We start from the raw sequence: 288,358 nt of genomic DNA, 5'->3' as shown, positions 1-288,358 counted from the left end.
ACATACAACCTTGAATAAATTGATCGGTCACCCTTCGCCGCCACCCTCTCCCGCCCCCGACCCACCCCCAACTGTCACACTCCAACCTAGTCCGTCTCTCTCTAGCCCAGAAAGAATGGAACAAAACACAAACATTCGATCGAAAGCTACGTAGCTAGTAGCTACGGGTTCTATAGAAAAAGACTTGAAATTATTACAAGTAGTACATATTTGTACGCTTTTTGAGGGTAGGTTGAATTTGTTTCAAAAAGGTGTTTGTTATATTATTAAATGTATTATTACTGTTTTGAGGAAACGAAAGAGTAAGACTGAATCTGCGAGACGAGTCTGTGACACGAATCTGTGAGTGTACAGTGAACTGGGTCGGGAAACACATGTTATGGGAGGGATGAAACACAAAAATCCTACCAATCGAGTTTTAGAACTCAAAAACGATTCAAGAAAATCAAATAATTGAGGAGGACTACAAAACAACTTTAACATTTCAGATTTTCTTTATAATTTTGGTTGGTGTTTTAAGTGCGAAAACGTGTGTATATATTTTTTTAATTTTCAACTTTTATATTGTGAGGCTTAAGAGAGTGGGGAAGGGAAAGGATAAGAAGTACAAGGCTATTCGGATTTGGTCACCAAACACAGCTAGAGCAGTTTTAAGCAAACCTTAGATTTTAAATGTTTATCTTTCACCGGGCGATAATACGAGAATCCACCCCTCTGGGCTCTGGCCGTTTTACCGCATCAACCTTCACATCTGCCAATCTTCCAGTACATTGTTTAAAGTGAAAGTCAATTTAAATTTTTTAAAAACATTAAATAGAAATTATGGGGCTCATTTCTGACCCATTTGGTACTTGGCGGCTACACCAAAACTAAACACCGAAAATCACATTTATTTAACTAATTATTATACTTAGATTAGACGGTTGTCTAAGAGGATTAATGCTTTCAACACTGTATCGCTTCTACCTGCTTAAATACACACTTCACCACAAACTACACATCTGCTCTGATGATGGACACCCTAATGCTGTCCAAAATGTTGGCTAAAGAAGAAGGAAGCGTAACACGGCATAGAAACCCAAAAATTAATCACGATAGTTTATTGTCGCAAGTGTTTTCGGGCAATAGATTTCATTTATTTTTATTTTTATTTTGGTTATTTAATGTTTTTATTTAATTTTTTATTTTATTTTATTTTGCTTTCCTTTTGTCGAACGTAACGGATTCCCCTTATAGAATTCATCATTATAGCTGTAAGTCTGCGAGCAGATGTGCTGGATTGTTACCATCTGCGGTATAAAGAAGTTCATTTCCCGAGCATTTGGAAACATCGCGTCAGCATATTTTTATACCGCCATTTCAATTTTGTGCACCGTCGCTTCAAGAGGATTAAATTTAGAGTTTTATTATTAGGTTTATTATATATTTTACGGTCTTTTCTCGCAGTTTTATAAGTAGAAAATTCTTTTAGTAAGACCAAAGCAGGCATTATGTCCTCGGTACAAAAAGGTGTAAATAAATGCAAAAAGATTATATTGTTCATGCTCATAAAGGGAGTGATAGATTACGCTATAAGTTGAAATCGTTTTATATAACTCCATATTTCTCACCATACGATCCCATACAGACCTATAACACCTAAGATGATGTTATAAGTGTGAGCGTGGCGACGATATGCGCTGTGATCTGCTAGCCAGGCTATATTTGAAAATTATGCGACTCCCTATTCTACCTACGGCAGGAAGGGTTTAGAACAATTTAAGCGGCTGTCATCTGTCAAAGTGACAGATCCCTTACAAACAAATGATATTCCGCGGCAGTCCCCCAATTGATTTGAACCCTTGAATAAGGAAGATTACAGTAATACATTACTATTTTATGCGCGCATAATCTGTCAAAAGCATGAAAGTACATAATTGTTAGTTGTAGATTTTATTTTTCATTTTATTGTTTCATACTAACCCAACAAGATTATTTAAAACATCCTTAAGGGGGAACGGCTGCGAGGCCCTTTTCCTACAAAACTTAAATTTCGATTTAGACCAAAAAATTTTTTGTTGTTATCTAATATGTATCCAATATCTAGTACGGATGTGTTGTTCTTTATTTATTTGTGTTTAAAATTATAAAATATTTACCATTAAAGAATTAAATTTTTGTTGATTTGAGAGACAACTTTGGAAAATTGTTGCTCTATTTACTACATGAATATGATGAATTATAAAACAAAAAATAACGATGATTAAAAAATAATTTCTGAAAAATGCGACCGATTTAAGTTGAAACACAAATTGGATGTATAGGTATAAATTAAAAAATTTAACCAAATACACGTCCTTATTACAATGCATTTTTTTCATTTAATTCAAACAGTAGGTTAAATAAAAATATTTTATTAACAATTACAATTAATTCACAAAAAATGCAAAATTTGCAACTAAAATCATGCTAAATTGAATTTTTAATAACGTTCAAATTATAATTTAAAACACACACAAATAAAATAGCACACATCCATGATACATATTCGTTATATACATATTTTTAATAAAAGAAATATTATTCAGCTTGGTTGCATGGGATTTTTTGTATGGGATCTGTCACTTTGACAGATGACAGCTGAGTAATTACGCGGGTATTAAGTAATAATAATTCCAAAATTTATTTTTTTTAGGAAAAAGGCCGCAAGTGTTTTTAGTTTAAAAATTTGATCGCATAGAAATATTTTCGATGCTTTAATTAAATATTGCTAATATAACATATCTTGGGCTTTGAAATAATCAAGAAGACTTTTTTTATCTCGGAATAAAACTGTAGATTTGTTTTAAAAAAATAAACACAAACCGATACACTCTTATTTATAAAAAAAACTGTAAAATTATTAAAAAAACTTATTTGGCAGCAAATGTGGAGAAGTGGTTTAAAATGCAATTGCAAAAAGAATAATTAATTGGTAAAGAGAATATAACATGAAGTTAAATGTTAAACGTTTGGTGATTATTCCCTTCTACCTTTTCAATGTCGATAAACTCTCAACGTTATTAGGTACATATGTGCGTGAATTCCATTACCTTTCGGCTCAGCACAATATAACCAAACCCAAACAAAAATTATTTTTAAATCCCACATTTGATGTTTGTATTACTTTGTCCCACAGCAGCAAAATGGCGGTCTGGGGACCCGCGGTGTGTGGCTGTATGTGGTTTCATGTGTCTGTATGTGGTTATATGTGGCTGCGTGTGGGCGGGGAGCATTGTGGCCGGTTCGTTATTTCGCGGTCAGAAATCCCAAAATCCTTTCGGGGGTAAGGATTCCATTCCGCTCCGTTCCGATATTCCACAGGAGAGGATATGAGAGTAGGACTATAATGGAGTATTGCGTATTGTGCTGTTCCATGTCCAATGTCCACTGCCCAGTGACCGGTGCCCACTACCCTGGGATTACACGTAACGCAGCGTTAGCGTAATTTAGTGGTACACGACCAAATCTCTGAAGGTACTTGGATTTGGGCGCAAAATAATATAATACCATATTTTCATCATAATTTAATATCATGTTACCTATCTTTTTGCTGGGTGTTTATACAAATCTATCCAGACTTAAGATAAGTCATTGAAACTGAACAAAAAAAATAGTAGGTAATAAATAATGAAAACTAACAATACATTTTTTAAATAAATTATTTGAACCTAGCGAAATTTATTGTAAGATTTGTGAAGCTATTTATTTTGCAAAATATTTTTTAAATACGTATTGCCAATTTTCTTTATTATAATATAATTATATTTTTGTTGACAAATTGGAGAAATGATCAGAAACTTGTACCTTTCGAATGAACACCGTTATTATACTTAATCATTTATTATAATTACGAAATCTGTCAAAAATTTTAACAAAATAAATGCATTTCGATTATAGAATTATTAATAAATTTATTAAAATAATATAATTTTCTGATTATAGTTAGGTACTTGCTTTAACACTGATTTCTGATTTCTTCAAACAATCTGCTCCAATTTTGATTTTACTAAACTATATTTCACAAATAAATAGACCACAAAACGATATTTAGATTGTCATAATATGACCCATATTACGGGTTATTTTTTGCCCGTTTCAATAGATCGCTTTTCCAAGTTTCTGAGAAAACTTCCAATGTCGTGATTTAGGTAAGTACTTAGTACCTACCTACATTCCCTCAACTGACTTCTTACCTCAGTTAGCCGGGTACCACGGCAGCTACTTGATCGTTTTAACCCCAAATTTTAATATTTAATACACTTACTATACCCGTAGTTTCAATAGGAACAAATGGGGCAATACTCGCAATGGGGGTTAGCCAATATACGGAGCAACATTAGATTATAGAATAGTTTGGATGCAGTATTATTAACTAACGTAGTTAGGCTCGGTAAATTGGTTGATTTTACTCGACTTAATGGTTTTGTTTAATAGATGCTTACATGAAATAATAGAGTAAGGATATTTTACTGAGAAAACCTAGGTTCATTTAACATACTTTAGCGGGGGTCTTTCGTACAGCTATTTCATTCGAACACACATTTTCTTTGAATGGCTATCCATTTCATAAGCGGAACTACATATTTTATTCGATTTGTATGAATATAATATTTGGCAGAACAATTTACGGAGCGTCATAATTACACGGCTGTCATCCGTCAAAGTGACAGATCCCATACAAATAAATGATATTCCGCGGCAGTCCCCAATCGATCTGACCCCTTCTCCTGAGGAATATTATAGCGTAGTGTATCACTCCAACATATAATACGTATGCAAATGTATACAAATGCGCGCATAATATAACGTAATGTGTCTAAGGATTAATGGTTCAATCTATAAGCTTAACATATCTTCCAAAGTTTTATAAAGATTTGGTGTTCGCGTTCTGAGGCAATAGAGAATACTTGGTAAGTGGCCAACACGTGAACGGAAGGTCAGGTAAATGAATTATTGAGAAAGAGACGTTTAGATTGTTTGAACACGTGAAAACAAGCGATTAACTGTTTCTGAATTACACTTTACGGGAACGGCAATTCATGGATAGTGTTAAATTACATGTTACATGTTATTATAAAAGGGTTAGCGCAGACCCGTGAAAAATATTTGGATTAAAAATAATTATTGAAAAAACAAAATCATAAAAAAAAGGAAAAAAAATATTATATTTAAAATTTTCAAAATAGCCACAATTTCAGCGTAGACCAATGACAAATCGCAGGATAGTATAATTCCAATTTAAAGACAGTTAAAATAATTTTCTGTAGAAAAGTACTTTACCTCTTTTCTGAATTTATTCAAACAAACAGTTCCAAATTTTGAAATTGAAACTTAAGACGGCCATACACACTACGGTCCACCGGAGAGGTCTACCTGTGCAGGTATGCCTGTGTAGGCAGACCGGAGCGTGTGTGGAAATAGACCTGTGCAGTTTTTTTAACCTGCGCAGGCGACCGGAGCAAAATCGAAAATCAATTCTTTCGGGCAACACCGTACGGTGTACCTGCGTGTGTGTGCATGTACTCCGGTCGCTTGCGCAGGTCGCGTCAAATCTTAAAGTAACTGATAATATATTATTTCTCATAACTGTATCTTTTTTTATCATTGGTGTAACCATTGCAAGTAAATTTAGGTATGTGTTCTCGTGCATTCTGAGATAGTTTTTAAAATCTTCAGGTTCAAATTTTAATTCATTCAATACGTTTTCCTTTTCAATAACCAATGCTTACACCACTTTGTTCGCTTCTTTCTCACTGTTTTATCTTTTTTCATCAAAATTAAAGCAAGGCCTATCAACGTCAACCCGTCATCGTCTGCAATCGATGCCATCGCAAAGAGAATGAACTGAAGACCGCTCCGTACACCGGAACGTCCCCATACACGCTACCGACGTACGGTTGACCTGCGCAGGCAGACCTTCAAAGGCGACCTCTCCGGTAGACTGTAGCGTGTATGGCTTGCTTTAAATTTAAATCAAATCCGAGTTCTAGAGTTCATTGAACGGGAGTTACAGACACAAAACAAAAAATTTTGTTTTTAATTAATAATAATAATTGAATGTAATTATTTACAATTTTCAACACATATACCAAATAGTTTATACTGCGTTTATATCGAAACTGGCATTAATACCCGGCTGCGCCCAAGATTTAAATATGCCACTTACCATTTTGAGATTTGTCTTATTTATACCAATGTTCCACAGCTCCATAGCAATGTCGCATCTTCACTCTTTTTAATAGGGGTTTAATTGTACCTACACTGAGTATTGCTGATTTATTAAAATCCAGTTAAAAACGGGATTGTAATCCGTAATCTGATAATTTATAACGACTTAATGCGAAAACATAATGATTTTTGTGAACACGTGTTCTCACATCGCAATAATAAATTAAAAATAAATTTTTACTAAAACTTTAACAGGAAACCTATCAATTCATTCGTTAAGGGACTACGGCCCCCTTTTTAACGGGATTACGAATAAATTAAGATTACAAAATAAAAATAAAATTTATTATCAAATCGAACGAAGAGATCAGCATGCTATATTTCGCAAAAGCTCTTCAATTAGGATGAAACGTGTTCAAAACGTCAGGGACCGAATTTAAAATTGGGATTACTATGCCCATCTGACTCTATTTGGCACAATTGCTGTCAACGGTTTTTAGCACTAAGCTTTGCGCTGAATTGTGACGTTTAATTACTAATAAACGGTTTTTCAGTAATCCCTTCAGAAATATTTAAGCTTTGTACAAAAATTTCAACTGCCATCTTTTATTAACTCATTGATTAGGATTCAAAGGAAAGGTTAGAAAGGCGATTTGAAGAAGAGTGAACGTAGGAAACTACATTAATGGAGAACTGAAGGCGGTCCACTATATAGTGCTGATGCCAACCCTGATATATGGCAGTAAATTAAATTCCCGAAATGCTCTAATAAAAGTCGCAATCGGTTGGTTAACCCGTTCAGACCGTCTGTATGTTTGAATATATATGGATTTCTGAAATTACTGACTATCTAGAGCGAATAAAACTCGTTTTCCAATTGCTGTAAAACTGGTAAAATGTTATTATTTTGGGTAAAAACGCCCTCTGGGAGCTAATCAAAATTTACAAAATGGATTAAAGAACAAAGAAGACAATATTACCAAAATTTCATAGCATAAAATAAAAATAAAACCACACAAGATTATATTTTAAATGTATTATTTTCTCTTTAAATGTATTATGTGGATTATATTTTCGTTTTATAAAATGAAGGCCTCAGCACGGGCAAGCCACCCAGTGAGGCCAACATTACTGGAAAACTTTGAAATATAAAAAATATTGTACCAAATAAAAAAAATTAAAAAATATTCTTTCAAATTAACCTAGGAAAAACTTTGTTTTACATTAGCTCCACACAGAAGACTCTGAGGAAAAAAATCCCTCAGGGCCTATTTCATCTTTGGGGATGCTGTGTGAAGGGTCATTTTAGGTTAACGAAGGAGAGGAAATTTTGGGAAGGAAAAAGGTCTGAGGGATAAGGTAGGAATCTGGGATTCAATAGAGAGACAGCCCGGGAGTCAAAAGGTCTCCCTCAACCAGTCTCTCCCGATCCGACCCGCCAAGCAGTAGGTGGATAAACGTATCCGCCGCCAAAACCTAGACAAACCTCAGCCTACGAATCCGGGCACCTCTGCTAAGCCACTAAGCGTGGCGAACCACTTCTAAACTATTAGAAATAGAAATGGATCCGTCAAAAACATAGTATGAAACATAATATGATGTCATTATTATCTTTTTTGATATTCCTACTGTAATTTTTGAACAAATAATACTGTGGATCCCTACATCTGCAATATATTTCAATCACAATACCTATACATTCTACACTCTTACCACTTAACTCATTACCTTCATACATGTCTCTCATTCCCTGTATAATTTACTTCCCATATAAAATATTTATAAATCACACTGGATGGTATAATTTAATATTATTATTAATATATAATTATATAATATATAATTATTAATATCAAGCATAATATTGTGAATAAGTCCAATCTGTAAACTTCACCCGCCATAATACAGGGACTTCTCTAGCATGGCTGGGGAAATAAGTTCAATCTGTAAACATAACCCGCAATAACACGGGGACTTTCCTAACATAGCGGGGGAAATAAGTTCAATCTGTAAGCTTTACCCGCCATAATACAGGGACTTCCCTAGCATGGCTAAGTTCAATCTGTAAACATAACCCGCAATAACACAGGGACTTCTCTAGCATGGCGGGTTAAATAAGTTCAATTTGTAAACTTCACCCGCCATAACACAGGGACTTCTCTAGCATGGCGGCGGAAATAATAATTCACCCGCCATAACACACGGACTTCTTTAGCATGGCGGGGGAAATATTAATATACTAAAAAAAGATTTGCTGTACAATTTTTTTTGCACGATTACAGAAAAAGATTATAAAAAATTTCGTTCATTCAAAATAAAAAATACGTATTTTTATTTTTGGAATTACCTAACGATTAAAACCTCAAATTGTAATATTTATTTATTGAAGACAATATTAGCGATTCTCAAGCAAAAATTGAAACAGAAAAATCAGAAAAAAATACGGTCACATATACATCGGACTAGGACCAAGTCGTAGATGTGACCGTAGATTTTCTGTTTCCAATTTTCGTTTAAGATTCGCTAATATTGTCTCCAATAATTAAACAATAAATACATTACAGTTAATACAAAACAAAAAGTACCTCACATGAAAAAACGCACCTATCTGAATTTCTGTTATAACAGCTGTACTTAAATTTCAAAATGTAAATGATACCCTCAAATTATAAACAAAAATGGTCGCTTGATTCATTGTGTGAATTGTGACGTGGGTGGGAAGGAGGTCGGGAACAATCACAATTCGGTGGAGTGTTATTAATTGCTTCTCCCTCAATGTCCCCCTCCCCTCTCTCCTCGCATGCCCCGACAACAGCCTCTTCAGCCGTTCAAAGCCTTTAATGGTACTTCAAATATTTGAACGCATCGAGCACACATTGATTTATTCAGGAAAAATAATTATTAATAATTATTGACAGCTGTTTCGTCCTCTGAAGGCATTATCAAACTGTGGGTAGCCCACTTACAGACGATACATTTATATTATTTGTAGATAGGTATTTTAATTTCAATTACTGATTTCTTAATTGAATTCTGAGTAAAATGTGAGAAATTATTAATGGTTATTACCCCAGTAAAGTTTCCCCAATTAGTGTAATGTTTAAATTTGACTGAATGTCTTTATGTTAGTTATTCCCAAACGATGACTCATAGGGTTATTTTAATAGCATAATTAAGTAGGTACTTCATAGTGCACTCATATTTGCACTAGGTTTGAAGATATCTAGTAGGGATGAACGAATTATATTTGTTTGTTCATTAATTAGAATAGCTTTCGGATTTTTAGAGTTTTTGTTAATTTCTTACTGCTCTAATTCAGTTTACGGCCTTTATTTTGTACGTGTAACGGAGTTGGTTTATTATTATCACTAAGTGAGTGATTTTCATCTATGAGATGTTTGGTAAATTGTGATTGTATTTTATTATTATTTTTTAAAAGATCTTATATGTTCTTTGAACCTAGTGTTAAAGGACCGGCCAGTTTGCCCAACATAAACAGCGTTGCATTCGTCACACTGGAGGTTTATAAATGCCGCTATTTTGTAATTTGAGTACTTTACTTTTTGAGTTTTTAAGAGATGATCCTAAATTGTTATTTGTGCGGCAGGCAATATCTAAGCCACACTTTTTGAGGACTTTGGCAATTTTATAAGATGTCGGTCCAATGAATTCTAAACATCCGAATTTATTATTCGTCTTATTATTAGTCGCTAGGTAAATTAATTTAAGGTTATTTTTGTGTTTGTTATTATTAATTATTTTTTCAATGTCTCTACCCTTGAAGCCATTATTTTTAGCAATAGTTAGGATTGTATTTTTTTCCTTCTCGTATGCTTTCTTGTCGAGTGGGATGTTAAAAATAATTGGAAAAATATTTAAAAAAAATATAATATTTACTAACTCTTTTACGCAATTTCATTTATTAATATAAAGGTAAGCTTTTTGCCTAGTGACAATTCCATCCAATCAACCCGCATATACTATATTTATTATACATTAAGGCATTTTTTATTAGGCATTTTATAATTAAACTTTTATTGAGGATGGGTTGTTTCACAGAATTTGAACAATTCATCAAATATCAAAGTTAATTTTCAATTTTTGGGAACCCTCAATTCAAGTTCTGTTTTTATTATTTAAGTTCTGTGAAACAACTGGCCCATAAAGACAAAATAACAGAACTTGAATAGGACTTTCACGGAACTTTAAAGTTAACATTGAAATTCGATGAATTGTTCAAATTCTGTGAAACAATCCATCCTAATAGTCGATTACAATTCGTGAGCTTCGTGCACTTATTGATTTTAAAAAGTATTTTCATCTCTCCACATACTTTTCTGCTATTTAGTATTTTTTTATTATTATTACTCATACCTACATCATGAGGATTAAGAACAATTATTTTTAATTATTTGACGTACGTAATAGGTACATTAAATACGTATAATTTAATATTTAGTACCTTGTAAAATGTACTGTAAATTTTTAAATAAAAAAAATATGTATTATAGTTCCCGGAAATTTTTTTTTTATGTGAATTAATTAGACTTAACCAATTAGACTATGGTATCCCCAATTAGGGTAAATTGTTAGGTAAGGTAGTGGAGAGGGGAAAGATATGAGAAAGAGGAAGGTGGAGAAGTACTTGGCTATTCAGAGCTAGTCACAAAACACGGAAAAAAAGCAATTTCAAACATGGATTCAATTCTGAACGGTGGTCTTTCACCAGGGCGATACTGAGTAAGTATTTAAAATTTAGAACGTGCCGCAAATATATTATATATTATTTTTTAATTAATAAATTGCGAAATATATACATCACAAATTAATCAGATTAAATTTACTTGCGCACGCCAGGATTTAAACCCGCGGATTTTTAGTCAAGGATGCCGTCAAATATTTCTGTGTAATAGTTGGATTGCTCCGTAAACATATAAAAGCTTATTTTATCATAATATTATAGTTGTGAGAATAGAGTCCGCAACCTCCCAAACCAACATCAAACATGTTTACCGTCATGCTACGGTGGCCGTAGCGTAATAGCATAATTTCTAAATATTCACGACATAAATAAATTAATATTACCTAGCAAGCAAATCGTGACTAATATCTAGGCCAAATAAGGGTCACAAATTATACACGATAATCAGAATTGAACCGTGCGCGTGTACCCAAGAGCCAATAGGCCACTTGGAAATTGGTAAAGTGGACAAATATCCAAAATTATATTATAAATTATATATAAAATTATATTAATTAAATAATTTTTGTTATAGGCCTCCTATTAGGCCTCCAAAAAGTTGGGCGTCTTGTACAGAGCTAGTAGATTCTTCAACAGTGACCAGCTGCTGACCCTGTACAAGTCTCAAGTCCGCCCAACTATTGAATTTGGGAGCCACCTTTGGGCTGGTGCCCCAAAATACTTGATAAACCTGCTTGAATCTGTGCAAAGGAGAGCGATCCGTCTGATTGACAATCCGTTGTTAAAAGACCGATTGCCTTCTCTAATGCATAGACGCAATGTAGGCATGCTGTGTCTGTTCTACAGGTATTTCAATGGAGCCTGCTCCAAGGAGCTAGCAGCATTGATTCCTGATGCACCGGTGCACGTGCGCGAAACTCGACGGACACGAACTGAACACCCGTTCACGGTTGACGTTGGCTTCATGAGAACGGGCCGTTTTTACGACTCGTTTTTGTGTAAGTCGGCTCGTATGTGGAACGAGCTACCGGCATCTGTTTTTCCTCCCTCCTATAATCCGAGCCTCTTCAAGGCCCGCATTAACAAATCCCTTCCTACAGCCCCTACCTTATTCCGCCTCACAACGCCGCCCAACCGGGTGGTGACATAGTTCCCCTGTCTGTACACTGCACAGGCAGGGACACTCTTGTGAGGTGTCACATAAAAAATAAAAAAAAAAATAAAATTTAATACGTACACTAAGGATTTTAACAAGCAAATCCGCGAGTCATTTTGCTCTCGGATGATGTTTTTTTTCCAATTAAAAACAAAATAATATTTTTTCATCACACGTCGCCACTGGATAGTTGCATACAACCTAAGAGGTCACGTGACGCATTCCACAAGCACCGTAAAAAACTATACATAGCGCGTATCACGTGATCCGTCACAACATGTAGCAGTGTAATCAGTGGTGACGTGTGATGAAAAAAAAAATTAATTGAATAAATATATTTCGAATAATTTTTGAATAAGACTTGGAACCACAAAACATTGTTGTCTTTAAATCAAACATTTTTAACCATCATTTTACATTATGATTTGAGATATTCACGGCCAAAAGCATTATTGTTTGATGCTCGAGTGGCATTTAAAATGGATTGTATAAATTAAATGAAAAGAAGAGATCAATCACAAAGAATACGAGGAGAAATTTACCTTATGATGATATTGGTTTCTTTTATTGTTAGTATCTTCAAAATTCCTTACAACTACAGTTTTCGGATTTCGGTTCTTTCACAGAACATGAAAATTAACTTTCAAATTTGAATAATTGTTTAAATTCTCTGAAACAACACGTCCCAATTGAAGAATATCATTATAAATATTTTTGATGTTTCACAATATTTGAATTAATAAAAATATTGTTATCTCACACCATAGAATAAAGGAGTGTTTATCTGTTCAGGCTTGCGCCTTGTCCCAAATTGTTAGTAGCTTCAAAATCGATTATTTAAAGAATTTTCTTTTTTTTTGCTGTACGTTGGTTTGGGAGCTTAATTGCATGTTATAATTTACAGCCAATGTAAAATACCCTGTTTAGAAATTTCAGCATTGGGAAAATAAGCTATCGTAATAATTTTATTTAATGTTTGCAATTTCTGATAATAATTTAAGGCTTATAAAGACCAAAGACCTTAATGCATAAAATAAAATAAGGATTTAATATATTACAATAGTTATTCGATTGTTTAAAACCACGAGCCATTGTAGATTGTGTTAATCAAAATTTAGTGTGGTTTAAATTATAACGAACAACATGGATTATTTTGTTTTTGGTTTTCAGCATGCAATGTAAAATACTAAGGATGGGTTGTTTCAGACAATTTGAACAATAATCAAATTTCAAAGTTACTTTTTGTGTTCTGTGATAGATTTGTTCGAGTTATTTTATTGTTTTAGTTATGACAAGTAGCTGGCTTATAATGATATAAGAACAGAACTTGAATAGGACTTTCACAGAACCCGAAAAAGAAAGTAGAAATTTGAAGAATTGTTAAAAAATTTTGAAACAACCCATCCTTAGCGTTCAATATTAAAATAATTATATATTTGTATTGCATTGAAAGATTGATGCTCCAAATAGCTTTGCATAAAAATTCATTAAGCTCGGAACAATAGGGTTCTATCTAACTTTATGAAAATAAAATACTTTGTTTACACCACTATTAATTCAAGAAGGACGTTTCGAAACCAATAGTTTCTTGGTCAGGATAAAAATAATATAATGAAATTAACAATTTTAAAATAGATAAATAAATACCTGTCGACAAAAAAATATAATGAGGGATAATTGATGAGTTATTATTATTAAAAAAATATACATGAAATAAATTAAATTAGCATAAAATAATTACCTTTTACATTTAAGTACACGAATAAAAATGAGTATCGCTATTTATTAAAAAGCGCGTATTTATTAAAAATCTCTTCAAATTTTGGTAAACTTTTGGTAGATTCCTAATATATCGGGACACGTGTTCCTGCAAGCGTCTTAATAGTATATAAAATCGAAAATATTACGATTTTCATGAACACGTGTTCCGACATCATGATAACATATTCGTAATGGAAAGCTGTTAATTTATTCATTAAGGCCCGTAATCCCGATTTTTAATCGGATTACCAATAATTTGAGAGATTCTTCATAAATTAACAATACCTACCCTTTTTTCGGATGAACTAACACTATTAGGTATACATCAATTAAATAATTCTATCTTTCTTCAATTGTTTTCGTTTCAATTGAACTCGAATTTGCTGTCATTTTTTAAATTGGAACTGATTGTGTGAAGGATTCAGACAAGCGATCACATTTTTTGAAATGTGTATTTCTTAAAGTCAGTTCAAGGGTCTGCGCTTTTTTACATTTCAAGAATGCGTCACTTACTAGTAACTAGATTCATTCGAAATGTTACTTTCTTATCGTTTCTCTAATCTGTCAACAAACAATTACAATTAAGTTTTAAAGAAAATTTATAATATTCGTTTTCATGCCAGAAGGCGTTGAACATAAAGCAAATTTTTTTTTTAAATCCTACTGTGAGCTTCACAAATCCTACAATCCAGTGATTTTTCGTGTTAAAACCTTTTGAACGCGTTAATTTGCTCCGTTTTATCTATACCCGTACGCGGTACATATTTTCAAATACCTATGCACGCAATCAAATGTCAAATTATAGCATTCTGGTATGATTTATTTGACTATATAGACAGAACAGATTATTCTCCACAATATGTAAACAAATCCTCGTGTGTCAACACTCTTAAAGCCCAGATACACTACTCGCGAAGTTGATCGAAGTTGACCGAATACGATAGTGTGGGCACGAACTTCACTTCGCTTCGGGCAACTTCGCTTCGCTTCGCCCGACTTCCGATTGTTGTCGGTAAATGCGCCCGAGTCAAAGGACTGGACTGAGTTACTCGCGAAGTTGCACGAGTGTGGGCACGCACTTCGAACTTCGGCTAACTTCGTCGAGGACTTCGTCGAAGCGTCGAAGCGAGTAGTGTAGCGGCCGCTTTAGATGTTTATAAAAAAGACGTACCGTATCTTTTGAATGTGGTCCCGCCATTCACTCGGCGTGTGTGTACTTAGGCCACTGCGTTGATAGACACAAGTGGGAAACCATGATCACTTATCATTTTTAGTTATGAATAGTTGTGAATGATATACTAGTACTAACGCCATCCGTTGACAAAAATATAAACTAAAGGACTAAAAGGCGCGAACAGGCGCACTTGATTATCGATCTTTTTTTATGAAATACAATTTTATTTTTGAGAAATTCTTGTAGATGTCAGCATCGTGATAGTTCTACGAATGTCCAAGTGAGCAAGAAATACATTTATGACGAAAGAGCGCTGGAATATCGGCCGTCAAAGTCTCCGTATCAACTGTTGATACAGCCGCATGTGAGTATGGGCTTTTTGCCGTAACAACAGTTGATACGGCCGCGTGCAAAGACGTTGTCAAAATACAATATTAGATGGAATCACCGATCAATATTGTATTTGTATGCCTTTCTTGAAAGAATCGAGTTTTTATACGGACAAAACCATTTATTCATTTTCACATTGCACATGTACGTGCGCAAACAAATAATTCTTCCTAATATTTTAAAGAATAACTGTCAAAAGGTGTTTTTTTGTAAAATATTTTAATTAGTGCCGTATATGATAGAGCAGATTATGAAATCTATTATAAAGTGTTCCAGAAAATTGTCACAAGTAGGTATTATCATCAATTAGTTTAAATGTGTTGTAAAACACGTTTTTTACATTCTTTACCTTTCTTGTATCAATCTGGCAACTATCCAGGTCCATTAGTACGAATTTCATTAGTAAGTTTTCACTCATTAAAAGTTTGGCACAGTCACGGGACTAACATAAAAACTTACACAATACAGCTTAACTCCCTCCCTATCTCTTAGTACGCATATTCACGTATCTTTTTCTATTCACTGAATAAATAAACCGATCGAAATGTATTGTGCGTGTGTGCGTGTACCCGAAATAGCTCTATACTCGTAAATCTATTTTCTTGTGAAATTGATCAAAAAAAATTTTGATCTTTCTTGAAGAAATAATAAATTTCGCTGTACTGTCTGGGGCCTAGGACTAGAAATTTCTCATTTAAACTGGCGTTATCAATATTCTTTCAAATCAGAGAATATACACAGTGGTAGATACTCTCAGTATAGCCCTGGTTAAAGACTACCATTCATTGAAACGACATTAATTCCCTTAATTTTCCCATATCCTTTCCCTCTCCACTAGCTCAGGGCAATTGAGACTTTTGTGAGGTATTTAAATAAAAAAAATATATAGGTACATGATGTCCGGGGGCTAGTAGTAAAAAAGAATCTATATCACATTTAGAACTTCGATTTTGTGGAACAACTCTTTTGAATTGAGCTTTCATTTTTCGAGAAAATTTCGAGTCAAAGCTGGAATTATAAAACCAAATTTGAAAAAAATCATTAGTTACGCGGTAACTATCAGCCATTTTAAGTATTTTAAATTGCTTTGACTACGTCTAGGCAGACCCGATTGCAAAAGGTTTTTAACCATTTAGTTAGTGAAAGAAAAGAAAAATAAAATTAAAATTTTAAAATAAGTTTTTTTGCTTTCTCTACGTTATATTGATTCATTACTGTATCATTACTTTCCAGACACCGTGTGTATCGAGGTACCACAATATCGAAATTCTTTCATGAGGAAATAATCAATTTTCTGGTCTGTCTAAGGACTAGCAGTGGGAAGATCTCTTTTAAATTGGCCATATCAGTTATCTTTCGAATCGGTGAAGATCACAGTTCTAGGGAGATTATTTCGGTGTTTCTACGGAATAGGCCATGAATACATGAATAGGTTTTTCAGTCATTGGAATCGAGGATTCTATGATGAATGATATTTTTCAGCGGTTCGGTTCAGGGCGTATATTGAATCGGAGTCAAATTGTATGCAAACGAATCATGAAAGGATATTGAATACATTGAAAATGCAGTAGGGCAAGGGCCAGATGTTTTATATCTAGGTACCAATATCCATTGGCGGCTAGCCTCCAAGGTCATCTGGACACTCTGACTCTCCAAAAACGGAAGACGACCCTATTTTATTACAAAACAAATGGTGACAGTAAATTTTTAAAGCCCACAACACAACACACCACAACACACCACAACACACCACAACACACCACAACACACCACAACACAACACACCACAACACAACACAACACACCACAACACACCACAATACACCACAACACAACACACCACAACACACCACAACACACCACAACACACCACAAAACACCACAACACAACACACCACAACACACCACAACACACCACAACACAACACACCACAACACACCACAACACACCACAACACAACACACCACAACACACCACAACACAACACACCACAAAACACCACAACACACCACAACACAACACACCACAACACACCACAACACACCACAACACACCACAACACACCACAACACAACACACCACAACACACCACAACACACCACAACACACCACAACACAACACGATATCAATCTAATAAAAGGCAATGTCCCTAGGTGTGTGCCCTATAGACTACAGTACCAATTTCGCTGAAAATTTCAATGTTTGTTCTTATCAGGAGTTCTGAATACTTAAAGCATTATATTTGCACTGGGATGAGATACGTAGTCGAATTAATGTAGTTTTTTAACGGTAACAATGTGTTTTTAGTAACAGTTTTCGGATACACTGTATTTCACAAGCCTCTAAACTCTACTACAAACCATACATAGCTCCGAGAAACGCCGGTACACGTAAATAAATAAATTTTAAGGCGCAGTTATATGATAGTATGCATTGAACATTTACTTATGGACCCCTAGAGTTGCGTCTGCTACCTAGTATTTACGATATTGCCCGGCTTTGACATTAAATATTGTCGAACGGGAACAAAGAATATGGCGTCTTGTCTTTTTTATAACAGAGCCCCGTAGTTTATTATAAAAATGGCATAGTTAGTTTACTGAACAATAAACTTACTATCGAAGCCTTGCTAATATTCATAGATAAGTCGCAATTCGCAATTAATGTGGCTTCAGCGCGTATTAAAAATGCCAGAAGACTATGTAAATCAACTAAAAGTACTTGTCGTCCAGTGGGCCGCACGAGGTGAAGTTAAATGAAACAACTCCAGACCTTAGGCCTACTAAGTGAAGTGTCACGTGATCAAGTCAGTGCCATCGAGCAACGACAGTTTGCAAATGGCTGCGATTGTTGTTGATACACATTAGGCTACCGCTGGTTTGTATTTTGTTTTACCGAAAAGCATATTACATTGTTTTAAAAAGTAAACTTCGTAATTTGATGGTCACGCTTCGGTCTAGTCAGTTCAGATCGCTGAAGTAACGTAGGTCATGTTTTGTAGTCCGACAAGAAGATGAAATGAGATGCAAAATTGCGCGTTGAAAATGGTTGTGCTGGCTGGAAAACTAATTTTCCGTTTCAGAGTTTACACAACTATTAACGATATGGCGTCATGCCTTATTTTTTTAAAAGTCTGATTGATATTTCAAATCACCATAGCGTGGCGATATGATGAATAGTTTCCGCTATCTAAAAAAAATCTGACAGAAAAGCAAAAAAAAAAGGGTTTTTCTTTCAGGATCTTTTAGTGGGACATTTTAACGGGTGTTTTATAGCTAAGATTATGATACCTTTCTTATTATCTGCCCAGTAATAAATTATACTCATTTGATGGAACATTCGAAGCTAATATACAGGTAAAGAGACTCTAGCTTTCGTGGTGTTGTACTGGATGGATCAAAAAATATTTTAATTAATTTAAGAAATATATAAAACAAAGAATATGACAAAAAATACTTGAATTCCGGGGTAAAGCGGGACTGAGGGAGGGTGTTCCAAACTAATCAAAAAAATGAAACTTTCGATCCTATCGTGGTGCACAAATAAATTCAAACATGTCATCTTTAAATGAGTTGACTTTGCCTACCAACTTTATAATTCCTTATTTGATTTTTTTTAAGTGTCGTGTGTAATGTTGTTATTTGGTTAAGGTATTATTATCCAGCTAAGGTAGTTTTAAAGAGTTTTTCATGGATGGCGGAAAGTGCCGCATCTGGCAGAGATAGCATGTCGGTTGTACCTTAATAGTTCCGTATGCAGCCGAAGCCAGCCGATTCCTAAGTAGTGTATTTCATACCAAGGCAATACTTACACAGTACAAAAGTACATTACATAATTTAAATATATTGTGTTTATAATTAAGTGGGTTAGTTATTTCAGTATTTGAAGATTTTGAAATTTTATTTTTATTTATTAAATAAGAGAATATTAGAAGCATACTTTTCTGGACGCGAAGTCTATTGTTCACAGAACTACTATTTAAAAAATATATAAACTCTGACATGAATAGTGAATAGGTCCCACCACGAAATGTAAAATTACAACCCATCTGAATATAATTAAACTGGAGGAGCGGAAAAGCGAATATGGCGGAATAAATAAGATGAAATTAGTGTTCAAGAGATTAATGGCCTTTATACGAACCATCCATCATCCTTCCTTGCAGATAATCTTCCATTTTTCTTCTTTAATATCACTAAAAGAATTTCGAAAAAGTTTTATTCACTTGAGATTTCTTTTACGATGTTTTTTCAAGCCCCCAATAATAATTAATTAGCACCATGAAAACGAAATTGCTAACATTAATTAATTAAGGTTTTTTTACAATTTTCGTCGTGCCCATAAAGCAGATTTTTTTTGTTTGTAAACCAGCTAAAACTCTTGAACCGTGAGCTCTGCCATCGTGAAAATTGTACAGCATTCTTTCTGTGTAATCTAAAGTGCACAAACTTAGGGAGGTGATTCCACACGATGGCAGAAGTAAAAAATTAAATAAATTTTTTCGAAATACATTTTTTCCACTTAAAAATATTTTTCCATAGAAGACAAACATTTTTAAAAAAATTAAAAAGTGCCTGAAAACTTCCTTAATACGTTAAAATTTCGAATAAATGTTATTTTTTTTATTTGTATTATCATGCAGAATAAACTACCAAAGTTGGAACACTTACCCCCGGATTGCTTTTTCTAACTAACCATCTCGCCGTTTCCCCGAAGGGGTAATCAGAGAGAATGGACCGCCACATAACCGTCACACACCTTCTATGATTCATTCACATACATATCATATCATCTCATACGTACTGTTCTGCACAGAGAAAAATGATTACGCATTTTTTAATCAAAATACTGTTATAAATATAACTGGATGATTAATCCCTAATAAAATATTAGTCATTCAGAATATATCTATAATAATATATAATATATCTTTATTAAATAGCCAAAATAAAATTTTACGTACCGACTAGAAATACGAGGCAAAGTGCTACATTTTTCTGTGACAATTTTAAAACCAACTATGAAGCTCATACACCTATAAATAGACTACATCATTTTGGCAATAAATTTGGGAATATTGTAGACATGCTTAAAGATTCCGTATTAGTTATAAAACGAAATCTTTTTAATCATTTTACTGAGATGTATGAATTCACAACTTCGTAGTGAATACACTTTTGTTTTTATATGTATATGTTCCTTAATACATATTTAGCTTTCCGTAATCCACACTATTAATTTGAATTTACCTTAATTTAATCAAAAATCATAATTTATTGTAAACTATGTAACACAACTGTATAAGGTACTTGTTAACTACTTTTTTAAAAGCCCATTAGGGCGTAAATAAATAAATAAATATCTGAACACGTGTAACCTTGTCAAGAATAAATATAATGGACGAAAATATTATTGTTTTTAAGAACACGTGTTCCGACTTCATCATAACATATTCGTGCTATACTGATAGTTTGTTATTAAATTTGTCATTTTATTCGTTATAGGCCTGTTTTAACAAGAAAACGAATAATTTGAACAGTTTTTTTAATAAATTAACAATATTTTATATCATACATCTTCTTCGAGCGTCTTACTGGCTCCGGTTAGCAGGGAGCATTTGGGACTCTTGTGCGGTATTCACATTTTAAAAAAAGATTTCGATAACGAACTTGTACACTTTTTGATTTAATGGTTAATAACGCAATTTAAAAAATATATATAAAGGCAAAAATTCCCAGATACAAATGAGATTACAATATATTAATTATTCATGCTATCATAATGAGAACTTAAATTAAATTTTCCACATGGCAATCCCGATGAGATATAAAACTAATTTTGGGACAGAAGTGTTCCAATAATGGTGGACTTAGCTAGGAGAACTTAGCTTGAACCCGTGACGCTGCAACGCAACCTACTAACAATTTTAACGAAGTTAAAGCTTTTGTTTAACGAAATAAAAATTGTCAAAGCGTGGCAAACTGTTTAATATATCTTTTTATTAATGATTTATTTTTGGTGTATTGTGCCGTGTTGGGCTACCTCCTTCTTTAGCCAACGTTTCACATAGTATTACAGTGTCCATCATCAGGGCATTTTAATTGATTCTGGAAGTATCTTTCACTCTGGAACGCGCTGCAAATATACTGTATATTATTTTAAATTAAAACTTTTGTCAAATAACACAAATTAATCAAATAAAATGTACTTGTGCTCGCCGGGATTTGAAGCTACCTTCATTACCTTTTGAAAGCCTAGAGTCGCAAGGTGGAATGAAGAGCGCTGAAGAAGTCTGGCCATTTCAAGGGAGTGTCTCTCCCCTTTCCCAGCCTCTCCCACATCCCCCCTTCCACGCCACCCCCTCACCACCCCCCAGAGAAGCACGTGACTGGTCCGGGTCGATATCCGCTTGAATGAAATGCCTGTGTGAGAGAACCTATACATACACATAACCTCGCAAATACATCTACGTGGCACGTGTATATTATACTGAGTTCTCGGTACAATATGTGTGACAATTATGCTCACATACTAAAATCGTATTATTATGTATGTGTGGGTGAGTGTAATGCGTACAAGGTTAAAGAAAACTACCGGCGTGTAATGTCATGCCAAAGAATACAACGTAATTCTACGTCAAACCTAAACCCTACCTAACCTAACCTAACCTAACCTATGGCGATTACGATATCATTTAATACAAAATAAAATATCGTATGCAACGCCTAAACCTAAAGTTAACCTAAACAAATCATTATAGGTTTACGTAACAACTTACATCAAATTTTTACTACTGTTACAAGTTGAAGAAAATAATTTTGTTGTCATTTTTTACTTATTTTCCTTTGGCTTTATAACCAAAATTTATTCGGTTGAAGAATAAATTTTCCACAACTATTAAAAATTTTCCTTTTTGATTATCCACAAAAAATTTTACGTTTTTTCGGGGGACGTTTCTGACCAGTGGCGGATATACTATAGTGCTAATAAAAATGGCATTATTGATGTTGTTGCTGCCCAAAAGGTTTTTCGGTGCAAAGCACTGCCAAACTGAAATTTCCTGAATATCTTCATACAAAAAACCAAATTTATGAAAACAAATAAAAAATCTTTTTGGACTAAACAGTATCGATAATGTCGAATTTTTCAAACTCAGCACTCTATCACATTCAAAAGTGACGAGCCACCACTGTTTGTGATACTGGCACTAAAAGTTCTAGGGTTACCTAAGTCATAGTCAATTTCGAACCGTTTCGAATTTTAGATCATTTTTAATGAAAATGGTTTTATTAAATCAATTTTTGGTTCGACACCGATGGTTGGAACAGGAAAAGTCAACTTTAAACATTCCGCACATGTTAACAGTATCCGTCATTATTTTGTGAAAATAGCCCATTCTATCGCAACGATAACTGCTGACGGAAACCTTTAAGGAAGACGAATGTACAGTCCAAATGGAGGTAACATGTGGCGGTCTCAATAAATAATATTGTCCGGCTTTTATGGGTCCGTCTCTTTCAGGGGTGGAGAACCTCTTTCTTCCAGGGTAGTATCATTATTTTTTTAACTGAAAAGCTCAAATTCAAATTCCAACCATCTTAAAAAATTGCCAAAGATATCTAAAGTACGTACAACGCAATCAAAGCATTAAATTATCTTTTATATTAAAAATTCAAAATTCATAAAAAATATTTATTGCACAAAAAAAGTAGAAAGGGTATAGCTTATAGGTTACATCCTATTTATCATTTAAACGATAAAATAAAATAAAAAATCACTACACGAATGAAATTAACAGTTGGATAAAATACAGAAAAAATTATAATCTGGCAGAATAAAAATGTTTAATTGAAAATCAAAATACTTCGGTTTTACATCACGTAATCAATCTACATAACTCACACGACCTAATCTAAGTTAGCCTAAAAACATAACTTTATACAACTATTAAACATGGACATCAGCACGGTTTAGTTATTGTTAGGGCCAGTTGTTTGGCACAGAATTTGAACAATTCGTCGAATTTCAAAGTTATTTTTTAAGTTCTATTTCATTTCGTTTCGTAATGTATCCGGTATTTCATTTGCTTTTAAAGCTAGACTTGAGGGTTATTTACGTCCGTTGGGTAGTTCTCTGTAAGGAACCCCGACAGGATAAGCCGACTAATAACATTCCTGGTTGAATACTGAAATACTGGTCCTAAGCCAACAATGCAATTCAAAACAAGATAACCCCTCTAACACACGTCTGCAAACCCACAAGTGCGTAGGTTCTACGAAGAAAAAATCACCGCATGCAATCGCGGATGACTAAAGAAATGACTAAACGAGCAGAACGATGAAAACCAAGATATTATGCGTATATTATTAAAAATTCGAGTTTTACAATGTAATAGATTACCCACCCCTGATCTATTTTATTGGTTCTAGGGATGCCATAAAGCAGTCGGTGAGCGACCCTTGTGTACGGCGCGGAACTTAATTCTCTTTATTACTTTTGGATTTGTGAAATTGATATAATCCTTTGATTGATAGGAAGACCGAAAGGTCCACCGAAAACTCAAAAATTCAGATTTCACAGATTATTGATTATTTTTGTTGTTGGTTAATTCTGACTATATACCTAGGTAATAGAAACAATGGAGGTGGGTGATGAACCATTATCAATTAGTACGAAACGTTCACCCATCCTATTGCAAATTGTTCTACTCACAGCTGCGCCCCGCCTTTCTTTCTACTTCTGAAATGCCTTCCATGTAGATTTGAATGGGAACAAATGTCGACACTGAAAATAAATTGTTCTAACCCATCGCACTATCCCTTCTATTTATACACTTGTCTGACAACGTATATCGCCATTAGAGGAGACATGCAAGGTCGGACACTACCGAATCCGGTCCCCGCGTACTGGTTCTTGCGTGCTAATAGTGGAACACATCAATACGTCTCAATTAGCGTCTCTAATTGTATAATATTTGCTCTTTGTATGAATGTTTTTCTTTATAATATGCTTTCTACCTGTAAACCAAACTTTCGTTGGTTCTGCGCGCCGCTTTAATAATCCGTGAAGTTTGGTCGTAGATCGATCCCATTTCATATCTTTCTTTTATCAAATTCAAATTCAAAAAAATATTTATTGCACAAAAAGAGTACAAAGGGTATAACTTATAGGTTACATTCTATTTCTTCCAGCTAACCCAACAAATACACATTATATCACATAACCCAACAATTACATGTTAACAAATAAATAAAAATAAATAACAGTAAATAAAAAATAAATAAAAAAACAGAGGTATTTAATTCATGTAAGGTATTCATTCAAGGTGTAGTGACATTTGTTTAAAAGAAATGTTTTTAGTGTTGATTTTAATTTAAGTGTGTCGGTTATTTGTTTGATGCTACGTGGAAGGTTGTTATATATTTTAATGGCCATGTAGTGTGGTCCTTTTTGAAAAAGTTTTGGTTGCTTTTGGGATTTCTAATTATTTTCTGTGAACCTTGTAGCGTGTTTATGTGTTGAGTTTTTTTGTGGGAACTTTTCTGGAGATGATCGTACTAACAGGCATAATTCCATTATATATATGTCCGTCACTGTCAGAAGTATAAGATTTTTAAAAATTGGTCTACATGAATCCCGGTGATCAGAGTTTGTAATTTTTCGTAGGCACCTCTTTTGGATGATAAAAACATCTTTGGCGTTTACTGAGTTTCCCCAAAAAACTATTCCGTATTTTATCATTGAGTATACGTATCCATAGTATGCGGTGATTACTGACTCGATGTTTAAGATATTTTTAAGGGTGCCTAGAACAAAAGAAAAGCTATTGATATCTGTGGTGGATGCTGTAGGCTACAAAATACCTTCTGTGTACTCTAGTAATCACTCGAAGGAATGTAAGGCATATATAATTAGATTAGTTTTTAATCTCGAGATACACTTATGAAGTTCCAGTAGTAGTGTAGTACCTACGTCTAGTGCCCATAATTAGTTACTATGCATACCTACCGTATTTAGAATCTGTAGACCCCGAGGTAAACCTGTGAGTTAGATCTGAGAGTGTCGGTTAGATCGTCAAATTACATTTTTAATTTTGTCGTAATGGGGAACTCCAGCCCCATATTATTTTTTTAACAATAATGCTACCTTATAACTCACATAGCGTTTTTTTTATTGCTATAGTTACTTTTAATAGTTTAAATAATTTTCAAAGTTTTAATTTTTCGGGGCTCCCAAAATCGCACCAAATCTATGGACGTGATGTGAGACGTCACCACTCACCAGTCTCAAAAAGCCCACTTTTTTCCAACCGGCGCTTTATTTTGTATGAGAGTCTCTAGACGTTATTACCCGCTTTTAACATTGAAGAACACTACGAAAAATCGTTACTTATGTTATTGTATGGAACCAAAGTGCAAAAATACATCGATGACCGTACCCGAAAAATAATTTACCGGTGTTTAAGAACCTGTGTGGGGTACTACGAAAAAAATGACGTGACTGTGGACCTTGTAGACTATTGATATATTACTCACTTAGACTGGTTATAATATCAGAATCTGCAGATTTAGTGGTATCAACCAAACGGTATGTTTTAATGTGAAGAGGTTCTTTTCGTATTTAATCTACGTATAATAATACTATATACTATATATATATATTCAGAATCAGCGTTTATTAGTCTTTACGAATATTTAAGGATCAATATTTTTCACAGCAGTTCCTTAATGTTAGCATAAAAAATATCTGCTATAAATTAAAATATATACATAATCAAGATACAATCTTGACTTCCGGACCGAACAGACACGCGAAAGCGTTCAGTTTGAGACGAAATTCAGGACATAAGGCCTCTGAAGATGGACAGTGAGATCTGTCCGAAACGTCAGAAATTAAAAAGTCCTTTTAAGGACTACTTTACGCGGGTAAACCGAGAACATTAATCTACATCTTACACTCGTGAAAACCTTAACCATAACATATATATATACATTTGTATTGTAAAATTGAGCTTCTAGAAATACTTCTTTATTCAGTTAATAAGGTCGTTTACCACGAGAAACTACCAATTTTAGTGAAAAAATGCATAAGATGCACTAATCATGTAAAAAATGCATATTTCACGAAAAATGCACATTGCATTTTTTCCGGTCTCTATATATAATTTAACTAGGGAATAGCTTAGTGGCTAATTGGTTTCCGCTTATACGTCGTACTTACAATATCTTAACAACTTAACTTTAAACAATTTGTGCTGCGGGCCCCTTTGTGTTGCGGGTCCACAGGCTGCAGCCTCAGTAGGCTGCGCATAAATACGGCCCCCGTACTACCACCTACCCCACAAAACTGTTAAATCAATACCAGGGGCTGAATTACCACCCACAATTATAGGTATTGACACTGCCAATCGGTATGGGAGTAACAAAGGCGTCAATTGCAGCAGATGACAATCAGAGATAGTCACCCGATCCCTTCTCTCTCCCGCTGGCCCAGCCTCTCTCCAGAGACAGGATGCATCTACAGACAATAAATTGCATTTCAGATGCAGCAAAGAGATTGCAGTCGCCAGCCTCCGATAAATAGCCTATTAAAATGGCAGTCCATATTCAATTAAAGATAAATTGAATTCGACGGAATTGAATGTCTCTGGTTCTACTGGAATTGATAAATTATATAAGTAAAAACAACGAGTACGATAAAATACTGTATATAAACTAAAATTTGTTATGTTTACGGTTTACTTTAAAGGAAGAAGCAAAGTTGATTGCATTTGTTTTTAAGGCCCCTAAGAGTTCAAAGATGTTTTGAAAGGGAGATATGTAAATACGAATGTTAGAGGGAGCGCGCTAATATTTAAAAAACGATAATAATTAAGCGAAAATGTGAAAATATTTAATAAAACACGACTCGTTACAAATAGAGCTAAAATCTCTCGACAAAAGCTTTAGTTGCATTTAAAGATACACTGTGAATTTGTTCATGCCCATTCAATTAATAGACGAGAAGATAATGGCGAGGGGTAAAATCAACTGTTGAAGAACGAAGGGGGTAAGGCTGACTGTGATTCGTCAATAAATCAATCTGACAGTAAATAGGCATCTCGCATTATAATATCACCATTTAGTTCTTAAAAGTAAAATCTGCTTTTGAATGAATAGACATTTTTACATGGGAGCGCAAATTACTCGCCACGTTATGAACTAATTTGCGAAGTCAAAATTCGGCAAAGTAAGGCAGCTTCTATTTTCAGAGTCGTAGTTAGTTTCAGAGTATTTAGTTAAGACACTTTTACAAATGTTTCATAATTTACTTACCCCAGTAAACAACGATGAGCACACTTGAGAATCGCTACATTGTGATGTGATAGTATATGTTTCTAAAACTGATCCATATAATACGGTGTGAATAAGCTTAAAATAAAGTAAAATAATGCTTACTTATGGAATGTAATACGACAATTGGGTTTATTCTCTTTTTCACATCTATTTTTACAAGTTTTCATATCACAAGTCAACATTTTGCAGTGTTATTTCGTAAAATGAACCGATGATGCCTCGACCATAGTTCGCACAAGAATGATGACGTCACGTTTTCAAATTTCACTTGAGGCCATACGCGAGCACAGCCGGCTCCAATGGAACCGGTATGGGGAGTGGGGATAATACGCTTTTAATCACTTAGGGCAGGTCTACTAATATTCATATGTCTATGGGTAAAACGTGTTTTTAATAATTTTCGAAGCTTACTTTGCGATTTTTTTTATCGAGAGAATTTCATTTGTGTAGATATTATTTTCAAAAATAACCATTTTTGGCACTTAAAAATTTAAAGAGTTAACCAGAAACTTTTTATAAATCGTTAAAAATTGGGTATGCGAGGCCTTAATACTAGTGCAGACCCACGAAAAATCACGGGATTTGTGACGCTGAAAGTATTTATAAAAAAATGCCTCAGGATCATTGAGTTTCAAAAGAAGAAATTTATCTCTGTGAATGTTAAGGCGATGCACTACGTCGTGTAATATTTTAAATTGAGCCGCTATCAATAACAACCCTTACGTAGATGGCGATAAGGTTTAAATTCCCGCTTAACACCATCCGCCTGTTTTGATTTATGCAAGAAAAAAACATGGCCAAAAAGTGCCTTTTATTTTATTTTGTGGATGTTCAGGCATAAATATTTAATTTTTTTTGATCATTTTATAAATAACTTAATTTTCCACATTATACAATAAAATCATAACGGAAATGGGTTCGTAAGTAGGAGACTTTGAACTTTAAAGCAGTTTTCATAGGCATTATACATTATTTTTTTCTGGGCTTATAAAAAGACTCTATTATATAAAAAGTACTCGATTATTTCAAAGGCCAAGATGTATTCTACTCGCAGTATTTAATTAAAGCATCTGAAACATTTCTAGGCGACCAAATTTTCAGACCAAAAACACATGATTCTACGTATGGCATCGCCTTAATAAACTTGAAAAATTACTACGTCTATGCATTGACATTATAAAAATACAGAAAACGTTATGTTTATACTAATCCAACAACAAAATATAGTTATTTTACAAGCAATAATTATTAGCCTGAAACACTCATCCACATTGAAAAATCTCCTGATAAAAGATACATGACGCCAACGGGACTTGAACCCGTGTCCTTTCGATTTCCGGTCGACAGCTCTGACCACTGAGCTATGGCGGCTTATCTCTTATCCGCGAAATAATTCAATATATACTAGTGTTTCATTCAACAATTACTGATTGTTACATTTTTCACACGGTTTCAAGTCCCGTTGGCGTCATGTATCTTTTATCAGGAGATTTTTCAATGTGGATGAGTGTTTGCTAATAATTATTGCTTGTAAAATAATTGTTACCCTTTGTGCTATGCATAAAAAATCTTGTCTTAAACATTAGTTTACCAAAAAAATAATAATTAACAAAATATAGCACCACTTAAAAAATAAAATGTATATATTTATGAATGTGCCGCTAAAGTATTTCCACTGGACCTAGTTCAGTGAAGCCACATGCGTTGTCTCGGTAACGTAAAAATCCTCACTCCGTAAATATAGGCTTATGTCAATCATGCAAAAAAGAAATACTAATTTCGAATAAAGAATTATTTATTACTAAAATTATTTCGTTAAATGCCTAGTTTATCGCTAGTTTGATATAAGAATAGTTCAAATAAGTAGTCCCAATTTTGAATTACAAGTTCATTGAATTTGAATAATGTTACGTTTACGTATTTATACATTACGCAGGAATATTTCACATTACTAACCAACTCACCGACAGCTGAAATTAGTATGTTTAATTAGGTCACATATTCATTATTCACTTAGGTACTCTTAACCCTTAAATGCATGATTTATTAAATTTTCTGGAAAAAAATATATTTTGTAGATATTTACATGCATATGCAAGGAAATATAAAGAATTTATTTTATTTGTAATTTTTTAATGATATTTGATTAAAAAAAAATGTTGCAAATTTACAACACCATGTATTTAATAAAAAATAATATGAACAATTTACGTATGAAAAAAAAAATAAAAAACCTAAAAAAAAATTCAAAACTAATAAGTGTACCGGAAAAATACGAGTTATTACATATAAGTATTGTAATATTGTATCTACTTACCTAAGAAAATCAAAATAATAACAGCAAAACAAAACTGTAATTCTAACCTCCAACCAATTTTCGAGAATCTTCACTTTGTTGAAGAAAAAGTGACATTTGACATTCGCGAAAGAAAAAAAAGGTGATGCCACTCGATAAAATATATTACCGTGAACTTGATAATTCTAAAACGGCATGCATTAAGTATACACCAAAGAGTTAAAGGTGGTTTGAACGGTATGTTGCAGTTTTACAACAGTATGCATGGGTTAACAATAATCTGTTTTCTAATAAATTTTACATAAAATGTCTTCCCGCTTTTAAAAATACTTTTCTCCTTATTATTAGCTCAACTCCATAAACGTTGTTGGCATAATCAACAAAATAAACAATTGACGAATATTTATAGTATAACTTCGCCAATTTTAATTAATGGCCAAGAGTAAAGCTAAGTGACCAAGATTAAGAAAGGGACGCTTAGATGGTTTGGAAATGTTTAACGGATGAGTCGTAAGTTTTAATAGTTTTATAGCTAAATTGAATGATTTAATAAGTCGGGAACATGCGAGAAACAAAGTGAAACAAATGCTCGAGTCGGGTCATATCAAAAGTCTGAACAACAGAAGAGTTAGAAGAGGTTAACAGAGAGACGATGCATGAATGTGAATGAAGCAAAGAGTGTAAGCCAAGACAGAGTTGTGTGGTGGTCCATCCACACTACCTACCTACTAAGGGCATGTTGGTCAATATATAAAAAATAAAATTTTCTGAGTTGTCCAGCCCATGTCAAAAAAAACGCCTAGGAAGTTTAAAAATCAAATTTTGAAGCGGTATTTTGAATTTTTTAATAATATTTGAAGCTTTTTAATGATCATATATATATATTTATCTAAATCACTATTAGGTGGCATAGCACTATCTTACACCAACCCCATCAAAAAAGCTATAGAAAAATAGTGGTTTGTTATTTTCCTGTGGGTTTATGACTTTCAGAAGGGGCCTCCAAAACTCCCAAAGTATGCCCATGGGCCCCTTCAAGGCTTAAGACGGCGCTTTTCATCACCCCTTGCAAAGCCGGGTACACGACAGCTTGTACATACATATTTCTAGTTTATTCTGACTGCTTCCTTGTTCTTTCCCTGTAAGCTCTATAAAAATAGTATGAAATTCGGCGCCCGGAGTGGACCGCTCCAATTGCGCCCGCATAGGGCCGGCAATTTAAACAGCATAAATAATAATTTTTTTAAATAATAATTCGGTTGTGACTGTCTGTAACTCCGGTTCGATGAACTCTAGAACTTCAGCTTTGAAATTGAATAAAAAAATTGCCATTTTTAAAATTGGAACTGATCTGCCGAAAATTCATAAAATCCATGATTTTTCACGGGCTACACTAGAAACAACTATTTCCGTAATAAAATACCCCCGTTTTAGTCATATCAAAATCGCAAACCTGTGACAAATCACGGGATATAATTATTTTAAATAAATTAAAAAATATATATATAAAAGTTAAAAATTAAAAATAATTGTAACGGCTGAGAATCGCATCCCGAACAACTCCTCGGAAGGCAACTATGCTAACGATTACACAACCAACAATAAATTGTAAGAATGGCATCATTATATGTACTGAAAATATAAGATTTATGTATTTTTGAATTTCGAATGTACACAAAACCGAAATTATATTATTTAATGATTTGATGCGATAATGACATGAACTACAGCCGTAATGAGCAGATTAACAGATTAATGCATGAATTAACCTGAATTAGTTTCACAATAATTGTAATCCCAATGGTAGCTATTAACTACTCCTATAACCTGATATCATACATAATATTATTTATTTATAGCACGGTGAACAGAACCGCATGCAATCAACATAATATTAGTCCTGTCACTTCAGTTTATTGATATACTGTGTTTTTCATATCATTGAAAGTGTAATATGTGTTTTATTTTTCCCAATAATTTTACAACATAAGAACACAAATTTATAAAGGAAATTACATACTTAAATACTGAAGACAATATTAGTGATTTTTTCAAAGGAAAATCTGAAACAGAAAAATCAGAAAAGGAAACGGTCACATCTGGGACTCGAACCCAGGACCCTTGTCTTTCCGGGACAATGCTCTACCAACTGCGCTAATGGGACCCTATCCTATTCGGTCACTTTTAACTGTATCATACTTCGAATAAGAACTACCAACGTTGTCTTCATTTTTTTTCTTCACCGCACATTTTTATTGGCAACTATCTTTAAAATCACTAATATTGTCTTCAGTATTTAAATATTATAATTTGAGGTTTTACTCAATAAGTTATTCCGAAAAATAATAATTCATTTTCTAGACTTGCAGAAAAAGTCAATAGATGTCGCACATTAAAAATAAAAACAATAAGATAGGTTTATCTATAAGACGCTGTCTAGGATTGCATTTAGTTCGGGTTGAATCTTGCGATCATACATAAAGATAGTTGCCAATAAAAATGTGCGGTGAAAAATGAAGACAACGTTGGTAGTTCTTATTCGAAGTATGATACAGTTAAAAGTGACCGAATAGGATAGGGTCCCATTAGCGCAGTTGGTAGAGCATTGTCCCGGAAAGACAAGGGTCCTGGGTTCGAGTCCCAGATGTGACCGTTTCCTTTTCTGATTTTTCTGTTCCAGATTTTCGTTTGAAAAAATCACTAATATTGTCTTCAGTATTTAAATATTATAATTTGAGGTTTTACTCAATAAGTTATTCCGAAAAATAATAATTGAAATTACATACGTTTAAAATATAAAACAAGTGTCAGTAAAGGGAGCCCACTATGGCACTGCCTTTGTATGTGTAATAAAAAGAAAATACTAATAAAATAAAAATAGAAAAAAAACTTTTTAAATAAAATAAAACACGAAATCAAGCATAATAATAATGTAAATTTTGAAGTTACGATATAGTAATGTAATATTGTTGTGAAGAGTGAAAAATAAAGGTTCTCGATTTGTTATTTTTTTAAATACAACAAAGTACGTAATATAAATTTTGAAGTTATGCACTTGCTGATATGAAATACTTTTAATTTATTAAGAATCTGGTTAAATTATTCGTTTGCCTGTTAAAAATGGGACTGCAGGCCTTTAACGTATGAATTTAAAGAGGTCCTAACAAAGTATAAGTCAAGAGCAAGTGTTTTATGAGGACGGCGGAACACGTGTTCATACAAATACTGATATTGATATTAACATACTGATATTGTCGCATTCCGTCATGATATGTATTAGAAAAATAACACGTAATCCCGATATATTCTGAATTACTAAAATTTTATCAGGAAATTGGCGTGCTGTCGCGTTTTTTTATCAAGATTATTTTTATCCGTGTGGTAATACTTTAATAAAAAGGAAACTCCAAAGTTTGCAAAGAATTTATTTGAATAAGTGCTTCAAAATCTAAATCATTCGCCATAATTTTATTTATTTTACATAGTGTGATGTATGGTAATAAGGTTGAGTATTTAAGCAATGAATGGCGCTAGTCATAAAGCTTACTCCAGAGTCCGTCGGATGTCGCTAGAGTGTAACAAGTACTTGTGAGATGATATTGACAGGGAACAAGCTTCTCGAACGAGAGAATTACCAACCCTCGGGTAATGAACAGTATAGCTAAATGCAGACCTATTAATTGTCACGTAAATAAACACAATTATAATAAAGAACCTTTTACTTTTTACAAAGAGTTCCCAACACCGAAATCTACATAGTAACGTAGATATAACAACAGTGTGAAAATTCATTAGTCATTTTTTTATTTTTTATTAGTGTCTATTCAATTACAGGTTTGATGAGAGTTACAATATATGATAATCTATAATAGTTCGTCTGTTTGTTCTTAGTCCTCCTCACTAGGTAGTCCTGTGCTGAGGCGGACTGGTAGATTACTTTGATTTTCTGTTATTTAGTTTCTATGATGTTTTTAATACATTTTCTAGTATGTCTGCATTAATTTCTTTCACCCATGTTTTGATTTTTTCCTTAAGCTTATTTATCTTTTCCAAACTTGGAGGAAGGATGTTGTAAAGTTTGGTTGCCAGATATATGTGATTTCTTTGGCCAAAACTTGTCTTGAATTTTGGAACATCTCTTATATCCCTTTTTGAGGCTCTTGTATCATGTATCTGAGTTTCATTAGATTTTCTGTTTTTAAAATGATGTATTCAAATATTCTTGGCATATATTTGTTTTAAATTTAGAATGTCAAAACATTTAAAAATATCTTTTGAGGGGGTTCTGATGGGTAATTTTAGTATGGTTTTTATAATGCTCTTCTGAACAATATCTAAGTGGTTAATATTATTTGCTGTAGCAGATCCCCATACTAGAACTCCGTACAAGACGGGAATGACATAAAGCATAAAATACTTTTTTGATGTCTTTCCTAGGTAGTATGTTTCTTAGGTTTTTGAAGAAATATACAAGTCTCGTAAGCTTTTTAGTGATTCCATTTATGTGTATGTCCCATCTAAGGTTTTCGTCTATTTCCACTCCTAGATACTTAATACTTTTTGCCTTTGTTATAATAGGGCAAAAGCAATGTGACTTATTGTTTTGACACTCGTGCAATTTTAGAGTGTATTCTTTACCCAGTTGACCTCTTGAGTTTATTGAAAAAGCTATTATAATTGTATTTGCTATTGCAATTGTTGTACGAGGACCAATAAAACTGCTATATATTTGCTTTAATTTGGTATTGATTTGGCCGGTGTAAATTACATTATTAGACCTTGGCTTATTCTATTTTAATTTTTAAACACATCCATTGTAATTTTACTTTTGTTTTCGGTAATGAACGAATGCAAATCTTGGATAGCAGAAATCCACTTCCCGACATCTAATCGATCTGAAACTCAGCAGATAGACTCATTATCCACTACAATGCACTCTATCAAATTTTAGGGGCAGTCACGTACACGTAAGCGGACATGTCATATGCTTTTCTCTGAAATCTGATGACATTATAGCAGTTAATATACGAAATAAAAGTCAGCATTTGGTGACGTTGGTTGAGTTGACGGCTCCGGTTCCTGGGTAGGAAGGTTCAATCATCAGTCAAATCAAAAAAATGTTCTAGTTTTCAAAGACATTTTAAAATACATAGATGTATTACAGTAAAAAACTGTTTTTTAAGGGATGGTTATTTTTCGAAATTTAATTTAAAAAAATATCTTATGGTTTGCAGTATGAATAATTTACGAATATTAAATATTTTAGTTTCTTTGTATATTTACAAAGTATGCCATAAAATTCTCCTGATCAAACTACGTAAGCTCGGTATTGACGGAAAACTTTTAGAATGGTTTGCTAGCTATCTAACTGATAGAGTTTTACTTGTAAAAATCAATTTGTTCATTTCCAATCAATTTATAGCTACCAGTGGTGTACCACAGGGGTCTCATTTAGGCCCAATATTATTTTTACTGTTTATAAATGATATTGTAAATATATTTGATGAAGATATTAATGCGTTACTTTTCGCAGATGATTTAAAAATATTTAAAATAATCAAAAGCGCTGAAGATTGTATCTGTCTACAAAATAATTTGAACAGGTTAATTAATTGGTGTTCTCTTAACAATCTTCATCTGAACATAAATAAGTGTTATTCAATAATATTTTACAGAATAAATCAACCAATTATTCATTCATATAAACTCAATAACTCAATCCTTACCTCTGTCGAAGAAATTAATGACCTGGGGATAACTTTCGACTCTAAATTAAACTTTATATCGCATATAAATAATATTAATAATAAAGGAATGAAAATGCTAGGCTTCATTCTTCGAAATTCCAGAGGATTCAAGAATATTTCAACATTAAAAATTTTGTATACATCCCTAGTTCGTAGTCAAGTCGAATATAACTCCTCGATCTGGTCCCCCCACTACAAATTACATTCAGATTCAATCGAAAAAATTCAACATAAATTCCTAAGACACATTAATTTTAAACTCGGTATTCCCATTGAAAATATAAACTATAATTACTTGATGAAAAATCTAAATTTATTAAAACTCTCAGATCGAAGAATTATATCCGACTAAATATTTATGTTCACAATTGTAAATGGTAGTATAGACAGTCCTAATTTAATTAACCTCATTGAATTTCATATACCCACGAGAGCTACTCGTTCTAAAATTTTGTTTAAATGCAACAATATCAGGACTGAGTATTCCAAACACTCGCTTGTACCTAGGTTGCATGAAGTTAGTAATAGATACGCAGATGTGGCAGATCTATTTAACTGCACGCAAGGTAGGTACAAGAGGGCTATGCTATCAAATCTTTTCAATCAATATTAATTTAATCTAATTCTACCTTATTTGCACTATAGAAACTTATGTACTTGTATCTCTTGTTTACTTTCTTACTTACTCTCTAATGTCATTTCACAATCAAATGCCACATATATTTGTAATTCTTTTTTTTTAATATTTCTACGATTTTAACTGTGACATGTTATCATTGTTTATGGTTATAATTTATACCGTTGATATTAAATAAATAAATATTAGGTCAGTCGAGAATGTTATATATACGAGATATATATCTTTAATAATTTGCTTTAAGGCTTTAAATGCATCAAGCGCACCACCCCATCCAGCAATGCCCTAAATGATTGACTATGCTGGACGACGGCACAACACCCAGTTGGGTGTTGTGCCGTCTAATCTTTAACACAAGGAATATCAAACAATTCTCCAATCTCCATTCTCCCGATTTAAGTTTACAGCAAAATAATAGTTAGTTTAACCTAGATTCCTAACTTCTTCAAATATACATTAAGATAACGTATCTCCGTAGACTTCCAAGATATGAATATTGTTTCTCTCCGGTGCTCTATTGACTTGTCGAATATCACGAAAGTTCCTCAGATTTCTGCCTCTGGGAAATTCCCAAAATTTTCCATGGTGGTGTATTTTTACTTTCATCTTTCATCGTTGCCCAAGCATCATAATCTGCTTATAATTTTGGTATTAATGACAGATTGTGTTGGAACACACGTTTTTCAATTGAAGATGCTCCGAGGAACCGACGTTTCGTGTAGCAACAGTTTTGTGAATTTTGGGGTGACCGCTTAAAGTTTCTACCCACCCGCAATAGTCTGACCGTTAACCGATACAAAGAAACGCTTGTTTAAAAATAAATTATATTTCAGTGGAATCTTTCGTTTACATAAATTATATTTCAGTAGAATGGTTCCCAACTTTTTGAGTTTGGGAGATACAATTTGACTTAATTTTTGCGGGGTCGAGTTAAAAGAAACTCGCAGGTTGCGGACAAGGCAGATTGCGGACAGGGCCGGTTGCGGACAGGGCAGGTTGCGGACAGGGCAGGTTGCGGACAGGGCAGGTTTCGGACAGGGCAGGTTGCGGACAGGGCAGGTTGCGGACAAGGCAGGTTGCGGACAAGGCAGGTTGCGGACAAGGCAGGTAGCGGACAAGGCAGGTTGCGGACAAGGCAGTTTGCGGACAAGGCAGGTTGCGGACAAGGCAGGTTGGGGACAGTGAAGGGATAAGGGGTTAGGGACAAGGGGGCAAGGGGTTGACTAGGAGGGGGACAAGGAGGGGGACAAGGAGGGGGACAGGGAGGGGGACAAGGAGGGGACAAGGTGCAATGGGGGGGTGCAATGGGGGGGGTTGCAATGGGGGGGGTGCAATGGGGGGTTGCAATAGGGGGTGCAATGTTAGGGTGCAATGGGGGGGTGCAATGTTAGGGTGCAATGGGGTGGTTCAATGGGGGGGGTGAATTGGGGGGGTGCAATGGGGGGGGGGTGCAATGGGGGATGAAATGGGGTGGTGCAAGAGGGTGCAAGGTGTGGTGCGAAAGGGGGTGCAAGGGGAGGGGTGCAAGGGGGGGGTTTCAAGGGAGGGGAGCAAGAGAGGGGGTGCAAGGGAGGGGGTGCAAAGGAGGGGGTGCAAGGGAGGGGGTGCAAGGGAGGTGGCGCAAGGGAGGGGGCGTAAGGGAGGGGGGTGCATGGGAGGGGAGACAATGGAGGGGGGGGGACAAAAGAGGGGAGGACAATACAAGGAGACAAGAGAGGGGAGACAAGAGAGAGGAGACAAGGGTAAGGGGCACGTGCGGTGGGAACATGGGCGGGGGGGAGAAATAAGCGGGGGTACATGAACGGGGACACAAATGGGAGGGAGAGCAGACGTGGGCGGGGGGGGAGAAATAAGCGGGGGGTACATGGACGGGGACACAGGTGGGAAGGAGAGCAGACGTGGGCGGGGGGAGAAATAAGCGGGGGGTACATGGACGGGGACACAGGTGGGAGGGAGAGCAGACGTGGGCGGGGGGAGAAATAAGCGGGGGGTACATGGACGGGGACACAGGTGGGAGGGAGAGCAGACGTGGGCGGGGGGAGAAATAAGCGGGGGGTACATGGATGGGGACACAGGTGGGAGGGAGAGCAGACGTGGGCGGGGGGAGAAATAAGCGGGGGGTACATGGACGGGGACACAGGTGGGAGGGAGAGCAGACGTGGGCGGGGGGGAGAAATAAGCGGGGGGTACATGGACGGGGACACAGGTGGGAGGGAGAGCAGACGTGGGCGGGGGGAGAAATAAGCGGGGGGTACATGGACGGGGACACAGATGGGAGGGAGAGCAGACGTGGGCGGGGGGAGAAATAAGCGGGGGGGTACATGGACGGGGACACAGATGGGAGGGAAAGCAGACGTGTGGGGACAATAGAGGGGAGGACAATACAGGGAGACAAGAGAGGGGAGACAAGAGAGGGGAGACAAGGGTAAGGGGCACGTGCGGTGGGGACATGGGCGGGGGGGAGAAATAAGCGGGGGTACATGGACGGGGACACAGATGGGAGGGAAAGCAGACGTGGGCGGGGGGAGAAATAAGCGGGGGGTACATGGACGGGGACACAGGTGGGAGGGAGAGCAGACGTGGGCGGGGGGAGAAATAAGCGGGGGGTACATGGACGGGGACACAGATGGGAGGGAAAGCAGACGTGGGCGGGGGGAGAAATAAGCGGGGGGTACATGGACGGGGACACAGGTGGGAGGGAGAGCAGACGTGGGCGGGGGGAGAAATAAGCGGGGGGTACATGGACGGGGACACAGGTGGGAGGGAGAGCAGACGTGGGCGGGGGGAGAAATAAGCGGGGGGGTACATGGACGGGGACACAGGTGGGAGGGAGAGCAGACGTGGGCGGGGGGGAGAAATAAGCGGGGGGTACATGGACGGGGACACAGGTGGGAGGGAGAGCAGACGTGGGCGGGGGGAGAAATAAGCGGGGGGTACATGGACGGGGACACAGGTGGGAGGGAGAGCAGACGTGGGCGGGGGGAGAAATAAGCGGGGGTTATGGACGGGGACACAAATGGGAGGGAGAGCAGACGTGGGCGGGGGGGAGAAATAAGCGGGGGGTACATGGACGGGGACACAGGTGGGAGGGAGAGCAGACGTGGGCGGGGGGAGAAATAAGCGGGGAGTACATGGACGGGGACACAGATGGGAGGGAGAGCAGACGTGGGCGGGGGTGAAATAAGCGGGGGGGGTACATGGACGGGGATACAGATGGGAGGGAAAGCAGACGTGGGGGGACAATAGAGGGGAGGACAATACAGGGAGACAAGAGAGGGGAGACAAGGGTAAGGGGCACGTGCGGTGGGGACATGGGCGGGGGGAGAAATAAGCGGGGGTACATGGACGGGGACACAGATGGGAGGGAAAGCAGACGTGGGCGGGGGGAGAAATAAGCGGGGGGGTACATGGACGGGGACACAGATGGGAGGGAGAGCAGACGTGGGCGGGGGGAGAAATAAGCGGGGGGTACATGGACGGGGACACAGATGGGAGGGAGAGCAGACGTGGGCGGGGGGAGAAATAAGCGGGGGGTACATGGACGGGGACACAAATGGGAGGGAGAGCAGACGTGGGCGGGGGGGAGAAATAAGCGGGGGGTACATGGACGGGGACACAAATGGGAGGGAGAGCAGACGTGGGCGGGGGGGAGAAATAAGCGGGGGGTACATGGACGGGGACACAGATGGGAGGGAGAGCAGACGTGGGCGGGGGGAGAAATAAGCAGGGGGTACATGGGCGGGGACACAAATGGGAGGGAGAGCAGACGTGGGCGGGGGGGAGAAATAAGCGGGGGGTACATGGACGGGGACACAGATGGGAGGGAGAGCAGACGTGGGCGGGGGGAGAAATAAGCAGGGGGTACATGGACGGGGACACAGATGGGAGGGAGAGCAGGCGTTGGCGGGAGGAGACACATGGGCTGGGAGGACATGATCAGGGACGCGGATTTGACGGCCGGCATAGTCCAGTGGTAACACATTGGACTGCCATTCCGAAGGTCGCGGGTTCGAACCCGGCGTGCGCAAATAAATTTTATTTGATTAATTTGTGTTATTTCACAATTAATTAATTAAAATAATATATAGTATATTTGCGGCACGTTCCAGAGTGGAAGATACTACCAGAATCGCCCTGGTGTAAGACCACCATTCAGAATTGAAACGTTGCTCCAAATGGCTTTAGCCGTGTTGAGTGACTAGATCTGAATAGCCAGGTACTTCCCCACCTTCCTCTTTCCCTTCCTCACTTACCTTCAGCCTCACAACATCCCCCAATTGGGAATGCCATAGTCTCACTGGCTCCAGACGGGAGCAGTTGGGACTCTTGCGAGGTATTCACTATATAAAATAAAAAATAAAAAAAATAAAAAAATAAATAAAAAAAGGGGCAAGGGCGATCGAGGGTGGCGGGTAGGGGAAGTAGTTGGGTTTTAGACACATGGGGCAAGGGCGGCCGCTGACAAGGTGTGAGCGAAGGGGCCTAATTAAAAACACCACAATCACAAAGCTTTATTGAAGACAACGATAAATTAACAGAACGATAAATTAATATAACGATAAATTAATATAACGATAAATTAATATAACGATAAATTAAAACGATAAATGTACAGTAATCAAAAGGTTAGTCAAAAATTGAACCATCTTCTCCCAGGCCAGGAATACTCGCAGTCGTCTGTATTTAAGCAGCGACTGCTCAGTTCTCATGAAAACAAGACGAGAAGAGGTGCGGTGCGGTGCGGTGCGGTGCGGTGCGGCCCTGTCAGGTGGGCGGAGGTCAGCTGAGTAATTTTTTTTAAAATTTTATTTGGAAAACCAACACTTATAATTATTACAAGGTATGGTGTAGTAAGTGTTAATTATTTAACCAATGATAGGTTTTCACTTAGGTATTTTAATTATTTAGTGAATGTAAATGTATCAAAAAGTAAAATGAAGATAAAATTATTTGCCGATATATATATTTATATATATTTTTAAATAAATTTATATTATAAATTTGTAGCCGACAAAATTAAGAAGCTCAGTTTAAGAGAAAATTAATAAAAATTATATTAGAGATAGTAAAAATGTTAGATTCGATGGAATTTTAATTGGTTAAGATGGTTTGCAATATTAGACGGAAATCCCGAAATCTCAATTGGTTGCCAATGACATTTCAAATCAGATAAGTTTATTGCACAACATTTTTAAATAAGGTACTTGATATCACAACAAATTATTGCACAACAAAATAATTCCATAAAATCTAAATAACTCATTAGGTATTATTATAAAAATAAAACAATCATTAAACCAATTAGCATAATTTTGAGAGGTTCATTTAAAACCTAATATGTGTTTAAAATAGCAAAGCTTTTGCATTGCAATGAAATAATTATCCAACTGATTACATTTAAAACGCAGATTATTATGTTTAATTGTGAAAGTTTGTGTTACTATACAGACTAGGGTTTTCGAAACAAGTCCAAAGGACGATTTGATTCGTTAACACACGAATATAAAACTCTGGGGGAAAAAACAACGAAAACCCGAAGAGAAATTAAAATAATCACCATTTTCCAGTCACTGAAATCGTTAACGTATTTATATTACAACAATTATATCACGATTCCAAATCGCGAACCTAACCCGAAAAAATTTAAAATAAGAATGAAAAATTTGGTGGAAGATTCACTGACCCCTTCCACCAATTTTGAACATCGAATTTCACAACACTTTATTATTATGATGCATTAATTTATTTGGGAATTGGGCTGGTCGTTACTTCTCCCTCTTTTTTTAGAAACAACACATGTAAAAGAAAGAGATGCTAAATACGAGCTCTCAGTGGTCAGACCAAATATGGAAAATGCACTATAAATCTAAAAGCCCAGCTACACTACTCGCGAAGTTGATCGAAGTTGACCGAATACGATAGTGTGGGCACGAACTTCACTTCGCTTCGGGCAACTTCGCTTCGCTTCGCCCGACTTCCGATTGTTGTCGGTAAATGCGCCCGAGTCAAAGGACTCGAAGCGTTACTCGCGAAGTTGCACGAGTGTGTGGGCACGCACTTCGAACTTCGGCTAACTTCGTCGAGGACTTCGTCGAAGCGTCGAAGCGAGTAGTGTAGCTGACACTTGTCAGTCGCACTAAAATCCAATACAAATAATAAAAACCCCTTTAAAATAAATCGGTACGCCTTTAAAGGCCTTTTTAGAGATATTAATTAGGTAATCCACAAATATTTACGAATAAGTCAATTATTAAATAATAACAGTTCTTTAAATAATCTTCTAATGTCTTATTAAAAAATCTATTAATGAAAAAATAAGAAAATACACAGATCTAGGAAATGAGATAAAAAGAATTTGGCATTCTCAAACTATAAAAATATTACCATTTGTTATTTCGGCTACTGGCATTATACCTAGCTCTCTCATTAAAAATTTAGGCGTATTAGATCTATCCAAAAATTTATATATAAAGATGCAAAAGTCGGTAATTTTGAATACATGTAGGATAACGAAAGATTTTTTTAATATATATGTTGAGGGATCAGTAGGATTTATAGGCCCTGTTAGGAGTTCTACCGAGCCGAACCCTCTGATATGAAAATATCTGGAGTCGGTGAATTATTTTCCCATTTGATCTTTGGTGAGTTGACGTGTTGTTCTTGTATTGTTTTGTATTTATTTTGCTTATATAATGCACTTGCATAATGTTGATTGACTAGATGATCATTTGTGGAAAAGTGTGTGGAAGGGTTTAGTTTTTCCTATGGGGATGATTTAACCCGGACATAAAATCGGAAGTTAAAAAAAATCGATTAATAAAATAAAGGTGTTCTGTGGCGGCGCGCCATTGTCCGGGATTGATGAGATTTTGCATACTTGACCTTCAAAACAGGAGGAAAATTAATGTCTACATCTGATTTTGAAAAATTCTGTGTCAAGCCCTGGCTATGCCGGGCTCTTGTTGCAATACAAATATAAAATTACAATCAAATCAAAAACGGCCGGGACCATTGATGTATTTAGAAGAAAGAATAGGTTCAGCTTTTGTATGTCCAATTAGTCCGATTTGGCCTCCAACATCTGACCGACGGCCTCAGTGATTGTGGAGTAAGCAGTATAAGCGGTAGACTAGCAATCCGAAGGTCGCAGGTTCAAATCCCGGCGTGGGCAAGTAAATTTTATTCCATTAATTTGTGTTGTTTCACAATTCATTCAATTAAAATAATATGTAGTGTACTTGCAGCACGTCCCAGAGTGGAAGATACTCTCAGTATCGCCCTGGTGTAAGACCAGCATTCAGAATAGAAATATTGCTTGAAATGGTTTAGCCGTGTTTGATGACCAGATCTGGATAGCCAGTTACTCCCCCACATCTCCTCCCATTCCCCACTACCTTTAGCCTCACAACATACCTCGACTAGGAATGCCATAGTCTCACTGGTCCAGATGGTTGGGATCAGTTGAGACTCTTGTGCAGTATTCGTCGAGAAATAAGTACGCAATAGCGCCTCAGCTTTGATCACCGCACAAGATTTCCAACTGTCAATCAGAGTATGTTGTGAGGCTGAAAAGGTGGGGAAAGGCAGGAGATGAGGGAAGGGAGGTGCATGGCTCTTCAGATTGATCACCAAATACGATAAAGCCAATTAGAGTCAATTGAAGACACTTAACGGACTGTGATCACCGCACACAAGATTCCAATCTGCCAATCGGAGTACGTTGTGGGGTTGAAGGGGTGGAGAAAGGCAGGAGATGAGGGAAGGGACGTGCCTGACTTTTCAGATCTGGACCTTTCTGGCAACATGTCTATTTTTATTTTTTTTTTTTTATTTTTTTTTTTTGTATTAGGCAATTCACCCTAAAGAGAGTGCTATTGTTGTTGTGTTTCATAGATTTGCATTTGACAGAAAAAAAATAATAAACAAAAGTTTATTGAAAAATAATTTTATTACATCATTTCTTGATAACCATTTTATACTTTCACATTTTGTATTTATTACACATAATATTATCAGTATATTGTTAAAGACATGAAAAACAGATGTCGATTTATTTAATGATAGGTACATAGGATTTCTAATTGCATTTCTCACAAAATTACATAGGTTTAGGATGGTGATACATTAATTTCTGAAAGCATTATTAATAAGTATAGGTACTTGTAAATAAGTATTTTTAACAAAATATCACCCTCTAGACATTTTATCTATTGGATTCAACGCAGAATGGGTGATCACAATATGCAATATGAATCACATTCTCTCTATCTTCTCTTTATATAAACTAACTATGAAATAGCACTGAACAAGATTATATTTTTGGCAATTAGAGCAATACCGGAAGAAAACAACAAAGACAATAAAAAAGTTTAAACAAGTCCTAGAGTAGGCACTAAACACATTGTTATTTAATAATAACAGTAACAAATTTCTCTTCTTTTTGCGGTAACTGGTTTGAATCATAATGAAAAACAGATAAATATCATTCTGATCCAAAGGTATTGTCATAGCGAATCTATTGATAAAATGGGACATTCCAAAAAACAGAAGCACAATTGTTTGAAACAAATAATTGAGATAACCACATGAATAATGTCAGCATGTATCTGAAAATTTTGGATAGTGCACTTTGATAGAGGTATGTGGTATTCTATAACTTTTGTCTTTTCTTGTAGACACAAGGAGCTTTACGATAATTAAGTTCTCTATCTTGACGATCCGATTTCAATTTCAAACTTATATTTATAGTGACTCCATGTAAATATATTGTTTTAACGTCAAAAGTTTTATGGTATAGGCATCTGACTTCTGAGTTGAAAGGTAGCGAGTTTGACTCCTGTATCAGGCGTATAATATGTGTAACCTGCAATGCCATGCGATGACAACTAAGTCCAGCAACGGTACATCTATCGCCGCAAGTCTCCCAACACACATCAAATCACATGAAGTCGTCACTGCACATTACTTGCAGAGATAAATTTGTATCAAAATCTACAACTCGTTATCATTTTAATCAGGTGAAATACAAATCTAAGTGCTACCTTTAATATCTTCTATGGGATATTTGTTTCTTCAAAGGCCAACCACGGTCAGTGAAAGATCTATCTTAATTATCATGATTGCTTCAATCCATACTTTGTACAAAATCTCTTCAAAAATACAAATCCAGTCTTTCTTTCATAGCACCAACCGTTAGCCAAACAACATACAATTCCCAAAGCTTGATACAAATATTGTACATAATTATATTTAAGATATCCACTTTCACAACCACTTTCCACTTGACATTCCATCAAAAGATACATATATACATACCGCAAGTTGCAGTCTAATAATAATATTTTATGCAATATTTCTATCAAATACATTCAACGTTTTTATAAATGTTGTTCTTTGAGTAATGTTACTCAAAGTTCAATTTAAAGAACATAACTATAAAAACTCCGGCTGTCTAAAATTAAAACACTGTACAAATACAATTATTTTTGGAAATGTTTTTTTTTTCACATTTTATAATTATTATTCTACGACCGCTGAAAAAATATTTGGTTCTTATGTTGGATACAGATTTAAATATCGTATCTTTTCCTGCACTGCTATAATTATGTTTTACTATTTTCCCAATGTTAAATGTGCACCACATAACGTCAATTAGATATTATCAAAAACAAAAATCAAAATATGTCGGAAAATGTTGTACAGTTTAATCTTTCTGGGATAATAAAGAACTTCAGAAATCAGAAAACTTATCTCTGCTGAAATTTGCAGATAGAGAAATAATAGTGCATTTTGCTTTTAAGTCCAATAGATGGCGCTGATTTAAAAAAAAAGCATGTACTATTTACCTGTCACAGGTGATATCTATATAATATGGGCAATTGGTGAAGAACTATCAGATTAGATTTTGAACAAACGAACAGTTACATGTTCTGCCAATTTATGTAAGAGCTTTTATCTACTAATATCATTAAATCATTGCTATTATTTTAAATCTAAGGACAAAGATGATGATCAATGCTGATTTCAATAATATATCATCATTAACAACATTTTAAACATTAAGTTTTCCTTCTAATATTGCCACAAATAAAAATTCTGTAGTCTTTTTTTTCTTACTTTACTTTTCTTTTCTTTTACAAAAAAATATTCGACCGATTTAGTCAATAATTTCGTTAGATAATTTCACTAAAAAAACACTAAGTTAAAAATAAAATATTTCACAAAATTGATTCATCTAAAAACATGATTAATCATAAAATTAATTCACAACAAATAAGTGTTACAATTAAAAACTTAATAAAGAAAACTAATAAATATCCATTGGATGGAATTGTGTAAGCCAATATAATACATAATCATATTATAATCGTAAGAAATAGGAAAATGAAAGAAAAAAAAAGATTTTAGAGGAATGGTTAAATGTTATTATGTAGTTTGCATAGACGTTCAAATTGATAGACTTGCCCCAACATTAAATCCGGGAATCATTCGACAAGCTGGAGGCAAACCATGTGACCATATTTTTGGCACCAGAAGGGTTCAGAATCAGAATGTTTGTGAAAATTGTTAAATAACAGAACCGCCTAAAAATGAGTGAGGTGGGTAAATTATAACACATTTGTAAATTATAACACATTTGTAAAAGTGCCTAACTTTTGTCAATGATTTGGGATTTGCAGTTTTTTACGCAGGCCAGCAATTTGCCTGCCATTGTAAAAAGCATTAGTAATCAGTAATCATTTTTTATTTTCGCAAACTAAATGGCAATATTACATACAATGGGAGTTGCCTGTTTACTGTCAGATTCATTTATTGACAAATTACAGAAAGGGAGATGGTTACGCATACTCCACGCAACATGGTTTGTTCCCCTTTCCCTGACGGGCTAGTCTATGAATTTGGATGTATATGGTAGTTTGTAAGAACACAAAACACTTTTATAACACAAAATATTCAATTTAACTAAGAATTATAAACAATAATAATATGTATTAAAAGTTACAGAAACTTAACTAGTCACAGCAGTTAACTTGTGGTTACAATATTACATATAAGCGTATGAATGATAATGGTTTTAATTTACAACCCGTATCAACAACTTCTCATCACAACAGGATTTGCATTGTATAATATCTAAAGGAAAGAACAATCCACAAGTAACATTACTATCAATAAAAAAAGACTAGTAAAACCTTGCTAATTATGACTAAGAAATTAATTTTATTCGATTTTTCCATATTGCAAATGACAAATCACCTGACTTTTTATTAGCTAATAAGGGTTGGTTTCCAAAATTACTGCAAATATGGAAATAATGCCTCCTGAAGTTGAAAATTATTAACTTTTCTGGCCTTTTAAATGTGATCTATCTCATCAAACGGCATGTGTTTTTAGTATCACATATCATAAAACATCTGCCCACGGGGACAGCTGCCGATGGATTACATGAATGACAGATTATTAATCTCCCAGAATCTTAGATCTATTTGCAGAATGGAAAATGAATTATTTTATGTAATATTCTTCAGGCTGAACATACAACCCATTAAACAGGATGTCCGGGCGTAAAGTGCGCTAACTTCGGGGGGGATGATTCTACATGATAGTGCAAGTAAAAAAGGTCGAAAGGTTGATAATGTGCAAAATGTGATAATACAGTAATGTACAAAGATTGAAATAATTACGTATATTATATTAGCAACAATCACACATTTCAGATGTGTCATATTTTGTCTTGTACAGGGTTTTCCATAAAGAGGTGTTATTTTGATATTCAATCGTAAAAGATCAATGGTTTCTTTGCTTGTGTGGCACGTAGCGCCGACTTGTTGAAAGTAAACGCTGTCCAGATCAATACCATCCAATTCCGGCCATAAAAAATCATTAATCATCTCTCGATAGCGCAATCCATTCACCGTAACTGTTGCTCCAGCCTCATTTTCGAAAAAGTAAGGTCCAATGACTCCGCCGGACCGGAGGATAGAGAGGCTTTTAAACAATAGCTCTTGGGTTTTCCGAGCGCCAGATGCGACAATTTTGCTTGTCGACGAAGCCACCGAGGTGGAAATGGGCCTTATCACTCAAGATGATTTGCATTTGATTCACTCAAGTGAATTTTAATAATTTCAATGCGTTGTTGAAGCGTGTATCGTTCCATTTTTATTAATGGCGTAGTTTCTACTTGTCAAATTTCAAAAAATGACAGCTTTAAAAGTAATATCTACCGAAATAGCGGGCTATTCAAAATAACACCTCTTATTGGAAAACTCTGTATTATCACACACATACTATGAACTTGTGTTTTGACATATTAAGCCTCAATTTTCAGATGTCAGAGAGACAAAATTAAATATTTAAAAATAATTCAAATCCAACAATATACAAAAGTTTGTCAGAAAAATACTTGTGGTATGACCATGATTCATAATGCAATGTATTTCTCTATTCAATGGGTTCTGAAAAAACTGATTAACAGATGTAAAAAGCCGTTTAAAAATAAAGCAGTGTTCCATTTTTGTGTCAGGGGATTATGGTCAGCCTAATGTTAATAATTAAAACCAAAAGCATGTTTAAAGAACAATAAAATTCTTTATATATGAAAATAATTTTTTTAAATTATGTAATACGCTTCAAAGGATTTTATGGGCTATTTATTGTCACTAAAGATATACATCGATAGAAGTGTGTTAGAGACATTTAGGTGTCAAAAGTAAGGTCAATTTTTCCTTACAACTGGTGAAATTAATTTTTAAATACTGAAATTTTTTTCTTTAATCAATTTTAATGTAGCCTGTTGAGGGCCTAAGAGTTGAAAGGACTTATGTAAATCGGTGACATCAGTTTTCCTTCTAATTGGTATAGATCACACTTCTCGCGATTACATATAGTTAATAGCACAGATCCTTGAAAAATCACTGGATGTTATAATTTCAATTTTGAAAAAGACAATTAAAATAATTTTCAGTTAAAATATTATATTGTAGGTAGGTATTTTATCGCTTGTCTGAATTCTTCACACAATCAATTCCAATTTTTTTTTAAATCAAAGCAAATAGCAGACAACAGAAATTAGAATGTTTGATTATTACGAAGTCCAAAGATGTTTGTGGTTTTAGAAAATTATCTATTTAAATTGAGCAGAGATAACTTTTTAGGTAGCAAATAAATTTTGAACATAATTGTTGTAGTTAAACGAAACTTAATATATCTTAAATAATTAACTCATAATACAGCTAAATATTATATTCATATTTACAGAGATCACAATCAACATTGTTCTGTTCAGACAACTTAATAAATAAATTAACTAAGCGAGTTTCCAACGAATTAAATGAAAATGTGATTCATTACGTTTAAATGTACGAGTGAACTAATTTATTTATACATACGTAAGTGCTACTTTAAGGTATAAATTGGCTTGAGCAAAACAATCTACACTTTGTTAGAATAAAATCTAGATATTAACACATCCAGACGCACGTGTTTAACAAGTGTATTAACTAACGGAGCGCAAACAGGGACTCTAATCAAAAACTTTTTGAAGAATATTGCCAGCACACAAAAAGCCATCCTAGGTATCAGATAAAAAGACAGCCGAGAGTATAAGGAGCAGGTCCTTCATCCACAAAGACACGCAAGTATCCGATACTCGACAATTCAAGTATCTTGGTGACTACCGCCATACATCTGCGTAGAGGTTCGTACGCAAGCACATTTGACCACATTTTGTAAACTGAGTCGGCGACGCCAGTTTGCGACCAGCTGGGCGAAGTTATCTCCGCTCGTATTCAAGACTTTAAACATAGCGTCGAGAATTTAGATCAATGTTAGGAACAAAACAGTCAACAAAGAATGACATCTACAGCAACCGTTTGGTAAAGATTATAAAAGCATTCTGTTTTTGACATTTCGAGAATTCAACAGTGCTTGGTTGCTTGATTTCAGTAGCGACATGTACCGATTGTGCGCGACAGGTTGTTTCGATTAAGTACACAACATAAGTATCGGATACATGCGTCCTTGTGGACAAAGGGCCTAACAGATGGCATCCTAGGTTGGGTAAGAGGATCAGAAGTTGCCCACATGTGAGATGGGCAGAACCTGAATATAACCTGTCTACCACACATGAATGTCACGGACAACTGTTGCTAGCCTTCTTACACTGTTAGTCGATCATAATTATGGTTTTAAATTGTAACTGTAAATATAATATCCAGGCTTGGCGCACATCCAAAATATTCAATTCAATCAATTTTTCATAGAAAATAAAAAATAATACAGAATAATTGAGATGGCATCATTAAAAAAAAATAATGATGATACATACATATTGTGGCAAATAGGTTAATTAGAGTTAATACCAAATTATATTATCGAGCAATTTGCTCATATATGCTTGGGGTCCTTATTTAAACACCAGCCAACATCATAAAATGTTATCAACGGCAAAAGGGTTTATTAGCTTGAAAAATTAATAATTTACACCAAATTATTCTTGCGAGCAATTACCTCGTAGTTGCTCAATGATGAAAACAACATTAAATACCAACTAACACCATACGATGCAGTTAGCGCAATAAGGGGTGATTATATTAGATAGTTGATTGAATATGTATATTTACACCATATTTATGAGCATATTGCTCATAGATGCTCGGTGACAATATTTACCATTAAATAGCAGGTAATTAATTTAAACGTAATAAATAATACATTGTGTATAATAGATAAACTATGCTTAGACAAACTATCATGATAAGCGTAAGAATTATGCAATTCAATTGATGTTAAATGCATTAAAAAAAAATTATAACATGCTGCATGCTTATTGCATTTTTTTTATCACACAATATAAGGAAGGCGTTTTTGGTTAGCATCTAATATTTTAGAGAAATTTAATACCCACATATTATAATCACAAATATTCTATGCTCTTATTTTATTCTTGAAACAACATTGATCATGTTACAACGATAGATTGGGAGTAACTCCATTGAACTTTTTTTATGCCATGACAAGCCAATTTTTGATAAGAGAGAGTCACCAGAAGCTGAAAATTTCACCGTGTGAATGCAATTGCCAATCAAAATATGCAGTTTTGATACTTCATTATCATATTTAATCCGTCAGTTTAATTTGTTTCTTTTCGGGAACAGCTTATGAGCTGGTCTCATAGAAATCGTTGTCTCCCTTACTATCATGGTTAGAAATATGATAGAAAGAGAAAACACCACCCTTCATATTCAAATCTAAAAGTTAACTACAGAAGAATTGTTCACCTTTATGAAACCGAAGGTGTAGACCGTAATTTGAGAAAAATTTATGAAACTTTGTGAATTTTTTGTAATTTATTTTTAAATGAAACACATTATGACAATAATTTTTATAATGCATTTGTCTAATAAAATGTGAGTTTTCGTTATCTGTAATTTTATGTAAGGTGAGCCATTTTCAATTTTATGTTTGCATTGAAAATTTTAATATTTCAAAAACCATGTTTATTTCTAATAATAAAACTTGATAGCATATTTCATCACTTTTCTAAAACAGTTTTTAGTTTTCGGATACTTTCAGACTTATTCCATTTATTTGTTTTGTATTGTAAAGCGGAAATATTCAAACCTTCGAACAGAATATGCCAATGGCCAGAGGGGTTAAGATATTTAAGGAATATTAAAAATATCGCTAACAATTAAACATTTAAATTTTTTTTTTTGTCAACAATTGCAAATTTTATAATGTTTAAAAAAAATATGCAAACATAATAATTTATGTTTTGAAAATAAAAAAATTGTGTTGGTATTGTAATAACATGTGGTTATAAGTAATATATAAGTAATATATATGTGTATATATGTATGTATTTAATCTTAAAATATATGATCAATTGACATGAGCATGACAGGTAAATCTGACAACTTCAATAATTAACTCATCAAACTCTCTTTGGTAATAACATTCACAAAGTTATTAGACCAAAGATATAATATGTGGGTATTAATTTCTCTGCGAGCCATTTAATATGAGACGCTAAATAAATGCTAGCTTCCATAGTAAATATTGAATAGGACATTAGTAATATAGCATACGTCACTATATTGCAAATTATTATTATTATTATTATCACATTTACTAGGGAAGGGAGACCGTGGCAACTAGCTTTCAGAGCCCGTGCATGGCCTCTTGCTTTCTGGAGAACTCTTGGCAGTGCAGTATCCCTGGTCATCCTCGCTGGTTGAGTATCTACGTTTTCTGCCGCTGTTAATTCTATTATTGTTCACCATCATCATCCTGGAAAAGAGATAATAAATTCATTAATTATTTTAACACTTAATACATGAGTCAAAATAGACCCCGACATACCTTTTATCGACTAATTAAACAGCTGTTCGATATTCACACATCACGTGCCCAGTATTCTTATTAAGTGGCACAGAATGACACAGAACAGTGCAATATAGGCGTACACACGTCCAGTGTGAAGTGTTTTTTGGGAGATATGTCCTCTCTCGGCTCATATTGGACGGATGACCTAAATTGATTTTTTTTCTCAAAAATAGTCAATAAAACTAACATTATCTACACAAAATGTGAAATATTATGTAATGGCAAAAATTGTTTGTAATTTCATTTTTTTTTTTTTGAGTTTGGGCTCATATTCAAAGAACGTTTTCTTACATCGATAATGAAAAAAAAACACTAAATAGTATGTTTTTATTTTTTCTCAACTTTTACGTAAGAAAAATTAAGTGATATTATGTATTGAGATGTCTTTATTTTAGTTTAGAGAAGAAGTTATTTTGAGTTCCATATCATTAAATGTGTTTTCTGCAACATCTGTGTTTCATGGTGAAAATAGAAAAATTTTATCACTTGGTGTAAAATATAAAAATACAATAAATTTAAATACGTAAAATTACCCAATACAATGTTTACACCACAAAAGTATGTTAGTATAAGTTAAATTAAGGTCCAATTGAAATCATGTATACTGTTTACGTAGTTGAAAATATGTATATCAGTTAAAAATGTCAAATGCTATTTAAAAAAAATAAGCAAGGTTAGCAGTCAACAATGGAGAGAGTTTGATGCCAAATCTGATGGTGACAGATGGGGGGTGGAATTGACGGAGAAAGGATAACAGTAAAATTAAAGCAGTAAAACTCTAAAATGAATGCTGAAAACAGGCGTGATTCAGTTAACAATGGGGGGGAGTTCTGATGCCAAATCTTTAACAGTGATGAGTGGAATTGGGAGAGGAAGAATGAAATTAAACTGAATGCATTAAATCCCTGATGTATGAGTTTGTCAATTAATAATTAAGGTCAAAGTAAATTTAGTTAACAAAATTGAGGCTAGTTTCACATTGGCAGCGGATTAGTAGCGCAATTCAGCCAAATACATCATTATGTATATCGAAAATGATTGAGTGGCTCAGTTGATAATGTGTATAGCCCTGCCATTTACACATAAAATGATGTAATTGGCTGAACGGCGCTGCTAAATCACGCTGCTAAGTCGCCAATGTAAAACTAGCCTAATAAAGACGTTTTGATGGTTTAGATATGTAGAAAGAAAGAATAGACAGTGTTACAATACCCCAGAAATACATGACACAAACAAGTGATACTGATCAAATACTAAATAGTAAGTAATGTATAGACAATAATAATAACAGAAGAGCATTGAATGAAGGAAAGAGGAGTTGGGCCAGAAGGCGTGTATTTATGGCCATTGTGTTCCCACCCTATCTGCCTAACCTATTGAGACAAACAGTGTGATGGTTATTTAGAGAGTTACATTAGTTTTAAAGCGGAATACTACAAAACCTACACTTGTGTAAAGAAAGACACAATAAGTAGTATATTTTTGCATACACATTGTGGTCATGATTGAAACACATTTATCTACATATTTCTACACAACATTCACAAAAAAACATATTTCGAAATCAGGGCACACATGGCTTTTCATTGTAAGACGAAGCTTCCAATAGTTAAATTGTTTAAAAAAAACGAATGTAGATTACTATGCAAGAGCACACAAATTGACTGATAATATCATTTCATAATATCAAAATATATTTATTTCAAGTATTTACAATCTCAGAAATTAATAATCTGATTGAGTTACTGCAGTTTGTGTATTTTTACTCCGATTTTTAAATCATATTTAGTTTTTTATGTACATTAATCTGAATGTTCTATTCTACCATATCCTTTCAACATACATTCACACATATTAATTCTACTAACCATTTTACTGCTTCTGTGTAACTAACTGTTTTTGTAGAACGTGTTATGTAAATGGGGGGTTATTATTTTTAGTGTTGATAAATAATACATTTACAGATGTATACATAAATAATACAATTTGCATAACCCTTTAAGGACGCTCCAACACGAGCGTGCACATTCAATGAAAAAATTCCCGCGCTTCTCCTAATCAACTTTTCGGAACGAAGACGGCGGCAAACGATAGTGCACAAAATTAGCTACCCACTAATTTAGATTGTTCCCGTCATCGGCCGGCCAGTTGATATTGGTGAGGCGACCAGGATGGCAGTCTTTTTCTCCGATGAGAGCGGTAGACGTAAGTGATGTTATTTTGTACATTTTTTAATTGATACATCATGCAATTGTTATTAGTTTGTTGTTTTAATGCCGGTGGTTGTAGTTTACAAGTATTTACATTGAAAACTTGAGATTTGTAAATAGAATCACACTTTTTGGATCAGGAGTCACGATCGTGACGGTTAGGCCTAACGTGACTTTAGGCAGTTTTTGTTTTTGACTAATACTTCGTTGATTTGATCACTATTATTCACATTTATTGCAGAGATGGAGCTGAATAGTGATTTAGTACTGCAACTGATAGGAGATGGCAACAATTCAGAAGTGGATGGCATGGATGACGATGAAGAATTGCATCCCCAAATGCCATATGACCATGTTGATGAAAAAGCTCCACCAATACCGACCCCGTCTCAACTCCCACGCAGGATTGTAGGCCAAAGAAGCGCCGGCCCGGTTAGAAGGAGACTTTGGAGACAGGTGCCATTTAACCAAAAAGGACACAGCTACACGCAGCGTGACGACCCAGGAGAAATTCGAGAACCAAATAAATATTTCGAAGACTACTTCGACGACGAGTTTTTCGAACACTCTGCAATGTGTACCAATAACTATTACATAGGCATTCATTTTATCATGGGATACTTCCCATATCCGCGGATGTACATGTACTGGCGAAAAGGAATGCGATTGGGCTTAGTTGCGGACGTAATGGCCAGAGACCGATTCAAGACTCTGCGTACAGCGTTACACGTTGTGGACAGTGATACACCTCCACCAGGGAATAACAACACACTTTGGAAGGTACAGCCTGTGCTAAACCAGGTTAAAAAAGCATGTGATAGACTGGAAAGGCAGCCGGGATTTTATTCTATAGATGAGCAAATGATCCCTTTTAGTGGTGTATGCCCGCGTGGGCTGCGACAGGTCATCAAAACTAAGCTACGACCCCAAGGTCTAAAAGCTTTCGTGGCTACAACTCACGATGGGCTCATGATTGATTTTGAAATCTATCGAGGTGCTAGCACTCCGATTGGGGACAGATCGTTAGGAGTCGGTGCGTCGATAATATTGCATCTTTCGAAAAGCATTCCAAGAGGAAGTTGCATTTATTTTGACCGCTACTTCTCGTCCATACCATTACTTGAAAAATTGAACGCTATGGAACTGCACGGCACAGGTACGCTAATGATGAATCGAATACCTGAGCGGACGAGCATACATTTTAAACAAGATCGTCATATGCAGCGCGGTGAATCTCAGCAGTTAGTGAGCGATGATGTGGTAGTTGTCAAATGGATGGGCAACAAATCTGTACTAGTTTCCTCAAATTGCACATCTGCAGACGAAACAGTAACTGTGAAACGCTGGAATAAAAATTGTTCAGCTTTCATTGATGTCATCGCTCCTAAAGTAATCGCTAATTACAATCAACACATAGGCGGCGTTGACATTCTCGATCAGTCTATTGAATACTACCGCACATTTATGAAGACAAGGAAATGGACCCTAAAAGTCATACTCCATTTCTTTGATTTGGCCATTTCCAACGCATAGCGCTTGTATAAATTAGATTATGCGGCAGCTGCGGTTCCAGGCAACAAAGTTATGGACTTGTTGGAGTTTCGCATGCAAGTTGCAGATGGACTTACTAACGCACCTATTCGCCAAAGGAGGATTAGCGAGAGTGATGGTAAGGCTGTTGAAAATTTAGAGCCAAATGTGAAGTATAGGCAATCGAACCAACCCTCTCAATCTAAAAGGTATGACGGCTATGACCATCTTCCATGTTTTGACGAGATTGAAAATCCTCGTGCCTGCAGAATGGAAAATTGTAAAAGCAGGTCAAAGATTAGGTGTGAAAATTGCGATGCGTATCTCTGCCTTTCAAGGAAACAAAATTGCTTTGCAGTTTATCACAAAAAATAAGATTGAATATCGCTATTTTCAAGTCTGATTGAAAAATTAGCAGTATTTTTATTATTAACTAAGCGTGGAGAATATTTTTTTGTCTGATCTCAATTCTAGCTACACAAACACATTGAAGACTTATTCTTACATCTTCATCATCTTGTTACTATGATTATAAAATGTATGATGTGATTGCTTAAATAATAAATTTATTTTTGATAAACCGAATTTTATTTCTATTAAACAAGTACAAAAAAGCCGAAAGTCTAACAGCGTCACGACCGTGCATTAGTAGAGTTCTAGCCCAAACGTCACGATCGTGCAGGGGTAGTATATGACCTTGGGGATAGCTAGGATTTTTTAAATTATTTTTTGCACGTGCCTTATAAGGCCTTTTTCTAAGATCACTGCAAAAAAAATGTGATTTTAGAAAAAAAAAATTCAGGCCTGAAAGGGATAATATGTACATCCTATCTTTGGAATATGTTATATATTCACTGTCACTTTTTACTGAATTTGTAACGCATAATAACTGCAGAAGGAACCCAAATCAGTGTTTTTACTGCACAATGTATGGAAGTGAGGCATGGAACTGGCAAAGAAAGGATGAAAGTAAATTGAATGCTGTTAAAATGAGATCCCTGAGGCATGAGAAAGGATGAAAGTAGATTGAATGCTGTTGAAATGAGATCCCTGAGGCGTATGTGTGGTAAAACCATGTATGATCGTGTGAGGAATGTGGAGATCTGCAAAGAGTGCAAGGCTGATGTAAGCGTAATTAGGATAGTACAATGGGCCTATGGCCTAAGTGCTCGCGGGGAACGTAAGTAAACCGCCTCCGACTTTAAAAAAGCGTAATTAGTAAGATCAAGAAAGGGACGCTTAGATGGTTTGGGCATATAGAGCGAATGAGCGAAGAAAGGAGTGCAAGGAGAGTATACGATGCAAATGTGAATGGTAGCAGAAGTCGGGGACGTCCGAGGAAGACATGGCACGACCAAGTGAATCAGATACTTGAGTCGGGCCATGTCAAGAGTCAGAACAATAAAAGAGTATGTATGAGACGATGTATGAATGTGAAAGAGGCAAGGAGTGTGTACCAAGACAGAGTTGTTTGGCAGTCCGTCCTCTCTACCTACCCCTGCGGAGAAACGGCGTGATGGTTAGTTAGTTAGTTTAGTCCAAATTACCCAGACTCGGTTAGTCTGCGGCATCCCCAGTGTGAGGTTATAATAATTATTTTTTAAAAAATAAAATAATTTTGTTTGAATACCACTCTATTATTTATACTTTAACCCGAACCTTCGCCAGGGTTTATAAAAACATACAATTTTATAAACCCTGATGAAGGTTCGGGTTGAACTGAAACCGGTTGGTTAGAAATACATATATATAAAAAAGTGGGGGAATATTAGTGCAATCCCACACATCCCAAAGAAATATGTTCTGAAGCTGAAATGAGTGGGGAAGGAAGGAGATGGGGAAGAGGGAGGTTGAGATGTACCAGGCCACTCAGGTCTGATAATTTAACCAAACATGGATAATGTAATTTCAATCAATGTTTTAATTCTGAATATTTATCTTTCTGAGGGCATCTACCTAGGAGGTTTTGATCTCCCACACTGTAGATTCTCGGAATTAAAAGAATGATGAAAAATTGATGACGAAACATTATATAAGAAATTTTTACTCCTAGGCCCGAGACATGCCAGTGAAATTAATCATCTGTTCCAGAAAGATTTTAAAAAGATTAAAATTTTTTTGTTAAATATATATTTTTAAATAAGACTTACTTGTATAGTAAAACGGCTTTAGGGTTAACAGACTCTAGCGGGTGGGAGGTGATCTTGTACAGCAGGGGCGGCCAAGGGATTAGCCCGAAGTGGATCCTCATTGCCTGCACACACGCTGCCGCCACAAGCGAAGGAGGGTACCGAGTGAACCTCATATCTGAACAATAAATAAACAATTAAAAAATTTATTGGATGTTATATTAGCAGGTACAGCGAAACTCTCTTAAGAGATTTTCCAAGGGATGGGAAAGAAACACTTCTTGCATGGAAAACCTTATAAATTTGAAACATGCCAAGCCATGATGCGTTAAGCGTAATATGTCAGCCCCATTATTGTCATGCTGAAAAGAAGATGTTAACGGTATTAGAAAGAGAAAACACCATGCTTTATATCCAAATCTCAAAGTTAACCACAGAAGAATTAAAATGTACACCTCTGTTAAACCAATGATTCCAACAATGATTTGAAAAAAAATTTATAAAACTTGGTGAATTTTTTACTAATTATTTTTACATGAAATAAGTGATGTGACAATAACGTTTAGAAAAATGTAATCCATATTTAAAACTTTTTTTTATGTTTGGCACTCAAAATTTTTTTATTTCAAAAATTACATGTTTTTTCTAATAATAAAACTTGAAAGCATATTTCATCACCTTTCAAAAACAGTTTTTAGTTTTTGGATACGTTCAGGAGAAATATCCCATTTATGTGGATTTTATTGCAAAGCGGAAATATTCCGACCTTATACCAAAATACGCCAGAGGCCTGAGGAGTTAAGAAGGTTCTTTGTTTGCTTCAGACCTTTTTTTTAAATAATCATTATCGCTATGGATGAAGTAACAGAAAATTATTAGAAATGGGTAAATGTTTAAAAAATATAATACTATCTCATTAATCAACCAATTAGAGAAAGCGTACATTCATAAAAAAAAATTGTTAAAAATGAAAACAGGTAACAACATAGATCTTTCGTAAATTTTCCATTTTTAGTTGTAAGTGTCATGTTTACGCTTGCCAAAAGACTTTTTTTAACAAAAAACGTAGCGAAACAAACAGATGCAGAGGCTGGTAGAATATGTAGGGGACTAATTGAAATGTCCTAAAGCATCAATAATGAACGCAGATGAGTGAAAAATGGTCAGCTCTAGCGAGCTAGACGGCAGTAGAGTAAAATAACCCAACCCGTCGGTATACAAGGCTTGGCGGTCGAGTCTAGACATGCAGCAGACTACTGAATTTGACTTACTAATGCCGGCGAATTATAGAGCTTGATATTGTGCTTTCAACTTGTTAAAATAATGGTGTATTATAGTAGTTGTCGGATAATTGAGCGATAGATTACTGAGAGAGTGTTGGTGAAGGTGTTGACACAAGACGATGAAGAAAGGTAAACAGGAATATTTAAAATCATGTCATTAAAAGTTTCAGAAGTCAAAATCAATACCTGATAAGGTAAGGTTCAAAAAGTCTTTTATGGAGGTGTTGACATTCTTCTTGAACCTGTCATAAGTGATCACCCCCTGTTTGATCTTGAGCTTCCAATCCTCGTAGTCCTGTCGGCAGACTGCCACAGGGCGGTAGAACTCCACGAAGGTGGCCGCGGTGGGGGTGCACAGGTCCCAGCGCATGTGCTGCAGAATGTTCCACTCCAGCGACCATAGCTCCGAGTGTGACAGCTCCTTGGTGTCCGCCTCCTCGCAAAACTCCGAGAAGCGTGGCACCTTCATGCCCTTCACCTCGAACTTGGCTAAAAAAAGTTATTTATTTGATCACAATCTGTTCAATATATAGAGAAAATAAATCAAAATTCAGCAATCAGGCAGAAAGACTAGACTAAAACTATAGGTTTAACCGTTTCAATTCTGGCCTTTTCAATGTGATCTATCCCACTAAGTGGCACATTTTGACACAATGTTTGTGTTTCAGTGATACTTCATGGATCGTATATGATACATCCATGTAAGGGGGGTTAGACTCTGATGGATCATACATGCGACAGCCACGTAGTTAAGATTATAAATACCCCCACAACACAGGCAAACAATTACGTTAAAATAAATAATAGTTCTATTCACATGCTGGCATAAATATTTTTTAACGTTATTTACGTAGCACCACTCTGTAGGTAATATCTAAGATTGTTTTCTTTGGCTATTCATAATTAATAGATAACTTTAGGTAAGCCTTTTCACTCCACGAGAGGCTGTGTGGGGTGCGAAAAAAAAAAGATAAAAACAGATAAGATAGAAAATGTAAATGATAAAATGGAAATTAAAAAATATTGTTAGTGAAATTGAAAAAAGAAAATAATAAAATAAATGATCTACATATTCATCTATTTTTTGGCGGCATTTCGTTCCTTTCGCATAATTCACGGCTTGACTCACGTTACGTGCTTTTGACGTGTTTATATGTGGCATTAGAAACATAAAATAAAATAAATTTAAAATATAGACAAAATGAAATGTGTATTAAAATAGTAGATCATGAAATAAGAAAAGAAAGTTTAAATAAATATAAATAAAAAAAAAGAAAGAAAAACAACATAATGAGAATGAAAACGAGACTAATAAATAAATAAAAAGATTTATCACACACTACAGGAGTGGAAGTAATTAATGATTGTAGCAGTCATTTCCTGCCCGCTACAGAGCATTAGCATTATTCACTGCCCATCTCTATTTACAACTTGGCATCTATGGCAACTCTGGACAACGGGAGACGGGGCTCGCAAGCTAGACGCGCACCTCGACAATTCAGTATTCAACTGGCTGGCCTTCCGGAACATCGCTTAGCAGAGAGGACACGAACCGCACCATGAGCTGACAAAACTTACGAACGGTGACGATGCCGCAGTTTAATAATTTGCCTTTGGTCATCCATCGTTCAGCTTATAAATATTAGTTTTGCTACCGCATCACTTGGCGCCCATTATTACATTCATCAGGTTAGTTTATAATAAATGTCACCACCCAATTGTCGCTTTCAATGCAATATTTAAAATTAGCAATCGTGCGTTCATCCTTCGGATGTAGCACACGCCTGAGATAAATGTCACTAAATATAGAGTTCTCATGTTATTTAAAGGTTGATGAAGTGTTGTAGAAATAAATGTTGTGTCATGGAATTCATTTCCCTTATCTTTTATTTAATACACTGTTGTTACATACATTCCTGAGGCACTCATGCCCTTCACCTTTTATAATATTGTTTCAACACCGCCCAATGTGGCAATAACCCCTCTTACAATGGCGCACCACGTGGTTTAACCCGATTGGCATTTATTTAATTTAATTATTTCGTTCTTGTTGGCATTGAGAGTTGGCTTTAATTATTTTTTTTTGGTGGGTGACATTTTTAACTAACTTGATAAAGGTTTTTATTTTATGTCGGCTCATGGTGGTCTTCCTCTGTTTTGCGGCGTTCTCGTCCGTATTTAATTTAAGATAATTACTATAATTATTTTAAGTTATTTTTGGCCGTGAATACTCTGCGAGATGTGGTGGGTATCTCGTATATTTTTAATTTTGTGGTAATCTTGATCCAGATTCCCACATCCGTTTCATAGTATCGGTATATGTGATGATTCACCTGGCTGTGTTTCTTTTAAAAATTGTATTCAATTTTTAAAAAAATTTTTATTATTGCTTTATACCTTTTAAATTTATTTTTTTAAATTTTTCGTACATATTTAATTTTATATATTAAATGCTATGCCAGTTGATACTCCGGGATTCGATTAGCGGATTTCGTTATTTGTTTAATTGTATTATTTGTTCTGTTATAATGTTTCACCTTGATATAATTTTATTTAGAATGGTACTCCGTCCACGGACGTGACTAAGCGCTGCTCTATGCTTACTTTTGTGTTTCTAGCTATTCAGGTACACCTATTGACTATGCGTTTAGACGAGACGAAAATTTCATAGCGAGGGCCGCTCTAGTTTCTTGCTGCCGCACAAAACACGGCTTACAATAACATTTTTTTGCTTTCATAGCGAGGTAAGTGAAATATTATATTCACCGCTATTATAATTGCATTCGTGTCTAATCATTTTGCGCGCGAAATGCGTCGTAATTTTATTCAGTTTTATTACTTTCATGCAAGGTTTTGATCGCGTATATTTTTTTAAAAATTTTGTTAAATTCAAAGTAATTTAATCATAACTGCCATGTGGAATTTTTTTTTGATTTGGGAGATTTTTCCTTTTTGTTGTAATAATATTATTTGACGGAAGGTTAGTTGTAATTCCGTTTTGTTCACTCTGACCGACGGGTTATGGTGACCACAATGGAATTGCTGACGTGTTTCGACACAATTAATAAATTATTTTTTGTAATATTCATTTTGGGAAGGGAACTTTCCTATCTTTTATTAAATTTTGATTATTTATGTTGTGCTTTAATTACCATCTCTTCAAGAGGATATATTGGAATTAATCACACGTAATTAATTATTTGCTATAATCTTTAATAATTATTTTTTGAAAATCTCTCCAAATTAAATTCTTCCATTTTCAAGTTAATCAAATGTTACAAACATAGTCTCGTAATAATTTCATATAAATTCATATGTTACATTTTTCGCCTTTTGTGTCCAACTCCTTTTGGAGGATTTATTTGGTACATTTGATCGAAATTCTGTACGTTAATTTTGTTACATAATATAACTTCCTAATAATTTTACATAAAATTTAATTGTTACATTTCGTCGTTTGTGTCCAACTCTTTTTGGAGGATTTATTTGGTACATTTGATCGAAATTCTGTACGTTAATTTTGTTACATAATATAACTTCCTAATAATTTTACATAAAATTTAATTGTTACATTTCGTCGTTTGTTGTCCAACTCTGCGGAGGATTTATTTGGCACATTTGCACGAAATTTACATATTGATTTTTGTTGCAAAATACTTAACTTCTTAACAATTTATTTAAAATTTTAATGTTACATTTTACAATCCCGATAATAATAATTCATAAGTTATTATTTTTAATTTCACGATGTTTGCTGTTATTTAAATAATAATTATCCGCGGTAGAAATTTTTTTTTTTTCTCTCATCAAAATTTAGTGTTGAGAATTTTAGTGTTGAACATTAATATTGTTGACTCCAATGTTGAACTGCATTGTATTGTCACGGGTTTTGGTAATCCAGCTTGTAATGAGGGATCATTGCATTCCGATCGCAACTGAACGGCGAGTCTATAATAATGATCTATTTTAACTACGCAGTAGTAAATATTTTCAATAAATTTCCGATTTTATTTTGTAGTGAATATTAATAAATTATACACTTACATTTATTTTGAGTTCCTTCTTGGAAATTGTCTTCGTAATTTATATTATAATAATTTATAATGAAATAATTAATTTATAATTATCTTTCATAAAATATTTTTGAAATTTAAATTTTTTTTACATTTAATTTTTTTTTTTAAATTCTCGATTTTAAATTTTAAATTTCTCAATTTTCTGTACCGTTTAATTGGTGAGTTTTGTTATCTATCTCACATTGAGGATATATTAGATCTCAATTCACGCTTTTTGAATGTTATCGGATTTTGGAATTTTAATTTTTAAATTTAATTTTTTTTCGTAAATTCTTGATTTTTAAATTTTTCATTTTGCGTTACTGTTTAATTGGTGAGTTTTGGCATCTATCTCACATTGAGGATTTATTAGATCTCAATTCACGCTTTTTGAATGTTTTCGGACTTTGGAATTTTTATTAATTAATAAATCTTAATTCTTTTCACGTCATTATCTACAACTTCGTTTAAGAAGATCTCATGGTTATATTTTAGGTCTCTTTAGTGGTTTTATACCGCGCTTTTGTTTAAATTCTTCGTTTTGGCAATAATTTTGCGAAATTATTTTTTGGCGTTTATATTAATTTTAATATTGCTACCGCCATCTTTGGTATTTCTGCGCTAACTTTTAACTTCGTGATATTTTCAACTTCTTGGGTTTGTGTTTTTGATGGTTTTTTTTTCTTCAACTTTTCTTTATTTGTTCTTATGAACATTTAAAAAAATTCTATTTATTGAATTTTTTTTTTTTTTTGTAACATTACAATCAACTGGTAGTCAGAGTTTCTATTACATTTCCGAAACGGATTAGTGGGCTCGCGTTACAAGAATTCATCTTTTAACAATATTTTTTTATTCTGAATTCTTTTAAATTTTTTTTTAAGGTGAACATTATGACGTCCTGTCTTGTATTGTCGGTGTATGTACTTGTGATTGTTTATTTCGTTTATTGAGGATTTGGTTCTATGGTTGAGTCTGCAAATAATGCGCTCTAATACACCATAACTGGGTTTCGTTTTGCGATAACACCCATGTTACAAGCTTTTAGCTTTAACATTTACCATGATAGCTTATTCAGCTTACAATAGATACAATACCATGATAGCTTATTCAGCTCATAATAGATACAATACCATGATAGCTGATCGGCTGATAACAGATTTATTTTATGTGTTTATTTATTATGTCATGTATATGTCTACGTATTTCATGTTTTGTGTTTTGTTTCGTCTATTTCAACGGTATTCCTCAGTCTCTGACTGGTTCGCTCCGTGACGGAGGAATATGGGCATGAAAATGAAATTAATTAATAGATTAATTTCTAAATTATTTCTATTTGCTTTTGGCATACTCCTCAATATTTCTTGCAAGAAGATTTATTGATATTTATTTTCAATTTAATATTCATTTCTACTCTACTGCCATCTATTGTCAAGTAGTGCAAAACTTTTTAATTACCATTGCTTTGGTTTGAACTGCCATCTGTCGACAAGATGAGCCGAATTTTAAAAACAAATTCTGATTTCAGTTTAAACAATCATCTTCTACTTGCTGCCATCTATTGACAAGATGTGCGTAACCTTTTTAAATACAAAGGCGTATTTTGATTTGTTTGTTAACTTTTATTATCTACGGGTACACGGTACATATATTTGCATAATTAATTTTAAATTTTTCGTTTATGAAAATTCTTTTACTTATTTATTATCATATTATCAGTCATCATGACATTTAACTATTATAGGTTTTTTGACCTTTTATTTATTTTTATATGATCATTGTCAAAGTACAATTCTGTGATAGCTTTCGTGTTTTTACAACAAAGTTTGTTAAAATCCTTTTTTAAAAAATTTTAACAACATATAATATCATTGTCAAAGTACAATTCTGTGATAACTTTTGTGTTTTTACAACATAGTTTGTTAAAATCCTTTTTTTTTTAATTTTTTTTACAACATAAAATATCATTGTCAAAGTACAATTCTGTGTTAACTTTCGTGTTTTACAACAAAGTTTGTTAAAATCTTTTTACTCTGTTGCAAGTTTTGCTCAACTTTTTTAAGATTGTTTTAAGCTATTACTATTTAATCTTTGTGTTTAGAACAATGATTCTTTTATATACACTATTTCTTCGATAAGGGCCTGCCATTTTACTCAATATTTCTTTTTATTTATTTCAACGGTGACCAAGGGTTGAGTAGGTGTAGACTTCTTCAATCTTCAAGGAACTTCGCTATACTACGTCAACTGAAGACATCTGGACTACACTCTTCTCTCGTCATCGCCAGAATACGTCAACCAAAGACATCCGGACCGCTCTCTTCTCTCGTCATCTCCATGCGGGGTTTCAACCGCTCCAGACCTTACCGAACCTCAGGGAATATTTGGATTCGGAACTCTGCAATGCCGAAGCCGCTACTACCCGCCTAATCCGCACCATACATTTCTGCTGCTGGAGGGTGCATCAAACTTGTCAGGAGGTGTCAGGCGAACCTCAGACTTATAGCCATAAGTCCTTTGGCTGAGGGGGCATTGTAGCAGTCATTTCCTGCCCGCTACAGAGCATTAGCATTATTCACTGCCCATCTCTATTTACAACTTGGCATCTATGGCAACTCTGGACAACGGGAGACGGGGCTCGCAAGCTAGACGCGCACCTCGACAATTCAGTATTCAACTGGCTGGCCTTCCGGAACATCGCTTAGCAGAGAGGACACGAACCGCACCATGAGCTGACAAAACTTACGAACGGTGACGATGCCGCAGTTTAATAATTTGCCTTTGGTCATCCATCGTTCAGCTTATAAATATTAGTTTTGCTACCGCATCACTTGGCGCCCATTATTACATTCATCAGGTTAGTTTATAATAAATGTCACCACCCAATTGTCGCTTTCAATGCAATATTTAAAATTAGCAATCGTGCGTTCATCCTTCGGATGTAGCACACGCCTGAGATAAATGTCACTAAATATAGAGTTCTCATGTTATTTAAAGGTTGATGAAGTGTTGTAGAAATAAATGTTGTGTCATGGAATTCATTTCCCTTATCTTTTATTTAATACACTGTTGTTACATACATTCCTGAGGCACTCATGCCCTTCACCTTTTATAATATTGTTTCAACACCGCCCAATGTGGCAATAACCCCTCTTACATGATAAACTTGGGATGATTAAGAGGAACGGCTGCGCGGCCTTTTTCATGCAAAACATAAATTTGAATTTTAGGCCAAAATACTTGACCAAATTAAATAAAAAAAAATTTTAATTAAAAGGTAAAGCAAATGTCTAGTACGGATATGTGCTGCTTTATTTATTTGTGTTTTAAATTATAAAATAAAGACTATTATTAAGAATTGAATTTTCAGGATTTTGGAAGCAATTTTTTGTGAATTAATGATAATTATAAAAAATTATCTTTCCAAAACTACTATGTAAATACTTGGTTATAACGAGCACGAAGGGACCGACTAAATTTGCTACCTATAGCCATTACTCGTTATATTTATATATTTTTTAAAAGTCATATGTACCTATCTACCTGCCTCTACTAATAATATATTCGCAAATGTACAGTATATTTTCAAAATACGAGTAAGTATTAGATTTTTTTTTTTAAATTGAAAAAAACAAATTTATAAACAACGATTGATATAAAGATTTCGCTTTCATGCTTCTCAGTTTTCTTCTCAAAACATTCACGCATTATAACATTATAACTATCATCACCTGGGATAATAAATTATTAACAAGTCAAAATATTTCACCAACAAATGTAGATATAATATATCTCAACGCCATCTAGTGGGAAATTTAGCACTAACAAAGCCCTTCCTACAAAAATAAAGTTGGTTGTTTACAGGTGAAAAAAATATAATAAGCCGTACATAATTGTTGATTGAAGTACTAGTACATATTGAATTATTTGGCATGTTGGAAATAAGCCGACGTGGCTCAGTGGTCCAGAGCATCTGACCGGACATCAGAAGGCGCGGGTTCAATTCCCGTCGGTGGCATTTATTTTTACTCGAGAGATATTTTCACTTTGTATTGATATTACAGGCGACTAATTATTGCTTATAATAATTTATTATCCTTTGTGCTATGCATAAAAACCTTGTCTTATAAACATTAGTTTATCATTAAAACAATAATAATATCATCACCTGGTTCAAGGCTTCCATGAAAATTATCACATAATTCTCTTAATTTCTTTTATAATTCTCTTATTTTCGCTTGCATCGAGTATTGTACCGTCTGTAATATCTCTCTTGTACTACCGCAATAATACACTGAACAGATAATCCGAAAATACCAAAGGCAATATTGAGCTTACTTTGGGCGCACACCCACAAATCACTTCTACCAGGATATCTCTTCAGTGGTAACACAAGATAGTAAACAAAAACGGCTCTATGTAATTATACTATTATTATTATTATTAAAGGGTATAGAGTATACTAGATTAATGAATACTTACTGGCAATTAGAAGGCAAATGAGAGCCACATGAAGCAGTCTATCCTCGGACACTACAAAGCCATCCATAAAGATGTCCAGAAGGCGAACACCGGCGTGCAAAACGCGTCCTCCCAAAGCCAGACGGGATGTCACACGACGCATGTTTAGTATCAGGAAGCCACGGTATTTCACCTGAAAACAAGGCACATTTTTACTATTAATTTAGGTAAATATTTACCTACGACTACCGTTTAAGAAAATATTCCGTACGAGACACTATTTTGACATTCCTAGTTCTCGCATACTTCGCGTTTGTTATACGTAGTGTAGGGCACTGCCAACATAACAATTAAAAAACACAATCGGATAGTTTTTAAAATTTATATGGCAAAACGGTTTTTTATATCATAGACAATGAAAAACATTTTTTTTAAATGATGTGTTAATTTATTTATACAAAAAAATATTGTAAATAAAAAATTATTTATTAAAATTAACGTATTAAGGAAAGGTTTTTTGGTAAAGGTTACGAATTCCGCTTCACGGTAAATATGGAATGATTACTTTGAATTAATACTTGAATTTAGTTATATTATTAAATTATTACTAAAAGTTACTATAAATGTTAGGGAACCTTTAATAACGCCTGCTCGCGTCCCCTTTAGAGTTATATCCCAGTTTTCAAGTAGTTTGTGGGCTACGCTAGGTTTGTATAGACTGGTTTGTGATTTAATTCTACCTAATCCAACCTAACCTAACCTAACCTATCCTATAATAATCCAACCTAAACTATCCTATAATAACCCAACCTAACCTATCCTAATCTAACATATCGCACCTCCGGTGCTAAACTGTCACTTATGCAAGTTTTGTCAAAATTGATCTGAGTATGAGAAAAAATAACTAATGTACCTCTTTACTTGGTGTGTCATCGTCGCTTGTATAGTGCGTATAATTTCCGCGTGAGGGCAGTTATGTCGTTATGGTTTTGGTGCAAATCTAACCTCCACTGGGAGAAACAACGTTTGATTGGTTAGTTGCGCGCGGCACCCCGCACGAGTAGCAGTCTCCTGGAGCTACAACATCACAAAGGTAATTGTGACAATTCATTTTTATGATTTTGGAGCAATAATAACACTAAAGTTTGTTGTGACATTTTTTTCTTGAAATAATAAAGATACTTGTGTACGTAGTGACATTGTTTACCCAATCCTTATGTTTTATGGTATAAAGTTTTCGTTCGATTAACAATTGTGACAATGTTACATGACAGGTTCAAGTTACATCAGGAAGAAAAAAATTTAAGTAGACTTGAAAAAGACAGGGATATGAAAAAGTGTCATGAACCTGACACCAACACAATTGTTTTCATCTATGACTTACAAGCAGTGTTACCCTGTCCTGTTGGCAAATCAAGCTCTTTTTACTACAAATCGAGACTAAATTGTTATATTTAACAATGTCTAATGCAAAAAAGAAAGAAACAACCTGTTATTTTTGGCACGAAGGCTTGGGCAATAGAGGAGCCATAGAAATAGGATCGTGTGTGTATACCCGGAGCAGATTGCACTTGAAAGTCATGGCTGCGATATAATTATTTACTCGGACAATTGCTGTGGCCAACAAAAGAACAGGGTTGTGTTTGCGATGTACTATTATGCAGTCAGTAAGTTTGACATTAATTCCATTCAACATAACTTTTTGATTCGAGGTCATACGCAAAACGAAGGCGACGTAGCGCATTCGGTTATTGAAAAAGCTGTAACAAGAGCAAAAAATGCTGGATCTATTAATGTACCCGACCAATACATGTCACTGATTCGTGGGGCAAAGAAGACTGGTAAACCATTTGTGGTAAAATAAATGAATTACGATGATTTCTTTGATTTGAAGTCACTTGAGGAAAACATGAAGTTCAATATAGCAAAAAATTTAAACGGAGATGTAATCAAAACTGGTGATATTAAATGCATTAAATGCACAAAGAATTGTGAAAATTACCAATATCGAACAACTTACAAAACTGAAAATTGGGAGGAAGCAAAAGCTATAATTCAACCAAGAGGAAAAAATTTACGCGGAAGTAGAGGCAACGCCCAAAGAATAGATGAAATTCCCTTCAAGCAAGCATATACTTCAAAAATACCAATTAGAGAACGCAAAAAGCGTGATTTATTGCAATTAGTGGAGGCAAATATCATACCAAGATACTATGAAAGTTTCTACAGTGATCTCATTTCATTTTTTGTACTTCTAACATTCTATAAAGTCACATTTCCACTTGCAAGGAAAACAAGTTTATTGAAACCGCAGTGTTAAAGACTCCCTGATTTTCTTGGGAATGTAACAATAAATTAAAGGTTTTTGATTTTTTAAGAGTACCCAATTAGAACAAAATTAGTGCTAATTAAAATAATAATAATAAGTAAAAGAAATTATTCCATAATTATAGTATTTAAATAGGTACAATACGTGACCAATGACTGATTTAATATGAAACGTCGCTGAAAACCGTTCGTAAAATGGTAAGAAGACTGAGATTAAAAAGTCTGATTAATAGTAAAGTTCTATATGTAGAATTAAGAAAGTTTGTTAAACTGCTTTGATTTTTTAATTAATAAAACTTATAAAAGTATGATATCGTGTTTTGATTGTTATGACACAATTGCCTGATAAATTGTTTTCTAGTGCCATAACGTCACTTCTGGGAGGGTTGTAAATTTAAAATGTTTATATTTTTTTATTACAAAGTTGTGAGACGTTTGCTTTTACTTTGATATGAAGTTTAAAGTTGTAGTTTAAATAATTACCAGTTCATTTTTTAGACAAGAAGAACTATACATCATAATAGGATGTCGAATTTTCAAATGCTTCTCCTGAAAAATTACATTATTTGCATAAGTGACAGTTTAGCACCGGAGGTGCGATATATATTAATCCAACCTAACCTAACCTAACCTATCCTAATCTAACATATAATAATCCAACCTAACCTAACCTATCCTAATCTAACATATAATAATCCAACCTAACCTAACCTAACCTAACCTAACCTAACCTAACCTAACCTAACCTAACCTAACCTAACCTAACCTAACCTAACCTAACCTAACCTAACCTAACCTAACCTAACCTAACCTATTCTAACCTATAATAATCCAACCTAACCTAACCTAATCTAACATATAATAATCCAACCTAACCTATCCTAATCTAACATATAATAATCCAACATAACCTAATCTAACCTGTAATAACCTATAATAACCCAACCTTACCTAAAATGAAAACGTTTCATTTAAAAAAAATCGTAGTAAACCTTTAAATATTAAGAAACTAAATTCATCTGATGTTTGGTATCAAAGTTGATCGCCTAACAATTAACGGGTGCGTGTCTAGCGATCTCGAAAAATTGTCTATTATGCCGATTATGCCTTTCGTGTTTCCTACACTGCCACTACACAAACAAACGCGAAGTATGCGAGAAATCGGTGTGTCAAAATAGTGACTCGTACGGAATATTTTCTCAAACGGTAGTCGTAGGTAAATAATTACCTTAATTTATAAGCAAGAAGGTACATAAATAGTCAGCCCCGGTTGTGAGATAAAGAATGTTTATCACAATTGTTTATCAATTCTTCCATAAATAGGCTCCTTCTCACCACACCCTTGAAAGAAAACGAAAAAGACAGAGATATCAAAATTTCAAATGTTTCCAATCACATACCAATAGAAATTGAAGAACATAGGTTCTCTATGAATCGTATCCTTTTATTGGCAGTTAATAATTAGATTTTTTATGAGTAGGCAGGTTTGAATTCCATTCATTCCGCGTTCAATATATTTTTTAAAAAAAGCATGTTTTTCCCTGTCACAGGTGACATCTATATGATATACATATATAAAAACACACCTGTATTCTAATGTAACGTTGTGTCAATATTTCAAAGCAATCGATGAAGAACTTTCAAAGATTTAAGATTTTGAACAAATGAACATTTACATTTTTATTTGTATAGATTTGAACAGTCATCGCTTTTCAGCAATGCCATCTAATGGAAGAAAGTAAACAATAGAACAAAACAAAACATTAAAAGGTCTTTCTCAACTAGATTCAAAGAACATATACAATGTTTTAATAATAAAAGCAATTCGCTGAACATCTCTTAGTGAATAATCATGTTCCGCTTGACAACGAACCTAAACCCTTACATATAGAAAGAAATGGTCTTAGATTAAATTTTCTTGAACAATTATAAATCAATAAATGAACTAATGATTCTAATATAACATTAATTAATAAAGTAAGGAAAATTATTTATTCCCCACTTCTCAGTATGTTCACAAGGCCTAAACAATAGATCAGGGCTTCCCTAACTGTGAGTCGCGACGCCCCGGGGCGCCGCGGGATCATCCCAGGGGCGTTGTGAGGCAATCTTTATAGCGTCTTCCACACGCACACTTCGGAGCGACTGAGTCCCGCGCCATTTCAGGCCGCCGCGCAGAAAAGTCTCATAGTGAACTGCGCTGTAAACCTATCGGTCTTTACTTTTCTGCGCCTGAAGTGGCGCGGGACTCGGTCACTCTGAAGTGTGCATGTGGGAGACGCTAATAGGTTGGCTGTCTGTGTTGACGCGACCGAACAGTTAATAGAATTGTCCTGTGACTTCAGCCTTAAGCTGCAATATAATAAGGATAAGCTACTTGAATTTTGGAGCTCAGTTTATCAAGAATATCGTTCCATCAGCACTGCAGCGTTAAAAATGAATGCATACAAAAATGCAATATAAGAATACATAGAAAACATTACCTGCGCCAAAAATCGAATAGTCACCATTAATTTTTCTAACTAACTTACTAACAATCACCATACCATAACACCGTTTCCCCGCAGGGGTAGGCTGAGAGAACGGACCGTCAAACAACTCGGTCTTGGCACACACTTCTTGCCTCATTCACATTCATACATCGTCTAATACATACTCTTCTATTATTCTGACTCTTGACATGGCCTGACTCATGTATCTGATTCACTTGGTCGTGCCATGTCTTCCTCGGGCGTCCCCGACTTCTGCTACCATTCACTTTTGCATTGTATATTCTTCTTAAACTCCTTTCTTCGTTCATTCGCTCTACATGCCCAAACCATTTAAGCGTCCCTTTCTTGATCTTACTCATTACGCTTACATCAGCCTTGTACTCTTTGCTGATCTCCGCATTTCTCACACGATCGTACATGGTGTTACACACATATGCCTCAGGAATCTCATTAATTTTTCAGCTGGTGTAATAGCATTCCGAAAACGAATATCATTCTTTTTTAATTAGCGGTCCAATCATTTCCACTATGTATTAGAAGTCAGTTGCTATAATTTGGATAAAATTAAAGAATTTTCCTTGATCCTCAATTCTTAATTCTGCCGTTAAACGAACGATAGCCCCATCAGTACTTCTTCTTTGAAGCCAATTCCTAATCCAACACACTCTGCGGGCCCTTACGTTTTTGTTTGACAAAATTGTACATATTACCGCAGCGGCAATCCGTTGTGTGCGGAAATGGGTATTATATGGGAATCGATGATCTAACACAGGGCTGTCCAAACCACGGCCCGCGGGCCGCATGCGGCCCGCGGTTTAGATTATTGCGGCCCATTGAACCTTTTTTTAACCGACTTCAAAAAAAAGTCCGATTCGGTTACACCGACTACAAAGAGGTCTGTAGGTGTACCCACTGCATATAATAATACTTTATTAACACGCTTTTATATTAACTTCACTTGTATGTTTGTTTGCTTGCTTGCTTGCTTGCTTGTTTGCTTGCTTGTATGTAACTCTCCTGCTGCCTTCCTCGGCCCTAGTGGTAGCCGTTTCTCAGGCTCCCTCTCCGGAATAAAAGTTACCTGTTAGAACCATAGTCGGTAATAAAGAAACTACCATTAAATAAATATAGTTTGAAGAAACTAAAAAAACACGCTTTTGTAGCATACGAAACTAAAAAGTGAAAAATAAATATAGTTTAAAAAAACTAAAAAACACGCTTTTAAATAATATCGAACTAAAAACTTCAAAATAATTTTTAAAATAAGCTTAAAGCAATAATGAATGAAAAATGATAGTATTATTGTGAAAAAGCGTCGGGCGCACGATATACGAAAAATATGGCACAAAGCGCCCACGCTTTTTAACAATAATACTATCATTTTTCATTCATTATTGCTTTAAGCTTATTTTAAAAATTATTTTGAAGTTTTTAGTTCGATATTATTTAAAAGCGTGTTTTTTAGTTTTTTTAAACTATATTTATTTTAATTAATAATTGCTTTAACTTAGTTACTTTATTTATTTCTTGTCACATTTTGTATGAAAGCAATTATTATTCAGATTTTAGTTCATTATCTTCTTTGTTCGAAGTTTTAAATACATTAATGAGCAAACTATTTTTCTCGCGACGAAATTCAAACGTTTTGGGTATGTTCGATCACGTCGCTCACATCACTATTGACTCGAGAATTCGGGGAATTCCCCGAACTCAAAATAGGTACCTACCGCGCATCGTTCATTGGGCATTTGTTTGTCACTTGTCATTCAACGCAATGAAAGTTTTGATTGCGCAAGGTTACTCTCAGGTTATTAAAGACTTTTACATTATTTTAAAGTTTGGTATTACGTTGTTCGCTTTGTGTTTGAGTATATTGAACTTTTCATCATGTCTACAAAGAAGAGGAAGTTAAGTGAAGAAAATCGTACATTCAATGCGAAATGGGAGTTAGACTACTTTATCTCCAACAATAACAATAAAATTCAGTGTTTGATTTGTATGCAAGTTTTATCTGTAAGTAAAGAATATAATGTTAAGCGACACTATACTTCTTTACATGAAGAAAAGTATAAAAAACATGTTGGTGAAGCAAGAAAAGTTATGGTGGCTGAGTACAAAAAAAAACTAATACAGCAAACAAGTATGTTTTCAAAAGTAAGTACTGAGAATGAACAAAGCTTGGCTGCCTCATATGAAGTTTCATTACAATTAGCCAGAGCAAAAAAACCATTTAGTGATGGAGTTTTAATAAAAAAATGCGCAGTTGAAATGGCTAAACGCTTTATGCAGCTGAAATTAGCGGAAAAGTTTGAATCTGTTGCATTATCTCATCAAACGGTGGCGCGACGAATAGAGGACATGGGTAATTATATTACAAAAAAAATATGTGATTACTTTGTAGATTGCGAATACTATTCAATATGTTTGGATGAAAGTACCGACCAGACCGATGTCAGTCAATTAATAATCTTTATACGTTGCATTTCCAAAGATTTTACAATCACGGAAGAAATGCTGGATTTAATACCATTTCATGGAACAACTAAAGGCAGTGATATATTTGAAGCGGTTAACAAAACTATAGTAGAATATGGAGGATTTCGTAAGTGTTCTTGTATTGTGACCGATGGGGCAAAAGCTATGACCGGGACAGTGACAGGATTCGCGGGACTTCTAACATCAAATGGCATTGATTACCCGTTGTTGCATTGTATTATACATCAGGAAGCCTTGTGTGGAAAATCTTTGCGTCAAATGAATGCTATGAAAGTTGTTATAAGGATAACCAATTTGATTAGAGGTGGAAACAGGGCATTGACACATAGAAAATTTAGAGACTTTTTAAGTGAAATCGATGCAAACTATGGAGATTTACTATTGCATTCGGAAATCAGATGGCTAAGTGCTGGCCAGTGCTTGCAACGCTTTTTCGCCTTAAGAAAAGAAATACCTTTATTTCTAAAAAATGAGATATCATCTGACACTTCTGAACTACAAGATAAAATGCGAGATCCTCAGTTTCTGGCTGATCTTGCGTTTTTAACTGATATGACGCAACACTTGAATGAATTAAATTTAAAATTGCAAGGTAAAAACCTCAATATAGCCAACATGTACGGAAATGTGAATGGATTCAGAAGTAAACTGAAATTGTTCAAAACGTCTCTACAACAAAATGATTTTTCTTTTTTTTCAAGTTGTAAAGAACATTATTTAGAGATGAAAAATTTTGAAGAATGTAATTTTTTGGACCACCTCAAATACATGGACGAAATAATCGTCGAATTTGAGCGGCGTTTTGCAGATTTTAAAAAAATTGAGAGTGATATAGCTCTCTTTACTCATCCATTAACGATCGCAGTTGCGAGTGTGAAGATTGATTATCAATTGGAACTGTGTGATCTGCAATCAGACCCCTTTTACAAGGGCAGAACAGAAACAGGAATTGATTTTTTTAAGCTCCTCGCTGAACGTTTCCCGAAACTGACGAATTTCGGGCAAAAAAATGGGCTCGATGATGGGCAGTACCTACCTTTGTGAAAGTGCATATTCAACAATGAAGTTTATTAAATCGAAATACAGGTCTTCATTGACAGATACTTCACTTAAACATGCACTGCGCCTAGCTACCACTAGTATTGAGGATGATGTTGACAGAATTGTAAAAGACAAATTAATGAAAAAGTAGATAATAAAATAACGATATTACGTATTATTACCAGTATTTTATTTTTATAAATATTTTGCGGCCCACCAATGTATTTAGTCTTTTTTATTGGCCCTGGGTCCCATCTAGTTTGGACACCCCTGATCTAACAGTAAATAAACAATCCCTGTTATCAAATATTACTAAATGGCAGCTGTCAAAGTCGGCGGCAACGAGTTGTTGTCAGGAAGCCATCTTACCAAAAATAGAATTTCTGGTGTAGCGGTCTCTGTGAGAAGTTCGTAAATTAAACTTCCAAACAACTTCCGTGAGCATTATTTACGATAAGTTGGATGCATATGTAAGCGCTCCTGTGAGTAACTTTTCAAAAATTTACTAAAGTCGTAAATTTTACTTACAAGTGTAAACCCAGCCTATCAAGATGGTAGCCGTGTTTGATAGTACCTTTTTATTACACCAGAGCACATGAGCGTTGTGAGATGTGAAGTCGGAGTAATCAACATTATGCGAATTTATTTTCACAGAATAACTAGTTTATTACAGTAAAAATATATAAATTTGTTTTAGACCACTTTAATTTTAATTACACTCCACCGGTTTCGAAAGCACCCATCCTCCGTCAGGAGTGTTTTGAAACCGGTAGAGTGTAATTAAAATTAAAGTGGTCTAAAACAAATTTATATATTTTTATTGTAAATTATGGCGAGCCACAAAGTTAATGCTTATTACAAATGACTAGTTTATTATTGAAATATTTTAATACTGAATGTTTAAAGCTACAAATTCATTAAAAGGATATAATTTGATTGTATGAGATTTTCTTATTACAAAAACATGCAAGTAATTCAATTAGCTTTAAAATTATTTTAACCCATTGTTTCTGAGTGCTTCGAGAAATTAATAACTCGACTGACGGATAAAGTTAATGAAGAGCTACCAAGCATTAATATGCACAAGACGTAAATCAGACTTGACAATGGAGTTGACGAGAGATGGAGGAAGTGAAGAATTACCACCATCGTACCCCTGACAGGCAGACGATGTTATGCTGGGATGAAAAAATACTTTACGATGCTGGTATTTAATAGATCCACTGAGAAGACAACAGTCAAGATCCAACAATAGTATAACGTTATGCAGACATAATGGCTGTCAGGAGTATTTTATTATATTTGATATTTATTATAAAAATATTTTGTCATTACCCACCATTTACTATTTTTATTTAAATTTATTAGATTTTCAAAAGTAAAATTTAAGTAATTTGTGATCGAAATACAACATTCTCAGATCTGTAAAGATTGCCACACCTGTCGTTGCTAATTATTATATGAATACCTTATGTAAATTATGAATCCTGAAACAACTTCACGTTTTGAAAAATGTGCAATGGCCTCGAAATGAATTATTACTTTTTCATTATATTAGATGACATTAAATATTATTTAATTTCATAACTGTTTAAATTTATTACTCACAATCAAAGTTTTTACAAAATTTTAACTTTTGCAAAGTTAGTGAGTCACATTTTTTGGCAAAAAAACGTGCTTTGTGTTTTGTTATTTTTTTTTTCATGTTCTCCGTAAAACGGTTGTGAACCAATATATCATATTTTTAAAAATACGCAGTAAATTTTTTCGATATCTTTTTCACAACATTTTTCTAGAATTACATCACATGGTGTCATATTCCTTGCTGCGACATTTTAAACGCAAATAAAGTTTAAATAAATATGCAAGATAAATGTGCTCACCTGAGGAGATGACAAAGTGGAGACGGGTCGTTTGGCTTCCTTTTCCCTTAAAGTTTGCAGAAAGTGCTCCGCGTATTCATTTTGCCAGCACTCCAAAAGAAAAGACTGTCAAAAAAAAAGTTTTATTTTGAATTAAAAACAATCGGATTAATCAAATTTCAAGAAGGGAAATAAACAAATAATGATAGGCTACTTTCACCTGATCTTGAAAAACGTAACATTGTTTGATAATTACATGAATAAAAACAAAAAAAAGGATACACGTGGTTGTCAAAACTTTTCATATGCTCACCTTACGAAACTTGCCGATGTTTTCCATATTTGGTGGTTGTGTGACAGTTTTTGCCATTTCCGAAAATACACAATGATATTCAAATGTTCACGTGTGATTAATAAAAAGAAACGAGAGTCCCATGTTGGATGGAGATATTTAAAAAAGTTGTATTGTCACGAAGATGAACAGCACATTCCGAACATTCAGTTTCGCACTACACTAGTACTTGCACTTGGTAGTACTCGTATCAAAACACGTGGGCACTACACCTCACACACTAGCAGGCGGTGACGGTGACGGGGGAATCGGATTACAAGGCGAGTCGAGCGAATGTGACCTTTATCATAACTAAAACATTTTCATTTGAACACGTTTTCAGTTTTCATCAGAATGCTTTTTTTTATCACATGTCTGTCTTTAGGAGCAATATTATAGACCTTTTTTGTTTACACGTATCATGCACGCGCTTGCACGTGATGCGTAATGAATTAAGTTTGAGTTAAACACATAAATAAACCACTCAGTTATACACTATTGAACAGTGAACATAAAACATCAAAGACCACCTGCCTCATATCACTCACACCTGCCTATTACTATTGTATTTCGCGGCAAAATCGGCAGTCGGTATCTAGTTTTATTTCTGCAAATTTAGTCAAAACATGTCGATCGTGAATTTTTCAAAATAGTTTTATTTTTTTCCAGCAGCACGTTCAAATCATAAAATTAGTTTGCCTGAAACGAAACTACCTACCTATCTTGCTCTTGGATTATGATAGTTTTCATTACATAAGAACTGTAATCATTCTGTAAATGTATATAGGTACTCAGGAATGCTTTCTTATCATTATTCCTACCAGAGAGCGTCTTGACGAACGAAAAACATATCTCTCATAGCTAGATTAAAAAGTAACTGAAATATCGGCCCTTGGTGCAGGTATATTTTTTATCTTTACAATTTTTTCATAGGGCATTTTCGTAAGTACATTTTTCAAAAAATTGGTTTTGTTTCACTCATATTTTCTGTTATAAATGCTTGTAATATGATAAAGAAAATATTGGGTTAACTAGTCCAACCTTTCGTTTGAAAAACCTTTAGTTAGGCAAACTCGCCCCTTCTTTTACTAATTTGTTCTAGCCATTTTCCCAGTAAAGCAAAATAATAATATTTGTTATATTAATTCTTGGCACTACTTTATAACAAGTGCAAGAGCCGGCGTGCATGTAGCCGCCCGTTTAGTCACGTCTCGCGGTTGGTAACTCCTGGAGAACTGTCAGTGGCAGGAAAAAGGCGCCATGACCTCGGAGTTCTGACAGATTATTGGTTCAAATATTCACAATTCGCAGTATGTTCAGCGGGCTCTTCGTGTCGTGTTTCGTGCTGCCAGTTGTTGGCGGGGAAGTGAGATCTGCTGTCTGTATATTAATTTGACCGCCACCGAGGCAAAGTTAGGATATTATTTAAAAATGGCAGCCATATACAGAGCCACGATTAAAGTTGCCGATAAATTTGTTCCCCAAAAATTGAGGCCTCTATGGGAACACCCTGCAGGTAAATAGATGAATGGAATATTACATAATTTTACCTCAACAGCGCGAATATTCTATTTACATACTTGTTGTGTTGTTTTCCAGGTCCGAAAACAATATTCTTCTGGGCGCCAGCTTTCAAATGGGTACGTGTTTATAAACGCTTTATTATATTATGTCCTGTCCAACAATTCAATACATTATATTTGTATTAATCATTAATTTACTGTGAACATTCCTTCGTAAGTCACTAACCAAATGAGTAGCTACCTAGTTGTTTTTGCATGACACCGTTTTATTTTCGCAAATTCCAACAGTTAAAAGAGAAAGTTTGAAATTATTTACATGTGAGTCAACGCTTCCAGGTCAAAATCATAATTTAATGTGAAAACTCTAATGTTGTAAAATTAAACCTTTATTTTATCTGTGATTATTAAATTCAACCATAAACATAATTTTCCAAACACTTTAACAACCCATTATCAACATTTGATTTGGTGAAAATTTCAATTTACCAGTACCTATTTTATTTTGATTATTTCCTAATTTTATCGGAAAAATGGTCATGAGGGTTTGTTCTGAAAAGCGTGTAGAATATTTTTTGTCATCTACTTAACAAGAAAAATGTATTGTTTATTCACAGTCTAATGCTATTCAAGAAATTAACATTCTGAGTCAATAAATTTCTAATTTAAATACAAACACACCTTAAAAAGTTTAAGTCACGTGACTTTTAACCTGGCTGAAATTCATAATAGGGCATTTCACTTTTTTTTATTCTCAAAAAATTTACCATTTATTTTTATGTTGAGGAATAAATTTTCAATAACGATTTAAAATGTACCATTTTCGATTTGCCGCCAAAATGACGTGTACATTATTATTTGTGAATATGACGGCATTGATGTCACGCATCCAGTTCGGGCATTGTCAGTGCTAGCCGTCTTACCAGCCAATGGCATTTTCTATTTCACAATGACGTTGTAGCCAGTTGGAACCGTTTCGAAAAGTGCAGTTTTAGAATGTTTTTAAAATCTGTAATTGTGGAAATCAATAATATTAAAATTACACATATTTAGTACAATGATCAGGATTAGAAAAATCAACTTTAAGTTTTCCACACATTTTTAACCAGGGCTGACCCTGAGCCAGATGGCGCCAGTAAAAACATCAAGATTGCGACATTAGGTGTTGTGTATAATCAGCATCTTACTTCCTCGACTCCTTGGTGTCGTGGCAAGTCAGTACCCGGAGTGATCTCCTCCAATCGCACCTGCTTAGGGCCGGCCCTGTTTTTAACGGTATTCATAGTTTGCATAATTAAAACATAATTTTAAATTAATAGAGAATAAAATTAACTGCGCTTTTGATAACTTATCAAAAGCGCTGTTAATTTTAATCTCTATTAATTTACGAAATTGTATTGCTATCAATATCAACTGCGCTTTTGATAAGTTATCATTTTCTGATTAAGATCTAAAAAATCCTGCACGATATTCTTTAAATAGGTAGGCATTTGCATCATTTGTAAAATGTACGAATTTGCAGACTTTATTTTGCTGTAGTCCAGCCTGTTTTATAATTTAAAGTAAACACTCAATAGTCGGTTATAATAATATATTGTTTTCTTTAATTTTATTTTGGTATTGTAACTGAGTGGATTGTGTTCTGTGCCAAAGTATTTTCATTTGAATAAGTCTAATCTAGAAACAGATTATTTTGGTGTGGAACTTTATTCGTCTTGCAGAGTTATTTGTTTTTCTCTTGGCCATTCTATTATAAGTTAAATTACCTTTTGCCTTTTGTTATGCCTTGTTAAACTTTCCACAATAATACATTGATACGGCATTTTAATTATATTATTTCATTGTTTGTTATGTTATTATTTTATTCGCAGCAGTAGTGATAAAATAAACTTAATAATATGATGGTTTACGATTTGAGATTTTCACGCCCAATATATTCTCAGAATTGATTTTTGGGGTATTATGCCATGTTGCGCATCCTCTTTCTTTATAGCGGTACAGTGTCTTTCATGTCCATTTGCCCTGATGATGGACACTGTAATATTGTCCGTAATGTTGGCTAAAGAAGGAGGAAGGAAACACTGAACACCAAATATAAATGCTGATAGTTAAGACAACGATATCAAACACATTTAATTAATTTTTATTGTGCTACTTCATTTTACTTAAAAAATTGATGAATTAAGTATGTGCTAATATTTTTTGGTTAAATTAATTGGTACAATAGCGGGCATTACATGTACTCTTCGAAATGAGCATTCCGCGCTTCACTTCTGACCGCCTGGCAGAAAACTCCCACAATGCGGCAGTCTGAAGCGGCACGCAGATCGGTCGTTCTGAAGCACACTCATCTCGTTCATTGAATGGAATGTTTTAAACAGAGTTCATTCTTTAACCTTCAACATGCCAAGATGCAAAACAAAGCTTGTGGAAGTTACCACGAGGGGTCACTGAGATATCCAATGCATGTTATCATTATAATGCTATCCAATGACAGCCCTGGTGAACTTCATTAAAGGGACCGGGTTACTGGCAAGGGAATGAGGTAAAATGGGAGATAGTACAATGGGCCTATGGCCTAAGTGCTCGCAGGGAACTTAAGTAAACCGCCTCCGACTTAAAAAAAAAAAAAAAAAAAAAAAAATTATAATGCTATGTTTACAGGATTTGTAGAAATTTACCAAATAATACCAGTACAAGAAATTCACTATTAAAGCTGATACAATGATGATAGTAATATCTGAAATGTTGGTTACCCTATTTGCAACGAGTAGGTAAAAATGTCTGTTATTTTTATAAAAATTACAGTATTGCCATGATCAACAAATAGATTGCAATCTTATTAGAGCACAGGGAATGCTGTCCTTGTTCTAACGGTATTTCAATGGAAGATGCTCCGAGGAACTAGCGTCATTGAACCATTCGGCACCGGTGCATAGTCTGGAAACACGCCAAATACACACTCGAAATTTGGATTCTGTTGATATTTTTTTGTCTCATGATAACAGGTCATTTCAACAACTCGTTCTTGAGATCAACAGCTCGTCTGTGGAACTATTTTACGGTCTCTGTGTTTCATCTCTCCTAGAAAATGGATCTCTTCAAGACAATATTTTCTTCAGGGCCTCCTGTGTAGAGATAATGAAAAAAAAAATTATGACAGAACCTAATTGTATACGTGAAATCAGGAAGCTGTGCCTTCTTCAGTTCCCCTACCCGTTATCTAGTAGTGGTCTACCATATGCAAACTAACTCACCGCAATGTATTATAATTACTTTCGTAGAACATAATCATAATATTAGCTGGGAAAGAGTACAAGGGAATAAATAACACAAATTTGTTTTACAAACTTTTACAGTAAATGATAAAATACAGCACACTGCAATGCTGACCTTTTCAATGCCATCTATCCCATCACACGGCATGTTTTCGAGATTAACCGTAGGTAGATCACATACGCTACAGGCACGTATGGTAATAGCCGCAGATGGATCACACATATGCAACAGCTGCGTAGATAAGGTTAATGGGACAAGTTTCAAAAGAAACTGTTAATATTCTGGAATATTTCCTTTCAAATCTATAAAAAATTGAGGTTCATGTCCCTAGCTGGTTGCTAGAAGGCACACAAAGAAGATGATACCCTTTCTCCCTTTAGAGAACGTCAAAACTACTCTTAAAAAGATAGCTTGCTCTCTTTATCCCTTATAGTCCGACTGGCTACATTTGCAGTCCTGTGAAATTATGACTATCTTGAGGTGCACTGCAGTGTCCAGTGTGGAAAGCTTAAAAAGTTAAAAAAAAATTGAATGTATTTTGGTACTGTCAATGAAAATTCTGAACTAAAAACATTGACACTGTAGAAGTGTGTCAATTAGTTCTATTCAAATTTTCAATATTATATTTGGATTTCAGAAATTTACTAAATTTCATCCGTCTCGTAAGGGGTTAGCAGTAAAAGCCGTACATTTTTAATGGATTTTAATAATCTGGTTCAGATCCTTTTACTTTACCTTAAAATGCATCTTGGAAATGACCTTGAATTGCTGAACTAATGGATTGAATTAAAAGCATTAAAACATCATACTTTGAGGTTCATGCCCTTTTACCAGGATGTATATTTTACTAAAAGAATGTAATAAAACAAAAAAAATGTGGGTTATTCCCTTTTGCCTCATTACAGTCGCTTTTATCTATACTTAGTTACCAAACATGTTTTTAATCTGGATTCTGAACTGAACTATAGGTTTGTTATACTAACTAGCCTTCCTGTCGTATTATATTAATACTAATAATCATTTTTGCACAAATTGCTTATCTAGTACCTACTCCTATATAATTTTATGCGGTTATTGTAAATAATATTATCTTTCATGTAGCGGGTTTGTGTATCATATATTGGAATGCTGGAGCATGGTCCTGCTGCTGAGAGCTCAGTTGTAACCTCTATCTGTTACGTGCGTCGTTTATGAGAAAGTTATAACAGAGCTATCGGTCGTTTGCCTTTAAGTAGTGCTTTTTGTATTGCATGTGCAAATTTTGTAACGCTGGACTTAATGTTTTATGCATATTTTATGTATTATTTTTTTTTATTTTGGTTCCTGAAGGTAAGCATACATTTTATTTATATTTAATATTCATTTTTACAGCTTTTATAGCATGTTATTTATTCTGTTATGTTAAACGGTTTTTATTCATGTATTTTATATAAATTATTGCAGTCTGATTTTATCTCATCCATTTTCCTCGTGTCCTCTCACAGGTGACCAGATAACTCAGCAAAATGACAATTCAACATACCTCTAAAAAGTGATGTAAAGTAGTTGTTTTTCATCACTTTTTAGGTGTGTTGATTTGTCACTGTGTTGAGTTATCATGGAGCCCATCTCACAAGAGCTCACCTTTCTGTATTGTGTTTTAATATTGCAGTGTATACTTTGTATTTACATGCAACCAAGTGTACCATGTCGCCACCTTTGGACGACCTTGTGAGAAGGGGTTAACTCATTTGCTGCCAGGAGCTTTTGTTACCATTAAAATTGCTTATGATTGGTCCGCCCATGAAAGTGATTGGCACTGAACCGGTTAAGGAATGTACTGTAGGAAGGGATTTGTAAATGCTGTTCTTGAAAAGACCCGGATAAAAAATCAGTCAACCGATTTGTTCTCACTAATTCGATAGAATGTTCCATTCCTGCCCATTAGGTTTTTAATGTGATACTAAATAAAAAAAACTCTAACAAACCATTCATTCACATAGTTTGCTTGCATGCCAAGTTTTTCATTGATATTAATAGAGTTGTTTATGTTATGATAATTTGATCACGGCACACCATTGCATGACAAATTTTAGAATTTAATTGTATACTCATTCTGCATGATGAAGCCATCCATCACAAAACTGAAACTTTGTAATTATGAGCACTTTTGTCAATCTTCTGAATTGTCATTTGATTTTAAATGATCGATAAAGTATCTAAAGAATTGTTTGTTTGTATGTTTTTTATTTAGTTATAAAATTACATTTTATATCTAGTATAAACCTTTTTTACTTATTTCTATTACATTGAGGACACTTTACAATACATCTAAAACTTATTTTTTATCGTATTTAGGCATAACCAACGAAAAGCAGCAAGGCTTTTAGCTTCTTTAACATCTGTCGGTAATTCATTAAATCGGTAAGTCGGTAATCCTTTAAAATAGTGATTATTTTGGGTTCCTGACAAATTTGTTTTTGGATGTCTAAAATCTCCACAGTTTCTCGTGGGGTAGCCATGTATTCCGAAATTAAAATTAACATTCTTAAACACGTATTTTGGGAGCATCTTATTTTTTATCTTAAAAATAAATATTAGGGTATTGTAAATTATTCACTGTCTCACACTTAACATTTCTAGTTTTTTCTGCATAATAATTAAGAATTGAAATAATTAAGATAAAATCAGAGATTTAAGATAACGTTTAAAAGTGGTTTGGGCTAGTTATTTTTTGCAGAATATACGTTAATAGTAACTGTTGTGCGACCTTTTGCATACAAAACTTAAAATTGGATAGCAAATATCTAGTACGGACATGTACATACTATTTTATTTATGTTTGTTTTAAATTATGAAATATGGACCATTAAATAATTCAATTTTGCATTATTTTATAGGCAACTTTGGAAATTTTTTGTGAGTTAAATGTAATTATTAAAATAATCTTGCCTTACCTACTGTGTAATGGAATATAAAATATATAATAAAAAAAAAAAATTATTGGGTAGAAATTTTAAAATATGTATGGCTTATTTGTGTTTTGCAGTTTAAATTTACACCCATCAAAATGTTTTTTTTTTCAAAACATTTTATCTTTTTATTTTTTCATTTTATATCTCGCCATATTTACACAGTAAATAGAGCAAAAATTTTTTTTGGGTAATTTACATTAACTCGCACATAATTGCCAAAGTAACCTCTAAAATCGTGAAAATTTTAAGTCTTCAGTGGCTAATATTTTACAATTTAAAACAAAAAATAAATAAAGTAGCACATATCCGTACTTGCTGTATACACCTTTTGATTTTAAAAAAAAAATTCTGTTTGGTTATGTTCAGGTACACTAGAATTCACCACCTGAAAATTTTACTCCAATCCATTCATAACCTCGAGAAACACCGGGCGCACGTCAGCTAGTGTTATTATAAAACAAACTTATGATAAGACTACTGCTTCGTTTAAAGCCTACTAACGAAACATGATATTGTTTTCTCCAGGGTCTGGTAGCGGCAGGAATCGGTGACTTGCAGCGGCCCGTGGAGAAGCTGTCTGTTCCTCAGGCGGCCTCCCTGGCAGCCACAGGTCTCATCTGGTCCCGCTATTCCCTGGTCATCATCCCCAAGAACTACAGCCTGTTCGCCGTCAACGTCTTTGTGGCCGCCACTCAGTGCTACCAACTCTACCGGGCCGTTATGTACGCTCAAGCACAGAAGAAGTTGGAAAAGGAAGCACAAGCTTAAACGTTCAATAGCGGTGATATAGAGTTCGTAGGTGTGTCATCTTTTATATTAAATCGTTGGAAAGAACTCTCGCTATGAAATAGCATTGTTTTTATGCAAACTGTGTTTGTGTTTTTGGGCATAGTTTTTCTACGAGCTATGCTAGTGATTACTTACTTTTTATTGTAATTTTGTACAAGCTATGTTAATAACAAATTAATATCCGTAATAGTTTTGTATAAGCTATCCCAGTGTCTTCTGGCTAGTGACAATTTTCTCTCTGGAATTGTTTGTACAAGCTATACCAGTGACACTTTTTGGCATATTTTTTGTCTATGCCAATAACAAGTAGCTTTTTGTCATAGCTTTGTACGAACTGTGCCATTGACAGATATTCGGTGGCATGGCTCTTATACAAGCTATGCAAATGACTCCAGACTCGGTGACATAGTTTTGATAGAATTATAGTTATGTCAATCTACGAATTCTGTATAATATTATGTTTAACGAATAACTATTGTATATCACGTAAACCTCAACTCAGCTCAGCTGTCTTCCATTGTGATATTATTATATTCCGTTGAAAGAAACTATTTATTTACGTAACATTCTTGTTCACATAATATTAATTACGTAATACTTATAGTTAATATATGTCGGTCAGAGTTGAATTATATTTTTTGTAACCAACACAAAGTGTTAAGTGTGGGAAACCATTAAATGGTAGTGATAAACGATCTATATTTATGTTAAATATTATTTTTGTAAATGTTATTTATTATTTTAACATCCTCGCTGTAAATAAACATGAACATAAAGACTTGTTGTATTTATTTATTATAAATTCCAATTTATACATTTATTAACCCTTTTGTCTAATTTGTTCGCTTTTAGGAACAACTCACATGGTCTCACAGAAATCGTTGTATCTCCCTTACTGTGATGGTGAGAAATATGACCTAAACGGTGTTAGAAAGAGAAAACACCATGCTTTATATTAAAATCTAGAAATTAACTACAGAAGAATTTAAATGTGCATTTCTGTAATACATTTGTCTAATAAAGTGCGTATTTTTTGCTGTCAGTAATTTTAATTACAAAAAATGTAAGATGAACATGTAAATGTAAGATAAGTCTCACTGACTCCAGATGGTTGGGAGCAGTTGGCACTCTGGTGCTGTATTCACATTAAAAAAACCATAGAAGAAAATTCTTACATCCACGCAAGGCGCAGTCCATTTCCGAAATGTTCTCCACCGGTAGTTGCAGTCCAATGACTGGTGATATGCTAAGATCGCAAAATGGTATAAATGTGGCCTGCACAAACGTTAATTCGTGCACACTAAATTTTCTCTAATTTACACTAGTAAGCAAATGCGTTAAGATGGCAAAGCTATGTAATGCGCAAATGGCTTGCATACACTTTAATTGCACATGCAAGTTGCTGTCATGTGAACACCCGTACAGCGTACTGTAATTTTTGTGCAAAATTTTTAGTGTGCATGTAGACGGACCTTTACATGGCAGTCTGAGAAACTTGTCCTCGTGTAAAAACAGAATTAAGTGTAGGTATAGTGTATATATTAATAAAAATTAGGTGAATACCTACCTCACAAGCGTCTGGAGCCATTGAGGTTATAGCTTGGGCTGAAGGTAATAGGGAGGAGAAGAGGTAGGTGGGAAAGTACTTACCTATTCAGATCTGGTCACCAAACACGACTAAAGCCATTTTTCAAGTATATTTGGTAGAATTGCCCATCTCCTACCAACGGAGGTAAAGAGGGGCTTATACTTCAGTTTAATCCAGTCCCATCTAAATTATTTAATAGAAATATGGGGAAACACATACATTACACACCTAAATGATTTACAAACAATACAGTACAAAGTTATTAAAAAACTCTTCAATTATATCCCAGACACTCCCACAAAAAAACTGTATCAGGAAATGAAACTTGAAAATAAGAAAATTGTACGAATACAACATATGCCTCCTAATCTACAAAATCCAAAATGGACTTATACACACAAACACAACATTTAAACAAACGTCACAAGTACACGAACATTATACTAGGCAACATAACAAATTGTACACACATGCCGTAAGGACTGAAAGTGGCAAAAGAGGCATTGGCCACGAGGGTGTACAAATATACAATCTCCTTCCAGATAAACTTAAAACGGAGAGTATAAATGTGTTTAAAAAAAAACTTTTTAATCTTAAGTTATTAGAACAATATTAGAAAACTATTTATTTAATGTTATATATTTAAGTTAAGAAAGTGAAATGTAAATTTCTTTTAACTAAACTTAATAAATAAAAAATAAAAAAGCCATTTCAAGCAACATTTCGATTCTGAATGGTAGTGGTCTTTTTCTAGGGCGATACTGAAGTATCTAACACTGTAAAAATACTAAAGACGTTGGAATCATGCAATATTTTGCAGGGACTAAATAATCCAATCTTACTGCCCTACTTATTAGAATTTTTCACGCCGGTTGAGCGTTGGTATAGTTAAGCCGTCCTCACGCCCAATCTATACCTCCATACACCGTGATAATAAGGAAAGTTTTTTTACTATTCCGCGTCATAAGTAAGAAGTATAACTAATATGATATTTCACCGGTCTCTGCCAAATAAACCAAAAATAGTTAAATAATGAGGAAGAAAAACCAAATACATCTACGTTTAATACACAGCAGAGCTATAAAAAGGTTCAGTAAATGAATTCGAAACACATCTTATTTAAATTTTAAACAAACGGAAACGGGCTTTACACGCGTTGAATAATTAATAAATTGCTTCTGCGCGAGAGTAATAACAATTTGTAATGTAATACTAATAAATATGGCTCAGAAAGTGTGGCAAGTCAGGAAAAGGGCATTTTAATAAAAACGCGCGAAACATACATGCATGACAATATAGCTATAAATCTCACAATGGATTCGGCATCGAAGTCGGTACCTATCATGGTAAAATTCTTTTGCTGTATTGCTAATTCACGGGAGTAATGTTCAAAGCGTATAAATAAGTAATTTGGTTTTAGGCACAAAATACCTCTTAGGTAAAAGTTAGCTAATAACATACAGGGTTTTCCAATAAGAGGTGTTATTTTGAATAGCCCGCTATTTCGGTAGATGTTACTTTTGAAGCTGTCATTTTTTGACATTTGACAAGTAGAAACTACGCCATTAATAAAAATTGAACGATACACGCTTCAACAACGCATTGAAATTCACTTGAGTGAATCAAATGCAAATCATCTTGAGTGATGAGGCCCATTTCCACCTCGGTGGCTTCGTCAACAAGCAAAATTGTCGCATCTGGGGCTCGGAAAACCCAAGAGTTATTGTTGAAAAGCCTCTCTATCCTCAAAGTGTGACTGTTTGGTGCGGTTTATGGTCCGGCGGAGTCATTGGACCTTACTTTTTTGAAAATGAGGCTGTCGCAACAGTTACGGTGAATGGATTGCGCTATCGAGAGATGATTAATGATTTTTTATGGCCGGAATTGGATGGTATTGATCTGGACAACGTTTACTTTCAACAAGACGGCGCTACGTGCCACACAAGCAACGAAACCATTGATCTTTTACGATCGAATATCAAAATAACACCTCTTATTGGAAAACCCTGTAGTTTCAAATTCAAATTTTAATACATTAAAAACCGCAACGTATGAACGTATCTATGGACGGACAGTCCTAGCAGGGTAGACGCAGCATTTTTTATGAATCGATTTAGGATGCACAAAGAACAACAATGGGTTATTGTTATTATTTAAATTTAAGAGAATGCTTCCAGAACTATTGATTCTTATATAGAAGCGGTGGCTATTGTGACTTCGACCTTCAAAAATAGAAATGTTTAGATTAGCTTATCGAGATTTTATGAATCGAAATGTTCAAGTTCAAATGAATCAGCCATCGAAACATTTCAATATTTTGGTACAAAAATTAAACTTTACTTCGATCGTTTAAAAATAGATGTCTCTATATACCAACATATTAATATTATGTATACAATCTTCCCAGTTTTCACCTACGCTTTATTTAATAGTTCCCGATGTTACGAAAAAGATACCCATTTGAAATAATAATATTATTTTTTAACTTCCGTTCCCAAGATGACCTGCTCCACATTCAATCACTATTATGCAAATCGGAACAAGGCAGCTGACATTGTCAATGAAAGTGGTTGGCTGTGCGCCACAATTATTCAAAGGTCTAATTATTTAAAGTTATTGACATTGAAAATAACACGCATTTTGCAATGCATTACATTCAACACAAGGCGATGTACATACATAAACATTTATATCCATCAACCCGAAGCCAATTATATCTCAATGACATTCTTGCAATATCATAGACATATGACTATGTCTGTGTGCAATATTGATTTTGCGTCGTAATTTATATTGACAACTAAATGCTCTCGAATAGTAATATATTCTGACAAGATTTTAGGTAGGTACATTATAATTTAGTGTGTCGATATAGTGATGGGCACACCCGTCATATCCGTTTTTAATTGTTACGCCAAATAATTAGCAATTTTTTCTAGTAAATACCTAGAAATATTTTATTGTTAAATTAAATAAAATTAAAAACGCAATCTTTCGCTTTTGAAAGTCACAAAACTTATTCTCAATAAAACCTAGTATAGGTAGGTACTTATACAATATTTTATAGAATCTAAATGTGTTTATTTATTTAGGAAAACCAACAGAAAGTTTTCAGAATGACAGATTTTCACATAAACATCTAATTATGTGGTATTTTGTTATTCGCACTGCACACTCTGTCGGAGACACGGTATTATTGTTTCTAAAAATATTTGTATAGTGGATTTCCACTCAAGACGTCTGCAAATATAAGTAGGTATATCGATTTTTGTTATACGGCCGTATTTCCTCTCTGCATACTTACTTATCGATGAGGACGTACCTACAGAAGAAATAATCCCTTAGGAGATCAACTGTCGTAGGGATCAAATGTCCGGGGATCAACTGTCGCCGGGCTAACCGTCAGGGGGCCAATTATGGGGGATCAATTGTCTCACCGGTAAAAACACAATATCTTTTGATCTAAACAGAGAATAAAAAATATATACGGGTTCGAAAGTTGTATGTAGCTGACTAAATAAAGTAAATTAATAAATTTGCAATTTAAAAATATATAATTTTCCGTTATTTGGGAATACATAACTATGAAAAGGCCAATGAAACTTGTGGGACATTACAAAAATGCAACGCACAAACTTTGGCAAAAATGTCCAGATTCATTCTGATTAATTTCTTCATTTACAGTTCTAATAATCCAATTTTTTATAATCTTTTTTATTTTTATCTTTTTATATGGTTGTTCTTCCGATTGTTTTTTAGTGAACGTAATTCAGTGACGCTTTTGATAAAATAGTTTACTCATAGTACGCGCACAACAGATATCTATGTATGTTGATAAAGGTCACTTATTTTATTTCATGCAATCAAATAATAACATTCCATGGCAACTCAGGAGAATAGCAATTCAACACACTTTTGAAAAGTGATATAAAGTCATTAAAAGTGATTGAAAAACACTGTCCTATAAACTTGATATAACCGCATTCCCAATTTCTACCGATTTATAACATACTAGCTAACGTGCGTTACTCGACTTATATCTACTTTCAATACACATAATATATAAAAATTTCCCGAAGAAATTCTCTAAATGGTAGGGAAAACCCTATCAAAATCCGTTGCGTAGTTTGGAAGAACTAAGCGCACAAACAGACAGACGCGGATTGCGACTTTGTTTTATAGGTACTATAGAGATTTTTCTTTAAAACTTAAAGTTTTTAAGTTCCTATATCTGCACATTTTTACAGCCGAAACGGTAATTATATGAAATTTCCTCGATAGAAAAAATAGCAAAGTAATCAGGTATTCAATATGTTATAGGTACGAAAAAAATCACAGTTTATCTTTAAATGCAACTTAAGCATTTTTCGAGAGATTTTTGCTCTATTTTCGTTTTTTATTATTTGAGTCGTGTTTTATTAAATATTTTCACCATTTCCGCTTAATTATTATCGTTTTTTTAATATTAGCGCACATCTCCTTTTCAAACCATCTTTGAACGCTTACTACAGAGCCTTAACGTAATCTATTACCTAGTTTTTTCATCACCTTATACGACTTTTTATCACTTTTCAAAGGTGTTTTGCATTGCCACTGTCCTGAGTTGCCCGGTTACCGGTGTGGCACCATCCCAGAATGTGAGACTCCGGTATAAAGAGGTTGATTTATGACAGAATCATATACTTGGTAATAACAAAAATTGCTCTACACAAAATAAACCTTTTTTGTACATCCACAGAATGCGTGTAGCATGTATTATTAGCTATATGATTTACCTATATGAAAATTTAATATAACTAATAGGGTAATAGGTGTGCGAACAGTAGACCTCACATTATTTAAATAAATCAAAACCAAAATTTCCTCTGAAATGTGTAAGTGGATAGGTACTACCAACTTAATTATAAACCATATTTTTTCTTTTTAAGTATTTATAATAAGAGTAATAAGCAATTGTACCTACAATTTATCCAAAGACATGTAAATATGTCGTTAACAATTTTTTTTCAAACTGTCTTCAAACAGACCATAATATTGAAAAGGGTGACCGGGTATGTCATCAAAATGACAATTTGACACACCTCCAAAAAGTGATGAAACTAAAACTAGGTTATATAGGAAACTATTAAACCTAGTTTTTTTCCATCACTTTTAATGACTATATCACTTGTGGTATCAAGGTGTGTTGAATTTTCATTTTAATGAAATATCATGGAACCGTTTTGTTGGAAATCCGTTGTTCCGGTAATTTGTTCCATTTTCCAAACCACTTTCTGCTTACAACAGAAGTCACTGTGGTTTGTACACCACAAATAATGTTATCAGCCATACCCAATGCTGTATTGAAAGTAGGTACCTATTACATACTCGTATTATGCTGAACTTGGACGTTGATCGAGACAACAGAAAAGTATAAATTGAATTGCACATGAAAATTTATTAGAAAATATTTTGGTACCTCTATTTACGATACTAATTAATTACAACACATTTTATTTTAATTTATTGATACATGATTTAGAGAGTACGTGTGGTTTTTGTGATATTTCACCCTCCATGCTAGGGATGACCTTTACAGTTGAATTTTACAGTTTGCGGGCATAAAATCTATACTTTACTATAATATAAAAAAGAAAAATGATGTATAGCTAGTTTGGCTTGCAAGAAGAGGATGGAGAAGTTAGAGAATTATAAGAAGTTTAAAAATTTGAGAAATTATTAGTAAATAGATCACACTAATTAATTATGTACGGAATAAGGATATATTATGTTATGTCTGAAAGGTGATTAAATTGATAGAGTGTAGAATGAATGTGTATTGTAATTGTAATGTATTCCGGTGTAAGGATCCATTTCGTAATTTGTTTTTTAAAGGAATGGGGGTGACTCACGGTTTTTAGGTTTTCAGGGATATAGTTAAAGATTTTAGGAGCTAGGAAGAAAAATTGTCTTTGAGCTGACGTGACATTAAATAGATGTTGCAAATAATATTGTTGTATTTTCCAGGAAGGTAATCTATGATTAGGTATTATTATCTTTTTTCCTACGCAATACTGAGGCAGATGGGGTGGGTTGAACCATGTGAAACCGCACAAGAGTCCTAACTGCTCCCGACCGTCTGGAGCCAGTGAGATTATAGCATCCCGAATTGGGATATGTTGTGAGGCTAGATAGTGGGTAGGGGAAGGAGACGGGGAAGAAAAAGGTTGGGAAGTACCTGGCTATTCAGATCTGGTCACCAAATACGCCAAAGCCATTTGAAGCAACGTTTTAATTCTGAATGCTGCCCTTACACCAGGGCGATGCTGAGAGTTTCTTCCACTCTGGAACGTGCCGCAAATTTACCATACATTATTTTAGATGAATAATTTGTGAAATAACACAAATTAATCAAATAAAATTTACTTGCGCACGCCGGCATTTGAACCCGCGACCTCCAGCTTTCTAGTCGAGAGCCTTGCCCTTCGAACACGGAGGCCGTCAAACGATACGATATATTATATGGAATATCTAATTAGAAGTGCCTACGCAAATCTAATGGCAAGGTAGTCCTTTTAGTTTAGTAGAGTACTGAATATCGTTTTTGAAAAGTTATAAAAAAATTAACAAATCTTTTCGAGTGTGAAAAAATTTAACATGTTCATAATATTTTATTTATTAATTTTCGGGAAATCGACAGTTTACATTTAATCAGTTTGTACATAAGTATTATATAGTAAAATAAAACCAATGGATTTCCTCCTTGTGACTTTAACTGAGACAGCATAATATGTAATAAGAAATAAATTATACAAAACAAAGATTATATAAAACGAAAAATTTATAAAACAATACATTTATAGCCATGGAGAGAGGTTGTAGGTATAAATCAAATCATAATAGAGATAATAAACAATAGAGACATAAACATTATTCACAAACCATCAGAGAAATATTCTTTTATGGACCTCTTATATTTGGTAAGTTCGCAACTGAAAATATCAACCTTGGATAATACGCTATTGTAATTTAGTGGTTTTAAGATTTTAATTGACTGAGCTAAGCAAAGTCCTGTTTTTACTCGACCGTTTTGCATGTTGTCTGTACGTTCCATTTCCGTTTCAAGATGGTGGCCTTTGATTAAGTAAAGATTCATTTTTTTCTTTATTTTGGTACCTGACTGAAGAAAGTTCGAATAAAAGAAATATCAAGAGATAATGACATTTCTTTGGACAAATTGTATAATTCCTTAATTATTTATTTTTAAATGTATCGATTAATTTGAACATGTGGCTTATAATTAAGTAGGTAGGTAGTTAAATACTGAACTTTTGGTTTTAATTTATTAAATACTAGCTGGCGTATACCCGGCGTTGATCGGGGTTATGAATGGTTTGGAGTAGAGAGTTGTGAATTCTAGTGCACCTGAAAACTAGGTCTATTTTTAAAGTGGCAATAATATTATTCTAAAGATATGAAAAGTTTACTTTTTATACGTTTTTGTTAAATCGATAGCAGAACGAAGGTATTTGCGATTTAAATCTTATCTTGGATTGAAATATAGATTTCTCAATAATTTTATAAGGATTTGGTATCTAATTTGGACGGCCGTTAAGGCGATGCACTACGTAGTAATGCAAAATCATGTGTTTTTGGTTTGAAAATTAGGTTGCCTATAAAAGTTTCAGATGCTTTAATTAAATACTGCGAGTAGAATACATCTTGGCCTTTGAAATAATCGATTATTTTTTAGATAAATCTTTTTATAAGCCCAGAAAAAAATAATGTATGAGGCCTATGAAAACTGCTTTAAAGTTCAAAATCTCCTACTTACGAACCCATTTTCGGTTATGATTTTATTGCATTATGTGGAAAATTAGGTTATTTATAAAATGATCGGAAAAAAATTAAATATTTATGCCTGAACATCAACAAAATAAAATAAAAGGCACTTTTTGACCATGTTTTTTTCTTGCATAAATCAAAACAAGCGGATTGTGTTAAGCGGGAATTTAAACCTTATCGCCATCTACGTAGGGGGTGTTATTGATAGCTGCGTGATTTAAAATATTACATGACGTAGTGCATCGCCTTAAAACCCATACCATACCGCGCTAAAAATAGCCTCGTTATACCGTCTTGTAACGCAGCGTTACTCTTTGATTTTTTTATAAATTATTTCGCTTTTTTGTAAAAATATTGTTGTGTATATTTTTATGGGCTTATATTAATTTATTGTGAGAAAAAAGATTTATTTTGTGCAATAAACCAGAAATATCTTTAAAAAATAATCAGTCATCTGATAATAAAATATAATTTTCAAACGGCTACGCAACTTACGACTGTTGCCTTGCATGTTACATGTCTACATGTAGAATACTAGAGAGTTCGGTAGATCTCGAGCGGTAGACCAACATTTCATATACAGCTAGTCAAAAGTACATTCTCGTTTGACAAACTTATAAAAACATACTTTTTTATGTAGATAAATCTTATATTTTATATTGCTACACTGATGTGAGCAAATTTCATTATCATATCGAGTAGCACATGAAATTGTGAAAAAAGTTACGCAATATTTAAACGACACTTATAGAATTAAAATATTAAATAATCTTACTTTTAAGAACTTAAACCACATAAAAATAAATACGAATAGTGTAATATTATATTAAAATATTTCTATTTACTTTTTTACTAAAGCAATTATTAGACTGCATAGTTTATAGACCTCCTCCAAGTTTGAGTAGTCACGATTTTCAGCTAAAAGTGCGGACTTGTTTAATTTAATTTAAATAATTAAAAGCCACCTTAAACCTCACAAGATACCCCAATTGGGATGCCATACTCTCACTGACTCCTGTCTCCTGACAGTTTGGTGCAGTGCTACTCGCACAAAAAAATACTTAATAGGGGTAAAAGTTTACAAGCACACTTAAATTTACTTTTTTTGCAGTAAGCTAAAGATAATTGTCATCTCTGTCTTTAGAAAGACAAAGTTTTTTTTTTTTTTTATAGTCAATACCTCACAAGAGTCCCAACTGCTCCCGTCTGGAGCCAGTGAGACTATGGCATCCCCAATTGGGGGATGTTGTGAGGCTGAAGGTAAGTGGGGAAGGGAAAGAGGAAGGTGGGGAAGTACCTGGCTATTCAGATCTAGTCACTAAACACGGCTAAAGCCATTTGGAGCAACGTTTCAATTCTGAATGGTGGTCTTACACCAGGGCGATACTGGTAGTATCTTCCACTCTGGAACATGCCGCAAATATACTATATATTATTTTAATTAATTAATTGTGAAATAACACAAATTAATCAAATAAAATTTATTTGCGCACGCCGGGTTCGAACCCGCGACCTTCGGAATGGCAGTCCAATGCGTTACCACTGGACTATGCCGGCCGTCAATGTCAAAGACAAAGTTAATGCGCTTGAAAGATAAGACTACACACATATTGTGTCAACTTAGGTAAGGGAAGAAGGATGTAGACCTTAGACACATTACGCTATATTATGCGCGCATAAATTGGTCGTGGCATGTACGTATTATATGTTGGGCTGACATAATACGCTACAATCTTCCTAAGGAGAAGGGTTCAGATAAATTGGGGGACTGCCGCGGAATATCATTTATTTGTATGGGATCTGTCACTTTGACAGATGACAGCCGCGTAATTACAACGCTCCTTAAATTGTTTTGACCTAAATTCTACTTACCGCAGGAGAAGGGGGTCGCGTAATTTTCAAATATAGCCTGGCTAGCAGATCACAGCCCATTTCTTGGACACACTCACACTTATAACACATCATCTTTTTAGGTGTGACAGATCTGTATGGGAATATATGGCGAGCAATATATCCTCACTGTTTCTTCGTCTCTAAGTAGCCTTGAAGAAACAAGAAGCTGATAGTTGATAGATAACTGATAAAGATGTTTCATATGACTGACATGTTCTGACGTAAAAGATAAGAAAGTAAACCAATTGTAATATCGGGTTAAACGGTTCCTGTCAGTTTATTAAGTTCTGTCCCTAGAGTCAGTAAAGATGTCTGCTCTGTACAGAACCATTATTAAATTTTCTGATAAATTTGTGCCGCCAAAGTTGAGACCATTATGGGAACATCCCGCAGGTTCGTAAAAGTTTTTAAAAATAGTGTTACGTGTATAGATTTTTGTGATTTGTGTATTTATAATAAGTAATTTATATACTAGTTGTTACTCATGAAAATCACGGAATGTAAGTAACTTGACTTTGCCAAAATGAAAACTGAGAAATTTTGTTTCTTCAAAACCAAATAGTTAAATTACTAACGCATTTCTAATATAGAATAAATTAATATAATCGTCGTGTAAAACATATTCTAGGTAGATAACTAAAACTAGACCAAATAGGTAATATTACACGTCTTTTTTCAATATAATAAATAATATATACCTAATTACCTAATCGTCTTGTTAAACATATTGTAGGTAGGTTCTTGGATCTATTTATAGCAATAGCTTTTCTGGATTAGAAAAGTTTCTTAATTCAAAAATAATACGATAATTTTCAAAACACACAGTTCCAATTTCGAAAATGTCAGACATGTAGGTACCTTCTTACGCACAAGGAAATTACATTGTTTGTGATAATGGGTTCAAATGTCACGATTTTAAAACATTGACTACAAATTCGTACAGCTTCCTTCCGATAAAAAAATATAATGTTTTCATACTGAACAATATTAGACTTCATTTAAAAAATATATTATTCCGAAAAAATTTGTACTTATATGCAAGTAGGTAGGTAAGTAGGATTTATAATATTTATATGTGACGTAAGTTGGCTGACGTAAGGGTAATGATCAAGATTACTACACTTACACATAGATAGTTTGGATATGTGAAGAATACCATGAAGCGAAAGTGAATGTTGTTAAGCGAAACATGGAACGACCAAGTGAATCAAATACCGGAGTCATGTCAAGGATCAGAATAACAGAAGAGTATGTAGTGTTGTAAGACGATGCATGAATGTGAATGAAGCAAGTAAATATGCCAAACACCGAGTTGTGTAGTGGTTCAATAATATGTTATGCATGAAAACCTTGTCTCGTAAACATTAGTTTATCATTATATAATTCACTAATAAATGAAGATACATAGTATCTCGACGCCATCTAGTATAGGAGATTTTGCATTATCAATGCCTTTCCTACAAAAATAAAGTTGTTTGTTTTCTAGTGAAAACACTCTAATACGAAATAATTGTTGAATAAAAAATACCATTACATATTGAAAATTTGGCGGGTTTTGAATAAGCCGACGTAGCGCGATTCGTAGATCACCTGTCCGGCAATCAGTTATCCTTTGTGCAATAAAAACCTTGTCTCATAAAGATTAGTTTATCATTAAAAATAACATATTATATTATTTACTTATTAAAGTATTCACTCAGAGTACAGATCGCAATCGTTTTGAGTACGGTAAAAAAAAGTTTCATAAAATCACGTAGTACCTACCTACCTACCAACCCAATAAAAAACACCAAACATTTATTGGAATGTCAACACTTTTTTCATCTTATTGAACAATTGAAATAAAATTATGGGTACAGCGGTTTGTCCTTACTTTCGTGAGTACCTACTTTCTTGCTTCATAGCTCATAGATAGAAATGACTTGAAAGTTGAAATGCGAGTTGAAAGCAGTTGCGTTGACTTTGTAATTCCAGACAGAATGTCCCGCAGAAAATGCGTTACTATTTGGATTAATATATTTTTTTTCTTGTAGGACCCAAAACAATATTTTTCTGGAGCCCGTTAGTCAAATGGGTATGTAATTTATTTATTTATTTTACGCTGTTAGACAATTACTTTAGCTATTTGTGTCATGTCAGAGTCAGAATAACAGAAGAGAATGTATGAGACGATGCTCGAATGTGAATGAAGCAAGGAGTGTGTGAGCAAGACAGAGTTTTGTATGGCGGAATATCCCTACTGCCCACCTCTGCGGGGAAATGGCGTGTTGGTTTCTTACTAGTATTATACTTGTATGCAGAGGCGGCTCTAGGGATTCAGTCGTGGTAGGTCATTTGAAAAAAATGTGTGACTAATCTTTATTTGATATTGTGAAAAATGCCCATATATTATTAACTATATCAATTTGTTATAGAGTTTTAGAGTCGCGGACTCTAAATAAATATTATGTTAATATAATAAATTGGAAATAAATACACAATCCATATACTTACGGCAAATTATTTTTAAGATATTAAGTTTTAATGTAGTTGTCCACAACATTAAAATAAATAAAATCAGTGTTTGATTCTATTTGACAATGATTTTTTACGTTTTTTGTTTTGTTTCATTCTAAATCGATAACAACATAAATAATTATTCTAATCCTTTCCCGAACTATGCAATTGAAAAACAACCATTGTTCCACACACTACAAGCGTGTAAAATGAAAAAACGACATTTGTTTATGTCACCATCTCTGTAAAACATATAATATTCACCGTGTTGTCTCCCCCACGGTCATGACCTAAGCGTCCCTAAACTTTCTTCGGAAGCTAATTTTTACTTCGACGAAAAATATAGTGCCATCTCGTTTATTCTATGGCGCGCGTAGGGACAGAAGATGCCAAATTGGACATTCTTTAAATTGACCCAGCGAATCGTGTGGACTTGTGAATGAAAGCTTCTATTAGAGACAACAGATGTCACTGCTAGTCACTCGCCGCCGCCGCTGTTTCGCGTTACATTTTAAATGTTTTGATGCACATAATTGATTATTATATTTATTATTGTTGTCTTATAATTTTGGGGGGTCAAACACCAATTGACCTAAGGGAAGAACCGCCACTGCTTGTATGTATAATCCAGTGGTTCCCAAGGTGATCCATATGGACCCCCAGGGGTCGATATCGGCTTGTTGGGGGTCTATGTCAGCGAGAAAAAAATTTGGGGGTCCACGAGATTCAAATGGGGGTACATACGAGCGGACCCCCATTTACCTCAACTCAATATTTAGGAGTTTCGTAAATGACACAATACACCTAACACAAATAACACAGTTTACGTAATAGGTACTAATAATAGACTGAGAAATTACTTATCTGATATTTGTATGTTTATATATCGTAAAGTTGTTTATTGAGGTACCTATATAAATAGAGTCTACGTTCCTTTTCTCGTCAGAATAAATATATTGAACCAAAACACTGCACATTGGAAGCCGCGAATTTTCTTAGTTCCCCAACTTGTTTTTGAAAAACGTCTAGGGTAATAATGACGTTCAACATTTAGATGTACTTCACACAAACTTCAAAACTAAGTTTGAGGACATTTTGACTGTGGAAAATTTTAAGTAAATGGAATGTTAAAGAATCGGATATCATATGACAAGAAGAACTGATCGGAATAAGCGCTAACAAAGAACTTAGGGGGCAGTTTTGTAGGGCCAGCTACAGAAAGAAATTTCCGTTACTTATCCTGCTCCATTTTCATTTGGTGTAATACCTCACAAGGGCGCCCCTGTCTGCAAAATGCAAAAACAGAGGAACTATATCGCCACTCGGTTGTAGGGCAGGCAAGGGAAGGGAATCTGTTTACGAAAAAAATAAATGATTATCACATGGAACGTTAATAGTTTTAGGAAAATTCAATATTCGGCAGGCAGGGGGTCTACGAAAAAAAAGTGGTCTACTGGGCAAAAAAGTTTGGGAACCTCTGGATAATCTATGGTCCATGCATTTACATTATGTAGGAGGGCAGGTACTTAGAAATACGATCGATGTATTTTTATGGCTATGACTAGACTCTCGCCAGACTGGTATATAAAATATATGAATTCCCCCTGAGAATTGCTCGGTGGAACCATAGATAATATAATACATCAATGGGTGGAACGTAAGCAGTGGCGGATCCAGGGGGGGGGTCACGGTGGTCATGACCCCCCCCTGGGCCCCAGCCCAGGGGGGGTCATGACTACCTAGGTCCTGGGCCCATCCAGGACCTAGGTGGACCACTAATTAAAATTGTTAAACATAATGTTTTTATATATTTTTTGTCACAATATAAATTTTATTTAAGTACTTTCAATATTTAATTAATTTAATATAATACTTTGTTTGACGGCAAACGCATTATTCGGGAACGAACGCATCGAAAATTCGAATGTTACCGCGTCACCGCGCACCGCCACCGGCGCGCGCTTCGGCCGCCACCTTTCATATTATTATGACACATTTCGTGTAACCACGTGTGACGCTTGCGCGCGCTTTGTTTCGACTAACGTCTAGCGTCTAGCAAAACCTAACCTCAATCGGAACGACTAAACTTTATTAATAAAGTGTTTACTTTTATTTGTTTACTAAGTTAAAAAAAAATAAGTTCCAGTATAAGTAATAGTGTTCTTAAAAATTTTTGCTGCAAATTCAATTCATTACAAGAAATGGTAAGTAATCTAATCAGTTTCATAATTATGCCAGTGTATGTGTGTTTAAACTCAAATGTTATTTGTTAATGTTCTAAGGCTGGGGTTAGACTCGTAAGTTTTTTTTCCTGTAAATCGCTCTTGAAGGCGAGTTTGGCCAAATTCCCAATGTAAACGACACCAAAAGTCACTTAACGTAATTTTAGTAAGTTACAGAACTTATTCTTTCGGAAGTTTTTTGACAGGTCTGGACAGGTCTAACGCGCCCGCGAGAATTACCAGCCTTCCTATACTTCCTAAAGCAATTCTCAAGGCGAGACACAACCTCGTTCATCGAGGTTTTGCCCAAGGCTAACATTTTAATTTATTTCGGCGAAATTATAATTGAATTTAAAAAAAATAAAATTATGCCGCACGAGGGATCCAAGTTATTTATATTTTAGATTAATAAAACAATACCTTACAATTAATATATTTTACGTTCAACGATTTTAAAACTTTATAACCCGTGTATAACTATAAAGTTAGCGGACTTAGCGGTAAGTACCAGATTTTATTTTTCTAGATGATGAATTAATAACTTCGGAAGTGGACACATTTTTAATATTTGTAACAAATTCTTCAGAATCAATTAAAATGAAGGCTAAAAGTGTGGATAGATTTTTTTACTAAGATTACGAAAACGTTAGTAATTTTTTTTAGAAATGCATAGTATTATTTTTAATGATGGATTTTGAATGATTTACATGAAAATGTTCCGTCTCCGATTATGTTCCCTTAATTTTGTAAAATTCCACACTGATTATTTTTTTTATACGGCAACACTTTGATATCCGGCGAATTTTTGAATTTGACGTTTAACGTTCACTAGATTTATTGTTTGTTCTCTGCGAACTTAACCACTTAACCTTTGATTTGAATTTTTGCATGAGTAGGTGGTTTGGTATATTTATGCTTTTTGCTAAAGATGGCGGTGTTTTGACAGATGTTATGAACTTTTACCGTGTACTTATGATTTTATATATGATGGCGAATAACTACAACGAGGAAAAGGAAATTCAAAAAGTTGCAAGATTCCTACACACAATACTATGTTGAAGACACACCTGACACCATGTTATATTGTGGTGAAATAAGAACACGATTAATAATTGTAATCTGTACTGTATTGGTTGACAATTGACATTACACGAGCCTACGCCGCCCGGGCTTGCGGAGCAAAAGACAATCTTAATGATATACCTGAGTGAGTGAAGCGGATACCAAATTAAGTGGGCCTCCAACTACAAACTATGCCGCTATTTAAGGGGCCGAAGACCGATAGGTCTCCCGGCCAAGGGGAGTCAAAAAATATCGGGGAACAATTAAAAATATTGTCCCTGAATATTGAGGGAACCTCTCGATCAAAGGTGGATTTTTTATTAAAAATACTCACTGACAGAAATATCGATATTTTGCTACTCCAGGAAACTCATATCGTAGAAACCGACTCACCACGCTTGGATATTCCCGGCTACCTTCTAGCGGCAGTGCGGGGACACCCAAAACATGGGCTTGCAACCTACATCAAGCCGGAGTTGCAGAATATCACCCGAAAAATCACTGATGGATATCACGCGATCGGAATTCAGGTTGGAAAACTCGCTGTATTTAATATCTACAAACCTCCCAATGAACTATGGCAGTCACCAGCTCTTCCTGCATACAATCACCCGGCGGTGTATGTGGGAGATTTCAACAGCCACCACTTCCTATGGGGCTACTCGACGACCGATAAAGCTGGAGAGCAGATCACGGATTGGGCGTCAGCACAGGATTGCCAACTTATTTACGATGCTAAGCAAAAGGGAACATTTTTCTCTGCGCGATGGCGACGTGAATATACGCCAGACTTGTGTTTTGTCTCTACAGCGCCGGACGGAAAACCTATGAGGGCTTCGAGAACTATATTGAACAGTTTCCCACATAGCCAACACAGGCCAGTCATGCTAAGCATAGGCATACAGATTCCGTGTATTTCCAGCAATCCGTTGCCGCGATGGAATCTAAGAAAGGCAGAATGGCGAGACTTCTCGGAATATGTTGACAGGGTTGTGGATAACATACCACCAAAGCCGAATTCCTACGACCGTTTTTCAAACCTTTTATTTATAGCCGCAAAGAAATTTATACCTAGAGGCTACAGAAAAGTGTATATTCCAACATGGAGCTCAGAAAGTGAACAGCTTCTAGCCGAATTCGAGAGGACGAATGACCCAGACACTGCCTCTGACCTTCTCCAGTCTCTGGACGACGGGCGTATGAAACGGTGGAATGAATTAATGGAGGAAATGAATTTCGAGCACTCGAGCAGAAAAGCATGGCAAACACTAAGGCGACTTGGAGCTGCAGATCAGCCAACTAAAACAATGCCCAAAGTGTCACCAAATGCTGTTGCTCAGCAACTACTCCGTAGTTCAAAAACGACAACAAGGTCTAACATAAACCACCAGGTCCAAAAATCTCTGAAGGCGGCGCGGCTAAAATGGCCGGTGAACCCCAACACTGTGGTCGCCGTTACAGCTGACGATGTAGATATCGCCCTCACTTCAACAAAAGCTGGGAAAGCAGCTGGATGTGATGGAGTTCTCCCAGACTTTCTGAAACATGCTGGACCACGGAGAAAAATATGGATCGCAAAACTATTTACTGAAATTTTCAAAACTGGAGAAATACCAAATACCTGGAGAAAGTCTAAAGTTATTGCGATCCTCAAACCCAACAAGCCAGCAGAGGATCCGAACAGCTACCGGCCAATTTCACTTTTAAGTACCATGTACAAACTTCTTGAGCGAGTTGTGCTCCGCAGACTTACTCCAATTTTGGAGAAAGTGGTCCCACAAGAGCAAGCTGGCTTCAGACCAGGCCGTAACTGCTGCGATCAGGTGTTAGCACTGACAACACACATTGAATCTGGTTTCCAGAAACGGCTGAAGACTGCGGCAGCGTTCATTGATCTCTCTGCGGCCTACGACACGGTGTGGCACAAAGGCCTCCTTGTTAAACTGTACTACACCATAGAGGATGGCAACACAGTACGACTCATTGAGCAACTGCTAACTGGCCGTACCTTCAGGGTTTTTCTAGGAGGGCGAAAAAGCAAAAAAATACCCCTCAATAATGGCCTTGCCCAGGGCTCAGTGCTGGCCCCATCGCTATTTAACATCTACACTCGAGACCTCCCTCACACTGAAGGCAGAAAATTTGCTTACGCAGATGACATCGCCGTCACAGCTCAAGCCAAAACACTTAAAGCAGCAGAAGATATCCTCAATTCTGACCTAAAGGCTTTGGAAGAATATTTCCTCAATTGGCGACTAAAGCCAAATGGGTCGAAAACAGTTGCGACAGCTTTTCATCTTAGCAATTCACAAGCGGATGCCAAACTCTGTGCTCAGTTTGATGGAAAAAATATTTACCATGACCCCCACCCCCGCTATCTCGGAGTTACTTTGGACAGGAGCTTGAACTACCGGCAACACATGGAAACAGTGGGTAAAAAAACCAGGACAAGGCTTAACTTAGTTAATAAGCTAGCTGGAACTAGCTGGGGATGCGACGCCAACACGCTCAGAACAGCATCCATTGCCCTGGTTTTCTCAACGGCTGAATACTGTGCTCCAGTATGGGCTAGAAGCGCCCACACTTCCATGGTAGACGTTCAGCTTAATGCCACAATGCGAACCATCAGCGGGACTTTAAAATCTACTCCTCTCCCTTGGCTCCCCGTACTTGCAAACATAACCCCGCCAAACATCAGGCGAGAAATTGCAACACTGAGGGAATACAAGAAGGCGCTGCAAAAAAGCGCAATACCTCTACACGAAGATGTCGTCTCCCACCCGGCATGCCGCTTGAAGTCCCGAAAGCCCTTCTGGGCGGAAGGAGAGAGGCTCCTCCGACTACCTCTCACCCCAGAAGATAGGTGGAAACTTGAGTGGCAAACGGCCAACGTGGGAAATGCCCATCTCATACAGGACCCCACCGAGAGACAGCCTGGGTTCTCACTGCCTCGCAAAACCTGGTCCGCCATCAATAGGTTAAGGTGCTCCCATAGCCGCTGTGCCCACATGATGCACAGATGGGGCCTTAAAGAGTCGGCGATGTGTGAATATGGTGCGGTGCAGACTACCGAACATGTGGTCAACGAATGCCCGCTCCATTCATTCCCCGGCGGGATTGATGAGGTCCACATGGCGACGCCTGAGGCCCTAAAATGGCTCGCAGATCTAGATGTCCCCCTCTGACCCCCCACCATACGAAAGAAGAAGAATGATATACCTAGTGTTACCATATCCAACAATACATACTTTTTACTTGTATATATTATTATCAAAATTAAATTATAACTTCTTGTAACTGTAACTGACCGGACCTAAGTCCTCCATCACAACACAAGCAAGCATTTTCGGCTTTCTGTGGTGGTGGTAGGAGTTATTGTTGGGTTATTCGTAACCCGGGAATGTTTGTCTTTCTTTAAAAAAAAAACTTGACCACGACTACGTGACCCCCCCCTGGCGCCAAAGCTGGATCCGCCCTTGAACGTAAGAAGTATCAGACCGGGGGGGCAGTGGCAACACGTGACTTTTAAGTAGCTGGAATGCAACGATTGAAAAATACATGAATCTAAAAAGCCCTCGACATCAGTGCGATTTTGTAAGAATGTCATTGAAGCCAAATCTAGGGTGAGAGGAAATCGCCTAGCAGTCTTAGCAATCTTGTATGACATACTTTTGAAATGATTTGAATGCATACAGGTGCATAATGAACTATTATAATTTTATTTTTGTGTTATCAATGCAGTTAAAACTACTTTTGATTTTTTGGGTTTTTGGTGAGACAAGGAGTAGGATATGTCAATAATAAATTTAAATAGGTTTTGGCATTTTTCATATATCTTTCCGCTCACCCCGCGGCGTCAATTTTTTCTCGGATAGCTCCTGTTTAGGTTCATGGAGAAATCGCCTGGCAGCCATCTTGTATGACATCAAATATATCATCTTGTATATCAAAGTGGAATAAAATGAACTATTTTAATTTTATATTTTGAATGCAATTATAACATCTTATCGTTTTTTGGGTATTCCTCTGTCCAGGGCCTCCGGGTTCATGGAAAAATATGCCTTAATTGATGTTGTTAAGTTGAAAATGATTTTTTTAAAGACACTGATCTTATACGGAGCCTTAGAAATCGTTTTCATCTGTAACAACATCAATGAAATCGTATTTGTCAATCTTGGCACTCTAGCTAACTTAAAAGTCATGAACGCCACTGTTAGGGAATGTGGTACGTTGACAATTTATTTACTATCGAAAAAATTAAATATAATTATTATGTTGACAATATAATGATTTACTTTATATATTTTACTGTGAATATTTTGTACGCGCCTTGAATACGCCCTAGTTATTAAATTTTTTATTTTATTTTAATCCGAGGTGTCAGACTCGTGTTATTGTTATATTCTACTTGTTCTTTATTTTACGATTCTAGATTCCAGCCTTTATTTAGCTTTTGGCTCGCGTGCAGAGGATTAAATCCCAAGCCCCGCTTGTAAAGCAAATTAATGTTATTTACCTATATTATTTTGCTCATTTCTGAGCTTGGGTCAACACTCCTCAGTCAACCTCATCACTAACACATTTAAGTCAACACGCGAAAAAGTATTTAATTTTTTTTTAATAAGTTTATGGTTTTAATAAATTATGGCTTGAATGTTTCGAATAGTATTCTGGCACGACCCATTCCTATCAAAGTGGGGTAAATATAGATAATATGTAAGTAGGTAGATACCACTAGTAATTTTCCCCCAGGGCCTATGTCATCTTTGGGGATGCTGTGTGGAAGGTCTTTTTGTGGAGAGGAAGGAGTGAACATGAGTCTTGAAGAGTCCCATGTTGTAGGAAGGAGGAAACACAGAGGCCGGCAGTTCGTTCCACAGCCGAGCTGTTGAACTTAAGAACGAATCGTAGAAGCGACCCGTTCTCATGTGACAAATGTCAACCGTTTACAAATGTTGGGCGCGCGTTTGGCGTGTATACCGACTACGCACCGGTGCCGAAGGGATCAATGACGCTAGTTCCTCAGAGCATCTTCCATTGTAATACCGATAGAACAAGGACAGCATAACTACCTGACGCCTGTGCTCTAAAGATTGCAGTCCGTTTGTTAAGATTGGGGAATCTATCAAACGGACCGCCCGTTTCTGCACAGAGTCAAGGGTTTTTTTCAGGTATTTAGGGGCTCCGGACCAGAGATGGCTGCCAAATTCGACAGTAGGGCGCACTTGCGATTTGTACAGGGTCAGCAGTTGTGTAGGTACTATTAAAGTATCTGCTTAATTGTATCGTCTTAATTCATTCAATAAAAAAAAAACAAAGTCAGTATTCAAACATATGTATATAAAAAGGTTCGAATATATCCATCACTGACACAGCGACCCACCTCAACTTATACGGATGTTTTTTTAAAAAACGATCTTTTCAAAGCCCTAGTATTTATAATAATTATTAGATAGGTAGGTACATAATTATTTACAATATTATTGCATGGCATCAATAATTTGAGCTGTGATACTAGTTGGAGAGCATTTTTACGCTTGAAGTCCGTTTACCGTCCTACATCTTCACCTCTTTTTTTACGAGCGAATAGTACCTACTTATAAAGTACCTACCTAACAATATTTTTGTAGGTATGTACATACCTACGTCACCCTATCACTGTCGAGTTGTCCACTGTAATCAACTCTAGGTAATAAAAGGGAACGATTCGGTACGGTACATATATGCGACATGACATGATTATACCTTTAGTGCGGAAGCCTTATTAGGACCTACATCAATTAACAGTACCTACCTCGTCATATGGTATTGCCACCGAGAGCTCCGCTGTAACCTCTCTTTCTGTTGTACGCGTTGATTATGAGAAAGGGGATAGGGTGCAGCGGCTAGCAACAGTGGTGACCGTTGAAGGGTAGGGCCAGACATGCGGCCGCCTGAAAATTTGGCGCCTACTGTCGACCCAGCCCTCGATTCTTGGAGGAAAAATGATTCATATTTGGTCTTGCGTGACGCAACGGTATTTTCAATATTTCTGTGCAGCATCATGGTTGAATGTCACGAAATTTTCCTTTTATTAAAAAATAGGTACACATTTTTTACTTGGGTTTACTCCTCATATATCCATATTGTGCTCATTTCATGCATTCGAATAATTACTTTTTCCACCCACAGAAAAAAATTAGGTTATCATTATCTTCACGTTTACCACTGTACATCGTTGTTGTTACACTAAAATAGGTTATCATAGGATAATTTGTTTGAAGTGCTGGTATAAAATAAGTTACACGTTTTAAAGAGCACTTTTACTGCATTTGTGCACAACGATGGTACTGACAGTAGTTTTGAACTAGTTATACCCGCCCGCAGTCCCGTCTAGTAGTGCCATTTATCAATGAATGAAAAGTATAATTCTAGTATAGTTCGGGCCTTTGGCATATTGATCGTTATATTTCAAAGATGTTGTGTGTATTTCCGCTTCTCAATAAAATCCCCTCACTTTTATTGTTGTTTTATGTAAAATAATTATTAAAAAAATCACAATATATCATATTTTTGAAGTGAAACTTCTTTACGCGCGTTATGCAATTTCGAGGACCGGAGTAAAACCAACTCATGACCGTCATGAAAAACCGTGATCATTTCGCTATAGAAGCCTAGCCAATATTATATACTTACTTTAGGTCTCTCTCCAAACTCAACTTCGCGGTCTAGAGGCAGAGTGTCGGATTGTCGTCGTGAAGAACCGAGGTTCGATCCCCGCATTAACTATTTTTTTTTTCTTTTTTTGATTTTTTTAATAATAATTTTATTAAAAGTGATAAAATGCTCTCGTGCTGCGACTTTTAGATATTTTGACTATATGATATTTTGGTCGAATACGTAATAACCGCGGTCTAGAGGCAGAGCGTTCGACACTCGTTATGGAGGACCCGGGTTCGAATCCCATATTTTTATAACTTTTTTTTTTTTATCATATGCTACTTATAAATATGTCAATAGACAGAAAAAAAGAGAGAATGAAATGAAAAGAGAGAGAGAAGAATACTAAAAGTTTCACTTCCGTCGTGCGTAGGCTTGCCACACACTGTATTTTTTCTTAAATTGCGGTTGGAATCTTCGGTTTCATAGAGTTGTACATTTTAATTATTTTGTGGTTAACTTCTGTATTCGAATAAAGCTTGGTGTTTTCACCGTTTAGTTCATATTTCTAACTTAGACGGTAAGGGAGATAATGTCACAACGATTTCTGTGAGCTGTTCGAAAAAGCAAAAAAAAACTACGGTAATAGCTGTTTGTTCCTCAAACCGAACCAGTTATCCTGAGAAGTTAAAGAAACATAATGTTATAAGCTATACCCTGGGAATTTTATATTTCATCCAAAAGTCTTATAAAGAAATAACATTATAAAGAAAGATAAACATTATTTATTGATCCATCCAGTACACCAATACACTAGAAAGGGTATCTTTAAATGATTTACCTGTACCAGGCTTGATGCAAGGTTCCTAGAAAATATACATTCTGACTTGGTGGATCTACTCTTAAAATGTATTATCCTAAAGTACCTGTCTAGGCTACCTACTGCTGAAACCCTAGGGCAAGAACTTTTTTTTTTGCAATGAAAGTACCAAATATAACCCCAAAATTATTTTAGTATGTTTCATACAGACAGTTTTTTTGTACCATTATTTTGAACACTCCTGGAAAAATGAATGTAATTCTCTACAAATTAACATTCCAGGGTTTGGTGGGAGCTGGGCTGAGTGACCAACAGAGGCCTGCGGAGACCATCTCCGTATCGCAGTCAGGGTCTCTGGCCGCCACCGGATTCATCTGGTCCCGCTACTGCCTGGTCATCATCCCTAAGAACTACAGTCTGTGTGCAGTCAACGTCTTTGTGGGACTCACGCAAGCCGTACAGCTCTATAGGGCTCTGAACCACCAATATTCAAACAAAGAGAAAGAAGAGTTAACTACGGAAGCAGAAAAATAGTTTTTTTTTAAACATTCAGCAAACATTCCATAAGATGATTAATGTGACCGAAATGAAAAATAGGCACTTATGTATATTTTGGATAAATGAACCCAGAGAACCCTTTACATATTATTATTATAATGCAGTTATGCTCTAAATGATGGGAAAAGTGCATTATCAGCGGAGCTGATTGTCATGAACTTGGAGGAAAATTCAAGATCGTAGTAATTAATATATCTTATCAGAAAGTGCACTAAAGTGCATGTTTAAATGATAACAGATTATCTTCATAAATTAATCACGTATTTTGCTAACATCCTGTACGATAATAAGTAAGTAATGATTAATGAAGTACAGTGAATATAATAATAATAATAGCATAATACAGGCCATCAGTATTTCGCAGTTGAATTAGAAAATCGTGTTCATGTCATAACTTTTGTGGTAAATACTCAATTTTCTAGTCTTCCTAAGACATTCCATTAATTTTAACCACTGCAATTTAATTGCATACAAAACAAACCAGCACTCGAATTAAAACATTGTAAGTAGGAATCAGAGCACTTAGTTAGGTTTTCAGAAGTTTCTTCTTAGTTGACTGAATCTACAAACCACAATAGCGTGGTCAATAGATTCATAAACCGGAACAGATTTCCGTTTTTTTCTAAATGAATCTGATCACCATCACTGTTACGGTGGAGGTATATTGTACCTCAATGCATACAAATCGCCATGTGAATATATAATTAATAAAATTATCATACACATGACAATTTCATTATCTTCTTTTGCAACTGATTCTATTGGACAGAAAGATCTTTACTTGCATGATCATTGTGCCTAGAACTTATTTAGATATTTAGAAGGAAAAAAAAATCACCTACGGTTATATTACCTTATAATAGGTTAACATTACAACCTCTAAAATCTCCATAAAATGATAAAGTTCTACATTAAAAGTGATAATTATAACATAAAATACCTCAAATAGTACAAATTAATAATTACCTTGATTATATTATATTAAATGCACAAACTTACAAAAGGTACTTATTAAGAAAAAACAGGTGAAATTATTGTATTTATATGTGTGTACCAAGAAAACATACTCAGTAGGTACTTGAAACTTTATGTATATTAGTGTTTATAAATAATAGACTCCAAACCCATTTGGCCTTATCACTGAAAAGCTAATATAAGATAGCAGATTTTTATCAATGGCAATGGCCTTTGCATCATAATCTATTGCTTTACTGTCCTTTGTAGGAATTGTAATCTTTCTTGTACACACATGAAACGATAATACGCAAGCAAATTGTGTAATGTATTCTTCTAAAATGTTTGCACTTCAAACAAAGCACTAACATAATATTGCCACTTTGCACATCAAACACTAATAAACAACGATGAAGTGCTACAAACTGCTGACTAATAATAATTTTTAAATCATAATATTGCATATTTAACAGTCGAATAATAATGGAATGTTTGACCACTTCAATTTAAAACAATGAAACGTGACAATAAATGGAACTGGGAATAATCCAATAAATTGAAATTCAGGAAACGTTACAATAGATTTACTAAAAAAGTTTCCTAATTTTCATTTAACTTAAATTGATGAAAAACATTCTTCTGATCTTTGTTCTAATCAAAATGATTGACGTTTTTCATTTAGCATGTGCTCTTATTGAATGACTCCGTCCCATCTATATTTTTAATGATGGTGAGACACTTTCATATATTTAAAATTAAAGCAAATAATGGACAGACTTTTGGATCACGAAACACGCTCACATTGAATGCAACATTCTTGTGTTCTTTGAAGATAACAAAAGCTTGTTAGTGGAAGTATCCGAGCATAGCTGATTGTTGATCTCCCCTGCTTTAGTCGGATGAATAGGCTTTATTGATTAGATTAATAAATATAAACAAGCATAAACAAAGGGATCACCTTGGTAATGGATATTGTTTCGCAAGTGAAGATTACATAGGATTAAAGATGTGTAATAAAAAACAGCATTTGCAAGTATAAAATTTCAATTTATTTACCAATACATACAAAAACTATCAGTAAATAATGAAAGAAAGATTATGTAAGTACATTTAATTCAGTCATCGTTAATATCGAACAGTGATCCTTCCCTGAACATATTTGGTATTTATGTCAACAAGCATTAAATGCATCATTATTTAAGGTTAGTTCTTAGTAAGGAGGGTTAATTGAAGAAATGCACATTCCAATCTACTTGATAATCACCCCAATCCTTTCCAGATCTATTGGGACACATTCGTGGCTTACTTAGTATATCTTACGAACAATGCCATACTTTTATGTTGCCTTTAAAATGGTGGCACAATTATTCATCTCCAACTATTAACTGATACAATAACTCTCTTCTTTCACATGTAACTTGCTTGACACTTCCAACAATCAATTTGGAGAATAAAATCATTAAACATTAAGAAGCTTTATCAATATAATAATATACTGACATCGTTAGATACATAAGGCAAAAATCACATAAAATGATTCTCAAGTATAAAGAGAGAAAGCCATTGAGAATCCAATTTAGCACCACAAGTTAAAATAACACAAGCTCGCATGTAGACTCCGACTCCAAACCTGTGTTACTGCAACATTTGGATCAAGCCAAGCTATTCATATATCCTTAAAGACAAGCAAACTCTCATGTGCGTGTTTCAATTTTACACCTTGCGTTCCCCTAATATTATATTATAATCCTAATTAAATGCCAAACAAACCACGTTGTATGTTTTATCACTCACTTGTGATTGAAATCAATGGAAATTAACACAAACATAAAAATAAGTACCAAACCCAACCTTCAGAGTTCATAAAACCATAAAATTAATAAAATATAGAAAATTTTTGTAATTCTGATTTTAAGATGTTATTTGAAATTGCTGTAGAAAAGGGGAAGACTATGGACTCAAGTCCAGGAAGTTTTTAGTATTCTAGGTGTGTTCAGAATTATTTTTGTCGTGGAAATCAGAAAGGTACAAAAAATCACAATGTTATTAGAATTATAAGGTTAGTAAACATGGATTACATTAAAACTACAATTTAAAATTTGTGTATAGGATGTTAAAGCTTTAATAAGATAGCCTTGCCAAAATAATCAAGGTGTGACTTGAATAATTTTATATCACAAGCCTTCGCAGATCTAAATATGTTAGTCACATACATTTCATAATATTATAAGACATGGGAATGCTACACAGAAGATATGATATTAAAACAATTTCGAACTTACAAAAATGGAATGATTTTAATTGCAGTGTTCAATTATTTCTTTGGAAAAATGCTGTCAAATGAGAGAAAATGTATTTTCCGGGGACCAGAGCCAAAAATGACAATGGCTTGGTCCCTAAAGCTTCAATAAAATAAACCAATAAAACAGAAGAAACACCCCAAAAATAGAAGAAAACAAAATACAGCAAACATTCTGTTTCATGTCACTGAACTCTCTTGCAGCAGTTATTATCAAATTCGAATAGGCAAATTGGATTACTTTGCATTGGGGTACAAAACAAAAGATAAAATAATGTGATGATTCAATGAGAAATTAAAATGTCTTTAGAGCATATATAAATAATTTTGTCTTTGTCAAATAGTAGCTGTTAGCGATAAAGGAGAAGTATAGTCTACCACAGACCGGAGGAGAAACCGCCCGGGGGCACCCTTATTCTGGCGGCAGGCTCGGATGTTTTGCGGGCTTCTACTTCAACGGGTTTGGGGGCAGCTGGGGCAGGAACACATACAGCATCATCACCTGAAGGACTGGCATCATTCGATGCGCCATTTTGCTTCGTCCCGTTGGATTCCGCTTTCCCCATGATCTCACCCATCATCGCGGAATTCTGCTGGTTGTGCTTCGATCTGGGCTTTAGGACGGCCTCTTCTGCGGGACCGAAGATATCGGTGTGACCGCCGCCTGGAGGCTTCAGCACGCGGCTGGAGATCTTGGCGTCGGAAGAAATGCCAATATTGATGCTTGTGGAAGACATTTTCAAATGTGTTTTCTGGAAAAGAACAAAAGAATATAGATTTTCAATTACCGTTGACTCATGCACGCTTTCAGCAAATTCTCCGGTTTTACGATCCAAATAAGAATTAATATAAACTCACGTTATTATCGGGTACTACACTGCAAAAGCCGGCTACTCTTGTCGAGAGAAGATTGGAATATAACGAATAACGAACTTGTATTTTCAAATATCAACGCCCAACAACGGCAAAACGAACTATACCCAATCTGCTTTTCACCGGTTTTGAAACGGTAGTGCGGATACGGATCGAAGAAGAGTAGTGAAACGATGTTCGACTGACGTTCTATAGTTTTTCTCCCTCGCACTTGCAAGGTACAAAAAAGATTCCAGACTTTCTATGAACTTTATTTTTGGGCTGTTTTAATAAAGAGTCACAAAGTAAATAAAATTTTCTTTATTTTTCTAATTAAAAATATAAAATAAAATTTTGTACCATCGGACGTTTTTTTTCGTAGAAATGTTACTATTGTTTCACTTGAAAGAAAATAAGATGTAATTTTGACTGAAGTGATTCACTGAAATATGTATACACCTATCTAAACAAACGTTTAAAAAAAATCATAATATTGATTAAGTGCCTACTTTTATCGTTACGTTATCAGCACGCGATATCTTCTAAACTAAATCAAGTTTTTCATTTTATCTCTTCTTCCAACTATATCGATGGATCATTCACTGCAGATGTATTTTAAGTCTGAATATTTTTTTTAGCCAATGTGTGTACACATCTGCCCTGATGATGGACACTGTAACGTTGTCTGAAACGTTGGCTAAAGAAGGAGTTAGCGCAACACGGCATAACACCCCAAAAACAAATAACAAAAAAACAATACATTAGTACCTCACAAGTATATATTTTTTTATATCACGGTGTAAAATAAAGAGTACGAACACTGTACATGTGAATAGGATATAGTATGTGAACGATGAATAGCAAATAAATACGCGTGGCTTGCAGTTCATAATCAAGTGCTGAGACCAATGAGTCTGAAGTATGGCAGTGTGTTATGGAACTAGCAGAGGAAAAATGAAACATGCTGTTGAATCCATTAGAAATAATACAAGACTGTAAAGGTAATGAATACTATTAAGAAAGGGGCGCATAGATGGTTTTAGAAGGTGACCTGGAACGAATGAACTGGGATGAACGAAGAAAGGCATGTGAGGAAAATATTTTACACCAAAATTAATGGTAGAAGAAGCCGGAGACGCCCGAGGTGGCAACACGTGGCAAGTTAATCGAATAATTGAGTTGGATCGATATGTTGAGCCAGAAAAACAGAAGTATGTATAAAACGATATAAAATTTTATGAATGGTGTGAGGGGTTCTTCCTCTCTGCATACCCCTGCGGAAATGACATGATGGTTAGTTAATTTAAACAGATATATTTTAGGGAAGGTTACTTTGAAAAAACATGTTTTACAAGGTATAATAGTAAATGTGCACTACGAATGGGTCTCAAATAATAAATTTACGCATAATTTGAAGATTTGATGCAAAAATTTAAAATCTGGCAATAAAAATTTTAGAATAGTTTTTTGTCTATGGGTTTAGTACCGATTTAAAAAAAATTGTCCATGCCCCGTAATCTGTCACTTTCTTCACTCACTATTGAACATTTTTAGGTTATTACAGTAAATAAAAAATAACATTTTGAAGGTGGATTGAAATTTTGCCCCTCACCATGAATTTTATTAGGGTTAGTTTTAAGTTTTTATTTGAAATAATTCAACTATCAGCCATTAAAACTGGCAATTCTGATTAGTTTATTTGTTTTCAGAATCCTCTGCGCCAGGGTTTCCTGTTGAGGAATCCAGGTGTTGAATCTTTTTTCTCTACAGCGGCAGAATCAGTACCGGCCAAAGTCTCAGGCCTACAAGTATCGGCCCCTGTGGCAGAACCAGATAAGTTATATAAAAGAGTAGAACTTGAAATCAGGGGAAACGATAAGGAAGTTCTCAAAAGTTACGCATGGTTTTCTACGACCGCTGCGGGGCATTTAGGTGTTGAAGTTGGCAAAAGGTGATTTGAAAAAATGATCTAACCCAGTATGATATTATAAGACAGTTGTCACATCCTCTCTGTCTACTCCTGCGTGAAATGGCATGATGTTAACGTTATACATTTCGGTAAACATTTACCTAGCCACCGCACTTTTAACAGGCACAGATTATGAAAATTTACACTTTGTTTCAACATAATTACCACAAGAATTAACCATTTATGTCGGAAGAGATGGTAAAAGATGCATTAAAATTTCTTGTTTTTCAGAGTTTAAAATTTAACTATCCCTAAACTTAATTAAGAACCTAACAAACTATTTTTTGCACCTAAATAGTTGTTTCTTGTAGTAATTGTTGAAATGAATTGTAATTTCCATAATCTGTGGTTAAAAGTGGGGCGGTTAGGTAACTAATTACCTCCATTTCCATCAATTAAGATCCAGAAATACAAGACCAAAGGTAAACCTTATCAACAATATACTTTTCAAATGACAATTGGCAGAATGCAGGCTGTTTTTTTGAGCTTGTATATTTCACTTATATCACATTAATAAGGAACTCCAGTCGATTATTATTATTTTTTTATTATCAATAACTAACTGTACCCTGTCACGCAGACGCGGCCCGTGACTGTAATTACCAGCAGTGCATTTCACTTTTAAAATGTACCTAGTCTGTTATTTAGGTGGAGAAAATTAATGAATGGGAACACCTACTGCAATTCATCTTCTTCTAAGTTATATTAGTAAAATAACTGATTAAATAATACAAAATTATCTTGAAAATAAAGGACAGTCAATTCATCGTTGAAAATATAGCGAAACCGTTTGATTTCACCGCAAACGAGTTCCAATGTGTTAATGTTGTTGCGTTAACATTGAACATTAGTATTTCTAAGCGAATCCATTCTAAACGCATTGGATTACGCATGATCAAAGTGATGCAAAATTCACTCGCCGTCAAAGCACTTCGATAATGCACGGATGGGTTATGTATCTGCACTGCTCTAACACGTAATTTGACGTTAAGAGTGTAATCTGTCTCGCTCATGTCACCGTTTCGGCTACTTCGGGCTGTTTCGATACCGCCCGATGCTGTTTTAGTAGTATGGTAAAAGTTGGTTCTGTGCATATCGGAGTATGCACGACCGCTTGCTCTTGCGCGGGATTTTTTTACTAGAAGATAGCTCAAATAATGACCTGACTTGAATTACGAATTTCTTACATCGATCACTGGGGCACAGATGTCGTTGTAATTTGTTATGTGGAGATTGAAGACAAGCAGTGCAATGCACAAATGCACGTACCAAGAAACCGCCTCTGCTGTCACGCATTGTTCGGCTCTTTTTGTCTGTGTAGATGGAGAAAAAATACCGCATGTTGCTTTTACATCCAACAGAAGACATCGTTTGTCAAAAAAAGTATGTTTTACCTGTCACATCTATATAATATAGGTATATAAAATCATACGCGTATTCAATTCGCGGTGAAGAACTTTTGGACACTTAATATTTTGCATAAACAAACATTTACATTTTTATTTTTGTATATATGTATAGATACCCAAATTATTCAAATTCCCCACAAGTTTCATTTCCTCTAAAATTAAACAAAATTCTATTGAAATTAGCATTTATTTTTTATTATATAGTAATTTTCAGATTTTTTCTTTCATTCAGGCTTTAAGTGGACTTTTTTTGTAAATTTGCTGTGAACGAAAACGAAATATGGTGCGTTCTCACAATTATTGTAAATATTATTTTTCAATATGGTTGGATAATCAAGAAATGCTCAGAAACCTCGAACCTCCGCAAAGAGGTTCTCCCCCAAAAAACCCAGTTCTTGAAAAATCTTACAAATTCATCACATGTGTATTACTATTATTGTACCCCGCCATGCATTGCTGTGGATCAGTCTGTCTGTGCATATAGAGAAATAGTAGCGCGTTTTGCTTTTATGTTCAGAAAAAGCATCTATATAAAAACACATGTGTATTCGAGTTGTGTCAAAATTTCAAAGCAATCAGTGAAGAACTTTTGGAGTATTAAGATTTTGAACAAACGAACATTAACATTTTTATTTATATATATATATATATTACTCACGGTAGTATATGATATGTTAAGATGAATTATCAGTTCAGTATTACCTACCAAACTGTGTTTCAAAAGTATGGTGGTTTATCTGTTTTTAAATGTCGTTGTTTAAATTCTATATGAATATATATTTTTAAGCCATCATATTTTTCACTGGAGTTCCTTATTGGAAGTCCTTACATTCATGAATCTAAAAGGCGTTGGACACAGCTATTGGAGAACAATTTGAAGCCGCAGGGTGAGGGGGAAGATGTATGAAAAATGTCCTTAAATTTTTTAATGACATCCCATTCCTGTCTTATCAAATCCCAAATACAAATTCATAAACCATTCTAATTGCATTAAAAATACGGGGGCTTAGGATCACAGGGGCCTAACTACAAAAACGTAGTGTTTCGGTAATTTTATAATCATATTTAATAGTGACATATTGTTCTATCTTGTACATACAGCCGTTTAAGAGATACAGTAGGGCATACAGGTGGGCATATGAGCATTCCAATATTTATTTGCGTTTATCTCAAAACTATGTTTTTGTAGATGTGATCCTAAACCCCCGAATATGAAAATGAAATTAAAATTTACAATATAAAATTGAAATTAAAAGAGTTTGTTTAAAAAATTTGTCAAACTTGTTTCAATCTTGATGGCTGCCAGGCAATCTCCCCTCACCCTTTGATTTAAATTTGGCTTCAATGTCATTCATACAAAATCGCACTAATGCTCCGTCCGGGGCTTTTTAGGTTCATGCTCACATATTGACGGTTCTGAAGAAAAATGTCAGGTGTGCAAATCTGTAGTTTTTCAATAGAGCTGTTCAAAGTTTAATTTCTGCATTTTTACTGTTTTTGATGAAATATAGTGTTGTTTCATATATTGCATTAACCCCTACTTAGTTGATTGGAGAAATATATGTATTATCAAAAATAGTAAGAATGCAGAAACGAAACATTAAACTGCAAAACTAAAAATTATCATATCCGACATATTTCTTCGGGACCGTCGATATGACCACCTTACTATCAAAATAATTATGTATATTTTTAACTGAGTTCTGAGTTATTCACACTCACATGTGTAGTAAATGATTTGTCCCAATTTTTCAAAACCAAACTTTATTTTATTGTTTTTTTCAGTTGGGCCATCCGAAAAGCAGAGAAAGAGCGATTTACCATGTACAAATGTGTCCACATTTTCAAGAGGCACAAAGTTCAGTACGAGTTGAGGACCTATTACCGCTTCATCCACCTTCACAAGTTAACCGGCTCCAGTGCCGACACACTCCTGGAGTATTTGGAGAGGAACCTGCCGGAAGGAGTGGCCATGAAAGTTACTAAAGTGGAAATCCAGAGACTTCCCGAGTATTTATTGAAACCTCCGAGCAATGAGGAGGATCCTAATTAAATTTACAGTGTTAGCTTTAGTATACTCTATTTAGTTGCAATAAAAATATAAATTAGTCTAAGGAGTCTTTTATTACAAATATACTTGATCAATTTTCAACTTGAGACTAAGGACGGGTTGTTTCGGAGAATTTGAACAATTCATCAAATTTCAACGTTCATTTCCGGGTTCTGTGAAAGTCCTATTCAAGTTCTGTTATTATATCATTATAGGCTTGTTGCTTGACAAAACTGAAATTAAAACAGAACTTGAAAAAATCTTTCACAGAACTCGAAAATGAATGTTGAAATTTGATGAATTGTTCAAATTCTCCGAAACAACCCGTCCTTAATAAATTTTTTATAAAAATATTTGGAAAATTTACATATTCATTAGGCATGGTTTTTAAATATATATTTTTTATATTTTTCTGGCTGAACCTTCAAGAGTGTTCTAGGCCAGTGTTCCGCAAACTTTTTGTGTTCAAGGTACACCTATCAAATCAAAAAACTTTAGAGGTACACCAAAGAAAAAATCAATGTTTATTTAATATTTATTTATTACTAAAATCATTATACCCAATACAAAAAGATGTTTAGTGAGAAATGTAAGCCTGTTTAACTGAGATCAGGCGATCAAAATTTGGAGCAATCGTTAATAAGGCTGCTCTCATCTCTTCATTGATCATCCTCAGGCATTCTCTTTTTTTCAATTTAATAGTAGTGAGAGTTGAAAATCCCAATTCACATAAGTAGGTTGTGGCAAATGATAATATATTTTCAACAGCACACTTTGAAAGCAGTGGATACTCATTTTTTACATGCAGCCAAAAATGTGCTAGCTCTACTTTGGAAAATTTTAGTTTTAATGTCCAATCAGTTTTTAACTCCATGAATTCTTCCTGCTCGTTTATCGGTAAGTGTCCAAGGGAAATGTTAACCGAGAGTGGATTTCGTACTCAGTCCATAGGTTGTAAGTCAACACTTAGCAAAATAACAGTTCATTTTTTCTGCTAATAGCACCAAGTATTTCACTATCTAACCCTGATTTTTTTTTCTGAATAGGCAGCCATGACATTTGGAAACAATTCATTACTACCATTGACAGCGTGGCTCATCCATAATACCAATTTAGCGCGAAAGCTTTCAATTTTGTCCGAAGACGTTAAAATACAGTGGTACCTCGGCATACGAGTGCCCCAACATACGAGTTTTTCGAGATACGAGCCGGCGAGCGAGTGATTTTTGCTTTGAGTTACGATCGAAATTCGAGATACGAGTTCGGTTTAGCGTGGGGAAATCCATGTGTCTAGAGGTGGAAGAGAGAGACGTGAACGAACTCGTCGAGGAGCACACCCAGGAACTGACGACTGAGGAGATACAAGAGTTACAGTCACAGCAGCATACGGATGTTATGCAAGAAATTGGTTTCGAGGAGTCTGAGGAGGAGGAGGTTATTTCTACAAGTGAGATAAAGGAGATCTTAGGAATGTGGGAGAGTTTCACAGTTTGTGGAAAAGAAACACCCAAAAAAGTTGCAACAGGTTGTGCATCTGATCTTTTTAATGACACTTGCCTAACTCATTTCCGGAACATTCTGAGAGGCAGGAAGAAACAAACCTCCTTGGACATGTTTTTTTCTAAACGGCCTACAGGTGAAAGCGAGAAAAATGTAGCGAAAAAGGCAAAGACCAGTAAGGATCTAATTTATTTATTTATATTCTCTTTTTTGTTATTGTACAATAAATATTTGTCATTTATAAATACGTTTTTATTATTCAAAACCACGTAACAAAAATAACTGGGGTGACATTTTGGGGGTTGGAACGGATTAATGGTGGTCTAATTATTTTGTATGGGGAAATCTGCATCGATATACGAGTAATTCAAGATACGAGCAAACTTGTATGTCGAGGTACCACTGTATAAGAATTCTTACCTTGCATTTTTCTGCTGAGCTCATTTAAATGAGCGAATATGTCATGTATGTCAGATATGCAAGTTTTACTACCAATTCTTCTTTTTAAAACACAGAAGCAAAATCTGAACCTTGGGCCTTTAAAAACGTCTGGGACTCATTTTTTAGCTCGTAAATCCGAAATAGCACTTTTCCGCGAGAAAGCCATTGTACTCGTACTTCTGTATGAATAGAAGTGACTGATGATCTACCCCCATTTGCTTTCTTATTATCTTCACAATACCTTGTAATTTTCCGCGCTACACACTTTGCGGAACACTGTTTTAGGCCATCATTTAAAATTATGAAATGAGGGAAAGTGATTTTATATGTAATTTTTTTTTTTAATTGGCACATTTCATTATAACGTAGGATTGGAGTCGAGTTCAGGCTTAAAAGAGATGAATGTTGAACGGAGGGGAGGAAATTTTTTGGAAATTTGTCACTCCTGGACGCACTGATCCCTAGGTTCCTACCTACCCTTCATACCTTTTTCCTTCCCAGAACTTCCTCTCCTTCCTTTCCCTAAAAATATCCTGCCCTGAGGGAAATTATTTTCTTCAGGGCCACCTGTGTGGGGTTAATGTAAAAAACAAGCTGCGTTTCGTGCCATTTGCGGTTGCTTCATTCCTTTCTTGTAATCCGTTTATACGGAGCCTAAGGTTCCCGCTTCTAGACCACAGAAAGTAAAATCTGGGGAGTCAAGAAAGTGAATTTTAAAAAGGTTAGAGAGAAAGGGACAATGTCTAATTCTGATTCAAATAAGTGAGGAAATTTAAACTTTCGAAATACTGGGTGTCAGGGTGTAAAAGGTGGAAGTAAAAGAGATAAATAACTTATCTAAATTACAATGTTTATTTTCCTATACAAACATATTATTCCATAGAATATTTATTTTCACGAATAAACAATTCATATTATATAAATGGAAAAAAATGAAAAAATGAAGACAGTGTTGGTAGTTCTTATTCGAAGTATGATACAGTTAAAAGTGACCGAAGAGGATAGGGTCCCATTAGCTCAGTTGGTAGAGCGGTGTCCCGGAAAGACAAGGGTCCTGGGTTCGAGTCCTAAATGTGACCGTATCCTTCTGATTTTTCTGTTTCAGATTTTCGTTTAAAAACCGCTAATATTGTCTTCAATTATTAAATATTACAATTTGAGGTTTTACTCAATAAAGTTATTCCGAAAAATAAATAATCATATTATATACATTCAAACTACCTTTAGGCATTGGAATTTCGGAAAAAGTTATTTAACTTTTTACTTCTAAAATCATGTAGAATCCAGAGATGTGCAAAATGGGTACCCAAAACCATTTGAAATGCAAAATGGAAATGGGTCAAAACTTTTCCATTTGAAAATGCAAAATGCAAAATGGTTTTTAGAAAAGCATTTCAAATGCAAAATGCAAAATACCTATTTTCAAAATGCAAAATGGTTTCTCAGGTCAAACAATTAAAATAATTATAGAATTTTTAAACAGTTTTGTCATTTAATAATGGACATCAATGTAGAACAAACATATTACATGATGGTAAATCAAAAAATGCCACGACTACGGATTATGAACCATAAAAAATTTTTTGCGGGACAAATGTTGCCAACGTAAAAACACAGAAACTGCTATCTAACATTTAATATTACAGCGTCATGGCCCCATGTTCAATATTTGAATCAGTAGTTTTTGTAATGGTATCACTCAATTGTCAGGGCTTCTACCAGGGAGCAACTTGACAAATGTAAATTATCTCTCATAGCGAGGTTAAGGACCGACTGATATTTGGGGCTTATGAAAAAAAGATGAGTGGAGATAGTAAGAAGAATGTTGCAAAAAAGCATTTAAAATGGAAAATGCATTGAGAAAAGCATTTAAAATGCAAAATGGTTTTTAGAAAAGCATTTAAAATGCAAAATGGAAAATACCCATTTTGCATTTCCATTTGAAATGGATTTATTTGAAATAAAGTACATCTCTGGTAGAATCACCCTGCACTTTACCCCCGAACACCCTGTTTATTAAAAAAAATTGTGTTTGTGTTTCGGAAGGCAAATAAATTATAAAACATATTGATTAAAGTCATCTTTCAAAGTGGGGTAACTTTGATAATACCTATATATTTTTTTATAAATTTTCCAAAAAGTTTTGTAAAAGAAATGTGAGTGTAAATATTCCCAATCAGACACTGATAGGCATACTTTAAAATGTAAAGGTCACAAAATTATAATCATTGAAGAAAAATGAAAATATTATTTCCAATACCCATTATTTTCTAGATAGCGTTAATGGTGAAAAATCATGCAAGTCAAAAATTTACATTTATAATTCAATGCCACATTTACACTATTTACAAAAAAATGACCAGCAATAATTATCCATATTTTGTTGTGGATCAAAATAACCTCAAGCCACTCACCACAGCTAGTGAGGTGATCGGTTTATTTATGCCAGTGAGCCAGGCCAACACTTAATCAAATCGGCCTCTTAACTTCTGAGATTCTCCAAAAAATATAGGCATTTAAAAAATTATTATTGATTAAACAAAACACTAAAAAAATATTTCTATAATGTAAAGTAAGAAAACACCTTTAGGTACCTACCTAAAAATAAGTACCTACCTATCATCTTTTGATCACATTAACAATTATTATTTTTTTAACTATATACATATTTAAAAAATTGGTAGGTGGACCCAGTTTGTACAATCTTTTCTATTTCCAAATTTAGAAAGTAAACTTCTGGATAGATTTTGCAAAGTAGTCGATCTCCCTCTTTTGGGAACGATTCCGCCAAGAGTAGTGAAACAAAACAACGAACGCGCGTCGGAGCCGAAAAAAACATGGCTAACGCAGACGAAATACGCCGTAGTGTATGGCGGGATTTTCGTATATGAATAATCGTAAGAAAAAAATAGTGAATCTCTCCGTAGATTCGCATGTTTTGTCTAATATGTTGTTAGAGAAAGCATTGCGGAACACCTGTGTTTTGTAGGATACCCTACAAACGTTGTCAAATGCGTTTTTCACGTGCATGTCATTGAATTTATTTATAATACACAGCTCCAGGCTAGAAATAGGTGCACTTCGGGTTCTCCAGGCATTGGTAAAAATAAATCAGCCTGGATTTATTTATCTGACTCTTTACTAGTAAAACAAAATTGTCAACTGCAAGTCAGCAAATATTTACGGTATTTCATAATATTGTAAAACGTTATTACAAATTAAACAGTTAACATGGAAGTGAATGAGCACGGCCGCGACGATGTTATTTGTTTTAATGTTTTCAAGTAATAATATTACATTACTATCTCATTGTGACAGAGATATGTGTTTTAAAATAAGTTGAGAGCATTGTTGAAAAGCAGTTTTTTGCCCTTACAGATGGAAAACGAATCATCTCAGCAATTTTGTCTAAGATGGCATAATCATCAGGTGTGTATTTACGAAATATTTACTAAATTTATTTTCATACATTATTTAATTTGTAATAATAATAAGAGGTTGTATGCTTATTTATTTCCTGATAAATTAACTGAGATTTTTATGTTATTTGAGCTGTTATTAGATTGAAAATTATGTATTATGTATCTATTTTGACATTTTGCTGTACTTGCGTGTTTGAAAATCGCGCGACTTTCGAGCATATAAGTTAAAGTTTCTCTAAATTCTTTGTTTGATCTGCCTTGGTACGAAATTAATACGTGATATAAAATTTATTTATCATTTTGCATAAAACGTGGCTCTTTAGAAAATCATTCACATTTTTTCTCAATTCAATGTTCTGAAATGGGATGTGAAAAAGCGCGCTGCATTCATTGATTAATTTCGTAATAATTTATACTTCATTGGTAATATAGCCAGGCAAACCAAGAAAATAGTTACTTTATGATTAAATGCTGCGTATTAGATTAGTATAATTGAGGTTTTATTTCAATACTTTATTTTAATATTATATTTATACAAAACTTTGTAGATGTCAAAAATATTAAATAGAATATTCTAAAATAAATAAAGAAAACTTAAAACCCCCATCTATATACTGCCACCACGGAGTGCCACAGTGTTACCTACAAAAATAAACCACTCTTGTTACCTACCTATTGATTTAAAAACCTGTTTTTTTGTTTGTTGTTCACAGTAATATCAGTAATAAAAATAATATTCTACAATTACATAAGTAGGTCATTTAATTGATTTATTCATACAATAAATAATATTATTATTATTTCCTATGACAGAGCAGTGTATTGGGGGGGCTGCCCGCCCTCTTAGACTCGGGGAGATTAACCGATGTGACCCTCTGCGCCGGGGGCAGGTCCCTTAGGGCCCACCGCATTGTTCTGTCCACCTGCAGCCCTTACTTCATGGACATCTTCAAGGTTTGTAGAAGGCCCTTCATTCGTTCGTTCTGGGAAGCAAAAAGGTATGAGGGATGGGTAGTACTCCGGGGTGCAGTGTGTCAAAGAGTGATGTATGCATGAATTCATTTCCCCTAATGCAGTGCATGGCGATGAGTTGAGAGAGTTCGGCTGGAGAGGTCGAAGAGTTTCCCTCAAGCAGCATCTCCCGATCTGGCCCAACTCGCAGTTGGTGGGAAGACGCATGCGCCGCCAAGACCCGGACAAACCTCACTCCATGAACCCCTCCAAAATCACCAAACGTAGCAAACCACATGGGGTGACCCAGCAGAGGTGTTGTTTGTCCAATGAATGGTTCCTGGAGCGGTGGTACCCATACTCGCCTCTAAAATTGAAGTATGTGTCGCCGTGAACATTGAACCTATGCATGAAATTTCTGTTGCTAGTCTGCCATTGTCCTTATTTAAACAAGAAATATATTTATTGTAAAAATGTTATTTAAATTAGGGTGAATGTTTTGTAATGTTTGTTTTATTGTGTCCAGGAACTGCCGTCCAGCCAGCAGCCGGTGATTGTAGTACTCGGAGGCGGCTGGGCAGAGTTGTGCTGTCTGGTGGCCTTCATGTACGCCGGGGAGGTCACTCTACCGCGATCCTTGCTGCCCGGCCTCCTCAAGCTGGCCGCAGCGCTTCGCATCACTGGTCTCACCGATCTCAATGGGGTGGGTGCTTCTATATTATGTTTGCATTAACTGCTGTTTATAACATCATATTATGTGACTGATGACCAAGATGGACGCCGATTGTTATAAACAGGTAAATGTAATTTCTAATTTTTCAACTTATTCCTTTGTCAGTAGGCCAGTCCCTTTAATGAAGTTCACCAGTGTTGTCATTAGGTTTTCCGATTTCTTTTGGTTCCACAATATGACTCCCCAAGTATCTGAGCATTCTCACCATTAAGGCAGAACATTGCCACCATATATGATTAGTTATTTACTTGATATTGTTGACATGATGCTTATGTTTTATTTGTTCACATTTTCAGAATATACCAGAGGTGCCACCGCAAACTGAATTTGAAGACTCATTCAATTCGAAGTTTGAGACCAATTACTCGGCTGATGAATCGACACTGAACCGACAGAACGACAGTGCTAGCAGCACTGAGAACCTCACCTCCCCTTTCCAAAAGTCTTTCGAGACTCACCTGGCTGCCAAGAGCATGGAGCCTCTTCAGGCTTTCAAGAGCGAACCACACACTCCTCTCAGTGAACCGTACCAAGGTATACAAATACTCGACAACCTCACACTTACACACCACAGAGAAAAAATATTTTCAGTAAAAGAAGAATTATTGTTTGATACAGATAAAATAGAATATGGAACAAGAAATCTATCCTTGCGGGATGGGAAGAGAATTGGGAAAGGCAACGAGAATAAGAGATACCTCAACCCGGTCCTCAATGAAATCGAACCCAAGAATAGAAAAATTGATAAAATTGTCGAGAATCTGAAATGTAATCAGCGAAAGAGCCACGAAATACACTCACCAGTAAGTAGGGGCAAAACTCAACTAACAGGTGAGTTCTTCAATTCTCTAACAATGTCATTAATAATTAACAACAACACTGTGATTATTGCATTATATTATATTGATAATTGTTTTCAGACCTCCAGAAGAGTATCCTGAATCTTTCCTCATCTAACATGGAACAACTGGAAAGGATAAATTCTGCACAAAAGCTCTCTTCCCCCGACGTACTGCCGATGAGCAAAGCTGCTGATATTTTTGCTGGGAGTAACATATTCATGGAAACGGATCCTGATAACATTACAGGCTGTGACCTATCAACTGACAATGTTCCCAACACAATCAAAACAGAGACAGACTCTAGCCCGGAGATCATCCCGGACTTGAAATACATACCCCTCTCACCGGGCATTCAGTCCATCGGAATTCATTCCCCGACTAATACAAAGTTATACGCCACATGTTATGTGTGTCACAAACAGTTGAGCAATCAATACAACCTCAGGGTTCATTTGGAGACTCACCAGAATGCTAGACACGCCTGCGTGGCTTGCAGCCATGTCTCACGCAGCAGGGACGCTCTGAGGAAACACGTCTCTTATCGTCATCCCCAACTAAACGCTTCCCACAGCGTCGGAAGACCTTGCAAGGCCAATGCCAATCAGAACACACCAAACACCCTTCAAACACCTCCGAGTGTATCTAACATCTTTAACTTCCCAAGTCCCGCTATAGACGCCAGTGAATCTATTGATCTGAGTGCAAACACCAACACGAGACATTTGAGTGGGGTGGACATTACGAGTCGCTCGATTGTTTCTGCAGACAATAATAATTCTCTCAGTAATAGTGCCAAAATGTTAACAGACAAACAGAATAATTGATTAAACTCATTGATAACCAAATTCTAAGTGCATGTTTTTAAAGTTTTCTCCATTTGCAAACATAACTGAATTATTTTTTTGATTTGTTGTTAGCGTGATAATTTAACAATATGTTTTAGTAATACATTACATACACTCACAGCACTTTAAAAAAGCTATTCTAGGAGATTAGACATAAAAAATACTATTATTATGTATTATGATTCTCCTCAATCAAATAACTATATTTTATACAAATGATTTACAATTTACACTAAAAAAATATACACAATTTACAAATTATCCTAATTGGGATTTCCGATGCGAGAAGAAATGCGTTCAAAAGACATAGTTAGTACAATTTTATCACTGTTATGGTACAATTTTTATAATTATTTAAATATAAAAAAGAAAAATCTAAATGACCATTTCATAATATATTATGTAACGGAAGGTCCAAATAAAGCTTTTGGTTTTTCTGTTCATTCTTTTTACTTGTGACTGAAAAAATTAAAAACAGCAATTTTACAGAATCCAGATCTCAATAAAGTATATTTAAATGAATTAAATATAAATTATTCTGTTGTCCGATGATTCAAGGTTAAACAGGGTGACTCTAGTCATTATATATTTATTATTCAATGAGATTGTATAGGGATATTAATTATTAGATTAAGTACATAATTGAAATGTAAATACTATTACTTGTATTATTGTTATATTGATTGTTATTTAGTTTTAGGAATGTTACATGTTTCTGTGATACACCGGGCGATATTGCCTTGAAACTTCTAACTTCGCATTACATAATTATTTAAAATAAAAACAACGATGCTTTCAGATTTTCTTTTATTTTGTATTCAAACACATTTTTTACATGCATGTATTTATGACAGTTGGATATAAATTTGTAAAAACTAATTCATGATGTTGTGTATAAAACGTATCAAAAGTTGTCCTGGCAGGTCTCACGATGAAATGCTTTGGGTTAAATAGTGCGGTTATGAATGCCTTACAAAAATACTCATTACTGAAAACACTATCTTCAAAGGTCCTACAGATTATTGTTGAAGCCCTTAATTGACATAAAATATATTTTTTATTTGACATAAGTACAAAAAAAAGGAACTAGATAATTGAAGAACATTAATTCAATTGCTATACATACTTCACAATGCGTTCATTAATATGATTTATCCAAAAGAAAGAGCTTTTCGTTAATTTATTAGCCATGAACGAAAAAAAAAAATACTCAAATCATTGAAGACAATATTAGCGACTCCCAAACAAATGTATTCGGGAAAGATACAAAGATAGCAGTCAATAAAAAAAATGCATTAAGAAAATGTTGAAGGTTCTTAGTTAAAGTCTGATACAGTTAAATGTAAACCGAAGGGGATAGAGTCGAATTAGCTCAGTGGCAGAGCAAAACCCCGCCCCGGCAAGACTGAGGTTGTGGGTTCAATTCCTAGATGCAAAGGAATTTTTTCCGTTTCAAATTTTTGTTTGAGATTCATTAATATTTTCTTCAATGATAAGATATTACAATTTGAAGTTTTACTCATTAAGGTATTCCAATACTATAAAAATATTGTCATTTTTTAACACTTAGTATTATAATGGACATTGGTTGATTCAAATGTTACTGAAAAAAAGTAAGGTTTAACATTTCCTGTAAAATGAAGTAGAAAATTTAAGTAGAAGCAGGTTGACGATATTTCAAAGCACTAAAGTAGTTAATAAAATAAATAACTAATTAATAAATGGTAAAAAATAAATATATTACGTTTTACATAATCAAAGACTCACTTCGTGTTAAAAAATTAAACTAAGCCGTTCAAAATACAGACTACAAATTACTAAACAAAGTTAATAGCCAATAAAAATAACAAGCATAATTCAAGAAAATATTATTTGAGAGTACGTTTTCAAATGAAAAAAATATTATTAAATAAGGTAAAGAAAAATCAGTTTTCTTAACTGCATATTATGTGTAAATAAATTTGTTTGAAAAATACATATTGAGAAGAGATCTGCTAAATTAGATTATATTGTAATTAAAATGTCTTTATTTGCATTTTATATAATTTAATAAATGTATAGTTATAATCACTTCTTTGGTGACCTGTCTAGACCCCACGAATACAATTGGCAAGTGTTGAATCACTTTTATTATAAATAAAACCGTAACTGGATAAGCTGGAAGGTATTTAGGGTAAAAAAATTCATCTACCTACGCCATTTACAGATGAAATTATAGCTAAAGAAGTTTGGGTTCAATTGTCATACTTTTATTTCAGACACGCATAAAAATAGCATTATAGATTTAATCCAATTAAGAATTCCTATTAATTTCAGATTTTAGCAAATCAAATATGAATTGTATAAGATTATCTATTGTTATTGATTGCAAGGTCTTTGTTCCATGCGGTTAAACAAGTATTCAATACTTGTGTACTCACTTCGCAAACAACTTGTCGTGTAAAGTCACCACTGAAATATCAAGAGCCGGGTCGCTATCAATCATTGTTGAATTATCGAAAAGTCAAAACTAGAATGGACGGCATATAATATCCTGTTTGTTGGCCGTTTTGTTCCTAGCATTGATCTAAAACAAAAGCAATGTTGCAAAATGTTTGACAAGTGACACCAGACGACGTGAGTGGGAATAACTTCATCGGGCTAGTCTTAGGAAACTGGCGTCGTTAACGAGTTTACAATATGACAGTAATGTGTGCCTGTGAACCAACCTCCCCAGAGATGATTGGCGATAGTCACTAAGATAACTTGAATCATTGAGTATAGTGTACTTGCATATATCCCTGTGGAAGGGTTAAACAGTACGTAATGCAGAAGTCTCCTTACAGCGATCGAGAGTTTTTACCACTCAATCTTGTGATCAGAATCTTTTGACTGGCTTATTTGTTAACTCAGGTCGTTCCTTAAAATACCCTTCACAAAGCATCTTCACATACAAGTTCGTATAAAAAAAAAGATAGTTCTGCATTTATATGCTGACCAATTTCAATGTTAAATTTGTTTTTAATTTTTTATGTGAATACCGCGCAAGAAACTGCTCGCAACTGTCTGGAGCCAGTGAGACAATGGCACCCCCAATTGTATGTTATGTTGTGAGGTGTAAAATAAATTTAATCCACCAGTGTAAATGAGACAGAGTGAAATTTTCTAAATAATTCTATCTGTTCATTCATAATACTGCAAAGTTTCTTCGACTCATGTTAATAAAAAATAGGTAAAATATTCAGTCATTATTCTATTTTCACAAAGCCATAAAATACATAGATTGGTCGCCACATTACCAAAAATGACAAATAAAAAAAACACTTGAAACCACCACTGGTATAGAATTTATCTTCTATGTTAGTAAAGTTAACAGAAATGATTTCATAAGGGACAAAAAAAACAACTATACTACATATAAGCTCCCAAACTTTGGAGCCAATGAGACTAGGGCATCCCCAATTGTGGTATGTTGTGAGGCTGAAGGTAGTGGCAGGAGATGAGGAGGAGGAAGGTGGGAAGTAAATTTTTCAACATTGCAATTTTTTTCATTACTTCATAACTATTACTGACATAGAGAAAATAATATACCATTAGGATGAGTTATTTTTTTTTGTCATTTCGTAACAGGCGGCCAAAATACGAAATCAAAGTCGATGCACCTCGTGAATTCTAACATTACAAATCTCACAAAGCAAACACGATGAAGCGGATATAAACGGAAGTCATTCAACACAAAATCATATTCATAATAATCGATTAAAGATTATAATATATTATAGTTAATAAAATAATTAATATTTGTAAACTATAAGGTTAGCGTAGTGAGGTTAGGCTTTGTGGACACTTCTTATGCCAACGGAACGTTCCATAATTTGGTGTTACAGTCTTGTCCCACAGATACGATGGTCTCGTTGTCTACCCACTCGAGGTCTGTGATTTGGCTCTGAGGATGAGCGTCTGAAAATAAATAAAAACACATTAGAGAAATGATTCATTCAAATAACAATAGATTAGTGGTTGTGCAATGTTTTGGCTGTGCCAAGCTGTGCACTTCAATGTTGAAATTTCACATGTAAATAATACCCAACTGTGAAGGAGAACAAACTATACTTTGATCACTAGATAGGTACATAGATGATATTTTTCGTATCAAAATCAATCTTATTTCGTTTTGGGAGGCGGGTGTATGAGTACAGCTGCTCTGGGAACCATTAATTGGATCATCAACACCTCTGTCACAGGTCATTCGAGTGGATTACTATGTTTGGTGACTAAGCAGGAGTGCCCGGGTCTTGGTGGTGGGTCAGATCGGGAGGGGCTGGTTTAGAGAGACACTTTTGAATACTCCAGCCGGCCTCTCTACATCCATTGCCTTGCACCGCAGTGGGACGAATGTAATCATACGTCTGTCACTCCTGGATACATTGATTCCTACCCATCCCTCATATTTAGCACATTATTAGCACATGGTGACTTGCAAGGACTTAAGAATTGTGTACGAAATTCGCTTAACATTTCACGCTCATATTGAAAAGATCTGTAAATCAGCCACAAAGATGTTGGGTTTTGTCATACACAATTCAAAAGACTTGACCAACCTTGCAGTTATAAGGCTGCTTTACTTTAGCTTAGTGCGTAGCATTCTCGAGAGTGGATCTCAGGTATGGGGGCCAGAGGACACCATGTACTAATGGTCGAGAAGATACTAGTAGAAGTTTTTACGATACCTCTACATGAGAGAGTTTGGTTATTACCCATGGCTGTTTCCAACAGCATTTATCTCGGGAATGCTGGGTGTATGCAGCCTTAGTTCCAGAAGGGATGTTGCATTACTCCTGATGGCGTATAAGCTTCTAAACAGTTTAGTATCAATACCAGACATTCTGGCTAAAATAGGATTCTATGTCCCGGATAATTTTGCGTGAGGCCGCCAACACAGGCTTTTGATTCTTCCTAGGTGCAGAACTAACTTACCAATGGTGATGCCCTTGAGAAGAATCACTAGGTTAATTGACTGCCTCGCAGGAAATGTGGATATTTTCCACATGTCCTACAATGTATTTAAACGTGAAATATTATTCAAGACTTAACATTGTAAACCTAAATTTGAAACATTTTTTTTTGTCCCACTTGTAAAATGTATTTGTTATTCACTTTTTGTCATCTTTAATTACCGATATTGCAATGTACTGGTATATACTGTTTTTGCAAATAAATAAATTTTTTCTCCTATCCTTCAGAAACCATCACCAAAGATGACATAGGCCCTGAGGGAAACTATGTTCCTTAGGGCCTATTGTAATGGAGCTATTGTAAAAAAAAAAAAAACGGTGTATAGAAATTAATATTCTGTACATACTTCCTGAGATGATTCTACGGAAATTTCATATTGGAACTTGATGCAATTTTTAAGAGAAATAAGTTTTTTGTGTTTCGAAACGTAAATAATATATTTTAAAATACTTGCGTATTTTTACCAAATAAAGAAAAAACAGCAAAAAAATTGAGTTATACCATTTTTCACGGCCGTCATTATCAAAATGTCCAATTCGGGGGTAATCCACAACCTCACATTTGAATTTACTAAAATTTGTTCTTAAATCAGTGTTGCCATAGTAGAGAATATTTATAGTTCTCATATTTTATTAAATTTCTACTCTTGTGTAGGTGTATGTTTGTGTTGTTGGCAGCTTACTTTTGATGAGCAGGTGCTTGGCGGGTAGGGCCAGGTTCCACACAATAAGGTTGGTATCCAGAGAGCCGCTGGCTACGCGGGACGAGTCGCTGGACCAGGCCACGCAGTTTACGCGGGCCGTATGGTAGCCCCATTCCTTATTGTGGGCCAACTGGAACATAACACAGTATACGTCATTACACACATCTCTGAGCAAAGTTATCACATGCTTTATTTTATCATATAAATAAATTATTTTACTAATGAAAAAAATGTTTCTGTTCTATTGAACATGGGATGTATGATTAGTTTTGATATTATAAACTTCGAGAAGAGTCTGCCAAAGGGTTAAAACACACAAAAATATATATTATAGAAGAGTACAAATAAGTAGAGGAATAGTCTTACCGTCTTAATTTCCAAGAAGCATTAAAAAGAGGAAAAGCAAAGTGTTAAATAAGTGGGATTAATAGGGTGCAAGTGACATCTAAAGGATACATTAGCAATACGTATGTATATTATGTGAGACTATCTATGCATATATGTAATATTACTTCAATTGTTAATTTATGAAAGGGAACACAATTAGATGCTAATTAAATGTTATGTATTGAAAAATGAAGAATTCTAACAAATAATAACTATTTTCTTGAGTTATAATTATCGCGACGATAACTCTAAAACCAAAAAACAAGTGGAACTGATAAATGTTCGATTTACAGGGAATCGATTTATTAAAGTACCTACCTGTTCTCATGTTAAATGCCATATTTTGCTCAAGACCATAGAAATGATTTTTTTGTTATTTTTCAGATAAAAATGAGTTTATTTATCAACCCAAGCATTAGTTCTTTCATAGATGAAAGTAGTTATTTCATAGAAGAAAGTAGTTATTTCATAGAAGAAAGTAGTTATTTCATAGATGAAAGTAGTTATTTCATAGATGAAAGTAGTTATTTCATAGAAGAAAGTAGTTATTTCATAGATGAAAGTAGTTATTTCATAGAAGAAAGTAGTTATTTCATAGATGAAAGTAGTTATTTCATAGAAGAAAGTAGTTATTTCATAGAAGAAAGTAGTTATTTCATAGAAGAAAGTAGTTATTTCATAGATGAAAGTAGTGGAACCCCGTGAATTCGATACCGGATTAAAAAAAACGAGCAATTCGAAACCCAAAATTTTTTTTCCTACAAAATGTTTTTAATTTGAAATTCATTAATTCACAGTTTGAAATTTATTTTGGCACATGCATGAAAATTTTTGACGTAATTAAAAAAAAAAAAGATTTTTGCGATACATAAAGACAAATGCCGCTTAAAATGTAGATTTACGCAGATATACATTTTCCTAATAAAATCGTAAATGTCGTAAATCTAAATCTGATGGGCCGTCCGGGCCGGTAATCGGCTGCAATTTTTGATGTATATTTGAATATGTCTCTTTTTATTAATTTACTCAGAATAACTGAATTTGATAGACTGGCCTGCGTCAGTAAAGGGCATCGAAAATTCGATTTATATGGGAACTCGATTTTCCACAAAGCGACCGAGGAACTCCATTATACACAAAGTATTATTTTTCATAAAATTTCAAATCAACTGTGTTCTACTGTGTCATTAACACTATCTATTTCAATGTGAAGTTACCGTGGATCATACTTTTAACCAGAATTATGAATAAGCTATGTTGAAGATGAGATGATTGTACCTTGTATTCTTCTCCGTAGAGGATGACCTTGCGGTTGGCGTCACAGGCCACCAGGTACTTCCCGTCGGGGCTGTACTTGCAGTCTGTTACAGGACCGAGGTGCTCCAGCTCTATCCCTGGAACCAGGGTGTTGCCTTCCAGGTTGTAGATGTGGACCTGCAATATAAACACATAGTAATATATTAAATAAATAATTATTCATACATTTGTTATATTAAAAATAAGTACCCGAGAGGTCAATGGTCGTATACCCATTTTACAGGAAGCCACTTCTTGTTTCTCAAAATTGGTTTACATCTAAATGAATTGTGACATAGGACTAATTTTTGTAAAGTGATTTCCACAAGGAAGCCGCTTGGGGAAGAAAGTTTTTTTAAAATCTCTAGATAGATAATGAAATTACCAACGAAATGAGTATATAACTCTGGTTCGGTATTTTTTGACATAGGACTATATGACCTCTCCTGGGTATAGAAATCTTCCATTGACTAATTCATTTGCAAAGTACATAGCGTGTAATATCGTCCACACTAGAAGTTCATCTGAGTTGTGGAGCACATTTTTTAAATTTTTTAAAGAGAAACCTAGCAAAAGGCTATACATTCCTACTTGAAAATTAATCACTTTATTTTAGTTTAAAGCTGCATAATATTGTCATCGTTGGGTGCATAATTCTACCAATGAGAAAAAAATTAAATTTATCAGGAAAGTGAAAAAACTAACTTTTAAGCAGGGAAACTCCTAAGTTTTAAATCTTTTAAATTAGTAAATAAGGGACACACTTGTGCCACCTTTAGGGCAGTATACAGAGGGACACACTTGTGCCACCTTTAGAGCAGTATACAGAGGGACACACTTGTGCCACCTTTAGAGCAGTATACAGAGGGACACACTTGTGCCACCTTTAGGGCAGTATACAGAGGGACACACTTGTGCCACCTTTAGAGCAGTATACAGAGGGACACACTTGTGCCACCTTTAGGGCAGTATACAGAGGGACACACTTGTGCCACCTTTAGAGCAGTATACAGAGGGACACACTTGTGCCACCTTTAGAGCAGTATACAGAGGGACACACTTGTGCCACCTTTAGGGCAGTATACAGAGGGACACACTTGTGCCACCTTTAGAGGAGTATACAGAGGGACACACTTGTGCCACCTTTAGGGCAGTATACAGAGGGACACACTTGTGCCATCTTTAGGGCAGTATACAGATGGACACACTTGTGCCACCTTTAGGGCAGTATACAGAGAATAAAGAACAACAGACAAGTGTAAGAGCGACAGAGCGCATGCTAAATGGGCTAGAACCAAAAGGTAATAAGTCAGTGGCAACATTGGTTTCCATTCAAATCTATATGGAGGGCATTACTAGTTATCTTTATTCAATGACAGTACAGCAACTACACTAAAAACGCTGAAAAAAACTTATTCTCTAAAAAATATTATTCTCATACTGACCGGAAACCAAAAATCCAGTCTACGTGCAGTGCTTGCCGATTATTGCCAATGGAAAATGTTTTAACGAGATATCAGTGCGCCTTAAATTTTATAGCTCTATGATCATTCCACATATTATTTAGTTGTGAATGTTATAAAGAATGCACGGTTGTATTGCATTAATTCACAAATTAATTTTTTTTTTATTAGAGATCATGGTCTAGCCACTCTGTTATAACCTCACTTCTGTGTTGTTTGCGTCGTTTATGAGAAGAAGCAAGAGGTTACAACTGATCTATGAGTTGTATGCCTAAATAATAATAATAATGTTTGTTTATTTCAGCTAAGCGTACATCTAAATAAATTATAGGATATTAAGTTTTAACATATTTGGCACTTGTACTATGACTTTGGTGGTTTGAGGGAAATTCTCCATCTATGATGCAGGGTGCAGTGTGTAAAACCACATTTTAATTTTACTAGCGCTTCGACAGTCTACGGATACACAGAAATGACACACATACCTTATTATCAAGGGTGCCCCCGATGGCGACATGGCTGGTGTGCTGGTTGAAGGAGACGGAGCTGGGTTCATAGTCCACAGGCACCGAGTACACTTTCTTATCATCCACCAACACAATTAACTGCAAACAAAATTATAACATAGGTACCATAATATTGATTAATCCAATTTGACAGTTAGTAGTAGGAATCATGCTCATGCAAACTCTGGCAGGATAAAATGATAGTATCCAACACAGCCACCATCTTGCGCTGGAAACTGAAAGTAACAAGCAAATTTACAGACAGATCAAGTGGCAAATAGTCGAGTTAAAGCAGGACTTCGCTATGCACAGTAAATAATGTAGAATAATTGTAAGTATGATTAAGTTTTTGGCATAGAGGTATTTAGTAAATGAAAGTTTAATTAAATCGGTTGGGATTATGAATGCTTCAGTGATTTTAATTGGTAATTTTGCACAAAAGGAGATTTTAATGAATAAGTATGTATTCACGTGAAATCTACATTTAATGAATTAATTCATATAATTTGATCAGTCAGTGGCCGAGTTGGAATCGCGTTTGGGTCCCCATCCAGGCGTGGTGTTTTTAATTCCTAGGCTGGTAAGTCCTCTATCAAAAACAAGCCTCCTTTTCCGTTTACTGTGGTGATAGGAGATTTTAAAATATTGTCAGGTTATTCTTAACCCAGGAATGTTTGTCTTTCTTTTAGAAAAAAAAAAATATATATATTATGCAGATGTCTTTTGAAATTTCGGTTAGGGCTATTAGATTTTGTTTTAGTTTTTGTTAACTATCAAACTGTCAATCTGCGTTTGAGCCAATTTAAAAAGCATAGCATAAATATATATATATGTAAACATATCAAAACCGGAGTGTTCACACCATAGATAATAGAAACAGAGAGATATTTGATATGGCATGGAAGCGAGTCGACTATCGCCGAACTGCAGGAACTATCAAAACCAAAGGCGGGGCTAATGAAAGTTATGCGTTTGATGTGTAGGTAGATACAAAGTTAGGGCGCCAGTGTGCATACAATATGTTTGTAATAATCAACAGTCACATTTCGAACAGTGAGATTCTGGGACAAATCAACCTATTTGTGCCGGAGTCTCACATTCGAGGACATCGCAACAATTTGCATTGCAATACATACTAAATATTATGTCAACGATACTTTTACAACAAATTAGTTAATGTAACCTGCAATATTGTAATAGTAGTAGTACTGTAAACAGCAGACTTTACATAATGTTGATTACTGCAACTTAACAGGCCGCAACTCTCATGCGCTCTGGCGGAATGAAAACATACTATCAAACACGGCTACCATCTTGATATGATTGACCAGATACGGAACACACAAAAAAAAATTATAGACAGATGATATGCAGAGTGGTCAAGTCAAAACAGGACTTCGCTATGCTCAGTCAGTTACGTATATAAATAAAATAAATGCGACTTGCAAAAGTATGGGTGAACGATGTTAGCGACATTTTTGTGCGTGCGGTTTCATACTAATAATGGTTCAAGACCCTTGTTGCTATTACGTATGGTTCAGGACCTCTTTAACGGTGGTGACAACAACGGCATTCTTCTCCTTGTGATAGTCCATGGCTTTAGGCTGTGAACCGAGCGCCACTGCCACGGCTCCGTAGTCCCCAGCAGCACCAGCCTCCCCGAGGCCTGCCTTCCGGAAGGTGTCATCGATGCCACAGGAGTATACTGCTTCCGAGGAGCACACCAGCCCGTTCACCTGGTTGCCATGCCCCGCGCCATTGATTCTGTCGTTGGTACCTGAACAAAATCACACTATTTTATTTACGTATATCAATCAGACAAAGCTTGAGATCATTATTAAAAAAAAACATTTAAAGTGATTATAATAATTTGAGGAAACTATGGTTCTGCTACTGAGAGCTTGTTAAGAGGAACGGCTGCGCGGACCTTTCCATACAAATTTAAATTTGGATTTACGGCTAAAATACCGAATTAAAGTGATTTAAATCAAAAGGTGTGGCATATAGAAAGTACGTATGTGAGTCTGATTTTCGATTTTTGCTTTAAATTATAAAATATAGCCCCGAAAAGATGACGATTTTTGGAATCAACTTTGATAATTTTTTGTGACTAAATGAGAGCCACTTTTGAAAAAAATCTCTCAAGAATATGATGAATTATTAAAAAAAAATCTTTTTTCGGCGGCCCACACCTGCGACTGTCTGCGTCGCACAGCCGCCAGTGTGAATTACACTTACACTAAAGAATAGATCTGGAGCCGCGAATGTGATCTGTGTGCGCTATTTCTAATGAACTAAACGAAAGGGGCAGTTCTCCGGCTTTGTGCAAATTTTCAAATAATAAAACTAAACGTTCCCGTTTATTTGATCCCTTATATAACTTTTTTGTCGCTCGCGCTATCGGACAAGAGCCCAGAACTACCCCCGCTACCCGGTACATACCCCAGATCGTTTACTTTGTTAGAGAGGGATGGCCATTTAATGAGAAGCATATTTCAGGCCGCGAAAACAGACCTCTTAATGAGTAAGAGGGAGACGTTACAACACGACTATCAGCCGTATGCCTTAGGGTTCTGAACAGAGGCAGTTATTTCTAAAGTGCGCTACTGGTTTTAAAATCCAGTACAATTGTGTGCAATCACATCATCTTTCTCTTTCTGAAGAGATGATATTAAGTTTAGCTCTGAATTCTGTCGAGCCTTCAATCAATATTCCAGGCTTTAGGTCCTGATACAACCGTTAACCTTCCGATAGCTGATGACGTCGGGAATGCATTATTTAATTACCGGTGTTGGCGTCCCACTTGGTGACCCACCCGTCGTGGCTGGCCGTGTAGATGTGACTCCTGTCCTGGCTGAGTGCCAGTCGGGTGATGGGCTTGTTGTGACCCTTGACGACGCGCAGGGGCTTGGTGGGGTCGTTGATGTCCAGGTAGTTGATGAAGCCCGAAAGGGACACGGACAGCAAGTGCGGGCCTTGCCACAGACAGGACACCTGCAATTGGGAACATGCATTTAAAAACATGAAAATCAATAAATTAAAACTAAAAAAGAGACTTTGCTCGGTAAATGTTTAAAAAAATTTACAGCAGTATTGATTATTCTACAAGTTGATATAGTTAATGAGGAAGGGGAAAAAGAAGGTTGTGAAGTAACCCTGCTATTCAGATCTGGTCAAGAAACTTTTCAAATTTGGATTCTGTTATGAACAGTTCCGTTAACAAAGTTCATCTGCCACATGAGGTGCAAACATTTTACATATTACATTGTAATTTTATTCTAAAAGTAAAAAACTAAAAAATTTAATTTTTATTTACCCGTACCAGGTTTTTATCTGCATCTACAGGTCAACAAACTTATTATAACTCCATGTCATCATATAATACATAACGGTACTATTGTTTGAGATCTTATAAATTTGTACTGTTAATTGATCTAAATAAATAATGAGCGGAAATTAAACAATATAATTTCGCTTGTGATGTTCTATCATTGTAAAATACATAATTCAATTCATATATTTTCAGTACATATTATGAATTTATGTCGCCATTCTTACAGTAGGTGGTGGTGTAATGGTCAGCGTAGTTGGCTTCCAAACAGTTGATAATTTTTTGGCGATGGACTTTTTCCAATTGAAATTATTTTTTTTGAAGAAGGCAATACTAATAAATCTAAATGAAACGGAATAAGACAAAGAAAAAAAATAAAAATTGTGTCAACTAGGAATCGAACCCAGGATCTCTCGTTTTACCGGGACTGCCATTCGACCATTGGGACCTAGTTATTAATTTATATTTTAATTTGAAATTAATTTTCCGCAAAAACAAATACTGTTTTAGATACAAGGTACAATTATCTCTCCGGTGTATGCATTTAAAATAAACTTAACTATTTTCGAATAATAAATTTTTAATATCAAACGTGAAATATGTTGTCAAAAACCAACGACGGCCGGCATAGTCCAGTGGTAACGCATTGGACTGCCATTCCGAAGGTCGCGGGTTCGAACCCGGCGTGCGCAAATAAATTTTATTTGATTAATTTGTGTTATTTCACAATTAATTAATTAAAATAATATATAGTATATTTGCGGCACGTTCCAGAGTGGAAGATACTACCAGTATCGCCCTGGTGTAAGACCACCATTCAGAATTGAAACGTTGCTCCAAATGGCTTTAGCCGTGTTTAGTGACTAGATCTGAATAGCCAGGTACTTCCCCACCTTCCTCTTTCCCTTCCCCACTTACCTTCAGCCTCACAACATCCCCCAATTGGGGATGCCATAGTCTCACTGGCTCCAGACGGGAGCAGTTGGGACTCTTGTGAGGTATTCACTATAAAAACCAACCAGATTTTTACTTAATTTTTTACTTCAATCATAGAGAAATTGAGAGAACTCGATATTTCGAAAACACATTCGTTTTCTTTGGGTAATTTGTAAGAAAACTGTACCTTCGCTTTTATCTCGTTCATATAATAAAAAATTAGAAATAATTTTTAAAGTTAAACATTAGTGGTGCGAAATATGAATTATTCATTTTGGCTAGTTTTAATGGATTCCAGTGTAAATATTTAAAACAAACTGGAAAGAAATATTATTTCTCTATCTAACGTCAAAAAAATTATGCATTTTTGCATGATAGAAAAAAAGATAAAATACTTTAATAAAATAAGGACGCCTGATCATATATGCCCCTCAAACGTTGGAGGGGTTTAATAGTTATTTAACTGACCTGCTGGTCATCAACAGTTGTCCCCATGATGAACTCGGTGACCAACTCTCGGGTTTCAATGTCCCACAGGCGGCAGGTCTTATCTCCCGAGCAACTGAGGAGTTGCTTGCCGTCCGGAGACCAGGCAATGCCGTACACACCTCCCTTGTGAGCTGGACTGCCAATCTGGAATTATCAAAAACATATTTTTAGTTAAAAGGAGAAAGACGAGAAAGAAAAAAGAAATCTTAGTTGTATACTGCAAGATGTATGGATGAAACGGTTTTCCTGTCTAGGTAAAATTAATGTGTGTGTCGGAAGGCGGTGAATTCATGGCAGATCCCATGCACTTTTTTATGCTCTGGAAGTGAGAACTTCTGCTGATCAATACCAATCAACAGAGCCAATTAACTGCAATGATGCTGCGTTAACCATTGACACTTTGGCGACTTTCTTTTGATGCATGTCACAAAATTGTTGCAGAACTGTCCCCATGAGGTACTTCCCCATAGCCAGGTACTTCCCCACCTTCCTCTTTCCCTTCCCCACTTACCTTCAGCCTCACATCATTCATCCCCCAATTGGGGATGCCATAGTCTCACTGGCTCCAGACGGGAGCAGTTGGGACTCTTGTGAGGTATTCACTATAAAAAAAAAAAAATAAAAAAAAAAAAAAAATAAAAAAAAAAAAAAAAAAAAAAAAAAATGACCTTTTTATACCTACTTCTACTTTGTTGTATTTTCCTATCAACCTTTTCTAGTTGTACTATCAAAACACAATAAAGTCATTTCTTGCAGTTGGTTTGTTTACAGATTCATATTTAGTATTTAAAAATATTTTCTACTATGTATTTGTTAATACTTGTTTATATACATTTTTTTATCATTTCTTTAATGTACCTTTATGTGTTCTAACTAACTAACTAACCATCACGCCGTTTCTCCGCAGGGGTAGGCAGAGAGGACGGACCGCCAAACAACTCGGTCTTGGCACACACTTCTTGCCTCATTCACATTCATACATACTCTTCTATTATTCTGACTCTTGACATGGCCCGACCCGAGTATCTGATTCACTTGATCGTGCCATGTCTTCCTCAGGCGTCCCCGACTTCTGCTACCATTCGCATTTGCATCATATATCCTCCTTACACTCCTATCTTCACTCATTCGCTCTACATGCCCAAACCATCTAAGCGTCCCTTTCTTAATCTTACTCATTACGCTTACATCAGCCTTGCACTCTTTGCGGATCTCCACATTCCTCACACGATCAAACATGGTTTTACCACACATACGCCTCAGGGATCTCATTTCAACAGCATTTAATCTACTTTCATCCTTTCTTTGCCAGTTCCATGCCTCACTTCCATACATCAAGGTAGGTACCAGCACTCCGTTGTGGACTGCTAACTTCGCTTCTTTGGACAATTTTTTGTTAGCGCCAACGGCATTCAGTCCTCCATTAACGGAATTACCTGCATTTACCCTTCTTTCAATATCTCTGTCAGCCTTCCCATCTCTCGTAAACATACTTCCTAAATACACAAACTCATCCACCTGCTCCAAGTATTCCTCATTCACAATTATATTGCACACTGTTTTCGTACTCTCTCTTTCAAACACCATTACTTTAGACTTACTTACATTCATCTTAACTCATTCTTCATGCATACTTCGTTCATCCTAGACACGAGAGACTGTAGATCATCTATACTATTAGCTATCCGTAATATGTATATTTATTTAAATACAAACTGCACGACATGTGCCATTAACATAAATATAGTTAAAAAGTACAAGGTATAAAGTATACAGCATAAATTTTAAAGTATAATATACGGTATAAAATGTAAAGGTTAAAATGTTAAGTATAAAGTATAATTTACAGTGTAAAATGTAACGTTTAATATAAAGTTAAGTTAATTATAAAAAACAAGTATGTACCTACAAAACGTGAGAAAAAAAAGAGTTAATAATGAATTAATTAATGAAGGATTATTTCTCAACTATGCCAAACATAAATGATCATCAATTATCAAATGTAAATAATAATGTATGCTTAGTTACTTATCTTTTGAATCTTCCATACGTACAATATATATTATTTTTTAAAATATCTATTATATGATAACAAACTTCTTTCATCATTGATATCAAAGTATTAATTTCCTAATCTATGCAGGTGATATATTAAATAATTTTGTTCTGAATTAGTGGCAGCATTGTTACAATAATATGGCGATATGAGTCGAATTGGTCTACTAGGTATATGATAATTTATCAGCGAGACTAGTTCAGGGGAGTCAAACCAGTTACTGTTTATTTTAAATAAAAAAATTAAATCATTAAGTATTCATATATCTTTTAACGATAAGAGTTTGTAATAGAAAATCATGATTAATGTCGTCTGCAAGAATTCCTAATTTAAAATGAATTTATCGGAGAAATTTTCTTTGGATCTTCTCAATGGAATTTATATGGCCTTTGTAGGACAGGTTCCATATAGAGGAGTAGTGTTCTAAGTGGCTTCTAACAAGAGTTGTATAAAGTATTTTGAACGTAAGGATGTTTTTGAAATCCTTAGGATGAAGCCCAACATTTTCAATGCTTTACTAGTATATAATGATATTATTATTCATAACTGAATCATTCATAATATACAGGTGTATAACTTTTTAATGAAGAAAAATAAATAAATAATAAATAAAGTACCACAAGTTTTAAAATTTCATATTACGGACGCTGGATATTGATTTGTAAGTTTGATGAACATGACGAAATTCAGATTGCGGCTGTCATAAGAAACATAATAAATAAATTTATAAAAAGTTACCTCTCCCTTAAGTTCAGAGCTAGTTCCATCGTATAAGAAGATCTTGCCATCAAAGCCAGCTGAAGCAAACAGACTGCCATTAGGAGAGTATCTAACAGCCTGGACGAATCTGGTGTGGTCCTAGAAACACAGTAATTATAATTTTAGTATTGAAAGTGTGACAATAATTGTTAGAAAAATTTACAGGAAACACATATTTTGAATTCTCTAATATTTATAATTAATATCTCTAGGGCTACAGAAAAGATAATATAACGGAACACCAGAATTAACCTTCCATTATTCTGCCATTATGCTTCTCCTTCATAGAAAGAAGAAAATTCAAGCATACAGCCGTAATGCTGATCCATTGTTCCCCCCTTTCTCAAAAATGACATATTTAACCAAAATGAACTGGTAAATAGTTGGATACTCAGATATTATATAATGCAGAAATATAAATTTGAGGATCAGGTGAGAGGCACGAAATGAAAGTCGGTCGTGAAGGTCACAGTGTTTATTTGAGTCAGAGTAGCCGTAATGAAGAGATGACGTAGGACAGATGTATTCACCGGATGCTGGCTGTGTTGGCAGGTCAAGCGCGGGTCAGTGAGTCGACACCGGGCGCTGGTGACCGGGACTCGATGACTGTCAGGCACTGGCGATTTTGGGAATCAGTACTCCAGTGCTGACGGGAAGGCCGAAGGTGCGGCGGACCTTGTAGGCGGTTGAACGGGAGCTGCGTAGACCAGTGAGGATGCTGCGTGTCCTCGTGGTGGTCATGGTGCGTGGATGAAGCGCTGGTCAGAGACGCTGGAACCAGGGCGCTGTAATCCATGTAGCTCTGGCCAGGGACGTGGCCAAGGCGCTAAGATGATGTCCCGATGGAGTCCATGATTGTACGGGCGAAGCCGGGTGTATTGTCCTTCGCGGGGGGCGCGGGGCGCACCGATTGTCACTCGCGAGATTTGTCCACTGACGGCAGATTGATGACTGACTGACTGCTCGCTGCGTCGGGCTTATTTATACTGTACGGCCGGTGGCAACAGTAGGTAGATGAATTGCAACTAAATCGGAGCCACTCGCTCAGTCTGGGTCTTTCGGGAAGTTTCGGTCGCACTGTGTTAACGCATAGGCGATAGGCTCGAACCTTCTGGTGAATTGTCGTAATGTGCCAGACCGACTTGCGATCGTATTGTCGCGGGTAGGCGAGTAGATACTTGAAGCAGGTAGGTTGCTTTGTTTTGTTTACGATTTCGGCTGCAAGTACGTACCTAAGTAGATCGAGCTGTAATGAGTTAATCTGGATTCTTCTTGACGCTACATAAGTCTAAAACCAATAAAGCTTCTAAAGGTACCTACTATAATAGCAGCAGCAAGGCTTACGTTTAAAAGCCGCCTTATTGATGCTAAATATATTGATATCCGAATTGATTCTGTTCAACAGCAAGATTGCCCTCCCCACCGGCGCGACCATTGGGAGGTTAGTAGTGCAGGTTGGGAGATAAAAAGTTTATGCTGTCGATGATGGAGATAACAGATGACGGTGATAATATCCGAGTTGTAAATGAATCAGTTTGAAGAAATGTGTAGCAATGTGCACATCCCCTCCGACCCGTAGATAGTTCTTTCCGAGCATACGCGGGAGATTGTCAGTAGGGTAGTAGCCAAACTCCCTAATGACCATATGTTACTGTTGGGTGAGTTAAAAGAAAATTCTACCTGCTTGGTGCACTTGAACTTGAAGGGTGGCCCCTCGAAGACAGCCACGGTGTTATCTTCGGAGGCAGTCAGCACTCGGAATGGCCGTGCCGGACGGAAGTCCACAGCGTTCAGCGGCTTGGCCTGCCCACTGATCTCTCCCACGGAGGTGCCGGTGTCTGACATGAAGACATGGCCAAACCTGCAGATTTTTTATACAGATAGTTCATTTTTACGTTTAATGCATAAATATTCAAATGAATAGACAAGTCAATCAGGGAAAGTGGAACAAACTTGCCCGGAGCGCGGGACGGCATGACCGTCCCACTTTCGGTGATTTGTCAATAAATGAATCTGAGAGTATACAGGCAAATCGCATTGTAACATGACCATTCGGTCCGCGAAAATAAAATCTCCTTACAAAGTACTAGTCTTTTATACAATAGCGCGAAAATTGCTGGCTGCGTAAAAAATTTAACTACTAAAAATTTTTGCTTGTTTCCAAAATTTAATATTTTGTTACACTATTTAGTTAGATACTTGTACAAATGTGTCACTCACTAATTTACCAACCTCAATCAATTTTAGCATCACTACGCCAGGCGATAAGTTAAGAACGAGCATTCAGATCTTGCACAGAAAAATCCCACAATGGACAGCGCTGCAAACCTTTGCCTTACTTTAGCGAACTTTACTTAATTGCACATGATCTGGTTATTTCAATATGTGCTCTTTGGTGTTCAAAGTAAGACTGATGGCATAGTCTATTCAGAGTTAATTTTTGACAAAAAATATTATATTTAACACAATGTTTGCGGGGGGTTTTTTAATCAATCTACGTCGTAAAGCGGGCATTTTTTTATCATGTTCGCGCGCAAAATTACGTTTCATGTAAAATAGCTATAACTTCTGAACTATTGATCAAATTTAAATAAAATTTTCAGTATTTTACCTTATTTGAAATCTTTCATTATGATCTGGTTACAAATTTTTATATTTTTGGATAAACAATTACGATATTTAAGTTTAAATTAAAAAAAAATGAAAAAACTGCACTTTTGTCGTATTGTCGATTTAGTCATTTTATGCACATTCAAGGTAGTATATATATTTTGTAAAATACACAACACTAAACACTAATATTGTTTGAAAGTATGAAATCGTTGGATACAATTCCCTTTATGTAAAGGTACATCACAGAATTTACACATGTACCGGGTTTCGCTACGTATTTTGTGTACCGCGCACACACGACATCGCCTTCGTAGATTCTTATTTTTACCAGGGCCTTCAATCTTTTCCATTATATGTTTTCTCATATCCATCGATAGTCTTCCTGGAGGATCGGATTTTTAAGATTTTTTTCGGATACCAGATATTGATGGTGTTGGTTCCGGGTCTTGACTATCTGACGAAATCTGAGAGTGTTCTGCGATTTCCTTAAAAAATTGTTTTTATTTTATTTTCCTTTCTTTTACGGAGTTGTACACAACAAATGAGTTAAATAATGCACAATTTATTATGTACATCGCTAGCCTTTTTGTCCATTTAGTTGTTTTTCGTAAAATAGAATAATACGAAAGATATTGGTCTGCTCGGTGAACGCCTTTCATATATTTATTGTAATCGATTATCATTACCGTAGACCATTTTTATAGAGTATTTTTTATGAAAAAATATCCCTTTATTATGTAATAAATAACTAACAAATATGTAACAAATAACTTTTCGAGCACAGCACACAAATACTTTGTAAGAAATTTTTAAAGCGGAATGTAGGCAGAAAAGAAAATAAAGAACGTCTTGAACGAAACAATATCGCTTTAACACTGAAGAAATGTAAAGATTTAAAAAAAAAACGAAACATTTATCTTACAGTTATTTTATTTCAAGTGCATGTTTTATGACCACAGTCAGCAGGCCACCTGACCCTAATTCCACCAATTGCCAGGAACCTAGTACACGTGTCACGAGAGCTGACGCATAATTTTTACTTCACAGAGTAACCAACATCATACGTTACTCGTAATATATTGTTACTCTAAGTGTACAACGCATTTTGGCGTCTCCCGCGCTTTACCAATAGTGTACAAATACAAAAAAACGCTTTTAAACGTCTCCCGCTCTCTACCAACAGTACGCAAAAGACGCTTTTAAGCGTCTCCCGCAAACAATGTGTTAAAGAGTTAATAGTGACAGAAAACATTGTTTTTCGACATCGCCAAAAATGACGAAGTTATAAGCTTTCAAAGTGAATTGGATAAAAAGTATGCAATGGTATCTCGTTATGTCACACGATTTCAGTGCAGTAGAATTCATAATTCAAATGGCAGTGCTGCAGTACCGCCGCGCATGTACTGCGATGTCACACGCTTTTCGGCCAGCTTTAAATATCAAAATTTTGACAGATTATATCTTCGGTACTATTCGGTATTTTTCCCGATTTGGGGAAAGTTGTGAGACTGAATGAAGTGGTTGAGAGGAAGGAGGCTAGAAAGTATGTGGGAAATCAGATCTGGTTTTACCTTTCCCGACCATCTCCAACAACACACATCCTCTGACTGTCGGCGCTCCAGGCAATGTCCTTGATAGGACCCCCCAGCGGCTGGAACTCATTCTTCAGAATGTGCTCCTTGTTCACCGTGTCCCAGATCCTCACCTTTCCCGAGATATCTGCAACAAAACAATTCACATATGCATTAAACTGTTTTTTTTTGTGATGCGAGTACCGAAAACGAGTCCCAACTGTTCCCAACTGCCTGAATCCAGTAAGACTATGGCATCCTCAATTGGGGTTTATTGCGGAAAGGGGAAGGGAAAGGTGTGGGTGATCGTCCAACATGAAAGAACCAAAGCGGACACCAGATACTATATTCGTATCAGGAACTGAAGCCTGGAATGGAATGAAACTGCCACACGATCGGAGAATGATTAAAGACTTGTCAGAATTCAGAGCTAAACTTAATATCATTTCTTCACAAAGAGGAAGATGATACAATTGAATTTAATACACATAGTTTTTATGTGAGTCCAACAAAGATCCAAGAGTTTCAACCACTCCCAATCATCTGGAGCCAGTGAGACTATGGCATCCCAAATCGAGGTAAGTTGTGAGGCTGAAGGTAGCGGGAAAGGGAAGGAGATGGTGAAAAGGATGTTAGGGAAGTACCTGGCTATTAAGATCTGATCACCAAACATGGTTAAAGCCATTTCAAGCAACTTTTCAATTCTGAATGGTGGTCTTTCAGCAGGGTGATACTGAAAGTATCCACCACTCTTGAGCATGCTGCAAATATACTATGAATTATTTAAAATTAATAAATCGTGAAATAACAAGGGATTTGAACCCACTTCAAGGTAACTCAATCACGGAAGCTGTCAATAAATATGTAATTTTGTAGCCCCCCCACTCAGGCATGGTAAAGGTTGAACAAAATCCATAAGTTGACATAGATACTAGATAGGGATTTAGATAAGATTCAATCAATTCAGTGAATCGATCATGAAAAATGATTTGATATTTAAGTATAATTACGATTATTAAAAACATTCAAGCATATAAGCAGCAAATGTTAAAATGCTCCAGTAACATTTAAATTAGAGATTGATCTAACTTACAAATTACTAACATTTCAAAAATACAAATTTCGGTTGCGTGTGTCTGTTTGTAAATCTAGTTCAATGAATTCTAGATTCTCAGATTTGCTTTGAATTTAAGACTCGTTTTCAAAAATGGAATTGATTGTAATAAAGCGATAAATTATACTAAATAACATATTTATTTTTATTTCTTTAGTATTTACAGTACCTACCTGTAGTAAACAATATAATTTCGACTGCGTATACATAATATACGTAACAATCTTAAATGTGTATGTAAATCTAAAATTCAAAAACACAATTATTCTTATATTTTCAGAATGTATAGATTTGTAATTTATTTCGTCACTCTCACAATAGTCGCTTTCTAAGCAGATGATCGGGTAAAATTTTACGTGATTTTTTCCCTTTTTGCAAGTCTCTAAATAGTATAAAACAAAAGCACTATCCGCTCTGTCTGTTTGTGTGTTTAGTTCTTCTAAAACACGCAAAGGAGTTTGATAGGGTTTTCACTATAATTTATAGAATATCTTCCGGAAGGTTTGTATATATAATATATGGATATTACATTTATTGAAAGTAGAGAAAAGTCGATCAATGCAGGTTACACGTCAGCGTAGAACATAAAAAAACTAAAAGGTAAAAAAAACTTCAATGGTTTCTCTCTTTTAAAGGATATTATTAATTAGCCTGATAATATTTGAAATTCTCTTACTACCATTACTATAAGCAAAAAAGTTGCATGTGCAATGATGTAGGACTTAACTAGCAGAGAATTGAACCTGCAAAGCCTAACTTAAAAGAATTATCATCATTGGTAAGAAATTTGAAATGAGTAATGAATTTTACAAAAAAAAACTGGTTAACATTACATATGCATTAGTCAACCAAAGGCTGATACATAATTTAAATATTATTTTACAAATATACAGTTACAGGTGTGGCCAATGTCTCAATTAAATCTTCACCAATAGATTTGAGATGACTGTGTCATAAATAAATGTATTGCTCATAAAAAAAAAAAAATTATAGGTTATCATTTAGTATCAACTGACCATAACCTTTGATCAAATCACGCATAAGTATGCTTCATAAAAATGGTATTCAATGATTTCGAGGTGAAATAGTATTGAACATAATAAATGTAACATATTATTTTACTTAAAAAAAACTTAAAAAAAAAAAAAGTTCATACATTACGTATTCATGATCAAAACCTGCCCAACTTGAAAAATGAGTAAAAAAAAGAAATTGTCCGTAGTTTGAAATCTTCGTTAATGTTTGTTAGAAGATAAATTTGTGTGCCATATGTCTATAAATAAAAAAGTAATACATAATATTGATTGATCTCTTATAGAGATTAATTCTTGTTATCCAATCACAGATAAAATGTTGAGAATGCGCATAACCTTTTTTAGTTGAAATATAGGCAAGATTGATTCATAATCGCCAAGAGGCTAATTAGTTAGGGCCAGTTATTTCACAGATTTTGAACAATCCCTCGAATTTTAAAGTTAATATTCAAGTTCTGTGAAAGATCTCCTCAAGTAAAAAAATTATATCATTATGGGTCAGTTTCAGAAAACTGAAATAATATTAGAACTTTCATAGAACTTCAAAATTAACTTTGAAATTTGATGAATTGTTCAAATTCTATGAAACAATGTTACTAGTGGTTCTGTGAACAGTAGACATCGCATACAAAAAAGAATGTGTTCTAATTTTCTCATTAATAAATCAAAACCAAAATTTCCTCTGAAATTATAAGATTTGTAATTAGGTAGGTACTTAAGTACTTAATTATGAACCATAAATATTTTTATTTCAAATTAGGAATTGTACAGTCATGTCGAAAGAAATGTCACTATCTCAATGAGAATTCTTTTTTCAAACTTTCTTAACCCTTTTCCTGCCCGAAAGTAAAGACAAGGTAGATACTCCCACGCCAAGGATTTTTAGAATATTTTACATCGCCTCATTATTTATTATCCTCAGCACTTAGAGATACTAAATTATTACCAAAACAAAAAAAAACTTGTTTACGTTACACTTTATAAAAGTCTAAGCAAGATATCTTTATGGATTGATGCATTATTTGACGAATAAAAACTATCTATGAAACATCAACAAACTTCGACCCGCCGCCATTATCAAATCAGTAATCTCACCAACACATACAGACATACTATAGTAATATCAGTATTCACGTCTCCGAAGCGGGACCTCTGCAACGGCTCACCATTAAATTTCTCACGATACAATTGTGATAATATTATTGTTTTAAACTTCATTATTTATTAAACTTTTATTTACAGTTTCTTATCGTATTATTTATGTTAATAGTTTTTATTCGAATGGTAGACTTTAAAACAAGAATGAATACACAATGCCACATTACACTGGGACACATATCGAGCCATTTTTCTGCGGCTTTGTTTAAGTTTTGTATTCGTACAAACATGGCAGGCTCTGTATGGCTTGGATTGTTTTGATGTTTACAACCTCTTTTGAAAGCAGACGTAATGGTGTGTCATGATGAGACGAATGAGGAGTTGAGTAGAGTTGAGTTTTTTGTGGTGTTTTGCGATTACTTGTCTTATCACACATAACTGATAATCGGGGAAGCTCATACCTGAATTTTTTATTGTGTTGTGTACAGTAAAAGAATTAAACAGATCTAAAATCGAGACAATATTCTCTTATTTGGTCATCAGACAAGTCGCGTCGAGCCATGATGGAGGGTTACACAAAAAAAAATATTAGGAAAAACGACAAATTAACACAATAATTAGTTTCTAAACACAGATAATTAAAATAAAATGTATATTATTACTTTTTCACTCGAAAGGCGGATATAACAACTTATTTCATTTAAAAAACAAACATGTTGATTACCACAAAACTTATTTGCACTAAAAATATGACCACTTAATAAAAACAATTTATTAAAATAATAACGTTAGAACCACGATTCGTTGCAGATTCTAAGTATTCGCGAACCGTCGAGATAAGAAGGAACCACGTGATACACTAACACAGCTACGCACGCGCGGGGAATTCAAACACTGAGAGGGGAAATATTGTAGTCTCCAGTTTGACGAGGTCTTTCATAATATAAACAAAATCATTTGTCACATCTGTGTAGAGATGTCGCTAGATAAAGGTTCAAATTATTTTTTAAGCCTGAGTTTTGCGCCATCTATACAGAAAGTTCCGAGATATCGCAAGATGAAATTAAAATCACGAATGATTGCGCGCGGCAGCGAGGGCCCGGAATCTTGAATCAAACATAGATGCGCACGGCAGCCTCCGGGTTAAGGCAGGTAGGTACACAACATTGAAAAATTCGAATAAGAAAGTGCAAATAAACATGACTTCACATTTGAAAAAATAACCTTTACTGAAACATAAAAACGGGTACCACCCTGAACCGGAACAAACAAATTTACAGACGGAAATGCAGAACAGTTTTTTATTTTTTTTATTTTTTTATTTATTTAATATTTGTATGTTTTTTACAATAAATATACAATTTTACATATTATACAGTGTTATCAAGGTAAATAATAATAGCTTTTCCTCACCATAAAGAGACAAGGCTCTTGTGTTTGGTGAGTGAATCCTAGCTCAATTATATGGAATCATGTAAGTAAGTAAATAATATATTTGCAAAACCAAAGGGATAAGTAAGAAATAGGCAAGATTTATCAATAATACAGTTTCAAGATTTGAAGGAAATAATAATAAGAGTAAGATATGGACTTTTATAGTAGTTTTAGGTAATTTTTTAATTTTATTTTAAATTCCTGAATATCTTCAATATTTTTTAGATATAATGGAAGGATGTTAAAATATGTTATACCTAGATAGAGATAGGTATTTTGTGTGTGCTTTGTATTAAGTTTTGGGATTTTGATAGTTTTTTGATATCTTACTGATGAATTGAATTGTAAGTTATTTAACTGTATTTCTTTATAAATTTGTAGAATTGAATATTTTTTATATATATTGTCTATTGTGGGTACATTGAATATTGAAAAGAGAATCTCAGTAGAAAATTTGGATGGTTTTTTCAATATTACTTTGATTATCAATCTTTGAACTATTTTAAGTGGATTTAATATATTGTTATAAGTTCCTCCCCAGCCAATAATACCATATTGTAATATAGATTGTACAATTGCATAGTACACTCTTTTTAGGTTTTCTAGTCTAAGAATATTTCTAAGTCTTATAAATATATAAATACATTTTCTAATTCTTTTGACAAGTTCACAAATTTGTTTTTTCCATTTAAAATTTTGATCTATATATATACCAAGATATTTAATTTCAGAAGTTAGGCTAAGTATAGAACATTCTTGATTGCAATTAGTTCTGTTACATTTAAGTTGATGTATTATAATTTTTAATTCTGGTATTGATTTAAATTTGTTGATAGAGAATGGGATACATTTTGTTTTTTCAGTATTTAATGAGAGGAGGTTTTTATCGAACCAATTTTTCAGTATATTAATATCAGTATTTGCTAAGTTATTAACATTATTCCAATCTGTACCTTCAATTATTATGACAGTGTCATCAGCATAAGATATTATTTTTCCATTTAATCTTTGATTGAATATGTCATTTACATAAATGATAAACAGTAACGGTCCCAGGACTGTACCTTGAGGTATGCCGAAGTGACTTGTTTTTTGTTGACTAAGAACATCGTTGATTTTTACGACTTGAGGGCGTTTGAAAAGGTAGCTTTTTATCCATTCTATAGCTGTACCACTTAATCCAATGTTTCTTAATTTACTTATAAGTTTGTCGTGTGATATGCTATCAAAAGCTTTTTTAAGATCTATGAAAATTCCAATGCATTTTAATGATTTATCTAATGAATTATGAACAAGACTAGTTAATTTTGCAATTGCATCCTGAGTGCTTCTACCTTCCATAAAACCGAACTGATTTTCATTAATTAATTTATTACATTTTACAAATTGGTTTATCCTTTTTTTAACTATCTTTTCAAAAATTTTTGCTATGTTCGAGATTACTGATATGGGTCGGTAATTGCTAACTTCTTCTGGGTTACCAGATTTAAATATTGGAGTAATGGTAGTTTGTTTGTAGATTGATGGAAACACTCCGCTTTGGAAACTTACATTTATTATGTGTTTTAACGGTTTAGAAATTTGATTTTTAATATTTTTTAAAATATTAACTGTTATTCCATCAAAACCCGGGGCAGAACCTCCTTGCATACCGTTTATAATTGATATTATTTCGTTCTCTGTGGTGACTTGGAATGTTGCTATATTATTGTCAGTATCAATACTACAGTCTGGAAATGTTATATTTGGGTCAGTATGAATGAGATTGGCAAGATTTTCCCCTACATTCGCAAAGAAGGTGTTAAATATGTTTGCAGCTTTTGAGGGATTTTCTTTACAACATGTTTTCATGTTGTCATGAAATATGGTAGCGATGTCGTTATTCTTGTTTTTTTTCTTGTCAATTATTTCATTTATAACTGTCCACACTCTTTTACTATCATTTTCAGCCTGATTCAACTTTTGTTTATAATACTTTTGTTTTGTGTTTTTTATAATATATGAAAGTTTGTTAATTGTTTTGTTAAGTTAAAACAACGCTTAGCTAAGCTCAGTCAATAATTTATAATAAAACAATAACTTTGTTTACATCACTTGTTTGACGTAAATAAATTTTTAAATTAATTTTAAATTACAATGAAATATATAATTGATAGGACTTATAAATTAAATTATGCACATCAATCTCTTCATAAAACATAATGGAATTAGCAGATTGATTAAGATAGTATTGTTTTGCATCATGATCCAAAACAACACCATATAAGGCAAAATTTTCTCACTCATTTTGATAAGTCTACACCATAGACTAATATTCATCAATGGTCTACATTCATAAAACATGAGTCGTGGAGTTGCAACACCTGCCCTGAAAACATCTTGAAAAATCTAGAAATTTATTAGTCACAAAAAAGTATTTGGAGTGCCGTGAATATACATTTTATGCAAAATATCTGCAATGTACACATTTTATATCTACTTTAAATGAAATATAAATACTTTTTTTAATATATCAAAACCAGCAGAAATTTCCAGGGCAGGTTTTGCAACTCCATGACTGATAAATATTGTGCAATTAGTGGTAAACTAGTTTTACCATCGGGCTAAAAAAATAACTTTTCTTATTGAACACTAATTGATGGATAATTAAATTGGTTCTTATCTATCTTTTTAGAGTTAAATGGATATTTTAAAGCTCACTCTGACTCAATACCGGTTTGCCAAGTGAGACAGGTTACTGAATTAATGAATGAATGAAGTGGAATCTTGTAAATGGAAATTAACCCACTTCCCGAGATCCGAACGAGCTGAAATTTGGTAGATAGACTCGTTATCAATGACAATACATTCTATCAACTTTTGGTGGCACTCACACCCACACACACACGAATTTCTATGAAATTGTGTGACATAGTGATATCACGGTTCACTCATTTTTAGTCAGTCCCTGGGGAGGAATGTTCAATCCTCAGTAAAATAAATATATTCATAAAATCAGATGTGTTTAGTAAAAAAACTGTTGGGGGTTTTTCGGGTTGATTTTTTTATTATTGTTCTTATTTAAGACTAAACGCTTAACTAAATTGTAAATTTATTATAATAACTATAGAGCCAAAAAAAAGTTTACCTAAAATCTGAAAACTAATAAAAATGTTACTTTGAAATAGTATTATACTATGTATAATGTATTCCTGTTTCTTTTTTATGAATGAAAAAAAAAAAACATTGAGAGCTGAAAATGCTTGCGTTAAACTAAAAATACCAGATAAAAATCAGTGCAAATTTCATTCACGCTCACCAATCAAGAGTTTAATTGATTAATGTAATCAGATAAATTTCTATTTCATTAGTAAGTAATGGTTAAGATAACAATTTTGATCAAAATATAGTATGTAACAAAAGTGAAATTAGCAATGCAATCATTCTTGAATTTGGATATAATTCAATAAGAGACGAGTTCATCTGGTCGGTATTTGAACACCAGCCCACGAAACAGGATGAATTGGTTTGTAAGAGGGAAATGCTAAATCTACCCAAAGACGAGGCTGCATACTAAGTGTGATTTTTTTTCCATTTATTTGTAAGAGATAAAGCTCTTAGCTCTGGAGTATTCTAGAATTCCGTGCCGCATATAACTTGTCAACACCAACTAGTGTCCAGTAAAACACAAGACATGCCACTGGATCACTTGGCTGCATGCCAATCGGATTATTTTCTACTGGTGCATATTAATGGGGCGGCCAATATTTCCTGCCTATTTAAAACTTCATCTCAGAGTCACACTCTCTAGCGGACGGAACCAAATTAATTAGGATCATTAGAAGTTTTCTAAGTAAACCATTAGACTGTGATCCACTCTGCAAAATGGTAGGTAAAGAGGATTGAGTGACACATACTAACAGTGCTTCATTCATATCCGTACAACGACAAATATTTGTCACACTAGTTTTAGTTACCTCACCTTCACTCTCGTTTTAAGACTTCTTTTTTAAAATTGAAAATTATGTGGTAATTTCAAAGTTGCGTAGCTCATGAAGCAAATGCTGTTGTGTACTAAAAATAGTTTTGTCGACCTAGAAATTCCGAAAAGAAAAAGGTGTGCAAATCTTATGGTGCAAGAGGAGTGATGAGAAGCGGGCCCATTTCATGCTGAATTTTGTAAAGATTTTTTGTTCAACCATATCTACTAACACATGTCCTAAACTAAATTTCACCAAACGCATGGAAAAGTTTTTGGAATAAAATTCGAAGAACCAGTTTACACCCAAGGAAATCAAAAAATTCGAAAATTTGTACATGACAAAAACATAATTACATGAAAAATGCAACAAAGATATTGCAAAAAAAACTCTAATTATTATTGTGGAATAAAGGTCATTGAAACCATATTTTTTAACACAACAGGTGGCCGCTCTGAATGTTTTATTTTAGGTTTATGAATACGGAACAAGCTGTTATTGAAGCTCTCTCCAGCTGTTTCCATTACAATAATATTATGTATTATGAAAACAGATTTATCTTTTATTTTCTGCATGATAAAGAAACATAGAAAACTGATGAACAATGGATAAGTTTAATAAAAACTTTTACCTGAATTTTAAATATTACATTATTTAAATTTTAACTATTTTTCTTCTTTATTATGGTAGAAAGACAGCTGGTGTCACGTAACCCAGGCCGGTCCTGTGTAGGCGCGATTGAAGTATTTTATTTTTAAAGCAGAGAGTTTTTTATGCTAGCTGAAACTATCCTAACCTAGCCAAGTTTTGAAAAATTGTGTGCTAGGCTCAAAGTTATGCTGGAAAATTATGGGTCGCACATTTAGTGATGACAAAAATAACAAATATTTATGATTGTGTATGGTTATATACGAATACATTTTCAACAACGATGTTCTTGAGAAACGTCACCGAGAAACAGTATTTTGTTTTATATGATTTAAGATTTTCACGGCCAAAAGTATTTTTGTTATTTGTTTTTGGGGTATTATGCCGTGTTGCGCTAACTCCTTCTTTAGCCAACGTTTCGGACAGCATTGCAGTGTCCATCATCACCATTTCTAGATGTGGAGGTGATGCGGAAACACGATGGTAGCCTAGGGCATACTGTATATAGGAAACCAACCCATACGAATCGGTACTTACACGCTGATTCGCACCACCACCCAGCGCAGAAGAGAGGACTTATCCATACATTGGTGACCCGAGCGACCAGAATATGCGAAGAACATAAAATCTGAGCGGAACTTACGAAGCTGACCGATGCACTGGAGCGTAACGGCTACCCAGCAAGTCAGACAAGGCAAATCATAAGAGCCAAATCTGCACCAAACGAAGACAGAGTTGAACAAGAGTCGAAAGGCTGTGCCTTCCTGCCTTATGTGCACAATGTGACAGACAAAATTGCCAGGCTTTTGAGAAAGGAAAATATCAAGACTGTCTTCGGAACAACAACAAAGATACAGGACTTACTGAGGTCTGCAAAGACTAAGTTTCCTCTGGAAACAGATGGAGTGTATAAACTCAGCTGTTCCGGATGTGACAAGGTCTATGTAGGCCAGACAGAGCGGACTATCTCCAAAAGAATTTCAGAACACTTCAGAGCTTGTAAACTCGGCCACCCTGACAAATCGGCAATTGCCGAGCATTTGATTGACACCGGGCATTACTTTGGATTTGTTCCTGAAATCCTGGGGAGACCGAAAACTTATAGAGCACGGCTGATTACGGAGGCCATTGAAATTCATAAAAATCCCGTAAACATTAATAGAGACGATGGAACTAAGCTTAATAGTTCTTGGTATCCGGTAATTGACGGATACACCAGAGCTAAACGAAGAAAACCACTTTAAATAAAAAATGATACGTTAATGTTAGCTCAGAGGGTTGGAGCTGGCAACACGGTATCACAACCTCATACTTAAGCTCACATTTTAACACAACCTCAAATAAGACATCTGCCCTGATGATGGACACTGCAATGCTGTCCGAAACGTTGGCTAAAGAAGGAGTTAGCGCAACACGGCATAATACCCCAAAAACAAATAACAAAAAAAAAAAAAAAAGTATTTTGTTTTGCTTACAAGCTACTAAGTATTTTTATCGAAAAAAAAAACAAGTGAAAACATTTGAAAAAAATTCAGTAGTTTACAGTGTGTTCTATTATTATATTAAAAAAATTAACCCCCGTAGTGCGGCTGGCTACATTTGCAGTCCAGTGAAATAATTACTACCTTGAGGTGGACTGCAGTGTGCAATGTGTAGAGCTAGGTATTAGAAATTTTGAATGTATTTCATTACTCTCCAGGAAAGAAAATTCCAAAGAAAAAAGTTGATATTGTAGAAGTGTTTATATTAATTCAAATATATTTTTTTAAACTTTATTTGGCTTTGAGATATTTACTAAATTTTACCCATACTTCATTTTCAATTTCATTGGAGCATTTTTTTCCAAAGTCATATAATGAGTTTTAAAGATGCTTTATGCAAGCAATGCATCTCTGCGAGCGCTGTGTTATACTCGACTCTGGATGCGTAATATGCATTCGTACAGAAAAAACTATCAGTATAAATATATCAATTATAACCTGGAAATAAATGAAATAAAAAAGAAAAAACCCAAATTAATTTTGAAAGGACTCAAATCGAACTTGACGGAAGAGGAAATAGTAAATGGGATACTCACACAAAACGAAGGGATTCAAGACATTGTAACGAAAAACGAAGAAAATAAAATAAATTTGATTACTGAAATAAAATACAAACATTCTAATAAATACCAACGTGGTACTCGGGATCAAGAAAATGAAGAACAAAACAAATTCTCGAACTATATCGTGCAAACCAGCGGTACAACACGAAAAAATTTGCTATCATTAGAAAAGATAAATATCCAGTACCAAAGGGTTAACATAGTGGATTGTGATCCTTTAACTCAGTGCTACCACTGCTGCAAATTCATGCACACAGCCTCCAGATGCCTAAATCGAACGAATCCATCAGTGTGCCCGCATTGCACGGGTGACCATACTTTTGCTAAATGCCCTGAAAGAGAAAAAACACCGGTTTGTGCAAATTGCACATCGCAAAATAAGAAATATGGCGAGAAAAATAAAACAGACCACGCAGCTTTCAGCAACTTATGTCCCTACAAAAATAAAATGCTCAAAGTAGCAAGAGACAGAATAGACTTCGAAGAAAAATGACAGAATTTTTATATAACGCACTAGACGAAAAAAATAATATTGACGAAAAAACATATGACAGCTATCAAGAATACCGTACCCACCAAAACGACCTCAATCGCAGCCCATTAATTCTACACATGAACATAAGAAGTTTAGAACGAAACATGGATGAATTTTTGACAACAGTAAATAATGATCTCAGGAAGCCCGCTTGCATTGTGTTAACGGAAACACATTCAAGTGGCGAAGTGGCGTACTATATACCGGGATATACCTATGTATCTACTACAAACCGAATTAACAAAAACAGTGGAATCGTTATGTTCGTAGAAAATAATTGTGACATATTGTGCGAGGAAGAAATTAATCTGAATGGAACAAACTGCTTACATGTACAAATGAAGTGTTATAACAAAAAAAATGATATTATCTCTCTATACAGAACGCACTCGTCTACTGTCTGTTTGTTTATTGAAGAATTAAGACATGTGTTATTAAACTACAGAAACGCGAATACAATAGTTTTAGGTGACATTAATTTAAACATATCGCACGATTATACATCGAACGATAAAGATAATTACTTAAATATGATGGCGGAATTGAATTATGTGTCGTGTATTAACTCTTACACCAGAAACGTCAATGGGCAACGTCCATCATGCATTGATCACATTTTCACAAATATCAAGGATATAAATAATTTAAACTCGGGAATTATAAAAACCTCAATTACCGACCATTACATGACTTTGCTACATTACAATTCAATAATACCTCAGGCGATAAACCAACATTGCGGACAAACTGCTAATAATAAGAACGAAATATCTGTTGTTAATATCGAATCTTTGAAAAATAAATTGTCATCTGAATTATGGTTAGATATTCTCCAAAGTGATAACGTCAACGAGTGCTGTAAAATATTTGAAAATAGATTAACGAACTTTATAAATGATTCAAAAAAAATTATTCCAAAAGGAAATTCGGCAAAATTTCGTAAAATCAAACCGTGGATAACACATGGGCTTGTTGTGTCCATAAGACACAAAGAATGGCTTTATAAAGAAACAAAAAAAAAAACCACTAGACATTAAATTAAATGTTCATTTTAGAGAATACAAAAATAAATTAACCACGCTCATAAAAAACACGAAAGAAAATTATTATAAAAATAAACTTGATGATTCTGAAAATGACAGTAAGAAAGTTTGGAATATAATCAATGAAATCATGGAAAATAAACAAAAAACCAAAAGTAATACTATTAAGAGTGTAATACAAAACAATAACATAATTAACTGTATTGAAGAACCTAAAAAAGGAGCAAACGCTTTTAACGATTTCTTTGCAAATATCGGAAAGAGTCTAGCAGAAAAAATTACCGTGAAAAAAATAAATAAGATGTATATTGAAAATATTCCGAATATAGAAACTAAACTTGAACTCTTCGAACCAACCAATCCGTCTGAAATTGTACAAATTATATCAAAAATGCGAGGTGGTTCTGCTCCGGGATTTGACGGTCTCGCTGTAAAAACACTAAAAATCATTAAAAATTATATTTCTACACCAATCTCTCATATTATAAACAATAGCTTTAAGACAGGAGTTTTCCCGAGCACGTATAAGAAAACCATAATCTCTCCAATATTTAAGTCCGGTAGCCCGGAGGACATTTCTAATTATAGACCCATTTCACTCTTATCTAATATATCGAAAATTTTTGAAAAAATTGTTAAAAAAAGACTAACTGCATTCTTAAAAAAAAACTCGATTATAAATGAAAATCAATTCGGTTTCACAGAGGGAAAAAGTACCCAAGATGCCATTGCAAAAATTTCATCTAGTATTCAGAGTGCCCTGGACAAATCAAATAAATGTATAGGAATTTTTATTGATTTAAAGAAAGCATTTGACAGCATTTCCCATGAAAGACTTATATTAAAATTAAAAGAAAATGGCATTGACCACTTAGCTCTTAAATGGATAGAAAGCTACTTAACAGAGAGACCTCAAATTGTAAAATTAAACCAAACCTTTAGTACACCACTAACAAGTACATTTGGCATTCCTCAAGGCACGGTCCTCGGACCATTACTATTTCTAATGTATGTAAATGACATTTTCCAACAGAAAATCAAAGGTGAATTAATCTCTTATGCTGATGATACTGTCTTATTAATAAAAGGTCAAACATGGGAACTAGTTAACAAACTTGCAAATGAATGTATTAATATCTTAAAATCATGGTTTGATAATAACCTACTCACACTTAATGCCAAAAAAACAACATATGTATTATTTTCACTACAAAAAATACCTAAACACAAAGTAAATATCATAATCCATAATGAAAATTGTGACAATGTCAACTGTAAACTACTTAATCCTATTTGTACTGTAATCAACTCTTCTTCTGAAATTAAATATCTTGGTGTGATCATCGATGAAAATTTGAAATGGAAAAGCCATATTACGGAGTTAGTAAAGAGAATAAGGAAATGTATATATATATTTGTTAGGTTAAGAAATATTTTAAATGTGAAAATACTAAAAAATGTATATTATGCTCTTGTCCACTCCCTGCTTATTTACGGAATCATAGGTTGGGGAGGATCTTATAAAAACAACCTACACTCAGTAAAAGTCTCACAAAAAATTATTATAAAGGTAATACTTAAAAAAAACTCTACTTTCCCAACAAAATTGCTTTTTAAATTGTTTCCAGTACCAAATATTGATGATATATTTAAGCAAACTTCAATTATAAAAATGTGTAAAGAAAAAAATAACACAGAATATCAAGAATTTTACAAACTGATGAGAAATGGAAATCAATTTATTACGCCAATCTTTAAAACAACTCAAATGCAAAACCATTATATTTACCAAGCCATAAAAAACTACAATAATCTCCCTTCCGAATTGCGCTCTATTACGAACCAACAAGAACAAATAAATAAAATCAAACTTTTTTTCCAAAAAAACTTATATTAAAAAAAATATGTATATATATGTATATATATATATAATATTTATATTTTACACATAACATTGAATCTAAGTAAGAATCGTGGCTCCCTTATCAGGCACAAGAGCTCCTCTTTTCTGATAAGGTATACATGACCAACTATGTACCTAAATATGATATATTGCAAAATATGTATGATTTAATGTAACTATGATCTATATTAAAATAATAAAAAAAAAAAAATAAAAAAAAAATAAACGATAGTCCACTACAGAATCTTTCTTCTTGCTGCAAATATGTTTCACATAATATTATGACAATGCCAAACAATGTTCTTGTTGACATGATAATGGCATAAAAGTTGACACAAACACTGGCAATGGGAGACTAAATTCATTCATAATAACATAATGGACGTTTCAATACTTAATATGGAAGTCTGATAAGCATTTTTTGAGTCATCCTGCATTTTTCATCAATGGGATAGTTTGAAAATCAATAATTTTTTGACAAACTACTTGAGTGGCAATATAAATTTTTTTAGCCCTTAATTTTGGCAGAGAATAAAAAAAAACTTAATGGTTTAATCATGCTTTGTTTATGTAAAATCACAGTAAAATAAATTACATTAAAAAGTAGATTACCATTGCAAACTTTTACAGTTATACAATTTGAATGCTAAATTGAATGTAACACATCAACAATAATTGTTGACATACTAACATAGAAATGTTCGTCAGATGGAAAATAAGATTAACTGTAATGACTTTTGTTGTAAATTAAACTGCAAACTCACTGTTAAGTGTTAAACTGCACGCTTTCTAATTTATAGGCAACAACATGGAATCTTAACAACAATTTAAAAAATAAATCTCTATCTAAAAAAAAGCGTAACATCAGACATTTAAAAAATAAAAAATCAAAACACTGGGTATTGCAAAGCATATTTCGATTCAAATAAAATTGCTACCCAATAAAAAAATATAATGAACATGTATACAATGTCGAAATTCAGCTTCACAGGGTATTACTACAAAATTCTGCTGTAGCCTACAAAAGATGATACATTTGGTATAATCGTAGAATCTCGCTGCATGCTTATGTAAATTAAAAAAAAATTAACACTTGGTTTCAGCTTCATTACTAAAAGAGACGACTATTTACATCAGGGGAGATGGTAAAAGATGCTTTAAAGTTCATTTTTTATTTCAACACCATTTTTTTTTCTTGTTTGTATGATCTGATGTTTGTCATAGGTTATGTTTGAAGGTTTTAAGACACCAAACTAAAATCTAATAACCTAATTTGTGCATGTTTTTCCATCTACCCCCATGTAAATAGTTGTTTCTTGGAGTTTTTAATTTGAAATGAAATTTTATTTCAATGATTTGTGTGTGTAAAGCATACAGCGGAATTCTGCAATTTTTACCAAACATTTTTCTACATTCCACATTTCTGCCATGATAATGAAGGGCTATCTGGAAAGTTTGTAACACTGCTATTGATATTTTAATTTGGTTTTAAACCACACTCTTTAATGATTCTAAGAAAATAACAGAACTGCACCACAAACTTAAAAATATTCACATTTCGCCATTGTTCATCGTGTTTACCATTCCACTATTTATGAAGCTGTTAGGAGAATTCAGATAATATCTGGTTATTTGTAACCTGGGAATGCTTTACTTTATCATAAATCAACTTTTATAGATTGATTCGGGCTTTTTATATGAAACAAATTGGACCTAAAAAACCATAGATATGCCAATATATAGACGGTAAAATTCTCATTTGGAGCTTACTTATTATACTATACACCAATAAAAAACTTTGAAAGTTTATTCCATAGATTTTCATTGGTGGATATAGTTAGGCAAACGCAATATGCAGAGAAATTTTTAAAAATAAATCTATTTAGGTATTAAAAGTACTTACCTCCAGAAGCAATGTAGAATCCGCTAGGAGAGTACTTGGCGACATTGACGGTGCAGGAGTGTTCTGTGTACACATCGGCGATGGCGGGATTCTCGATGTTGCGGATGATCACAGAGTTGCCATTGGTGTAGAGGAAGTTCTTTCCTTTAGGGTCTCCACCCAGGACCAGTGGGGTGCCTCGCTGGGTGCGGGGCAGGGCAGCAAAAATATATTCTGGAAAAAAAAATTATCAAACCATTTTTCATGATTTTGTTTGTAAGTAGGTATTAGGTACCTATGTATCATACATCATATTATCAAAACAAACCATTTTTTTCTTGATGGAAAATGAAAAAAGGTTTTTGGTAATTTTTCAGCATAATTTAAAAAAAAAAATGAATACCATACAAGAGTCCCAACTGCCCAGAGCCAGCGGGATTATGGTATTTCTAACTGCAGGGAGTCGAGGAAATGGGAAGAGAAATGTGGGGAAGTACCTGGCTATTCAGATCTAGTAATAAAACACAGCTAAAGCCATTCAAGCAACGTTGTGGTCTTTACCAGGGCAATGAGAATATCTACCTCTCAGTATGTACAACTCAATACAAATTTTCACAGCTGTTTTAAAGCGAATGTTGTTTTCAATATTAGAATCTGAACTTCAAAATATTATTGATACCTGCATATTTTGTTTGTAAAACTTTTTTTAATTTGAATGAGCAAATATCATTCGATACATCGAAAAATTATAGCGAGGAAACCGTGTTACCAAATGATAATAAACGACAAAAGTTTGGGCGTACTTCCGCGATGGTTTTTTTTTTTTTTTAAATAATAACCTATTGTGTTTTTAAAATCTAACTAGATTTTATTAAGTTTATGTGCGGTAAGATCTATTTAGAGCAAGCCTTACAAATATTTTAATTCGTAGCCACGAATAGATTAAAATATAAAAAAAATACAAAACACTATATGGTAAGTCAACCGTACGACCGGCAAACCCAATTTGCGAGGCGGTGAATCATTTGAAGATAAAGATATAGGGTTAAATTTTATTGCACTTACTGTTTGAATATGCTTGAGACATCTCAAATGTTTAATTATAACAACACTTTGACAGATTATGGACTTCTCCCGATCAAAATAGAACGAATTCTAAAGGAAAACCGCACGGCGCCCGCTGACTGACGTACAACTCCTTATTTGGCAGATGCTCGTCTGACATATTCTGTCGGTAAAGCAGATTGTCTCATTATCTGATAACTCAGAATCCAGCAGGATTCCATCAATTTATTCAGTGTTGACATGGATAAAAACAGTGATGAAAAATAACTGATTATGATTTTATAAATCTAATGTATATTTCAAGAAAATATACAAAGTAAAAAGGTAAATTTTGAGTAAAAAGTTTAAGTTTTCTTCTCCTTGCTCTTAGCTTGGGGATGAGCTTTTTCAGAAGGTGATAGTAAAAAGGCCGAATCAGCCGTAATACAAACACAATAGTAATGTTATAAGCCTAGAAGATTACGAAAGAATAAAATAATCAAACAAAAAAAAGGTTAATTACAGAAGACAAAATGAAATAGCTTTCAATATTTGTCAACAGATGGACATGTGTAACACTCATACGAATGCTTCCAAGGGGATAAGATATATACATTTTATACTTCGTCTATCACGTGGTTTCTGACAATTCAAATCTTCGGGACTACGTACAAGTTCTTGTAACTTATCTGTCCTGTGGAAAGTCCCCGGACCCGTGGTAGAAATTACCGTGACGTGAAGTCATCAGCCTCAGTGCGGCGAACCTTCAGGAGAGATCTCTCACGAGTGACCTGGTTCGAGTCCGCGCTGAGGTATTGGTCAGAGCGAAGGTAATGCTTGAACATTCCGCCAGATGGCGGGGTGCAACAAAATGGGGCTCAATCTGCTAGAAATCCTTTTTGCAGTATTTATTTTATTTGCTATTAAATTATGTAGAAATGTACAATAAAATTAGTATTTTGGTTTACAAAGCTTAGCTTAGCTTAAGCACATCATTTTAATAGGTAGGTATTTTAAATAATTATTTTGATTAATCCTATTATGTTGTTAGTAAGAGAAACAGCATAAAAGAGACTTCCCTGTCGTTCTGGTTCAATAGAAGAAATAAAACGAAATTTTTAAACACAAAATGTAACACTTTTTTATTTTAATTTTACGACGACAAACAAGATTTTATTGGTGGTCACAATTTTTCATAAGCAATGCCAAAGTTTTACAATTTTATATTAAATAATACATACAATTATATAATATGCAACCTCCAAATCCACACATCCACAAGGTAGAAAGCACTAACTTCGCCAGGTGATTTCACACGATGGTAGAAGTAAAAAAGATGACTAACTATTTTCGAAATTCCCTTTGATTTTTCCGATACAAAATTTATTTATTTTTCCACTGAACATTATTTCACACAAACAAATTCAACTTTTTAACCTAAAAACAAGTCATCCAAATATTATTTTTAATGGAAACAGATCTTTAAACTGATTTAATTTTGCTAAATAACAAGGTTTGAATAGCCAGCTTCTTCTCAACGTTTCAAACCTTATAATATCGTTTCTCCATCCTCTCCTCCAAAATATAAAATCATTCTGCTTCTATTTTTTTTAACCTATAATACTTTCGAATCTTTCTCTTCCTTATCTCCTTACTTTCCCCACTCCCAATATCTTCAAGATTTCTGGTCTTTCTGGCGTCGGCAGACTGATGTAAACATGTCATGTTAAACTTAGATGGCCTTTCATAGTAGGGAATGGTAGGGAATGAGAAGAAAAAGGAGCAAGAGGAGCCACCATCAACTGACATCAACAATTTTTTTCACAGACAATGAACAACCATAGATTTTTTGTGAGATATATATCCCAGCCTGACAAGGTCTCACTAATACTAAAATCTGAAAGAGTTTTTCATCTACTTTAATATAATAAATACGTTGCAAAATGTTAGAGGCTTTAAATCAAAATGATATGTATTGCCATGTCTATGAAATCTTATATTGAAAATTTTAAAACACAGAGAAAAAAAAACATCTACGATCATCGCTAGCTCCACACAATGCATCAAATTTAGTTTCGTTTGCGTTTCCAGTAATGGATGATTAATGCACATGAGCTCAAATGTAGGCAGTTAAAAGTTTTTATTTTATTTTATTTTATTATTATTATTTTTTTTTTAATAATTTATTTATTATTTATTCATTTTTGGGAAATCAACAGTTTACATTTTCACAGATTGTACATAAGTAAAATAGCCAAAATAAAACCAATTACGGATTTCCTCAAAGGGAATTTAAAACATCATAAATGTCATTACCACATTTTTTGTTATATCAGTTCCAATGGTCAAAATATCTAAATTCATTTCAAATTTAAAAGTCAGCAAGGTCGTTTTACTTGATTCCACTGTGAACTATTTAAACTCTCAGTTTATCATTCATTTCTCACGCTGTCGGGTTATCAGACAGGTTAAAGACAGTTTTAAAACAATTTTTGTGGCCGTAGTTCGCTTTGACAGCGTTACAGTCGGTGTGGGTTTACTGGAGTTTACCAGTCAAGGTTCAGGTTCTCCAACAGCACAATAATTCTTAAATCACTTTCTTGCCAGGTGCTAATAAAAAATACACTTAAAAAAAATCTTTTCTAACATAGATTTTGTTTTTTTTTTTGCGGCTTTGTCAGTCTAATGGTATGTCGGGCCCTGCCAGTCCCTCACAAGTTCTTGTGTTGAAGTGGTGCTGGTTTTGCAGAAAGCGAAGTCCCACATGCGCTCTCCTTGGCCAAACACCTCGGCATCCTGTAGGGTGATGGGCAGGGCCCGGCCGAGAGTCTCCGGTAGAAATAGGCAGAGGAAAGCGCACAGAACTGACAGCCCGCCGAGGAGAAGAGGCGGGATTGCGAGAGAGTAGTTTCCCTGGAAAATTAAGAAATTTTTATTAGAATCTTAGTGTTATTAATTTTATAGGGCAAGCGCAGTTTCCAGCATTCAATACTCTTCCGATTAGAGGCAAAGGTGCGCCATCAGCCTGGATTTTCACTAAAAATTCTTCTGAAGACTCATCGATCAAGTAATAATATCAATGGCTGCGACAATGACGGTCACGTTGACTCACCAGATAGAGAATATAGGAGCTGAAGAAGGTGGCCGCGAAGCCCGCTACGTGTACGGCTGCCACCCCTTGTCCCCGCACCTCCGTGGGGATCAGCTCTGCGGCGTATTGGGCGCTGGAGTTGTAGGCCACATACACTCCTAAACGGCCCACCGCGGCCAGACCTACTGTCAGGTAGGGGTCTGGAACAAAAGGAAAGGTCGATTAAGACGAGACAATTCCCTACTATACTATACTGTAATCAATAATATTCAGATAGTTCTTATTTTGGTGTAGAGCCGTTTTTATGAAAACAATTTTTTTTGGCAATTTGGCGCCCGGAGCGGACTGCTTCAATTGCGCCCGCATAGAGCCGGCCCTGGAAATTATATTTCATGCGATTCCGTGCTGGGTGCAATTTTTAATAGTCTGATTGTAGTTACTCGTATTGTACGCCATTATGTTTTTGGAGAAATAAATCAATGTGTTGTGATATCTATGAATGTATATCATCAAACCAATAAGGTATTGTGAAGGTCTGAGCGAGGTTGTTGAAGAGAACTACGAAACAATACGACTCTGAGACTAACATAGTAGGAACTACAGGTACCTACATAGCAGGTAACATAGATAGGCACCTACTAGTAGGTACTCAAAATGCTGATTCTGGTCTGAGTGACCTACATATCGAAACAGCTGATGTTTTTTACTGCGCAATATTTTTAAGCACGAGAAAGTTCTGTAATATGTTATTGGTTTTTATTTATGTGACATCGCATAACCGATATTAAAAAGGGTGAATTCATGCATTCATACTAACGAAAAAGAGATGGGAAGAAGTTGCAAAGGAAACGAGGCGTGTAGTCCATAACGGAGTTCTGACACTCACGTAAAAGTTGTTGGAAAACGGACGAAAATAGACTGAATATCTGACTTTCGCTTTTTCTCTCCGGTTCCTCATACCAGAGGTGCGGTGTTTGTCTCCAGATCTTCCAGTAGACTAAATGTAGGCCTCCCATCGGACGCCCTTTTCATTTCATTACACAGAAACCTCTTCGGTGATCTGTTTTCATCTAACATTGCTACGTGTCTGGCCCCGCGGAACCATTTCAGTTTTTAAAATAGGTATTATTATTCAATTTGAAACAGTAATTGGAATTCCTCATGGTTACCTGGTCCGCCAGACATATATTTCTAGAATTATATAAATATTCTTTATGAGGTTTCTTTCTCATAAATGTTCAAAACAGTTCTTCGAGAGGGCCCACGCTCTAAGTCATAGGGTGAACGCTCCTATAGTCAGCCTGTGCCTATTGTCAGCCTCTTTCATAATTTCGTGAAATAATAAGAAAAATGTGCACTCTATCACCATCTATGAGAATGTTCACGCACTAGTAACTAATGAACCAAACATGGTTTCAAAATGGCGGCTCTAACTTATTTTCTGTCCCTATATTCGACCGTTGCTTTCAAACAAGTGAAGACCTGTCAGACATTCTCCCGCGCGCCATAATAAATTTGCAGTTGACCACGGTTTCAAAGTAAGTTTAAAAACCCTGAATTTTACTAATATTGTTGAGTTAAGTGTTATTTTATGTTTCTGTGATTATTTTGCCTTGTTTTCAAGCATTCAAATTATGTTTATGATGTTTGATTTTTGCAATGTTGTGGTGGTTGACTTTAGGAACAAATTTTGTTAGAGCGTCCTAAAGTCAGCCGGGGGGGCTGTCCTTAGGCCATGTGTAGGTTATTTCAAATATGGAATCTAAGTGTGCAGTAGTGTTCTCTATCTTTACAATGTGATCTTACATTCACAAATAAATGCATTAAAATAAAAACACCAAAGGTCAGCCGCCTCATTTTGTTTAGGGGTAGACGTGGCTGACTTTAGGAACTTAATGATCCAAATGTCAGCCATCAACGTGCTAATACACTTTATGGCATGGTGAATGATTTAATGTTGTATTTGAATTCTAGGTAGGTATTCATAAAAACGAAATTCAACATGCCGAAAGAGAAGATCGTCAAACCAAAGGGATATAAAAAACCCCTTCTACAATACGACCGAAGCAAAATTGAAGATGCTCTCCGAGCAATAAGGGGAGATCAAATTAGCATCAGAGAAGCCAGCAGAAAATATGGTGTTCCCAGGGGAACTCTACAAGATCGTCTCCACGGCAGAGTTCCTGATAAAACAAATATGGGTAGAGATACCACATTAACTAAAGAGGAAGAAGAGTCTTTGGTGCAATGGTTATCCGAATTGGCCAAATGTGGATTTTCAAGAAAGAAGGATGATCTTTTAAACACAGTTCAAAAAATTATGAAGGATGACAAACGCCCAAACCCCTTCACAAATGATAGACCGGGAAGAAAATGGTACGACCTATTTATTAAGAGACATCCAATCTTGAATGAGCGTGTCCCGGAAGGTATAAGTAAGGGTAGAGCGGTTGTTACTGAAGAGTACATACGCAAATGGTTTAATGATCTCAAAAAGTATTTAAGTGACATCAATGCTATAGATCTTTTGGAAGACCCGAGAAGAATACTTAATGGCGATGAAACCAGTTTTAGTGTTTGCCCTAAAACTGGAAAAGTTATCGCACCAAAAGGCTGGAAAAATGTATACGAAATTCAAGCCGGGAATGAAAAAGAAACTATAACGGTATTGTTAGTTTTCACAGCTGCAGGTGACACCTTACAACCGATGGTCGTCTTTCCATATGTTCGACCACCGCGAGATGTAATACAAAGTATGCCCGATGAGTGGTTTCTTGGTCATTCGGAGACTGGTTGGATGAGGAGTGAAATATTCTTTGAATACGTAGCCAATGCAGTGAATTCTTGGTTGGAGAAAAACTCTGTTCCAAAACCAGTACTCTTGTTAGTAGATGGGCATAAATCCCACCTTACTCTTGAGCTGAGCAAATTCTGCAATGATAATCAAATAATTCTCTATTCATTACCCCCAAACACGACTCACTTGATGCAACCAGCTGACGTCAGCGTTTTCCGGCCTCTTAAAGTCGAATGGCGAAAAACTATTAGAGAATGGCAAGGGAATTCGGAAAATTATAATTCAGTCTTGTCTAAGAGCACCTTTTGTCCATTACTGAACAAAGTGCTACAAAAAGATATGACAGATATTATTAAGAATGGGTTTAGAAAATGTGGGCTGTTCCCTTTTAACCCGGATGCCGTTGACTACACAAGTGTATTCAAAATACATTAGAGCGTGCGGAAAATACCAACAGAATTGAACAATTAACCACTCCAAAAGATGCGGTTACTTTTAACAACAATAATAACAGCACAAAACGTCATCAAAAGCATAAAAAAACAATTAGAGGATGAGAACATAGATGCACTCCGTGTTATCGAAATTATCGAAGCTTCTTTTACTGAAGCAGACAATCGTGTTGTCACTATTGGAAACTACGTTTTAAATTCCAAAGGTGTTCTGGAACCAGATGCTGACCCTCAACCCTCAACTTCAGGCTATGAAGCAAATGAATTACAAATTAGTCATTGCATAGTAAATTGCGACCAAGAAGATGCTCAAAATAATTTATTTTTGTCTATTCCTGATGATGATTTTGAATTACTGGACATGACAAATCATTCCAATTTCTCTCTCCACTCAAGCCCTACCTCAATTATTACTAAGTCTGTAAATACACCACCGCCGGTGCCTGCAACAACACCTTTGTCGTGCGTAACCAACAAAATTAAAAGCGGAATATCTCCCTCCTTCAGCAATCACTTGTTCACTCCAAAATGTTTGCAATTTGGAAAAAGAAAATTGAAACCAGGAGAACCGATGCCGATGGCAATTTCGTCTGATGCTTGGAAGAATTACATGGCCAAAAAAGAAGATATAAAACAGGCACTAGTAAAAAAGAGGATTGAAAGGCAAGAAGCAATAAAAAAAAGAAAAGAAGAACAGGCTACAAAAATAGAAGAACGAACGAAAAGAAGGGAAGAACAAATGAAACGAAAAGCAAACACTGACAAATACAAGAACCTAGGACGAAAGACTGGAGAAACCAATAAGAAATTAAATGTAACATCTACTCAATCTAAAATTTCAAGCACTGGATGTGAAGAAGAATTACACAGTGATGTAGTAGATGATGATCTGAAAAAATCTAAAATTTCATGCACTGGATGTGAAGAAGAATTAATCAGTGATGTAGAAGACGATGATCTGAAAAATGTTGGTTGTGACATCTGTCCAAGATGGTATCACCTCAAGTGTACCCAAAAACGGGGTATACGGAAGTTGCTTCTAAAGAATTTACTTGCCATATTTGTCTGCTTACTATGTAGATATCACAGACATAGGAATTAATAGACGAGAAGATAAAGGCGAGGGGTAAAATCAACTGTTGAAGAACGAAGGGAGTGAAGATGACTGTGATTCGTCAATAAATCAATCTGACAGTAAATAGGCATCTCGCATTATAATATCACCATTTACTTCTTAAAAGTAAAATCTGCTTTGAATGAATAGACATTTTTACATGGGAGCGCAAATTACTCGCCACGTTATGAACAAATTTGCGAAGTCCGAATTCGGCAAAGTAAGGCAGCTTCTATATTCAGAGTCGTAGTTAGTTTCAGAGTATTTAGTTAAGACACTTTTATAAATGTTCATAATTTCCTTCCCAGCAACCAACCAGCTTTGTGTTTCGCGTCCAGACGTTTCTCGATGTGATAGTAACAACTGATTCATATTATACGATGTGAATATGCTTAAAATAAAATAAAATAATGCTTATATATGGAATGTAATACGACAATTGGGTTTATTCTCTTTTTTCGCATCTATTTTTACCAGTTTTCATAGTACAAGTAAACATTTTGCCGTGTTATTTCGTAAAATGAACCGATGATGCCTCGACCATAGTTCGCACAAGAATGATGACGTCACGTTTTCAAATATCACTTGAGGCCGTACGCGAGCCCAGCCGGCTCAATGGAACCGGTATGGGGAGTGGGGATAATACGCTTTTAATCACTTAGGGCAGGTCTACTAATATTCATATGTCTATGGTAGATATAAATAAAATTGCTACTATTGAATACCTATTTTTTTAATTTCACGTCATATGTAATAATTTAAAACCCTCAGCCGTCGACTAGGCTGACTTTAGGAACTCGAAAGGCTGGAGATAGGCACATGGTGGCTGACTTTGGGTGATTTTGGCATTTAATTTTTGAAAGGCCTTTAAATCATTTTCATTGAAACAAATACATTTCCAATAATGATAAGTGAATAGTCTGTTCTTTGAACTATAATAAGGTGTAATTGTTAAAAACTTAAACGCTATTTACTACTTTTTAAACTGTAATAAATCAAGTAAAAATCTTAAGAGGCTGACCTTTGGGACATTCACCCTATCTTAGCATTGGTCTGATGAGTGTTTTATAGATATTGACGATTTTTTAGATGTAAAATTTTACAACTACATTACGTCCAGCAAATCTTGGCTTAAGATATTATAATAAAAGAACCGACTGAAGATTGAAAGTTTATGCGATACCTCTACATGCGAGAGTTCGGATATTACCCTTTATTGTATCCCTCTGATTTTCTTGCCGGAATGCTGGGGATAGAACGTCTAGACGTTAGGAGAAATATTGCAATGTTGTTAGTGGCGCACAAGCTGCTAAATGGGCACATTTGCAATCCAGATATTCTGGAACGAATTTCTTTTTATGTCCCTGATAATTTCATCAGAGCTAGACAGCACAGATTATTTATTTTTCCAAGGGGCAGGACCAACCTACCAATGATCATGCCTTTGGGGAGAATAACTACTTTGATAAATCACATTTCTTCTGTGATTGACATTTTCAATTTGAACCAAAGAGAATTTAAGACGGCAATAAGCATACTATTTAAGAAATCTGGTTAATCAGATAGTATTGATGTATTTACCCATGCAAATAAATGTATGTACTGACTTCTTATAAACTGTAATTTATAAACTGTTATTTGTGAAATGTAAATGGAATATACTGTTTTTCACAATAAATCAATAAAATAAAATAAATAAAAATAAAAAAGATGGTATTTTAAAAAACATCGTCACAGAAGTTGCAGAAAACATCCTAAATCTTGAAGTTGAACCATACAAGTCGATGAAAACCCACCTAGTGACCCAACCAAAACCTAGTTCGCCTCAACACAGAATCTACTAGTAAGGAGGACTAAGAAAATATTATATGTCTATTTTTATACGTACTTATATCTTACTTATTCTATGTCTATTATTATATTTATATCTTACTTATTCTATGTCTATTATTTCTATTTATATCTTAATAATTGTATGTCTATTTTTATATTTATTCTTAAACGTCAAAATTATATAGTTGATAATTAACAAAAAAAGAAGAGATAAATTTTGGTTTTCCTCTAGGAGTCTTAAAATGTCTCCGGAGCATCAGGTGGCCAAGATTATTCGTCCCGATGAGCATTTTAAAGATGCCATTAATATAAAATAAATCAAAACCTTCAAAATATCTTTAATTACTTACCAACGTCATGCCAGAAGGCCAGTATCACCCCCGTGATGGCGGTGAACAACCCGCTGATGAGCAGCGAGCCAGAAGTCATGGCCTTCCTGCCTATCTTGTCCTGGAAGGCGAGGATGATGAGACACGCAGGCAGGATGATCAGAGAAGAAGCGCTGAAGAGTAGGAAAGGAGAGAAGCCGAGGCCAGACACGTTGCGGGATATCGCATCGTAGCAAAGGGTCAGCACCATTCTGTGGACATAAATATAGCAACAGGTAATAAAGCATAGGTTTACAGCTTTTATATCAATGTAGAAGAAGATAATACACTAAGTCTAAAAGAAACGTGAAACAGAATAATACAACGAAAAATAAAAAGGTAACGGGCTCAACTAGGAATCGAACCCAGGATCTCTCTCTCTTACCGGGACAACGCCTCAACTGACTCGGCTTAGAAAGTTTTGAAATTACCACGACTCGAAATCCATAAATACTATATTTATTTAATCATTAAAAAAGAAGATTAAATTAATAAACCTAAACGAAACATAAATAGAAAAAACACACAAAAAAACAAATAAAGGTAACTGTCGTAACTGGGGATCGAACTCAGGACCTTTGTCTTACAGGGGCAACACAACCACTGAAGTGAATATATATATATAATATAACCTTTAAAAGTTATTCTAATATGTTGAATTTTATTTATTTATTGATGCTTTAAAATCTGACGGCGGTTTATCATAATACCTACTCTCTTAAATTTAACTACTTACTTGATAAAATTCAAAACTTAATAATGTACGAGTAGTATGCCCGAATTATGATGGTCGAACATTTTGCATAAAATTATATAATGCAATAACTTACGGTAAAATGAAAAAAAAATAGTGTAGAGTTTATTTATTTTAGGTTGAGTAATAATATGTATTACGACACTTATAACTTTTTTAAAATTTTTTTATAGTGAATACCTCACAAGAGTCCCAACTGCTCCCGTCTGGAGCCAGTGAGACTATGGCATCCCCAATTGGGGGATGTTGTGAGGCTGAAGGTAAGTGGGGAAGGGAAAGAGGAAGGTGGGGAAGTACCTGGCTATTCAGATCTAGTCACTAAACACGGCTAAAGCCATTTGGAGCAACGTTTCAATTCTGAATGGTGGTCTTACACCAGGGCGATACTGGTAGTATCTTCCACTCTGGAACGTGCCGCAAATATACTATATATTATTTTAATTAATTAATTAATTTAATTAATTAATTAATTGTGAATTAATTTATTAATTGTGAAATAACACAAATTAATCAAATAAAATTTATTTGCGCACGCCGGGTTCGAACCCGCGACCTTCGGAATGGCAGTCCAATGCGTTACCACTGGACTATGCCTAAATTGAATGAAACCCCCTGATAACATCACCGTTCCATAAGCTGTCCAGTTGTTGGTGTTTTTACTTTTTATTATAATTATTTTTTTTGGGTGAGGTTTCTCAAACTTCCACTGGTGAAAATCCACGGAATATTATTTAGTAAGTTTAGTTAGTAAATAATGCGCATATTGCGCAGACTCTTCAAAAATCACGAATTCGGACTTTACTTGTCAGGATTATCTCTAAGGAAGGGTTGTTTCAGAGAATTTGAACAATGCATCAAATTTAAACGTTCATTTTTGGATACTGTGAAAGTCCTATTAAAGTTATGTTACTATATCATCATAGGCTACTTGCTTTGCAGAACTGAAATAATAACAGAACTTGAAAAAATCTTTCACAAAACTTGAAAATTGACTATGAAATTTGAAGAATTGTTAAAATTCTCTGAAACAACCAGTCCTTTTCCCGAAATTTAAGCAAAAGAATTAGACATTTCAAATATGGAATTAAAATAATTTTCTAGTAAAAATATTATATTACATGTAGGTTCTTTACTGCTCCTCTGTATTATGGATAAACCGGTTCACCAGTGTTGCCAGTGTAGATCGAATTCTAATTTATTGCGTTATCATAATCGGTCTGGATATAAACAGTGCGACCGTGCCCATGATCCGATTCTGTAAAGTTATTGGCTTCACTGTGCTAGACCCCAGGTCTGGTCATACGGGATCTTATTTCTTAGTTCACTTTCATCCTTCTACCAGAGCCACAGCTCACGGCCATACTCAGGGCTGATTATTGGTCTACTCCACAGACATAGGAATTAATAGACGAGAAGATAATGGCGAGGGGTAAAATCAACTGTTGAAGAACGAAGGGCGTAAGACTGACTGTGATTCGTCAATAAATCAATCTGACAGTAAATAGGCATCTCGCATTATAATATCACCATTTACTTCTTAAAAGTAAAATCTGCCTTTGAATGAATAGACATTTTTACATGGGAGCGCAAATTACTCGCCACGTTATGAACAAATTTGCGAAGTCCAAATTCGGCAAAAAAATTCGGTTCTATTTTCAGAGTCGAATATTTCGTTTAAGTATTTAGTTAAGACACTTTTATAAATGTTCATAATTTACTTCCCAGCAACCAACCAGCTTTGTGTTTCGCGTCCAGACGTTTCTCGATGTGATAGTATATGTTTCTAAAACTGATCTATATTATACGATGTGAATATGCTTAAAATAAAGTAAAATAATGCTTATATATGGAATGTAATACGACAATTGGGTTTATTCTCTTTTTCACATCTATTTTTACAAGTTTTCATAGTACAAGTCAACATTTTGCCGTGTTATTTCGTAAAATGAACCGATGATGCCTCGACCATAGTTCGCACAAGAATGATGACGTCACGTTTTCAAATTTCACTTGAGGCCATACGCGAGCCCAGCCGGCTCCAATGGAACCGGTATGGGGAGTGGGGATAATACGCTTTTAATCACTTAGGGCAGGTCTACTAATATTCATATGTCTATGGTCTACTCACGATTTAAAAATCAAGATGCATGTCTTCCTTCGCAGTCTGGGCGTGTAGAACAGTCCCAGCAGGGTAGGTCTGGCGCCGGTCGGCCCCTCCCCCTCGGTGCTGCTGTAGCCCGCCACGAACTGATCCAGCGTCTCCTGCGGCAGGGGCTTGCCATTGCAGGCCGCGATCTTCTTGAAGCTGCGGGCCGCGTCACGCGCGCGACCCCGGCTTACTAACCACTGGGCGCTCTCAGGGACCTGCAAATATTCGTTATATTAAGGCGATGCCATACGTAGTAATGCAAAATCATGTGTTTTTGGTTTGTAAATTTGGTCGCCTAGAAATGTTCCAGATGCTTTAATTAAATACTGCGAGTAGAATACATCTTGGCCTTTGAAATAATCGAGTATTTTTTAGATAAGTCTTTTTATAAGCCCAGAAAAAAATAATGTATAAGGCCTATGAAAACTGCTTTAAAGTTCAAAATTTCCTACTTACGAACCCATTTCCGGTTATGATTTTATTGTATAATGTGGAAATTTAAGTTATTTATAAAATGATCGAAAACAAATTAAATATTTATGCCTGAACATCCACAAAATAAAATAAAAGACAATTTTTGGCCATGTTTTTTTCTTGTATAAATCAAAACACGCGGATGGTGTTAAGCGGGAATTTAAAACTTATCGCCATCTACGTAAGGGTTGTTATTGATAGCGGCTCAATTCAAAATATTACACGACGTAGTGCATCGCCTTAAACAAAATATATATTTGTTGATGGATGCAGTATGTTAGACGCCCAGACGAAATAAGAAAATGTTTGAAATAGGAAATAGATAATAAATAAATAGTGAATACAATGAATTTTATGAGATAAAACTAAATCTAATTATGACTAATTTATTATCTTCAGTGAGCTCGGGCCCAGCGCTCACTCGGGCGCTCGGTGATGGTAAGCTGTGGTCACCGTGTTGTTGAAGGCCATAAGCCGCATCCTGCTTCCAGGTAAGTAATGAAGTTCTGTTTCAAGTCGGCCATTTTGCATTTCGTCTGTCTGTAGATTTGTAAAATGGTAGTCGTTTCAGTGGGTCAATAAAGATTCTTTTTTCATATGTGAAATCTTATCGTCGAATTTATTCGCTTTTTTTAAGAATTATAATACATACCTACCTGAAGAAAGTTTGAAAAACTAATTGTCGTTAAGATAGTGTCATGTCTTTGGGAAAATTATTAAAAAATAAAAAATTTTACAAAAAATATATTGTTTTTAATTAAGTAGTTAGGTATCTAAGTACCAACCTACAAATCCTTTTATTTCAGAGGATATTTTTGTTTTGGTTTTTTAAATAAGTTAAAATTAGAAATGTACTTTATGGAAGAGAGGTCTACTTTTCACAGAACTATTAGTGTGTATATATTACTGCAATGTACTGTTATTTCCTCTCATTAGCAATGCCCTTGGATGATCGCAAGACTACAATAACACTTCGTTTCGTTCTGAGATTACGGGTCTATTAATAATGGTCTCGTATTTACAATGAATATCAACTGGACGGTTTTCTCTATCGTGTGGTACTACTACCGACACCTATGGAGACACCTTAAAACTACATAAACTATATATCATAACGACATCTGTTGAGAGACTTTGAAACAATATGTATATTTAAAAAACACTACAATTATCATACTTTACGAAAAATAAAGCGGCTTGTCATTCTTTTTTAACAGTTAAAATCATATTTTGAACAGTTAAAAATAATAATTTTTACCCACTTAAAATTATTTATAAAAAAACACCACACCGTATCATTGTTAAATCATCAAAAATGGCTTTTAGAACTGATAACAATTGTGTTAACGTAGAAATTGCTTTTAGAGCTGATAACAATTGCGTTAACGTAGAAATGGCTTTTAGAGCTGATAACAATTGCGTTAACGTAGCAATTGCTTTTAGAGCTGATAATAATTGCGTTAACGTAGAAATTGCTTTTAGAGCTGATAACAATTGCGTTAACGTAGCAATTGCTTTTAGAGCTGATAACAATTGCGTTAACGTAGAAATTGCTTTTAGAGCTGATAACAATTGCGTTAACGTAGAAATGGCTTTTAGAGCTGATAACAATTGCGTTAACGTAGAAATTGCTTTTGGAGCTGATAACAATTGCGTTAACGTAGAAATTGCTTTTAGAGCTGATAACAATTGCGTTAACGTAGAAATGGCTTTTAGAGCTGATAACAATTGCGTTAACGTAGAAATTGAAGACGTTGTTGATAAGAATTGAGTTATAAAATTTTGAGTTTTATGTCATAAAAATATATTCTACTTTGTATGCTGCAAAACGCGTGTATTTCACCGGGTTGACACTTTCTTGATTTTTTGCACCAAATACATTTTCATCCTATTTGTATGATGCACCAAAACCATAAATGTATGTTCAAATCACAAAATTAGTGCGACTGAATTACGTTATGAGTAACATTTTTAATTGGTTGTTGGTGGTTGGTCGAAGCAAGGACTCAATTAGCAATCCGGAGGTCACGAGTTTAAATACTGGCTTAAGTATTTTTATTTTATTGATTTGTGTTATTTCACAATTTAATCATTTAAAATAACACAAGGTATATTCCAGAGTGGAAGATACTTTCAGTATCGCCCTGGTGTAAGACCACCATTCGAAATTGAAATGTTGACTGAAATGATTTTAGCCGTTTTTGATGACCAGATCTGAATAGCTAGGTACTTCCCCACCTTCCTCTTCCTTATCTCCTTCCCTACCCACGAGATGTATGATCTCACTAACTGCAGTCGGTTGGGAGCTGTAGGGACTCTTGCGCGGTATCATATAAAAAAAACCATAACAATTGAGAACATTTACAGAAATGATATAAACGTACGTAAGTTACAGACACCCGACAAAAAATAATCGACTTCTGTAACATTCCACCATTTAAAAATTCAATAACACATCGATACCTGTAAATTACGAGAGTAGCACACAGTTTATAAATAAGCTCTATTTCTACAGTTCAATAGCCTTAAAATAGAATTGGGTAAGAAATAAAATGGGCTAAGATACTTTTAAGCCGATACTTTTGATAATATAATTGCACACTTCGTTTAACGATAGAGATCATTGAGTTATTGCTTTAAAACTGGATCATTTCAATTATATACAAGATGGAAAAAATAAATAACAAATTTAAAAGCTTATATCTTGATAACAACGGGTGTCAATAAGCTTATTAAAAGGCTTTTTCACAGTGCTGGATTAAGACCTTCAATAGTTGTACAAACGTACTTTCGTACCCCCGTTTTTGAAGTGAAACTTCTTTACGCGCGTCATGCAATTTCGAGGACCGGAGTAAAACCGACTCATGACCGAAATTATTGAAATTATTTTTATTTTGAATCATTAAAATTACTAATCAAGGCCGATAACGCGACTAATTACCCTCGCAGACGTGCGTGACAAGTTTTTTTTAGTAAAAAACACAGCTGTAAGTGAGTTTTTCAAAATTTAGAAATGTTTTTCAAATTCAGACTCCATACGGGTATGAGACTGTTAAAACACGATAGATCTTTTCCAAAATGGACAAATATACGGAAATATTTTGAAAAACGACAGATATGACTTCACACTGCCGATATATCTTCGATTCGACCCTATATAAAGCGTTAACGAGACGTTATGTGATATTATTCATTTGCCGTGTTTGAAAAAGAAAATTTGCGGGACAAGTCAATTGAGGAGTACACGTAGTATACGCGGTTCTCGTCGCCCGAGATACCTCTCCTTGCGGTCTAGAGGTAGAGCGTTCGACACCCGTTACCCGGGTTCGAATCCCATGTTTTTATAACTTTTAATTTTTTTATCATATGCTACTTATAAATATATCAATAGACAGAAAAAAGAGAGAATGAAATGAAAAGAGAGAGAGAAGAATACTAAAAGTTTCACTTCCGTCGTGCGTAGGCTTGCCACACACTGTATTTTTTTCCCCACTACCCCGTACCCCACTAACCCTACACAGAAGGCCCAGAGGAAAATAATTTACCTCAGAGCCTATATCATCTTTTGGGATACTGTGGTGGAGAGGAGGAAGAGGAAGTTCTGGTAAGGTAAAAGGTATGAGGGTTGGGTAGAAATCTAGGTATCAGTGTGTTCAGGAGTGACGGTCACTTGTCACAAATCAGCGCAGACACTCCATATTCGATATTATCCATATCTATGTTTGTATTATGTACTTTAATTATTTGATTGCGTATAAATGTGAAGCTTCTCATCTCCACACAGGAATCCCTAGTGAGATGAGCGGCCGAGGATTATATTGTAATGTTCCATTTTATGAATTAATAATAGATAAATAAAATATATTTCTCCCACTACAGCGCAAGGTATGGGTCGAGAGACCATTTGGAGCTACCAAACCAGCCTCTACCGATCTGGCATCCACGTGTGGGCAGCCGCATCCTGAACACACCTCACCCGATGATCCCGGGCACCCTTCTAAATTACCAAAAGTAGCGAACCACTTGAGGTGACCAATGGCAGAGGTATTGATTATCAAATAAATGGTTACCGGTTCGGCGGTACCCAAACCCCCTTGCAAATATGCTTGCATAAGATTTGCTCGCTGAAACGCGCTACCAAAGTCTCCAATAGAGGAGGAGTGGGGGTCCTGGCAACTGAAACGGAATCATCTGAAATGGAATCACCTCCTGGAATGCTATAAGTTGATCTGCTATGTATCCCACATAGCAGAACGGACGTACTGGCTAGACATAGCATGACACGATGTATGGCGCTATTCAATAATGTTTCCAAGACTGTTGATATATTTAACAGCAGCCTTGATGGATTCAAGGGACATGTAAAAGCCATAGAATAACCATTATATAGGGTTTTCCAATAAGAGCTGTTATTTTGAATAGCCCGCTATTTCAGTAGATGTTACTTTTGAAGCTGTCATTTTTTGACATTTGACAAGGAGAAACTAAGCCATTAGTAAAAATGGAACAATACACGCTTCAAAAACGCATTGAAATTATTAAAATTCACTTGAGTGAATCAAATGAAAATCATCTTGAGTGATGAGGCCCATTTCCACCTCGGTGGCTTCGTCAACAAGCAAAATTCTCGCATCTGGGAATCTGGGAAAACCCAAGAGTTGTTGAAAAACTTCTCTATCCTCAACGTGTGACTGTTTGGTGCGGTTTATGGTCCGGCGGAGTCATTGGACCTTACTTTTTCGAAAATGAGGCTGGAGCAACAGTTACGGTGAATGGATTGCTCTATAGAGAGATGATTAATGATTTTTTATGGTCGGAATTGAATGGTATTGATTTGGACAGCGTTTACTTTCAACAAAACGGCGTTACGTGCCACACAAGCAACGAAACCAGTGATCTTTTACGATTTAATATCAAAATAACACCTCTTATTAGAAAACCCGTTATTATGCATTTTATGTTTCTTGTTTTTTTATAAAATGTAAAATGTTACACGTGTATTCTGCCGTGGGAAATAAATACAGTGTCTTCCTTGATAGTCTCATGGAAGACACCGCGTTTTTGCAGTATTGTAAATGGACACACAGTCTATATAGCCTGTATATTTATCTATATAATGTATTTATACGTACGTCAATACATAAATAAATAAGAATATATAACCGAAACCTTGATTTACATTATTTTAATAACCTCTTTTTCAGATTTTTAACCTTAGTTTAACTACCTGGCTTTACCTGCACTGAAAATTATGGAACAAATAAATTGGTGTTTAATTACATTTTTCCATCTCACATATTCACAGCTCCACCTCTTGACAGAAACACAGTTGAGATTTATCTAAAAATTGTTTACGTAGAAATTCCATTTCGTCTACGTAGTCCAGATCTCCAAGATACAATGAATCAGCTAAAAATGTTTCTTCGTTTAAACAACAAAAATATCAACACGGAAATTTTGTGAGTGGATTTTGTAAAGAAATGTGTTTTGAGATTCCAAGAAAGACTACATATTTTAAAAGACCCGTTTGTGTTATCTGGTTCTGCCGCACAATTTTCACTTTTGCACCAAGCGTTATTTAAATCCACCAATGGGAATATTATGTGAAGCTTCCTTCTCTTGACGCCCTCGGCACGTGTTTACTTTGCTATTTGCTTAATCCTGCCCTGCTTCAGCCAATGTTGCTAAAAGAAAAGAACAAAGAAATGATATTATTCTTTTGTTCCTTGCTTGCACTTCTGAAATGTATTGGGATCAAGGTTGTTAAAACCTGCCGCTGTTTTTACTTAAATATGAACCCGTCAATCAGGATTGCACAAACATTTCCCAGTTAAAATTGTCTCTCTGGAGTTCTTATAAATGTTTTTTTTCTGAACAAAAATAAATGAATATACGAGCGTGAAAAAAATAATTGTAAGATTTGCGAAGCTGAAAGTATTTATAAAATATTTACCGCTGGATTACCAATCAGAAAAATAATTAGAAACGGTCAGAAATTTACATTTCGAATGAACGCTGTTAGTTAACTTTAAAAATCATTATTCAGATTTAGTTCTTTCAAAGATTTAGGTCTGTAAAAATGTAAATAGGAGTGAAAAAGATACACATTTAAAATACGGAATTATTATTTTTAATTTAAAAAAATATATATTTGGTACCTACTTTATCGCTTGTCTGAAATATGTTTTAATCCTTTTCAGTTCGAATTTTGAAAATTAAAACTTTAAAGATTTTACGCATTGTGCAGGAATATTTGTAAAATAATCTAAAATTACACTAAATGATAATAATATTTTCATTTATAATTAGTAATAATATAATGTATATATATATTCACATTGTAATTGAACAAGTACAATGTACATCCTGTTGACAAACTGCTTAATTGTAGTTACCAATAAATAGTTAGGTTATGTGTACCCACAATACACATAATTATGTGTAAATATATGATGCTTTTTTTATGATAAAAAGGCATTCTTTACTTTGAGAACGTAAAAAAAGATAAGTGTCTGCAACTTAGGCGGGTTTTTATGCGTGTAAACAATGAAGTAATGCGGATTATATAAGAAAAGTCAGTGGTCACTGGCAGCGAACCAGTTTACAACGCGAGTTGCCAAAAATGTAAAATATACGATTATTCAATGCTGATACACTTTCTGGAAGTGAAAGACATTTACTTTGATTCTAGATTATACGTATAGCGACCTACATACGAGTACATGCAACATACGTTTGCAGGATTGAAGGCAATACCAATTTGCATGTGGTAGCGTAGAAACTGTCAGTAATTAATGAAGGTATACGGTATGTCAACTAAATTTATTTATTTAAAACTAGCGAAGAATCGTAAAAGCAACTATGTTAGTAAATCTAGTTAGTTAGTAAATGACACATTCTAGAAAATGGAATAGATCAGACCTTTGAAATATCACGAAATCAGACTTTACTTGTGAAGATTATCTTCAAGAAATTTATGCAAAATAAAATCATATTTCAAATAAAGAATTAAAATAATTATCTAATAAAAAAATATTATACTGTAGGTAGGTACTTTGTCGCGTGTCTCAAATCGTGACACATCACTTTCAATTTTAAAAGTGACGATCAAAATAATTTTCTGATAAAATATTATATCATAGATATGTATTTTATCGCTAGTTGGAATTTGTGCCACATCGGTTCCAATTTTAAAAAAGACGATTAAAATGATTTTCTGCTAAAATATTATATTATGGTATAGGTAGGTACTTTGTCGTTTCTCTGAATTCATGACATAATAAGTTCTAATTTTGAAAATAACACTTTTTAAATCTGAGCTTATCGAACCAATTTACAATCACTCACAGACAGATTTGATTGATTTACACACGAAAAAAATGAGTAGAGGTTCCGAGTTCGAGTCTCGGTCGAGACATGACCCTTATCTTCTGTGTCTTATTTTGTTTTATTTTTTTTCTTTCTTGACATTATTTTCAATAATTAATATCGTAATAAAGCGTAAAGCTTCAATAAGTCAGTTCTGACTTTTTCATTTATTCTAAATGTGTACCGTAAAAATATAAATGAAAAGTTGTCATATTCAAGAGATCATTAAAAGGTGCAATCCATGAGACATCTATGGATGCAATCACGTTCATATAGAACTATGTACTCTAATATAAAGATGGTAGTCAATATATCGGAAAAAATCAAAATACCGTTAATAATCTTAATAGAAAATACATAAAAAAACATCGGTAGCTTAATTGGAAGAAATTTCACTCCCAGATAGAGTAGTCTGCTTTGCAACCTATTTTAATTTATTTTGGCTGATCTTGGCCATACACGATTAACATTTTTTTTTATAAACAAATACAGCAAATGATAGAATATAAATATTCTATTCTACGGATATTATTATAAGATTTCACTAGCCGATAGCCGTTCATCTTTTGAATGAATATGCGTGGTTATTGACTGAGCGTAAACTCAACCGTTTTTCATTTCATCTGTCTATATATTTGTTTGTACGTTGCGTTTTCGTTTCAAGATGATGACCGTTTTAATGGTTCATTTTCCAAACGTGAAATCATCTTGTTTATTTAAACTTTTTATTTGTATTTCTTCAATATTATGGTACCTGCCTGAAGAAAGTTTGTAAAATAATTGTCTTTGAAATATTGAAGTTACTTTTTAAATATTATTAGAAATTTAAAAAGAAGTTATGTAAAAATATTTATGGGTTATAATTAAGTAGGTAGGTATTTAAGTATCTACTTAGAAATTCTGAGAACATTTTGATAGTAATAATAAATTTATTTCACATAAAAATCATACAATAAAACATGCAGAAACTTTGACTAGCCAATGAGGAATGGATCCTGTTTTAGGCCAGTCACATTGACAAGTTTAGTTCATATCATAATTTAGCACTTAATATAAAACAAAACCGGTAAAGTAAATAACAGCCAGATAGTAGTAATAAAAAGACAGATCACATAGCAGTACCAACCAACAGCACCGGCAGATCAGGAGTTGTAAGGTAGAAAAAATGGGAAGGGTAATTTATAAGTTTATAATATATTTGGGTGATTAGAAAATAATCGATAGCATTGATAAATAATAATGTATTGATTAATACAGAATAGACAATTGTGTTCAGAGGTGATAAATATATGTTTTTGTTTGGATGGACTTTAAAAAAATATGTGTGAGTGTTTTGACAATAATGTACATATATATTTTTTATAATGAGATTATCTATTGATCAACATATCTTCACTTTTGACCCTCCCTAAATCAAGGATCCAATCGTTGACCAATTTGCGCAAAACATTTATTTGTACTTTTCGTTTTCCAAGCATTAGGAATGATATTACATAATTTACGTCCTAAGTACGAGAATTGCCGTTACCCAAGGGACGTCGAGGTTTTTGTTGGGACTATTGGATTATTCCTTGAAAGTCGGGTGTCGTGAAGGTGGTCGATGGAAGGGAAGTGCTGACGTTGTTTTTGTGCAAGTAATATAATCTTTCTTATATACAGTTGTCTAACATCGAGAACTTTTATTTCCGTTTCCTTTTATTTTGGCTTTGATTGATTAAATAAGATAAAATTAGAAACATACTTTTTTGGTTGCGAGGTCTACTGTTAAATCATAACCAATAAGATACTCAACCGAATAAAATTTATATAATATATGCAGATATGGAAATTGACATAATATGTTACAACCAAATGAAAGTCCGATGATCTCGTTTCTCGAATATCGAATACGATCATCCGTCGATAAAGTCTGCAGTTAGCTGCATTCTGTCCATTGGCACAGATTTATGAATATTATTCTAAAGGAGGATGTTGCGCAATATCTATCATGGTTTATGTACCAACTTCTGCCACCTATTGTATCTTGTGTTAGCTCTTACGTACAATCCCAATGATAACATCGTACATCATGATACAATTATAAGACGTGTTTATTATCCAGAAAAAGATATTATAGATACCTACCTATTGTCAGCTATTATGCTGCGTATACATTTGTGAGCCGAAACGCGAGACGAGCTCGCAAATGTATTCGCACCATAGACATATGAATATTAGTAGACCTGCTCTAAGTGATTAAAAGCGTATTATCCCCACTCCCCATACCGGTTCCATTGGAGCCGGCTGTGCTCGCGTATGGCCTCAAGTGAAATTTGAAAACGTGACGTCATCATTCTTGTGCGAACTATGGTCGAGGCATCATCGGTTCATTTTACGAAATAACACGGCAAAATGTTGACTTGTGCTATGAAAACTTGTAAAAATAGATGTGAAAAAGAGAATAAACCCAATTGTCGTATTACATTCCATATATAAGCATTATTTTACTTTATTTTAAGCATATTCACATCGTTTAATATGGATCAGTTGTAGAAACATATACTATCACATCGAGAAACGTCTGGACGCGAAACACAAATCTGGTTGGTTGCTGGGAAGTAAATTATGAACATTTATAAAAGTGTCTTAACTAAATACTTAAACGAAATATTCGACTCTGAAAATAGAATAAATTTTTTGCCGAATTTGGACTTCGCAAATTTGTTCATAACGTGGCGAGTAATTTGCGCTCCCATGTAAAAATGTCTATTCATTCAAAAGCAGATTTTACTTTTGAGAAGTAAATGGTGATATTATAATGCGAGATGCCTATTTACTGTCAGATTGATTTATTGACGAATCACAGTCAGCTTTACCCCCTTCGTTCTTCAACAGTTGATTTTACCCCTCGCCATTATCTTCTCGTCTATTAATTCCTATGTCTGTGATTCGCACCATTATATGCAAGCGAATTCATAGCGGATGCTTTAAAAATGCTCTTAGCATACTAAAACTAATTTTATTCGCTTGGCAAGGAAATAATGTACGTTAATATTATAATATATTATAGCTTGTCGTTTCGTCACTTGTAAGCGTTGATTTTTGTCAAATGTCATAATTTTTCATTTTCAAATGTCATAGTACTGTAGTTATTTAAAGGATAGACTCGTGTGACTTATTCCATTTTTAAGAATGTTTATTTAGCTGAAAAATATAATAAAACTGAATATGAATTTATCATTCATATAATATTTTTTATAACACTAGAGAGAAAGATAGCTATCCTGGGGAAACTACATAGGACGGATATATAAGATTTTTTTAAAATATATAAATACATTATCTGGTAAGACAGTACAATTTTTCAAAAAATATTGTTTTGTTACAGACAATTAATTGCCAGCCAGTGCATGGCGGGCCACTCGGCATTTTAGCTGGCACAAGAGGAAGCCCCAAGCCGTAAACGTATATACTCTTAGTGTACCTTACATCGCCACGAACATAGGTAATATACAAGAAAATCGCTTGGCAAACGAAGTTTAGAAAAGCTCGATTTAGAGCGAAAAGTGTTTTTTTATTAATTTTGTGAATAATTTCATAAGAAAAAAGGCAATCAAGGGAAACTGTCACAGTTAATATTAGCTTTAATATTGTTTTTTTTGTGTTTTTCTTATATGCATTAATCCATTTGTAATGATTTTTTTTAAATAGTCAAATTAATATATTTTATAGAGTAATTAAGAATTATATTTTAATTCTGCTTGGTAAACGATAGAGAAAGCTTTAAATTATGCAAATCATATTTTTTTAATATTGGTAATGTAAACCGATTTGTAGTAATGAAAAATCGAAAATAGTGATTTAGCATTAACTTCGCCCAATACTAGTTCGTCTAGTTGCTTTCGAGTTGGAATCCTGACAGTTCAATGGGACTAGTAACATTCCCGAGTATTTTGAATAAAGAACGGCCGTTACTGTCAATGAAACACATTTTATGGTTTTATTCCTGTAAATACTGGTGCTTTAAGACAGATTTCAACAAAAGCCCTCACATAATAAATTGTCTGAGTGACATGAAATAACTAAGGTCTCACGTAGGTACCTACTACAAAAAATTGATTTCACATATTTATTTTAAAATATGCGGTAAGTATTCCATAGATAAATTTAAAAAAAAAAAACAAAAGTAATTCGGACATGTACAATGTACACGTGTGAGATCGTTAAATAAAAAGGCATAGAAATTAACACAAAAAATCTGTATCTTCCTCAAATATGTGATTTGTTTTTTTCATGTAATCCACCTTTTCATACACCCAAACGAGGTCTCCAAGGAGGAAACCGGTACCAATTATTTCAGTGTGCAATGACGCAATAGGTACGCTCAATTATATTTAATAATATATAGTTTCTCATCCCCATTTTCGATTCGACCCTTTTCGTGTTTTGCATAGCCGTGCTAAACTGAGACGGACTAATAAAAGTCGATCTATTTACCTTTGTTTTAGGGGCAATTATAGGTTTTAAGCAGTGTTAGAAAGAGGCAACATCACGCATTGTATTTGCATTAAAGTTTACGATAGACACTTACAAATAATTCATAATTTTAAAAGTCATCGACAGCAAAATTTTGCAGTTTATCGAAAGATTTGTGAAATTATTTGTAAAATTATTTTGAAACTAGCTAACGTGTAACCAGCATTGCTTTCATTTTCTCTACTTTCTAAAAATATAATAAGCATGCATTATATATATAAACCTTTCGAATGAAATTCTCTAAATGATAGTGAAAACCCTGTCAATATCCGTTGCATAGTTTAGAAGAACTAAGCGCACAAACAGAAAGACGCGGATAGCGAATTTGTTTTATGCTGTTTAATAAAGATGAATCGAAAAAGTATTGATTTGACCATAACCTTAAATTAATTAAATAAAATGTTTAATTAAATACTTTTTTTTGTTTCGTATAAAGTGGGATTGTTACAGTTTACAACTGAAAAACACAATTGATAAGCGGCTTGAAAAAAAATATTATTAATATCTGAAAGAGTTTTTCATTTGCTTTCAAAAACAGTATTTTATTTTGGGAAACATTATAAAACAGCGAATCTGTTTGAAATTGAACGTCAACCGGGAATATTTCTAAATAAATCCTGACAATTTGACAGATCATTCAAGAGATCGTGTACCAACATATATATTCCAGTCAACAATATCCTGACAATATTATTCACAAATGGGAAATTTCCGTGGGAAACCATTACCTTTTTGACCAAAGCTTTTCCTGCCGCCAACCGTCATAAAATGTCACGCTAGATATTAATTTCCTGCACCGGAAAATATTATTTGATCGCCTTTCAATTTGTACTAGTTCACATATCTGTATAATAATATAAACAAACCGCGCTTACTTGGCCAGTCGCTTTGTAGTGCAACTCCAAGAGTTCAACAACCGGTTTCTTAGGCTCATATATGCAGAATCTGATATTACATAATAATCTCCTGCTCTGTAACAATTGAGTCGTGATCTTTGGGCCATTATTGAACCTGTTGGCTCCAATAATGTGATCTGGTTTATGTTTGAGACGTATGAAAGTTTATTAGTATTTTTTGGAGAAGGTTGACATTTTTAAATACTTTTTAGGTGGCTCTACGCTTTTTTGTAGAGCGGTGATGCAGACTAATTCTGACATGATTCGTAATTCCACGTAGAATCGTTAAATATAACTTTAGCCACCCGCAAAGCCTTTCATATTTAATTTGTTTTTAATAAATTATCGAAGTCAATAAACCTCATTGTAATATTAAATCACCTATTTTTTTACATTTCCTCCTCAGGCTGTGTAGAGGGTCATTTTAGGGAAAGGAAGGAGAAGAAACGAAACATAGACGAGGGTGGTCTGAAAAGTTTCCGACCTCAACGCAAAGATGGCGGTACTCGTCAATAAAAGCTAGTGAATATAGTTGTGCATTTTGTATGACTGGTGGGTAGGAATCTGACGGTCAACGTGTACAGCAGTAACGGACCATGAATCTATCCCTCCCACTGCGGTGCAAGGGTCGAGGAAGTCCAGCTGAAAAGTTCAAAAGGTTTCCCACAACCTGTTTCTCCCGTTCCAGCCCGCCACGCAGTAGGTGGTAAAACACATCCGCCGCAAAGACCTATGCAAACCTCACCTCATGATCCTGGGAACCCCTGCTAATTCACCAAACGTAGCGAACCGCTTGGTATGACCTATGGCAGGACTGTTGGTTATTCAACAAATTGTTCCAGCAACGGCGGTACCTAAACCCGACTCCCAAATTGATAAAAACAAATAAGCAAATTTGATGAAAATTACTCCGAAACTATTTCTGTGTTGACTGAACTCTGTGCTCTAATCGTACCTATTATAATAGCCTAGGTTTGTAGGACATTTACAAACACAATGAAAGTTGATCAATAATAATAAGGAGAAAATAAGAGAACATTTGTTAGTTAGTTAAACATTACAAAAATAATAGTATCACGTAATTCTATAATAACTATTTCCATTTACCAGAACATAAACACACGATTAGTGCGAATGGTAATTGAATAATGATCTTGGGTGCATGATCTGAATAAGTCGTGATGTGTGATGAATGATGATCAATTTAAACATTCTTGAATAAATCACGATAGCTTCATAAATAAAGCAGAAATGATTGCATGAAGCAAACGAAACTGTCGAACGGTAAGTACTGCTGTCATGAATATTCTTAGCTTTTTCTGTAGCGAATTTCGAGGTCAATCCAACCATTTTCAGTTCGCATCGTCAATTCCATCATGAGATATGAAGCTTTTAAATATTTACTTACCTGTTGATTTTTCGTTATTACCTATAGCAACAAAAATATTCTATATTTTCAATTGTTAAAAAGAAAGGAAAAGTATTAAAAATTGTATTGTTTCTTTCGCACATCCAGATAGTACCTAAAGCTGGAATGAAATGTGATTGTTAATATTATTTTTCATGTTCGTGTTTATAAGCGCTACATAATTATACCAAGTAAGTGGACATCTTCAATTTATCTTTAAACAAATATAAAATTTTGTTTAAGAAGAAATTCAGTTGTGTACAATAAATTATGTAAAATCCCATAAAAAGGGCGTTAATTAATTAATAATCCACTAAAGCCACAGACATATGAATATATAGACTAGAAATTAAAGGTGAGGGGTAAAATCAACTGTTGAAGAACGAAGGGGGTAAAGCTGACTGTGATTCGTCAATAAATCAATCTGACAGTATATAGGCATCTCGCATTATAATATCACCATTTAGTTCTTAAAAGTAAAATCTGCTTTTGAATGAATAGACATTTTTACATGGGAGCGCAAATTACTCGCCACGTTATGAACAAATTTCCGAAGTCCAAATTCGGTAAAAAAAAATTTCTTCTATTTTCAGAGTCGAATATTTGGTTTACGTATTTAGTTAAGACATTTTTATAAGTGTTCATAATTTACTTCCCAGTAACAACGATGCGCACACTTGAGAATCGCTACATTCGACCAATGTTGGCTCGATGTGATAGTATATGTTTCTACAACTGATTCATATTATACGACGTGAATAAGCTTAAAATGATGCTTATATATGGAATGTAATACGACAATTGGGTTTATTATCTTTTTCGCATCTATTTTTACTAGTTTTCATATCACAAGCCACTATTTTGCCGTGTTATTTCATAAAATGCCTCGACCATAGCTCGACGCTAGTTCAAACAAGAATGATGACGTCACATTCTCAAGATTCACGGGAAGCCATACGCGAGCCCAGCCGGCTCCAATGGAACCGGTATGGGGAGTGGGGAATAATACGCTTTTAATCACTTAGGGCAGGTCTACTAATATTCATATGTCTATGACTAAAGCTGTTTTTTAAAACATTCATGTAGTCCTTCTCGGAGTAAGTTTAACCCAAAACATTGGAAGTATAATATTTTTATTTCTTTATAGTCTCCATTAAACGTTTATTCACCAATATATTAAGCAGAAGATTACAAATTTGAGTTATACGTAAGTGTAAAAAGGTCATAGGGGAAGTTTTAGAATAGATGTGTCTGTAAGTGGTGTTGAAAATATCGATGTTTCTGATAGGCAGAAGTCCTTGCCTTTGGAGCATAAACAAGTGCATGGGATCAGGGTGCTGTTGAGCCCGTCATATAAGCAAACCTCTTTCAAAATAGGTAGATTAAGTATAATTCTAGAGATTAACTTAAAACATTAATTTAAATGTATATTTATAAATTTTTTTTTATAAAATTATACGTGTTGGAAAGTTCAAATATTTCTAAATTGTATCGGTTTATCAATCGTGTTGAATAGAACCTTTGACCTCTGAAAGTAAAGAGAGAGCTTTCTCCCCTGCATTAGGTACGCAAAATCACAATAATAATAATTTAGTACATATTTGCGCAGGTACTATCTATTTTACGGGGAAATAAAAAAAATATTAATTAACTTTATGAATTATGACGTTTGATAAATTAATTTAATTTAAATAAAAACACTTTTGATTGAATTTATTTATTTGGATCATTTAACCATTTCGGATTTTCACTATCAGAAATGAGAATTGAATACATGAACTAACCAGTTTTGGTTCTGCGTGACACATAAAATAAACTCCGGTCAGTGGCTGAGTTGGCATCGCGTTTGGGTCCCACCCAGCCGTAGTGTGTTCAATTATTCGACTGGCTAAGTCCTCCATCACAACACAAGCAACATTTTTCTCTTAATGTGGTGGTAGTAGGAGATTTTAAAATATTGTCAGGTTATTTATAACCCGGAAATGTTTCTCTGTCTTAAAAAAGAGATGAATGAATATAATTATGTGACAATGGCTCATTGGTAGAGAGTTCCGGTAAGACTAGAGTATCTGGGTTCGAGTCCTATATTGTTTGTTTTCTGTGTTAGTTGATAGTTTCTTCTCCAATTATTAAATAATAAAATAAAGGCATTACGATAATATCATGATTTGAGAATATTTTGCGTTTTGCGCTTCCTCCATTAAAAGTTTCGGACAGCGTTACAGTAATCATCATTAGGGCAGTTGTGAATGAAACGCTAAAAATTGTAATTTCCTTGATATTAGTGTTAAAACACATCCATATTAGATATTAGTCTATTAGGTTACCCATAGATGGCGATTAGCTATCAAGTGTTGTATAGACCGAGTGTATAATATATAAGGTGGGAACCTTAAGGTCGGGATCCACATTAATATAACCGACTACTATTTAAGATAGAAACTCATTAACACATTAAAGTTCAAGTGTTTTGTTGAGCCGGAGTTTTATTTATTAAGAGAGTTTGTGAGAAAATCCGGACATACAACATAAGAAATTTTGACCAAAGAAGGATAGGATATATTTTTTTAGATTAACTCCACACTGGAGGCCCTGATGAAAATAATTTCCCTCAGGGCCTATGTCCTCTCTGGGGATGCTGTGTGGAGAGTATTTTTGAGGAGATGAAGGAGTGAAAATGGTTTTTGAAGAGACTCATGTTGTATGAGAGAGCAAACACAGTGGCCAAAAACGAGTTTTTTTTTTTACATTTAATTTTTAATTTTTTTTTAATTTTTATTATTTATACCCGCTAAACTGCCAAAGCAGTTTGTCATAGAAGTCGAAGAAGAAACCCGTTCTCATGTCGCAAATGTCAACGGTTTGTTTAGCGCGCGTTTGGCGTGGTTCCCGATTATGCACCGATGCCGAAGGTATCAATGACGCTAGTTCCTTGGAACATTTATTTATTTATTATTATACATACGTAACTACTATCCAGTTACAAAAACTAGTTACAAAAAAAAAGTTAATTTATAGACAAAAATCTACAATTGCATAAAAATTACATACTGTAACATACAGGTAAAAATGCAATTAAATTAAAATAATACTAGGAGAGACAACAGACACGAGAGTTACAGTGATACATAATTATCTAAACATATTATTTGGCAGCAGCAGAACATTTTTTTTGAATCTGTATATAATGAAAATGGTGACCGGATAAATCATCAAAATGATAATTCATCACATCTTTAAAAAGTTATATAAAGTCATGGAAAGTGATGAAAGAAAAACTATATTAACTGGGTTAAGTAGGTTAGGTTAGGTTAGGTTAGGTGAGGTTTAAATTTTTTTTTTCACCGTTTCTAATGACTTTATATCACTTTTTAAAGGTGTGTTGATTTATCATGGAACTAATGAAAATATCTACTTCAGCACACTCAATCTTATTATACAGTCTACACATTTGGGTCAGAGGGCTAAAATAGGCGATATTCCAATAATGCAATACCGGTAGGATAAGGACAGCCTACCTACCTGAAGCCTATGATCTAAAGATAGGGAAATCTATCAAACGGACCGTCAGTTTCTGCACAAGAAGGATGAAATGGAAAATACGGAAAGCCTAGAAAGCAGGCCTTGATGTAAGTATATTAAAAGAAAATTATTTTGAAGATTTTCAATTGACAAAATAATAGGGGGTTCGTGGTTCACTTGTCGTTCGATTTCCGTGCGTTATTTTCTATCGCCTGAAAGTAGCGATTTATCATTTTTTGTCAATTTTTACATCGATTCATTGATTTAAACTCTAGATTCGCTTTTTCGAACCCGTATGACCCTCCCCACTGAAGACAAACGTGCTCTACATTTCGGCAAAAGTGAAAGGTCTCCAACTTCAGACCCCTGCTTGACAATCCACCGTTTGGGATGAGGAGTCCGTATAAATATCGCGATCCATTGACGACCGATCATTAAATCCCCAGTGCTCTCAGCGAACAGATTAAACATGGCAATTAAGGTACGGTGAAATGCATTACAATTAACATGATTATGTGTAGACTCATTACAATATTTGTAATTCAATTAATTATTAACATAATCACCTGACTGTTATACGCACTACAATTAAAACAATTCCTGATTGTTATACATGACAATAATTGAAAAGCAATCAATTATTACCTGATTGTTTTACACATTACTAATTAGTTATTAATATAATTACTTGACTGTTGCACGCATTACAATTAACACGATAATCACAATTACACATTTGTTATACGCATGACAATAATTGTAAAGCAATCAATTATTTGTTGACTGTTATGCACACTACAATTATTAACAGGATTGTCACGATTACCCACGATTGTTACACGCATTATAATAAATATAAAACAATTAATAATTAACAAAACTACCTAATTATCTGATTATAATAAGCATTACAATGAACAAGTTTACCCGATTTTTATACTCGTTACGATTAATATGATTACCGGTTTGTTATACCCATCACAATTATTAATAATATAACTAGCGCAGATCCGTGAACAATCACGGGATAATATAATCCAATTTTGAAAAAGGCATTAAACAAATATTTAAAAATATTATACTATAGGTAGATACGAGTACATACCTATTGTATCGCTTGTCTTAATAAATTATTCTTCAAAGATGTAGTTACAATTTTGAATGTGACATTTAAATTCAAAGCAAACATGAGTTCATTGAACGTGAATAATTTCACGCAGGAATAACCAACAACTGAAATTAGTATGTTTGATAGTATTACTTATTATTATTTTTGAACATGAGACAAATTTTTCCGAGTTATGAATAATCTGACAATGTTGAAATTCCCACTACCATCATTATAAGCAGAAAAAGTTACTCGAGCAATTATGTAGATGATTGAATCCCTGTTGCCTGGGTGGCAGCCCTACGCTTTTATCCACTCGGCTACTAACCGGTCTACATTAGCATATACGCAAAGCTTTACGCGTTACAATTAATATGATGTTAAATTCCCAATTGTTAAATGCATTACACCAAATTTGATTATTTGAATGCTATTGTTGCATTTTAATTAACATTCTACCTGTATTTAGTGTTATACGCATTACTAATCAAGTGATTACCCTAATTTTGATTTGATATTTATGTTAAACTTGAAAAATACCTTTAAGTTGGAAACATTATCAGGTTTAGACGAGCAAAGTTCAATTACATATTTTTTATGAATATTTTTCTTAATGAGTAAAACCTTAAATTGTAAAATTTCATCAATCTTGCAATCGTACATAAATATGGCAGCTAATACAACTATGTGTAAAGAAAATGAAGATAATTTTGGTAGCTCGAATTGTGATTACAGAATATGACCAAAGGGGATAGGGTCGAATAGCTCAGTGGTAGAGCAAAGTCCCGTTAGGCTGAGGTCCTGGGTTCAATTCTTAGATCCGGCCGAATCGTTTTCTGATTTTAAGTCTATCTATTTTCTTTATTTTTATTTCTATCGATTTTAAATATTGCAATCGAAAAATTCAATAAATTCTTTGTCGTATGTGCATTTTCTGTAAAGGATACAAAATCCACTGTGCATTTTTTGTTGAAAAAACGTTTGCATTTTCCCCATTTTCCGTTGTTGATATGAACTATGGATACGCTCTAGAAATCTTCAGACATAGTGAACGCAGTAATTGTATCCGTCAAACACATTCATTTGACTTATGCCCGTGACAGACTACGCTATACATTCAGCATATCGCTCGCCATACATTATCATCGGAAGTGTATGACTTTATTGAAACATCCATTATTTAACCGTCAACAAAAATACATTTTTTTTGCTCCATACGTTTCCAGAAGCCGGTTGATAACTACAACTCTTACATTGTAAAAATAACATTGATTCGTCGTGAAAGTAATTAATGTATTTGAACACAGTGAAACGGACACGGGAAATTGAATTCGTGAACGATAATCCACAGAAAGCAAAACGGAAATTGGCACTGACATGACTGACGGTACATACGCCATATCGCATTGGACTGATATAACCTGTTTCATAGTAAATGTATTCACTGCTGGAGTTATGAATATTATGGATATTTTTTAATTATATTAAAATGTGCTTATCCTTAGTTTTATTACGGAACACTTTATTTGGGTACCAGGGAACTAGGATATTATTTATAATTTTGATTGTTTTCTTCTTACTCCCTTGCATTCTATTCTTTCCTCTGTTTTTTCCTCAACTTCATTTAATATGCACAATAAAACTATACCTTTTCTCTCATGTTGGTCAGTTTGTCCCCTTTTTCCATCGGTTTAATTTAATCTTATCAAAATGGAATTTATTTTCCTTATACAAGTCAGAAAATCCCAAAATTATTTTGCTCAACGAAGTCAGTCAATCAGTTAACCCCAGTTATAATCGTTTCTGAAATATATATTTCAACTTTTTCCTCTCCATTGAACTTACTTTCCTCTATATTTCTATGTTTCTATTCTTATTTTTAATTCTATCCTTACATAATCGGTCTTTACACCTCTATCTGGTTTCCAGACCCTTTAACATTATTCTATCTTTACACTATTCTTCTGCATCTATTACTTTCTTCTAGTATATTTAAAATTAATAAATTTTAATATTCAAGCAATCCATGTTTTTGTACAAGGCATAAGGTACACAATTAAAAAACTAATATTAATATTCAAGCAATTTATGTTTTTTGTACACGGGATAAGGTACATAATTAAAAAACTAATATTAATATTGATGCAATCTATGTTTTTATACACGGCATAAGGTAAATAATTAAAAAAAAAAACAAATATTAATATTCAAGCAATCTATGTTTTTGTACACGGCTTAAGGTACATAATAAAAAAAAACTAATATCAATATTCAAGCGATCTATGTGTTGTGTGTACACATAATTAAAAAAAAAACTAACATCAATATTCAATATTTTTTTACCGGCATAAGGCACATAATTAAAAAAAACTAATACTAATAGCAACATGTTTTTGTACATAATGTAAATAATTGAAAAATAAACAAATATTAATATTCAAGAAATCTATGTTTTTGTACACGGCATAAGGTAAATAATTGAAAAAACTAATATCAATATTCAAGCAACCTATGTTTTCGGAGACGGCATAAGGTAAATAATTGAAAAAAAACAAATATTAATATTTAAGCAATCTATGTTTTTGTACACGGTATAATGTACATAATTAAAAAAAAACCTTAATCCCGATCTACGCAGCCAAAAAATACATTGCACGAATCCAACATTCTCTTTGATACTTTCTCTATTTAAAAATATATGCATACCTGCCTACTTAAAATTATAAACAAATATTATTATGCATTCCACTACAATAATTACACAACTTCCAGTGATAATTTATTAGAGCACCGTCAACATGATCACTTCGTATCAAAGTGTAATGAAACATTTTCTCTCAATAAGCTGTATTTAAAACATACCTACTGCTAATACGTCAATTCTTTCTTCCCTCTCTCCACAATTAATTTATCACCATCATAGGCTGAAAAACTCGTCGGTCTTCTTTTGTATCTCTTCTGTTATTTTAATACCTCAATCTATTCTTTCTCTCTCTCCTTAATCTCCACAACCAATTTATCATCACCATTGGTACGGTCTTTTTCTTTGTCTCTTTTCTGTTATTTTTCAAGATGTGCGGTGTTTACATTATCACCTTCGCGCCATCTATGTTTAAACCTCTCAGAACTTCATCCTGCTGTCTTATCACAGAGAAACCTTTTTAATGATCGGCTATCTTCGATTCGACCTAAATATCATGCCTCTTGTTGTTGATCTTGTTGTCGTCGACTCTTCAAACATTTGGTATGGCTCTTGGCTGTACCTTCTCCGGCAAACATCATTTTCTTACATGGCTGTCTTATCTTAGAATCATTATTATTTATTATATTCTCTCACTGTTCTTTGTGGGAATCCAGCACTACAGCTGTAGCTCGCACATGTCTATAGAGATGGTTATGATATTTTGTCCTTGCTACTCGTGCATCTCCCGTCCAGGGAAATTATATTTTAAACGCATCCTTTTTTAAAACTCTTCTAAACATATTGATTTCCTACAATTCACGCCCCAAAACATCTAGTTTCCTTGCGATTCGCATATAAACGTACTTTAAACAAAATCCCTTTAAACTTTCAGCTCTTCATCCTGGCAGCACTGGTGGCCGTGGCCTATGCCGGACTCATTCCCCAACACGGTCAACAGGTGGAGGAATATGATCCTCATCCCCAGTACAACTTCGCCTACGACATCCAGGACGCTTTGACCGGAGACTCCAAGAGCCAACACGAATCTAGGGACGGAGATGTGGTCCAAGGATCTTACTCTCTCATCGACGCTGATGGATACAAGAGGACCGTCGACTACACCGCTGATCCTCACAACGGGTTCAATGCTGTAGTTCGTCGCGAGCCCTTGGGACATGCTGTGAAGGCTGTTGCGCCTGTCGCTTATGCCGCTCCTATTGCTAAAGTGGCCTACCAGCCCCAGCAGGCGTACTACCAGCACTAGTTCATTTAAATCACCCATTTAAAAATATTCCTCTTCCTTAGGTTAAATTGTTTTGGTTATACAATATGTTTTTATTTAGTGTGAATATTAAATTTGTAAGCTAGAATAAAACTATCCTTATTTATTTCTTATAAAAAATATTGCCTTTAATTTATCGCCGTGACTTATTGTTAAAAAAATTATTGTATATTTTTGTGTTTGTTGCATTATCGTTGTGAGGTTGTAAGGAGACATTATCAATTCTTTTTTTATGGACTTGGGGATGTTGTGTATAAGTGTTTTTTAAGTAAATGAAGAATTGGAAGTTCTGGGAAGGAAAAGGGGTATGCTGTGTGGGCAAGAATCTGGAGGTCATTATGTCCAAGAGTAACGGACATATGAATCTATCCATTCCATTTCGGGCAAGGCGATGGATCGAGAGAGTCTAACTGGAGAGGTCATAGGGCTCCCTCAACCGGCCTCTCCCGATCCGGCCTGGAACGCATTTGGCGGGCAGACGCATCGATCGTCAAGACCTGGCTAAACCCGGATATCTCTGCTAAGTCACTAAACGTAGCAAACGTGACCTATGGCAGGGTTGTTGGTCATCAATGAATGGTTCCTGGGGGGCAATGCACGTACCCGCCTCCAGAATTGTTAAATCACATAAGTAAAAAATTCTGGTGGCTTTCAAAGTGGCTGTTTAAGTCTGTCTATTTTGTTTTTCAACAGTTGAATAATATATTATTTGTAATATGTGTAGCACACAATATTGTAATTTAATAATCAATACAAATCACTTTACGAAATGTTATGCATTCAACTCTGTAGCAATCCAAAGGATTAAATCTAGTGATTCGCTTGCTAATCTCCAAAGGTTATCTATTGCCAAATTATTCCTTAACAAACACAGCCTTACTAAAAACGTGGTGTAAATATTACGCGGTGCGTAAGGTCAGAACAGTTAAAAACTTGACTTAACTATGGCGTTTGTTTGGTTAAAACGGTCTTAAACACAGCTCAGAGCAGGCTAAGTCGAAGATTAATGCCAAATCATTATTTTGATTAATCTTTATTACGAATTGGTGTATATTATGAATACCAAAAAATAAGCTTTAGATAAATTGAAGACATTCCTATCGCTCTGCTTGAGTAGAATACAAATAAAAAATAAATTACTCAATAAAAAAATATAAATGCAAACTACTAAAAAAATATTTTTTTAATAGAAATGTATGAACGCTTAAAGGAAACAACTTAAAAAATACAGTATTATAGCTAAGATTATCTGTGACAGTTTCACTTGATTAACTTTTTTGCTTCCTTATAAACTTATTTACAAAAAAAAAAAAACAGTTTTTTGCTTGAAATCGAACGTTTCTAGACTCCGTTTGTCAATCGATTTTAATGCCTATTACCTACGATATAAGGTATACCAAGAATATATAAATTTTTGGCTTGTAGCTTCCTCTTAAACGGGAGAAAACGAAAATCTAATTATAAGACGGTTAATGCTTAAAAACCGTGAAACCAAATTGCCATTATTTTAATCCAATTGCTAGAAGATAATATCAAAAAAAAAATATTTTTCTTTATTTAGCTAATGTAGGTATATACAAGTAGTTGTGATTCACATATTGCATTTATTGTTGTGAGTTATGCTAACGATTAAAGTACGAGTAATGCACAAGTGTAGTGAATAAATTAAAGATAGGAATAACGATTATTATTATTCCAACGAGAAGTTGTTGTTTTAAGAACTGACAAGATTATCTTAGAAGTAATCATGAAGGATTTATTACTTCTAATTTATTTTGTACAATATGAAAACAAGACTAACGGATTGGACAGTGTGTGCATTTTAAATCTATAAATTTATATGAAGTAAAGGAATTTTGAGAGAATCATGTATATAGGTAACAATACAACAACACATTAGCTTGTACAATAGGTATGTAGTATACACGGAGAAATATGAGTATTGCTAATTTATTAAGAATCTCTTCAAATTATTCGCATTCCGGCCCTTAACGAATGAATTTGATAGGATTCCTAATAAACTCTTCAAAATACTAATATATTATCACGATGACTTCTTCATAAAAATCCTAATATTTTCGCATTTCGTCAATACAATAATATTATCAAGGCAAATGCAAGTGCATGAACAAGTGTTCCGATATATAAAGAATCAGGAAACGGCCTGCAATACCGTTTTTAAACGGATTACTAATGACTTAAAGAGATTCTTAATAGATCAGCAATACTCATTTTTGTCCGTGTATTAAATAATTTATTTGTAAAGTACAAATATGTAATACGTGATATATTGTGATATGTCAGAACGCTTGAACTTCATTTGGGAGGCGGGTATGGGTACCGCCGCCCCGAGAAAAATTGGTTGGATAACCTCTGCCATAGGTCACCACAAGTGATTCGCTACGTTTGGTGAATTAACAGGGGTGCTCGGATTCATGAGGTGAGGATTGTCTAGGTCTTCTAAACATATTGATTTTCTACAATTCAGGCCCCAAAACATATTGTTTCCTTGCGATCCTAGGTCTAGGCGGACGGTGCGTCTGCACACCTACTGTGTGGCGGGCTGGATTTGGAGAGACTGGTTGAGGGAGATCTTTTTACCTCTCCAGCAGGACTCTCTCGACCCATCGCCTTGCCCCGCAGTGGGAGGTATGAATTCAAACGTCCTTCACTCCTGGGTAAACTGACCCCCAGATTCCTACCCATCCCTCATACCCTTTTCCTTCCCAGATCTTCCTCTCTTCCTTTATTAAAAATGTACGAAACATTAGCAAAGTTCACCACCAGTTACTTTACAGGCTCCTGCCTAGCACCTAGCGGTCAGAGGTAAAACTAGGGCTAACAGATAAAACGGATGTTTTGCCTTTTAAGGTTAAACGCAACGCTCGTTGTATTCTACGTGTTCACAGATGGCGTTAATTAATTAATTTTGTTTAAATACGCTTTTGCAAGGTATTGCTTTACAATATTAAGACAAATCATTTGTTTGCGCCCGTATATACGCAATATGAATATGAATCAATAGTTTTGTTCGTTTAAAGACTTAATTCTTTCGAGAAAGGCACACAAATACAATATTTTACCGATGATTCAATCCAATATTGTATTTGTATGCCTTTCTCGATAGAATTGAGTTTTTATATGGACAAAACTATTTATTCATATTCATATTGCGTATATGAGGGCGCAAACAAATAATTTGTCTTAATACTGTAAAGCAATACCTTGCAAATGCGTATTTAAACAAAATTAATTAATTAACGCCATCTGTGAACACGTAGAATACAACGAGCGTTGCGTTTAACCTTAAATTGGCTTTCTTTGACAGTGTTTGTTTACAATTAGCTTGTCAATGTGTTTTACTTGGTTAGATTATAAAAAGCCTCGCCGACTGGATTCCTTCTTCTTCTCTCCTATAAAATAGTAACAAGCAGTCATTATGGTCTACAGACCATTAGTAAAAGTGTTTGTGTCCGGGTCGGGAATAATTTAACTCTTTGTAACATTAAATAAAGTGAAATGCAGTTTTGTGCAGTAAAAACAAAAAAAAAACCATGCGTCTGTTATTGAAGACTTCATCAAGCCCAAACAAATCTTAAAATCCTTGTACTAAAAAAAATTCTCACACCTCCCACAGCACTCCCAAAGACAACATAGGCAAATATATTTTCCTCGGGGCTTTATGTGTGGAGCTAATGTATATAAAAATACCGGATATACAATGATTCCAGTTTACATTAGCCCAAATGCATTTGACAACTTTCGTTCCAGAAACTTCAGTAGGTAATAATATTTTAATTAAAAAAATGTACGTATCTTTGCAAGATCCAATAAACAGTCTAACATTCTAATATGTTTAAAAAATGTCAATTTCTCGTACGGTATGAATCATTTATCGTTATAATGGTATCTTACGGTACGAATTTCTTGTTCTCGTGGTACCTCATGATAGGAATTTTATTTTCTCGTGGTATCTAGTGATAGGAATTATATTTTCTCGTGGTATCTCAAGATAACTATTTATTGTTCTTGTGGTATAAAAATATCGGAATTTTGCTGAGGAAATATGGCACTTGAAAATTGTTTGAAGTTTGAAGACATACCTAATTAATCGTATTTTTGTGAAATGGCTTATATTGCGGTTACACACATCTCGCACGGCCCGCTAACAATGTCTTGGAGAATGGAACCAAGAGCGGTAGGGAAACTGTGGTTTCAAGGTAAATATCAGATTTAAAAAATATATCTTTGTGAATACTGCACGAGTGCCCCAACTGTTGTCGATTGCCCGGCGCCATTCTACGTACTAAATAAGATGGGCAGCAGGAAGTACCTGGCTATTCAGAACTTGACCCTGAATGCAGTGCTAACGCATGAAACATTTTGATTCTAAATAGTGTTATTACAACCGAGTAATTCCGAGGCAATCATCTCGTTTTTCTGCATACACCAATCTTCTTCAGACTTACTTCTCACAATATTCCTGCGTACACCAATCTTCTTCGGGCTTACTTCTCACTATATTTCTGCGTACACCAACCTTCTTCAGACTTACTTCTCACTATATTTCTGCGTACACCAACCTTCTTCAGACTTACTTCTCACCATATTTCTGCGTACACCAACCTTCTTCAGACTTACTTCTCACCATATTTCTGCGTACACCAAACTTCTTCAGAATTTCTTCTCACTATATTTCTGCGTACACCAATCTTCTTCAGACTTACTTCTCACTATATTTCTGTGTACACCAACCTTCTTCAGACTTACTTCTCACTATATTTCTGCGTACACCAACCTACTTCAAACTTACTTCTCACTATATTTCTGTGTACACCAACCTTCTTCAGACTTACTTCTCACTATATTTCTGCGTACACCAACCTACTTCAAACTTACTTCTCACTATATTCCTGCGAACACCAATCTTCTTCAGACTTACTTCTCACTATATTTCTGCGTACACCAACCTTCTTCAGACATACTTCTCACTATATTTCTGCGTACACCAATCTTCTTTAGACTTACTTCTCACTATATTTCTGCGTACACCAATCTTCTTCAGACTTACTTCTCACTATATTTATGTGTACACCAACCTTCTTCAGACTTACTTCTCACTATATTTCTGCGTACACCAACCTACTTCAAACTTACTTCTCACTATATTTCTGTGTACACCAACCTTCTTCAGACTTACTTCTCACTATATTTCTGCGTACACCAACCTACTTCAAACTTACTTCTCACTATATTCCTGCGAACACCAATCTTTTTCAGACTTACTTCTCACTATATTTCTGCGTACACCAACCTTCTTCAGACATACTTCTCACTATATTTCTGCGTACACCAATCTTCTTTAGACTTACTTCTCACTATATTTCTGTGTACACCAATCTTCTTCAGACTTACTTCTCACTATATTTCTGTGTACACCAATCTTCTTCAGACTTACTTCTCACTATATTTCTGCGTACACCAATCTTCTTCAGACCTACTTCTCACTATATTTCTGCGTACACTAATCTTCTTCAGACTTACTTCTCACTATATTCCTGCCAACACCAACCTTCTCCAGACTTACTTCTGACTATATTTTTTGTATTAAGAATATTAGGATTAACTACGCATTTGAAATCGTATCGATTTATGATTGGTCATGTGCGCAATTTTAGGAATAATCTCGGGTACCTACAGTATAAACAATATACATACCTACCCCCCAGGCCCCTGGCATATTCCATAAGAAGGTCGGAGTATTTCCAAATTGCAATACAATCAAAATAAATGGATTATTTCTGAACGTATGCGAAAACTAAAAACTGTTTTTGAGAAGGGATACAATACCTTTCAAATATTATTATTAGAAATAAACACATAACTTTTTAATATAAACATTAAAACATATTAAGCATGGCTTACGTTACGTTTTTTGCAACTAAAACTACCCATAACGATATAAAATGGAAAAACACAAATGTTTTATTAGAAAAATGTATTGCGAAGGTTGTGGTCACCACATTTTTTTATCTTTTCATGAGAAAACAATTAGTAAAAAAGTTTCATCCTTTTTTTTCGAATTGCGGTCGGAACCTTTGGATTCACAGAGGTTTTCTTTTTGATTCTTATGTAGATAACTTTTAGATTTGAATATAAAGCATGGAGTTTTCTCTTTCTAACGCCGTTTAGATCATATTTCTCACGACAACAGTAAGGGAGACACCGATTTCTCAATGAGCTGTTCCCAAAAGCGATACCTTTGAAAATACCTTGAATTGAATAAAATAACGAAATTAATAAAGGAATAATGTTAAAATAATTTCCAAACTAATAATAGGACCAGCAGTTGACGACACCAAAATATTCCAAGAGAATGGCGATAGTAACGAATAAAATTAACATTATTATTAGATTTTTAAATCGTAAATTCCACAAAAATGAATCATTGCGTGAAAGAGTTGGGAATTGACGGAAATGGTATAAAAGTCTCGCGGCCAATTGCTTTGATATCAGACTCCTCTTACCTTCAAACCTATTACAATGGCAGCTAAGGTGCGAAAAATTCTTACTATTCATGTGCTATTTGGGGCTATCAACTACTGTTTATTTAATTATCAATCGTGTGAAATTTTTGTGAAAATCATAAATGTGGGATTATAATCACTGAGTAGTTTGTTATTTCGCATTAAACACCATTTTAGCACGTATAAGTGTGTGATATCTCAGTGGTAACCAAAAAATAGAGCACAATCAGAATAAATTGTTACATAAACATAACTACACTTCTATTGTGTTGATGTGAATCTTGTCTGTGCATATATAGAGGGTGTAGATCTTAGTAATTTGAAGAGAAAAAACAAATACACAAAATTAAAAAAAAACTTTATTTATGAAATACCACAAAAGTGATAAAAGCGTAGTACTTTAAGCAATGTTAAATTTTTTTATTAATCGGAATATTTTATTGTATAATTTCAGTTGTTCCTGTTTGCCGCCCTAGCGGCCTGCGCCCATTCCAGCTATATTCCCCACCAGCAACATGACTTCGCTGCAGCCGCCCAGCTGGCCCTCTCTTCCCACGGCCAGGAGCAGTACGCTCACGGACTCTCAGGTCATGAGCAATTCGCTCAAGGACTCTCAGCCAGTCATGAGCAATTCGCTCACGGACTTCCAGCCAACCCTGAGCAATTCTCTCACGGACTTTCAGTCAGCCACGATCAGTTTTCTCACGGACTCTCAGCCAGCCATGAGCAATTCTCTCACGGACTTCCAGTCAGCCATGATCAGTTTGCTCACGGAATCGCTGCATCTCAAGAGCAATTCGCCCACGGACATGAGCAGTTAGCTCAAGTAGGACACGGACACCAGATCTCCGCACAGGAACTCTCAGCTTATTCTGAATTCGGACACGGTGACCATGAGCCTAAAGATTATCACTCCCATCCTCACTACGAGTTCTCTTATGGAGTCAAGGATGAGCACACAGGGGATGAGAAGACCCACGAGGAGTCAAGAGACGGAGACGCGGTGAAGGGAACATACACCGTTGTAGACCCTGACGGCCACAAGAGGATAGTGGACTACACAGCTGATGCTCACAGCGGGTTCAACGCCGTGGTCCGTAGGGAAAAGATCGACAACTTCCAAGAACCCCAAAGCCATAAGCACTACGAGCATTCCCATGGTCTTGAAGAAGTGGCCCACCAGTCATATGTGCCTCATGGCTCCTATCATTAAACTCTTCAAATTACATAAGCTGATACCAAATCAAAACTTTCCCTGCAAGCATTTTCACGTTTTAAATTAACTCGCATAATTTTAATTAATAAAATTGTCACTTTCCATTGCTCATTAAATCATCAACTTCCATCGCTCATCAAAGTAATATAATTAATTATAAAATGTATTAATATTTAAAGGCTTTGTAAACAAAAACCAAAAACTAGACTTTCTTATTTAAATATGTATTAAGTATTATAATTATTAATAATTTGTTTGTATGTATCACATCGTGTTATCATAGTATTTTTATTGAATCATGAATAAATTAAAATGATTCTAAATTTACATATTTTAATTGTTGGCATTTCACTTACCCAATATTTATAGTGTTGTAAAATTTTATTCAAGTAATATTACTAACAAACTAACTAACCATCACGCTGTTTCCACAGTGGCAGGCAGAGAGGACGGACTGCCAAACAACTCGGTCTTGGCACACTCTCCTTGCCTCATTCACATTCATACATTTTCTTATATTATTCTGACTCTTGACATGGACCGACTTAAGAATCTGATTTACTTGATTTGTGTCATATTTTCTCCTTACACTTATTTCTTCGCTCATTCGCTTCACATGCCCAAACCATCTAAGCGTCCCTCTCTTAATCTTACTCATTACGTTTACATCAGCGTTGCACTCTTTACGGATCTCCACATTTATCACACGATAATACATGGTTTTACCACACATACGTCTCATGGATCTCATTTATACAGCATTATTATTAAGTAATATTATTGAATTAATATTTGTGAAAAAAAGTATTATGAAATCATGTTTTTTAATTATTGAGTTAATTATTGTGTTTTGATTAATTGCCAATCAAATGAAGACGCTACCAGTTACAACACTTGATGCTAAAAGTCACAAACAGGTTGCAATTAAATCTGACACAGTTATAAGAGACAACTCTTAACACCAGTAATTGATTGTATTCCAATTAAATAACAACATGCATAACTTCAAACATGCGTCATAACAGCATTGTTACGAATTAATAATGTTATATCTAAGAAAGATAATTGGAATAACATAATATTCATAATTATTTACGAAATGAACAAGTGAATAGTAATTGCGTAGCTTCCTGTATGTTTTCTGTGATACCCAAGAAATTACAACCATGCATCACCAATATGATAAATTTATATCATCTTGTCATGAATTGTTGCGACAACTTTTATGATAAAGTACAACATTCACGAAACATTTTTCTACATATTTGGTTTCGAATATTGTAGCTGAAAATATACGTTTTTGTGTCTTTTGTGTTTGTAGTTCCAATAAAGTAAGTGACCTTGTATAACAGAGCAAATAAATACATCAATACCTGCATAGTGTGTTGTCCCTAAATCTTGCAATACTTATCCGAGAAGACACTCATAGACCAATTGAAAGGAAGGAGAGGAAGTTCTGGTGATAAAAGGGAAGAGACCAGCTGGAGAAGTCAAAAGGTCTCCCCAAGCCGGCCTCTCCTGATGAACCGGGCACCAAACATAGCGAACCACTTCAGTTGGCAGTTGACCAATGGCAGAGGTGTTGGATATTCAATAAATGGGGCGGCGGTACCAGTTACCTCCCTCCCAAATTGAAAAACGTTGATCCAGTACTCGTACGAATAATCTCGGCGTTCTACTACGCGACGAAATAAATATGAATCTTGAGCAAAGCCGAGTAAGTAAAACTAGTGAAATGTTTAGATATTGTAGTTAAAAAAAACACCAGTTAAATAAATAAACATATAATTCGAAATAAAATAATATCTCCAGGTACACATTCACATAATAAAGTTGAGGTGGACGTATTCACAGAACACATTATTTAAAATTTAATGGTGGTAGGCATGGGGAGCGTATCCCAAGGGGGCGGAGATCTTGGCAACAGGGGAGGCATAAGCCAGGGGAGAGGCATACTGTGCCGCGGGGGCGGCGTAGTGAACTGGGGCGGCATAAGCCTGGGGGGCGGCGTACGCAGCGGGGGCGGCATAAGCGACAGGGGCGGCAACCTTCAGGGCATGTCCCAGGGGCTCACGACGGACGACCGCGTTGAAACCGTTGTGGTCATCAGCGGTGTAATCGACAGTCCTCTTGTATCCATCAGCATCAACCAGGGAGTAAGATCCGTGGACGACATCTCCGTCCCTAGATTCGTGTTGGCTCTTGGAGTCTCCGGTCAGACCGTCCTGGATGTCGTAGGCGAAGTTGTATTGAGGGTGGGCGCTTGGGTAATCTTCTACGTGCGCGGCATACTTAGCCAGTGGGGCGGCGTAGGCTACTGGAGCATGGGCATAAGCCTGGGGAGCTTCGGAGTAGTATTGTGGCTGGGCAATGATGCCAGCATTGGCCACTGCCACGACGGCAGCGAAGAAGAACAGCTGAAATTTTTTTTAACAATAATAAATCAAGTTATAACTACTGAGTAGCATACATCATGCTAATACGGTAGTAAAAATCTCGCTGGACTTGAGCTGGCTTTAGAAATGGTGGCGTTACACTAATTCAAATGTTAGAAGTGGGTATATTCAGCGCTAAAAGGAATGAGAGATAGTACTTGGAATGAGACAGTGGATTGATAGTTGAAACCTCAAGCAAGCCATGAAACTATTTAATATAAAAATAAATTAAAAAAGGGACGTTGCAGAATCTAAACAGAATACTGGCAACACAAGATACACGTGCATCTGTTGGGAGTGGAAATCACCGTAGACGCAGGAAATGTGAATTTAACGAAAAAAAACACATTTTTTACTCGTGATGGGAAGAAGGAAGGCTATAAAAACAGGAGAAAGACAGTTGTGGAACCAAGAGGGGTGGTCCGTATTACTTGAGGGTAAGGAATAGTCCTTAATTTGTTGTCTGTTGAGGGCAAAAAAGTTGTTAATTTTTAAAGTCTCCCCTCAGGAGACAATAAAACCTTAAGGACAGGTTGTTCCACAGAATTCATAAAATTTCTATTATTATCCAAATACCGTGAAACAACCGGCATCAACGATGAAATTACAACCAAACTTAAATTTAAGTCTCACAGAACTTAAATTTTAAGTATAAAATTTGACGAATTATTCAATTTCTGTCAAATGACTATCCCGTTGAACTTCAAACATGGGAAACTCAATAAATATTTGGACTTAATCCTTACGGGAGCTATGAAGATACAGACCATTTCGGTATTAATAATAGTCATATTAACATAGAATTCGCGAAATATATGCACCACATCCTAAATTTATGAACCGCGCATGATTAAGTATTTTAAACAATAATATTCCACTGATTTCACTTCTTAAAATGAATCAATAACACAAATATTAATATGAAGGTGTGAGACCTACCTTGAACGACATTATGTTAGAAGTAGTTACGACGAGATATGATTCTGAACTGATGTTGACTCGGTTTTCCCCTCTTTTATAGTCATTTTGTTTCTCTCCTTCTTCTCCTAGAATCTCATCGACTCCATCAAATTCACCATTGCCCATATTTCATAATCATCAAATCGTACCGCACCGTCATCCAACATTATACTTTGGTACTATAATCTTTAACAAGCACGATCTTTAGTATTTTTTCATGTGGTTTTTTTATTGGTTTGGTCCCGGTTATGAAACAATAATATTTTAGCGCCGGAAACCAGTTAGCAGGTTGTTCAAACTGATACATGTTTCTAAAACCATTATATTTTGACAGCTATCAAATTTAATTAAGTTTTGTGGAAAATATACACATCAATCAAGGAAACTGATATGTTAGGTTGTTGTAAAAACTTTGTATTTCGTTGAAAATGTTCAAAGAAAACAAATCGATTTCATAAACTAGATACATCCGTGATGTGGCAGGTAAAAATGAAATTCAATTGTTACTACATCTGTTGACTATTATGACGTGCTTTAACTGTTACTAACCCAATACACAATATCACTTTGTCTTAAACATCCTCAGCACCATTTGTTTTAGTGAGGTGTTCATAAAAAATACTTCTTCTTCATACTACTCAGGAGTCAAAAAACAGAGCGAACATTCGTGGACCACATGTTTAGTGGACTGCATCTCACCGCGTTCACACTTCAACGACTCTTTAAAGCCTCCACCTTCACATCATGTGGGGTGGTTTCATCTTAGGGTTGGGGGTGGGAGTGGGAGGAGGTGGCAAAGAGAGGAAGGTGGGTAAGTACCTGACCATAAAAGTAACGTTTCAATCCTGAATGGTGGTTTTCACAAGGACGATACTGAGAGTATCTTCCACTCTGAACGTGCCGCAAATGTGCTTCATAATATTTTAAAGCAATTAATTGTGAAACAAAACAAATTAATCAAACAAAATTTACTCGCGCACGCCGGATTTAAATACGTGACTTTGGGATTCGTATTCGAGAGCCTTACCTCTCGAGCATGGAGGCAGATAATATCAACAAATTTTGCTAAAATCATTTGTGTTGGACAGAATTAGTTATCAAAGTTATTATAAAATAATGTTATTGAATTGGACGTTTGCTATCCCAGGTATAATGGTTTTAGTAAACAGTTTCATGTTGATGTTACAACACCTTATAAATGATTCAGGTTTAGAACCACAATTAATAAAGTCAGCTTTTTTAACAAACTTTACCACGAGATGTTTAAAAGCTAGATTAATGACATTAAAAATAATCTCTAATTAAAAAAACCGACTGGCTTATTGAACTCAAGGTAACTCAGTTTGTAGCATTTTAAAAGCATTACAAGGTAGATTAATGAAAACTAGAAATTAGATTTATAATAAAAACTCTAAATTAAAAAAAAACAATTATCTGAATTTCATCCAGGTTCGTGCTCACTCGTTCAGTATATTTGCGACACTTTCTCTAGAATATATTACATTCCCACTGAGATCAAAAATCTGCATTGTTTATAATGTCACGCCAGTGGGTGCAGTAAAACAAATACTTCACTAGAGAAATATCTTAGAAAATAATTTACATTTAACACCAAGTTAATTGCTTTAAACTATCACGCAATTTCTCCACAGAAGATGGCAAACCATTTAATCCAAATTCATATATTTTCATTGCATAACTAGCGTTATTGATTCATTTGACATCATATAAGAAAGTCTTGAGAAAGCTGACATTAAAATTTGACAAAAATAATGGAATATCTTTCTATTTCCTTCCTTCTGTAACATGGGTCTTTTGAAAAACATGCTAAACTGAAGACAAGAAGGAAAAAGAAAACAACGATGAAAAGTTGATTTAAAAATATGCAACGCCGACGTGCTAATATTATTGCAAGTTCTGATCCAAAACAAAAAACATTAGAAATGACAGTAAGAAGAAAAATAAGCTTTTTAAATCTGAATCGACTGTGGTGTAGTAAAACCCTTCAATCTACAAAACAACAATTTTACAGGAGACGATAAAAACTAATATTTACAAATTCGTAAAACTTATCAAAAATCTTTATAATTTAAAATTATAAAGTTGTTATTTGTTTTCCAAAATTTTGATGTAAAATATTGCAATTATATTTATAATTATGGGCCATTTTAGGATTGAGTATTTCATCTATGGTTTTCTCAAAATAACCTAAAAAATTGTTTTTATTGTTAAAAATGCCTTAATGAAGACTTTTATTCTATATCAAAACCACTCGAACCTTTGACGGCCGGCATAGTCCAGTGGTAACGCATTGGACTGCCATTCCGAAGGTCGCAGGTTCGAACCCGGCGTGCGCAAATAAATTTTATTTGATTAATTTGTGTAATTTCACATTTAATTAATTAAAATAATATGTAGTATATTTGCGGCACGTTCCAGAGTGGAAGATACTACCAGTATCGCCCTGGTGTAAGACCACCATTCAGAATTGAAACGTTGCTCCAAATGGCTTTAGCCGTGTTTAGTGACTAGATCTGAATAGCCAGGTACTTCCCCACCTTCCTCTTTCCCTTCCCCACTTACCTTCAGCCTCACAACATCCCCCGATTGGGGATGCCATAGTCTCACTGGCTCCAGACGGGAGCAGTTGGGACTCTTGTGAGGTATTCACTATAAAAAAAACAAAAAAAAAACTGTAAAGTAAGATTCCCAAAAAATGTGACTTGAAAGGTTACACAGTAGAAATGAGTCACGTTACTAAAGGAAAACTGAATTCACTTCCTTTAATTATCAAATCAAGCACCGATTATAAATTATAATGCAAAACAGCGCCAGAGTTGGACTATCGACAACTTATACAGTAATCAACTAAACATATCAATCAGTAATCGTCTCATCTCTTGAATAATAATCACATAACATCATCGCTCCGACACCTTTTGCCGAGTGTTTAATTGATGTAAACGTTTCGGCGGTGTGAATACAATATCAAAGATTGCAGAGTCACAAGCTATTCAAATATTTAAATTAACTATTGTAAAATAAAGAGTTCGGACTTCTCGGTGGTTTAGTTTCTGATGGTAATAATATTTTAGTTGTTCGTGTATACCTGTCCTGAATATTTGCATTGACCTCATTTGGAGACAAAGGGTCTACCGTCTATACTATACATCTTAATCATCTATTTTCTATTGTTGCTCCGCTTTGTATAACCAACGACCTTGCAATTTTGTTGTTCCTTTCGTTTCTATTACGTTGTTTTCTCAGGTCAAAACTCTTGCTTCATTTTATGCAAATTCATGATCTATTGTTACAGTGTCTGGCAGGTGAAAATGAGAATGCATGTAATATTTTAAAAGTTTGTTTATAAAACATATAAATATACAATATAAATTAAGGGTACCAAGTCGATTTGTTGTAGTGAGACTAGATTAATTTAGTGGTAGTAGGCCTGGGGGGCAGCGTATGACAGGGGAGATGCGTAGGACAGAGGGGCGGCGTATTTGGCCACGGGGGCGGCGTATCCCAGAGGGGCGGCGTACTTGGCGATTGGGGCGGCATAAGCGACAGGGGCGGCAACTTTCAGGGCATGTCCCAGGGGCTCACGACGGACGACCGCGTTGAAACCATTGTGGTCATCAGCGGTGTAGTCGACGGTCCTCTTGTATCCATCAGCATCGATTAGGGAGTAAGATCCTTGAACCACATCTCCGTCCCTAGATTCGTGTTGGCTCTTGGAGTCTCCGGTAAGTCCGTCCTGGATGTCGTAGGCGAAGTTGTACTGGGGGTGGGAATCGTATTCCTCGACCTGCGCGTATTTGGCTACGGGGGAGGCGTAGGCGAGGGGGGCGGCCACCTTGGCGTAGGCAGGAGCGGCGTAGGCCAGAGGAGAGTATCCATAACCAGGCTGGGCGATGATGCCAGCGCTGGCAACGCCCACTACGGCGGCGAAGAAGACAAACTGCAGACAAACACACAAATAACATTTGAGTATAGAGAATAATATTCCTATCTTGTATTTAAAAGATAAATTATTATCACTTTCAATTAACTACATTTCAATTTTGAACAAAATAAAAAACACTATTAATTCAATTTTGAATTCTTAAAATGGTGCTCTAACTTAATCCTACGTTTAATAAAATGAATTTATTTACGTTAAATTAACAACAAAAATTTTAAAATTTTAGTTTATTCACAATGCCAAGCTTTGAGCATTTTGAAAAAATATTTTAAATATAAATTATCAATAAAATTAAAAGTAAATATTCTACTTAAGAAGCAATTTCTTCTCCAAATATAGTATACATATAAATAAAAAAAAAAATTGTCTTTATCCCAGAAACTAATAACATCATATTTTTATTTATATATTATAGCTACTAGTAGTACATTTTACTTACAATATATTTTTTTTCTACTTCTTTTGATTCTATATGTATATCTACAATCACATAATGGACACTCCTCTTCCAACCACAATCAAATGCTTCTCTGGAAGAGTAGTATTAAAGATTGTCATTGTAAATTGTAAACCTTATTACTTACATGTACTTTTTCCTTTAATAAATAAAAAAAACTACAGTAGATTGAAAATTTGTTTTATTCACTACCGTTAAATATTCTTGAAAATCATCTTTAAATAGTTTAACTAAGTATTCGACAATTAATTGAAAACCATCTTAAGAATTTCCTTGAATGATTTGAAAACTGATTTTACGAAGATGTTAAACTGATTTACCGATTCGATTTCTCATAAGAATGTATTAACTGTTTCCTCGACTTACCTTGAAAGCCATGTTGCAGGTGAGGAAGGTAGTTGTGTGGTAGTGCCCTCTGCAGTGTGGCACACCGTTATATACAGCCTCCGTCAGCTGCCGGCCCCGGCTTACCCCCGGTATCGGCACATCGCAGACAGAAGGGGGAGAACTTGTCCACGAAAAGCGAATATATGCGACACTTATGATTGGGAAATTACATGACTGTGTGTTATTATGGATACCTATCGTTAATGTATAAGATTTAAAGATCATTTAAAAAGTCTGATAATCGTTTTAAAAAATGTGTAATAGTTTTTATATTATCATTCATAATTATTACTGATTTAAAAAAATCTGACATCGCTCATTCCTAAACGGTTCAAACTGGCTGTAACGTCATTATGACGTAGAAAACTCTTCTAGCTGGTAAGACGGCTGTGACTGACGTTGTCCGGCGTGACGTCAATAACCTCAAATTACGAAAAAAAACGAATATGTTGTTTTGGTGGGAAAAAAATACCACATTTTAAACCGCTATGGAAAATTTATTCGTATATATAAAAATAAAAATGCCATCTTTACTAACTTTAAAAAAATTCAACCATAAAAAAATTGTTAACTTAACCTTAAATTATATAATTTTGATTTACATAAAATAATGATATTGTTGAAAAGCTTTTAAACAATTCGTTAAATATTCAGTAACATTCTCAGACGTGAAAAAACAAGGTTCAGGAAATTCGTTTTATACCACAGCTATTGAGAGATTTTAAAATGTAATTATAAGTATTTTTTTTATTAATCTACTGTCTGAGTGTAGTCAAGCTTTTGACCTTAAACTCAACCTGTGAAACAAAGGTTGTAATTAATCATAATTAACAATGCACCAAAACAAGGAAGCAGTTGCAGTTTATTGTGGGTTATGTCTCAATGTTGTGAAGTTCAAATTTTAGTGCATAGGGAGTAGAATATTATTAAAGTAGTTCTAGAATAGATATGCACTAGATATAAACTGTTAAAATATACAAAAAATAGACGATGTCAATTATTCAGTCGTGGAAATAATTTAACCGTTATAAATAAACATCATTTGTGATGATCAAAACTAGAATTGGAAGAGGGAAATTTTCAGTATTTGTTAAGATAGTGAAGTTAATTTGGCGAAATCAGTAAAAATATTTCGATCAAAACTCAGATTTTTGAGCAGTCATTTGTTATATGGTGTATTGCTTATTTTTATCAGTTTCACTGGAGGTCATTAATATCAAAATCCTTAAAAATAATACCTAATATATTTGATTTAAATTTTTTTTATTAAAAAATAAAATAATTATTAAGTTGTGCAAGTATTTTTTGGTTTTTGTTGTTGTTGCAGCTGTTTCGGCTTTCAACGCTATTTTCAAACAATGGTTGTAACCACGTTTAGACGACTTATTTATATGATTCTATTTTACCCCCTACCAATTTAAAATGATTTATTACTGGTTAAACCGATTTACTGATAAAATAATTGTGACAATAGATTTCATATACTGTGGGGGTATTTTGAAGTCTGTTTTCACCACATTAATGTTATATCAATTGTTAAATAATGATATGGCTCCTATTTATTTATTTAAATGTTATATTGTTTAGGTTTTGTGCACATACTTAGAAGCGTGGAATAAATAATTTTCCTTACTTTATTAATTAATTTTATACCTAAATTTAAAGTAATATAAGAAATATTTAAGAGGTTTTATGAAATGCAAGCACTTTCCTCATTCCTCTAAGAATATCTTCACCAACGGAAAGAAGGGAGTGTTCCGTCTCGCTCGTTTAGCGTGCACAACTCTGAATATATTTCCAAATGGAAAAGTGGTTTCCGAGTTACACTTATTTATGGTCCAATTGGAATACGACCACCGTGTCCTCCTGACGTGAGTCCATTCTTAGATTGTTAGCTAGTTTGTTAGTCAGATTTAATCTCGGCTTCGGACCATTTGATATCTTTATCAATGATGGATTGGATTGGTGTTTCTTTCATTTCCGACTGCTGCAAAACGTGTTACGTAAACCATTGTCATACTCCATAACAGTTGATAAGTCCTAAATTAATGTTCTGTGGAGACATAACTAGAAACTTAAAAATGCGTGGGTTAAATATTTTCTGTAGTTTCATCTCATTTATACTGTTGTTATAGTTCACATATTCTCACTATAAATCAAATAACTGCAAAACATCGAAATACTTGTGTTTTGTTGTATAGCTTAGTTGGAAATCACATTACGTATGCTTGGCAGAAGTAACCTAACCTAACTTAAATATAAGAGATTAAGAAAAATAAATTAATCAAAAAAGGATCGACATGTTTTAACACCAATGGTTTCTTCGTCAGAATAAACGTATAGTGAAAATTTATATTGTTATTATAGATACGTCTATTCTGACAAAATCTTCTAAAACTTTTTTGATCTGGTGACAATATATTCAAAAATATTAATTTTCATTTTATCTCTATCCTGACGAAGAAACCATTAGTTGTGAAACATGTCCATCGTTGTTGGTTAAATAATGGTGTTTACAAAGTTGTTTATTTATTTTTATAAAAATGACAACACAAAGTGTTTTAGCAAATATTGAAAAAGTAAGATTAGGTGTATGGTATTTGAATCTGTTTTTAGAACTCTAAGTACTGTGAACCAACCGGCCCATAATAACATAAAAACACAGAACTTGAATTTAAAATTGAAAATATGATGAATTGTTCAAATTATTTTATTTATTTATTTATTTATCTTAAGTTAGCTCACATCTTCGTGTGTGCTAATAGTTTGAAATGAAAATAAAAAAAAATTATGAAAAGTATAATTATAAATTATAATATAATTATAAAAATCATAAAAATTATGTGAAACAACCTGTCCTTAATAAATTCAATTTAGTTGTTTAATAACATAGCTCCCCACTAAATTTGTTATTTTATTTTAAGTTTTAATTATTTAGTTTGCCTACTAATGGAGTTATTTTATTTGAAATAAAACTCAAATAAATTTTAAAATCATATTATGACGTTTAAAAAAATGTTTTTTTTTTCTTCATAATAACAATAATATTTATAGTATATTATTCTCAGAGAGCTTAATAAAACTCATTTCAGGAAAGACAACTGAAATTTACATTAATAAATTGAAAGGAAATTATTTTGATATGAGAATACGAATTTAAAACGGAATTCAATGAACATAGTACGTAGATTTAAAAAAAAGACCAAACAGACAAACTTAGCACAGTTTATTAAAAAATATTTCACGATTTCATTAAAATATATATATACACAGAAGTTCCAAAGAAAGGTTGTGTCATTGGTTAATAAAGCTGCTGACAAAATAACCTTTGAGCTTTTGCCAATGTTTTTTTTTGTTTGATACTGTGAGTTTTAGATTACTGGGTAATGGGTTTGTATTGCGTATATGCGATGTATTTCACAGAGTTTATTCAAAATTTAGTCGTGTAAGTAGATGTTGATAAGTGCATTTGATTTTGTGATCGTGAAGGAATAAAAGGCTTGTTTAATTTGTTTGTTTCCTTTGAATTGCATTTATTGCAGTACGGCGATGTTATTTCATATGAAATAAAACTAAATTGCATTTATTCAGTAGGGCAATGTTATTTCATTTGAAATAAAACTTTAATTGCATTTATTCAGTAGGGTGATGTTATTTCATTTGGAATAAAACTTTAATTGCATTTATTCAGTAGGGCGATGTTATTTCATTTGAAATAAAAATCAATAAATCTGAGGATCGATAATATGACGATTAAAGGACTATTTTTTTAAGTTTTTTTTTTTATTTCAATCATTTTCGATTTTGGTTTTACTATCAAATGCTTAGTAATTACTTATTTTTAAACTTAAAACTAATTAGTTTCCAGAAGACTACTTGAATTTAATTTGACTAAAATCACAATTTATTAATTAAAACTAATATAATATTGTATATTTTGGCAAGTTCCAGAGTAGAGGATATGTATGCTTCCAATCACCTTCTCATCTCCTCTACATTTTGCAGTATTCACGTAAAAGTAAATAAAATAACAAATCATTCTAAACGTATACATGATGTACCTAAATGTACGTAATGTATGTAAATGTGTACGTGATTACTTACAAACATTAAATTGAGGTAGTCCCAATGCTTACATAAACATTGTGGTTTATTATATTAAAATGGTTTAAGGCGATGCACTACGTCGTGTAATATTTTAAATTGAGCCGCTATCAATAACAACCCTTACGTAGATGGCGATAAGGTTTAAATTCCCACTTAACACCATCCGCCTCTTTTGATTTATGCAAGAAAAAACATGGCCAAAAAGTGCCTTTTATTTTATTTTGTGGATGTTCAGGCATTAATATATATTTTTTTCGATCATTTTATAAACAACTTAATTTTCCACATTATACAATAAAATTATAACCGAAAATTGGTTCGTTAGTAGGAGATTTTGAACTTAAAAGCAGTTTTCATGTGCCTTATACATTATTTTTTTCTGGGCTTGTAAAAAGACTTATCTAAAAAATACTCGAAAATTTCAAAGGACAAGATGTATTCTACTCGCAGTATTTAATAAAGCATCTGAAACATTTCTAGGCGACCAAATTGTCAAACCAAAAACACATGATTTTGCATTACTACGTATGGCATCGCCTTAATATAAGTTTCTTTTAGGTCCCCATTAAAAAAAAACTTTCAATTTATGTCAAAAAGTTACTTATTTTATAATAATTAAGATTTATTGCTTTGTTAAACCTTTTTCCAATCATTTTCCAGTTCAAACGTTAAAGAAAAATTACCAATGTATCTTAGATGAATTTTTTAATGTGTAGGAATGTTTAAAACATTGCAGAAGTGCATTTGGATTGTTTGTGTGAAATTAGGTTAATGTCAGTGATTTTGTAGTTTCAGTGGTGTGGCACAAAGGCCTCCTTGTTAAACTGTACGACACCATAGAGGATGGCAACACAGTACGACTCATTGAGCAACTGCTAACTGGCCGTACCTTCAGGGTTTTTCTAGGAGGGCGAAAAAGCAAAAAAATACCCCTCAATAATGGCCTTGCCCAGGGCTCAGTGCTGGCCCCATCGCTATTTAACATCTACACTCGAGACCTCCCTCACACTGAAGGCAGAAAATTTGCTTACGCAGATGACATCGCCGCCACAGCTCAAGCCAAAACCCTTAAAGCAGCAGAAGATATCCTCAATTCTGACCTAAAGGCTTTGGAAGAATATTTCCTCAATTGGCGACTAAAGCCAAATGGGTCGAAAACAGTTGCGACAGCTTTTCATCTTAGCAATTCACAAGCGGATGCCAAACTCTGTGTTCAGTTTGATGGAAAAAATATTTACCATGACCCCCACCCCCGCTATCTCGGAGTTACTTTGGACAGGAGCTTGAACTACCGGCAACACATGGAAACAGTGGGTAAAAAAACCAGGACAAGGCTTAACTTAGTTAATAAGCTAGCTGGAACTAGCTGGGGATGCGACGCCAACACGCTCAGAACAGCATCCATTGCCCTGGTTTTCTCAACGGCTGAATACTGTGCTCCAGTATGGGCTAGAAGCGCCCACACTTCCATGGTAGACGTTCAGCTTAATGCCACAATGCGAACCATCAGCGGGACTTTAAAATCTACTCCTCTCCCTTGGCTCCCCGTCTTGCAAACATAACCCCGCCAAACATCAGGCGAGAAATTGCAACAATGAGGGAATACAAGAAGGCGCTGCAAAAAAGCGCAATACCTCTACACGAAGATGTCGTCTCCCACCCGGCATGCCGCTTGAAGTCCCGAAAGCCCTTCTGGGCGGAAGGAGAGAGGCTCCTCCGACTACCTCTCACCCCAGAAGATAGGTGGAAACTTGAGTGGCAAACGGCCAACGTGGGAAATGCCCATCTCATACAGGACCCCACCGAGAGACAGCCTGGGTTCTCACTGCCTCGTAAAACCTGGTCCGCCATCAATAGGTTAAGGTGCTCCCATAGCCGCTGTGCCCACATGATGCACAGATGGGGCCTTAAAGAGTCGGCGATGTGTGAATGTGGTGCGGTGCAGACTACCGAACATGTGGTCAACGAATGCCCGCTTCATTCATTCCCCGGCGGGATTGATGAGGTCCACATGGCGACGCCTGAGGCCCTAAAATGGCTCGCAGATCTAGATGTCCCCCTCTGACCCCCCACCATACGAAAGAAGAAGAAGAATAAGTGATTTTGTACAAATTTTCTTTACGATTTAAGTATTAGAGTAATTATCTACGCATAATATCGCGTGTTTTTTTCACACGTTTAAATAACTCGACAAAGTAAATGATTTATGTCAAAACACTTGTGAATTTTCGTTTCCGAAATAATAATACACTTTTAAAAATAAATTATAGGTAGGTAACGTTTATAAAAAAATAATAGTGATTGAAAAGTTTTTTCAAAACGAAGCACTGCAAATATTTGACGTACGTTTACACATATATATCAAATTCATTAATTCATATTAAAAAATATATTTATTATATACTAAAGCAGACCCGTAAAAAATCACGGGATACTTTGAATTCTTAAAACATCAGTTCCAAATTTTAAAATTAAAATGAAAGTATTTTAATAGTGTCATTGAGTAAAGGTGGGTACTTTATTGCTTGTCTGAATTCTTTACACAATCAATTCTAATTTTTTGAAAATGACCATTAAATTAAAACAAATCCGAGTTTGTTGAGCCAGAGTTACAATAACAGACAGATAACCGAAATTAGGATTATAATAGTAGGCTGAACATTAAAAAATATGTTTGTGACCTTTAATAACAAGATTATACATCTTAAATTATATATGTTACAAATGTAAGTCTCAGTGAAAGAGACAGTACCCACCTAGATTTATAAAACAGGACCATATTTTGACGAGACATACATTTTGTAATGGATTTCGCTATCAGAATGTAATAAATTATGTTGCATATACCAAATGTTACCAAAGTAATAAAAGTTTAGAAGGACCATTGCAAAAAATAGCCTCATTTAATATGGATATCGATCGTTCGATTGTCCAAACTTGACGGTGGGTCCGGTCCGACGAACATGTTGTAATATTCGTCAAAGTTCATCTTGTTGTTTGGTGGCTATTTTTTATTTGGCTATCGGGAGAATAAGAAGTAAGAAAATGACTTATTTCACCTACCCTCTTACTAATAAACGGGGTTTAAATATTACACAGCATTCATTAGTAAAATTAAAAATAAAACAAGTTTATTGGTAAGACCCAGACTGTTTCAGTTTTTTAAATTAATACAAGGTGATCGGAAACATGCAGAGTGTCCATCTTCTATCTTCGTCGAACGTCACAGCGGTGCTGCCAAGGTGTGTTATCTATGAGAGGATATTGTGTCAGCGCTTTATTAGCAGCAGACACATACCTGGACGGATTGCGAACTTCGTGCTGGCACTGTTGGTGGACGCGGTGTACTCTTTCGCTGCAGCAGCTGGTCCAGTTTCTTCACCACCTACGATTCTTGCTGCAGAGTCTCCATCTTCTATCTTCGTGTCACCTGTTCGTGTACTTCATTTCACTTAACTTAACTTTATTTTTGTACTATTTATATTTTTTATAATATCTGCATTAAGTGTAAAGCGCGCTGAGGTGATATCTCACAAAAGCGGCGCTATTCAAATTGTCCAATAAATAAATAAATAAAATTTAGTTCAAGCGAAAAACTGATGAATCTTTATCACATTTGGAGTCGATTTTGTTGAATAACTTTATTTGATTTGAGCTTTCGTTTTTGAGTAAATCAAGTCCAAAGTTGGAATATTTTAGGTAAAATTTGAAAAAAAATTGTCAAATTTTTTACCCTCAGGATCCATACCAAATGCTAAAGATGATTTTTTTGGGTCTCTATGTAGTATATACTTATGTTTTATATGTTATGCATTTCTTTGACATGTCGTGTTTTGTACCTATTACACAAACCAACAAGGGTAATAAAATAAAAATATTATTTTCTAAAAAAATCTTTTAAATATTTTGCTAAAAAGAAAAGATTAATGACTTGTTATTAAAATAAGTGCACGCTTTGCACATTTTTAAACTATATTTCTGTTTATAAAACGGATGAGCTCTACGACTAATTTGGACTAAGACGTTAGCAGAACTAAACAATAATTATATTCCGTTCTAGTTTATTTTTAACGCCGGCTAACTGTCCATAACAAGTCAATTACTCATGTAATGTGGTAATAATACACAATCGTTCATATACCTATTTACATAGAGGAGAGTAGGTGAGAGTAGACAGAGATAATATGCTAACATTGATAAATCGCCGAAGTTAACGTTAAAAAATGATCTAGTATAATTTGCCTGGTGCAATTTGATAGAAGCACCTTCCATTGACTCAAGAACGTCCAACAATTGGATTTTTGAACCACCTCTGGACTAATAATTAAACACACAATACTTGATAAACTTTAATACTTGATTCTGTTGAAACGACACGATTGCCATCTTTAATGCATGGTCTGTTCTACAGGTATTTTAATGGAGCCTGTTCTAAGCATCTGTAAGCTGTGATCCCCGGTGCACGTGCGTGAATCTCGATTCTCGACGGACGCGAGCGGAACACCCGTTCACAGTTGATGTTGGTTGTGAGAACGGGTTGTTTTTCGACTCGTTTTTGTGTTAGTCATGTTAGTATGTGGTAAGGGCTACCGTTATTCATCCATCAAATTATCCGGGCTTTTTCAAGACCCGCATTATATAATCCCTACTTAAAGCACCTGAACCCGCCTCACAACGCTGCATAACCGGGTGGCGAAATAGTTCTCCTGTCTTTACACTGTATATATAGGGGTGCTCTTGTGAGGTTTCACATAAATAATAGTAAAAAAAACAGTTTTTTTCATTTTAACTACAGAGAGTAGGCCCTGCGGAAAATAATTTTCCTTAGGCTTTATGTCATCTATGGGGATACGGTGTAAAGGATATTTTTGTGGAGAGGAAAGAGTGAACCTAGGTCTTGAAGAGACCATTGTTATAGGAGTGAGGAAACACAGAGGTTCCACACGACAAAACGACCATGGATGGCTTCAACATTCATCCGTGTAGCGCCTTTGCGATTTGTACGGGGTTAATAGTTAGGGTACTTTTAAAGTATTTGCGGACCTTGTACGTACAGTACACCCAGCTTCTGAGAGGCTAACTTAAGTCTGTCTTCGATGGAGCGACCGTACCTGAGCTGGTCACTTATAGTTACACCAAGCATATCAACGGAAGGCTTGTTGGGAAGATTGCTTCCGTTGAAGAAGACTAGATTTGTATTATTGGCGAAAAAACATAGATGTCGCTAAACGAGTCATAAAATTAATTATCTAACAATTTAATCCGATCGTAGTTAGGTACAACCCAACTAATTATATGTCCATAACCCCGGATACACAATACTGTAGGGATACTCGTTGTATTAAGGATAAATTATAAATCTCAAAAATAACGTAGTAAATCTATAATTAAATAGTATCTATTAAACAAAGTCGTTATCCGCGTCTGTCTTTTTGAGCGCTTAGATCGTCTAAACCACGCAACGAATGTTGATAGGGTTTTCACTATCATTTAGAAAATTTGTTCCGGAAGGTTTATGTATATTAAACATGCATATTATATTTATAGAAAGTAGAGAATAGTCGATGTTTTATAATCAAGTCGTTTTTTTAAGTTTAATTTGTAATTTTTTAACACGTACTGAGCTTAGTTTGTAAACTTTATTGCAAAATTTCATAATAGCACACGTGTAACCTCTGTAATAATATATTTAAAAAAAATTAATAAAATGGAGTGCTATGTTCAAACCAGTCTCTAAACACTCCTGGCACTAATAAGAACAAAATTTGAATATTTCAGCGATATCGGTCTACTACTTTTCGAGTTTTGCGAGCACAAATATAAGCAGGCTGAATTTGTATGTATTGCTGGCTGACATGTACCTACCCGGCGATGCTCGACTTTTATCTACTATCAATAAATATAATATCCATAGACATATGAATATTAGTAGACCTGCCCTAAGTGATTAAAAGCGTATTATCCCCACTCCCCATACCGGTTCCATTGGAACCGGCTGTGCTGGCGTATGGCCTCAAGTGAAATTTGAAAACGTGACGTCATCATTCTTGTGCGAACTATGGTCGAGGCATCATCGGTTCATTTTACGAAATAACACGGCAAAATGTTGACTTGTACTATGAAAACTTGTAAAAATAGACGTGAAAAAGAGAATAAACCCAATTGTCGTATTACATTCCATATATAAGCATTATTTTACTTTATTTTAAGCATATTCACATCGTATAATATAGATCAGTTTTAGAAACATATTATACTATCACATCGAGAAACGTCTGGACGCGAAACACAAAGCTGGTTGGTTGCTGGGAAGTAAATTATGAACATTTATAAAAGTGTCTTAACTAAATACTTAAACGAAATATTCGACTCTGAAAATAGAACCGAATTTTTTTGCCGAATTTGGACTTCGCAAATTTGTTCATAACGTGGCGAGTAATTGCGCTACCATGTAAAAATGTCTATTCATTCAAAAGCACGTTTTACTTTTAAGAAGTAAATGGTGATATTATAATGCGAGATGCCTATTTACTGTCAGATTGATTTATTGACGAATCACAGTCAGTCTTACGCCCTTCGTTCTTCAACAGTTGATTTTACCCCTCGCCATTATCTTCTCGTCTATTAATTCCTATGTCTGTGATAATATCCATGTATTATATATATAAACGTTCCGGAAGAAATTCTCCAAGTGTTAGTGAAACCCCTATCAAACTCCGTTGCATAGTTTAGAAGAACTAAGCGTACAAACAGACAGACGCGGATAGTGACTTTGTTTTATACTATTCATAGAAGATAAAACTTGAAATATTGCATAATATTATTATGTACTGTTTGAAGTTAAATACCTAAAATTTTAAAAATCCGTAATAGGTACGTATAATACATATACGCATAATACGTTTACAACATAAACACAAATGAATTTTAAACCTTTCTTCAGTGTTTTCGATCCTTATCCTGAAATCAGACAGGATTCCACGATGAGGGAATTTCTGGAACATACCTCGATATTTTCATTACAGCGCTAGAACATAGAAACAGAGGCGGTTCCTAGGTACGTACATTTATGCATTGCAATGCTTGTCTTCAGTCTTCACATAACAACTAACAACGACTTCTGTGAAAGTACGCTCCAGTCGTAATTCCCGCCAGGTCATTATTTGAGCTATCTTAAGACGAAATAAGATCCTAAAAAAATATCAGTTATGGGCGTGAACGCGATTTAAGTGGGCGAAGCAAATTAGTTTCACACGCGCTCCGCTCGAATTAAATATTATAATATTTCGGGGTGCAGAGGAATGAAGTACATTGCAATGGGGAACACCCGACACCACGAACAGTTCGAAGTCAGAGCAGCGATGAAATCCACTAGATGGTACCCATGAGTAAGGTTTGATCATGAAATGCTTAATAATGGGCGTCTTTCAAACTATGTGAATAGTAATATTAAGTTGAATGTGCATGTTTTAGGCAAATTTCGATAGAAACGTTACCTATTGCAGAAGGAGCTCATGATTTTATGATTCTTATCAGATTTCTGTAACCATACTGCTAGACGGTAGGCAGTAACTTATGACTCGTAACCGACGTGTTCTTCATTGACAGATGTCAAAGCAATACGGTATTCAATCACGAATCATTTTCATAATATCTGATCATAATTATATCTGAATATATTGACAAGATAAATAAAATATCAGTCATTTTCAATATTTATTATTATCGTTTACAAAAAGTAACATAAAACAAATAATTATGTAATGTAAAAAGCATAAGATGCAACTTTTTTTGTATAAAGGCCATCATTTATTATAATATAAGTTAGAAATAGTAAAAATAATTTTATATAAAAAACGAAAATAATTATTCAATAAATAGCATTTCGTCGAAATCTAAACGACGATTTCCAAATTGACGTTCTTTACATACAATATCTAAGATATGTGGAGGATCACGAACATTCATAGACCTTGTGACTCCAGAATCGATAAGCTCGACAAGAATGCAATCCATTTAAAAATTAGTTAATTTAATAAGCATTTTTTCTTCCCAGAACTTGTCATCTCGAAGTATACGCTCAACTATCTCTAAGTTAGATAATTACAATCATAAAAAGAGTCGTGCTGCGAAATTCTATTTAATACAGTTAAAGAAAAAATATGTCTTCTATTCTCCTTCCTTCCAGAATAACGGGTTTCTTCTCTTCCTGTGTAAACAAAACTTTTACTTTATTTACGTCAATTTTTTTTTTTTTTTTAATTTTTTTTATTAAAAGTATACAATACAGAATATAGTATATTATATAAAGCATTGTACTCCCAGGAGTTAATAAACTCATTGCGGGAATGATACGCATTACATGAAACATATAGCTGTATGTATTAAATGGACATATGATGGGACATACACAACATTATTATTTCAGATAGTCATTAATAAGATGAAGTTTGAGCATGTGAGTTTGGGTCTTTTTACATTGACTTGCACATTTGATCTCGTTGGGTAGTTGATTATATTTTGTGTGAGCTATGTATTCCAGGGATCTTAGTCCATATTTTGTTGATTTGATTTTTGGTATATGTAGTTTGTTGTGATTTCTTGTGTTGTGTTGGTGTACGTCGTAATTGTAATAGAGTGTAGTGTTGGAATGTGCCGAGTGTTGAATTACTTTTAATATAGTTTTCGTTATTTCAAAAGTGGGAATGGTATTAAAATGAAGTATTTGGGTGTTTCTGTAGATGTCTTTGACATGTGTGTCCAAAGGTAAACTGAAAATATTTCGCAGGGCTCTATTTTGGACGACTTGGACTTCTGAAATCATTTTTTTTGTAGCAAATCCCCAGATTCCGGCGAGATATATTAGATGTGAGTGAATCATAGCATGGTAAATCGATTTTAATAGAGAGGGAGGAAGTAACCCGCGAAGTCTATATAAAACACCAGTTATATGAGTAATTTTGGATAGAACATGTTTAAATTGGTGATTGGATTCCGTATTATAGGCCAGTACACATAGCGCCAAAAAGGGGGTTGCGATCGTAATTATTCCGGTAGTCCCATTTTTTTTATATGTTTTATAAACTGATCCCATGATGTATAATCTGAATTTCCGACCATGGCGCACCTGTGCTCGCGCCACCATTTAAAAAAAAACCGGCTGTAATCGCGCCAAAATCTAATCTTTTCCAAAATATCTCATTCTCAATGCAAATTTTGGCTAAATTAGCTAGATAATTAAAGTAAAACATAAAATTACCTACAACTTTTGTGAAAACAATTTTCTTCAATCTCTAATAGGTACCGAGGTAGAAAGTCGTAAAGGTGCGTATATTTTTGAAAAAAACAAGTTTTTTGCGCGACTAGCTTTGATTTTTTGTAAATATCTCGTTTCCAGTACAATTTTGTGTAAAAATTATTGATACTAATTTTGTAGAAAATAAAATTTCATAAAATAAATAGGTATATAATTTATGTGTTTTAATTCTAATACGTATCCAAGCTCTAATCCACCAAAACCAGGCCAAAAATTGAAACAGAGGTAAAGTGTTTTAAATTTCATTCCTTAATTTTATTTTTCTTCAACAATTATTGTTGTGAGAACATATCAGTTGACAACAATCGTCATGCCTGCGTCAGACCTAGCTATAAGGGGCTGGAAACGGCATGCACGTTAGTGTCATAAGAACTAGAGCCAGCAAATAGTGAAAACTTTTCAGGTTCATTCATCTCTGGTCCGTGCTGAAAAATAATGTCAGTTTTTGTTAATTTTTTTAGAGCGCTTATTTAATCATATAAAATTAATATTATTTACTTTATATTTACAGAAATTGTGAAAAAATTACCATGTTGAGTGTCGGTATAGTGTTTAACACAATACTCGTATTTTCTTTATTATTTGCAATATTATCTGGATGAAGTCTTGCGGAATTTTTCCTAAAATGAGAAATATTGTTAATTATTTATACTGTCTCTATTCCCTAATTATTTAGAGATGTATTAAGACATGCCCGACAAACTTTCACCAACAATTCCTGAGCTTATTTGGTGTAAAAAATGCATTTCGGTAAAAATAAAAATATGTCACCGGAAATCAAAATTAATTTACTTCTTATATTCTAAATTCAATATGCTCAGAAGTTTATCGACTGCGTATATATGTATATATCTACATATATAAAATTATTTAAGCTGACATTGTACAATTATGTTCTGTAAAAAACGTATCCCAAAGATCTATTTTTATGTGTGTATTTAAGTAGTACCTTCTCCATTCCGTTAAACATTTTCCTTGGTGCCGTAATTTTGTTCGGGATAAAACTCCTTTTGTCTTCTGTTTTCCCATATTTAACTGAAACGTAAGTATATATTAGCCAAGAGATTTATTATAAATTGGTTCAATTTTACCTTAAATTTGAAAATCATTTCAACGTAAGTAAGTGCAGTAACTTGGGGAGATAATTGCACAATTCTATCTACAACAAATGATCTAACAATCTAAACTTAAAAGATTAATGACTCTTTTTAATATTCGAATGACTTTAGGTACTTTATAGGTGACATATGTCTAATTGTCTGTATGGAGAAAAACTTTCGATGTAGAGTTTTTGTTTTATGGAAAAAAACTTTCGAATTTCAAAAATTTGTTGTTGGGTAATTTAACTGGTTTTGGTGGATAAGAGCTTGGATACATATTAGAGTTAAAACACATAAATTAAATACCTATTTATTTTATGAAATTTTATTTTCTACAAAATTAGTATCAATAATTTTTTCACAAAATTGTACTGGAAACGAGATATTTATAAAAAACAAAAGCTAGTCGCGCAAAAAACTTGTTTTTTTCAAAAATATACGCACCTTTACGACTTTCTACCTCGGTACCTATTAGAGATTGAAGAAAATTGTTTACACAAAATTAGTAAGTAATTTTATGTTCTACTTTAATTGTTTAGCTAATTTAGCCGAAATTTGCATTGGGAATGAGATATTTTGGAAAAACTAGATTTTGGAGCGATTTCGGCCGGTTTTTTTCAAAATGGCGGCGCGAGCACAGGTGTGCCAAGGTCGGAAACTCAGATTTTACATCAGGGGACCAGTTTATAAAACATATAAAAAAATTGGGACTACCGGAATAATTACGATCGCGAATCGGTAATTGCCCTGGAGTATTAGTAATGAAACGAACTCTTCACAAACACTTTATTGAAATATAAGAGAATACCACTCCTTAGTAAAAAAACTCCTTTTATTTTACCATAATTTATTAGATATTCCATTGTTTCAACTAACATGACTGTATAATTAGAAATTAATGTAAAAGCCCAGTAGGGCGTAAATAAATAAAACTAGGAAAACGATTCTAGTGAAGGGGCACTCTATAACATTCTGTGCCGCTGGTTGTGACAACCGGACAGACAGCCGCGTCGCGTGAAAAAAAGATTAATAGTAAAAAAGTCTACTTGGGCTAGAAATGATACATAATAACATAACGACAATACTTTAGTGTCATCTTTTTTCTCAAGTGCCTACACATTTACGCATTTAACAATGTATTCTTTTGTATTGGTTATTATTTATATTTATATTTATTATTTATATAAAAAACCTTAACTCACTTGAGGAAGAAGTTAAATTATAAAAAAAACAGAAAATTTCACTAATAGATTTCAAAGTAATCGTTTGATTAAATAAAAAAATACGTAAAAGAAATGACCGGAGCGACGGGCCGGGTGACACACAACCTTACAGGCCGGAACTTTCGCGGCGTCTGAATCAATACGTAGTAACTACTTGTCAACCCGCACACAAATATACTACGCACAATAGAGAGTTTTGAAGTACTGGCGGTCGTTTTTCGTGCATCTGGCCAGAAATTGGATTTTCGCGAGTGTTTTTATTTTAATTAATTCTTATGAATACATTAATAAAATCTCTAATCTTTTGTGAGAGAGTCGTCGGGAAGTTACTAATTCATCGTCTAGAAAAATAAAATCTGGTACTTGCCGCTTATCTTACAACATTTTACATTTAATAAAATGTACTTATCGTTTTACATAATATATTTAATTGTAAGGTCCTGTTTTTATTAATCTTAAATATAAATAACTTGCATCCCTTCGAATCCCTCTAGAAACATTTAAGATTTTAGTAATAAGCTCATCAGAAATAATTAAAATGTGAGCGTCGGGGCAAATCCCCGTTATCAGGGTATTGTGTCACCTTAAGACTCCCGCGCAAGAGCAAGCTGGCCGTGCATACCCCGATATGCACAGAACCATGTTTTACCATGCTACTGAAACAGCATCGGGCGGTATCGAGACAACCGACCTAGCCGAAACGGTTACAAGAGCGAGACAGATTACACTCTTAGCGTCAAAGCACGTGTTAGAGCAGTGGAGATATATAACTCATCAGGTGCATTATCGAACCGTCTTAACGGCGAATAAATTTTGCATCATGCGTAATCCAATGCGTCTGGAATGTATTCGCTCAAAAATGTTAATGTACAATGTTAGCGCTACGACATTCACACATTGAAACTCGTGTGCGGTGAATTCAAACGGTTTCGCTATATTTGTTATATTGTTGGTCCTTTACTCTCGAGATGATTTTGGGAACGCTTACGTAGCAGTATTATTCATTCAATTAGCTTACAGATATAACTTAGTAGACAGAAAGAATTGCAGTAAGTACCCCCATTTATTAATTTACTCCACATAAATTACATACTAGGTACATTTTAAAAGTGAAATGCACTGCTGGCAATTTCAGTCACGGGCCGCCTCCGCATAGAACTTCATTATAGTTTTTTTTTAAAAACAAAGAAGATTTATTCATGCACACGGTTCTGCAAGAAAAACTTTTATATAAATTAACTGTTTAAAAAATATACGTACTTATTAAAAAAAAACTTAAATTAAACTGCTAGATTTAATAAAAACATCAACACATTTTTCCACGTGAAATGGAGGATTGATGTTTTGAATAGGAAAATTTTTGAATTGCAAAGAGTTGGGAAGTACCTGGATTTTGAGATCTGGTCACTAAACAAAGCTAAAGTCATTTATATGTTGATCTATGATGCAATTTAACATACAGGTATGTCCAACGATGCCTGTAACACGATGAAACCGGTTCGGTTAAAATTATCAAGTTGAAAACTTACTGATTATTTTTAATATTAATACATAGAGATGGCAAAATTTCGTTTTAACTAAAAACGCGAAAAAATATTTATGGTTCGAAAATAGGGCATTTATAAGTTTTCTTTGCGTTTCAAGGCATTTGAAAGTGTTTTCAGTGATTTCTATTTCGCGAATTAACGCGAAAAACGTGATTTTGGCCGTATTTCAGCTAAATTATTCTATTTAGCGAAATAGGCGCGAATTTCCTGAAAATACTGGGTATTAAAATAATATGTGAGAATTTCAAAAAATCGATATTTATTAGCGGAAATAAGTGATTAAAAATCATCTCTAACTTCAGCTCGAGCTCCACCGACTGTGTGCGTAAACGCTTTCCGAGAATATAGCGTATTTCAGAAGTCAAAGAGAACCATACAAATTGGAGAAGCTGATACAGTAATATTTAGTCCAGTACAACTAAAGAAGAATTGAGAAAAATGCATAAGGTAGGTAGTTTCATGTGAATGTGCAGGGAAAAGTATTATGCTTACTTTATTTCATTTTTGGAAGTCTTTCCTACGATTTTTTATAATTTTTTTTACTATTTTATGTGTAAATATTTAATATTTTTGTACTGTAGGGTAAAATTGCTATTTGACATTAAACAAATTGTGCGAAATAAATGACGCCTATTGATGTTAATCGCAATCTGCATTTGTTGTGTTTGTGTTCGACCCGTACTTAGAGTTTCCTTCCTTATTAATTTAATATTAAAATTAATTATTTATAATCTTTCACATGGAAATACTTGCAAATGAAGGTTAAACATATATTTTACCAAAAATACTTAAAATATGCGCTAAAAACATTCAGGAAATACTTTTTTTTCTATTTTGCTACAAAACGCTAAATTATGCTTCAAAATGCTATAAAACGCTAAATTTACAATTATTAATGCTAAAAAATCTGAAAATTAATGCTAAATTTTGCCATCTCTATTAATACATAATAATGTGTAGCGCGTCACAGTTTTTAATAAAATTTATATCACGACTCGTACTCACATATTCGAAAATAAAAACGATTGAATATTATCTACTTTAACCATAATCAGTGATGATCAGGATGGATAAATAAGTGTAAATTAAATATGTGTTTGTTTTTTTAAACATATATTACACCCTCGTACGTAACTAGTACCACCATCGTAATAACATCGTAGTTTAGATGTCAATGTCAATATCACATACATTACTGCAACGTGTTGACCTTAAACGGAACAATTTCAGCAATTGAAAATTTAAATCCATTGTAGCATGTAGTTGGCGGAAATGTTTATCATTATAATTAAAAAAACGGTACAAATAATTTGCAAAAATTTACAGACAGGTACATCCGTAAAATTGATTTGTAAAATTTATATTAAGTAGATAAGAATTGTAAACAGGCATAATAATGTGATATAAAAGATTTCTAATATGTTCATTATCGCCAAATACCCTATAGTATTAATAATACCTCCAACTTCTGACATTTCCCATACATTCTGAAGTCACACTAACATGTCACATGTCACACCAGCGTCGCCAAGCGGCGTGAGTTGTGCGCCTTGATTTTATTTCATACCTTTTGATGGATTTAAAATAAAGTATATTCTTTTTTATTATTTTTTTATTAGTGAAACCGCACAAGAGTTGGGGAATGTTTTGAGGCTGAAGGTAGTGGGGAGGAGAAGGAGATGGGGAAGAGGAAAGTGGGGAAGCACCTGGCTATTCAGATCTGGTCACCGAATATGACAAAATCCATTGAATCATTTCTATTTATACATTAGAATGTTTTTTTATAAAATATGATTTGGTAACGTGAACCTCACTGAGTGCTTCACCCTTGCTGAAGCCTCCATTTTACAATTTTATGTGACACATTATGTATGTTATTAAAAATGTACCCTATTGAAATTATGTAAATTAAATGTATTTAAATGAAATATTAAGAAATAAAATAAAATGACTGTTTAAAAATGAAGGCAGATTTAAAAACTAAGCAATTTCTATATATATATAATAATTGGTCCTGTTGCGTATAATATGTGTACTGTGTAGGTATATTTTCTATTATTTTAAGATAAATTTATTTAGTAATACAACTTTTATTTGTTTTTAATACATATGTTAATTTTTTTTGTGAAATATTTTTTGTTTACCTCATTTATTATGTCGAGTGTCAAATTGTTGAACGCTTTTATTATTAATTTCAACCAACGTTTCATTTCTAAGTGGTGGTTTTATATCATTGTGATACTGAGAAAATTTACCATCAGAAACGTGCCGCAAATATATTATATATTATATTAAATGAGTAAACTGTGAAATAACACAAATTAATTTTTTTTTTTTTTTAATATTATTTTTTCATAAATGAATGGATAAAAAACACTCGTGAAGTATCAAATATCACATAAACGTTGCACTACTTCACGAAGGTGTGTGTTACAACATTGAACACAACTGAAGTATCAAAATCAAATAAACGTTGCACTGTTTCACGAATATGTGTGTTACAACATTGAACACCCCTGAAGTATCAAAATCACATAAACGTTGTACTATTTCACGAAGATGTGTGTTACAACAATGAACGATGTCATGAAATATGCTTCAAATACCACTAAAATAATTTTAATTTTCCACCTTCACTTGAAAATGTGATTAATTTTAATTTAAACCCGGGAACCATTTATTGGGTAACCAAAACCTCTGCCATAGGTCACCCCAAGTGGTTTGCTACGGTTTGTGACTTAGCAGGAGTGCCCTGGTTCATTGGTGAGGTTTGTCCGGATCTGGATGACAGGTGCGTCTGCCCACCAATTGCGTGGCATTAGGAGAGACTGGTTAAGGAAGAACCTTTGACCTCTTCTCTCTGAACATCGCATTGCACCTCAGTCTGGACGTTCTGATTCCTAGATTCCTACCCACCCCTTATACCTTTTGCCTACCCAGAACTTCCTCCCCTTCCTTTCCTAAAAATATCCTCACACAGCATCCCCAAAGATGACATAGAACTTGAGGGGAATTATTTTCCTCAGGCGCTGTGTGTAGCTAATGTAAAAAAAACTAAGAAGAAACACTTAAATGAACTAACGCACAAATTTATTGTTGAGAAGCACTTACCACAAAGTAGTACAGCACGATGAGCGCCAGAGGAAGCGTGGTGGCGAGAAGGAAATGCCTCCAGTACACCAGCGCGATGGCTATGAGCGGTACGACCACGCAGCCCAGGCAGTAGAACACGCCGATGCAAAGGTTCAGCCCAAAGGTCCGCATGCTGGGGCGGACGTACTCCATCACTGGAAGGAATACAATTGCCTTAGACTACTGTCATAGCTCCAGCTACGTAGCATAGATGGCACTAGCGATAGTAGCGCACAGTGGCGGTTTTCTCTAAAGTGCGTTTGTGCGGCGAACCCCCATTAAAAATATGAGAAAATAAAACAAACTTGTTTTATAATAATGTAAGCACATTATAGATAGCACGCTATTAAAATTTCGCCTTCGAAACCCGCGCTACCGAAAAATACGATACATATTCCAAGTTTGTGCGAGTTGAAATCCGCGCCAAACTCTTCATACAAAAGAATTTTAGCCGGTACAGACCCTATGACGGTGACATACCTATACAAAATTTGGTCTTTCTTTGCAAAACTAAGACAAATTGTGTGCGTCGAACACGCGTTATGATATCACGTGACCTCCGAACATTGACGAATGTAACCGAAGAAACCCGAGAACTTCGCGGACTGACCGGCCGACGTTTGACCTTTGAACCATAGGGAAGCAAGTGTTATTTTTTATGTTATATTATGGTATTTAACTTTGTAGTCATTTTTGTACATATTTTTGTTTTCTTGTTTCTGCATTTCTCCAACCGTTTGCTTATGGCATTTGTAAATCTACTACCCATTGAAGTAGACCGATTTTGATTTCTGTTTTCGTATTTTTTTTTAGGTCGTTATATTCCTTAATTATATTTGCAAAAGTTTCGGCAAACGCCCCATTGTCGTCGCTAGTTATGCAATTTTGTGTTTTGTCTTCTCCAGTATTCTTTCGGATTTCAAATTGAAAGCGTTTGCGTATATGTTTATTTATGATACCCATTGAAGTAGACCGATTTTGATTTCTGTTTTCGTATTTTTTTTTTAGGTCGTTATATTCCTTAATTATATTTGCAAAAGTTTCGGCAAACGCCCCATTGTCGTCGCTAGTTATGCAATTTTGTGTTTTGTCTTCTCCAGTATTCTTTCGGATTTCAAATTGAAAGCGTTTGCGTATATGTTTATTTATGCGTTTGCGTTTATTGATTGTCGCGAATATTTTGTCATAATTTTTTTAAACAATGGCGGAATACAGTGTTGTCCATATAAAAAATAATGCCAATACTTATGAAAAAAGGTTGGAAATTAAAAATAAAGGGCCTCCGCGTCCTGACCTCTCATTAAAGCAGGTTTGTGCCGCGAAAACCGAGAAATTCACTCGAGTTTTTAAACGTGATTGGTACGCGAGGTGTACTTGGTTATGTGGTTGCGAGGATACCAATCGGTTATTTTGCTTCCCCTGTTTAGTTTTTGGAGGCGACCCATCGTGGTGTAAAATTGGAGTAAACGATCTTTCCTTTATACATAATTATAAGTATAATTTAATTCCTATAAAACTTTTCTCATTATCTAATAATTGTGTCTAGTGTAAAGTGATTTAAAAACAATAATATGTAGGTACCCCTCCCACTAACTTTATTTAAGTTGTGTGACTGCTGCCGTATTCGACTATTTGACGAAGGACAACAGTAAGAAAATTTTAATTAGATATGTTTATCTTCTCTTGAATTTCTGAACCCCCTGTTAAAAAGACCACGAACCGCCACTGGTAGCGCATAAGGTTCATAGATTCAAGAGATGTCTCTAGTGTATAGGTTCACCCCTCCAGTTCAGTAGCGAGGTGAGAAAGCAGTTAAGTTTCTACCAATAGAGAAATTTTTAAAGCTCAAGAGATCGGACATCATTTGTCTCCAGACAATGACTCCTCAAGAACCATTCACAATGTCTACTTATTCTTGAAAAAAGGGTGAAAGTCATAGACATAAAAGATGGTGCCGCATATAGCACCAACTGCCTCTAGTCAGCAGAATTAAGTCATGGGCAAAATAGATACTTTGGAAAATACTTCGGAGACACTCGGATATAACGATCTAAAAACTTTGCTGTCAATTCAGACAATCAACTTTTCAGTTCTTAAATAATGGTCCCGTACCATTCAACTCCGGAAATTATTTGATTCCATTTTGAAATTGGTTTCCATGTAAAACCCCAAAAAGATTTAAAGTAAAATCAGTTGACATTATTTTATTAAAAAAAATTATAAAATTTTAAGAGAATCAAATTTAGTATTGTCATTATTAAGTATTAAACAGAAAATAACTTACTTTGTTTACACCGTTAACATATTTCAAAACCGAAGGTTTCTTCATCGGATTTCTATAACCAAATAAAGCTAATGCACATTTTGGAAACAAATCATTCTTTTGACATAAATAAAGGGTTAAAAATCTTCACTGACTCATACGTCCTGAAAGAATCCAGTTCAAGCTCTGCTGGACGGTATTTAAGTCACTTAACGGAATGGTTCCGGCTTACTTATCGGAAATTTGTATTCCGGAAAATGAAGTCAACCCTCAGGTCAGCCGCGTCATCAGCTATTGGAAGGTTGAAGGAACCAAAGCGCACACCAAATACTAAGTTCGGTGAGCGTGCTTTCGTAGTGTTAGGAACTGGACTGCCACATGATTTAAGAATGATTACAGAATCGACAGAGTTCAGAGCTTAACTCTAAACTTACGTTATCAGACAGTCATATCCATAGTCAGAAACTTTTTACCCTCACAGTCCGCGGCATTGTGAATAAATAAATTCGTAAAAAATCTAAATATTGTTTGTGTTTGTGTTGTAAGATTTCTTAGCCTTTTAAGGTCATTTCAATCCTAAATAGTCCTAAATTCTCCAGTCTTTTAAAAGAAATATATCACCTCTACTCTTGCCACCAACCTTCTAATAAATGTAATATCATTAGTAACGGAGGGTAAAATAGCAAATGTAAAATTTAATGTGCACTGTTTTTACTGCTGACCGGATAACTCATCAAAATGACAATTCAACACACCTATAAATGTTATGAAAAATTATGAAACAAAAACTAGGTTACATATTTAATCTAGTTTTTTTACATCACTTTATATTACCTTTTGATGGTGTGTTGAATTGTCATTTTTAGGAGTTATCATGGAACCGTTTTTACTATGGTGTCCTTTGGCGTACAAAGTCGTAATTTTTTAAATAAAAGTGTGTTTATCTGAAGTCACCTGCCAGGTAAGTATGTTTTTCTGTATCCGTTTGTAAATAATATGTACGTTTTTCAGAATCTGTTTAAAAATAATAATATAAGATAGAGACTATGAATTCGTAATAAATTATACAGTACCCTTGAGGTGATTTTAAACAAAAACAGCGCTACACAAGTTTTTTTAAACATAAATATGTACATAGTTCCCCTTAGATCGGAATTTTAAACATGTATAATTTCCGAGGACCAGACCGGTTTAAAATTTTGAGTAGACAATGATCTACATAAAATTTTAAATATCTATTTCTCATATATTTACTAAAGTTGGCAGGGTTAGTGACCCATTACTTCGATTTAGTGTTGGAGTCACGCGTACCGTTGGTAATGCCTATTTTGTTGACTTAAAACTATTTATTCTGTGAGAGGAATGCAAGGAAAATGATTTTATGTATAAATTATTAGTATGAAATCTCTCGCAATCCTTGTATTTTAAACATTAACAGCCGTCTGTGTTTTATTTCTATAATATTATATTCTAATACAATTGTTTGAAGCGTACTTATGATAAACATATCGTGTAAAATTTATTATACTTTTTTTTGATTAATGACATACGAACCAAATGTTTGCACATCAGTTGGCAGTTGTTGGGTATAAAACAATGTTTAGTGAAACACCTGTGTTTGTTATGAGTCTATTTGAAGATCGATTCAAAAGATTCAATAATACTATCAGATATTTGCAAAACGATAATTCAACAATATTTCCTAAAAAAAATGGTAATTGAAATTTGCCAATAATTTGCGAGGTGCGATCACCTTTATCACAGTCTAATGCTATCAATATTTTTCCATCGGTAGTGTGTTTAAAAATCATCAATAAATACGAGTTTCAATGACTTCCAGATATAATGAAGTCAAAATAGTAATAAAACAGGTGTTTTCGCACTTCGAATTTCTACCGATTTATAACATACTCTCCTTGGACACCTTAGTAGGTGCTTAGCGTTAAAGGGTGTTTTAAAGACTGCACGATTTCTATTTCGAATTATTACTAATAAAAAATGTCTTTCTGTGGCAACATTGCATAATCGAATTACTACTAATAAAAATGTCTTTCTGTGGCAACATTGCATAATCATTGACAACATTGCATTTTGGCAGACTGGCACGTGCGCAGTCTGGCGCATGCGCAGACTGTTATGATTAGACTGATTTGATTATATGATTAGACTGATATGATTATATGATTTGACTGATATGATTATATGATTGAGACTGATGAGCCACCACAGGTATTTTGTAATACTTATTTAGTCAGTAGAATATTATTGTTGCCAAATTTAAACGTTCTACCCAGCTGTAATATTAGATTAATAACTGTAGGGCATATTTTTGCAGTAATTTTGTAGGTTTATATTTTTCATATTATTATTAATCATACTTGTATTTTTTATTTAATTATTATAAATACAAGGCTGCACATCTTAACACAGAAATGATCTAATGAGAAAAGAGGCACATGATTTTACTGTGCTATACAATTGTTTTAAAAATTAAGTAAATTCTTCAATAATTTCAAAATTACTTTATGGCGTCATTTTAACTTAATGAAATGCTTTGTATACACCACTATTTAATCAAAAATGATCAACACGTTTCTAAACCAATGGATTCTTCGTCAGTAAAAACATAATATATTATTTATCCTTACGAATAAACCATTGGTTTTGAAACATGTCGATCCTTTTTGATTAAGTAGTGGTGTATACAAAATATTTTACTATCGTGTAAAAGCACACCAAAAATACACACATTTTTTGCTGTGGCATTCCTCTTTCTAAGTGACTGTTTCAACGATCTCAATAATTGCTCCAGGCCTGAGAGTGAAGTATGCTCCGTTGACAGTAAATCCACGATGAAAGAAGGTGTACGAAGATGAATAGGGATGACATGATTAAATACTGTTTTTAAAACGAATGCTCACCAATGATATACATCATCACAAAATTGGTGTCCGTCGCCAGCCCGGACAGCAATCTGCAGGTGGCAAAGGTGGGCAGCGAATTAGCGAACACGGTAGCCATGTTGCCCATAAAGGCCAGCGCGTTGGCGATGCAGAGGACAGGCAGTCTGCCAATCCAGTCGGACAGGATGCCCATGGATAAGGATCCGAGCACGGAGCCGATGAAGAAGGTTGACTGACCGAGCGCTGGCTTCCAGTCGCTGTCGCATACCCAATTCAGCTGGAACAAATAACATTTGTATATTATTAGGTATTATCTTGGAGCATGCTAGTGGTGTATGGACTCATATTAATGATCGTCTGCATGCCACGTCCAAAAAAGCTGTGATCGTTCCTTGATAACTCTGCACAGTGACACTTCGACACACCTTAAAAGTGATATAAGTCATAAAAAGCACTCACGTATATAACCTACTTTTTGTTTAATCACTTTTCGTGACTTTATATCAGCCTATAAAGGTGTGTTGAATTGTCATTGTTTTGAGTTATCCGGTTACCATCTTGCATCACCACTGTAGCGACGATGAAAGGGAGACATATTGCACTACCCTGTACATATGTGCTTGGACACAATATGGGACAAGCTGAGGCTGTGCTACTAATTTATGCAACTGTCAAGGTTCTGCAGTGCCTCCACGATGTACACTAAAGGAATTCCCACTTTACATCGCCACCGACTAGTCAGATTTAGGGGCAGGATACGGAAGACAAACAACGTCATTGATGTGCCTGCATTCGAGTGGTTTAGTTCTCTACTCAAGAAGAGATGGACGCATATGATGAGGCAGTGATTGCTGGTCGTAGCTCAGCGACATTCGTCACTAGCGATGAGTCGTTCATGAACGAGCCGCTCAATTGAGTTAGCTCTTTTTGTATTCGTACGACTCCCGATAAACCGTACCACGGTTCAATCGAACGGTTACTCTTTTGCTTCAGGAGATATTTTAGAAAATGACGCCATTAAAATAATTCAAGTGTTAATTGTTACTTCATACTCAGAGAAAAATGTATTCCAGACTAAAATTATCTCTTTAAGAAAATGCCAATTTATTTCCAAAAAATGACCAAGAAAGTGTCTTTTCTTGGAAGAGATTGTTTCGATAAAAAAAAACACGTTAACTAGTTTGTAAAACAAAATTTTTGCCCCACACATAAACTATTGTTCTAGAATTCTCTATCATAGAGTTGGTCTATATAAATAGTGTGTACATTCGTTGCAAAATAATTGTAAAATATTGTTCCCGTTTTGAAGTTATTGCCGGAGACCTGTGCCCAATGTTCATTTGTAACCAAATGAAGCCCATGGTATCTTACAACGGACAATTAACCGATGTTTGTGGTCCACACTTCGAACGCATATGTTAGCTCTTTTTTATACTGCCGTGAGTTAGGTAAGTAAATTAAAAAACTTCCAAATAATCGAGAATATTATTTTATATGTAATATCAGAAAGAAAAAATAAGACTAAAAAGATTGAATAAATAAAAAACACATAATTGTTTATCGTATAAAGGCATCCAGATGTATACCCTCTACCTACAACAACTAAGGACCGGTTGTTTCATAGAAATTCAAATGTAATGTCATTGTTAAATGGCCATTTAGCGCCACTTTGTTTTATGAGAGTTGAATGGTCCCCGTTAAATATCGATTGTAAATCCGTTTCATTTTTTTAATAAATTGGCATCAGCAGAAGAGGACAACTATCATGTTGTTAAGCTTTTCAGCTTATTATAATTTGAAAGAAAGTTGAAACGCAGCTAGAACGGGGTCCATTCAAATGTCAAAAAACGCAATGTCGCTGAGTGACCATTTGACGACTTTGTCACTCTTGAATTTCTGCGAAACAACTAGGCCTAAGATTCGAAATAATTTTAATGATATTACTAAAATGTAATATTGTAAAGTGGGTTAAAGTTTATGTGATGTTTTTCTTCTAGAAACTGTTTTATAATTTTCCTCTTGTAATATTTTTAACATACTTAGAAACACTTAATTATTTTAGATACATTTAAGCACTTTAGATACTTACAAAAAATATTTTTATATACATACAAAAGTATATAAAAATAAAACATACAATGTAAAAGCCCAATGGGCGTATAAATAAATAGCTTTTACCAAATCAGAAAAAAAGGTCTTTAAAATTCTTTTCGACAATTGTGTAAAAAGTCCTTTGTTGATTGAAATATAGGTACGTTCGATTTTGTTCTGGATTATTCTTACTTGGGTTCCTTTTGAACAATTACGTTTTTGGGATAAGGTTCCCCTTATACTGGTGAGAGACGTAAATCTCGATACTGATTGTCAAACATTATTATTGTATGAAAAGCAATGCTGAGGTACCCACATGTTCATCACATCAACTTAGAGAATGATTTTTCCGTCATTTGTGCCACGCGAAAGTCACTGCCAAGGTTGTAAAAAATGTCATGTAATGGGAAGGTACAATAGATAATCTGATATAATAAGCAGTTTTCGTATTTAACTACCAGTTCACAGTAATTCGAATAGAATTCAAGCTATTATCATATCGTCGATGTAAATCTCCGTGCATTGTTCTATTCAATTATATACTACTGCAGGAGAATGTGTCATTAGATGTTTTACAACCCCAAATAAAATAAGTTATCATTTGTGCTTCTTGAGTTACGGTATTATTATTATTATTGTCATTTCCTGGTACTAGAAAATTATTTAATTTATTTATTCGATATCAAAGAAACAGACAGTACACGAGTTACAGTATTCATTATCAGCAGAAAGATTAGTTATCTTTTACATTAATTATTAAAAAATGGTTTGCCACCACTGATACGTGTCATGTATTTTGGGTGAGTTAATATATATAATATATATTTGTACATTTCAAACTTCTTTACTCCTTACAATGTTTTATATTAGATCATTTTTTATTCATTTTAAATTCTTCTACATATATTTCAATCTTTTGATATATTATTATTTCAAATAAAATTAATATATTTCACAACACTAACGCGCACATATAAAATATCAGCAGTTTATTTATTTTTTATTAGTAAATTGATTTCGTAAATTGAATTTTAATATTTAAAAAAATATACTTCTTGTATTCCCTTAATCTCTATTCTCCTTATTTTCTTTACAATTATATACTTTTTAGATTTCTTTTAATTTTTTCTATATTTCCTACTTGATATATTCTTTTAATGTACTGAATATATGTATAATCAATAACCACAGCACGGGCATGTGTCTAGCTTGGTGGTCTAAATATTCCTAATAACTGTCATAACCATTTCACTGAATAAAGAAAAAAAGTAATGAAAAAATATATAGCAATTTCATGTTGGGTACCTATGACACGTTTCCTTGTAATGTCTGCTTAGTGGTATATTTATTCCTTAATTATCCGGTGACGTGTGTAGTATTTAGGCGTGTTTGTAATATATGTGTGAGTGTGTGTGAATGTAGGCGCATTGAACAGTTTATATTATTGACATGATGGCACGTTTGAATTTGGGCAATGAATCTGAAAAAATTCAATGTTATAGTTTAGACAAATATCATTTGGAGTATGAAGAACTCGGTTAATTGGCGAATTAGATACTGCATTTGTTTTATAATTAAGCGTGTGGAATAGCACTGCATGTCGTGTACGTCTCAAATGTATGTATAAATTAATTAGGGACAGAAGTAAGGTACAGTCGATGTTATTGCTTAAAATTCTATGTATGAATGTTAAGTCGGCTACTACTCGACTTTGCAGCAAAGTTTCAAATGTACATTTAAAGTTATTTTTGATTTTTTAGGTAATATATTTTATAAATTTGTTTTGGATACGTTCTATCTATGCAAAGTTTATATTGTGGATTCCAAATTGGCGATGCATATTCCAGTGTGCTTCTGACTAATGCGAAATATAACAACGATTGTACGCGGATTACTGAATACTTTACTTAAACGTAGCACAAAATCGAGCATTTTATACGACCTATAAACGATTGAGTCAATGTTCTTAATAAATATAAGTTTCTTATAAAGGCAAACGCCGATTCCTAAAGCTAATGATGGTCCTCGATTGTACAAAATCATTGGGAAGTTTTTCCGTAGTCCTCACGAAACTGTTTGGAACAATAAAAATATCATTCTTCTGTGAATGAATCAGTTAAACAGTAAGGACGGGATGTTTCGGAGAATTTGATTCATAAAATTTCAACGTTCATTTTCAAGTTCTGTGAAAGATTTTTTCATGTTCTGTTTTTATTTCGGTTCTGTCAAGCAACTAGCCTATAGTGATATAATAACAGAATTTAAATAGGACTTTCACAAAACCTGAAAATGAACGTTGAAATTTGATGAATTGTTCAAATTCTTCGGTAGTATGTCTTGGGAAGAGTTGGGAAGAGAAAAAAAGGAATGCACAGACTCTGGATACGCCAGCAACCCAGACAGTGACACGGAAACTAAACCTTTTGACTTCAACCGATTAATTGCAAACAATTTATTGTTTTATGTTCATACGATTTTAATTATTTCATTTATATCTTAGGCGTTGATTGTTAACCACTAAGCTATTGAATCATGATTACTTTCCGTCATTTTTATAGATCTCATATCTTAATCTAAGAATTACCAATATTATCCTTAATAAAGCAGGGATCCCAAGTTGAAACCGTTGAATGTTAAGTTTGGAGGAGCTTACAGCTTTTTGTAGGTGTCAGAAGGATCCTATTGATGCAGGTATATAGGTTTACATTATAAACCTAGGAGACCACTATAGTAAAACTATAACCTACCAAATATTTTTACCGAATGTTTTTTTTTTTAGTTAAAGCATTATAACTTTTTCCACTTGATTATTTTAGACCTTTGAACATCGAGGTGTAATTAAAGGTGCTACTGCTTACTAATATCTCGTCGAAACTTGTTCCACTATTAGAACGCGATAAGCGGTGCGCGTTCACAAGAATCGGTAGTTTTAGTTAGAGCGTTGGTTGAGAGAGTTGGAGGTCAGTTGATGTTCAAAAAGCGGAACCTATTTTTTCGCTTCATGTCTCATCTAAATATAATACATCAATGCCACTGAACCGTTTCATTGGATCGTTGTAACGGTCAAACAGTCATACTAAAAAGGAATTTAAAATTAAATTATATTAATGAAAGTAATCTTAGTATATTCCAGGTGAGAGATAATAATATGTGATGAGAAACTGATTGAAATACCTCCATATTGAACAGATCAAAATGGCTAGGTGGCTAGGTAGGTACTTTCCAATCTACCCCTTAATATTTATCTTTTCCTACTCTCCAATTCCCACACCTTCCACCATTTTAAGCTAGGCTTGGTTGGAATGTCGAGCTTAGCGCGGCTTGAAACATAATCCGTACATAGGTCGGAAGCCTAAATACCAGTAATATTGCAAGTACAGTGGTACCTCGACAAACGAGTGCCCCAACATACGAGTTTTTCGAGATACGAGCCGGCGAGCGAGTGATTTTTTGCTTTGAGTTACGAGCGAAATTCGAGATACGAGTTCGGTTTAGCAGGTCGGAACCTCTGCATGGAAAAAGCTGTGGCCTGAAGCTGTAACTGAAAGGATCTACGAAGAATTGGAACCCGGTATGTCAGTAGAGGAGGAGATTGTGTCTCTGAGGAAATCCATGGGTCTAGAGGTGGAAGAGAAAGACGTGAACGAACTCGTCGAGGAGCACACCTAGGAACTGACGACTGAGGAGATACAAGAGTTACAGTCACAGCAGCATACGGATGTTATGCAAGAAATGTATTGTCTTTAATTTTAACAGAGGAATGTGGTTAATTTTTCTATGTAAAACCAAATTACTGTCTACGTGGGTGGTTCAACACTTCAACAGTGTTCTCTGTTGTCATCGGGAGATTGAGAGCTTTCAAAATGTCAAATGTTTTAGTATGGTTTTATTATAATAATAATAAAAATATTGGACAATTTGTAAAGCGCCCCTTTTGTGAGATATCACCTCAGGGGCGCTTTACAGTTTATGCAGGTATTATAAAAAATATAAATATTACAAAAATAAAGTGAAGTTACGTTAAGTAAAATGAAGAACAGGAACAGGTGAGACTCTGCAGCAAGAATCCTAGGTGGTGAAGAAATTGGACCAGCTGCTGCAGCGAGAGTCTACCGCGTCCACCAACAGTGCCAGCACGAGGTTCGTCTCTCCGTCCAGGTATGTGTCTGCTGCTAATAAAGCGCTGACACAATATCCTCACATAGATACCAGACCTTGGCAGAACCGCTGTGACGTCGACAAAGATTGAGGATGGAGACTCTGCAGCAAGAATCCTAGGTGGTGAAGAAACTGGACCAGCTGCTGCAGCGAGAGTCTACCGCGTCCACCAACAGTGCCAGCACGAGGTTCGTCTCTCCGTCCAGGTATGTGTCTGCTGCTAATAAAGCGCTGACACAATATCCTCACATAGATACCAGACCTTGGCAGAACCGCTGTGACGTCGACAAAGATTGAGGATGGAGACTCTGCAGCAAGAATCCTAGGTGGTGAAGAAACTGGACCAGCTGCTGCAGCGAGAGTCTACCGCGTCCACCAACAGTGCCAGCACGAGGTTCGTCTTTCCGTCCAGGTATGTGTCTGCTGCTAATAAAGCGCTGACACAATATCCTCACATAGATACCAGACCCTGGCAGAACCGCTGTGACGTCGACAAAGATTGAAGATGGAGACTCTGCAGCAAGAATCAGAGGTGGTGAAGAAACTGAACCAGTCCACCGCGTCCACCAACAGTGCCAGCACGAGGTTCGTCATCCTCAAAGATACCAAACCTTGGCAGCACCGCTGTGACATTCGACGAAGATAGAAAATGGAGATTCTCCAGCAAAAATCCTAAAGTTCCTCCCTTCAATCAGCATGGTATAAATCACTGAAAACACTGCAAGAACGTTGAAAAATCACTTCTTTAATAATTCCTCCTCATCAGACTATTTTTCTATTTTAAATAAATTAATAATACCAATATCCATCATCGCTCGATAAATATATTAGTTCATACTGATAAAATCAGGCAATTTACGTGTTCTTCGGTGAGATGGAAGTACGTAATGAATCACGTAAATGTCATATTTGACATTTGTTACTGCTAGCACCTCGACGTCTAAAATAGGAACTATTATCCGGTTTACCAAGACTTAAGCGGGCGATATAGCCCGCTTTAATTTGAGTGAGGAATGTGGCATATAGCGAGGATACGGACTGACTGATATACCGGGCCATGGTCTCACTGGATCTAAGCATTGCGGTATCACATAAAAAATCCAGTTATTTGCAACGGCGAACCTTAACGCATTTGAATATAAAAAATGTAATCTACAATGACACCCTTGACTTCCTTTCTTTATCTTTCTTTTGTAATGGCTGCATTTATAAATTATATTTATTTATTTTGTGTTTCCTTTTTATTCTTGAGTGAATTAATTAATTACTATAATTATTATGAACCTTCAAACTTGCCCTCGCTTCTTATTTAAATGTCTAATTGGAATTACGATAATATTCATTTCTGACAAAAGACGTCTGTCAGACCTCGTTTAGCTGATTTACAACTCCTATTCAGAAAATTACGCCTAAGTAAATACCAAACGGTAGTTACGCGTAATTACTTCAGGGAAATAAACACTCAAGATCACTGCTTACAATTCGATGGCTTAGAGTTAAAATATTGTATCTCCATATATCGTTAAACTGGGAAAACTGAAATTGAATGTTTGCAAAACCTTTTAGATTTTTTATATGAAAAAAACATTACATATAATATATTATTATATACTGCTCCTAATTTGGCATGGACTTTCATATAGGATAAAGATAAATATTATTTAAGGCGATGCCATACGTAGTAACGTAAAATGATGCGTTTTTGGTTTGAAAATTTGGTCGCCTAGAAATGTTTCAGATGCTTTAATTAAATACTGCGAGTAGAATACATCTTGGCCTTTGAAATTATCGAGTATTTTTTAGATAAGTCTTTTTATAAGCCCAGAAAAAATAATGTAAAGGCCTATGAAAACTGCTTTAAAGTTCAAAATCTCCTACTTACGAAACAATTTTCGGTTATGATTTTATTGTATAATGTGGCAAATTATGTTATTTATAACATGATTGAGAAAGAAATAATATTTATGCCTGAACATCCACAAAATAAAATAAAAGGCACTTTTTGGCCATGTTTTTTTCTTGCATAAATCAAAACAGGCGGATGGTGTTAAGCGGGAAATTAAACCTTATTGCCATATATGTAAGGGTTGTTATTGATAGCGGCTCAATTTAAAATAGGTATTACACGACGTAGTGCATAGCCTTAAAGGAGATACAATACGTGTGCTCATAAAAACATTGCTTTGACAATTTACAATATAAATAGAATAAGCAATGTTTGTTTGTTTTTTGTCCGAATTTTGTTTGGCCCACTATATTTTTTTTATATTTGCAAATTGGGAGGCGGGTTTGAGTACCATAGCCCCTGGAACCATTTATTGTATAACCAACACCTCTGTCATCCTAAGAGGTTCGCTACGGCTGGCTATTTAGCAGGGGTGCCCGGGTTCATCGGGTGAGGTGTGTTTAGGATGCCCATCAGCTACGTGGCGTGCCAGATCGTGAGAGTCGGTTTGGGACGACCCTTTGACCTCTCCAACTGGTTTCTCGACCCATCGCCTTGAGCCGCAGCGAGATATTCATATGTCCGTCACTCTTGGACACATAGATCCCTAGATTCCTACCCACCCCTCATACGTTTTTCCTTCCCATTTTCTTAAAAAAGTCTACCACACAGCATCTCTCAGGCCCCGAGGAAAATTATTTTCAGCAGAGCTTCCAGTGTGGAGTAAATGTAAAAAAAATGCCTACCGGTTTCCAAACAGCCGTGCCTTCCGCATGGAAAAAATATGCTAATTTGATATTACAAAACAATAGGTGTTGAAGTGGGGGTGGAGGCGTGACAAGGGATTAGCGAAGAGTGGGGGAAGGAGATGAAAGGGAACATGTTTAGAATGGGACTGTAAGACAATATTTTTTGTTTATTTACTCATTACATGTTATTAAGGCATTTCTTTTTGCCTAAGGTTCTAAGTTACCTCATCGTTTTTTTCTGACGATAACTATGGTTATTTGCAATAATATGGTTGGCGAAATCGGAAAAAATGATTATTATTAAGATACCTAAAATTTTCTTTGATTCTGATATCGAAATTACGAGTTGTTTTCGAGATATAAAATTTAAAATGTTTATATCTTTAGGACGGCGGGTTTAAAAGATGCAATATTTGTGCCCATAAAATATATTTGCTATATTTGTTATACTTCAGTATTTATCTCATTTTCGTTCAAAATTTGAGATACAATATTGTAATTCAAAGCCATCAATATTATATATTTTTTATAAACAGTTAATATTAGCCCAAAAGAAAAAATTCAACAACTTTTTCTTGGCTATGCAACTAGTTCAGTTTGCATTGTCATTTTGCTCGTTCCAAATACCAATCTCATATAAAAAAATGTACAAAAGGCGCAATATTGTTTGCTGCATGTATTCAAAAATGCTCATTAGGAATGTAAAAAAAGAGTAGGAACTCTGATGAAGTCGGGTTGTTGAAACCACTAACAAATTATGAACCTGAAATTGCGAGGACTTAAACACACTCCGCCTGGGTGGGACCCAAACGCGATATCAACTCAGCCACACGTGTTTAGATACTTGATGTTAACAGATCAAAAAATTTTAAATGGAGGTTACAAAATTTGGGAAAACAAATGTCATTCTAAACATCTGTCAAGTAGATTTGAACTTATGATATTCTGCAAAAGGTCAATGTTTATATTGCTAACAGCTAGTTCAAATGAGTTAAACATGTGGCTTACATGCGTTTACATGGTGTGATATTTGTATGACTAATAAAATATGAAAAACCTTATTCAATGTGTGTAATTATGTATAAAAGTGAATAAATTGTGAATAATTGTGAAAATGTGTACATTTGTATAAACGTGTAAATAAGTGAATAAATTGTGAATAATTGTGAAAATGTGTACATTTTGTGAAGTGAATTATATATATGTATATAAAAGTTAATGAAATGTGTATATTTGTATAAATGTGTATATAAGTAAATTAAATGTGTATATTTGTTTATATGTGTATATTTGTTTAAATGTTTATATTTTTAAATGGGTATATTTGTTTAAATGTGTATGATATTGCTCATATGAGTTTCAACTGCTCTGAGCCAGTGTAAATATGGGATTCTAATAAAATAGCGCAGACCCGTGATAAAACAAGGGATATTAAAATTGTAGAATTTGTGCGGCAGAAAGTTGATGTAAAGAACATATCAGAATGAGGACAGTTGCTGTAGAATGATCAGGAAAAAATTACAGTTAGGTATAAATATATATTATCGTTTGCCTAAATTCTTTACACAATTATTTCCAATTTTTAAAAAATACACTTAAATTTAAAGAAAATCAATATTCAAGATTTCATTGAACCGGAGTTTAATTAGTAATTTGACTATGGCAGACCTACGATTTCTTCAATTTTGAAAATGATATTATATAGGTATTTGACTGAATTTTTCACACAATCAGTTCTAACTTGAACATGTCACCTAAATTCGAAGTAAAATTTAGTTAATTGAACCAGAGTTACGGACGATGCACAGACAACCGTAATTAGTATTTTTGATAAGGTTATAAAACACCAAAATGTTCTATTCTGCTCACTAAATACTAAACATAAAACCAGTAATGAAAGGAAACATTTTGATTTTGAATGCTCACATTTAGAAAAAATAATAAATATACAGGGTTTTCCAATAAGAGGTATTATTTTGATATTCAATCGTAAAAGATCATTGGTTTCGTTGCTTGTGTGGCACGTAGCAACGTTTTGTTGAAAGTAAACGTTGTCCAAATCAATACCATCTAATTCCGGCCATAAAAAATCATTAATCATCTCTCGATAGCGCAATCCATTCACCGTAACTGTTGCTCCAGCCTCATTTTCGAAAAAGTAAGATCCAATGACTACGCCAGACCATAAACCGCACCAAACAGTCACACGTTGAGGATAGAGAGACTTAAACAATAACTCTTGGGTTTCCTGAGCCCCAGATGCGACAATTTTGCTTGTTGACGAAGCCACCGAGGTGGAAATGGGCCTCACCACTCAAGATGATTTGCATTTGATTCACTCAAGTGAATTTTTATAATTTCAATGCGTTGTTGAAGCGTGTATCGTTCCATTTTTATTAATGGCGTATTTTCTACTTGTCAAATATCAAAAAATGACAGCTTCAAAAGTAACATCTACCGAAATAACGGGCTATTCAAAATAACACCTCTTATTGGAAAACCCTGTACTTAAAATACATATTTTATTTCTACGCAAATGTAGATATAAAATTGAGAATAATGAAAAATCTCACTCGGACCTTCTGTACAGAAGGTCCCCTTCTAAGCCGAGGATTACATTTAAATTTTAAAATTTTATTACTTGAATAATTTGGAGTAGATAGTAGAAAGAATCAAGTAGTGTTTTTAGTGGAGTTGTGTGGTTTCTTTTTTAGTATGTTAGTATGTAGAACGTAGCATGTTAGTATGTTTTTTTTTTTATTTCTAGTAATGATGAGTATTTCGCTAAAGCAAATTTCGGTTGTGTGTGTATGTGCTTTACTCTGGTTAAATGAACTCATTGTTGGATTGAATTTAAGTGTCATTTTCAAAGTTGGGACTAACTTTGTGAAGAATTCACAGAGACGATAAAGTAACCATTTATTATTTAATATTTTGTTAAGAAAATTATATTATTATTGAAGAAGAAAATAATAATAAAAAATTTAAACGAAGCCTGAAACAAGTCACAGAAAACAAAATAGATAACGGTCTCAATTGGGAATTGAACCCACGATCTCTGTTTTACCGAGACTATATCTTTATCCACTCGATCATTGGGACACAATTATTATACGTCATATTTATATATAACATTGATGGGTATAGCAATTAAAAGTTAAAGAAAAGTTGTTCAAATAAAGATTGAATATTCATTATATATTTATGTAATATCTTTGGTAGGATCGACGTTTATTTCGTACATTAACCGCTGTAAAGTCATCCAATTTCAGAGATATGCGTATATGTCCGCTTGTGTATTACCTGATTGCCACCAAATAATAAGTTGACAGAATGCATTGTCATCGCCAACGAGTTTTTTTGCCGAGTTTCAGCTCGATCGGATGTCGGTAAGTGGATTAATTTTAACTTCCAAGATTTGAATCCATTAATTCACGAAAACAAAATCGAAATTTAAAAACGAGGAGAATACAGAAATCCACAACGACACAGAAGCTGTTCTACTGATAGGCATAATAGTAGATATCACAAATAAATGTTTAACTCACCTCAGAGGCAATGCTTTCAAAACCGTTATCCCTATTATAAATCCATCCTTCATTGCACTTCTCCGCCGTCCAGGCCGGCGTGGGATCTCCTTCAGTGATGTTCACAAAGGACCAACGTCCTTCAACGCTTGGATCATCCCATCGAAACCTCATACACGAGGCGTCCTTCAGAGGCTTCAGATACTCCCTAATCTTATCTACGTTGAATTCGTTCAGATCAACACCGTGGAGTTCTGAAGTGTTGCACCAATGTTCTGGAACCACGCTGATGAAGGTTTGTGAGAAGTAGTGGAAAGCAGAGACAATGTTGACGATAGAGAAGAGGAACATAAGAAATACTTGGTATCGACCAAAATCACCCGATTTTGCCAGCATGGAATCGATGTCGATTTTAACTTTAGACATCTTGAATTTTTAACGAAAAATGTGTAATTCCAAATAGTAATTGAGACAATCATATAATCACATCTCAGTATTTAAATGTACCTTGTCTCTTTAAATGCAATCCAATCAGCATTAACGAATGATTGACGAACACTTGTTAACGATTAAAAAAAGACACATGCTTGTTTCAAACAATTTGTCAACTTTTTTATTATCCACACTGTCAATTTAATCACTTAAGTTCTAGTATTTTTTGTTATTATTTTAACTTCGTTTGTAGATTTAAAACTGAATTTAAAATTATTTTTTAAATTTATTTTACACTTAGAATAACGCAACACTTTGCTGAAAAATCGATCTGTTATCATGTTCTGTTTTACTGCGATACATTTTAATAAATAATAATCAACAATGGAGCAATTAATCCACAAACGAAAATGCATAAAACGTGTACAGTCAGAGCAAGAATATCGTGGAAGGTTTACGAACTGTTTAGGTTTTGGAAAATGTTTTTTTTATTCGATCGCTGTGACGAACCAATTTCATATCGGTAATGTACCTAATAGTCGAGCGCAAGTGAAGCTCAACTGTGACTGTCGCCAGTGAAGTAATACACTGCGAGTACGGTATCATGTGCCATAATAAATAAAGCTATTATTTCCGAGTTGATCGCGTGGTCGCTCTGTTATTCTTATCATTAAAAAACGCTCTTCGGTGAACTGCAGAATATTACATTTGGCCAAGAGCAACTTATTTGAATTATCTTAAACCACGTGGATAATGACAATCTCATTCAAATTAAAATGCCAAATGACTGTTCACTTGATTCGCCAAATATTTTTTGTAGAAAATATATTGACGACTGTTCAATCCTTCTAAATGCGAATATCAAAGCTAGTAGCTGAGATGACTGATGCGTCGTGGTTTCAATTCCTCTATTATCTAAGTCCTCCATCATTGCAAAAGCTATGTTTTCCACTTGTAATGTTAGCAGTAGGTGATTTTAGAATATTTTCAGTTTAATGTTTGGGAATATTACCCAAGCAAAGAAACAACAACAAAAATAACAAAACTCCAAATCTCAGAACAATTCGAAGCATGCAAACTAGGCAATCCGGACAAATCGGCAATCATCGAGGACTTATTAAATCAGGCCGTTACTTTGGATTTGTTCCTGAAGTCCTAGGATGAGCAAAAACGCACGGAGCTCACCTAATTCCACAAAAATTACTAATATTCACAAAGACGACGCGACGGAACTAAGCTTAATAATTATTGGTATCCAGTGTTTGACGACTATACCAAAACTAAAAGCCAAAAACCACACTAATTTAACGTATTATACTGAAATACCGGCCCTAAGAGGATTAACGCGCCCAATATTGTTTCACTTCTACATACATAAAAAAAACTCCTACCACAATCTAGAAATCTGTCCTGGTGATGGACACTATAGCGTTAGCTAAGGGGCATAATAACCCAAAAATTAATCACGATATGTGATATAATAACTCCAATATGTTGGTCATATTACGAGGAAACAAAATACAAGATTATCCAATTGATAATCCACGGAAATATTGATGGAAGACGAAGCCGAAATGTTCTGGGTTCCAGCCTGCATGGTGAACATTTCTCTGATGATAGTCGAACCCCCGATAGGAGAGGGAATAAAAGGAAGTAATAGAACTGTACTATGGAGATTTTGGTTCTTGTGCTGTATAGCTTGGCTGTGGAATGATTTGCAGGCTTTCGTCTTTCCTCCTTCCTGCAGCATGAGTCTCTTCAAAACCCAAGATTACTCCTTCATTTCCAAAATACTCCCTACAACATCATCAAGGAGATGTCTTAAACCCAGATAAAATATCAGGGGTTCGTAATAATAACTAACGTGTTAATATATTAAAAAAACATTACAGGTACAGTGGATAAAAATGAAAACAAGCGATCTACTATAATTAATTATAGTTTTAAATAGATATGTATTCCAATACATTATATTTTCAACCACACTATGGGCTAGTTGTTCCACAGAACTCGAAATTAATTCTTACAATTTCAAAGTTAAGTTAATTAAGTATTCAAATTATGTTCTAATAAAGAGTGTTATTAGTCAAGTTCTGTGACACAACTGGCATATAATAAACAAAACTTGAATATAGCTGATAAATTGTTCAAGTTCTGTAAAACACCGGCCCTTATAGACAACAATAATACAATCTTTATTTCATTGAACTCTCTGCACAATAATATCATTTATCTTACTTTGAACATGTGCCAAATTGGCACATTTATGAAAAGCTGTGAATAATAAATTTCAAGGTTATTGATTGATTTTAGAAGACATTATAACGGTGTAAGTTTTTCAGATGCTGCGTGTGGCAGTTATTTATTGACGTTTATGAGTTGGTTGTGTATTTTATCGACAGTTGTGCATCACGTGAAGGAAATTATAATAAACGTCCTATTTACTGACGTTCGTTATTTGTAGATATTACGCCTTGGTCATAGGCATGTATTGAAAATTATAACCCCTTTGTTGATGTTAATTACCTAACCCTATTGACATAAGTTTATTTATACCCATTTATAAAGATATTTCAACAATATTTAGGATCGGTTTTTTCACAGAATTTGAACAATTCATCAAATTTTATAGTTGATTTCCAAGTTTTGTGAAGGTTCTATTCAAGTTCTGTCATTATTTCAGTTTTGTTAATCAACTGGCCAATAATGATATAATAACATAACTTGAAAACAAATTTTTTTTTTCATTCTAATACACTTAGAACGGGTTGTTTCATAGAATTTGAATAATTCATCAAATGTCAAGGTTGATTATCAAGTTCTGTGAAAGTTCTATTATTATATCATCATTGACGAGTTGCTTAACAAAACTTAAATAGGAACACAACTTGGACAGAACCTTCATATAACTTGAAAATCAACTTTGAAATTTGATGAATTGTTGAAATTCTGTGAAACAACCCTAAGGGTTTTAATCCATGTTTACATTTGGCTTAATTCTATATACCTAACTTTATTTTTCGTATCATAAAAAGTGTTATATTATAAATCAATAAACATCCGCAGCATTAATTTATAATTATCTTCTAGTATCCAGAATCGTCCAAAGAATGAAAAGGGCAGCTCTGGTTCTTCGTTTATGACCTAATTTTCTGTTTGTATCTGTAGTAATTTTAAACTTTAAAGGGGGGTTTGGGATGCAAGAATAAGTCATCACTCTTATTAACAATTGGTAATATTTATAACAGTTAGTGTTTCCAGAGAGTAAAATAATATAATGATAATCCTATATAGCCATAGACCGCCTATGCAAGGGAGGTAGGTAATTCTGCAACATTACCTCCAAACATTTCCATATCATAAAATAAGTAAAAACCGAACTTCACTCAGAGAGAACCAGTGACGTCACTCATTTTAGTGATTTAAAAAGAGTGGATGATATTTATTATATATACATACATAAATATATACATGTTGTATTAGGACGTACCTGACAGACTTTTAAGCAGCGATCGTGTGCATACTTAAAGTAAAATTGTTGATGACATTTTGGCGTCTGGTGACATTAAAATAAATTCGTCACACGTCGCCACTGGTACAACCTAACGCATCACGTGATTAGGGCCGGTCCTATACAGGCGCAATTGGAGCAGTCCACGCCGGGCGCCGACTTGCTAACGCGCCAAGGAGCCAAGACACACGGAGAAAACTTACTGATATGAAATATTGTTAATTTATTAAAAATCTGGTAAGGTTATTTGTTTTCCTGCTAAAAATGGGACTGCGGGACTATAAAGAATGAAAGTTTCAGAACAAACTATCAGGAAAGCAAGAAAATGTTATGAGAAATTCGGAACACGTGTTCTGAGAAATAATAATACTCGTCCATGATATTTATTCGGACAAGCCACCTTCGTTGAACACGCGTTCTGATATATCCTGAATGACTAATGTAAATGATACGGCAGTCACGTTTTAACATCGTACTGTTAATACACTGAAAATACCAACGCCCTTGAGATTTTGACTAGCGCCAGGCGCAGTTTGGCTTAGGGCCGGCCACGCACCGTACAGACAAGATGGATCGCATATCACGTGATCCGTTGCGACCGTGTGGCAATATGACCAGTGGCAAATTTCATTCAACAGCAAAATAATAACATTTTTTACTCCAAATATGCTTAGGAGTCGCTGATTAAAATCTGTCCGCCACCTGCAACGGTTTTTGCTGCTGTATTTATTTTTATTAAATCCGATTACCTACTAATGACTCTAATTGCTTTAGCAACGGAGTTATAATAATTGATAATTCTGTGTAAACAGTAATTATAATAAGTAATCAGTGACCACTGCAATTATTTTACGATGTACATGACGTCAGCTATCTGCAGGCCATTAAGAAGATTATGCGGTCCATAAGAGTGCAAGGCACCCAATTATAGGCATCAAAGAACAGATTAGGCAGTAGCTAACAGAGCCGGATCTAACTATGTATATTCAATGGTTACTACTGTTAGAGGTGTACTATGAGCTGCTTGCACACTAAATACCTAGAACTGTGATAGGCCATATAGGCCATATAGGCCATATATATATAACATAGGCCACAGACCCACAGATAGGCAAATTGAATAAATTATCATCCGAGAATGAACACAACAGACACAGGGTTAATATAAAAATACAAAGAACTAAGAACGAATAAATACAGTCCAATAACGGTTTACAACAATATGCAAAACTACAATAACAAAAAAAAAAACAAAAGACATTAAAGTGTAGGTCAAGTGAAGTCAATTGAAAACAAGAGATTTGAGAAGTCTCGGGGCTATAGCTAAATATAACCGGAATCTCTCCAATACAGTGGATCTTATCTACTACATGTACATTCACAGATACATTCGAGTAAGAGGTTGGGAGAAGGTTAAGTTGGTTCTTTGGAAAGGAATATGCAAAACTTTGAGGTTAACATAAAAATACAAAGAACTAAGAACGAATAAATACATTCAAATAACGGTTTACAACAATATGCAAAACTACAATATCAACAACAAAAAACAAAAGACAATAAAGTGTGAGTAAAGTGAAGTCAATTGAAAACAAGAGATTTGAGAAGTATCGGGGCTGTAGCCAAATATATCCGAAATCTTGCCAATACAGTGGATCTCATCTCTAACATATTTTAGACACATTCGCACAAGAGGTTGAAAGAAGGTTATGTTGGTTCTTTGGAAAGGAGTATGCAAAATTTAGAGGTTTCTTAGCAGACGGTGATTGATATTGATTGTGATTTTGACCAAGAGGGAAGGTTCTAAATGATTATTTATGAATTTGATGTTATTTTGTTTATGTTTGAAAAAATTAAGCTTAATTTGGGCACAAAGACACGCCCACAATACACTTCTTTCGGTTTATATCATCTTCAGAGATGATACCCAACCATATGATTAAGTCAATGTCATTCTAATTATAAATAAATAATACATTAATGTGGAATTCCCCTTCGCGAACATAAATATAAAATGCGCATCTTCCTTTTCATGCTGTGGTTCGAAAAGTAAGGCAATTAATGTATTATAGTTGTAATAACGCAACCAAGCAGATGATATGGGACTTATATCAATAGATCAGTGATCTAGGAGCTCCTGTGAGAGCGCTGGAGGGCATCAAGCGGGTGGCGTGGCGAGGATATAAGAATACGTTGGAATACTGGGAAATATTTTTGGATTAAGTGGTGAAGAAAACTCATAATTCCTGAAGGTTATTATTGCTAAAGTAAAAAAGGTAAAGAAGTTTTCAAAAAATGTGTATGTGATCACATATAAGAATACAAAATCTTCGATGGTCATACTAAAAAGCGAAATAATTCCATAAATAAGATTGATTGGTCCCTCAGAACCTGAGGAAATGGTATTTTTCATATGGCGATGGCTCACATTTCACCCACAGAGGTGGTGATTTTCAAAAAATATTCGTAGATTCGTAAAGCGGGAGATATTTCACTTAGTCCATTTCTCTCTCTCTCATGTTTGGAAGATCAATAATTCAAAAAACCATCAATGGTTTTCTTTAGATTTATCCATTTTTAATGCAATCTCCGATACTACGTTCTAACAGAGAAATATCAAATTGAGTCTGTTCTCATCATGTCGAAGTAGGGTCAACGAACTGAAACATGTATCCACTTTTGGACACACGCACTATTTACTTGTCGGATGCTTCTCGGCTTACGGCTTGACACATCCTGTCATAATGTATCACTTTACCCATTTAGAACACTGACTGTCAAATTATATAATTTCCCCTCAATTTAAGACAGATTGTGTTCATCTCCGGTTCGCGTGGCCCAACGGTTATTAACTACCAACACTTCTTCCTATAACATATTCTATTTTGTGAACCATATATAGATAATAGTTTTAAACCAAATGCCCTTTTTTTGCCTTTGCGGCTTGAAATAGTGATTGAATTAATACAAATCCTACCAAAGACTTTCCGAATATAGTGCTTACAAACCTTTTTTTAGCGATTGTTCGTGTAAAGTCTTGCAATCTGAAACTCTACAGGGAATCTTTTAAAAAATTACGCGTTATTCTTTTGGGGTAAGACAGCCTAGTCAAATTTAATATTTCAAAGAAACAGTCATGTCTGATTACGTCTAAAAGGGACCATAATCACACAACGGGAGCAATCTTCCCAACATACCTTCCATTGATATTCTTGGCGTAATACTAAGCTCTGGATCGGGGGTTCCATCAAATCCAGAGTCAAGTAAGCCCCTTAATAGTTGGGCGTACTGGTTCCATGATAACTCAACACAGTGAAAATTCAACACACTTTTAAAAGGTGATATAAAGTCACTAGAAACGATGAAAAAAATATCATTTTTAACCTAACCTAACCTAACCTAACATACTTAACCCAGTTAATAAAGTTTTTGTTTCATAACTTAATATAACTTTTTAAAGGTGTGATGATTTATCCGGTCACCGAGCGTACTGTACATATCCGTACTGCACATAGGCGTACGATCGGTTAGCGTTATCTTTTAATGGGATAGATCTGTTAATTGTTGTTTGGAACTGTAAAGGAATATGGAGATTGGATTTTAAGAAATGAAAGATTGCGGATTTTGGGTATAGTTGTACCCTTCATCCAAATACCCCCTGACATAATATTGTTATTTTAGAGTTGTATAAAAAATTGACGCAGATGCCTAATATTGAATTAGCGTGCTTAAACATATTTCGCAAAACTAGGTCAGACTAAAAACACAAATACTCATTTAAAAGTCATCATTAAAGATAAGACTACTGCCGAAATGTGTTCTGAGATATGTGCAAAGACAAATAAAAATATTTTGCAGTTTCAATAAATAGTTCGTACCAAAATAGTACCAAATTCCTAAACAGTATTGGGAGATCTAAGATTCAATCGCCGATGTAAGACGTGGGTAGTTCGAAAAAAATGCAGCCCTGGTAGAGCGTAATATAAATAATTTTTATTGACTGTTATAGTCCTGTATTAATTCTACCTTTTTGCATTTCGCCAGTCTATAAATTTATTTGTATGTCTCGTTTCCATTTCAAGATGGTGGCTGTTTTGATGGTTCTGTAAAGATTATTTTTTCAAATGTGAAATGGACGTATTTACTTGGACTTTCTTATTCTATTATTTTTCAATATTATGATGAAAGTTTGTAAAAAGAATTGTCATTGAGAAAGTGACGTTTCTTTTAACAAATGGTTTATAATTAAGTAGGTAAGTATTTATTTAAGTACGTATTCACAATAAATCTTGGTTTTTACATCTAAAAATAAATAAATTGAAATACACTTTTGAACTACTAGATATCTATTTTTTGTTTCAAATTGTAACCGGGATATGCTGTTTGGCGAAGCTAAATTAGAAAATTTTCCATGAAGATTGATTTTCAATATGTAGGTACAGGAAGCACACAAGCTGCAAGTTTGCTAAGATCTTCTATTGAATTATAGATTTCTTTATAGGTACTCTTAAAGAATAAGGCTATAACTTGTTTTAACCAATAACACAACATAAAATATTTATTAATTTTTAAATATTGAAGACAATATTAGTGATTCCTAAACGCAAATCTGAAACAGAAAAATCAGAAAAGGAAACGGTCACATCTGGGACTCGAACCCAGGAAAAAAAATAAAAACAATAAGATAGGTTTATCTATAAGACGCTGTCTAGGATTGCATTTAGTTCGGGTTGAATCTTGCGATCATGCATAAAGATAGTTGCCAATAAAAATGTGCGGTGAAAAAATGAAGACAACGTTGGTAGTTCTTATTCGAAGTATGATACAGTTAAAAGTGACCGATGAGGATAGGGTCCCATTAGCGCAGTTGGTAGAGCATTGTCCCGGAAAGACAAGGGTCCTGGGTTCGAGTCCCAGATGTGACCGTTTCCTTTTCTGATTTTTCTGTTTCAGATTTGCGTTTAGGAATCACTAATATTGTCTTCAATATTTAAATATTATAATTTGAGGTTTTACTCAATAAGTTATTCCGAAAAATAATAAATATTTATTAAAACCAAATACTCTCTGGGTAGGTCCACCGGACAGGATATGTAGCAAGGATGGAAGTTCGTCACGTCGTTTGTTGTAGAGCAGATGATGACAACTATTTTGGGTAGAAAATATTAAAATATTTATCATACGTACATCTCCAGTAAAATAGGCAACTCGAGCCTGGCATAATCGTGCTTAAAATCCATTGAAATGTATGAAATTAAATCAACTCACAACTCGTGCCGCTAGGAAGCGCGAGTGTAACATACTGCCATCATAATGCACAGGAAATGTCAGAAGTTGGAGATATTAAAACTTTTCTATGGTATTTGATTCTATTGATAGCCTATTCTTTTTTGAATGCTATGGTTTACGCACGTGCTTTCAAGCTTTAAAACTTCAGTCATAGTTGTCACCACGACTTGTTCAAGATACCACGTGGCAGAACAGATATTCCAGCACAGCATAACATGACAAGAGGAATGGTGCTATTGAATTCAATTTCTAAAACAGTACCTACATATAATATTAAGAAAGGGGCCTTACTAATAAACGTGTTTAAAAAATTACACAACTGATAAACAAATGTAGGGTAAATGGTTGTTTATCAGTGGAGTAACATATATAACCCATATTTAAATAATTTACTAAACATTATAAGAAAACTTGTACGGTAAATGGAGGATTAATATGTGGCACAATAATTTATAAATTATTCAACTTATTCTTGCAGGAGTCTTCCGAACTAATTTCCTCTCAAAACTTATTTATTGGCATTTTTCCACAACTTGGTAACTATGATTCCTTTGTTTAAATTTGGAAGCACTAAATTACTTAGATAAACCACAATATAATTCTTTATTTATATTTTTAACATCTTATCCAGATTCTCGTGCTAGGTTATGGGAACGGAGAGAAAACAAAACACGTGTTTATATAAATACCTTATTTTATTTACAGTTAAAACTATTCAAAGAGGACTTCCATTCAATAGTTATTCTAATATCGAATAAGAATTGACTAAACTGTCATTTGAAACACAGGGCGAAGTTCTTAGTGGTAGGCGGGGTAGGCGTGGGCCAAGGGGGCGGCGGCGTAGGCGATCTTAGCCACGGGAGCGGCGTAGGCGAGGGGGGCGGCGTACTTGGCCACGGGAGCGGCGTAGGCCAGAGGGGCGGCGTACTTGGCAACAGGGGCGGCATAAGCGACAGGGGCGGCTACCTTCACGGCGTGTCCCAAAGGCTCACGGTGGACAACTGCGTTGAATCCGTTGTGGTCATCAGCGGTGTATTCAACGGTCCTCTTGAAACCATCAGCATCAATGAGGGAGTAAGATCCATGGACGACATCTCCATCCCTGGATTCGTGTTGGCTCTTGGAGTCTCCGGTCAGACCATCCTGGACATCGTAGGCGAAGTTGTACTGGGGGTGGGCACTTGGGTAATCCTCGACGTGCGCGGCGTACTTAGCCACTGGGGCGGCGTAGGCCAGGGGGGCGGCGATCTTAGCGTAGGCGGGGGCGGCGTATGCGGGGGCGGCGTAAGCCAGGGGAGAGGCGTAGGCGGGCTGGGCAATGATGCCAGCGCGGGCCACAGCGACTACGGCAGCGAATACGACGAACTGAAAAAAGTTAAATTTGTTTAGTTCTTTGGAAGTAAAATATCATCGACAATAAAAACTATCATTGCAAGTGAAACATGTTTATTTATGAGTTTTCTCTAGCTGGGGGAGTGTGGCTACTACGCGTGGCTCTATCCTACTGATTTTATCATAGGAATGCTCAGAATTAACCATCTACGGGTCAGAAGGGATGTGCAAATTGCTACACAATTCTTCAACTGATAAGTTGATGGTCTGAAAACTCAGCAATCATGGAAAAAAATCATTTCTGTATTCTCGATGGTTATCTCCGTTACTGACAGCGTAGGCTATTTTATCTCCAGGACTAAATTACCAATGATAATGTCGGTTAAGATGGCAATCTTGCTGTTGATCAGACTCAATTCAAAATACGATATATTTAGCTTCAGTGAGGCTGCTTTTACGGCGAAGCTTAGTGCTAAATCACTATTTTGATTAATCATTATAACGAATTGGTGTACATTATGAATACCAAAAAATATGCTTTAGATTAATTTAAGGTTTTCCTATCGTTTCGCTTGAGTAGAATACAAATAAAAAAATATATTACTCAATAAAAACTACTAAAAAAAAATATTTTTTCAATAGAATTGTATGAACACGTAAAGGAAACAAGTATTAAAAAATACAGTACTATAGTTAATATTATCTGTGACAGTTTCACTTGATTAACTTTTTTGATTTCTTATAAAATTATTTACAAAATAAATAAAAACCAGTTTTGTGCTTGAAATCGAATGTTTCTAGACTCCGTTTGTCAAGCAATTTTAATGTCTATTACATACAATATAAGGTATATCAAGAATATACACATTTTTGGCTTGTAGCTTCCTCTTAAACAGCAGGCCTTACTGCTGCTAGTATAGAAGGTATCTTTAGAAGCCTTTAAAGTTTTTTTTACTTATACTTCCTCATTATATTTTATTTGAAAACGTGTTTACTAATATGGAAATTTTGTAATGTTTTATAAATAATAATTTTAAAAATTGAATTGAATATTTAGATATTTCAGAGAATATATACTGTCAAATCACAAACGTCCTAACATAAAGTACGACTCACTTGAGGTTAGCGTTATTGCAGAACGTATCAAATATGGAAAGAAAACGATATCTATATCGACTTCGATCAAATGTAGAACAAATAACCCAAAATATGTCGGTTTGTGAACTAGTTGAAATTTTTTTTTTTATTCTAGATAAAAGAAAATTACATTTTTCACTTATTTAACTAGAAATAACATATATATTACACATAAATATATTACACACTGATATTATTCACTTTCATTGTTTTGTTGATTGAGCATAAAACTGAACAATTTTTTTTTAAATGTACCTATACTTTTTTCATTTTTAATTTCGTCTGGGAGGCAATTGTATATGTTGCTTCCCTCGTAACCAATGGATTGCTTGCCATAATGAGTATGTATGGTGTTTAAATGTATTTTATCGTGTTGCCGTGTAAAGTGTGTGTGTACTTGGGACGTTTTAATGAGTTCTGTATTAGTATGTATGAGTTTATTATTTATTTTGTAAATAAGAAGACATGTATTATATTCATATAATTTTCTTAATTTTAATAGTTTTGTTTCCATATATAATTTTTTTGTTGATGTTCTAGATTTGAAGTGAAATAGTTTTTTGATTACTTTGTTTTGTGTTACCTGTAGTTCGTTTATATATGTTTCACATGTATTTCCCGAGATTTCAACCAAGTAGTTTAAATGTGAGTGTACGAGGCTATAATATAAACCTTTTTTAATTTTATTTGGTAACAGATATGATATCCGGCTGAATACGCTAATTAAAGGGGTGATTTTATCTTTAATATCTTGAATATGCTGTTTAAAAGTTAGGTGTTAATCAATGCACAGTCCAAGATATTTCTTCTGTATCAGGATTTGCAGGTTGTTATTTTCAATTTTTAAGGGTACATGAGGAGGAATTATTTTACGAGTTGAGCTTAAAATCATGTATCCTGTTTTTTTAACATTTATTGTTAATATATTTGATTGGAGCCAACTGTTAATTTTGTCTAAGTCACTCTGTGCATTTTCTAATAAGATGTTTAAATCTTTACCCCAGTAGAAAATTGCAGTATCATCTGCATATAAAAAAATATCACCGTTTAAATCTAATTGGGAGATATCATTTATATAAATTTGGAACAGAAGTGGTCCTAGTATGGATCCTTGCGGAACTCCGTAGTTTATTGGTAGGTGGTTGCTATTTTGATTATTGATGCTAACGAATTGCTTTCTATTGCTAAGATATGATTTGAATAGATTGCGATTTGAATGACATTCAACTGCGGTTGAATGACGGACAGGAAGAAATTAAGCGGCATAAAAGAACTAAAATAACCAGAGAAATATCTTCGGGTTGAACTTTAATACTGTAGAATGATTATAATGGCAAATAAAGTAGTATTATTTGAAGGAAGAATAAAATGTCTAGTTGAGATAATAATGCAAAAAATTACTAAATTGACAATAATATATACATTTGTCTATATATCACAATGAATTTTGAGGACGGGTTGATTTACAGGGTTAGAACAATTCATTAAATTTAAAGGTTATTTATACATGTACTGTGAAGCTACTGGCCATTGATGAAATAATAACAGAATTTGAATAATACTTTCACAGAACTTGAATTTTAACTGTGAAATTTAATAAATTGTTCAAATTCTGTGAAACAACCCATCGTAAGAGAAGGACAGCGGTATTAGGTAGTCATGTTTAATAGGACTAATACAACGAGAGAAATGTCTAACCGTAGTAAAGATCAACACAAATACTATAATAATAATAAAGGGAAAGGTTTAAAAAATAGTAATATTGATACATTAGTTAGTTATAACTTATAAAGATGGACTAATACGGGTAAAGATAACAAATTCAGTAAACTCATGGCCAGTAGAAAGTTCCCACGCGACGACAATATGGAGATTCCTACAGCTGACTAAACCCTAACAGCCTTACTAATAATCGTTTTTTGAATTTATACAACTGATAACTAACTAACTAACCGTTTGACCGTCAAACAACTCGGTCTTGGCACACACTTCTTGCCTCATTCACATTCATACATCGTCTCTTACATACTCTTCTATTATTCTGACTCTTGATATGGCCCGACTCGAGTATCACTTGATCGTGCCATATGATAAACAACAATTTATGCATGGTTTAACAATTGCGTAAAAAAAATAAAGAAGTGTATTAGTAAGGCTGTGAGAGAATAGTAGACAATCTAAATGCTTGCCATGTAGATTATAATGGAAACCGATGTCGCTACTGACTTAAAGCTTTTTTGGTTTTAGCCAGTTCAGCGCTCTGTCTCTCACGCACTTGCCTGACATCGTACAAAGATTTAAGCAAAGAATGATCCTACTTTTGGAACACGAAACACGCCCACGTCGCATTTCTTGTATTCATCTTTTCTAGGGGGCTTAAGAAACAATAAAAAACGAATGTATGTGAAATTTTGCTTTAGGGCCGATTTTATCTTGGAAAATAAAAAAGAAAAAAATGTCTAAAACTTTCCTTCGAATGTTACAAAAATCGTCCATCGAGAGACGTCTTATATTACAAACGCAACAAAACCTTTTATAAATCAAAGTTGATTGTATGGTTTTTTGATAGAAATCATAACATTTAAAAAATAATATTGAATACAAAAATATATATCCTATTTCTTGTAATTCGGAAATCTTCAAGACCCACATTAATAAATCCATTCCTACAGCTCTTACCTGAACCCGTCTCACAACGCTGCCCAACCGACAAATTTCTCCTGGCTTTACACTGTACAGACTCTTGTAAGGTGTCACATAAACAAAAAAGAAATTAAAAATTAACCACCGAAAAATATATTTGTCGATAAACTAACTATTAAAGATTTTACCCAATAAAGAGCGAACGGTATAAAATATTTGTGAACTTATTAACAACATCGAATTAACAATCAATTTAACAAAACTGCTTTATATTTGAAAAAATATACATATATATATTTATAAATGAATCAATTGAATTCTAACCTTAAAAAAAATTACGTGGAGGTATAAAAATAATTTGACGTATGAAGAAAATTCGTACAAACACTATGTTAATCGGTCGAAATAGATTTCAAGCTAAAAGCTAAGGGTGCAATTTAAACAATATATGTACATAACACGAAAAATATTGTACACCACATTTGAACCATAATCGTTTAAAATAGTTCAATGTTTTCAAAAAAATTAGATTAATAAAAAAAACTAAAAAACGTCGGAAGTTACGCCACTTTACTTTATGTTAATTAAAATACTAGATATATATTTAAAAATAATTTTGACTTGAACACAGTATGTCTCTTGAAGAAAATACGATTTTGATGTTAAAAAATTGCCAAGAAGACATCTTTCCTTAGAAGAATCATGAAAAAAACACAAGTTCACTAATTTATTAAACGTTGCATCACTCTCTTTTCTTAAAAAAAAGAAAACACTAGACTACAAAAATTAACAAAACAAGAACACAGAATTGTTTATTTAAAGGCATCCAAAAGTACAGCTTAGTTCCCAATTAAATTTAAAATGTACCTGGATTAAGCATATTTAAAGAAAAATGTTTAAGGTAATAAGTATTAGAAATAATCAATAAAAATTGTGGGATTACTTTATTAAAATGTAATAATGTATGTTTATATTAGACAACATGAAGTTGAACTATTTTAATTGCTATGTATAAAAATAAAAACAAAACAACAAACGTATTCCAAATTTGAAAAAAAAACATTTCCAACACTAATAGTTATTCGAGATTCAAAAATTCGATCGCGTTCGATTCGTAATAATTTCTACGGTAAATAAGAAATTCATACCTTGAAAGCCATTGTGTTTTAGTCTGAGGACTGGTGAACTTGTGTGTTGAATGGATTTGGGTGAGGCTTTTATAGTTACACACAGAGCAGCGGGCGGGGACCTTTCACTCAGAGGAAGGGCGAGAATAGGAGGATTGGCGCGAAACAGCCGCTGCTTCTGTTCTCTATTCTGGATTTAAAAATATATTTTGATTCGGTTTTTAAATTTATAAAATTATTCGAATTCTGTTTTTTTAGTTATGTAAATGAAATTATTTATCTTTGTATGCACGGTTTTAAGGTAATTTATATTATATTATATTCACTGTTGATTTCTACAAATAAATCATGTCTTACATTGGCTAGCTCATACCCACATTCCTCGTTATTTATTACTTTCGTTTTTTCATTGATACCTCGTGTTTATTTTAAATCAAACATATTTTTCCAAAAATCAGTTATGACGCGTTCTTAGATTTCCGTAAGCTAGATGATTTAACTAATTTGGATATATGTATCCCATAAAGATCTCATTCGTAATATCGAGGTTTAGTACGTAGGACTACAAATGTAAATGGCCGTAATGCCACCATGGTAAGGCTTTTGACTTGCAATCCGGAGGTCGTGGGTTCAATTCCAAAATTAATTTTATGTTTATTATTTTTTGTTTTTACATAACTTAGTCATTTAGAATAATACATAGTATACTTGCGGCGCGTTTCGGAATGTAAGATACTCTCAGTATCGCCCTGGTGTAAGATCACGCGTAGCAAAGCTAAAATTGAGTGAGTTGGGTAAATTATTACACATTCAATAAGTATATAACTATTTACTACTAAATTATTGTAGCTAAATAGTGTAACAAAACTTGTTATAACTAAAATATCAAATTGTTATAACTATATACAAGGTACAGTGCTTGGACCAATTCTATTTACTATATATGTAAACGATATTTTTTTTCAACCTTTACATGGTCAAATCACGTCATACGCCGATGATACAGTATTAATAATAAGTGATAAAACTTGGGAAAAAGTAGAATTAAAGGCCACAGAAGACATCAACACGCTCAAGAATTTTTTCGACACCAATTTACTGTCACTTAATAATGAAAAGACATTTGTAATTCCATTTGCAATCCATACAAATGATACTCCTAAAAATTTTAACATTGTCATACATAATAATACTAAAATTCACAGCCAAAACTATTGCAAATCAAACTGTACAGTACTAAAAACAACAAATGAAATTAAATATCTAGGAGTAATTATTGATAAAAATCTGAAATGGAAGGAACAAATATGTCAAGTAGTAAAAAAAATTAGAAAATTAATATATATATTTTTAAGAATTAGAAACTTTCTGTCGATAAAAAATCTATATTTAATTTACTATGCCTTAGTTCAATCCACTTTACAATACGCTATTATTAGTTGGGGATCCGCGTATAAATGTAACCTTCTTCCAATTGAAATTATACAAAGAACAATTATTAAAATTATATTAAAAAAATCCTTTGACTACCCAACAGAACGCCTGTTTGAAGAATTTCAAGTACCTACATTTAAAGACCTATATATTAAAAACTCATTAATCCAAATTATAAAAGAAAAAGATAAATATCAATTTTTAAATGAAAACAGAACGCGACTTAGACATGTTTTTCTATGCCCAAAACTAAATACGTCTTTTGCACAACATCATTATACTTACCAGGGAAGAACTTTTTTCAATCGTCTACCAGAAGAAATCAGAAGCATTAATGATAAAACCCAAATACTGCTCTCTGTCAAGAGACACTTTAAAAATATTCTGAAAAAAAAAACTACTGTCACTTAATTAATCTCACAAATATCCTTAGTTTTCCATAACTTTCTTTCTTTATTAAAATTTATTATATTAATATATTATCCTTCACAACTATCAAAAAAAAATACTACAGCAAACATACATTTAAGTACAATGAATTATCTAAGTACTAACTAACAACAACATTTATGTACACTCCCCTTCCATACACAAGCAAATGCTTTCAATGGAAGAGTAGTAAAAAAACCCAAGATGTAAAATGAATTATGTACCATGTAAACTTATTATTAAAAATAAAAAATAATTCCAAAAAAAAAAAAAAAAAAAAATATAGTGTAACAAAACATTACATTTTATAAACAAGCACGAACTTTTGTTTATCCAATTTCGGATATGTAGTTAAATTTTCACGTAGCCAGCAATTTGCGCGCCATCGCAAAAAGGACTAGTATTTCGTAAGCAGATTATACTATCGAAAGACCGAATGACGATATTACAACGGGAGTTGCCTGTATAGTGTCAGATTCATCTTTGTATTGAGAAATCATTTATGGAACGGTTGCTGCGCGCAAGTTGGTTTGTTTTCCTTTCCCTGATTCGCTCGTCTAATAATTTGAATGTATATGAAAATATTCCTGAACCCATATGAAAATACGGTCTATATTGAAACTGAACGAACAAAGGAAAATAAAAAAATCCTATGAGGGGTTATCATTTATTTGACCCGTTATGCTGTTACTCAAATTACAATCAACTTATCGTCATAGGTATCTGCAAATTATATTCGATTTACTTTATTTAATGTTACAAAGTAAAATTCCAACGAAACATCCTTACTCCCTTGGCGATGCAGCGCCTCACAGATGTTCGAAAGAGGGAAGGGTGTATGGGTTTGCTGCTTTAATGCCCCACGGAGTAGCCGGGACGAGTCTGCGCTACAGGAGATCGGAAAACAATCTTATCCAGGCCGTCGTCGCCCAGTGGCAGGCGCGCCTCAACACAATAGATGGAGAATTTCCCTCAAGCCACCGTATTACAACTGCATATGTTTTATTTTATTTTATTTTCAATTTAATATCATGTAATTTATTCAGATGTACGCTTTTATATGGCAGACAGAGTATTGCACTCACCATTCATTTCAGATGAAATAAGCCAACATCTGATGGTATTATTACGCCAGCGTCTGGAAGGTTTCGGCCCTCTGATTGTTCGAATTCCAATCGTATGTTTCGTGAAGAAAACCCGCGTTTTATTATTATTATAATTACAAATTTATGAAAAATACTTTAAATTAATTATGTTAGTTTTTTGCAGTTTCTATCAAGGAAACCATGTTTGTACGTCTTAATTATTATATAATTTATTGCAATCAATCTGCAAACATAACTATATTGTTTGAAAAAAATCATAAAGTTCAAGGAGTAACTATGGGAACACCAGTGCCTCGTTTGAAATTATTTAATTACGTCTTCATCTCCACAAAACTACACAATGCACATAACCTGCAATCCCCAGTAATCATCATTAAATATCACTACATATTACCTCTTATCGAAATGTTATTTGGCGTAGATTACAATATAATCATCATTATTTACATTGTCGACAGAATAATAATTGGGAGAATTGCTTGATCAATTAAATGCTAACACTTTAATTAAAGTACTACTCTTTTAAACATCCTTAATGGTCATACGTATGAAAGTAAAATAAATATAAAATCTCTGTATATAAACATTTTGTATGAAATGATTTGAGATTTTCAAGGCCAAAATATTAAAATAAGTATTATAGTGATTTATTTTTGGGGTATTATGCCGTGTTGCGCTACCTTATCTTTTAGCCACAGTTTCAGCATTACAGTGTCCATCGTCAGGGCAGATCACATGGCAGGGCACATCTGCCCTGATTATTGACACTGTAATGCTGTCCGAAATGTGGGCTAAAGAAGGAAGTAGCGCAACAAGGCATAATACCCCAAAAAATAAATCGCTTTAATAGGTATATTTAGATTAATAATTAATAAAATTTTACATGATGATGAATTTTTATTTTATGATATTTTTGAATAATAATAAAATAATTGTTCTACTTTCAAAAATCTAAAGACTTGTTTACTTTCATTTTCACTTCCTTCGATAAAATTCAATTTCAATGTTTGCTTTTTTTGCTGTTGTTGTTACATTTACCGGTTCGGTTTTTGTTGTTTACCAGTTGGGCAGCGTGTTGAGTAGGGTTAAGGTAGGGGCTGTATGAAAAAAATTATTGATGCGTGTCTTGAATAGGCCTTGTTTTTACGAAAGGGGGAAACGATAGCTCGTGCTGTATGCAAGCTGACTTAGCCCGCTGTCGTCATAACCGAGTGCTGAAAAGGCGCGGTTTGAAGTGCAGCGATCTTGGGACTTTTCTGCGCAGGGTCTTACGATTTATATAGATACCTTACCCTTACGGAACCATGAAACGATGCGACGGGTGCGAAAACGAATTAAAAACTTAATTTCTCGTGAAGACGACATCACCGACAATGCATGGGTTTTCCTTTCATGTCTGCCGAGTTTCGCTTCCTTGCACTGATGTACTTAGTTATATTATTATTAAGATTGTTTTAATGGCGAATGCTCTAAAAAATTTTAAGTAACATGTAAATTGTTTATTAATCCATATTTGAAAATGGTTGGGTCAGGGGTAACATCTAGGTCATTGTACCAGTCTAGGGACTAAAGCTTCGCCCTATGGATCTCATCAATCCAGCCGGGGAAATAATGCAGCGGGCATTCGTTGCCTACGTGTTCGGTGGTCTGACTTTTTAAGCCCCCACCTATGCATCGTGTGGACACAACGGCTGTGGGAGGATCTTATCATATTGATGGCAGACCAGAGTATATGAGGCAGTAAGAATCAAGAGTCATTGGGGTCGTGCACGAGATGGGCATTTCTCACTTAGGGCGATTGTCACTCAAGTTTCCACCAATCTTTTGGAGTGAGAGGTATTAGTAGGAGCATCTCTCCTTCCAACCAGAAGGTTTTTCAGGAGTCAATGCAGGGTGAGAAAGACGTCATTATGCAAAGGTATTGCAGTTTAGTGCAGTGAGTATCGTATTCCCTCAATTGTTCGTTTCTTTTAGTCTAATATTTATTTTTTGTCTTGTGGGGTGTGGGTGTCTTTATTGTAATGTAGTTTGTCTCTAAAGTAAGTTGGCAGTAAATTGCTACAAACTTTGTAGATAAAGAGTAAAACGTCATAGACAATTCTTTGTTTAACACTCATTATATCTAATTCCAAAATATATCAAATTTCAAAATATGTCTTTTTCCTCTCTTCTGGATTATTTGTTCGAAAAATCTATTTATCCAAATACCTTTATCATCGCAATCAGCTTCCGAGTTTTCTGAATGCATAGTATGGCTCTTCCTAAAAAGAAATGACAGTCATTAAATGGAAAGTAATGTCCAAAAAAAGGAGAATAAAGAATATATTATGGTCATCTTTGGTCCAAACCCTGCAATTAATTGACACCTTGCCAGAAATTAATTCACAAATTCTCTTTGTGTTCATGTCACGCGTGCTCTATTTGTTTGTCTAAAGATCTTTCTTTCACGACACGTCATGTAAACATGTAGATTGCAGTTGACACCTGCTGAAGTGCGTGCCGACACTGCAGTTGCAGTTACACTTGTTACAGTCACACATTGCAGTTCCACACTGCAGTTAGTTGATTGCATAACAGAGCCCTCGTATATTATGTCAAGTGTCAAGTTAGTTAAGGGACAGCTGTCGGGAGTAATTTACTGATTGCCCGCGGTGAATTGTGCACTTTACCGTATCTGCATATATTATGTACACCAATATGTGCATTGTGTAATTGTGCAAGTACACCACAATTGAATTCGTTATCCTTATTAAGGTTATTTTCTGGCCAGAAGACCAGGTTTTTTTTAAATTTTTTGTCGTCAACTGTATGAACAGCGAGACTTATGTCGTGAAATTGAAGGCAGTGGGGAGGTGAAGGATATTGGGAAGATGAATGTGAGGAAGTTCCTGTCTATTCAGATCTGGTCAACAAACAGCCATAGAAAAAATAATAACACAATATGTGTCTTGTGGGCATGTTTCGTGATCCAAATATAAGCCCAATTTGTTGGAAGTCGAACTTTTTTGGGTTAGTGTCAGCTGTTTAATTTATTTTAGAAAGGGACAAAGACCCAACTCCAAAAATTTAATTGAAAAAAAAAAATTCTATGTGATTCGCCAGTTATTGTTACAAGTTTCCGAACACCGTTTATTAAGTTTAGTGTCAAGCTGGCGCCAAATGGGAGACATACGTCAAATTGTTTTGCGCCTTTTTTTGCACGACCAGACAACTTAATTGACCGCCTTTTGGACAAAGCCGTCAATTATTTTATATCTCTGTATAAACTGTATTCTAATGAGATGGCTTGAAGCTATTTTATATGTCCCCAAATCATGTAAACATAACATTAAAGCCTAAGAATAATTATTGAAGTTTTTTTGCAGTTGCGGATACTGAATAAATTAATTTCCATTTTAAACAGTAGTATTATTAAGGCCCGGTAGTAAGCGTTTAAAGATGGTTCGAAAGGGTGATATGTAAATACGAATGTTAGAGGGAGCTCGCTAACATTAAAAGAACGGTCAAAATATTTAATAAAACACGACTCATTTGAAATAGAGCAAAACTCTCTCGAAAATTGCTTTATTTGAATTTAAAGATATACTGTGAATTTTTTCATGCCTGTTACATATTAAATAACAGAACAATACGTGTTTTTCACAATTTTCGAAATTTTTTCTACCGAGGGAATTTCATATAATTTACGTTTCGGCATAAAAAATGTATAGATTATCTTAAAAAATAAAATCAATTTATTTAAAAATATTTGTAATTATATTTTTCTCAACAAATTATGAAGAGAACGACCATAAATTAAATTTTGGAATGAGTAACGTTAGTCAAATTTAAAACACTAAATTAAATTGCCAAAAATCTAGAATTTTCAATTAATTAACAAAAATTATATATTTTTGTACATACTTTAATGCTTATTAGAATTATTCTTCACATAACTGATTCCGATTATAAATAATAAAATTAAATTCAAAGATAATTGGAATTCATTGAACTTGAAAAAATTAACACACGAATAACTAACGCCCTTCATCACAGACGACTAAAAATAATTATATTTGATTTTTATTATTAATAATACTTGTTAAGGTAATACATTTCTTAATAAATTTAGAGAAAATGATCGAGGTAGTTAAAAACTTTTCAGATGATATCAAAATGACATTTGGTTTAGATAAATGTAGAACGATCCATATAGAGAAAGGCAAAATTGTAGATGGGGACGAGAGTATATTTAGAAATTTCCAAATTACTAGTATGAAAAGGGATGAGGTTTATAAGTATTTAGGATACCCACAATCAAATAGATTAGACCATAGTAGTATTAAAAATGATATTAGGATTAAATTTCAAACTAGGATAAGGAAAATTTTAAAATGCAATCTATCTGCTAAAAATTTAGTAAAAGCAATAAATACTTGGGCAATACCTCTATTAACGTACTCATTTGGCATAATTAAATGGTCTAATACAGATTTAGATAACTTAGAAAGATTTATTAGAACTACGCTAACAAAGTTTAATTGCCATCATCCAAATTCAGCTATAGAACGAGTTAATTTACCTAGAAATTTAGGAGGTAGAGGTATAGTCAAAATAACTTCTTTGAAACATAATCAGGTAGAAATGCTAAGAACTTTTTTCCATAGGAAAGCTCATAGCTCAGAAATGCACAAAATAATTTACAAGGCAGATAGAAATATTACACCTTTAAATTTATACGATGAGAATGCCAACATTTTTATAAATCCCAACCAGGAATTATTAGATTCCTGGTCAAATAAAATTTTACACGCAAAACACTTCAATTATCTCAACCAAACGTATGTTGACAAAATTAAGTCAAACAAATGGTTGAGTATTGGAGAGTTGAGCGCAGAAATAGAAGGATTTATGCTTGCAATTCAGGATAGAGTCATTAATACTAAAAATTATAGAAAGCATATAATCAAAGATACAAATCAAATTGATGATTTGTGTAGAAAATGTTTGGCTTTTCCGGAAACTATAGAACATATTATATCGGGATGTTCTATATTAGCACCGTCCGAGTATACATTTAGGCACAATCAAGTTTTAAAAATAATTCACCAAAATTTGGTAATTAAACATAACTTGATTGACTGCCGTAATGTAGTACCATATTATGAATACGAACCAAATTCATTTTTAGAAAACGAATTTTATAAAATATATTATGATAAAACTATACTAACAGACCGAGCGATTAGTCATAATAGACCCGATATAGTTTTACATGACAAAATTAAAAAAATAACTTATATCATTGATGTTGCTATTCCAAATTCCTGTAATATTCAAAAATCTGTTAGTGAAAAAATAAGAAAATACACAGATTTAGGAAATGAAATAAAAAGAATTTGGCATTCTCAGACTATAAAAATATTACCATTCGTTATTTCGGCTACTGGCATTATACCTAGCTCTCTAATTAAAAATTTAGGCGTATTAGATCTATCAAAAAATTTATATATAAAGATGCAAAAGTCGGTCATTTTGAATACATGTAGGATAACAAAAGATTTTTTAAATATTTATGTTGAGGGATCAGTAGGATTTATAGGCCCTGTTAGAAGTTCTACCGAGCCGAACCCTCTGATATGAAAATATCTGGAGACGGTGAATTTTTTTTTTCCCATTTGATTTCTGGTGATTTGACGTGTTTTTGTTCTTGTATTGTTTTGTATTTATTTTACTTATATAATGCACTTACATAGTGTTGATTGACTAGCTGACCATTTGTGGAAAAGTGAGTGGAAGGGTTAAGTTTTTCCTTTGGCGAAGACTTAACCCGGACAACTAAATCGGAAGTTTAAAAAAAAAAAAAAAAAAACAAAAAAGAAATTGGACAAAATAACAATAAAAAGATAGTACAGATGGCGCAACTTTGCCGAAAATTGAAAATAGATGTATTTTAGTAAAATAACATTGTTTTTTTATTACGCGTTGATTTTATTTTTATTTTCTGCGTCTTGTTTCAAGTTTCGTTTATATTTGTTTTTTTAGATTAGCTCCAAACAGGAGGTCCTGAGGAAAATAATTCCCTTCAGGGAAAATGTCATCTTTGGGGATGCTGTATGGAGGGTATTTTTAGGAAAGGAAGGGGAGGAAAAAGGTATGAGGGTTCGGTAGGAAGCTGGGGATCAGTGTGTCCAGGATTGACGGATGTATGAATCCACCTGCGGTGCAAGGCGATGTTCTGAAAGTCCTGCGCGGAGAAGTCATAAGAATCTCCTCAACCAGTCATATTAATATGATTATTATCTTTAGTTATTACTGAATTATTGTGATTGCTTCGTGCTTTTCAATTATTACAATCCGCAAATAATGTTCTCTTACTAAGAACTGCTGCCTCTTGAGAGACAGACGTTGAATACCACCTGCATGGCCGCTATTATTACTAATTATGTACCTTTGGGATGATATTATATCGAAGGACCTTTGGTATTGTATCACCATCTTTGTATATTGCGTGGTACAATAAACTGCTCTGTCAAAGGTACAGTATATAAAACATGACAATTTTCTCCTCCTCCTTATAAAAATATAAAATTTTCAACAAATTGTGGTCGAAACTTTTGGTTTCATACAGGTTTTTTTTTTAAAAGAAAGACAAACATTCCCGGGTTACGAATAACCTGACAATATTTGAAAATCTCCTACTACCACCACAGTAAGCGAAAATGTTGCTTGTGTTGTGATGGAGGACTTAGCCAGCCGAGGAATTGAACACACTACGTCTGGGTGGAATTCAAACGCTATGTCAACTCGGCCACCAACCGGTACCAGGTGTATATTTATTTAATCTTCTGTTGTTATATCTAGATTTGAATATAAAGCGTGGTGTTTATGACAAATTAGAGATATTTTAATCAACTTTTGAATGCAAGGAATATGCTTAAAGTTTTCTTTTATTTAAACGGTTAAAATCAGTTAAAAATCGGTTAAAAGTGCGAGTTTTCTAGTTTTACAAGGATACGTCATTCATGTCATTTGGTGGCACATCTGGCACAATGTAAAAATGTGGCGAAAATGCCACAACGTGACCTGAAGTGTTCAAATAAAACGCATTCAAAATGGAACACTTTCAAATGAAATACTTTCAAATATACTGTGAAAGTAACTACTACCCTAATTTCTATATAATTGGCTTTGATAATTTGGTGGCCCTAATAAAATGTATCCAACTACTTATTTAATCATACTTTTAAAACTCGTTTTAAAATAACGCTAAACCCTGTAGAGAATTAATCAATAAGTATTGCAATCAATAAACATTAAAACAAGTTTACGATCACAATTTCCCAATCCGCAAATAAAGAAAGATCCGAGATTAAGATGTAAGTGGATGTTTAAAATTTCAAATGTTAAATTCGAATGCACAGACAAAGTGATTTGTAGATACCCGTTTCGGCCATAGAAACAATCCGCCCAAAACGAGTTGTTGGTAGACGCGTTTGTTGGTGTGTGTAGCGTTTTATGTATTGGTCTACCTTGACCTGCTTCCGAATGGACCATATTATTCTTACGGCATCTAATGAAAGTAATCAATCATAAAGTTAACTAATACAGAGGTTTGGCTTTTGCGGTTATTCGGGAGTTGGCAACCGTTTCTCTAAATGATTATAAATTATTATTGTTATTAAATTTTTTGAGATTGGAATGATTTTTGGCGTCGAAAACTTGATTTATTTCTGCTTATTTATCGCCATTTTACTGTTGTCCCTTTGTAAGAATCAGGTTGTCTTTTCTTCGTCAGTGTATTGCTCACCCGATTTGAGCATTTGTTTCTTCTTAGTGTGGGGATACTTGGAGGAAAATATTTTTATACATCGGCCTCACATCTCGGAAGAACTCATCGATCAAATTCAGGAGGAAATCGCTGCTGTACCCGTCGAGATGTGCCAAAATCCGGCCGAAAACTTCAGAAATCGCCATCATCAATGTATCGCTGATGGGGGCCATCACCTTTCTGATCTCATCTTCTAGACTGATAAAATAAAATAAAATAAGGCTAAAAGTTTACTAACTTCTGGAATTCCGTGTTTTATGTATGTTGATAAAATCAGATCCAGTCCATATAAGTTCTCATGCATCTTACGCAAAAGTATTGGCTGGTCGTAAACAAGGTTGGGCCCGCCCATCAAATTTATTTCATTGTTTTAATTGCCATCATCTTAAAAATTAACAGCATTTATTAGAGATAAGAGCTATTAAACCATAGAAGGCGCTAGTATATAAAACTGATGAAGATAATAAATACGGAAAAATCAAAGTGCTAAAATCAATTAAACAAAACTATAAATAGGCGTTTGAATGTTACGATTATTACAGCGCAGACCCGTGAAAAGTCATGACATATTATATTAGGAAATCCAGCTAGTTAGTAAATAATGTTTTCTTGAACATGGAAAAAGTAAGAACTCTTGAAAAAACACGAAATTTACTTGTCAAGATTAATAATAATAATACGAATTTATTCCAGAATGTATGCAGGGGTAGTGCAATACAATACATTCAATATTTTGAAATAATATAAGATAAGATAATATAAGATTATTTAAATATTTATGTTGAGGGATCAGTAGTATTTATAGGCCCTGTTAGGAGTTCTACCGAGCCGAACCCTCTGATATGAAAATATCTGGAGTCGGTGAATTATTTTCCCATTTGATCTCTGGTGAGTTGACGTGTTTTCTTGTATTGTTTTGTATTTATTTTGCTTATATAATGCACTTGCATAATGTTGATTGACTAGATCAGGGGTGTCCAAACTAGATGGGACCCAGGGCCAATAAAAAAGACTAAATACATTGGTGGGCCGCAAAATATTTATAAAAATAAAATACTGGTAATAATACGTAATATCGTTATTTTATTATCTACTTTTTCATTAATTTGTCTTTTACAATTCTGTCAACATCAACCTCAATACTAGTGGTAGCTAGGCGCAGTGCATGTTTAAGTGAAGTATCTGTCAATGAAGACCTGTATTTCGATTTAATAAACTTCATTGTTGAATATGCACTTTCACAAAGGTAGGTACTGCCCATCATCGAGCCCATTTTTTGCCCGAAATTCGTCAGTTTCGGGAAACGTTCAGCGAGGAGCTTAAAAAAATCAATTCCTGTTTCTGTTCTGCCCTTGTAAAAGGGGTCTGATTGCAGATCACACAGTTCCAATTGATAATCAATCTTCACACTCGCAACTGCGATCGTTAATGGATGAGTAAAGAGAGCTATATCACTCTCAATTTTTTTTAAATCTGCAAAACGCCGCTCAAATTCGACGATTATTTCGTCCATGTATTTGAGGTGGTCCAAAAAATTACATTCTTCAAAATTTTTCATCTCTAAATAATGTTCTTTACAACTTGAAAAAAAAGAAAAATAATTTTGTTGTAGAGACGTTTTGAACAATTTCAGTTTACTTCTGAATCCATTCACATTTCCGTACATGTTGGCTATATTGAGGTTTTTACCTTGCAATTTTAAATTTAATTCATTCAAGTGTTGCGTCATATCAGTTAAAAACGCAAGATCAGCCAGAAACTGAGGATCTCGCATTTTATCTTGTAGTTCAGAAGTGTCAGATGATATCTCATTTTTTAGAAATAAAGGTATTTCTTTTCTTAAGGCGAAAAAGCGTTGCAAGCACTGGCCAGCACTTAGCCATCTGATTTCCGAATGCAATAGTAAATCTCCATAGTTTGCATCGATTTCACTTAAAAAGTCTCTAAATTTTCTATGTGTCAATGCCCTGTTTCCACCTCTAATCAAATTGGTTATCCTTATAACAACTTTCATAGCATTCATTTGACGCAAAGATTTTCCACACAAGGCTTCCTGATGTATAATACAATGCAACAACGGGCAATCAATGCCATTTTGTGTTAGAAGTCCCGCGAATCCTGTCACTGTCCCGGTCATAGCTTTTGCCCCATCGGTCACAATACAAGAACACTTACGAAATCCTCCATATTCTACTATAGTTTTGTTAACCGCTTCAAATATATCACTGCCTTTAGTTGTTCCATGAAATGGTATTAAATCCAGCATTTCTTCCGTGATTGTAAAATCTTTGGAAATGCAACGTATAAAGATTATTAATTGACTGACATCGGTCTGGTCGGTACTTTCATCCAAACATATTGAATAGTATTCGCAATCTACAAAGTAATCACATATTTTTTTTGTAATATAATTACCCATGTCCTCTATTCGTCGCGCCACCGTTTGATGAGATAATGCAACAGATTCAAACTTTTCCGCTAAT

At 34.5% G+C, this 288,358-nt stretch overlaps 11 protein-coding genes and 1 non-coding gene across 16 annotated transcripts; 6 read left to right on the top strand and 6 right to left on the bottom strand.

The window, feature by feature from the left end:
• Positions 1-52,188: 52,188 nt before the first annotated feature.
• CycJ (Cyclin J) lies at positions 52,189-79,189 on the bottom strand. Its single transcript, XM_089640220.1, has 6 exons — positions 78,976-79,189; positions 78,684-78,788; positions 68,465-68,636; positions 60,114-60,416; positions 58,666-58,822; positions 52,189-52,679 (listed from the first exon to the last, which is right to left on the bottom strand). Exons 1-6 carry the CDS (start codon positions 79,030-79,032, stop codon positions 52,544-52,546), a joined length of 930 nt encoding a protein of 309 aa, XP_089496346.1. The 5' UTR covers positions 79,033-79,189; the 3' UTR covers positions 52,189-52,543.
• A 1,038-nt stretch (positions 79,190-80,227) lies between these two features.
• Positions 80,228-88,313, top strand: LOC149417327 (mitochondrial pyruvate carrier 2-like). The gene is made up of 3 exons (XM_089639980.1): positions 80,228-80,509; positions 80,593-80,633; positions 87,272-88,313. Exons 1-3 carry the CDS (start codon positions 80,425-80,427, stop codon positions 87,512-87,514), a joined length of 369 nt encoding a protein of 122 aa, XP_089496106.1. The 5' UTR covers positions 80,228-80,424; the 3' UTR covers positions 87,515-88,313.
• A 10,797-nt stretch (positions 88,314-99,110) lies between these two features.
• On the top strand, positions 99,111-114,579 carry LOC149417326 (mitochondrial pyruvate carrier 2-like). The gene is made up of 3 exons (XM_089640218.1): positions 99,111-99,233; positions 100,874-100,914; positions 112,362-114,579. Exons 1-3 carry the CDS (start codon positions 99,149-99,151, stop codon positions 112,611-112,613), a joined length of 378 nt encoding a protein of 125 aa, XP_089496344.1. The 5' UTR covers positions 99,111-99,148; the 3' UTR covers positions 112,614-114,579.
• Positions 114,580-114,617: 38 nt separating this feature from the next.
• LOC149417325 (uncharacterized) lies at positions 114,618-116,912 on the bottom strand. The gene is made up of 2 exons (XM_089640219.1): positions 116,749-116,912; positions 114,618-116,642 (listed from the first exon to the last, which is right to left on the bottom strand). The coding sequence occupies exon 2, from the start codon at positions 116,625-116,627 to the stop codon at positions 116,265-116,267; it is 363 nt and encodes a 120-aa protein (XP_089496345.1). The 5' UTR covers positions 116,628-116,642; positions 116,749-116,912; the 3' UTR covers positions 114,618-116,264.
• Positions 116,913-118,248: 1,336 nt separating this feature from the next.
• Positions 118,249-122,234, top strand: mRpS10 (mitochondrial ribosomal protein S10). Its single transcript, XM_089640217.1, has 3 exons — positions 118,249-118,370; positions 118,452-118,693; positions 121,906-122,234. The coding sequence occupies exons 1-3, from the start codon at positions 118,356-118,358 to the stop codon at positions 122,171-122,173; spliced, it is 525 nt and encodes a 174-aa protein (XP_089496343.1). The 5' UTR covers positions 118,249-118,355; the 3' UTR covers positions 122,174-122,234.
• A 4,930-nt stretch (positions 122,235-127,164) lies between these two features.
• LOC149417323 (uncharacterized) lies at positions 127,165-132,167 on the top strand. Of its 3 annotated transcripts, XM_089640216.1 has the most exons (7): positions 127,222-127,395; positions 127,474-127,540; positions 128,347-128,487; positions 129,011-129,187; positions 129,514-129,751; positions 129,836-130,048; positions 130,138-132,167. In XM_089640216.1, the coding sequence occupies exons 1-7, from the start codon at positions 127,343-127,345 to the stop codon at positions 130,881-130,883; spliced, it is 1,635 nt and encodes a 544-aa protein (XP_089496342.1). In that variant the 5' UTR covers positions 127,222-127,342; the 3' UTR covers positions 130,884-132,167. The 3 variants fall into 3 exon arrangements, with proteins under 3 accessions (XP_089496341.1, XP_089496340.1, XP_089496342.1); XM_089640215.1 differs by lacking the exon at positions 127,222-127,395 and adding an exon at positions 127,165-127,211 and having other exon boundaries at positions 127,490-127,540; positions 129,514-130,048; XM_089640214.1 differs by having other exon boundaries at positions 127,217-127,296; positions 127,490-127,540; positions 129,514-130,048.
• A 32-nt stretch (positions 132,168-132,199) lies between these two features.
• On the bottom strand, positions 132,200-169,978 carry flr (actin-interacting protein 1 flr). Its single transcript, XM_089640213.1, has 12 exons — positions 169,829-169,978; positions 168,785-168,997; positions 152,010-152,157; positions 149,506-149,686; positions 147,805-147,924; positions 144,990-145,154; positions 143,041-143,248; positions 141,799-142,031; positions 140,234-140,353; positions 138,268-138,423; positions 136,582-136,732; positions 132,200-134,843 (listed from the first exon to the last, which is right to left on the bottom strand). The coding sequence occupies exons 1-12, from the start codon at positions 169,848-169,850 to the stop codon at positions 134,734-134,736; spliced, it is 1,827 nt and encodes a 608-aa protein (XP_089496339.1). The 5' UTR covers positions 169,851-169,978; the 3' UTR covers positions 132,200-134,733.
• Positions 169,979-170,444: 466 nt separating this feature from the next.
• LOC149417321 (RNase MRP) lies at positions 170,445-170,701 on the top strand. Its single transcript, XR_016303380.1, has one exon.
• Positions 170,702-170,935: 234 nt separating this feature from the next.
• On the bottom strand, positions 170,936-260,659 carry LOC149417318 (cuticle protein-like). Of its 3 annotated transcripts, XM_089640200.1 has the most exons (7): positions 259,650-260,659; positions 247,177-247,435; positions 241,972-242,147; positions 182,345-182,580; positions 179,445-179,674; positions 172,920-173,098; positions 170,936-172,720 (listed from the first exon to the last, which is right to left on the bottom strand). In XM_089640200.1, the coding sequence occupies exons 1-7, from the start codon at positions 260,052-260,054 to the stop codon at positions 172,490-172,492; spliced, it is 1,716 nt and encodes a 571-aa protein (XP_089496326.1). In that variant the 5' UTR covers positions 260,055-260,659; the 3' UTR covers positions 170,936-172,489. The 3 variants fall into 3 exon arrangements, with proteins under 3 accessions (XP_089496326.1, XP_089496327.1, XP_089496328.1); XM_089640201.1 differs by lacking the exons at positions 170,936-172,720; positions 172,920-173,098; positions 179,445-179,674; positions 182,345-182,580 and adding an exon at positions 214,288-215,781; XM_089640202.1 differs by lacking the exons at positions 170,936-172,720; positions 172,920-173,098; positions 179,445-179,674; ... (2 more) ...; positions 247,177-247,435; positions 259,650-260,659 and adding exons at positions 214,288-215,781; positions 216,739-217,342.
• LOC149417320 (larval cuticle protein A2B-like) lies at positions 201,005-206,056 on the top strand. Its single transcript, XM_089640210.1, has 2 exons — positions 201,005-201,029; positions 205,232-206,056. Exons 1-2 carry the CDS (start codon positions 201,018-201,020, stop codon positions 205,601-205,603), a joined length of 384 nt encoding a protein of 127 aa, XP_089496336.1. The 5' UTR covers positions 201,005-201,017; the 3' UTR covers positions 205,604-206,056.
• On the bottom strand, positions 219,641-221,713 carry LOC149417319 (larval cuticle protein A2B-like). Its single transcript, XM_089640207.1, has 2 exons — positions 221,547-221,713; positions 219,641-220,720 (listed from the first exon to the last, which is right to left on the bottom strand). Exons 1-2 carry the CDS (start codon positions 221,556-221,558, stop codon positions 220,196-220,198), a joined length of 537 nt encoding a protein of 178 aa, XP_089496333.1. The 5' UTR covers positions 221,559-221,713; the 3' UTR covers positions 219,641-220,195.
• Positions 260,660-269,555: 8,896 nt separating the features above from the next.
• LOC149417317 (larval cuticle protein A2B-like) lies at positions 269,556-275,151 on the bottom strand. The gene is made up of 2 exons (XM_089640205.1): positions 275,118-275,151; positions 269,556-270,222 (listed from the first exon to the last, which is right to left on the bottom strand). Exons 1-2 carry the CDS (start codon positions 275,127-275,129, stop codon positions 269,656-269,658), a joined length of 579 nt encoding a protein of 192 aa, XP_089496331.1. The 5' UTR covers positions 275,130-275,151; the 3' UTR covers positions 269,556-269,655.
• Between the last annotated feature and the right edge of the window lie 13,207 nt (positions 275,152-288,358).

Source organism: Hesperophylax consimilis, chromosome 15, assembly GCF_061612785.1.
Source record: "Hesperophylax consimilis isolate HC1 chromosome 15, BYU_Hcon_1.0, whole genome shotgun sequence".
Classification (NCBI taxonomy): Eukaryota; Metazoa; Arthropoda; class Insecta; order Trichoptera; family Limnephilidae; genus Hesperophylax; species Hesperophylax consimilis.
This window is presented reverse-complemented; position numbering and strand designations above follow the sequence as displayed.

Bases quoted from the DNA above. Each gene is read 5' to 3' on its own strand.
- CycJ (XM_089640220.1), bottom strand. From the start codon at position 79,032: ATGGCAAAAACTGTCACACAACCACCAAATATGGAAAACATCGGCAAG. The intron at 68,637-78,683 runs GTGAGCACATTT...CCTTGTTTTCAG, and splicing joins CCACTTTGTCATCTCCTCAG to GTGAAATACCGTGGCTTCCT. The intron at 58,823-60,113 runs GTATTGATTTTG...TTTATTGTTCAG, and splicing joins TTTGAACCTTACCTTATCAG to ATATGAGGTTCACTCGGTAC.
- LOC149417327 (XM_089639980.1), top strand. From the start codon at position 80,425: ATGGCAGCCATATACAGAGCCACGATTAAAGTTGCCGATAAATTTGTT. The intron at 80,510-80,592 runs GTAAATAGATGA...GTTGTTTTCCAG, and splicing joins TCTATGGGAACACCCTGCAG to GTCCGAAAACAATATTCTTC. The intron at 80,634-87,271 runs GTACGTGTTTAT...TGTTTTCTCCAG, and splicing joins GGGCGCCAGCTTTCAAATGG to GGTCTGGTAGCGGCAGGAAT.
- LOC149417326 (XM_089640218.1), top strand. From the start codon at position 99,149: ATGTCTGCTCTGTACAGAACCATTATTAAATTTTCTGATAAATTTGTG. The intron at 99,234-100,873 runs GTTCGTAAAAGT...TTTTTCTTGTAG, and splicing joins ATTATGGGAACATCCCGCAG to GACCCAAAACAATATTTTTC. The intron at 100,915-112,361 runs GTATGTAATTTA...TTAACATTCCAG, and splicing joins GGAGCCCGTTAGTCAAATGG to GGTTTGGTGGGAGCTGGGCT.
- LOC149417325 (XM_089640219.1), bottom strand. From the start codon at position 116,627: ATGTCTTCCACAAGCATCAATATTGGCATTTCTTCCGACGCCAAGATC.
- mRpS10 (XM_089640217.1), top strand. The intron at 118,694-121,905 runs GTGATTTGAAAA...TGTTTTTTTCAG, and splicing joins GGTGTTGAAGTTGGCAAAAG to TTGGGCCATCCGAAAAGCAG.
- LOC149417323 (XM_089640215.1), top strand. From the start codon at position 127,490: ATGGAAAACGAATCATCTCAGCAATTTTGTCTAAGATGGCATAATCAT. The intron at 127,541-128,346 runs GTGTGTATTTAC...TTCCTATGACAG, and splicing joins TAAGATGGCATAATCATCAG to AGCAGTGTATTGGGGGGGCT. The intron at 129,188-129,513 runs GTGGGTGCTTCT...TCACATTTTCAG, and splicing joins GTCTCACCGATCTCAATGGG to AATATACCAGAGGTGCCACC.
- flr (XM_089640213.1), bottom strand. From the start codon at position 169,850: ATGTCTCAAGCATATTCAAACA. The intron at 147,925-149,505 runs GTAGAATTTTCT...CTGTGTTTCTAG, and splicing joins AGTTCAAGTGCACCAAGCAG to GACCACACCAGATTCGTCCA. The intron at 140,354-141,798 runs GTCCTGAACCAT...TTTTGTTTGCAG, and splicing joins TTGTCACCACCGTTAAAGAG to TTAATTGTGTTGGTGGATGA.
- LOC149417318 (XM_089640200.1), bottom strand. From the start codon at position 260,054: ATGTCTAAAGTTAAAATCGACATCGATTCCATGCTGGCAAAATCGGGT. The intron at 242,148-247,176 runs GTGAGCATTCGT...TATTCCTTCCAG, and splicing joins TGTGATGATGTATATCATTG to TGATGGAGTACGTCCGCCCC. The intron at 172,721-172,919 runs GTGAGTCAACGT...TTAATTTTCCAG, and splicing joins GCTCCTATATTCTCTATCTG to GGAAACTACTCTCTCGCAAT.